General features: G+C 42.0%; 10 protein-coding genes and 1 long non-coding RNA gene across 16 annotated transcripts; 7 read left to right on the top strand and 4 right to left on the bottom strand.

Annotated features, from left to right (window-relative positions):
* The first annotated feature begins 8927 nt into the window (after positions 1-8927).
* On the top strand, positions 8928-12482 carry en1b (engrailed homeobox 1b). The gene is made up of 2 exons (XM_029521903.1): positions 8928-9477; positions 12163-12482. Exons 1-2 carry the CDS (start codon positions 8928-8930, stop codon positions 12480-12482), a joined length of 870 nt encoding a protein of 289 aa, XP_029377763.1.
* Positions 12483-104224: 91742 nt separating this feature from the next.
* LOC115055733 (uncharacterized) lies at positions 104225-106411 on the top strand. The gene is made up of 5 exons (XR_003841717.1): positions 104225-104320; positions 105083-105266; positions 105410-105449; positions 105604-105676; positions 106096-106411. It is a non-coding gene; the product is annotated as an uncharacterized LOC115055733 (long non-coding RNA).
* An 854-nt stretch (positions 106412-107265) lies between these two features.
* On the bottom strand, positions 107266-108640 carry c2h8orf74 (chromosome 2 C8orf74 homolog). The gene is made up of 5 exons (XM_029513464.1): positions 108593-108640; positions 108339-108522; positions 107951-108174; positions 107617-107766; positions 107266-107529 (listed from the first exon to the last, which is right to left on the bottom strand). The coding sequence occupies exons 1-5, from the start codon at positions 108638-108640 to the stop codon at positions 107266-107268; spliced, it is 870 nt and encodes a 289-aa protein (XP_029369324.1).
* A 5378-nt stretch (positions 108641-114018) lies between these two features.
* On the top strand, positions 114019-123448 carry rp1l1a (rp1 like 1a). Its single transcript, XM_029513452.1, has 9 exons — positions 114019-114231; positions 114436-114822; positions 114929-115172; positions 115336-117075; positions 118409-118506; positions 119721-120245; positions 120368-121333; positions 121414-122430; positions 122993-123448. Exons 1-9 carry the CDS (start codon positions 114019-114021, stop codon positions 123446-123448), a joined length of 5646 nt encoding a protein of 1881 aa, XP_029369312.1.
* A 3248-nt stretch (positions 123449-126696) lies between these two features.
* On the bottom strand, positions 126697-137049 carry gckr (glucokinase (hexokinase 4) regulator). The gene is made up of 18 exons (XM_029513440.1): positions 136666-137049; positions 132222-132377; positions 132089-132157; positions 131934-132002; positions 131704-131777; positions 131537-131603; positions 131387-131440; positions 131185-131279; positions 130964-131069; positions 130688-130806; positions 129366-129464; positions 128989-129086; positions 128671-128747; positions 127991-128087; positions 127807-127910; positions 127179-127319; positions 126865-126999; positions 126697-126732 (listed from the first exon to the last, which is right to left on the bottom strand). The coding sequence occupies exons 1-18, from the start codon at positions 137047-137049 to the stop codon at positions 126697-126699; spliced, it is 1980 nt and encodes a 659-aa protein (XP_029369300.1).
* xkr6a (XK, Kell blood group complex subunit-related family, member 6a) lies at positions 137048-143550 on the top strand. Its single transcript, XM_029520879.1, has 4 exons — positions 137048-137646; positions 141065-141261; positions 141969-142386; positions 142812-143550. Exons 1-4 carry the CDS (start codon positions 137048-137050, stop codon positions 143314-143316), a joined length of 1719 nt encoding a protein of 572 aa, XP_029376739.1. The 3' UTR covers positions 143317-143550.
* A 6661-nt stretch (positions 143551-150211) lies between these two features.
* enpp4 (ectonucleotide pyrophosphatase/phosphodiesterase 4) lies at positions 150212-156257 on the bottom strand. 2 transcript variants are annotated; one of them, XM_029523368.1, is made up of 8 exons: positions 156128-156257; positions 154527-154764; positions 154007-154300; positions 153696-153800; positions 152975-153173; positions 152717-152893; positions 152095-152364; positions 150212-151970 (listed from the first exon to the last, which is right to left on the bottom strand). In XM_029523368.1, the coding sequence occupies exons 2-8, from the start codon at positions 154761-154763 to the stop codon at positions 151873-151875; spliced, it is 1380 nt and encodes a 459-aa protein (XP_029379228.1). In that variant the 5' UTR covers position 154764; positions 156128-156257; the 3' UTR covers positions 150212-151872. The 2 variants fall into 2 exon arrangements, with proteins under 2 accessions (XP_029379228.1, XP_029379239.1); XM_029523379.1 differs by having other exon boundaries at positions 153696-153797.
* Positions 156258-159568: 3311 nt separating this feature from the next.
* Positions 159569-163127, top strand: clic5a (chloride intracellular channel 5a). The gene is made up of 6 exons (XM_029518451.1): positions 159569-159825; positions 161028-161137; positions 161478-161603; positions 161682-161788; positions 161892-162046; positions 162129-163127. The coding sequence occupies exons 1-6, from the start codon at positions 159769-159771 to the stop codon at positions 162291-162293; spliced, it is 720 nt and encodes a 239-aa protein (XP_029374311.1). The 5' UTR covers positions 159569-159768; the 3' UTR covers positions 162294-163127.
* Positions 163128-164094: 967 nt separating this feature from the next.
* Positions 164095-221151, top strand: mgat5 (alpha-1,6-mannosylglycoprotein 6-beta-N-acetylglucosaminyltransferase). Of its 3 annotated transcripts, XM_029516882.1 has the most exons (18): positions 164956-165143; positions 174264-174338; positions 174465-174740; positions 178380-178544; positions 187925-188001; positions 189567-189656; positions 192659-192730; positions 194894-195055; positions 196176-196345; positions 196991-197125; positions 200533-200666; positions 203994-204127; positions 213435-213584; positions 216780-216926; positions 217012-217128; positions 217730-217804; positions 217951-218108; positions 218292-221151. In XM_029516882.1, the coding sequence occupies exons 3-18, from the start codon at positions 174500-174502 to the stop codon at positions 218488-218490; spliced, it is 2226 nt and encodes a 741-aa protein (XP_029372742.1). In that variant the 5' UTR covers positions 164956-165143; positions 174264-174338; positions 174465-174499; the 3' UTR covers positions 218491-221151. The 3 variants fall into 3 exon arrangements, with proteins under 3 accessions (XP_029372752.1, XP_029372742.1, XP_029372734.1); XM_029516892.1 differs by lacking the exon at positions 164956-165143 and adding an exon at positions 164095-164142 and having other exon boundaries at positions 174264-174740; XM_029516874.1 differs by having other exon boundaries at positions 174264-174740.
* LOC115052652 (transmembrane protein 163) lies at positions 221031-235055 on the bottom strand. Its single transcript, XM_029516905.1, has 8 exons — positions 234838-235055; positions 233497-233616; positions 228481-228524; positions 228299-228390; positions 226733-226829; positions 223265-223376; positions 222903-223044; positions 221031-222589 (listed from the first exon to the last, which is right to left on the bottom strand). The coding sequence occupies exons 1-8, from the start codon at positions 235025-235027 to the stop codon at positions 222529-222531; spliced, it is 858 nt and encodes a 285-aa protein (XP_029372765.1). The 5' UTR covers positions 235028-235055; the 3' UTR covers positions 221031-222528.
* A 1962-nt stretch (positions 235056-237017) lies between these two features.
* On the top strand, positions 237018-243566 carry ccnt2b (cyclin T2b). Of its 3 annotated transcripts, XM_029522848.1 has the most exons (10): positions 237018-237232; positions 237786-237867; positions 237952-238080; positions 238266-238326; positions 238416-238478; positions 238591-238636; positions 240544-240707; positions 241248-241318; positions 241430-242165; positions 242274-243566. In XM_029522848.1, exons 1-10 carry the CDS (start codon positions 237075-237077, stop codon positions 242492-242494), a joined length of 1731 nt encoding a protein of 576 aa, XP_029378708.1. In that variant the 5' UTR covers positions 237018-237074; the 3' UTR covers positions 242495-243566. The 3 variants fall into 3 exon arrangements, 2 of the variants coding, with proteins under 2 accessions (XP_029378708.1, XP_029378699.1); XM_029522839.1 differs by having other exon boundaries at positions 241430-243565; XR_003841791.1 differs by lacking the exons at positions 241248-241318; positions 241430-242165; positions 242274-243566 and having other exon boundaries at positions 238591-238963; positions 240544-240678.
* The last annotated feature ends 23603 nt before the right edge of the window (positions 243567-267169 follow it).

The raw sequence follows: 267169 nt of genomic DNA, 5'->3' as shown, positions 1-267169 counted from the left end.
ATAGATGATCAGGCTGCTCTATCCCCCTCGTCTGGCTGACAGTGAGGGATTGCTGAGTGACAGACGGAGTAGTGAAATTCTCTGATGGATGGGATGAGTGGGACGAGGCCTCACACACATCTGTGCGCACACTATGTGTTCAGGGGAATTTAGCTTGACAGGCAGCTGAGCAACAGGCATCGTATTGGAGTAATGATAGCATTCGTCACCAGGCACTCTGCTGCTGAGCTCTGCCAGGTTGTCTCTGAGTGTGTGTGTTGTAGCTTTCCCATTCATTAACCAGCATTGTTTGATTAAATCATTTGGTCGGATCTAATAATAGAGGCAAAAAAGACCAGCCTGTTGCGTCTCAGTCACTGTCCTTAAGTGTCTGATTGCTGATGCCACACCATGAAGAACTGCAGAGTACAGAGTGCTATGCACAGACAGCCAATCATCGGGACACCTTTAAATCCTCTTCTCATTCCTTCACTTCACCATATTTTTCTTTCTTCCCCTGCGATGATGGATCACGTTCATGCAAATGCCAGCGTCGCATGAGAAAAATATAAAGAGGGACAGATGAAGGGAGCCCCAGAGAGGGTGAAAGAATTTGACACCTAGAAAAAAAATCCTCTCTGCTCATCTTCTGCTTTTGTGTTGTTTTATTCATCCTGGTGGCTCACTCTGACTTTTTAGGGGAAAATGTTATTCTCACCCCTGATTTAACTTTAATTTCAGGCATCTCCTGTGAAAAAGTTAAAGTTCACATATAAAAGTTGAGGAGAAAAGTCATTCTCGAGATTTTAGAGGTGCATTTTTTCACGTTTTGAGTCCAACGGTGCTGAATTCGGGTTGTCAGGACAAAAGTGTTTTAGTCACTGACTAAAACAACGACAGAGTCAAATGCTAATTACTGAGCTTGATATCAGCTGGTCACGGGGGTTTTGGTCTGAACCAGGATCCATTTCCTCTTTTTGGAGGTTTAAAGATAATTCCTCTGTTCATCTCTGATTGCTGAGTCAGAATCTGACTGAGGCACCAACATATGGGGAAGAGTTTCTCAGTGATCTCAGTGTGATTCATATGTCTGTTTGATTATAAAGCAATAAGAATGAGCTCCAACTCCAACTGAGCTACAACATTTAAATTGTTCTTGCATCTTAATGCACCAGCATTAATAAAGTAAATAAATAAATGTAAATAAATAATGTAATATACAATATGGCCTGACAACTTTTTTGCATAATGAGTCCTATATTTAAAAAAAGTAATGCAATCAGTAACTATGATATTATCAATTTACTCAATACTCAAAATAATCAATTTATTTAAGGGTTTGTTTCCTTGCTTTAAAAACATTCCTAAAACTCACATATACTTTTATACATATTTATGGAAGATAAACTTTCTTCTGTAGTCACATTTCCTGCTTTGTCACTTTGATCAACTACACTCTGGAGGAGCTCTGGTGATGTTCTGCATTACATTACATCAATATTATTGAGAACTACATAATATATTAGTGAAATATTTTGTATGTATGCTACAAATTTCAATCTCACTGCGTCTACACAACAAAAACAAATAAAGCCTCAGTGGGATGAACTCTCAGTGTAACGATTCATATGATACATAATGATTCAGCCAAATGCTGACTCACTCTATCTGTCAGTGTGCACTTTGGAAACTACATCTCCTCTGTGGATTAATCGGCTAAACAAGAGCAACGAGAAGTGAGACAGAGAGAAGAGGGAGAAAGAGAAGGGAACAGTGAACATTGTCCGAAACATCTGTTTTTCACCTGGAGGTAAATTGAGGGAAAGGATAAAAGCAAGCAGACCCAGGTCAGGGTCTAAATTCACGGAGCAGATCATGGGGTCGATAACATGGTGTCATGAGGTCAATAAGCTTCTTGTGTGTGAAATGCTGCACACCAGGATGAAGAAGTACATGTGCTTGTCCAGGTCTGACCGGAGTAAAAGTAAAATCAGTAGAGTAATCAGAGTAAAATCAGATACATTCATGTGTTGCACATTTCGATTCAACAGGGCCGAGTGGTTGAAAGCAGACAATGATGTTATGTACTCAGGGAATAAGACACAATGGCCGGCCGCCTGACAGCCACTTTCCTCGCTTGATGGTGAAAATGAAAAAATGTCTTTCCTCTTTGTGCCCTCTGGAAATTAGGCCACTATCAATCATCTATCATGTCTGATGTTATGACGGTGGCCCCTCCTCTTCCACTACATAGCCAAGATGGAAACCGCTGAGTGTGACTCAATTTGTGGATGTTTTTGACAGGACAAACTGGACAGGACTTGGTGATATGAATGCACTTATGCAATAAATTGTGATTGAAGATGTGATTTAATTAAGTGTAATGATGGGTTGTAATGGGCTGTTTGGACAAATGAGCTGCACAGATGTTTTTTACGAGGTCTCCTTCAAATTAAAGGCTCTGTCTCTGTGCGTCTGTCTCAACATTAAAGCTAACAGGCGTATTTCACAAAATGTCAAACTATTCCTCTCCCTAACTGAACTATACTTAACTAGGAATTCAACCTTTCATGGTCTAATCTAATCTTCCACTACACTTTAATATCTTTGATCCAAATAAGGAGAGTTACTTTTTTATCTTTCTAATCCTGATATACACAAACACAAGCACTTCCCCAGATTGATCATTAGACTGTGGTATAATGCCAGAAACGCATTTCAGACTTGTTCCCAGAGATGGGCAATGATGAGGCTACAGAAGACGATGTAGAGATCAATCAAACACACAGTTTAACCCTCATCCTGTCAACCATCATCAACCTCTCCCTGGCGACTGCCTTCTCCTCCTCTACTCTGAGGCGCTCAGTCATATTGTCATTATTTATGTCCTGCCTTTCCCTCCTCTCATCTCTCAGCAGGAGCTCCCACTCAGCGCCGAACTAATTTAAAGCTTGTTTTGTTACTATGAACCCCAGCAGACTCCCTTTGTGCTAAAAGTCTGCTTATTATAAGATTAGACTCAAGTGCACCTTTGAGGATTCCTTAACTTATTCTCCAGTGAAGATTTTAGTGTGAACAAAGATTTATATTTCCTTTATTTTCCCTGGATTACTCAGACTGTGTGAAAAGGCCATCATCTGCCAGCCTTCAAATCTGATAATGGTTTATCTGTGATATCATTAATTTATCATTGTGTCTCTAAGGAGGTTTTAGGAATACCATGTCACGCAATCTGTCATTTCTGAATATAACAGAGTAAAGGTTAAAGAAATAAGTCACTGGAGCAGGTGGCTTTTATTGTAAAAAAAAAAAAAAAAAAAAAAAGCCAATGAGGACTATATCTTTTCATCTCTCCTTTGGCTGATGACAGTGACAGGAAGAGGATGCCAGAAGAGAAAGACAATCCTCAGAGAGTCGACCGAAAGGTTAGCGTGGCCCCAGGCAGCATGGCTGATGAGGACACACATACACACACACTGAGACCCCGTTACATGCAGCTGCATTCACTGCATCATCTGGTTCATGTGACAGAGGCTGTTTAAGGAGAAGAAGGCTCATGGTGCTAATTAAGGCTGAAGAACAGGATTGAATCAGGATTTTTTTTATTATTATTTGTAAAAATGGGAAAATTATGACAGTAATCCACATAAGAACAGATGTTGGCAGTGCTGTGGTTTCCAGAGCTGAAGGACAAATCAAACCAAAACATCTCTGATCTGTGCTGATGATAAAAACGATAAAACAACACTGGGAGAGCATTCCAGCAGGAAGCTTTTTTATAGCTGCACTTCCACAGTGTGCAGCATTGAGCTAAATGTGAACACACTGAAGTCTGACAGTTTAACAAGTTAAACAGCGAAACATTGTCATCCAATCAGAGCTTCAACAACTGGGCCTTCACATCAATCTGTCCAAAAGCTGAGATATATTTAACTCGACCCCAGGACACATGCCGCAAAGGTCACGTGGTCGAGGGGATCTGACACCTGTCACTACTGATTGACACTCTAGGTTTCATGCATCACCTCAGAATTCACTCTTTTGACTGAAACCATCTCAGCCACTTTAGTTTCTACGATGACATCATCTTCCATAGTTTTCTGACAGTTACACGTTACTGCTACAAATGGGTGTCCTATACTGACGGGTTCTTGTTAACCAGCCAGTTTATTAGTCCGTCATCATGCTGAAATGCTCCCAATGAAACTGTGAACATTTCCCAATTACAGCGACATCACTACAGAGAGCCAAAGCATTCAATATACCTGCTTTATAGCAACATGGTGCAGCATAGATAGGTAATTTTATTAACAAGCAGAGCAAAGTGTCTGCATTGATTTCATTTGCCACCTACTAGATGAGGCCCATTCATTATCACCTTGAGCTTTCACAAACTTTTCCACAAGACGTAATAAGACTGAGGAGCAATTTGTCCCCCACTTCTCATTAGGACTCTAAAGAGATCCTCCAAAGCTTAATTATTTATCTGCATTAATATCCCTTCCATAATTGATGATAGGTGAGGGTGTGTGCATGTGTGTGGGGGCCAAAGATCAACCCTCCTTTACTGCAGCCTCCCTCCTGATTAATGGATGAGGGAGAGGAGCCCTTCATGTATTATTGCTGGGAAGAGCCTGGACCCCGGAAACAGAGAGAGACAGAGAGAAAGGAGGAATGGAAACAGTAAAGGGGACTCTGTGAATGATAATCATCCTTTAGTATGCAACATGTCCTCTCTACATTGGTGGCACTGCTGGCATTTCAATAATTGAAAGGTCTTGTATGGCAGACAGGAAATTCATCCCAGTGTGGGAGAAGTCAGTGAAATAAAGTTACTTAAATGCAGCACAAAGTGATAACATAACAATCAGTGGAAAAGTGGAAAATTGTTGACTTGTTCACAGATTTAAAGATGGTGACTGCTGTTTTCATCATGAAATCAGATTTAAAAAACAAAATGTTTCTTTGGTCTTTATGTTTTTGTCGGAGCTGCTATTTATTATTTTGATGGATTTTACAAGCTGCCTCAGACAAGTTGAGATATTTTAACAAACCGACATTTTTACACTGACATAACTCATTTAGAAAAATATAACCCCTTCTTTGATTTTATTGGCTTTTCTGACTTTTATGGAGCACATGTTTTATTCTAAATCACCCTTCATGGGTATGTCACTAATCTGCATTGATTAATGCTCCTTTTCTGTTGAATAAACTGTTTTCTTGGACTTGTAGTTTCTTTTTCGCAGTTTTACTCTGACATCTAGTGGGACAGACAAAGTACTGCAGGGATGTGTTTACTGGCCTGTTTAAAAGAGCTGGAAGGTGGAAACCTTTAACAACCAGGCCAATACCAAACATGCAAGTGTCCTCTACATCTATAACATTATATCAACTTTATTCACAGCTGGGCTGTCTTTGAATAAAATGCTGATTCAACTAAATTGACGGATTTGGTTGTTCAGATGTTTAAATATTGTTATCTGGGTTAGACACATATTAATGAAGATTAAAATAAGATGTTTGGATGAAGTTTGTATTATCAGAGAAAGCAGGTTGCTCAGTTTGGTCCAAGTTGTGCTGTTTGCTGCATGAAGTCAGTGAAGTGACACACAGGAAGTACTTAAGGACGCCGCTTGCACACTTCGGTCACTAGATGTCACCAGAGTTACATGGCTGCTTTAACTTGGAGGTTTCCAGATGTGGATGCTGGACTCCAAACGTCCCCATACTGTTTCACACCAACTATCTCCTGGATTCACTTCAGCGTCTCATTTAGCGACAGTTTGTTGACGTGAGCGTGAAACTTCTGCCTTTTTCCTGGAAAAAATGTACCGAAATACAACCGCCCTTTTCTCGACTTCCCGAAGGTAACAGATGTGTTTTGCTGTAACACTAACACGACCTGATGAGTCAGTCAACACAAACTCATGACAGTTTGATGCTTTCGCTCTTGCACCTGAATGAGGATGGATTACTGCAGATCAGTGGATGAATGGAGCGAATGAAATACATCAAGTGACTATTATTTCCCATCTTTGTCCACTAGGCTTGAGCTGAAACAGGCAGCTGCAGCAGTTGGAGGCAGAATCCAGCCAACGCTTCACAGCCTTCCTGGGTATAATAAAGGTCTTTAAAAAACTGAAAACAACACATTGAGGTACTTTCTACTTTTAAGCCAGAACTGGATTTAGTGACCATGAAAGAAGTTCCAGATCTTAATTGTCCTTTTTGATGAATGCATTTTATTATAAATCTTGTCTTTTTGCATCCTAGGGGGGGAAAAATCCACTTTGATGTTTCGTGCACTCATTTTTGAATGACAAATAAATCTAATATTTTCTCCTCCAGTCTCTGGAGACAATGAAGCAGCAGCTGTTTGTATTCAATAAATGTATAAATTAAAAATAGGCTCAACTCTTTCGAAATGAAAAATCTTTACTGTGTCCTATTTTTGTAAATTCTTGAACTTCTTGACTTCACTAGAGTAAAGTATTTTCCCACAATAAAGATCACACATCATCCTCTCATTTACACCACTTTGCAAGGACTGTAGAATAAATGTGATTTATTTCTAACTTGAGAACACAACAGTTTTATTCCTTAATGAAAAATATTCACTTTAACTGTGGGCTGGCTGTTTAGAAGAGGCAACAGGGATGTAATTAAATTCACTCCCAGAGATAATTGGAAGCAAACAGTTTGCATGGTGTTACAATGTTGGCTGCTTTGATCAGGCTTCATCTTATTTTTGTGGGCCTGTAATTTGGAGGGGATCTATACACAACAAGCCGGAATGAAGACAAAATCTGAGCTAGACAATAAAAGAGACACAATGTGGAATAAAGATTATTGCTTGTCCTGCTTTTTCTTTTTTCTTTTTTTGGTTCTTCCTTGTGTGCTTTTCATTTAATTCCCCTTATATGATGTGAAACTATCTGCAGGGCGGCGTAAAAAAACAAAAGGTGGAAATATTATTTACTTTTTTTCTGTAATGTAGAGAGAGCGCAGTCACACACACACACACACGGTGCTGGCTTGACTCTCAGACATAACATCAGCTTTTCAACAAGAAGCTCATCAGGACTCTGTGTGTGTGTGTGTGTGTGTGTGTCTGTGTACCTGACGCTGAAGCACCAACACTATATAGGCTACTCAATAAAACCCGGGCTGCGATCCGTCAGTGCATTTATCATCCTATTACGGCGACAAATCCGGCTCCCAATACATGAAAGGTAAAATGAATTACCAACGTTAAGCCGTCAATAAAGTCATTTCTGTAAATGGTGTCTCCGAGGGCCCCAGCTATTATTCAACAAGCTTTATCAGCACCTTGGAAATTAGGTGGCTTGTAGCGAGGCCTCTGCTTCACTTTGATTAAGGGCCCTGCCAGGGGCCGCTGACAGCGCTTTTGACTCGGGTTTTATTCAACGAGCCGGCCGTGATGAACGCCGGGCTGATCGGGCGGAATGAAGACTAATTAAAAGCTATAAATTATCTTTTGCAGCCCTCTCAAGGAGCCTCTCGTTGCTGTTCCAGATAAGAGCGGACTGAGTCCTCATTTAGCCACAATGGCGCCGCGGCTAAACAGCATATTGATACTGTCCTAATTGGAATTTAATTAAGTAGCCCTGACTTCCCTCTCCGGCCTGTGGGATAAAGATTTCACTGCTGCGGCGTTCACATCAACACGTCCACACTTTTCATGCTGTCGCTATTATGACTATTAATATTATTATTTCAAATCACCAATTAGAGCCTGAGGGCAATTTTAATCTTACTGAGAAGGATTTTTTTTTTTTTTTTTTTACAAACCCGCTATTTATTATCGGACTCATCCACGCTCTCGGGGGACTCATTGTGCCTCTAAACTCCATGTTTTACACTTCTGTTTTTATTATTATTATATTAAACCAATGTGAAGTGCTTCTTTGTCCCGCTGCCAAGAGCTGCATTGATTTTTAAATTGTAAATAAGCCCTGGATGCTTCACTGGGAGGGAGAAGAAGAAAGTGAAAAGAAAATGTCAAAGAAGCCGAAAATGAAGAAGTACTTCTTATTTTTTGGGATTAAAAGCAAACGTCTCACCCTGATTTTAAGGCACATTTTGTCTAATTATTGATCGAGGAGGTGCTCGTCAGTTCAACATGTAAGAAAGAGTGAAGGATTTTTACATTTAGGATTAGAGGGAGGTAGCAGGAAGTAAATGTGTTTAAAATGCCTTTTAAATTCTCATTTTAATGGTGTATATTTATATATATATATAAGAAGACAGTTTATTTCATATTATATAGAAGCAGAACATGCGATGGAAGAAAATGCACTAAATGGACAAAAGACAATTTCTGTCTTCCAGTCGGGCTCTTAGTATGGTTCCGTTGTTTTTGTTTTGTTATCTAAATGTGTATGCACATACCTACACAACAACAACAACAACAACAACAACAACAAAAAAAAGAAAAAAAAGAAAGAAAGAAAGAAATTGATCGAAATGCGCGCGGGCTACGGGTGAGCGTGCTCGCGGGCGGCGCGTCCTGGGCTCTAATTGGACGCCGTCAATTGTGACAGGGGCGATCCGCGCGCCTGATTGGTCCGCCGCACGTGTGTACGCGCACACGTGCTTCCGGCTGGGTGTAAGGGGCAGAAAGAAACAGCGACGGGGGCAGATAACGGTTTTAGGAGAGTTTCCAGGGAGCCGATCCGCAGATATTATGCTGCAGCGGAGACAGACAGGGACTGCGCTCAGCGCTCTGCCCGGTGCGGGAAACCTGTTAGGAGACGACATGTCGCCGCAGTAGGTGATGTTATAAATGAGCGCAGGTATTTATTCTAGAGGAGTGGCTTGTTTTTACATGCTGTCTGTCTAAATTGGATACCGAAGGGGGCGGGAGAGCGAGCAACAAGTGGAGTTTGGCGCGGAGAGGCCGAAATTTGTCACCGACAGCAGCCATGGAAGAGCCGAAGGAGCCCACCGGCGGCCGGGACTCCACCGAGGAGGAGAGCATGTCCCTGTCGCCCAACCTGCCATCCCCTCCCGTGATTTTACCCCACCAGGCGGCCCAGCAGGCCCACAGAACCACGAACTTTTTCATAGACAACATCCTCCGGCCGGACTTCGGCTGCAGGAAGGAGCCGAGCTACCGCGAGCGGAGCCAGACGCCGGGCCGGGAGAACGTGAACCCGCTGGGGGCGAGGCCGCCGGCGCACACCGGCAGCCTGTGCCTGGACTCCAACTGCAGCAGCGACAGCGCCTCGTCGTCGCCCTCCTCCTCCTCCTCCTCCTCCTCCTCCACGTCCTCCTCTCCGTCGTCCAAGCAGAACTCGTCCAAACAGGGCGAGGCGGCCGGCAACGGGACGGGCCGATACGCAGACAGCCCCTCGTCTATTATGGTTATGAGCGGCAGCAATGGAGGCTCGTCGTCCGCTATGAAAGACAGCCAGCCGCTGCTGTGGCCCGCTTGGGTTTACTGTACTCGGTACTCGGACCGGCCCTCATCTGGTAAGGCGCTAATAGTCCCCGAATCACACCGCCTGGGCTGCTCCGGCTCCGGGGCGCTTTCGTCGGGGGGCCCCGCTCAGTTTTAATCCGAAACTCTTCCACACTGTCGGACAGAGCTGCTGTAAAAACCCTCAGAGTCATTCTATTTAATTTAGCCTATTTATAACCGAGCCATTAAAAAATACAAGTCAGACATTACTGAAGTAAAAATGATAATGAATATAAAATTAGGGTGTACAAGGGGAGTGTAAGGTCATTTAACACCTGAGGTAATTAATTTCCATTCTCTCTTACACACACACACACACACACACACACACACCGCGCTGTAATAGCTCATATTTGTTGCTTCTGGTCTTTATATTATCAGCTCAAAAATACTGCACAATTATCAATGCAATTCAGAGTGCACTTACACCAAAACACGCTTCAACTTCCATCCTAATAAATACATAATAATTATAATAATAATAATAATTTTAACAATAATACATTGATGCAGGTCGTGTGCGGATTTCAGCTGATTTTATTTTAGCTCTTTCGGCCTTTCTCTCTTTGTGAACAAAGACAGAATTTGTTGAAAAAAAAACCCCATTTATCTTATAATAATGATGCCGAGCAGGTTAACGCAGTGTCTGACGCCAACGTGCATTAAAATGCAATAATAAAAATAAAACACTATTCAGCAGACTTTTAAGTTCAGCGAAATTCACAGTCGGCTTTGAAATATTAAATTGTATTTACATGAGGTTAGTAATTAATGTGGGGTAAAACATCACCAGAGAAACCACCACCAGCAGCAGCTTATTAACAAATAACAGCTTTAATTGGACTGTGATTTTTACAACCAGTGCATTCAAATCCAAGTCTGCAAACAAAGACTTCCAGTTGAGTGTTTTCTGGAGGATATACCTGAAGGCTTTTACATTATATTGAACAAAGGTGGTGATTGAGTGGATGAGAATTTCATTTTACGGTGTGGTGGACAAACCAAGGGTTATATGAGCAATCCACAGATGGGGGGTGTTTTTTTTTTTCGTATGCATTTACTCAACCCAAATTCTGTTGACTTTTAGCCTGAATGATTTGATTGACTCATCTCATACAAACGATGCATTCAATGTTTGGGTAGGTTGAAAGAATGCAGAAGCTTGTAATATTCAGCTGCAGGAGGATACTAAGTGCTTTTATAACTCAAAAATGAATAATGATAGCACAAGACCAGAGTTTTAGACCTGATTCTTATTTTGTCTGAAAGCATTTCTATTGTTTAGAGGTGCGGAGATTTATCTTGCACTTGTTTTTAATAGGTTTGTAGTTTCCATGGTTGTAAAATGGCCTTCATGGTTCATATTTTAGCTTTACTACTATTTTTTCCAGTCCGTCTTTAATTGTGAGGTTTGAGTACTGGCTCAGATTGTCCTCTGATGTCATTCGAGCCTGGCTGCAATATGGATTTAATGTGAAAAGAGGTGTCCTGAACAGCACTGCTTTAACTGGCCTGAGCACAGCGTTATGACCAATTCAGCACTTCAATCTGTTGCAAAGCTACTTGGGCTTTATTTGAGGCATGTGTCTTGGCCAGATTTGTGCACTGCAGCCATGTTTATATGGTTAAAAATCATTCTCCTGGATCCGTTCCATTAATAATATTGCAGGATATCGGGGCTTTTTGCTGAGAGAACTGTAATGATGTGGACTTGAGAAGTCTACAGTGGGACGCTTTTCAGAGGCAACTTATTTCATTTGAGCTGTGGCAGCGGGTTGCTGCTTGTTTTGGCGCCATAACAAGTGGGATGTCATGGGCCTGTATTAGACTTTACACAAAGGCCTGCCTGGAACTAATGACTCCAAAACCTCTGAACCTGTTATGTCACTGAGACAGTGTGAGAACAGCAACATGAGGTGATGAGAGGCACTGAAAGGACATTAATCCAAGGTTTTTTTTTATTATTATTATTATTATTATTATTATAGTTATATTAAGATTTTTTCTGAAATATTTTCTCTACCACTTCATTAACAAAGCTTTAAATCGTTCACATTGTGACAGATTTGGTGTACCTCATCTCCTCTTCTGCTTTTGTGTTATATTTAATATTCAAAAAGCTGATGAACAGACACATGATCTCAGCACGTCTACTCCAATTAGTTTTTAGTTAAGATTAGGTCATAGTTGTACCTTAATAGTTTGTGGCTTTACAGCAGCCGTATTGTTTGGCGGTGGAAAACCTGTATTATTGAGCACTGATTCAATCGAAAAAGCTGAATTTAAATAACACATTTTTACATTATATCAGTGTTTTGCTGTAACGTAAACGCTATTAAACGCTTTTATCTTTTCACTTTTAATGCTGATTTTAAGACTTGTGTTGGTAAAAGTCCCCGCAGTGGCCTCACTTTTAGTGTAGTATATCCTCAGTGTCCATATTTAATATATCACATATTATATAAAAGAGTGAACAGATAAGAGATGAAAAAGCAAATGAATATCTCATAAAACTCTCACTTTGGATATTCATCTCAAAACAACGTGGTGACCTACATTTGATCATCGTGCTTCATGCTGAGCTGGATGTTATCAGAACTTTGATGGTGAAAACTTTAAACACCTCATAGTTGTCACTGTGTTCTTTCTCCAGCCGTAGAATAAATATTTTATTTCCATTGTTGTTTCCACACCAGGCCCAAGGACACGGAAACTGAAAAAGAAGAAGAACAGCAAGGAGGACAAGCGGCCCAGGACAGCGTTCACGGCTGAGCAACTGCAGAGACTGAAAACCGAGTTCCAGGCCAACCGGTACATAACGGAGCAGCGAAGACAGTCTCTGGCCCAGGAACTCAACCTGAACGAGTCCCAAATTAAAATCTGGTTCCAGAATAAGAGGGCCAAGATTAAAAAGGCCAGCGGCTACAAGAACGGGTTGGCCCTGCAACTCATGGCTCAAGGACTTTACAACCATTCAACGACCACCGTGCAGGAGGACAAGGAGGACAGTGAATAAGGGGCCCAGACGTTTCCCTGCTGGGGGCCGCTGCCTGACTCTTTGGCTTTTGGAGCTAATGAAAAAATGAACTGGAAGAGGGGAAAACGCTATTTAAAAACACAGATTTCTGTTTATGGTAACAGTATATGGACATAATTATATAAATGAACGATCGTTATTAAAGTTTATATAGCCACACAGTTATCATGTTGTACACAGTATATTTAATTTCAGCCTCATCTCCCACCTCATTGTTTCTGTCTGTTCCCATTGTTTTTTAGGATGTCTAATTGGCTCAAGGATCTTGTGGTCTCCTATCCCCCATATTTGCACCATATTTCCCTTCAACACATCAGTCGCAGACTCAAACAAGCCAAAGATTTTAATATGTTCACATGTAGTCTGAAATAAAAAAAAGGAGAACAGTAGATTGATGGGCTTAACTATTCTTTCTTTCATCCCTTCCTACAGATTTAAAAGCACTGCATTAAATTATGGAGGACAAGATTCATATATTTTATTATTATTATTCGATCAGATTAACGGTGTGGCTTTTACTGGACTTCAACACCTCATTTTAAACAGCCTGTGAAGATTAAACATGGAAATAATATTATTAGACTGTGGACATAAAACCCACGCAGCAGATTCAAAGGACCAAACCGTAATTAATAACAGACATTTAAATTCTGTTCAACTGTACAGTTATATGTCGGGATTATTTACTCCTTTTTTTTTTTATTTTGATATTTAAAAGACGTGACAGGGCGGAGACAGAAATACTGCGTGCACGTACACACACACACACACACACAGATATATAGGAAGCTTCACACGGCTCATCTTCCACTATAATCAGATACTGCTTGTTTCTCAGTTATGGATAACATTTCACCTATGAATCTTTTCTGGACGTTTACAAGATGTCACTTAGCTGCTGAGCTTTAAGTCCGAGCTGCTGCTCGCTGGACATCAGTGAAATGGCTGCATCTATAAAGCAGTGTGCAGTGAGCAGTCTTTTCTGTCCTACATCAGAGTGTTTTTGGTGTGTTTGGTCTGACGTGATCTCAGGTTCAGGTTTGATAGAGCCTGGCTGTGTCTGTGTGTGCCTATAGAAGGTGGGTGTTCACGTTGCAACGTTTGGGGTTTTTCAATAACAGATTTTTTTTTATATATTTCTTTTCAGCTGCTGTCGTTGTAATTATTAAAGAAAATGGCACAAAATATTCAACACTATCTCATACCTTTAGTTTTATAAACGGGAAAATTTTTGATTGGTGTGAAAAAAAAAGTAAATTTTAATACTCTTTAATCCTCAGGAACAGACATCATGCATATATGATACGGTTTAAAACGGATGTGAATGCGCGGAGGCAAGGATCTGTATTTTGATGAACAGGAGGGATTATTCCTTTTATGGCAATATGTGCAACAAAATGAAAAAATATTTCTTACCTATGATTAGGATTTAGTCTGTCATCTTTTTTCTTCTCTTTCTTTAGTTCTTGTTCTTATTGCTGGTGACAGATCTGCCCACACCTATGATTGCCCCTAATACTTTCACTTATATCAGCCCATTCTGATGCACATTATCAGTCTTCATTGTGACTAATAATTTCAGTGATTCAAATATGGAGTCCAAACTCAGCCTCATAAGGACAAATATCATCAGTCCTCAGCAGTGTGAGACAGGAGAGGTCTTTTTTTTTTTTCTTTTTATTTCTAACAGAGTGAACACAGCTATTTAATTGTGTGTTTGCTGAAAAGGTGGGTGGCTGAAGCGGGAGGTGCGGTGCTGTGTGGCCGCTCTCCTCAGACGCGCTGACCAGGCCTCGTGTTATTCTATTATTTCTGTTTACGTCGCTGATATACAACTGATCTCGGATCGGATTATTTAATTAAGAGCTAACAAGCCTGCAGAGGTCTGCGGCGGAGGCGTTCACGGCCTCCGCGTTTCTTTTTAATTATTTCAAGAGCTGCTGCTGCGTTCATGTTCAGCTCTGCCTGTAGAGCAGATTTAATAAGAGCGCACTACACAGAGTGTTAAAAATTGATTTCACTCACGGCGACCAGGCTCCGCTGTTTCTGTTTTAATTCACATCTTATCTTAAAAAAATGTTGTTTTTTTAAATATTTATTATACTTTTTTTATGAGCTACACACTTCAGAGTGTACCTTCGCATGTCCGTGGTTGCAAAACTATGTCGAAATTAATGGAACAGCCTAAAAAAAGAAAAGAAAGAAAGAAAGAAAAATAGTAATAATAGTGAGAAGGATAGCTAATTGTTATTATTAAAAATATCTCATGCACAGACGCTTTTCTTTCCTCCTGAACTGCAGGCAGCAGCCGAGCAGGTGACGTGTCTTTTAACCAGACTTCCCTGCAGCAATGGAAACCTCCAGGGCTCCTTCAAGGGGTTTCCACAAGAGCTACAGGAAAATTAGCACTAATTTAATGTCACACTGCACTTAAATATATGAATGAATATTCATAGGATTTGATATCAAAAGCTAATTTAAATCTAAAGATGATCAAATGTGTGTGGTTTTTTTTTTTTAGCTTCTACATTAGAAAATAATGTAGTTTAAACCCTCCGCCTAAGAGTATGTGCACAAGTGCAATTCAATTTGAAATGATTTTAATGCATTATGTTTGTGGTTGTTTTTTTAGGATTTATGTTTGGAAAACACAGACAGGTCTATTGTTTGTAAAGCCAGTGTCTTTGGCCATCTGGCCTGCATGTGTGAGCAGAGGTGAAGAGGCTGCCTGCCTCTTCACAGTCAGCCAACCCTGTAGCTCTAATATTATAATGATAGTTTCATTCCCTGCTTTGAATGCGGAAGAGGGTCTTATGACAGTGTATTTAAAATTCATACAATTATGAAACAGCGAGAGGATTTCTCCCCCCTCCCTCTCCCACCTCTTCATTTAGAGGAAGCCGAGGGTTTATCTGTAAAACAAAGAAAAGCCAGGGATCGTTTGCATAGTTAGCATAGTCTGCCTCGCAGGCACAATATGGATTTAATTTATATGCAAATGAAAGCAATAAAAGGAGAATACACACTGGAAATCTCTGCTGTTTAAAGGGGCGAGAGTTGGATTCAGAGCAAGTCGAACACATGCACAAATAGAAGCATTATCAGCTTCAGCAAAGAACAATGATGTTATATAATATCCAGAAACTGCAGCAAAGATTGCACCGGCATGGAATCGCGCACAACGACGAAGCCCTATCGTTAGAGGGCACTGAATAAAAATTTTATGATTAAAGTTTCACTGACGGAGACAACAAATGCAGCAGCAGCAGCAGCAGGTCAGATCAGAGAGTCAGGACATGCTGAAGTTGGGCTGTTGTTTCACACACTGCCAGTGTGCCTCTCCCCAGGCCTTCTGCTAAAAATGCAGCCTATTTGCATCGCCTCACAAAGTTGCCAGTGCATGGTGACCTTTTAGACTCAACGCACGGCACTGATGCTGTGCTGTTTGGCCCCCTGATCATTATTCCTCACTGTCGATAGCTACCCCAAAAACACATTTTCCACGTGTGTTTCCACGTTTCGCTAGTATATCCTTTTTTATTTTTTTATTTTTTTTTACCATTCTATACTTTAATTTCACAACATCTCATCGACAAGCATTTAACCTTTCTCCTCACTGCAGTTCTCACACACACACACACACACACACACACACACACACACGTATCATTAAAGTACCACTGACACTATGAACCTATAAGAATAAAACTTTGCTTTTCAGGTTTAGTGAGAATAAAATAATAATATACATCTAAAAATATATATACAATAATATGCCTTTTGCACCATTATTTCCCTGATGATTCACTTTCCCCATCTGTAAGAATACAAAACATCCAGAAGTGCACGAACTGAACTGGGGTTCCCCTCAGAAACACACCGGCTAACCACCTGTCATTCACAACAAAAGCGGGGGGGGGTTGACCTCACACATCCATGCAAATGAGGTGTTCAGAGTGTTGTTTATTTAGTGTGATACACACTGTTGGAAAATGCATGTCAAGAAAGAAAAGCTTTTGGGGATATAAACAAGTACAGCCACAGAGACGATGACGCACACAATGAAATGCACCCATGCAGAGACATACAAGCATGTGCAAAAAGGCAAGAAAAGAGCTCGGGCTCATGCTCACACACACACCGAGACAGGCAGCAAAGCCTTCAAAAGAGATTCTTAGATCACCACTCTGTGACGATGCTGGTGCTAAGTGAAGTTTAGAGCCTTTCCCTTTACGCTGCTGCCTCCATAATGGGGGGAGAGAGCAGGGAGACAAAGACGGAGGCCCTTCATGTCTGCTTTTCTTTCAGCTTTATTCCTAAATTACTGTAAATGCCAATTTGGTCCCACATCATATTGCTCTTTAGATTTAGACTGTGTTGAAAATTGCTCAATTTGTCACGCCATGCACAAATAGAAAACAGTTGCAAGTTATTGCTATTCAACATCAGGAGAGTATTGTGACACAACCACCTTCACTTGCTTAATTAAACACCTGTTTTAGCGCATTGTGCTGTGCACTTGTGTTGAAAACAGTAATGACAAGAGAAAACGCAGCGTAGAGGTCAGCCGAAGTATACACAAAGCCACGATGTTACTGATTACATGGTAGTCCTGATGGACCACCTCCACTGTGGGCTGCAATTTTAGGACTAAAAATAAATAAATACGACAAGGTTAAAGCGGCACAGCTAAAAACAAATGAACTGGAATGTCATACAGTGAAAACTACAGCAAGAGCATGAATGCGCAATTATTATTCCTTCAAATTATATTAATTTGAAAAATACAAGATGAAAACACATTGGACTACTTTAAAATGTTTTAAATATCACCCAGCCCCATTAAATTCACAAGCTCGATTCAGAAGCTTGAGTTAGTGTTGGCTTCTGTCTCTGCTTCTTCACATTTACATGTTGAGCAAAAATAAGTTGATTTAGTAGCAGCTCAGACGAGCAGCTGCTGGTGTTGCCGTCCAAATACATTGGTTATAAAAAAAAAAGGCACCAAATCTAGTGATTTTTTTTTTTTTTTTACTTGACGGCTCCTTATCATTAAAAAACACAACTCTGTCTCCACCTAGCTTCCACTTGATGGTCCCTTTAGTTGTCTCATCAGTTTTTCTCCCTGAAGAGTAGTGTTAACAACTCACAGAATTTTTAGTTTTCAGATTATAAAAATGCACACATTTTAAATTTCTATGGCAAGAATAAAATCTTTGGATAAAACTGAGGAAGTTTGAGTCAGTCAGCTTTGAATGAACATGAATGGGCCAATTATTGCTGAAATGTAAATGAAAACAGTGAATCTATAAAGAGGAAGTGCCTCTCTTCACTTTGTTTAAATATTATTGGTGCATCTGACCCTTGAAGGGTCAAGTCCTTTTTACACTTGACTTGTAATAACATTTGTGTGTGCGCGCGTGCGTACATGCATGTGTGTGTGTGTCTATGTCACACCATGGAGCTTTTGAAGAAACTTTGTGGATGTTTTTCAGAGTGACTGTTTTCTCTCAGAATAGCACCTATGCCAGGACTCATGACTTATTGTGGCCTGTCAACCGGACTATTTCAGACACACACACAAACAGACAAAGGTGGCATTGAGAGGGAACCTCCCGCAATGCAGCTGAGCGTCCAGGGGGCTCTATGCTCCAACAGCCGTGATCTCACCGAGTTAAATCCAGATTACATGGAGGATATACACAGTGCCACTTGTTTACTCTGCCCATCAGGGGGTGATTTGAGTTGGGTGGCGGGCAGATAGGATGGGGGTGGTGTGGATGGTGGGGGGCATCACAAACACAGCACAAGTAACACAAAACTGCACTGTTCGTGTCAAAAGCGAGAGGAAATTGCCAAATAGTTTTTCTTCTCTTTCTATATATGATAGTTTCATAATAGTTCAGAAAATTTGCTTTTCATGATGCGGTTTCTTTTTGTGTCTTCTGCATGAGAGTTTTGTGTTTGTAAGTGTTTTTTTTATTGACGTTTTAAGAATAACATAGCAATTTAGTTAAATGAATCAAACCTAACAAATTATGTCATATTTTGGATGAAAATGTCAGTATTTCTCGGTCCTGTCTCTGAATCTCCTCAACCAATGCTGGTTTCCCATTTCATTCATTTATGTTTCATCTTTGAAGACGATCGAGAACACAAGGATGTAATTTTCCAATATATGGCGTGCTACTGAGAAAGCTGCGCTCTTACGGAGAGATATTCCACTAATTATAAAGCAAGTGTCGGGAGATGACGGAGTATCTCCAGCCACAGCTATGAGACTGAAGACACATCAGTCAACACTGGTGGCAGGAGACACAGATCAGTTTGAAAACATTGGAAAACAACTCAGAGGCGCAGAAAGCCAAAGGAAGAGATCTGTGAATTCAAATCATTTTCATTGAAACGGAAAACATTCCTAATGGGATGTATTGTAAAATTATTTTCACACAGAAATTAAATACATGATAAAACTTTTTAAGAGACAACATATTTGTTGACGTCATTGTGAAATGGGCCTCTCGTTCTCACTATAAATATGAAATTACACCGTGGTGTGAGTTTGGTGGATTGCACATTTTATTTTCACGGTGTGTTCATGAGAGGGAGTACACAGACACACACAATGAGAGAGAACAAAGGCAGGGACACCTGGGACTCCCCCGTTGTCTGGGTGGTCACATGCACCTTTGCCTCTTCTTCATGCCTTCCACATGTGGAAACACTTCATCTTCCCACTGTCTCTCTCGCTCCGTGTGTGTTTGTGTGTGAACGACTTCACTTGCGGAAACTAAAGCTGTGAGAAGTTGGTCTTCGATGAGAATTGCGATTCAACAGTCCAATTGTACCCATCGCTCCTGAGAGGCAGCAATGCACCACATTTTCTTGGGAAATTGTCACGTTGGTCAACACCGTGCTCACGCGATGAGACACAGACACCTGAACATCGATGTGCCCCCAACAGGAAAGCAGGCGCCTATTGATGACCTTGCAGCTGTTTTAGTTGTGTTTTTTTAATACGACTATTCAAAATAAAACAATGACGGCCTTACGTGTTGTGTGTCTGGCCTTCTCGGCCTCCTCTCAGACTTCAAAAGCAGGCGCGCTTGTGGAGATTTCCCTCTCCTCCGTCTTTCAACGTGGCGGCCAGGAGGTGGCGAGAGGTGATGCGGGGGAGCGATTAGTCATATTCAATTTACATACGGCTGTCATGGCCTCCTCCGGGCTGAGCACTGATGTCATCCGTGAGTGGGGCCCCTCATCGGCCACCCGGCGCATGGGAAGACTTCTCGGTGTCAGAGGGGAGAAAACTTTACCCCTGATGGGAGCACCATTACTGTTCAAGTGGTATGATGAATGTGTGCCGGCACTTTAGTGTGTGTGCACATGTGCGTTTGTGTTTGCTGTGAATTCTGTGCATATACTTGTCACAGCGTGTTCTTGCCGATAATGGATGACAGCAGGCGGGTAGTATTTAAAAATTATAAAGAATTTTAGTTAGGGTAAGGATAAAAATTGTAACTCCTAAAAAAGTGTTGTTAAAGTTTTATTTATATTTTTTATATTTCCGGCCTCATTGTGTTGAGCTGCTTGCTGATACTTAGTCAACAATATATCGGCAACATTTTTCATTTGCAGTAATAAAAAGAGAATAAATTGAATTTTGTGAACATGACAGCACGAACAATCTTTAGCCTTTATGCACAGAAAGGCTATAACCGTACACATACAGTTTTTGAGGAATGTGTATTTGTGTTAAAAGTGAAAGGTTTTGGTTCTACAGGCTTTGTCTTGTATTACCTACAGACACTCACACATATATGCTTTCACACACAACGCAGTGAAAAGGAGGGTGGTCGATAACTTTAGCCCTCACTCACAGAAATATTATCTCAAATATGGCTCTGAACTCCTAAAGGGGTCATGAGCCGGCAGTCCATTTGGCAGCGTCTGCTCGGAGAAAGCCGTGGAGCTTGTGTAGTTTACAGTGAAGAGACACTGGCTGGCGTCCAGAGGAGGAAGTCCAAGTTATTTATGAAACCTCGCCTGACAAATGACAGTAGAGCTTCACATATTCAGCGAATCCGTCTGCCCCACCAGCGACGATGAATCCAATTTGCTGAGGTCAATTAAATTTGCAGACAATTGGTGAAGTAAGCTCTGGTTTCATCATCACGTATGAACGCGTATTTTCTGACCATGCACACATTCACACGCCTGTGAGAACACACACACACACGGAGGCCAGAAGTTCAGGTTACCGGGGCAACTCATCTCTGGATCTGGCCAGCAGAATGCGAGACCGTGAATAACTGTTTTAACACACAGCCTGCACAATGTGTGGTCTGTGACATGCCATCTAGAGCAACTGTGTTTGTGTGTATTAATTTTCTTGTGCGATTCTGATTTCAAAAACACGCAGTGCTACCATTACAGCATCACAACACACAACCATTGTGTTGTGTTTCACGATAGTTAAACGTGAAGCTACTGAAATATCAAAATTATACTCAACTTATATCTAAATATTTTCCGAACACGAGAAATGCAGACAACTGTACAGAACAACATTTCTGAAATGTTATTAATTCATTATAACTGGAGCTCAAAGTAACACAAATGTGAAGTTTTCAGCAAAGAAACTACATTTCATCAACACATCTGCATCAAAATATGCACAAAAGCGTCACCATTACACACTCAGAAAACACTAACAAGTCTATGTTTCTTTTTTAATATCCTGAGAATGATTGGGCAGAATTTGCTCTAATCTGATTATCTGTTGAAAAACATCACTTAGTTGTATAAAATGTTGACAGGACATTTTGAGACTTCATCAACTCAAAAACAAGTTTCTTTCGTTAACATGCTCCATGTTCTGGATAATTTGGACATTCACATTTCCATCTTTGGCTAACAGGTGTGAGGCTACACACCTGCATGTGAGCCGTGACAAATCAAAGGGGTCAAAGGTCAAATACGCAATGTGGAAGACATGTTCAAGGGAAAGATAATGTCCAAGTGGCCACAGCATGCACAAAACACGAACTGACATGCTTGACAAGAAATACTATTTCAATCAAAGTGTGATTTTTTTTTTTTAATTCCCAAACAAGGAAGAACAAGAAGCTTTACTTTGAACGTCAACTGAATTTGTTGTATTTTCACCTCCGCCTGCTCCTGTGTGTTAAACTCTGTATTCCAGAAATCATCAAGAGCAGATGGTCGAAAGACAAAAACAAACATCAGAGAGAAACCAGGAATGAGAGAAAGGGAGGAAAGAGCGCAGCAGAAGGGAGCCCAAGTCCTGCATTTCCCGTCAAACTGGAGATGAACCGCAGATGTTGGTCTAAAGAAGATGATCCGTCTCTAACAGCTGGTCGGGGATCAGCTTTGTGTCAATCCATGGACGAACCCCTGCAATGCTACAATGTGCTGGAAAGCAGACACAGCAACACACAAAAACTGTGCAGCCTTGTAGAGTAAAAAGTGGGACTTAAAAAAAGTGAACAGGTTCACTTTCAGGCCAAGATGGTGCTTTTCAGCAACAAACAAGAAAAAGGAAAAAGATCTAACTTCTTGGGGGTTTTCCAGGTTATGAAATTTAGAAGAGAAACGCTTTTATTAAAGTTTGTGTTGGAAATTGATTGCAAATTATAAGCCACTAAAGAGCTGGCTCACTGTGAGCACAAGCCAGTGGTCTCAGAGAGGAATGACAACAATACTGAGAGGCTTTGTAAAGACTAGCTGCAGAGCCAGCAGAGAAACTTTACCCCAGCGTTATGACAAGTGTGCGGTACAGAGGCGTTCGAGACGAACGTTTGGAAAATACCATCCACTTTCGGCTGGTGGATGATGGGAATTCAGAAGTTGTATGCATGCATTGTGTGTGTCTGAGTGTGTATTTTTCCCCATGTGTCCACAGGAATTCACAAACACAGACCTCAGAGCAGCGTGACGCTGCGCCATCAGGCTGAGTGTAAGAATAGTCTGAATACAGTTCTCTCTTTGAATCACACGGTGAAAAATAACCGAGGACTGTGACATGTGAGGATGCCTGTGCGCTGGATTTCTAACTCTGACAAAAGTTGAGCCGCGAGATGAAACACTCAGGACAAGCAAGAACACAACAACGCACAGTGCGAATCATCATCGCAAATGAGGAAGAGAAACTGGCCCAGAGAGTCAAACACAAACACAGCATCTTACGTTGAATCTAATTGATATACAATTCAAAAGCTGGCTGCAGCGATTCTTTTTCAAGAGAAATCTGTGGCTCTTCAAAGGATTTGTGGGAGAACAGTACTTTTCCTGGTGACACAAAACATTAATAGCCATCTTTTAATTACCATAAAACTGAAATGAAGAGGAAAAAGAGAATCTACGAGCTGCTGATTAGTGTGAACAGAGAAAAGAGTTTTCCTGTAGGTGTTGATCAGCTGTAACAGATCACTGACATGTGAGGAGCAGACCCGTCACATTCACAGTCGAACTCTTTTCACAAATGACAAAAGAAAAACAGCACGCAAGGCTGCATTTGAAGCCATATTTTGTTTTCTTTTCTCTGCAAAGATCTTTTCTTGGTCAGAGCTATGTTGGAAGACAGATGTGAAAAAGCCACAGTTTTTCATTACAGTGTTAAGTCGAGCCACATTTGGTCGTCTTTGGAGTTTGACTCTGTCCTGACTGCACCAGGAAACAGATCAGTAAAAGGAGGCAGGAGAGTAAATATCAAGACAACCATATTTCAGATACGTCTCACTGGACAATAACAGAAGAGACGAGACGAGCAAACAGAAGAGTAACAGGTTGTTTTCACTTGGATCAACAGGTTTTGGATATAATGCATCACATACACCTGAGAGCCAGTGATGAAGTGTCCTCTCCTTTTGTTTTACTTTTCATCTTTCTCTAAGAATCGATCATCTTCTCCTTGATGAGCCAGCAGGTGAAAAGTGTTTTTTTTGTTGAATAAAGTCGCACCGCTTTTGACAGCCTCTGCAAGAAACGCACACTTTAGTGAAAAAAAAAGAAGAAACTTTTCTAAGGCCTTCCTGATTTTATCCCACTTTGCTTTCAGTTCACTTGTATTTCCAATAACTTTTTAAAATCATAATACTTTAAAAGGAAGAACGAGGTTCATCTCATACACCCACCATAACACACACAAACGCCTTTTCCTATCTCCTCTCTAATCAATCCACTATTATCTATGCAAACTCCCTAAAATGCTCAATGGGAGAGGCTGGCTGATTGTTTTTCCATTAAGTAATATTGCTGCTACACATATAGCTGCGGGTCGATGCTGTGCTCATTATGGCTGCGGGCTGATAATAATTAACCACTAATATGTGTGGAAACGGGCCCCTGATGGGCCCACAGTGAAGCCAGTCGCCCCCCGAGGAAACTCACACAGCAGCTTGCTCCGACTGTTTATTTGGCTCAGTGGCTGTACAAAGAAACTAAAACAGGCCCCACAGAGTCCAAATGGGATTAAACAGATGAATTAAAGAGACGAGTAATTGGAGGTGAAAGCATTTGTTGTACTGTGAGATTGCTTTGCGCTTTGGTTGTACACACTGCACATGTTTGCTCTACATTCAATCATAAATAAAAGAATCAATGAGAGACTTTTCATCAGGTGATTAGCTTTTAATAGTTAATAAATTAATACTTGGCGAATGATTTTTAATTCTTTGACATTCACTTTAACGTCTCCAGGTTGTGAAAACATTAATAAGAAAGGGCCAACACTGCTTTCCTTCAGTTATAAATGTTAATATGTCATTAATATTAACACTGACAAACACCAAGACTTAATATAAATTTGCTAATAAGGTGATTAACCATGAATCAAAGAGTTTATCCTTTAATAATGAGCGATCAAATCTGCATTCAAAAGTATTCATGTGTTATTAATAAAGGAAAGCAAACAAATCTGTGTTTAAAGATGCATTTCAAAGTGTTTCCAACAGGCTATTAGTCATCTTAAGTAAATGATAATGAGCTGTTAATGAATGAATTTTGAATTTTCAAGGTCAAACTGTTCATTTGAAGGTCTGCATGAATAAATCTCTAACTGCTTATATCTGCTTAATAAAGCATTAAAATGTTTTATTAAGTTACATCTTATAAAGCCTTTATGAAGAGTTCCTTATTAGAGAGTGGTGTCAAAGTTTCATATAAGCCACAATAAACAATGCAAATGGCTAAAAAGGAGGATGAATTCACTGACACATGAGCTAATTAACAGCTGCACATATGCAACGCTGTGAAATCAAGGCGGAAACTCTGAGCTGTGGTGTCATTTAAATAAGACAACACTAAGTTTGTCCGTAATTTATCTGGACTCAAAGTTGAGAAGAACCAGAAACGAAAAGAAATAAGAGGCAGTTGGCAAAAAAAAAAAATTGCCAAAAGTTGATTCCCTGAAGGGGAAGTCTGGGAAGCCAGATGTTCGTGAGCCTCACGCTCATTGGAGTGCACGTCTGAGTACCAGTGTGCCTTCGACTGTGTGTTTGTTGTAGTGAGGGAGAGAGGCGTTTCCTTCTGTCCTGGCCAGATGTTGCTGATCCTTGCCACTCCACAGAGGGAAGTTTATACCCAGCTTTAAAGAATTAGGAGAATCGGCTGGGATGAGAAAGTTAATCCCATGGGGCAAATTTGGTTAGCCATTAAAAGAAAATCTGTTTTTTTTTGTTTTTTTTTTTTTCAATGGTCAGTGTTTGATTGGACTAAAGCTGACGTAACGCTAAAAGTTCAAACACATCTTTGCCTCTGCACAGTTTGGTCCTCATACCTTTGGATCTCTAAACTGCCAGGACACAATTTAAAGTCCAGATCAGTCACTATACAGGATAAAAACAACTCTATAAACAACATTATTTGTTCCGTAATATTGTTTATTGACTAATCCTTATTGCTACTGTTAATGTTATTGTAGTTGTTCCTTTTTAAAACTATATTTATATTTATGCTGCTGGCTCCCTCACAATGTTGGGCATTTATTAGCATTTATAGGGCAATGAATGGCCAACCAATAGTAAATTTCATTGTGGAAAGTCAGAATATAGTGCTTGGACCCACAGTAGGGACTAAAATTCACACCACTCTGTTCTACTATTAAATCTGCCAAAAGTCAGAAGCTTTCTAAAGGTGCAATGTAAACAGGTGGAGACTCCCTTTAATGCCATCAGCTAAAACTGGAGACTGGAAGTGGTTGGTATTGCATCAGAGATTTGACTTTTGGACTGAGCCAGGCTAATGTTTCCCCCCATTTCCAGGCTTTATGCTAAGCTAACTGACTGCTGGCTCAGCCTGGATCACCACACAGCCATTGGAGGTGTTATTGATCTTTCCAGGAGAGCGCACGTTCATTCTGGATTAAAAAAGGTCACCATCGCTGACTGCACTGCTTATTATTCCCATGAGGACCAATTAGAAGAAAGGCCAGTCAAAATGCAGCTAATTAAAATGATATTGAAAGTGAAAGGTGCTGATTGAAATGCTGATTGGATGAAGTCTGCCATTAATTCAGAGGAATTCAGCGGATTCTTTAACTACAATTGATGACCTGACAAATCATTTCAGGATTTTTAATTAGATTTAAAACCTGGAACCAGATTCAGATTACACTGTTAAAGTCAAACAGAAGAAACTATTCCCCGGTCATTCTTTTTCTAGTCCACTTGTGGTGGATCAGTAATGCCTGTGTGGTATAACACACACCGCTCTGTCAGAGAGAGTGTTAAATCCAACCTCGTGTGTAAGCGGTGGATTTATCCATGTCAGCGCTACATGCAAGTGTGTTTTTGCTCCTATGTGTCCACATTTGTGTCTGTCATTACTCCCAGATATGTATGTGTGTGGGTGTGTGTGCACATGTGTGTTCCTCCATGTGTGTGTTCAGGGCTGGTGTTGGGATCCATCTGTGTCAGGTTAACCTGCTAGGAGCCTCTCCCAGCAGGTAGTCCTGGAGAAGCTAAATCATCTGGACGGCCAGAAGCGTGAAATCCTTCCAGGCCTGGACAGATGTCTCTCTGTTCAGCCCGACTCAGCCTTCAGCGACCCCAAAGACCTTTAAAGACCCTTGGTCCGGATTCTGTCTCCCAAAACGCAGACCAGACCACGAACCACACTAGACTTGTATTCTTTCTGACTCAAAGAAGACCACCCAAAAAAACCGGCCGAGGACAAAGACACATTTTTCTTCACCAGACTTGCATCTCTAAATTTAGGACTGAGATGATTTAATATATTGCAAAAAAATTATCGAACTTGCTACCACATTGGCCATATGCTGCATGAGCTAAAAGCATGCCAAGGCCAGGTCAGCCAGAGGCTAAACCGCCTGTGTTTGTGAGTGTGACACAGCAACACTGCCCTCCCTGACCTGAGACCATCTGTACACACCTTGATCTTTCACACATCAGAAGATGAGCTGCTCTTAGTGAGAAACATTGACTCAGCATCAAATATATGTTAATATCAATATATGTTTGCATGAATCAGTTACAACTCCATTGGAGGAATTATTAAAATGTTGGGTGTTTTCGTTTGAAGGGCAGGATGTTGATTTAAAAACACACAGCTAAGCTTGCCTGCTGAGATAAGGTATTACTGATCTCCCCCCCAAGGGTTTGATCCTCATTATTCTTGATGAAAGACTGTGTCAACCTAATTACAAATAAATGAAAAGCATTTGTAATTCTTGCTGGGGCTTATTTCGGATTAAAACGGAGGATGTATTTCCAGGAGCAACGTTAAAAATGCTCTGAAAGGCTTCCTGTCTGTTGGAGGCCTCCGCCCGAACAAGCTGATTGAGCTGGTGTTATGTTTTGGCCGATGTGGCTGAGCCATGGCCCTAATGGTTTCCAGCTGGTTCTGTGTGTCTGCATTAAGTCCTCAAGTGGAAAAGTGGCTGCAAAGTCAAACCACCTGGTGATGCAGCGCCGCCAGGGAGGTGAGAGTTGGTGGTGGGTGAGGCAAACCTCAGAAAGGTGGCCTCTGTGGACAAACACAACAAAGCTTCTTGATGTTTTAGCATCTTATTTTGAAGCTTCACAAATTTATGTTTTTTCTCCTCGAAAACATGAGAAGGATAAAAAAAAAAGGACAAGTAGGTTAATGATATGCAGCTTAGCTGGCCGCTAGTGCTGCTTTCCCACTACCTGTCAGCCAAAAAGCACCTTTGCCAATTCATGTGAACAATTCGGGCTTACAAGCTATTTCACAAGCTTAATCTGCTACATTTTCAGCGGTGGACCATTTGACCTTGGCCCATTTCAACATAAAGCCTGACCAAAAAGGCAACAAGATCCTCTCAATCCTCTCATTCTGCTCGACTAACTGCTGCAGCTAACAACAGCAGTAATTTCATTGGCCTTGTCACACATGTTCAGACAAGAGCGAATCCTCCTCTTACAAAGCAGCATGACAGAAGAGATGGCAACCAGCAGCCGGATTTCACGTTTGTCCAGGGACACGTCATGGCAGCGAATGTATTTTGGCACAGCCATGTAGTGGCTGTCACATTAGGAATATCCCTGTTTAAGCCTGAATTTAAACAGGGAAATCAGTGGAGAAGATATTAAAAGGCTTTAGGAAATAAGCTTCAGCTCTTCTACTGCCTGACTCAAGGGCTTCCTGTTGTGGTTGTTTTTTACAGGATGTCTACAACAATCCTCACACCTTAAATTCCCAAGCACAGATTCAAAGTGGCAACCGTGCGGTGTCTAATGTCGAACTTTGCATCTTTTCTTGCTCTTAGAATGTTTTTATGTTAATTCCGGGTGATTTTATTGCATCATTGGTTAGATTTTTACATGAATACACTCGATGCATTTTATATTTTGGGGGGGTACGCCTATTTGTTTTCTTGGAGAGATTTAGACAAGATCGATATCATTCAGCAGTCAGTAGCTAGTTAGTTTATCGAAGCTGAGCAGAACAGATTGGAAAGAAGAAAAAAAAACTTGAAGAAGGAAAAACATCTTTCATGTTAATAAACACTGGTAGCTGCATTTTGCTTCTTTCAGTCAGAGCCAGGTTGGCTGAGCCCCCTCTGTTTCCACACTTTAAGCTAACCACCTTTTGGCTCTTCCTTCATGTGCATCAACACATTAATTTTCTGAACTAGATATGAAGTTCAAGCTTGTCTCAAATAAGGAGGAAGGGGAAATTGGCCGCTTGACTTTGTCCAAAGCTAAACATGATCTTTTGCAACAAGCTTCTTCACTGTCTCCATGAGGTCACATGGGATTATAAAGCACCAGTAGCGTGAGCCGGGCTTGGAGCTGCCCTGGGCCTGTGCACACAAACACACAATTACTTTCTGGTGTTATCAGTGTGGCCGTCAGCGCTGCAAGTGGCCGTGCCACACTGCATCCTTCACAGCTTGTCTCCGCCAGTCCACAACTCAGGCTCGGAGCTGGAAAATGGTACGCAATGCAGCTGATGAGCTGGCGAGGGATATTTATGAGGATTCTCGTAAGCAGCAGGACAGATCTCAGGCAGATGACTCTGACCCAGGGAGCTCCGCTTTTTCCACAATAGCACTTAACATGTTACCTCCAGCTGTCATCCAGGGGAGTGTTTTTGCCATGTGAAGTGCTCTGAAGAGCCACAGCTCATCCATAATAAGTCAATGCTGTGTCTGGAGATCCAACACCAACTATCAGTTTAACTATATAGTTTTAAAAAGCGGCAGAGAAACACACTAATGCACTGCAGCAGCATTAAGTGCTTTCAAAAGAATTATTTCCACCATGGCTGATGGCAACTATGTTGAATGAAGTCTGTAGGTAAAGACGAACAAACCCTGGATTACATCTGTCTACTCCTGCTGTTGCATTCATGCCATTCATGATTTAGAAGTTAACATTTAGAAGGTATTTTGATATTAACTGAGCAGAAAAACCAGACAATAAGCATTCAGAGGAGTTCAACCACAGGAAATCAAACCTGGATTTTACCAGAAAAGCACGAGACACTTTTATTTTTTTCATGAATTGAATGAAAAGGGAACAAAAACTCTTATAATAGGAACCAATAATAGTGGTAACAATTCTTTTGTCATCCTTTTCCAGCAGCTGCTTAAGCAAGTCACTATGTGAGGGAGGAAATCAGTTCAACAACCTCCAGGAGAAAAAAAACAGACATGTCAGAGTAAGTTACTGTGAGGGAAGAAAAGAGTGACAGTGAGATAGAGCCAGTGTGATTTGGTTTTCTGTCATCTGCCTTCTGGATCCCTGTACACAAAACATGTTGCAATTGAAAGAGATGGAGAGAGAGGGAGAGAAAGAGAAAGAGGGAGAGAGAGATTCCCTCTAATCCATCTGGCATCCTTATGCTGCTGTTTAGGCCCCGTGGTGACTTCAGAGATAGAAGATGAGCATGAAAGGGAATTACAGCAAAGCCCTTTCACTGCTTCCAAAAAATCTGCTCCAAATTACTTTGAGAGCAAATATCAACTTAAACAGGCTGCCTCTGCGTTCTTCTCATGAGTTCACGACTTTCCCTGCAAACAAGTCCAGGAGTGGGATAGGACGAGGACAGGCAGCCATTTGAGTCCCCCTCTGATGGATCGAACATGGCACTTATGCTAATTCACCTCGTTTTTTGGCCAGCACTGCACACATTCTTACCCAGCCGAGACTCCATTTGGAATGTGCAGTTGTGGCAGAAAAGCTGAGGGCTCAAAGATGCTGCTGCTGCTGCTGCTGCTTCTGCTGCTGCTCGGCCTGGATTGTTTCAAACTCACTTTATGGCTCTGGAGTAGAGCTGCACATAGATGTCTTTAGGTCGAGCTCAAAGTCTCTGACTAAAAAGTGCTCAAATCCCTCATTTAAAACGTGCTTTATGTTCCTGTGCACCAAACAGAAAGTGTATGTTGGAACGAGGCATCCTGCGCCATTTTATCTCTAGAAGAGATAACGTGTGATAAGTTGTAGGAAATATAGTCGCAATGTCCCTTCATGAGTTTTTCATCCCCAGAGATGTTTTTGATCATTATGATCACGGGAAAATTGACCTTTGCTCCACTGTTGTCACTTTATTTTACTCCTTTAGACCATAAAGTTATGGCCTCAAAGTTCTTGGCTAAGGCCACCTTGACCTTGGCCTTTGACCTTCAAAAACTATTCAGTCCATCCACAAGTCCTGAGGACTGTTTGTCAGATAGTTGAATAAAACATAAAGACTACAGACCTCACTGCTGCTGGCTGGAATAGAAAACAGAAACTTTACAGTGGTAGGCTTTTAGAATAAAGTGATACATAAAATTTACACATGATATTATTTTATAAAAATAACCCATGCGTGGACATTGTACAAGATTACAAGTCCTTGGGTATCCATATAGACAATAAACTGGACTGGGCTAACACCAAAGCCCTCTACAGAAAGGCCCAACTTTGCTGAGGGTGTGGCAGCCAGTGCTGATGTTGGGGCAGCAGCTTGAGGGAGGAGTGGTGTCAGAGAGCAGGATGCTGTCAGCATCTTGGACAACGACTCCCATCCACTCCATGATCCGCTGGCCAGACACAGGAGCACCTTCAGCCAAAGACTCATTCCCACAAGGTATGCCAGAGGAAATTATTCCTGCCTGTGGCCATCAGACTATTCAGCTCCTCCCTCTGAGAGTCATTGCACAAACTGGAATCAAAGTGCAATACTCACACTCTACTGTGCAATACTTCTTACAATAGCTCCTTTTTTCTGGTGTACACAGTTGCAGCTGTATATACGAGTGCTGCAGAGGCAGCTGTGTAAAACTATATTTATTTTATTTATTGCTGTTATACTTAAATAATAGATAATAGATCAATGAAGTAACTCTGATCTGATCTGATAATTCAATCTGTGGGTTTAAAACTGTCATTTAAACCATTATTGAGATAAAAATGAATGATAGCAGCGTTAAGAATTTGTTAATGAGACGTCTTAAATGCTCCACAGTGAAGCAGGTGAGAAAAAGTGGACACTCCTGCTCGAACACTTGATAGAAAGCTGCCCTGCTGTGGTCTTTCTATTATCTAAACACACATCTGCTCTGATTGATATGCTAGAAGTTGGCCAATTTCACCTCCCTGTGTGATGTGATAGCCATTTATTTGCTCAGCTTTAATTGTTGAAGCTCCTGTCAGTGAGGCAGCTGCAGAAAGGTGACATGTTGGCGCTGCATCAGGACGACTCGATCACTGCGCCACATCTGCCTTCGCATTAGCATGAAACCAAATCAAGAAATTCCGCCACGGATTTGTTTGACTGTCTGAAGCTGTGTGATAAAGGCAATCTGCACCTCTCAGTCATTACAGTGTTTTAGGTGTAATGTATATTTTGAACATGAATTTCTTTATGTGACGTTGTCAAAAAGGACGTGAAGCTGCAACACAATCCCTCTCTCCCACATACACTGAATTATATATATGGTGAAGGCTTGTCCACATGTCTTATATTCATGCAGAGATTGACAGATACAATTGCATACACATGCAATCGTATTCCTTTCAGCTTAATTTGAAGGCACTCAGGGGTCAAGGATTTCTTTCAATCAAAAAAAAGTTCTGACAAGGGGAACGTCTTTATCCTCTGTCATGAAAACAATCTGCAAATTATTTGAATTAAAAGTGAAGGAGCTGCACGGACATCTGGGAGCCGACTGCAGGCGAGGTTTCCTTTTTCAAATGCAACTTCTCCTCCTCTCTCCACACAGATGAGAAAATAATAAGTGGAGAGCTGAATTTGTGTCAGTGAGGCAGAGGAAAATAAGATATCATGTCTTGTTGTCGGTTGATGTCAAGCTTTCAGAGTCGTACCCGAATGCGTCATCCCGTTGAGGCTGCAACAGAGGCCGCCGGAGTGATGGCGGTTCACCCAGAGTTCACGACAACAGCGACCAACCAGCTCTCACTTCCCTCTCCTCATCAGCTGTGTCTCCTTATTTACCTCGAACCCTCCTCCTCCTCCTCTGACTTCTCAGAATGCTCTGAGAGCGATGGCTCCTTTAGCTGATGCTCCTCAGCAGAGCCGAGCCAAACCCCTGGGATGGCCTTGCCCAGTTCCAGCGACCTTGATCTCCATCAAATCGCTGTCAATGGGCCGATCTGCGATCAGGGACATGAGGCTTGGTCCATGTTTTACACTCCAGAATAATCAACAGAGGTGGCAGGACAAACTTTCTGATGAGATTTCCTTCCAGAAAGAGATTTAGCAAACCACATGTGAAACACACTTTCAAAAACAAAATGAAAATGATATTTGAGCTGCGGGGGAGTTCAGCTGCTGAACGTTTGAAAAGCAATCATTTAAAAATGCTCCTCTCACCATCTGTATCCTGATTACATTGATGTGGTGGTCTGTTGAACAATCTATTTATTTTTGCTTCCTAATTGAGCAGCACATTGAATTAAATGGAGGCACTGTTGATTTTGCGTGACAAAGTCAGTTCATGAGTCATTCATCCTGGGAAGACTCTTGTTTGTTGTAGTGAGAGTTTCATCTGTGGCTGCGGAGGAGACTTTTAAAGCCTGAGAAAATTACTGAGGCAAAATCACACCAGAGCTTCAACAGAAAGTCTCAATTACAAACTTAAGGATGAACAGCTTGTCTGACCGGTCTGTAGGATTTAATGTACATTACAGGGACTCAACTTTGGATGTTATTGTGTGTTGTAAGAAAGAAATGAATGGAGACACACATGACGCAAGCACACACTGGAGCTTGTTGTGCTTCACATTCAGAAGTAACAAAAGAGAAAAAAAAAGATTTGCCTCCAAAATGTCTGGGTTTACAGTTCAAATGTATTTACATGAAAAGACAATGGAAAATGGGTCGACTGCTGTTTGTTTTCCTTTTTCAAGCTGACAGCCAGTGATGTTCATTTAATAACTTGTTGTATCCAAATTCTTTGTCCCACTAATGGGCAAAAAGTTTTTTTGCTTCTTGCTTTGCAGGAAAGCGATTTGAGCAGTTAAAAAAACTCCATTCAAACAGTCAGTGAATAGTCCAGTGAATGTGCAGTCTTTTGGACTTTTTATTGGAGTAAATTATATTATATTTCCTCTGCTATGACTCACAGAACCTCCCTGATTTCTTCATTGACTTCAATGCTCTGAAACAACACAGCAGCATCCGCTCTACAATTAGATGCCAGGCAAGTTTACATGCTGTCACAAACCAACTAATCTCCCAATGCTGCCAACGAAAGTGTTTTTCCTCACTTGAGCATTTAACTCAACCACAGTCTGCTGACAGATGTTCTTATGCCTGTTAATGTCTGCACAGGACACGAGAACACAGCGTTCTCTTGAAAAACAGCGACTCCGATGGTCAAGTTAAGCCCGGCCACATGAATCCTTGTGTATGATGGACTATGAGTCCGTTCCCTGACCTCTGGGATGTCCCTCACATTTCACCCTCTGTCTGGATCCATCATGTCTTCCCTTCATCTACCCAAATCAAAACCACGCTGCTCGACATCTTTCTGGGAGACACACACCGCTGTGCAAACCAATATATATACTATTTAAATGAAAAAGAAAGAGAGTAAAATCATTTTCATTTCCTGTCTCGTGCCATGCACTGCTCAGATAGATCTGCCTTGTTATGTGTCAGATCAGATAACCAGAAATCCTGCTCTGACATCTGCATTTGGGAAAAGTCGCTACACTGCTTCTCATGCACTGCTATAAAACAGAACGTATGAGCTGGGATTTCTGTTGTGGGTTAGCTTCAGATGCAGTATTTGTTGTGCTCAGATGCATGCATTCATTAAAGAGGAAAGAACTGGGTGCGCCTCTGGCAGGAACGAGGGCATTGTTTCTTTTTTGTGAAGTCGAGGAAAGGATTTCAAATTATTTCCCAGTAAAATGAAGACACACTAGTAGACATAAGAGCACTAAATGTGCTTGACATAGTATCTTAAGTTCATGGAAAAATCCACTTAAAATATGAGCACAATTCAATCCAGGTTTCCTTAATTGAAACTCTCTCCCCGAGCTCCCTGATTAATTTATACTCTGAACGTGATCTAAATTGACCCATCCAGCCGCGAGGTATCCAAGTAGCCCTCCAACTGCAGCAGACTGATATGTCATTAGAGTCCCGCTGTGATTGTGGCCCCAATATTTCACATGGCGATATGAGTGCCTATCAGGTGACTCCCACTGCAGAGCAAAGAGAATATGAAATTATATCTCATCAGCGGTAAACAAGCATGGCGCCGGCGACCCCCCACCCCTCCAGCTTTCAGCAGACGCCTTGAAGAATTTAGCAGCATAAATTGATCCGACCGACCCGACCCCCCCCCCCCCACCCACCCACCCTCCCTCTCTGCCCTGCAGTCTGCATGTGTTTCACTCGCAGCCTCACTGTCATTCACTTTGTACCAAATGATACCAGAGCGTGATACCGACTGACAACACCTCAGTCTCCTCTGCAAGAGTTTATCTAAGGATCAAATGACGTTCATATTTCAGGTTTTATTAAATAAGCTAAGTGCAACATTTTTGTTCAAATGAAGACCACATTGCCCTTGAAGGATGTGAGCCTTCTCTCTTTCTTTCGGCAGCAATACGCCTAGACGGTGTTTGTCTCATAAACTGAGACGTACTTTCACTTTCACTGATAAACAACAAGACAGCTTGACTGGTGAACCTTTGCAGAACGTCTCTGTTTGGCCACATAAGTCAGCTCATCAGAGTTTAGAGATAAGAAGGCTGATATGGGACGACCCACTGATAGATGTGTCATATCCATTGTTTCCGTTGTAATTACAGAGCTGTGCGTGATTGTTTCTGGTGTGTAAAACTTACCTACACAAACACAGAACAACTTCGGATGAGAATCTGCTCTTTAATTGACTCAGCTGGTTTTCCTCCTGTTTTCATTTTTTATCAGTTTACTGACACTTTGAAACCTTTTCTTTGATAAAGCTGTAACAGATTTTGAAAAGTGCTCTGCAAATAAAGATGATTACTGTTATTATTGATGTCAATCTTCTTCTGCTCTGCGGTATGTACTGTTGTTTGCAACCGAATTCCACACAAGACTGTGCCATGTTATTTCAGCGCCCTTTGAAACACATCTGGACAACTTCCCACAAAGAATTTAGGTTTTAGATAAACACATTCTAATGAAGGTTTCTTTGTATAAACCGTGAGGATGAGATAAAAAGTCCTGCCCCAACTTCAACAAGAGTGTAAACTGAATGTAATCACTTTTAAATCACACGTAAATGACTCCATCAAAACTCTGTCACTGTGTTAGCGATTTCATCTTTTCAGAGCTTTTATTTCTTTGTTTTGCTCTAAACACAACAGCCGGGCCGACAATAGCTCATCTCCTCCGTAACTTAGGAGGTGACTATCATTTCCACGACTCACATTATATGTCAGAGTCTGACTGCACGGCCACGATGCATCAGATCTGGCTTCTATAAAGACGTAGGATAAGATTACAGCTAAATCAGCCTTGCGGCTTTTCTCTGTGAAAAACATATGAAGTCCTAAAACTCCCCCAGTCATGAGTGGGCCCAGCAGGGCTGCAGAGGAAGGTTCCCGCGAGGAGTAAGGAGTGAAACATAATACAAGCGTCACTGATCCTCCAAATAATAAGGCACTGACAGCGTGGAATGATAGCATGATAACTCATAGATGCTCCTTAAATCCTGCATAGGTACATGACCCTCGCTTTGTAAAGAAGTCATTTTCCATGATATATACCTCACTAATTCATCTGGCACATGCTTTGTTTTTCTGCTCTCTCCATCTCTTTCCTTTTGATGAAAAGTGGAATTATTTGCACTGTCGCACACATGGTTTTGGATCTATAGCTATCCCGTCTGGCTCCCTTCATTCGATACAATTCATGGATAAAAAGGATTGAAGCCCCTGGTATGTTTAATGAAATGAAAAAGCAGCAGTGCCACTGTGGGTTTACATGAAATCAATTTTGAGAGTATCAGGGATCCAATTGGCTGTTCGTGCAATCAATCGCGAAGGACAGACCATTTTTATTAGCCTATCAAGACTCAGGCCACAGAAACAGGCTAAAAGAAAAAAACGTGTTTGCAAAGAACATAAAACACAAATGAAGTGAGGTACAGATGTCTGTATATATTTAGTCTATCAGCCAAGGTCCAGCTCTGATTTCACATCAAAGCAGAGAACAGGGAGCCAAAAGTTACAGTTTCACACTCCTTGATCAGCATGTGATAGCTGTTTATTGGCTTTGGAAGTCAAGCGAGGGTCAGGATCAATCCCCCGTCAGAGCAGGAGTCCAACGGGGAATGAGGTGTGATTTTATTAAATCAACATGGAAGTGAGTTCTTTGGCGGTCCAGTCAACACCCATCAACTCGTCCACTCAAACCGTTTCATTTCCAAAGCTGACTATTTTTCTTCATACGTCTGTCCTCAGAAATGGTTGCGCATGTGGATTCCGGGATTCTTCTGCATATATTTTATTCTCTGGCTAAAAGGGCAGATCTATCTACGGTTAACCCCCTAACCCCACCCCCAAATATTCAACCAGACACTTCAGCAGCAGCGCTGCAGAGTACTGATGTTAGATGAGCGAGTGTCTTTAAGTTCTTAATAGCGACTCTGTAAAAGTGTAGCAGGATGATGCCACGTGTTTTGTTGCTGCAGAGGAATGAAGCCAGTGAAATCAGATCAATATTGTCTCCTTTTTATGGACTGATGAAAAATGATTTCATCTTTCATTTAATCTGTCCACTCTAGTCCTTACAGAGACCCTGAGGATCCTCTGTGACCTATTTCAGTTTCATTTTGGCCACTTTGGACATTTGTGTGCTGACAATACATAGATATACATGTGTACATTTAAAACGCACCAATTAAACTCATTACTGGCCCTGAGCTGGGCTTGGTCGTCAGAGTTTGCTGTCTCTTCTCACTGTCATTAATTCTCTTTTCTTCTGCTTCTCCTTACTTTCAACAGTTGCCTCTCAGTGAACTGAAGTGCAGGGAAAGTCTGGCTTCCTACTGTAACATTACACATGACACCACTGAAAACCACAGAAAAAAAAAAAACAAAAAAAACATCAGGGATACTATTTGGGATCATGTTACCAGGTCATATCCACAGTACCTTCCTCCTCCCCAGGACTTTCATTAGTTCAGTGGAGGACATAACTCACTGTCCCTCACCAGCCAAGCTCTGCTATGAACCAATGAACACTCATATACACACAGGCTGAATGTCGGACAACAGCTGGTAACAATCAGCGTGGACCGGGACTTAATGAAGCTTTGACATAAGACCTCGTACTCCTGCAGACAGACGCTCCAACCTGGTCCAGACAGCAAAGCAGCATCATCTATTCTGGATTTATGTTAAACAAGACATAATTTGTTACCGACTGATGAAAACGCTGCATGTTCAAGAGGTCAGATTTTCAAGCTACTATGAGTAGTAATTATTAACATAAGTAAATCATTGTCCAATTACCTATAATGTCTGGAAATAGTGACAAACAAGTGAGATCAGAGCAGAGAAGATCTATGTTCAAGACTTGTCAGGAGTAAGACTACATTTCCCATAAATCCCCTTGTTATTTCCTGAGAGGAATGGGATATTGTAACTTGCCCATAGCAAGGAAAACTGCCAGAAACACTAAAACCATCCTTTTGCCATTTTATAAAACGATCCAGCAAGTTTCCTGAAATACTCCAGACAACAGAAGACCAAACAATGAGCTGCCATTCCCATCTGAGGAGGCTTCACTGGCTGAGTTTCACTTTTGATACGCAATAAAAATAACCCCTGAGGTAAAAATAGACTATGAGGAGCTTTTATTTCACGTTTGGTTCCCATGGAGACAGAATTGTTTCTGTAGTCTCTCTACATACAAAAAAAAAAAAAAAAAAATCAGCACAGCCAAGATCCAGTCGGATCTGCCAAGACCAAAAAAAAAAAAAAAAAAAAATCAACAAAAAAGCATGTAACCAAACACAAAACTTCATTTTGTGTGATTAAACTGTCAGATAATGTGATTTATTTGTGTCACAGTGCTGGACTATTTGTACAGTGTTAGTTTTTAAAGCTTGAGGCAAATATTTTGCATGTTTGTTTAACCTTTATTCAGATTTTCCAGAATTGTCAGAAGAGGGGTGTTTTTTTTTTTGCCAAGACATGTCCAGGACAGATTAATGGCTGGATAAGTGTGTTGGCTGCAGAAACAGAAGCTGCTGTATCACAGCATGGGAATGAAGAAAGACCCGAGGCCTCAGCAAAGCTCAGTCTTTATCACGAATCTCACATATGGTCCAACCCTATCACAGACGAGAAGCTTGATATTGGATTAGCCTGCAAGTGACAAGAGGAGCAGGAAAGATGAGGTAGGAATGAACTCCTGAGGAGCAAAAGAGGATCAACTCTAACAACAACTACATTGCATTTCTCTGAACATAAACAAAGAAATCTGATCAACCAATGCACACATATTCTTGTGACATGTTGGTTGCATTTCAGCTAAATTTGCACCATCTAAATGATCAGAAATGATGATTATGGCGGATTCTGATTGCTGATGTTGCAGGAAGCGCCTCCTCTCCAGCTGCCTGATGTGGAGGAAAGAGTAGCAGTGCAGAGATTGTCAGAAAAGAGAAACTAATCTGATTCAACATGGCATAATTTCTCAGTTGTGTACCTCTTGTCGTCTCATTTAAAGATATGCATCTTTTCAAAAAAACCCAGGTGTGTTTGCTGAGTAGCATGGTGTGGTCGTGATCGGGGTTGTGCTGGGCTTTAGGAAAAGCTCAGGAGTTGGGAAAGATTAATTAGTTAAACTGGGGCAGACATCAGTCTTCTAACAAGTCTCTGTGTTGTCACCAGGGATGGGGAGGGAGGGCGAGGAGGAGGAGGAAGAGGAGGAGTGGGATGAAGAAGTGTTGCTGAGGCAGCGAGGATCTGAGCACTTAAGTTCCATTTATCTTTCTGCTCTCTGCTTCTTTTCACCTGCTGGCTTTTAGTCTGAACGCTGTGTCGAACAGGAGGGCTTGGAGGAATAAGAAAGGAAGGAGGATGCGAGGGAAGGAGGGTGGATCTAAAGCTCATCTGTCACTCTTATCTGGACATGAGGGCTGTCAGGTCAAGTGCGCAACCTTCCTGGTGCCACACTAATGATGTTCCCCTCCTTCCTCTGGGCCACAAGGTCAAGTCTCACCGCCCAAGTCACTTTATCATCCCTGAGCAGAGCCCTGCAGCTCTGACAGTCCTCCACACGGCCTTTAACAATTATTTTATTGGCTTTAGTCAAGTTTGCATTCTTGAGCTATATCAGCGCTCCGAGATTACACAGCCAAGTACCTTTCAGCAAAGATTGGAAATGTTTGCTGAATCTGCATGTTCTTTTGTCAATGCTTCTCCGTTTCACACCGACACAGTAGCATTTATTCAAGGGAGAGTCCCTCTTCTTCTATTGTTCTTCCTCAAGGAGCTCCACTGAGGTAATTAGAGGTTCAGGGCCTTCCTTAAGGGCCCCTCAGAAATTATTTGTATGAAAAAGGTAAGCACACTTTATCTGGGCGCGCAGGTAATAGCTTCTGGAAGTACTGATAAGCACAAAACTGTCATTGGTCAGACAAGTTGTCTATACGGATGCTTTAGGTTGATCTCCTGCAGTCTGATGCTGCTAACTACGTGTCAGTGCACAACTCTGTGTTTATGTGAGAGTATGTGCAGTAAAAAGCTGCATCAGTTTAAATCTGCTGTTAGTCGAATGATGAATTAACCAAACAACGAAGCAGTGAAAGAAAAATACGGCAAAAAACTCTTAATGGAGTCTAAATATCTATTAATCTTCAGACTAATGTTTGATCATTTCTGTAATCTGATTTAAAAAAAACAGATTCACTCCTTCTCACTGCCCTGTCAATAAAGGGATGTGGTGACATGAGGCATAAACCCACAATTTCACACAACTTGACACAATTAGAAGTCATTCAAATATACTGATGATGAATTGTGCTCCACTGCATTATTGAGAGATAGTTCTGAACTTAAGCTCATCATCAGTGCCCTGTCAGGCGGGCGGGGTTCCTGCCTTTAGAAAAATAACAACTGTACATCAGTCAGGATTTATCCTCGCTGGAAACTGATGACTTTATGTCTGAACATCAAGCTTCAAACTGTCCCCACCTCTGTTTTCCATCTGCAGCTTCAGTATTGCCTTTTCATGTCTATTATTATTATTGAAATTGATGTTTTCCAAAGGTTTGTGTGCAGCTCAATGAGCAGCACAGCTGAGAGTGACATCTGTTAAGCTTTAGAGCTAAGAATCCAAAAATAAAGTTACTGGGCTGGGCCCCCTTTGTTGCATTTACTGAAATCAGCTGGAGGACAAATGGTGAGATTCCTACACAGTGGGACGCCGTGGAAAAGCCATGCACACATACAAGCATAGACACGAGGAAACGAGCACCACTGCTGTCTGAGCAATCACTGAGAGGCACACTGCACACCGACGCAGGCTCACAATGGAGGCAGAAAGCCTCATTACATGGTTGGATTAAAGAGAAACATTTTCGTTGGAGAAAATATCAAGGCATTGATTTCTATCTCTGGACAGGAAGGACTGACATAACCTCAAAGGCAAAATTGATCCTCAGTCAGCTCTCGCGTCTCAGTCTCTCTACGCTGGGGATATTTAATGGCAACCTTATCTTCAGCTGTAGATGACATTGTTTCAGTCACTTCACCTCTTCCCAGATTTACATCGTTTTGAATTGTCGGTGAGGGAATTGCTAACTCTGAAGCAAGCGGCATCTTTCTGCTCTGACAAAGATGGATTTGCTCTATTCTCCCTCCCTGTCGTACTCCACACAAAGCCCCGGCTTCGTGACTAATCGGCTGCTAAATCACCTGAATTTCACTGACATCTGATGCACTGCCTGCTCATCAGGAGCTCATACCTGCAACGGCAGCCGAATAACAAAGCAGTTAGTTAAGTCACAGAATGATTTCCCTGCAGAAATCACCCCCAATCTCAGTGTGGAAAAGAGCCCAAATCCCCAAAACGACAGTGGGAACAAAAACACAAGACCGACACTGATGAGGACTCAAAGTAGAATCAGCCTCTGATTTCAAAATGCAGCTCGTGGAACTGCCCAGGTCTGCCAAGTCACAGCGGTCACAGCAGAATCTGAGGAGGTTTAGCTGTTGGAGAACAAAGGCATCCTTCCCTGCACGCTAACAGCTAACAGGACACTTTCCCATCATCTGAATGTCACATTGTTTTTCTGTACTTCACTTTTACTTCTGTATCTCCTGCAGATGTTCTATGAGCTGACTGAGTCTGACCACCATGTCACTGTAAGGTTGCTGGCTGGAAGAGGAGTTGCTCAGCACCAGGGTGGGAGTGGGACACCACACTTATTTTAAAGAAAGAACTACGGATACTCTATTTGTAAATGGTTGCTTCCAGGTTTCCAAACATGTCTGACGTACAATAACAAATATCTGGAGTGCACATTGGGTTGTATGGCTTGTTTTCTTTAGCAAAATTAAAACCAAACCAACCAAACCCCGCCCTGACAAATACTCCTTTTTTAAAATCACTTCATCTTCACCTCCCTCCTGTCCTCCAGGATGGATTAATGCATGTACACCTCCTCATATCACAGAAAGAAATCCCGTGTAGTCCTACATTAGGTTGAGTTGCCACGTTTGCAAAAAAGAAAAAAAGGGAAAAAAAAAAGCTGAATTATAAATAAAAGGTAATGATGCTATTATCATGCTCTCTTACTATCCTGAGCGCCGCGCCTCACCTTTCTATTTGAATAATGATTTATAATCATATTAGTTCTCTCCGGAGCCCTGCTCTGGAAAAGTAAAAAGCTATTATCCAGTTGTCAGCTTCCAGGAGACGCTGTGGGAGATGGAGCAGTGATGCTGACACACCAACACACTGTAGCTACACACAAGCTTGTGCAAGTAGAGACGCACTCAAAAGCGCATACACTGTGCACATCCTGCAGCACACACATCCACTAGTGCAAATCCATATTAGCCTCCATGTGCATGCACACTCTTGCACAGACACACACACATGCAAAGTCCTTTTCTTCATGCAGCCAATAAAAAAAAAAAAAAAAAAAAAAAAAAAAACTAAACTAAACTAAACAAAACAGTGATCTGAAGGAGAAATCCTGCTCGGAAATTTGGAAATTGGTGGGTTAGCTTAACTCAGCTGGGTGAGCCAGGTGGGCAGGGTTTACTACAGAAGAACTGCCCGTCAATCATGGATAGAGAAGACTATTTTGAAAACCCACTTCAGTGTCTGAACTCAAATTTAGCTTTAAAATGTGGCTTCAAACCTCTTTATAAAAGAAGCCAAGTTCACTTGATGATTCAGGAGTCTCACAGAATTAAAGTTACTAACACGTGGGAAAAGGTTCTACTTATAAGATAATAGACTGTAAAACATGTAGTTTAGAAGACAGACCAACTGTAACATACACTGACACACACATATATACTGTGTGTGTGTGTGTGTGTGTGTGTGTGTGTGTGTGTGTGTGTGTGTGTATATATATATATATATATATATATATATATATATATATATATATATAGAGAGAGAGAGAGAGAGAGAGAGAGAGAGAGAGAGAGATAATGAGAAAGAGAGAAAATAAGATATCATGCATCACTGATCAATACTGTCACCAATCCGGTCTAATCCTTCAACACATTCAGACAGATGATGATGGCTAGGCTATATCAGGAGTCATCTGGGAAACAGAAATGTGTTTACGCTGAGCATTAAAAACTCATTTTGGTTGCGATGTCAAGGAAGAAATTTGTCATTGAGCCAGTTTTACATTTCAGATTGATATGTCTGATAATAATAATAAAAAAAATAAAAAATAAAAAATAAAATGCTAGGTTTGAAATACCAGTTTGGTTTGAGTGACTTTCGTTTGTGGGTCTGTGTAGGTGGGGGTCAAAGCATTCCCCTTCATGTTCTCGTTTTGGCTCCAGTAGCTGCCAAAAGCATAATTAACTGTTAATAAATACATAGGAGGCTGTATGAGTACTTTAACAACTGTAAAATGTTGAATCATAGCAAAATATGTATATTTGTCAAAATAGGTAAGTGGCTATGTATAATAGTGTTAATAAATTATACAAGAATATCTATATAAAGTGTTGCTTTTTTTGGTTATATTTAGGCATTTTCAGTCTCCCATAATCTCTTTAATTAAAAAAAAAAAAATTAATAAAAATCAAATACTCCAGGATTTAAGGAAATGGTCGCAAGGTGAAAAACTATTTAACAGCTTAGATTTTTTATTTTTTTTTTAACGCAGCAGTCAATTTAAAATCATCTGTAGGAGTGACCCAGATATCTGACAGAGTCGGGTATCAAACCTCCTGACACACAATCCTGTCAACAACTGGACAAGGTTGCTAAATAGGAAACATCCATAAAACCGTCATGCGGAGGGGTTTTTGGTTCCAGTGTGAAGTCACGATTGGACGGAGAGAAACCTCTTTACAGTCTATTTCTGAGTACAAGATCTGAGACACACATATAAATATAAACACGCTTCCTCCGACTCGATCCATCTACCAATCTATAACACACTCACACACAAACACACATACAAGCTGCTTACAGACATTTAATCTGCTAAGATTTACATTCGCAGGCCATGGCGGCTGGTGTCAGGGTGTCATGTATGCTGAATGTGATCTTCCATGTCGAGAACATTATTATCGCTGTGAGGCATTAAATACAGGAAGGAGCCAGGTGCCATCATCAACAGCAGAGGGGCTTTAAAGAAAAGGACGGCACACACAGAAACCCAGAGTGTACCATTCGGCAGTCAGCTGCTAACATGCGGCCGCTCTGACCCCGCCGCACCTTTCCCACCTCATTTTCTGGCACCCATTCAGGGATTCTTTCTCTACAGGACCCTGGTGGCCGTCGACACAAAGAGCAGGCCATCCAGCAGTAATTACACCATGCAAATGCCATTTAGGCCCTTTAATGCGGCCGCTGTCTATCGCTTCAATTGCTCTGCTGTTTATCACCCAGTGCACATGCACATCTGTGGTGCCCAGAGGAGGGAGGGGCCGGGGTGGGTGGGGGGTCCTGTGTTCATTCAATCATTTGGAAATTTCCTTCTTTTGCTTCCCCCTTCATTGCTTTTCTTTGGATTATGTAAATTTACAAAGTCAAAATATTTATTTTCCCATTTTCACATTTCCAGCCAGAGCAGAGTGTTGTCCTCTCTGCCGCTTCCTCTATTATGTAACAAATCAATGCAGGTTTCCGTCCAAATCTATTTCAACAATGGTTCTACCTTTCTGTCCACAGCAGCGGACACAGATTAGATTTCATTTGAGAGCAGCCTCCTGGTTTTTCCTCCTTTGCGTTTACGAGTGAGCAGGTGTCTGTTTGTGTGTTCGAGCTGTTCCTTTGTTGCTCTCGATCACTTCATCTCTCCTCATGCTTGCTCACTGGCTCGCCCACCCGACACCACCCCTCCTGGGTGAGTGTGTGGGTGTGTCTGAGGGTGAGGCTGCCACTGAGACAGGTAGTGGCGGCCAGCTGGTTCGAACAGGTGTACAGGCTGTGTGTTCCCGTCGGACTGGTCTGTGCACTTGGCTGCCGACCAGAGACTGACAAGTGAAGCCTCTCTCTTTTTTTTTAACTCATCTCCCCCGGCTGTCTTCCTCCCCCCTGCCACTGTCTCAGTCAACACAGAGGTGTGTGCGAGGTTCCCCCCCTCACCCGTTCTCTCCCCTGCGGCCCCTCCTTTGTCTTGGTTGGTCGGTAAACGGCACGGCGCACAAACACACACATGTATGCGTGTACGACCATCCATGACCAGACAAACAGTGCTGAGTGCGGGAGGCTGATGGGGGAGTAACTATGCATGAAGGAAACTCTCACCACACGCCCAGAAAAGGCTTGGGGTCTGAGGTGAACCTTGATATTTCTTTTTCTTTGAACAGCTAAATAAAAAAGAGGGCTTGCTGACAGAAAAAGAATAAAAAAGGAAAGAGGAGGTAACACATTAAAACAGTTCGCATCACATGACCCAAATAAAAGTCTAAGGGATGCTGCCCCCCTTTTGAAAAAGGGCCATGGAGTATTTGTCCTCCTCCAGCGTTGACTCATTTCATTCTACACATGTACATCGTGGCACAAAAACAAAAACTGGAGCACTGACTCCAGGAGAGGTCAAATAGTAACCTCATCTATTGCGCGAGTCTTCCCTAGACGAACTTGTGTTTTTCTTTTGAAGAACCTTACTCGGGCCACATGGTCACAGATGAGGTCATACTCTGTCTTTTCTGATCAGGCCTGAGGGACTGACTGCAGATGTGGAGGCTGAGAGGTCGAGCTTCTCATGAAGAGAGATAGTCGAGGCATCTTCCTTCACTTATTTTAAAGTTTCTCAGGGTTTGATGGAGGTTAAATGCTTCTTTGTGCTGGTGCTTTTCTCTCATGGGACATTCGGTGAAGTGACCAAAATACACTGAGGAATGCACAAGTGCACGTCAGAGATTCAGTGTTTACATTTTAGGTTTTCGTAAACGAGCAGCCAAAAACTTGCAATTATGAAGTTTTCTCCACATACAAAATGCGACATTATAACATGATATAATATCTCTGATGTTCCATCTCAGTTCAGTCCATTAAGCCACTTTGCGTATGTACTGTACACTTTGCAGATCTGTACTACTTTGAAGATTTTTTTAAAGGCGATCCAAGTAATTTCTAATGACTTAATTTCTAATGGTAGCAATAATCCCAATTTTGAATATAAATGGCGAAATGAGATCTTGTCTGTAACATAAAACAAAATGTTACATCTCCATGGAGAGTGAACAGTCAGTGCCCTATTTCAGTTCTGCCCTGATCAGACTCAGGACCCCTTCTGTCATCAAGGCCGGACCAAAAGGGCAGCACCAGATTTAAGCATTACAAGCTAATGAACAATAACCCCGTTCTATAAAATAGATGAACAGCCACAGTCCTGGCCACTGCGGCTGTAATACCTGCCTGCTGCTCTGTCAATAATGGTGGTGGACCTACTAATAGAGCATTATGGGAGCCCAGGGACCAGCGCTGACAGGTGATTTATGTTGTCTGTGACGACTTTGGGCTTTCAGATCAAACCCTGATAAAAAAAGAGCCAGATTGGAACAAGCAGAATGATGAATAGACTATACGATCCAGAGACCCGTCTCATTAGAGCGGAGAAAAGAGAGACGGAGCCCTAGCCATTTAGCTAATGTAGCGAGTCATTGTGTATATGTGTGCGCTTTGTGTGTGTGTGTGTGTGAGAGAGAGAGAGAGCACCACGGGGGCTGAGCTGTGGCAGCTTGCTCTTGCCGCAGCAGTAGCAGGTTGGAAATTAATGACACACTAAATATATGGCGAGAAAGCTTGACCCCGCATAATGGCGACATATAGGATTAACCTTGGTTGTCACTTGGGGCCATTGTTGGCCCTAATGCTGCTGCAAGTAAACAGGGGCTGCAGATTCAAGGAGGTATCCGGGAGCCCCTGCACACACACAAAAAACACGCTGATTTATTTTCTCACTGCTTCAGGTGATAAAGCTGCGTTTAGGATTAAAGGATTCAAAGTTTGCGTTTAATAAATAGTCAAAGCTCAGATAGTGGCAGAGAGGAGAAAGGAAAGCACGGTGGATTAAAAGATGAATTTCAAAAAGGAGGTGTCCTGGATGCTTAAGGACACAAGACGAGGAGAGGAGATGTTTGGGTTTTGGCCACACAAAATTTTTTCACTATTTCCTGACATTTTAAAGGCAAGACTGGAAAAGCAATCTTATAACTCATGATCCTTTCACTGCTTATAAGTCCATCTTTGGGTTTATGTGTAAAGTCCTTCATAAGTCACGACAGCACAGTGCCCCGACACAAACGCTGCTTCAGATCAGCTGCTTTAATTCTTCCAGTGGAAAGTCAGATGGTGAAGGACCAGGAATGTCAAAATGTCAATCCAACAAATAGCTGTGGAGATATTTCTCTCCAGAAGATATTTCTGACCGCACAGCCACACTGCTAGCATGGCTTCAACTAAAAGCTACATCTATAACATTCTCCCAGAATGTCAGAGTCGGCCCACTCACACCCGAAAACCTTCCCGACTGCTTTTATTGCCATGATGGATTTCCCATTTAGCTTGACCTTATATTCATTAAAAGAGGATTTAAGCCCGTTAGAAAGGGAGAAGAGAGAGGCCCCTTGGGGACTATGTTTGCTCTGCCGGGCCCCTGCCTGTGACACACACTTTCTGTCTCAGAGACACACACACTGCTCCACTTGGCCTATAACTCTCCGTCAGACAGGGCTTGTTAGGTGTGGAGGGCCGGGGAGGAGGAGGGCCCAGGTTTTATTGGTGGCAGCAGCTGCACTCCTCTCAGGCTCTATAAAAGGTAATTACTGCTGGTGGTAACAAGCTAATTGATTGCTAATTAGGTGGATTGCTTCTCTAAGTGCTGTCCCATTTGTTGACAGATGTGGAGGGAAAGATGGCAACGCTCGTGGGTGAGTTCTTTGGTGACTTTCCTCTTTGGTGTACACGTTAAAAGAATGATGACAACACACACAAACATGAAGGCGGATCCCAAAGTGCTGCAAGTCAAACGCTATTGGATGCTGCCGAGGCAAAAATGGGATCGATTCAGCAGGCGCTTGCAGTCAGAGAGGAAATGAGAGCTGAATGGGGGCGGCACACGGTCTGTCGGCGCACTCTGGGGACCAGCGGGCCCCCGTACGCACGTTCATATGTAAATGAGGGGCCAGGCTGACATAGACGGGAAGACAGACAGAGAGAAAGAGAGCAGATGAGGGTGCAAGTCAGGGGGGAGTGAAATGGGAGCATTTGAGCTCACCAGCTGGGAAACAGCAAAACTGAAAAAAGGAAAAAACGTTGTGGTGGGAAATATGAAAACTAAACAAACAAACTTTGTCTCCTTACATGTCAGAAGGTTGAGGTTCGACTTTGCTCCTCTCTAGTCAGTGCATCATGTTTACATTGTAACATGCTGCCTTGTTCTTGCTGTCTGGGGTCATGATCATGTGACCTTTACCTCTGATTGCAATGTAATCAGACAAACACACAGAGTGACTCAGACTGTAGTTATGTCGCTTACAGCTACAGTCAATCACTTGTATTGAGAAAGTATTCGTGAGTATTGACATTTTATCTCACGCTGTAAAATCTGTTTTGCAGTTTTGCTCATCAGGAGTGGAGCCAAAACACTAAATCCCTCATCTTCTTCCTCAGGAGGCCTCTGAGAGCACTCAGGCTTGTTTCTCCATCGCTGCTTCTGTTTGGGCGAGGGGGGTGTGCAGCCGGCGGGCCTCTAGAGTTTCCTCTCTGATGGCATCTGACATGCCCATTTTACGCCCGCCTGCTGGCGCGTCACAGTGGGTGGCAGGGCCAACCACACCAGTTGTTTAGCGATTTACGGCCCTTGGGGTGAAAGGTTTATTGGAGTGCACTAGTTAGTACAGGGCTAAAATAAGGATTTGGTGAAGGCTGGGAGGTCTCAGCAATCTCACCACCCCCTCCCAGGAACTGCTGCCACCTGCCTCAAGCACCCACTTAAACACACACATACTGTACGTGTGTGTGCATCCACTGATCTACACTGGTATGTACATTCATAGACACATGCCTCTCTGTCTATGTCTGTCTGTCTCATTGTCTTCTGTGCGGACTTGTCAGCTCTGTTGTTCACACAGCGTCAGGACGGATTTCATGTTTGCATGTGCCTGAAATATGAAGCTAACGCCGAAATACGGGGAGCTTAGCAGAAATAGGAGGGAGAGAGTTAGCCTTGGTTAGCAAAGATGCTGAAAATTTTTTAAAAAAATATAATGAAAATAACTGCTGTCATCCATTCCTCGCCCCTTTAATCATGCTCTTACCTTCAGAGCACAGATACGGCCAAGTGTGACCTTTTTGGCCTTTATCAGCTCTTTCTTGTTCTTGTCAAGACCGCCTTCAGACCACCACACAAGGTCAACCACCTCACACCCCTCCTCCGCCACATCCATTCTTTCCTGCTCTCCCTCTATTCCCATCTCTTTCCGTCGTTTTCTTTTCTTCCAAGACTCTGGGTGGAACATCGCTGTCTAGACGCAGCGGGTGAAAGGAGATGAGCCATGGGTGCTCGCCTTCCTTTTGTCCAGAAGCCCTCGCTCCGACCTCAAGCTCCCTCCGTCTGCCCTCCTTTGTGGGGGAACAATGCGATGCCACTGCCTCTTCCTAAACATGTTGGGGTATTAAAATCACCCCTCGATATGAGCCGCAGTGCTGGGGCGGGTGGGGGGGGGGCTGCAGAGCGAGAGCTGTCATGCCACCACACACACAAACATACATACACACACATTGACCTATAGGAGGGCTGTCCCGAACCCATTTGTGTCAATCAGGAAGAGTTCAAAAGCCAGGAAATATTCCTTCACACATGCACGCACACACACACGCACACACTAAAAGGAGAGCTAAACTTGGCTGAACACAGAGCGTCAAAGATGTGTCAGTCAAAACACATGGTAACCAGGGGCCTTTCAGGATGTGTGTGTATGTGTGTGTGTGTGTGTGTGTGTGTGTGTGTGTGTGTGTGTGTCTGGGGATCAAGTTCCTGTGAAAACAACGATCCCACCCAGAGACCCCCAGCGTGACCACCCACCCCCACCAACCACCACGGCTCATCCAGAGATGGAGCCAGATCTCTCTCGCACTTCCATCCTCGCTTCATCATCTGATGTGACTAAATGTTGCGTTGTCATGGAGACCACAGCTCCATGCTGAGATAATTGTCGAAGTTATTCGCCTTACTCGCACATTTCAGGGCCGCAAGCTTTTTCGCTCTTTATCTGACTGAGTTTGTGATATTCTGGGATGTCTGGAGCAACATTTGATGGAGTAAAGCTGCAGCGCACTGGCTCCACCTCTGCTCTATTTAATATAATGGGAGCTGATATCACTGCACACACTAACACAACGGTTTCAGTTCTTTATGAGGCCTCTTACCAGAAGCTGATCTGTTTCCCTGCTCTCTCTGCTCTCAGGTGCCGTCCACCCTGTGTCTAATTCTGCTCAATGACCGCGTTGTGTAGTTTGCTGGCTAAAGGGTTCCTCCACCAACTTGGCAGATCAAAGCTGGTCTCAGGTGTCAGGATATACTAGTGCGTTTGAAACAAAACTGTTAGAAGCTCAGTGACTCATCGGCTGATCCGTGTTCATCCGACCCAAATGTTTTCCCTCAGAGAGACTTCTGATTCTGCATCGTCTACTTGAACTCAGTCACACAGTCTTTCTTCCTCTGAGGAACGTTTTCCGGCAATTAGATCATTGCAAAGGAGACCGTCTCAGCCCAGACTGTTCTGATCTACTGTGGAACAAACTGCCAAGTTCTACTCGAGCAGGGACGTCCCCATCTTGAGGGCTCGTCTGTTCGTCTCCTAAACACCCTGACATGTCTAACCCTAACGCTTCACTTGTAAGTCGCGCTGGATAAAAACAGCAGCCATATTTGTGGATGTAAATGTATCCAATCACTGTGTTAAGGCCAGAAAACAAAACTCTTCCAGGAGCATATCAGCATGTTATGTTAACTTCAGCCCGACTTGTGACAAATATTTTTCATTTCAATGAAATTGATGATTTCAGTATGTATAATTTAAATCAGAACAGTGAATTTAGATATTTTAAAGATGGAGGGTGAGCGGTTCAACATCCATCACCGTTCAGTTTGCCAACTGTTAATTGATCTTTGATCAAAGCTCAAAACAAAATATCATCACACACCACTACACTGACTACACTGACAAAAATTAGTCTTTCACACGCAAAATTACCACAAAATCTGCTTTCAATGGAAAAAGTATTTTTTTTTAGTGGGTCCAATTGTCTGATTGGACGATTTAGTGTCACTAAAATCTGCTGATTTTGATTTCTTTCCTTCATTTTCTTCAACTCAGAGGCCTCTGCACTGCACATACATATTGTACACAAAAATACCTACACACAGACACACACATACAGATTCATCCCCGTGCTTGTCTGCTTATCATTCTCTAAAGACTACAACACACACTCGCACACGTTTGCTGGAAGAGATTATTTATTCAGTGGCTTTTGAAGCCTCCTCTGCAGTGACCCAAGCAGACAATAAAGCACCTCCACAATCGAAATGTTAATTTCCTCATTATCAGCCCTCTTAATTATTTGTTGTGACAGATAATTGCATGCAGGGCGTTTGATATCAGCAATAACCTTCTGCCTGCATTGTCAAGGGGGCCTTGTCGCCTCTCCCGCCCCCCGAGCGTCGCTTTTCACTGAGACAAAGAGCGAGGAGCGTGCACACATAACCTTTTCTGAGCTCTGTGCCTCCTTTCCTCTCGCCATAATAGGAATAAATATTATAGATTAATTAATCCGCGCTGATTATAATTTAATCACTTTGCCTCCTGGGGTCACTGTATTATTATCCCACTTAGTGCGTGGCTTGTACAGTTGCACACAGACACACACACACACACACACACACACCCACAGAATGGCATTATTCCAAACCCTGAGTGATGTGTAGAGAGGTGTTTTCTGCCACTTTACTGACTTATTAATTACCACTAACATTGTATTACAAGGCTTTGGGCGTTTTTAGGGAATGAACGCACTCACAGATGCACTTGGGTGAAAATGTGTGCACACAGCATGCATACGCAGGTACACACTTAGCAGTGACACACAAAAGATACAAGATAATAGACTGAGTTTGTTTTGGTTTTTGTGACAGGAAAAAAAATAAATGTCAAATCAAGCGTAGTTTCTTGGTTTTTTGAAAAGGTTTGATAAATTGATTAAAATAATAAAAAGTTAAGTTGCATTACTCGTCTTACTAAGAAAATATAAAGCATTTTAATATAATTTTGGACTTGAAAGCTGAGCTCTTGTTTGTTTACTTTATTCTAATAACTCATTCAAAATAAACTTGGCACAGAACTGACTGAAATGTGCTGGCTGTAGAAAACCGTGGCTCTCATGTTTGACCCTATACGACACCTAAATGCATATCTTAAACCTGACACCGTTTTAAAAAGTCTCTTCCTTCGTCACAGTTGTTTTTACTGGCTGAGCAGCAGCCCTGGTGTTAAAGCACTTAGAGAAGACACAAATGTCATCATTATCATTTTAATTCTTCTCTTTTCGAGACACAGAAGAGCTGAAGTTCTTCGAACACAAATCCACATCTAACAGATTGAGCCTACAGTATGTCCATTTCATGACTTGGCAAAGCCCAGTGGCTCTGATCCCAAGTCATTTTGGATGTTGGAAATAAAACAGAAAGAAGTGCCTGGGTCAGTAAACAAAGTGAGAAACCAGAAAACAGAGGCTGTGAGCAGACTGACTGAAGGGTGGATCTGTCGTGGAAGCAAACACAGGCTGGAGCTAAAGACGACACCAGGAACTCCCCAGTCTAAACAACAATTTCATGTCCTGTCGGGTCCAATTTGCTGCGTACCAAACTGAAGGCAGAGACATTTGAAAGCTATTTTTACATAAACACAGCACTTGAGTTAAAATACACAACACTGATCATATCTGTTCATTCATTCCTGTCCTGTAGATCATCTATGTCTCAATAGTTCCTCCTATATCCTGATTATTTATGATAAATATTTTTGTTTTAATTTTTTCATCCAACTAATGCAGCACATCTAAATTATTTTCATATCATTCTAATAATGAAGTGCTGCAGTTTTCCATTATAAATTATCAATGTGCAATAATACATAAATACAAATTTTTTAATTTTGATCTTGTGTCATTATAAGTGACACATTTTATCGAAAGGAATTCTGCCATTTAAAAAAAAACACACACACACACACACTCATATATATAAATATATATAAACACACACACACACACACACACACACACACACACACACAGATTTACGTAAAACTTACTTGCAAAGTAAATTCAATAACAATATTTTTATTTTGATAAAGTTTACATGCATGACTGGGAGAATACGGGCCAAGTTTGTATTCTCTATTAATGCCCTACAAACAGTAAAACTACTGTCCTACAGTGGGATCTTTTTGAATGTGTGTGTTTGTGTGTGTGTGTGTGTGTGTGTGTGTGTGTGTGTGTGTGTGTGGGCCATGACTTGACAGCAAAAGACACATTACCATCTTCTCCTCAAATGTCCATATGAGGTAACTTGATCTGAGCCTACAGGTGCAACGTGCAAGGTGTTTTGCCTCGTTCTCTAAAAACATGCGCGCACACACACACACACACACACACTCTTGACACGGTCTAACGTGATTTTAAAACCCTTACATTCTACACATGCCTTCCTTCTTTTTTTTTTTTTTTTCCTCCTTTCCCACTGAAGTGCTGCTGGTGTCCATCTTCACACACACACACACACACACACACTAGCAGGCTGACAGCTTATCCTACCTCCCACATGTGTGACAGGTGTCGGGCCCAGTGGGAGCGTTTGTGGCCCCTAAACCCTCGACATTTGACCCTTGACCTCCTTCACTCCTCCAACTCTGAGGCACCTGCAGTGGTCCAACAAACTTTTCCAAGTTGAAGTGGAAACTGTCGACTCAGTCATGAAACTGTTGCAGGCATTCGTTCAACAATTCGTTTTCAATTCATTTATTTATATTTGGACAGCAATGATTAACCGATTCATTCCATAAGTCATTCATTCTGTCATTTCTTTCATGTTTAGAAAATATATGTGTGCTCCCATTTTGTGAATACAATAAAGATCTCATTATTTTTGTGGTTATATTATTTTTGCAGTGCCCATGGTGCGGCTTTCAGATTAATATCTTATCCTGTGCATTCAGTGTATTTTCAGGAAGGGTATTTTATTTCCATACTTGTAACTGACACTGTTTAGCACAATTTTCAAAACAAATTGTATAAAAATATATACAAAAATATTTTAGATTTTTTTCTGAGGGTATGATTTGTTCTTTTAATAAAATTGTATTCATTAAAATTGACTACTTTGGGTCTCAGTATAAATCACATAATTTGTGTATTTAGCATCCAAAAAGCCAAAATTATTTTTATTTTTATTTTTTTTACTTTGCCGCCATTTTGAAATGGAAAACTAAAAACAAGATTTCATGATCGATTTTACCTCTATATCCAATAAAAAAGGCAATTCTTATTAATGAAGCTATTGATGAGTAAACACCAGATGAAATTATGTCATGTCACACCCCTGGACATTTGTTTGTGCCGATGCGTCATATACATCACAGTCTTTATCGACTGATCAATATTAACGTGAGTGCAGCTAATGCAGCCGTGCAGAAATACACACAGCGGCACATTTAATGAAAACATCTACATCACTGGATGTAAAGAGGGGCAATTACTGTATGTGTTTTCTGTTTGATTGCAAAACGGGTGAAACTTAATTAAAATGCACGCTGATTAGCATATGCATTGTGTGTGCGTGTGTGTTGAAGAGTCAGACACAGTGACCCCCCACCCCTCCGTCCAATCCTACCTCCTCTATTTCCTTACTCAAGGCTCCCCAGTGTGTTGGCTGTGAAGTGAGTTTAAAGAGGATAAACACCCCCTTTAAACTCTCCCCTCATTTCCTCCATGGCATCCTTAAGTTAATCTCCACACACACACACACACACACACACACACACACACACACATGCCTAGACGCACATGGCTGGCTGGAAGTTGACCCTTGACCCGGACAGATTTCACGGATTATCCCTTTATTGTCCGAGCATTGCCTTTCTGATCCACTACTTTGCCTTCTTGTTTCTAAAGACCCCCCCACCATCCTCTCTCTCTCTCCTTCCCTTTGGCCTTTAAAGTCGATGCTCGCTTTCCCTGGATTCCCGGGGTTTGTAACCAACACCAACGTTAGCGGGCCGCAGGAGAAGACCGAGACACAGAGGACAGACTGACCGTGGAAAAGAAAGAGGAAATAGATTTTAATTTTAAAGAAAAAAAAAAAAGAAGCAGAGGCAGAACAGCGCTGGTGTTATTCTGAAAGGGAAGAGGCTTGAATGAGAAAAGAGACAGAAAGAAAATGAAAGGAAAACAGGGATTTATTGAGGAGGGAGGGCTAAGTTAAACGCTGCCCCCCTCCCTCCCTTCTCTAACCTTTGAAGTGAACAGATTGCTTCCAGGGCAGAGGAGAAAGCATTTAGCCACCATATATTCATGTCCCTGGTTAAACAGCAGACTTAGGCAGAAGAAAAGAGATTAGCTGCTCTGTCAGCATCTCATTATATCCTATAAGAAACCATTCAAGTGGCCTCTAAAAGCTGGTTTTCACAATTTGCTCTTTCACTCTGACAGAGCACGAAACAAATAAAGTGATATTTTTAAAGGACAAAACAGCAACAACAGGAAAACACAACCTGTGGCAGCAACCAGCAGCAGTGTGAGTGACAGAGGAGCTAATGGGAGCTTGTTGCCTGTCAGTCAACACCAAAAATTACACTGTGTCCTACTTCGACCCTCCCCCTCACTGTGAATGACACTTTGATTGGACAAGACACTTTAAATATAACATCTAATAGGGCCTTGTACTCTGTCAGTCACAGCCTGTCTGCGCCACACACACACACACACACCAAAATAGACCAATACACATTTCATATCATCTTGATTGTTGTGAATTTTTTAAGACAACAGTCTTCTGCTAAATACGAGTCCAAATCAAACAGAGACTGGTGTGTTGTGAATATGCCTGTAAACTTCCGTCACCCTGGGGAGGCGCCCCGTTGGACCAGTGGTTAGGGTGTGTACCATATGGGAACACTGAGCACTGAGTAGGAGGTTTGACTCCCAGACACTAGACCCTTCCCTGTATATGTCTCCCCTGAATTTCCTGTCTTTCTCTCCACTTTCCCCATCAAATGAAGACACAAGGGACTTCCAGAGGTTTATGGCCCATTCACATCGACCTCACTGCTGCCAGATATTATTTTATCAATGCTGATATCTGACCGAGTTGGAGAGCTGAACATACCAACTTCTGCTTACAACAAACAGGGGCGTGTGTGTGTCTGTTCATTGCACAGTTGTCTTTCTTAGTTTTTTTTTAAATATATATTTGGCTGAATAACGTGACAGAGTAAAAGAGGGGGGTGATAATACACATGAAGACCGCCCAGGCCGTCACAAATTTTTGCACATTTTCTGCGCGGTGTCTGTGTGGAGCCCGGTAGAGTCAGGCAGATGAAAAGTATGTCAAGCTGAACTCTAGTGGCCTTAAATCCCATCCAGACCTTCCACATTCATACTAACATTCTTTCTGTAATACGACAGGACACTATAAGTATTACACAACGCCAGCAGGTCATGAAGAAGAGAAATCACTGCTCATATTTTGGCCCTGTGTACAGTGTCAGTGAAATTAAAGTATATAAAATGCTGAATTAAAAAGGTTTCAGATAAGTATTGAAAAGAAAGAGCCAGAATAATGTTCGATGAATACTTGGCAGAAAATTAAGGAAAAACAATGATCAATTTATTTTTTATAACACCTCCTTTACCCACAATGCAGTGTGACAGACAGCTTGGTCAGAGGTTTGTGCGTGTGTTATGACTGCTGCATGTGACTTTGAGAAATAAAAAATATGTTCTTTTTCTTTTGGTTTTCATGCTTATTATTCCGATTTTAAGTCAAATGCTGAACCTACAAGTAAAAGACTGTCTGTGATTTAGCGAGGCTTACGTAAGATCTGAAGGAAAAACAACAAACAGAAGACGTCAATTGTTTTCCAAGAGTTTATGTTGTGCGAGAGTTTTCAGTTATCTTCTATGAAACAAAAGCTGCAGATAAAGACAAAGAATTAATTTAGCGAAGAAAGGACATTTCCATAAAACATGCCAACCTTTAAGTGCACAAGTTTCTGGTTTAACTCAAACACAAAACTAATGCAATCAAGCACCACAGATGTTTGTGTGTGTGTGTGTGTGTGTGTGTGTGTGTGTGTGCGCATGCTGTATATAGGAAACAGCAAAATAAAACAAAACGTAAAACAGACTGGAACATCAATCTACTGGCTGGGGCTAAAAAGATGAATGGGTTCTTTGTTGCTTAATCTGAAGTGAACTGAACTCTGTGTGTGTGTGCGTGCGTGTGTGCGCACATTGGCCCATGCAGTATTGTGAAGATCCCTGTGCTTTGACAAGAGGTTAGGAGTGCTAAAATAAACCTCGAGTGAACCGTTTGTCTGATTTTCCCATCAAAATAATGAAACGTGATCAGGTTTCGCTGAGCTGTGCCAAGGAGTGTCCAGGGTCCACAACTGTCAAGGCGGACTTCAAAGACTTGTGGCCCTTGTGCACTTTGCCTGCCCTGGCCTCACTCGCTGCCTGGCTGACATTCCTGGGTTCTTTTTGCCGCTTTTCCCTTTTTTTTCCTCTTTTCTTTTCGTGCCCTGACATCCAGCCTGTAGCTCTGAGAGCGAAATTACTGCAGATATTTAAAAAAAAAAAAAAAAAAAGACAAACACAAAGTCAGCCGGAAGAATAAATGTCTAAAGCAAGACCACGATGGGAAGAAGATGGTCCGCATTCGAATATGGAAATGAAGCTGACACATGCAGGAAAACAGTGCAGCTCTTTATAGGCAAATGGAGCTAAAGATGCAAAGAGGGGGGGGGGGAAGCAGCTGTGTAACAAATTACTTCCAACACTAAACAGAAAACAAACACTTAGCAACAGAAGTGAGCCAGAACAATTAGTAACATCCTCTTTGCAACAGGAAAGGATGGGGGATTATGTAAAATGTGGATTTCATTTTGGAAACACTACCACTAACAACAGAAATAAAAGCTACCAGTTGTCACAATCAAGGACCCTTTTGTTTGCACTAATTACACCAAGCAGTGCTGCCAACTGGCACTGAAGCCAAAGCTGCTCCAAATATCAGGAAAAGTCACTACAGTGTATTAGCTGTGTCATGTAGTCACTGTAACCACGCTCTTTGTATATTCAACAGCCTTCAACACTTTCAAACTCTGTCAACTTCATTTCCCGCCATCTACTGATACAAACAACAGTCCGCTAGACATTGCACAAGCATCGCACAATATTCACCCCCTTTGAAAAAGACAGATTATTGGCTTTCGGCATTACTGAAGCTGTGGGATGGGAACAATTGTTGGAAAGGTGCAGGGATAGACAAAGCTGTCATGTATTATATCACCGTTTAAAACTGCTGTGATCAATATTTTTCATGGAAACGGCTGAAATGGCTCAAATATAATGTGGAAGAGTTCTCGTGCAGTGATGAGCTCACCGATAAATCAATTGGGTAACTAACAAAGTTTATTCATATAGCTTTTTTCACATGCACGAGTAAAAACACAAGACAAAGACATGCAGGAATAAAAAAAAAAAACAAAACAAAACACAACACATGCACCGTGAAAGCACGGTTAGTTGGTGTCTTTCCTGTGTGACTCTACCTGAGCTGTGTCTCAGCATATAATGGACCAGGACTGCTGTCAATCAATCCTGCTGCTCACAACATGCAGCAATGTTGTGGTCATGCAGCCTCCTGTGAGTTTTTGCACTTCCTTCAGTACAGATAATATTTCTATCAGTTGTGCAGTCCTATAAAGGATTAAATACCAAATATAGATGTTTTTGGTTAATATCTTGGCATATTTTGCTTTTGAGTAAACACAGTTTTCTGCGACTGACAAATCATCAGGAACCATTTGAATTTTCCCGATGTGGTAAACCAAATAATCAAGCACATTCAAAGGAGAATTGTCACTGTGTCAACAATAAGTGAAAAAGTATGAGCAACGCAAACACACAAACACACGTGCACACACTCTCTGAAGGCTTGTTAGTCCTTCAGAGGACAGACAGATCAGGTGTGATGTGTTGCAATGTGCAGCTCTGGGTGGCCTGTGGCCTGTGGCATCACGATTGTCCCTGTCATTTGGCAGCGTCTGGAATGATGTGGGTGGCTGAGAGTGCATCTCTGCAAGTAGTGTGTTTGTGTGTGTGTATCTGATTGTGTGAGAAGACCAAATGAAAGGAAATCACTGTAATGAGAGTTGACGCAGACTTTTCCGAGAAGATAAAGGATGGAGATACAGGCCTGGTCCTGATTGTCAGCTTCTTGTAATCACTCTCATGCTCTCGACTGAAACACAGAGACAGAGGTCAAGCAGCTGAATGACTGACACACATACATATAGCAAAAGACGGGACGCAGATTGAGCATGAGTGTACTCTTCAAAACTCTTCTTAAATCTGGTTGTGATATGAAGATACATATCGCTTTACATTCCTTGGGTCATCAAATGCAGCAGTCTGCAATCACTGGCCTGGGTTACTGGCAGCACGTCCTGAAATACTGAGGAGGATCAGAGCAGGACGGCCCTGTGGTTAAAGAAATCCAACCAGAATGAAGGCTCGAGCCTCATTCATTGTCTGAGAATGCACATCCTGCAGAGGTGTCCCCTGAACACACCAGCGAATCCTGCACAAAACTTCTTACTGAACAATGCTTCAAAATCCAACAACTATCTCTACAACACAAAGACAAAGTCAGTTCAGTTCAGGTGTAGTAACCTAAGAATGCTTTCATCCTGTTTTGTCTAACTCTGTTGGTTCAAAGTCCCAGCTCTGTCCTGAGAGGAAGCCAGCAGCCGACCAATATTTAGTCCAGCAGGTTTTGATATAAAAAGGACCAGGTAAGTCCAGATAATGGACCAAACCATTTCCCGGATATTTAGAATAGACAGTTTGGAAAAAACAAGAGCTTAAATTTTGTCTGAAGAACTCTATTTTATTTGGCAATTCATTCAGCAATCATATCGGATCAGAATGCATTTAAATCTGGCACAGGATCATTTATCCTTAAATATCCTCCATATCTGATACTACAGGAGGTTTAAACTCCCCTCTGTAAACCATCTAGTCTCCAAAGGATCTGCCAAGTCATTGTTTCAGGGAGGAACATGATCTCAATTCTGGCTTGGCATCAGTTGGCCACAACACACAGTTTTGGTCTTATTGCCTTTTTCTGGATGTGTATTAGAAAACTGTTCTGTTTGTTTTAGTTAAAAATGGATGGTTACAGCTAAATGTGCTAAAACTACGAGCCCCCACTGTTTGTGGCTCTCATAGCATTCATACCATCATACAATGGGCTCCCAAATACATTTATGTTTAACCTTAGCTCCAGAACCACCATATATATATATAAAAAACTTTGTTAAGTCTGGCCATGATCCTGTTTCACAGCTCATGGGAACCAGACAGCAGCTCAAAGAGGACCATTGGTCGCCCATCAGAGAGGGACAAGAATCTGAAAGGAGCATTTCAGGAAACCTGAGAGCAGCCATTGAACCTTTGAGCAATGCTGATGTCGGCCTTTAGGGATCATAAAATGTTGGCTGTACACAGGTTCCACTGCAATGGAGTTTAAAACTCCCACCTTAATCGAAAAAAAATATAATGTTTCATTTCCTGAAAAGTTTGAAATGGATCCACTTGATGGATTGTGTTGGAAGGTTCACCTTAACACTTCGAGCACCCACGAGGACAGCCCTTGAACACTCACCCACTTCAACACATATATTAACTGTATCAAATTAAAAGCCCTTTTAAAGAGTTACATGATTCAACTCCTTTTGGGAGAAATACTTTTGTCATTTTACAAAATGTATAAAGCTACTTGATGGATCAGGAGACATTTTTAATCACACTAATTGTTGTGTCTGTCTTCTTCATCCCATTAGGCTTTACTAATGTGGCTGTTAAAGCCGTGCATGGTATGCACTGATATGTGTCCACATATGTTATTTGACTTTAAATACAGCAGCTGTGCAGCTTGTCACCGTTGAAAACTCAGTGGATGGATTTCATTTGACTGATGTGTTTTCATCGCCTCTCAGCTCCACCTGCAGTCACTCTGACAGCACCAATAAAGGCACAGTTCAATGCGTTTTCACATTTCAAGTATAGTAAACAAAAGATCTGCATGTGATGATTATCGAGAGTCTTATGAGCAAACACACACATTTATATTATTCCCACACACTGTCAAGCATGGAGCATCATTTCAACCACAGGAGCGTTGGGATAAATAAAGCAATCTAAAGCTGGTGTCTGGGCTCAGCACAGACAGAACAGTGAACGTGAAAGAATGCAGATGTCAACATCTCAGACTGGCCACAAATTGGTAGTTGTGACACTTCTGAGGTTTCAACCCCTCCTATCCCATCATCCTCCTCTTCTTATTCACACCCAACCCGCTTGGGACCCCTCCTTCATTTGACCCGTAGTGAGAATTTAAAAATGTTACTGTGTCAATATCAGGAGAGAGGCCTATGTTTCTGCTAATGGATTCATGAATAGCATTACTGGTTACATAAAATGAATTGAGTGTTTATTTTTATTTCATTCTACAATCAATGAATATAAAACAATTTTAATTTTAGTAAAAAATAAACAGAAATTTAAATCATCTTTCATTATCTTTAACCTTTTGATGTTTTCATCACTGCACTCATTTTCACACTTTCCAAGTTGTCCATTAACTAAAAACAGCGGTGAAAGCTCCTGAGTCAGCTGGCTACGCAGCGTGAGAGAGAACTTTCATTGTGAATATCTACTTTAATGTGAATGATTGAAATTAGTCCTCCATATATTTTACTGATTGGACCAGTTTACCCAGGCTGCTTGGTGGAGTCGATGAATTCGATTTTAAAACACAGACTACTCTGAGGTTCAAATTAGGATAAAACTATGACGTTTGTCTGCGCAGATGAGTTGCCGGTCACATGACGACTGTTTGCATCCATCATTGTTATAGAAAACAACTGCCTTTTGACCTTCATGGAGGAATTTGGCATGGCAGCTTTGCACAGAAACGATGCTGCAGGGAGAGTGAGGAAGAAAGAAAACGTCACTGGCTGAAATAAGACAGTGCGGCCTGTTTTGACACTTAATGTCAAACACACTAGCGATCAGTGTGGTGCGCTGAGGATCTGTGGCTTTCCACGAGGCGGTGAGGGAAAAGAGAAAAAGACGTGACGAAAAGATGAAGAGGGGGACATTATCATTGAAAAACATTGATTTATTTACTTTTCTGCAAAACTGCCCATGTCCTAATACATCCCAGGCAAAAAAAAAAAGGATGATTACTGTATTACGGCTCAAAATGAATGAATGCTAAACATTATTTTAGTATTGATAAACTATTCCTACAGTCAACATAATTCATCGTGTCACCTTCTGCACTGGCAGTAGGTGGAATTCCCCTGTCGAGCTGAAGGAGCACTCAATTGAAACCAGGAGGAAGAAACACAATAAGAAATCTATGAACAGAGGACCAGTGTGGAAACAATGCCTTGAGGATGGTTAATCCAAATTGCACAGAAAAGCAAAACACACTCTTATGTATTGTTTCAAATGCAAAAATATGTCTCGTAAAAAAAAATATATATATACGCTCAAAGTTTCCCTCTCTTCAATTTACAATGAATTATTACAGGGAATTGTGTCTCACCAATGACTCTACAGGGAGTATAGGAGTTGGTGAGGATCTCTAATCCTGTTGTTGACAGGTAGTTAAAATTGTAACCAGCATATTTTTTTCAGTGACAATTCCTGAAATACTGCAACTTCTGCCATTTGAGCTGAAACCACAGTTTAGCACTACATAACACTCATATATTGTCAAATCTGACAGTTTTAGGAAGATAAATTTAATTTCGCCTAAAAATAATCTGGACAGGATTTTCCCAGGGTTGGAAAACCCCTAGAATAACATTATGAAGTCAAAAAAGTCCTTCCACCAACTGACGTGTTAATGGGAGACTATTAGATGCAGCGTATGAAAGCCCAGCGTGTCATATACTTAACCTCATCATTCTCAAATTAATTTTTTTAGGCCCAAATGCTTCGAGACAGCTCGTGTAAAATAAAACCGCACTGGGACCTGAGAGGGGGGCGCACAACTCATCAAGTTTCAGATTCCACTGGTAAGAGCTTAAATGAAAAGACTTGTTAAGGTGGATATTATGGCACGAAGGCAGACGATTCTTGACGTGTGAACATACATGATGCTGGCTGATGACACATGCTTAACCAGAGAGGCGTGCGCACACACATACACAAACACAGAGCTGGAGGCCAGGAAGGTGTGTAGGAAACTGTCAAATGTCAGCAGCTACTCTACACCGACACACTCAGACAAGTCTCTATAATAGAATAAACAACTGGATTGCAGCCCGCTCACAGTAAAATCAAAAATAGGTGACAACAAGCATCGACGTAATGGAGGATAAGCTGTACACCAGCTGTTTAGCTCTCTGAACGACACCATGCACATTATCTAAACAGTCAAATAATGCTTAACATTGCACTGCTGTTCAGCACTGAGTCTTAACTGGGGAAGAAACAGATAATATAATTAGAAGATTGTGACATCCAATTCCAAAAACATCATAAAAACCTCATAACAAATCTGTTGTCTTTACGAGAGCTGCAGGAACTGGCCAGGAGCATTTAAGTAGGCTTCTAATTTTATCCACGTGGATCCTGTACTTTGAGATATTTTTTTACTAGAGTGCAGGGTGATAAAAAAGATGGAAATTATATCCTTTAGTGTCTGACAAAACTAGTCAACCACACCTCAATGAGGTCAAGTTAAGTCAAAAAGATATTTTTACCTGCGTCTGGTTCTGCTTCCTTTAGGAATTTAAGACAAAAAAAGAGGCAGTAATTTTGATGTAGCATGTTGGGCAGAAACATAACTTACATGTCTGAAATGCAAACAGACACATGCCCACACATGTGCAGTGTAAAGTACATACAGCTGACTGATGACTAAATCAGTTTCAAAGGAGGGAGAGAAGTTAAGAAAGAGGACTTCATTCCCATAAACGAGCAGGCATTAATTTCATCAATATGCTCAGAGGAGCCTGACAAGCTGAGCTCTTACACAAGATAGCTCAACTCTCTCTCTCTCACTCACTCACACACACACACACACACAAACCTCCAAATGAAGGTTTAACGAGGGAGACGTGGGTAAGAGAGTGAGTGAGATGATGGTTGTAATGTCAGAGACGGTCTGTGCCACATGGTTCCCATAAGTGTGTGTGTCTGTGCATGATAACTTGTGTGTGTGTTGCATTAGAGATGTGAATTTAAATCATCATCATCGTGTTTCTGAATGGATGAAGTTTGCGGGAGTTGGGGGGAGCAATGGGGGGTGGCGCTGCAGTAGATATTTAGACGCCAACACATAAACACAAACACACACACACACACACAGATAAGCGTGCGAACACGCACACTGAGCAATCAAGTACATCTTGATCGCGCTGTCAACGATCAGTGCCAGCACCCTCATTGATGTGTCCAAGTCCATATTTCACTCTCACCCTGTCCAACAGCACGCACACACACATGCATTCACCCACAAATATGCACGCGCGCACACGCACACACACACAATTTTTGTGAAACAGCCCTGAATGGGTCACAGGTTAGAGAGCTCTGTCCTGATGATGACCTGTCTGAGCACATGGAGCTTCATGGTAAACTCACACACTCACTGATAAGCAGATCAACAGGTACTAATGCAGCTCAGCTTCACATGGTGATGGTAGACGTGGACACCTTATTTCTGCTATTCTTCCTGTTTGAAATCTCTCCAGAGAAAGTCCTTCGTGTGGGGATGTGGTTGGTTTTTAAATGGACGGTATAAACTGTTTGTCTTCAGAACAATAGCTGTCCACACAAAGACAACTCCGCCTTCGAAGACTCAAGCTTCGTCATCGTCAGAAAACATGAGGGAATCACAGATGATTCACTCACAAGAAGATAAACATTAAAAAGCAAAGTAAGCCAAAACCAGAGTGAACTTTCCAGGAGGAAACAGAATCTAAAATGAGATGACAGTGGGGGATGTGGGTCTTTCTTTTCAAAGCAGCTTGGTTTATTCTTTAAAAAAAGTTTTTGCTCTTTCAAGAAGACTCACTGATGTAAAAGCCACAATTCAGTGACGACAATGTGGAGAATTTTACAACAGGTTTTCTGGTTTAAAAAGAGGGACAAACGCTGCAGAAGAACAGAGTTAGGAACAAAACGTCTGATCGAATTTCAAAGTCAGACATCTATGATGCATCTTAAAGTTGAAAGCTCAATGTCACCTGCATAAGCCTGGACGTTATAAATACACGCTGGCATTAAAAATGACAACAACAACAAAAAAAAACAAACAAAAACGAAAGAAGCCTTGTGGCTGACACACATTTGTAAAACATCAGCTGAGTCATCAATAAACTGGGAATTTTGTGGAATTATTGAAGCACTATTTATGAAATCATTCAAATCAAACAAACACAGAGCTAAAGAGCCTGATTCCGCCAGTCTAACAGAAAGTCCAGGTTCAAGTTGTAGGTTCAACCAAGCATTTAAGTATGTTAATGGTTTAGTGTGTTTGAGCAGCAGACTAAATGCCCCTCCTCGGGGCTGCCGCTGTAGACGACTCTGACCTCCGACCTCGCAGTCCAAGAACAGCACACGATAAGAGAAGCTATGCAGTCAGTTAATGAGAAAGCTAACCTTTCCTCAGACGGGAAAAATTTGTATGCTCTTGTCCAAAGTCTGCACGCAGTTGAAGGCGTAGGAGCGACACACTGAGCTGTGTGTCAGTTTCTGTTGACCTATTCCTGCTTCAGGCCACTTCTAACCCATAATTAAGTGAATCATCTCACAGAGGACAGCACCATACATTCCTGCCGGCCGACTGAAGCTGCCATGACAAAATGGCCTCTCTCTACATAGATAATGAGGCAGGGGCCTGACAGGTGGGCCCTGATTAGGAAGGAAGTCCTACAGTGGGCGGGGAGGTAGAGCACGCACACACACGCACACACACACACACACAGAGTGTCCCATTGCGGTAAACACACTCATCAGAGTGGAGGCTGTCCCTGGAGAGGAAGAGCATGTTTGACATCATTAATTGGCTTTTTCTGTGCAAGAAGTCAGGGAGATGAAAAGCTTTATCAAGCTGAAATAATTAATTTTGCCTTCACCACACCACATTTGCTGACACTTCACTTCTCTCAGAAAGCCAAGAAGGGGGGAAAAAGGAGCACTTTTTGCCTTCTCTCTCCTCTCTCTTTATTCAATTCCTCTATTTGCCCTTTTTTTTTTTTTTTTTTTTTGCTCAGGCTCGAGGAGACACGTTAACGGAGGTAATATGGGCTTTGTATTATAAAAGGGGACTTAATTAACTTGAACCTATATGAAAGGGAGAAAGGTTAGCTTTATCTCAACCTCTTTCAAAGGCCATAGATTAGAGGGCCACACTTTGTGCACGGCGCACCATACATGTTATTGCCAATTAATTCCAAATTACAGAGGAAATTATGGGGGTTTGATAATACACCATTAGAAGGACTAAAACTTTAATCACTTTGACTCTTCAACACAGCTCTGGTCGGATAATTAGTTTAATTAAGCTCTTTGAAAGGCAGCCATGAGCTGAAGTGGTAAAAGTTTCTACTACACCTGAAGTTTGACAATGGAGCTGAGATGGAGGTGGAATTAGAGGGAAGGAGAGGAAGCCCTGTGAGAATACAATTAGTTTTAAGATCATTTCAGTCAAGAAAGTTAAATTCTTAAATGTGCGTCACTCTATATCCTCATCCTGTCAAAACAGCAGTGTTAAAATTGATTTTCCCATTGATTTTAGTTCTCTACATTCAATTACTCTCACTTATCTTTGCATCTGACTGCAATTATATACATCCCAGATATGAATTATTTATTTTTGGGCCAAACAGTCCAATATACCCCAAAGCAAATATGATAATGATGCACTCGCACTGCTAGTTATTGTGGCACCAATTTCCCAGAAGCACCATAAATGTCTGATGTATTCAAGGGATGACCTGTGAATGAATCCCTCAGTAAAGTAAAATTACAATTTTTAAATTATCTTCCATGTCACTTCCACCTCCTCTTATGTTTAATAACAACAACAACAATAACAATCATAGTAATCATAACAGCATCCATCACAGTCCATAAGGGCTCTTTGTGCATTTTACCTCCTGGAGCAATTTGAAGAATATGAAAAGACCAAATAATAGAGTCAACTCGAGGCATGCACATGCGCATGCACATGCACATGCACGCACGCACACACGCGCAAACACACCCGCGTGCGCACACACGCACACACACACGCACGCACACAATATCCTAGCCTTCTGGTGGGAGGTTTCTGCTTCACTTCCCATGTGGAGAAGCTACATATTAAACCATATTCATGTGTGTTTCATATGTGTGTGTGTCGCTCTCCTCTTCACTACATTAGGCGACTGCTTTGCCTCAGTGGCCCTCAGACATACGCAATATTTACCCTTCTCATTCGTCACAGGCCTGTGCTGTTATTCTGTTATTGTGCTCTGTGCCCTGAGTCTCCCACACTGTTAAAAAATAAATACACTCTGCTATTAGAAAATACATTATTGACAGAGTCCTTTGCCTCAGCCCCTGTGCAGTACAAATCCCACATTAATTACAAAGACATTCATTAATTTACATTTACTATTATAACAATATAATGCAGTCTTCAAAAAGGTTATATAAGAAATGAATAAAAAGTCTATAGACAATATTGTTGAACATTTACTGACAGTGGAAATGGCAACAACAGTTAATTCATGAAGCTCCCACACAGCTGCTCGCAAGTATTTGATTAAAGTTTAAGTAACCACAATAAGTATAAATAGCTTGTGTAAAGTTTTCCCTGTCGTAAATGTAAAGTGACTACTCAGTTAAATTATTTATTCATGCCCACTATGTGTTCACCAGCACTGGTGGTTTATTACTTTGATAACTACATGGCATGCAGCAATTTTAATTAAAGCTAATTGTTTTCTTTATAGACACTAAGGAAAACTAATTAAATATAATGCTGGCAACATTCCCCGTAAGAGCGCAGACGCCGGTTTGTTGGCAGTGGGATAGTATGTTTGAGTTGTGCTTCATCATGTATCATGCAAGCTTTATACCACTTTGTTCTTCAAAACATGAACGAATTCATCTAACACCTGAGACTGAGGTGGGTATTTATAATGTGTGTTTTACACAAGCCCTGAAAAATATGTTTTTAAAATTAAAAAATTACTGAAATCCATGAGCCTGAGTCACAACATCCTAACCACAGCCCTCCAGTGCTGCAGCTCATTGCATTGTTGGTTAAACTTTGAAAATCAAACTTTCAATCCAGAAAGCCACTATTTGTGAACTAAAACGCAGCACTGGTTCCACTTCCTCTGAAGCGCATAAGGTTACACTTCATTCTTCTGTCTGACTTTAATATTTTAATGTGTTTGTAAACCAAATTAATGTGCAAAATATGGAAATATTTTGTGGAGTTCCAAAATGGCCAAAAAGAATTTCAGTCACACCACCATCAAACATGAAGCTGATCCAACCCGGAAATAATTCATGTTTTTAAAAAAAAAAAAAAAAAAAGTTGAAGCCCCGATCTGCAGTGTTACACAAGTCCACATGCTCCACATTCCCATCGCGGTCTATGTAGTAGAGTGTTTAGAGTCTGTCTTCCAACGCGAACCATGTGGTCTCTATGAGATGGACTCCAGCTGGACTGGACCATGTGGGCATCACCACACCAGATGCTGCTGTACACCAACTGTGAACTGGAGCTTTAATCACATCCCAATTTGACTTTATAACTTTGAGTGAATAACCAACAGCGAGGAGATGCCCCCCCCCCCCACCCTACGAGGATACATGTTCTTAGTCAAACTTAGTTTTGGTACATCCATTATCATCATTACACATAATTTTTTTTACTTGGAACGGGGAGAAGTCAAACCAGATGGCGGCTGTTCGAGCAGTGACTAGATTAGTTCAACATTTTGGGAAGTGCATTTATTTGCTCTCATAGAAAATAAATGAATTGGACGAGTGATACCTGTGTTATTCACACTATGATCATCACAAATAAGGAGCCTGATGAAGCTGCATTTTATTTTAAAGGCCTGTTACTTCAGAAAAATTTTAAATCAAGTAGTCTAAAGCTTAAATTATGTCCTATTTGCTTCATGTGTTGAAAAAACTAAATGTAAAAAATGTAATTAGATTAATTCAAAAGCAGCTGTGTCTTGGTCTTTGCTGCAGAGACTCATATTTATTTTGGAACAAACTAAGCAAGAAGACACATTTATTTATCTCATTTCCCAAAAAACAGGAGAACCGCTCCTTTAAACTTTGACAGCCAGCTCTGGCTATGATTGTCTTTAGTTCAAATGGCCCCAGAGAGGAAAAAGCAGGTTGTTTCTAAATATTTAAATTCATAAAATAAAAATTTGGGTAAATTTACGGCTTATTATGCCACTTGCAAGAAATAGCCATATCCTCTGAGGACGCTGTCCACGCTAGGTGAGGCTGCTAATTGAAAATGAAAAAATAATTACTGTCTTAAGCGTAATGGACGAGAGACTGGGGACTGCAGAAAATATGGGGCTCCGCTGGGAAAGGAAAATCCCAGTAGGGGTCATTGGGTCCACTGGGAATTTGTCTATTGTCATTCAGTCTGCACCCAACGGGATCGACACACATTTTCTCACACACACACACACGCACACACTCATGCACTAATGCACATTTACTTTGTATTTATTCTATCTGTGTGACTTATTTTAGCTCATGGATTTACAAAAATTGTTAATATCGAACGTTCTCTTCCTGCCTTAAGGGGCCAGATCACAAACTCAGGAGGTCATCAGCAGATTTCAATTAGCCATGCGGCCTGGCATGGAGACCCTGACTCTCATCTCTCTGCAGACCCTGCTGAGGAAGCAAGTTGTGCACAGCCGAGGTCCAAAGCATGTGAATGTGAGGAGATCAGAGGTAAGGTGAACGTTCTGGTATAAATTCATTCTTTTCTGATGTGTCAGGTTAGAGGTGAACTGTGAACAAAACACAGAGATAGATTTAATGTGAATGGAGCAGATAAAAGCCTTTGCTCCATCCATCTTGCTCTGCAGACACTCGACTCGCCCCTTTTGCCTTTCAGTCGCACGGTTTAGCCCCACCTCTCATCTCCCATGTCAAACTAATGTCTGACACCAACAGATGAAATCAATGCACCAAATGACAGATCCCGCAATGCTGTTTTGCTGTGAGCATAAACATATTATTTGGCAGATTTTGAAGCCGTTTTGCTTCCAGTAAAATGGCAGCTTACAGCCAGTCATTTAAATTTATTTATGATTTTCTAAAATAGCTCTTGTGCGTTTCCTGTGTTGTGGTGGACGTGCCTCTGAAAAACAATGAGTCACCATCCAGACACAAAAGAAACATACAAAGATGCTCTCTCCTGGCCTCTAGTTTCACAAAAGTGTTGTGTGTTAGTCGTTATTTCAATAAGGTGGAGGCTACGGCTAAATGCTCAAAGAAAGAGAAAGAGAAGAGGAATGAAGCATCGGAATGCATGTGTGTGTAACAGAAGTAATGACTATGAGTGAATGAGTAATGTATAATCTGCAGAAGAGCACGTTCTAGTGGTGTGTTCAGAGCACAGCAGTGCAGCCTCAGTGGGAGCAGACTGCCGCTCAGTCTGTTGTCTGTCGCTGCTTCACCCTAGCAGCCAGCATTTTCTCACACACACTCACACACACTAACACACACACAGGGCTCTGAGAGCAGGCTCTTTTCACGGCAACAACAAACACTCTCCTTGCGACATGCCACTACATGGGAGAAGCCACAAATAGTAACCTGGTTTTGAAGAAAACATGTTTTGATGCGGAGGAGTCGTCACGGCAGAGGTTCTGGAGATCTGAGCCATAAGCCGACTTCTTTTGTTTACGTTCACATACGACAAAACCATCCATTTTCTCATTACATGTCTATTACTTTAATTTAACAGATGCTCTCCATAAAAACGGGGTTTATTAGATGTGAAAACATGGCAGGATGTTCTCGTTTCACCTCTTTAAAGAGCTGTTTAGTATCCACTACAACGTCATCAAACCTCATTGACCTGAGCAAAAGAAGCAGGGTTAGGCTTCAATAGCCCTCCTGAACAATAGCTAACAATAGGACCAAATGGCCGGGCTGTTTGTATCCACAACAGACCACCAGCATCCACCATCCATCACAGTCAGGACGCTTGCAGTGTCCTGGACGATCTGGACTCAGTGTGACTCACTGTTCTGAGCTCCACATTTAGACACTGTACATTATCTAGTCTAAAGCAGTGCCATGACAGAGTACCCCTGTCATGGCACTGCTTTAATCTGCTATGCACTGTCTGTTTTCTAGGAGAAACTATTCCTCTTTCTGTCTTTATTTAGAAATACACTTTAATTATTCCTGTTGTTAGCATAATGCAGAGAGGAAATGTACCAGTGAATTACTGGGACGTTACTATGGCGATATGAAAGCAGCGAAAAAAAAAGGCAGGAAACAGCTGAGTTTTGAAGCAAAAGTGTCCAAAACAGGAGAAAATTCAGAATTTGTTCAGGACTTTGTTGTTCCATGTTGTGTTTGTCATCTAAAAAGGTGCATGCAGCGCAGCTGAAAATAACCACATTTTCATTGACATGAAGGAACTTGTCAGTCACTGATAATAAGTTTGGAATAGTTTCGAACACGATGAAGTGTGTGACGCAGACGAAAAGGATATATCAGCCATCACATACATCAGACTCGGTGCAGTCACTGTTGGTTTTTGTCTTTCCATATGATTTAGAAGAATACGATTCGTTGATGAGATGGGCTCGTCAAATGATGATTATTGCTAATTTCTTTTTTGATTCTGGCATTTACCACAACTATCAAAGGAAAGATCTGACTGAGATGCTCCTAGTCCAGTCTTTGTCTTAGTTTGCACCACACAGAGCAAATCTACTGAGTTTATAGCCAGTTTGACCTGACCTGTGTCCTTGAAAATAAGATTTGAAAATTGTAAATGTGCTCTACTTATGATTATTGTATTGTTGAAGTATAATACAAGAATATGGAATTTGTGGCGCATCCATCACAATATTCCCTGACACAAAGTGTCCTCTTTCCCAATTTTCTCCCTGTTCACCAACTCAGGCCTCAGCCAATCTGTAGGACAGCTGGACCCGAGGGACCCAGCAGCCACCAGCTGACCGACCAAGCAGCCTGCTCAAAGGCACAATTAGAGGGTCTTTGTTTCACCCAGAGTGGCCCTTTGTGCTGCGATGTCGCCTGGCGCTGGAGGGGAACGTCATCAGTCACAGGCTGAATGGTCCGAGTCAGACACACACACACACACACACACAGGTTGGAGGTTCGTGGTCCTATCAGAGCGAGGGGCTTTTGATGGCACCCTGTGGTGCTTCAATTGGCAGCTCACTGCTCCTCTTCAGCATGAGGGTGCTAATTTCATGAGGATGATGGTTCATCAATCGATTCTTAGCTGTCACTCTCTAGCCGAGCATAACCAGAATTTTTTATTTCTACTCAAACCTTAACATGTTTAAGATAATTAAGCACCCAACATAACTTTATTCTCTCTCTGGATCTCACCAGGGACTTCATTGAAATTACATGTTCAAACATTGAGGTTTTCATTGTGGTAGCCTAGATTTTTCTTTTTTTTTTTTTTTTTTGCAAACAATAAGCGGCTTAAAAATGAACTGTATGCAGGTTTATTGGGTCCTGCTGCTGTTGTGAATGAAACAAAAAACCCCCCAACAATCAACACTTCTAATCCTCAGTCTTAGATAATAAAAAAATGATGCAACCTGAGCAGACACTTAACAAGCCAGACCTCATAATCACAAAGCGATTGATCCCATTTAGCATTGCAGCCGAGCACGGTGTTGTGGTTTACAGCATGCCGACCTCAGAAATACAAGATTGCGGCTTCACAATCCATCAGAGGAAAACGTGAGAGAGCTGCGTGTGAGAGCAAGACATCAGACATGGATGGTAAGAGGGAGACAGTGATAACGATATCTTTGTTTTAAAAGGCTCGAAGTCCGTAATTGAAGAAGGAAGCCTCTTGTTGAAACACTGTCACCCGCTGCTGGTTTTGTTTACACAGTGTTTCGTTTGACTGACGATATCTTTTCGGTGGGAAATGTATTTGTGAAGCTCATGCAACAGGGACCGAGATCACCTTAAAGTTGGATTCCCTGCATATGTAATAACCCAAATGTGTTCTTATATGTAATCTGTGCAAATGTCAGCTGTAATTTGGCTTGTAAGGGCCAAATGATGTTCTGGCACACACAATATATTGCTTACCGGTTTGTCCAGTCAGAAACTGGTTCCCCCGATCATGAACATCACACATCATTGATGTCAGATCAGGGTAAGTTCGTTATACGGAGCTGGTCCTGGACCATGACATGGTTGAGATGGTTTGATTTCCCTTCCCAGGAGCACTGAAAGTGCTCCATTAGAGTTATTGCGGATGGGGCGGCGTGCCAGTGCTAGCAGCCTGTTTCTGTTACCCACAGACTCACCTGCTGGGTGTAATCTGTCCTGTTAAGATTACGCCAAGTTTAAATTTACACATACTTTGAGGCCTTTGCGCCTCCTCAAACAGCACACTCTACTGAAAGTTGTTTGCCGACATGGTGACGATTTCACACTCAGAGTGTTCATGCGTCCCTTTTCACTCCTCATGTCCATCCACTTGTTACACTCATCAGTATCTTCATAGTAAATGTTGGTATTCAGAATTAGTTCAGAGATGAGAGACCACAGGTCCCTAAACACAGCTCTCTAATCTGAAAGCGCAGTGAATCAACAGGAATCCTTTTATTTCCCTCCTGGTTCGGCTCCTCATATCTGAGTGGGGCATGTTGTTTTCCTCAAGATGGAGGCGTACACTTGTGAGGAAGAAAAGAGGGAGCAGCGTGTAGAGGGGTGGGAAGGAAGTGACGTTGGGGTGAGGAGGGGGGGTTGATTAGAGGAAGAAAGAGAGAAGGAGGGCAGGCGGGCGAGCAGGACAGTGACATTCACGCGTTACGACATGGCGACACTGACAAGGTGTGTTCCCTGCCGCTTGGCCAAGCTGTTATCGCAGTCGGCCCCCGTTTCCAGGTCGCAACCCTCAGCGGCACCGGCATTATTGGGTCGCGGCTTGGTGCCACAACCCGGCCCTGGTATGGGCCGGCGATGCCATTGTCCAACAGCGAAGCGTGGCTTTGTGATACTGAACACACACACACACAGGCACACACACACAAACACACACACTGGCCCACTGATCCGCCCTGGCAACCTCCCTAGCAACCATCTGTCCTGCTTTGCCATGCTCGGGCTTGGGCACAGCTAGCAATGGGCATGCCTTGACACGTCTGAGTTAATGGGACAAAACGGAGGCGCACAAGAGGACAAAGGAGTCACAAATGAAAGAGTGTAGCCAACAGAGAGATGCAGCAAAGGAGGAAGAACAGTACGAGGAGCGAGAGACAAAGACAGAGAGACTTCAGCTTTGTCCTTTTAATACATTAAATCCTGCTCTCACATTCTGGATGAGGTTCGTCAGCATGTGTCTCCTGGAGTCTTAATATACATGATGGCCCAGAAGGGAAGTTTACATGTGTCATATAACCAAGCAGCCAAGGACTGAAGCGCATTAGTTATAATACATGGTATTATACATAGAGCCTTTTTCATTTGCAGACTGCTCATTTGTGACAAACAAATGTGCTAAAAAGGTCAATTTAACAGCCCAGAATCCGAAACAAAAATGAAACAAGTTTTTGACAAAACAGCAGAAGTCATTTAAAGTGACAGAAGAGCTAGCGACTTCAAGAAATAGAAGTGTAGCAGCCCTATGTGGACTTTGAACATGATTTCACCGTAACAACAAACCAGTAGCAGAAAAGGACATATAAAAGGATGTTGCATTCTCTGACCATGAGGGGCGTCAACTTAAAGGAAATTGAGCTAACTTTTGTTGTGGAACACGTCACTTGTATTGTGATTTCTGCCGAGAGCGGTTATAAACGTTAATGCCCCCGAGGTCAATGTGTGATTGGTATGGAGTCGGACGAATGACGGTTTGCTTCCTGATGTGATAGATTCGAGGGCAGCGTGGGGTGGGCGAAAGCGGGATAGGGTGGGGCAGACCTGGGTGTGACGCGATATCACAAGCAGATGCATCTTCCTCTGTCGGACGTCCCGCCTTATCAGCGTCGCACCGAAAGGCCTCCGAAACAGTGAGACAGTGACCTCACATCTTTCTCTTGCCCTGAAAAGTCTTCTTTAACATGCAAACACGCCGCCTTTGTCAGCCCGTGCACACAAATCAATTCAACGCCCCCTCCGGCGCCCAAATCTACCCAAGGAGCAGAGAGGAGCCTCAGACAAGCCGTGATGGAGCCTCTTTTGATTGCAACTGAATTTTCTGCTATCGGTGCTCAAGTTTCTGTCTCCTGAGCAAAAAAAAAAAAAAAAAAAAAGCAGTAAAAAGCAGGAAGTTGGGAGGTTTTCGAAAAGCTTTTTCTTTTTCCCTGCTGTCCAGAGACCACATCTACCTTGAGAAAACACTCCAACTGTTTCTCCACCATCTGAACTCCAGGGAAACAAGCTATATCAAGTGTAAAGGAGAGCACAGTGAGCTCCACTCCCCCGGGATGCACAGGCAGCCAGATCTAGCACTCATCATTTGTGAGTTTTGTGTAGCTCTCGTCTTTTATTTACTTCCTCGGAGAACCTTCGGCCCCGGAGACAGGGTCGGTGAAAAAGGGGTGAGGAGCCACGGACGTGAGCGTATGATGAATGTAACAGATGAAAATGAGGGGGAATTTTGAGCCGTGTCTACTCCTGACTACCCCCCTCCCCCTTTTTTCCTGCTCTTTCTTTCACCATCTTGCATTTTCAAAGAGCTGAGAGGCCATAGCAGAAATGAATGAACCATGACCACAGGCAGATGCTCCCCACTCACTCTCTCTCTCTCTCTCTGTCTGCGCCCTTCCCACTTTACACCCTCCATTTCCCACAGCTAACTTAGCACTAGTGCACCAACGAGGCACACAGTTCATTTACAATGTTGTTTTGTTTGTTTTATAGTTTTTCTAGCTGTTTACAATTTGAAGTGGACTCATAGAAGACCTATGAGGTAAAGGTTCCTATGTTTCCATTACAGACTTGACAATGTATTAGGAAGAGGAACACTTTTATTTCATATTTCAACCATTTAACACGTTTTATTGTGTTTGTGCGTTGCTGTTTGTGGTAAAGAGTTTAAGTTTTTGTACTAGGGCCATTTTGAGTAAATGCCATTTGTTAATTTCTCCTAATTCCCCCTGGGCACTTGCGAGGGCCAAATGAGCACAGATGGGACATTTTCAGTCCTTTGGAACAGTTCATTTGACTGGTTTGGATTCAAAATTATTCTTTCACACTCTACATAGCACACTTTGTCTCATCTCACAACACCGCAAACAAAAAGTCACCAAAACACTTTAAAAAAAAACATCTGTGAAGTTTTAAACATATCAGAGTCAGAATTCTCGATTACATTGAAAATAAAAAGTTTGTGTTTCAATCACAGCAACAGCTCATTTTGGTATGATAGTGTAAATACAGCGCTTTTTTAACCTGCCGACCAACCTCATCCTAATTATCTTTTACATAATGAAACGAAAATTTTAAATTTATCAAAATCTTTAATTTCTCTGATCAGCAAGTGTGAAATAAAGCAAAAATTATCACTTTAACGCAGAATAAATCTGAATATATTCTATCACTTGGAATATTTTGTTTGAATAGATATGTCTTAAAAAACAGTTTAATGCCATTTATTTGCTCGGTGCTCAGGCCTGTGATTTCCACTGCAAGTGGCATCGATGAACGAAAAAGATCTGGGCTTTGTTGTCTGAGTCCGAACTTTATTCAGTGAATAAATTGTCGGTGTATGACAAGTGTTTCACTGATGACAGCTTTTTTAAACAATGCTACTCCCATAACTGAAGCCATTACATATTCTGCAGATATTATGTCAGCAGTGAGAGAGTCCTCGCAAAGAGCTTGTGTTCAGCCTGTTTGTGTCTTGACCATGAAAGCAGGAATCAGGCCAATCTCTGGCGAGTGACAGGGCAGCGAAGCGACCCAAAACTCACTCTGCTCGCTCTCAGTGTAGGGCCAGCACGCTGCCTCGTCCTCCTGCTCTGCCAAAAACAATGTTTGTCTGCTGTCTGAATATTTTCATTCTGCGTTTTTTTATTACTACTACTACCACTGTGATGTGAAATTACAATATCATGTTTTCTCTGATTCCTGGAGAGTGGAATTGCTAGAATAAAAAAAAATATATATTATGTTAATACTTCAAATCATTTCATTTTATCTTCATGGCGGAAACCACAAATTGCCACTGTTCAAACTGGACATCTGTTTATGGATTTAAAGTCATGTTAATTTCTCAAGCTAATGTTTATGTCTTTAAGGCATCAACGATCAGATATTCCCACTTTTCCTTCACCTGTCAATTATTTTCATATAACTAAGAAATATTTAAGAAAACTGTACCTCTCAGGTTAAAGGTGAAATCCTAAAATGGCCTGTTTTTTTTGTCAGTATTTTTTCCCCAGACTAAAAAGATAATACAGAATTGAAGAATTGATCAGGAAAGACGAGAATGGGTAATTAATTTTATGCTGATCAGTTCTGACTAATTATTAGACCTCTTACTGTCATTTTGTGTTGTTTTGTCACAGAATGCTCAGCTTTTTGTGCTGCAGAGGCTAATTGGAGCTCATCTTGCAGCTTTTCTTCATTTTATATCACAGCTATTCCTAAAAAAAAAAAATCTTTCCAATGGAAAACAGCCACTCGGCTGTCGAGCTTTATTTAAATATAGTGCACTTAATAGACCCAAGTTTGAAAGCATGCTAATGTGGGTTTAATAAATACTAACACACACACACACACACACACACACACCAGAGTGGAGAACATGATATGATATAAAGCCTCCTCAGAAAAAAAAAATGGGCAGATATCTGTCCGCCACCAAATAATTCTGTAAATTGAAACTACTCTATTGCAGTGTGTATCAACCCTGATGTGTTTGGCATGTTATTGCTCCAGACAACTTCTCTGTTTGGAGATGGCGAGCAGTCGCCCTCCTCTCCCTCTCCCTCTCAGTAAGGGATACCCTGATAAAAAGGTAGAGCAGATGAGGGTGGGGTGGGCGGTGGTGATACGGCACACAGAGAAATTTCATTTCCTGCCTTGTGTGGAGAAAATAGTATCAGCTGGGAAAACCTGGCCGAGAGATGGCAGATTTCCCCTCCGAACATTGATAACCATTTGTTCATTTCCTGACAACAACAGGGGAAAAAAATGCATGAGCTTCCTCTGAAATGGAATACTCTGAGTTTTCCCTCTCTTTTCCGTTTTGTTCTGCAGACGACGGGAGTCCATTTCATCGGCAACATGCAGCAGTGGTCGTAATCACAGAATCAGTTATTATTGGATGGGAGCGTTTGCTGCAGGGGCTGCATGAGAGACGAAAAAGAAGTGGTCTGGGGTCAAATTCTGCCACTTTTGTGTCGCTTAGCTTCTCTCCGCCAGGTTGGATTTGCATTTTAATGGAAGGCTTTTATAGACTTCTCTGTGGTGTTCGTGGCACCACAAGTGGAATCATTAAGTGAACTAAGCCGGATTAGAGATGATGCTGAGGTCAGATACCCATACACCATAACACAACCACAGCTTTCTCCTCCAGGATTAGACAGCGAGCGGGAGATGGCAGCCGAGGGGGGAGGAAGCGAGTGAGCTAGATAATAAAAAAAGACAGAGTAGTAAAAAGAGAGGGAGTGAGAGAGAGACATGAGAGAAAGGAGGAGAGACAGGCTGCAAGAAGGTGATGAATTGCTTGTAAAGTGGTTCCTCTTCAGCTCGAGGGCCTCTCAGCTCCCTGTTCCAGCTCTTGCTCCAGGTTGCTGCTCACTGATATAAACCAGAAACCTGGAAATAACAGTATTTGCAAACAATCCTGGAGCTGCACAGGGTTGATAGCACCATTCACAGAGTGTCAGTCACCAAAAGGCTTCAGCGGCCCTTCACACTCCAGGATTGCTATTGTTTTATGCAGCTTGCGAGACCTTCCTGAACCCTGCAGCTCGTGTTCATGAGTCATTCACCAACATTCACCAGCAGCTGACAACAGCATATTTACTTCTACGTGTGGGAGTGGCAGTGGAAATTCGTGAACTAAATTAAATGTGCTTAGAGCTGATGAGCTTTTAAAGCAGAGAAACACACTGGAAACGTGGCACTCAGAGGAGGGATTATTTTTACATAATGTCAATTTATTACTTGGAATTTCTACATCGTTTAATATCAATACCTGATTCATCATTATGGCAGATAAGGGTAAGAAGTTGATTATAAATAAAAGCACAGGATGATAAATCCCTTCAGCAGAGCATAGAAAGCAGTTTGAGGCTGTAGTTTAGATTCCCTTTGACATTCACAGTCTGACCTCAATAGTGACAAAGATGCATGTGACTGGACAATTGCAGCTTTTCTGTTCCAGCCAAAAGCAAACCCTAAACAAACACACAAACGGCTAATTTCTCTCTTGAACGACATCAACTCTTTCACTTTCCCTGTCCATTAGAGCGTCCACAGAAATCACAGTCAAACTACAAACTTTTGGTTTAGCATGACTGAAAGTCTGATTTTCCAATTAACCTTTCCAGGGCCAACCTTTGCATGGAGAGACACGGATCAATGCCTGCAATGATAAACATCTGCAGAGCACCTGTAACTAACTGGAAAAGTGGCTTTGTAAATGCTGTGTAAATATTAACTAATGGGTATTTGCCGGCAGTCCACATGTCTGATATGTGCCAGGTGCAGATATGGAAGCTGCTGAACCGTTCCAAACGTCCTGTGAGCGTCAAGGTGGCAGTTTGGACGGACAGGGGCAGAGAGCCACTCCAAGTTCACATCCATTTGGGCTCACCTTGTATTGTTCAAACGCTTCAACACTGATCAGAGAGGAAACTGCTATTTTCTCTCAGATTCAAGAGTCGAAATGTGGCAACATAAAGAATAAAACTCTAATATGTCATGACAACATGACAACGAACTGCATCACGTTAGGTTTCATCAAGGGGTTAAGATCAGCTGAACACACCACATGACAGATTCTCCCTCTGAATAAAAACATCTACAAATGAAAAGACACGGAGGCACTTCAGAGGAAAACGTCAGGGCCAGAATACACAGCCTGTTTTTCATCTCCATAGCCAAGTCATGTCTCAAAGCTAAGACACAGAAAAGACCTGTTGACGGTCAGACTCACATCATTACATAAAACTGACACTTCCCACTTTAGTTTCCTTTGTCCAGGCTGAATCTGAATATGACACAGGCATGAGACAGGTTCAGCAGCTGCATGCAAAGTCATCTTTGTGACATTTACTGCCAAAAATAAATCAAAAGTTTCTTCAAAATAAACCAAAATCCCAAACTGGGGGATCCTGCAAACTCTCTGTGGAGAGACAAGGCTGGCTGGACAACGGCTCCTCTGATTAAAACACTATAACTGTGAGCACAGGAGGAAGCTGCAGCCAGCTGACATGAGGCAGAATGAAAACAAAATGCCATGATGTCATGGATATGTTTATTAGCGTATTACATCATCTACAGACCTTTCCATCAGGCTTTAGCTCCTTTCCATTGAAAGTTGTTTACAGTTGTTCCACAGTTTTCAACTGGGTCTTGACCAAGCAGCACATGTTGGCCTGGTTCAAGGTGTTTGAGATTTCCAAAGAAAATGAATCATTTTGAAATGGCAATATGGACTTTTGCTCCAAGGAAACATCAGTGTTATTCATTCATCAGTATCAGCCAAAGCCAAAAAAAAAAAAAAAAAAAGAAAGAAAGAAAAGAAAACTGGACAAAATAACAAGATGTCAGTTCTGAATGCACGAGTATATGTGCGTAGCTCGTGATCCTCACACAGCGAGGTGTGGAGAGATGAGCGGCCCATCACTCAGCAGGCATCAGGCCGTGGACGTCACAACCCAACGGCTGCGAGAAGAAGAGATTATTCCTGTGTGTGTCTTTTTGAATAACAGAGATTATGCATTGTGATATCGGACTGGGTTAACATAGCGGACTGTGTTTGCATACAGGGGTGCCATGGCCTCGCAGGTTTTAGCTTTAATCCCCCCCCCACACACACACATACTGAATCCTCACCGGCTGATTTGGCACTTTTTCAGAGTATTAGGCCACCAGGCGAGAAAGCTTTGTTTACCCGACAGACGAGTCATCATGTTCAATAAAATCCCTACTAGCCTCCATTTTCCTCTCCTTTTCTTCCTGCACCATTCGTCAAGGATTTAGTCTTTGGCTCTCTTCTTTTTTGTTGTTGTTGTTGTTGTTTTTTGAGGGGGGGTTATCACTTATCAGCGTTTCTGAATCTGCTTTCTAAGAGATGCAGGAAAGCATAAAGGATGATTGAAAGAAAAACACTCGGCGCCATTTCAGTCCAGGCTTAAACAAGGAAACTTTTTTCTTTTTTTTTTTTTAGGTGCCCTAAAAATATATATCTTTTTCAATATTATATTAACACAGGATGCTTAATTAACATTTATGTACCAAAGTTATAACAGGTATAACAGCTTTTTTCACAATATATCAGGGAAATATTTAAGAAGCTGTTGAAAAGATGTTATCAGGGGATTTCAGACTTATGCTTTTCTGTTCGAGTGAAAGTTCATCCTTCATCTTGTCCATTTAACTTTTCCTCAGTTTTGTTCATCAAATAATAACAATAGGTAAATTATTGTCAGTAATTTATTTATTTATTTTGTAATTTCTCACTTTGCATGTCAACATTTGTTGCAGCTCCATGTTGCTTGAAAAGTTTGCAAACTTGGTCAACTGGCTAAAACGCCATCATATTAAACTCATTCTATTTTTTATTCACATTCATTATTGTCACAGGGAAAAACATATGAAGAGCATTTCTTCCCTGTTATAAAATAAAAAGCAGTAAAAGTAGTTTGTGGGGAAATTAACTAAAGAGATTAAAATCAATAGGAGAAACATCACTTCACCGTTGCTTTGATTAATGGTCTCTCCGGCATTGATAAATTAAACTTGAAAACTTTCTGTACACATTATTAACCCCCTATTTTCTAACTCATTTAAAAAGCTGCAGGCTTATTTCCCATTATGTTGATAATATGGGTATGGTTTGCCAAAACTCTTTGTGCTAATTGTGTGTTGGTTTAAAAAGCCATTTTCTGTTAGAGTGCACAAATCCATTACGGCCTCCTCCTCAGCCCAGATAATGGGGATTGAATTAATGTGGGGCCTAAAACATGTGGCCCAGGACTCCTAAAGATATGATTGATCATCTTATTGCTGGGTATTCAACCAGTTTGGTTGTGTTAATCAATACAATTACCCCCTCTGGATTAAACAGCAGCCTGTTAACGAACCCAGGCCTAACAAAAAATAGATGAGAGAATGCCCTTAAATACTTCATTAAAACCTGCAGATCCTTTAAATTTTAGTTAAATGCTCTGAGATGCTTTCGGCAGAGTCAGATGGTGAGAGAGCTTCGGTTTCAGATTCACATGAGCAAACAAGTAATGACAATTTCTGGTGTCAATAAGTGACAAATCCAAATGTTTTCCCAACAGATATTTTTCACTCATCACTGCAATTTCACGAGTGTGTAGAAGGCTTTTAATCTGAAAGAGTGGAGAAGTGGGGACTGCCAGCCCAGGCAGGAGGAGAAGTGAGAAAGAAAAGGTAGAAAAACATTTCCTATTGTGATTAACTTACACTTTGCACACGTCATACAACGAAGGTGTGTGTGTCTCTTTGTGTTTTTACAAAGATGAGTGGTTCTTATGATCAACACAATCAAACCTTAACCATCATAAACTTAAATATGAAGAAATACAACAGATTTTTTTGGGATTTAAAATTTTTACTCAACGGTGGATGCAGTGAAATGCTGGGTTGTCATGGAGACCATGAGGCCTGAGTCAGGGCTGTGATGTTCCCCAAGCACATGCATTTACAAAATGTAACTGCACACAACTATTCAACAAACATTACGCAGAGCCCCTCCAGCTAACTTTGGCATCTGTCCTGATGATATGACCCACTTCCTGTTTGTTTCATAGCTGATCAATCAGCACTATATGATGATCAAAAAAGGGCAACAATAAGAGCTGACACACAACTTCCTAAGTGTGAAGACATGTGGGGGAGTGCGTTGGCAGCAGTGCAGGTCTGAGCAGCATAGAATGAGAGAGAGAGCTGCAAAAATATCTTGGCATCTGACTTATTTCAAGTTGATAACTTGGTGTGATCACTTTGGAGAAAGGAGCAAATCGATCAGCATGATCAAAATCTGAGCGCCTACTTGTGTTACGACTAATAGTCTTCAAAGTGAAGATCCTCCTTTGCTTATTTTAGGACATGAATGTGGAAAGTTGGCTTTCCATGGTTTGGTTCTGTGTAGAAACAAGCAAACGCTGCTGACTCCTGCAGCGAGCAGGCTGACAACAGAAACAGAGCACAGCCGCACAGATCACATCGGCTGTCCTGGACTCCTCTGATGTGTCATCTCACACTAATAACCCTCATATGATCCGAATCTCTCCCCTGCTTTGTCCTTCTCCCTCCCTCTCTCCTCGTGTCTACCTCCTTTCATTCCTGTCCTTCCATCCCCCTCTCTCTCCATCCTATCTCCTTCTCATTAAACTTTATCTGAGCTTCCACATCCAGCGCTGGTTTTTATCTGTCTAATTATGTTGCTACTCACCTATGGAGGGAGTAAGGGAAGCCCTGTGGCATGCTGGGAAGACAATTCTTCTCTGATGCTCTCTTGTGTCCTGCCCACTTGACTTTCCCTGCACCTCCCACACACACACACATCCATAAAGACATGGAGAATTTCCCCAAACTCCTTTCAATTCAGTCACCTTTTCAGCAGCATGGGGGCCCTTTGAGCAAGGCCCCCGGCCCCCGAGCCGCCCGAACAGCCAGGCTCAGTGATAAAACTCCCCAGACGCTACTCCATTATGAGGCAATGATAGGAAGTGCTGCCTGGAGTAACGCACATACTCACCACATGCACCAAATACGCAAATGCTGCCAAGCACATAAAAGAATCTGCAGACACTCGTCCTCTGCTTCCTTATCAAGCATTTACAGTCACCGCAGCCTGAGCTGCATGTGCTCTTCTTTAACATAATCCTGCCAGACCCCAGCTGTCATTGATATTATATTTTATTATATTGGCTGTGCAGGATGTATCAGAAAATGAGGCTGGTAAGCCAGCGTGCGACTTGTGTTTTTCTACACGTTTCTCCTTCCATCCCGTGTATCATCTCTGATACAAACAGCACACGTCAACAAAGTAGTTTTCAATTCCTGTCCCAAATACAACCAGCCAATCTGGGAACGAGATAGGAAAGCAATGGAAAATGTTTTGTGGTGAGCAGCAACATCTACAGGTATATGTGTTAAATATAGTCAGTGCTGCTGGTCTTAACATTCGTACAATTTATGGTGCCTTAACCACATTTCAGCACTTTATTGACTTTTGTTCGTGACAATTACTTATTACTTTGCTCTTTTACATTTAAAATATCTAATGTTAGCTCATAATTTCATGCTCCTTTTTGTCGTGAGGCTAAAGGGAATTAGCATATTGATTAATAGTAAAAATAATCATGCCTTTCAACCTCAGTATGAAATCAGAGTTGAGCTCTGTCGGTTATAGCATTGAAGTACTGCTCACCTAGCGATGCGAGAGCAATAATAATAATAATGATAACAACAACAACAAGAATAATAAAGCATTTTTTCGCAGATTATTCAGAAAACTTTTTTATCACCAATGAATCAGATTATCAAGCAATAATCTGACTATGTCTTGATATTCTGCAGTCTAGAGTGCTTTTCAAATTAAGATGCACTGAGAGTGTAAACTGGAGCTCATCTTTGAAATAAAGGCCTCTGCGCAGCAAAGGTTAAATGATAAAAGCTTCCTTCAGGTTTGTGTTAACACTCCTCACAGTGGGACGTCACACAGAAAGGCAGAAGTCAAGCCTGTCAGGGTTAAACTGTAGTAAACACTTCTGACCGCAGCTGAGGGGGGCAATCGTGTGTGTGTGTGTGTGTGTGTGCGCGCCTGTGAGTGAGTGGGAGGACCTACAAGACCGATAACCCCTCTACTGGTGGCCTTTCCTTATCTGTTCACTTGATCCCACCACACGCATGTAGATACACCCTCACACGCTCTCTCTCTCTCTCTCTCTCTCACACACACACACACACACACACACACACACACACACCATCACAGTACGTACAATATGTGATTTTAATGAACCTAATCTCCAGGATCACCAGGTCTTTGAGCCGGGAAATTAACGAGAGCAGGTTAAACACACACACAGTATGTTCAGTGAAATCCTTTTCAAATTACGTGTGTGTGTGTGTGTGTGTGTGTGTGTGTGTGTGTGTGTGTATGTGTATAGGGGTGAAATTGGTTTTCCTCAGGATTAAAGGATTAAAAAGGCTGTTAGTTCCTCAAAGTACTCCAAATGCCCCCCTCAATATTCATTACAGCAGATACAAAAGGCAGAGAGGAGCTCATAATGGCCCCAACCTTCTAATCATTTCAAGCAGGGACGCTCCTGATCTCGCACACCGGCACACAAACACACATCCACTCCCTTTTATTATCATTATCCACACTATTAGTGTGAGATAAGAACTGTCTGGAAATCACAACAGGGTGAAATTCATGTAGGAAAAAGATTATGAGGAAACTGTGGCAGATTTTTATTTTAATATTATTTTTTTTTCTTCCTTATTTCTGCACGTTTTCAAAGACACTGCTTTGTCGGAGGCTGCTCCCACCTTCTTCCAAGCTCACGGCTAATGATTCCCGGATGCCCACAGGTCTGGTGTGAGGTCTGCTAGTAATAAATATTGTTGGAGGAGGATAATAAATCAATATCTGTGTGCCATCAGAGCCAGAAGGTGGCCTAAGTGCCCCCTTCACACACACCCTGTGGAAAAACTGTCCTTTTTAAGTCCCTTCAAGCAAAGGGGTGGGGGGGGGGGATTAATTTAAAGTGATTGAGAGCATTTCTCACCGCGCCCTTTTTCCAACCAGCGGGTAGCCACTTGTTCGCTGACAGCAATAGAGGGATTGGTTTACATTGTCTGCTACTGGCCGACCAGCCTGTGAGTGTGTGTGCAGATAAAAGCGTGGAGGCCTAACAAGGCTGAAATTGATGCTGTTTTGGGCAGAGAGTCATTTTTGATGGTTGCTGACATTCAACTCCTGAAAATATTGCAATGGATATGGTAAAGGTCAAAGCCAAGGATAGGAAAAAGAGAGGAGAAACGAGCTGATAAAAGAAAAGAGCAGATGAAAGAAAAGACCGACATTTCCTTGAAAGTAAAATTGTGTTGAAATGCACATTATCAGCTAAACTGTAAACACATTTCACAGATTATAAAAACTTGACTCAAGATTTATTTTACTTGGCAAATGCGGAAATGACTCAACCATGACACATCTGTATTTTTCTGGACCGACATGTGCGAGACAGTTGAGCAAGAATAATAAAAGACCCGTACCAGTTTACAAGAGCGTCATTAGTTACTTCCACTGCCTCACATGTCAAAGAGAGATAATCTGCTCAACAAACACAGAGTTCAGATCAGCCTTTCTCTACAGGAACATGAATAGATTTACTATGAAGCTCCCGAGTCACGACCACAGACAGTCTAAAGGTCACATCTGTGATTGTTTTTAAACTTCCAATAAACGGAAATATTCAAATAAAGCACGAGTTCAGCATCTCCACCTGATAATGAAGGTTGCTGAGGAAGTCAGCTTCTACTTTATGTTGTCCGAAGAAAATAGAGGCGGGTAGAAATGTAAAACGACCTACTAACAGGTTATCACTAAACAGTCGTCACAGTCTCCAGCACTCAGTAGTTTTACTGGTTGGAGGGAAGAGAGGGGTGCTGCTCAGGCAGAAAACACCCCATCAGCCAGTGCAGGAGACAGGAAACTATTATGCACATCATTTTTCTTCCCTGTTGGCTCACTGTTGTAATCACATCTCCCTCCTCCTGTATTTTCTTCCTGCCGTACAACCACGGCACAAAAAGCCCTGACAAACACTGCGACCATGGCTCCTCACCTCATATTTCTTTACCAACCTCTTCTTTATTTCCCACCATCTTTTTGGGGCGGTGGGGAGGCGGGGGGACAAATATTTGTCGCATCCATTGTCTGCGTACTTAACTGATGCTGGGGATTTTGGTTATCCAGGATTTTTGCTTTTTTCCCCCACAGTGAAATTTTTTTCTAATGTTGCACGTATTTTACATCGCTCAGGAAAATAGTGTCAGCTAAATGAATAAACTGCATTTGTACACATCAGCATTTCTCCAAGCCAGGCCCCAGACCTTTTTCTTTTTTTTTTTTTTTTTTGTTTTTACTTCTAGTTCAGTATTTCTTTAAACAATGCTATCAGAGGAACATTGCTGTATTGGCTAAAAACAAGTATCAAATAAATCAAATGATTTACTCAAAGAACTGTCACCAGTTTCAATACAAGCTTGTTTTCTGATTCTTCATGTGTTCATGAGAAGAAATTATGATTTCTAACAGCGGAAAAGTTTCAAAGTCTGAGACAGAATAAAAACAATAAGTTACTTCGTCAATAACAATAATCTGTCACTTTGGCATCTAATGACCATCTGAGTGATTATCAAACAAAAATGGCAGATGCCAAAACTTCAGCCTCTCAAATCAAATGACGTAATTTTCTCTGTCATAAATCAATTAAAAATGCTTATTTCAACAAAAAGACATCAGGGGACAACACTTCAATGTGATTTTCCAGCTTTCGTAGTTCAAATAAATAATCGTACGTTTGTAAAGGTTCGGTTGCTCCCATTAGTACTTTCACAACTCGCAGCAGTCGACAGTTAAATCGTGTTGAAGACGTTATTTTGTTTGAAAAGCTTATTTAAGAGGAAACCAGGACGTGGTGCCAGTTTAAAGCTGCTGTTTACGGAGCAGCTCATTGGTCCGACAGACACAGATGAAGATACATGTGCCTTCATGTAGAAACAAGGACGTTGGTGTTTGTCTGTTGTCAGCCTGACTGCCGCCTGCATTCTGCTTCCTTCAACAAGTCGCTGCCTCTGTCAGCAACAAGTTTACTGGAGCTAACAAGCTACATGCTAATAATAGTGGAAGAGGCAGAGCGTAAGTGTAAATGTAAATTCTCTCTGCTGAGGTTCAGTTGATCAGCTCACTAAATAGTCAGGTTGTTGCATTACTGCTCACCTGTGGGATCAATTTCCAGTTCACTAATCTATCATTATCTGTTCTCATTTCTCACTGCGTCCAGCTCGCCACTCCTTTTTCTTTCTGCCAAACTTCATTAAAAGTCTAATGAGTCCCATTAATGGACCCAGGGATCAATTCTGTTGGCATTCACTCGAGCCTCTGCTAATAAGGTGTGATTAGTGTTAGTTTTAGTCGCTCAGTATGTGCGTTTGTGTGTGTGCCGTGCCATTACTGTGATCTGTATTGATTTTCTGTTTGGCCAGGAGATGCCCAGGTGGACCTTCTGCCTCAAACAGACTATTTCAGGATCGCAGCAGTCCCAGCGGCTGCTATGAAAATAAGTACAGTACTCATAAGATAAATTTTAATAAACACTTTTTCCTCTTCCGCCCTCCCTCCATCTTCCAGTTCAGCTTTATGTTTTTCATTATCCCCACTCGTCAGCCTGAGGTTTTGAAGTGTCGGGGAAGTCATAGCAGCCTGGACCTCCAATGCTGAAGGATGTCGACACAGCAAATCAGTTTGATGGCATTCCCATATGTTCCCAGCTGACCAGCACAGTCTGTTCAGAGCGTGCTTGAGCTCGGCTTGCTGGTGTCTCCTGTTCATTCTTTGGATTTGTTTGACCTCATTCAAGACGGTCTGCTGGTTTTGCTTTGAAATATACATTTTTTAAGTAATAACTGGACAATATCTACATAAAATATCGCCATGAAAAATAAACAACTTACACTTCTTTAAACAAAAATTATACACATATATATATATATATTTTTTTTCTTCTTACTTTTGTTTTGTCAATCATTAAAGTCAAGAAACATTATCTTCATTTAGATGTTCAATTTTAACTTTTAAAAAGTGTAACGAGAGATTTGCACTGAAATGTGAATGGGCCGAGCTGGTTTTAAAATGTAATCCCTTTAAAATCACGTTAAAACATTTTTTTGCTGGACTGTGTGATCTAAATACAAGTTTCACTCTAATTTATAGGACGCACTGATGACATTTTAAAGCACGTCGCTGGGACACTAAATAGATCAAGTCAAAGTTTAAGTCAAAGGAAAACTCCTTAAACTTTGTGTAAATTCAGAGCAAAATATTAGATACAAAGTCAATTATTGTGTTGAATAAAATATCATGTCTTTCTATACTGTGTTTTATTACAGCTTATTAAATGATGTGTGTGTGTGTGTGTGTGTGTTGAGTTTCCTGTCTACTTTCTTTGTTTGATGTTATCTGTACGTCTCTTATACTCGGGCCTCTGAGGAATCCCCTCTGAGGGCTGCCCGTGATATTGTTCTCTGCGGTTTGCATCTGCTGGTTTGATAATCCAGTGATTTTGCCGTCAGAGGGGATTCTGGGAGCGCAAACACGCAACAACACACTAACTCCTGGACTGTGACGGCAGCCATTGTTCCTCCCAAACAATGTCTTCACTTTGATGTCTGTGATGCTTGGCTGGCCGAGGGAAGTTTTTTCAATCTGTGCGTTAGCACCCAATTCCCTCCGTCTGCCACCCCTCCTCCAAACCTATCGAGCAGCCAATAAACTAAAAAATGTGATAAATGGATTTTATTCCTCAGATGTCCAGTATATTATTTGTAATATTATATTAAATGGATTTGTGGCTTTTCTTCAATGAACAAGAACCAAAAAATGTATTAGAAATCTACAACAGTCCTGACAAACAAGCATACAAAGTTTAATGCCTTTCTAAGCCTCCTCACTGTGAATTAGTTCCACACACGTAACAAGTGTTTTTTAAAGATCTGAATTATGAACTGAGAAGGTTTTGCAGTGAAAAGATATTTCTAAACGACACAACATGCTGTGTGTTGTTTCTAATGACAGCGGTGTCAGTTGTTGTTTCACTAAAATGCCATTAACAGCCACTTCAAAGGGTGAAGCCTGAACAAAGTGGGGGTTTGGCATTGTTTTGCTGCAGTGGCAACATGCTGGTTGGAGGCTTGATTGACAGGTTCAATCCTCCAATGTGCTTTGGCACAAAAGGTGACAAGAAGAGAGGAAACTGGCTTTTGTCTCCGCCTCTGAGCTACTTAACCTGCACCTGATTTCTTATTTATTAAAACTTTAACTGTCCAAACTGTCACACACACACTGACACACAAATATATATATGTGTGTGTGTGTCTTTGGATGTTTGTGTGTAGAAGTTCATTATATTGGTTATGGTTTTATTTTTCCTCTAAATTTTAAATACTTTATACAAAATGCAATGCTTCTGTAAGACCTGCAATCAGAAAAATTGCCAGATAAGCTTCCTTGCCTGCAAAATTTAACAATCCAAAAACATATTTATATATATATTATTTACTGAAATTGACTTTCATTTCAATTCAGTTCTCAGCTTTGTTTTGCACCTCTTTTATGTTTTGGGGAAAAAGCAAGGTCCTTGCGTTAGAATGCATTTCAGAAATATAAATATTGAAATCACGTGTTTATAAGTAAAATGAAATGCATCCAGCCCGGCAGAGGTGGAGGCCTGCTGCTTCTCTGTCAGGCCTGTGTTCACTCGATAGTTTCCTGCCCCCTTCTGGCAGTTCTGGCTAAAACTGACCAGCTGGTACAGTTGTGATAAACAGAAATAAGACAAGTCCGTAATGTCGTGATCATTTAAAAAGAACCGACATTAGTCTGACGCTTCAGATAATAATATGACTGCTGTCATAGCATCCTAAAAGTAAGAGTTTCTCATCAAAAAGATCACAGAAAATATGTGTTGTTTGTATCATCAGGTCTTTTTTTTTTTTTTTTAAATTACATTATTCTGCTAGAGGATGGAGACACAAAATCTAAATTGTTGAAAAGTGTGGCTGCTGTGGATGCACCAGAAAAAGAGAAACTGGTATATAAACGGCCTTTTCCTCTCTGTCCCCTCTCTGTGGACTCTGACTCACCCACTACACCCCCACCCCTCCTCCGTCTCGACTCCATTACTTGTCACATTCCCCATTAATTTCCATGACAGATGCTGACTTTGCCTCTGTACCTTCCTCACCCTCCATCTCTCTTATCATATTTCCCCATTTATCTCTCCCACTTGTTCTCTGCCTCTTTTCCTGTGTTTTCCTGCCGTTCCGTCCCTGCTTCTTCTGCTTCCTCTCACCTTTCCTCTATACCTTCCCTTACCTCCTTCCCTACCTTTATTCCTTTTGTCGTTTCCTTTACGTGCATTTAACTCCTCATCCCAACACCCACATCTCAACACACTCCCCATTAATTTCCATAAAAGAGATGCTGACTTTGCAGTCGTTCATGCTGGGGGTTGGGTGAGGCATTATGGGATGTGAGAGAGAGAAAGAGAGCGAGAGAGACCATGGGAATTGTCACGATTAACGTGGATTTTAACTGGTGGCAGAGAGGAGGAGACTTGCAGGCCCAACTTTTATTGTGACTGATGGCTTTCTATTAAGAGAACATGATGGAAATAGAAAAGAAGAAGAAAAAAGAGGGGACAAGGAGAGAACACATAAAATAGATAAAAAGGAGAATGATGAGATGAAGAAATAAAAATATGAAAAGGGCATGGAGATGGAGAGGAGATAAATTGGAGAGCAGAAAAATCAGATAAGAGGCAGGTGGAGAGTATTAGAAAGGGAGATGAAAGCTACAAAGAAAAAAGAGGAAGAAAGAAATGAGATTATGAAACAAAAGATGAGCTGGAAATAGTTTGTTGTTTGTATTGGACCCAAACAGAAACAGATGAATAAGTAGAAAAAAGAGAGAGGAAACAGTTTTAAAACAACAGAACGCGTCTGAACCTCTCCTGATCCAAGGATGCTTTAAAAAGAAAAAAGAGGCGGGAGGGAGGGAGGAAGGACAGGAAACACACACACAGGCTGATTTCTATTTCATTTGATGCTGCCTCACCAAAACCACAATCAAACCCACAGCTATAAAGAAGAAGAACAATGAATGAATGGATCCTTTAATCTGCATATTACTGTGTGCTCCAGTGACGTTATCCCATCTGAATGTGTTTTACCTTCTATCACATTGTGGACAGGGTTGGAAGTCAATGTGATGACATATTATGGTTTGCAGCGATCCGCCAGCGAGATGAGTCAAAAACAGGCAGTTGAACTTCTAAAATGATCTATAAACCATTCCTTTGATGATTTACTTTGCACTGAGAAAATAATTTTGTTCAAAGGCATCTCATTCTCCTAAAAATTACATTTATATACTACTCATTTGAGGAGGCAAATTGCATTTTTTGTTAATATAATGGGGAGACGTTCAGTGATGTTAAGTGACTGAACACAGTCGGAAAATGTGGGTTTTTTAATGCATTTCCACTGAAACAAACCACTTTAATGGATACAGAGCTCAAATCTGTTAATCTGAATTTAATTACTCTGCAGGCACTAAAATGTAATAGAGTATGAACTTCACGTAAAGATAATGCGCAGCATGCAAATACTGATGTCTGTCAGTGAGATCAGCTCTTGCAGATACTTTGATTTAAATGTCAAAAACAAGGAGTGTTCACTTCAGCAGGTCAAATCATGACTCCAGGCCCGGTTTAATCAGAGATGTCGGAGCAATGAAATGGGGTGGGGCAATAAATGCCAAGGAGGAGGCAGGGGCGTGTTTATTGATAACATCAGCTTCACAAGTTCTTGATGCTGGGTCCATTTGGAGTGGAAACAGCAAACCACATATCTGTGGCTCCGCAGAACATCGAGTACTGAGAGCTCCACCTCAGCCGCTCTTCTAATTCATTGTGTCTTTATCCACGTAGATTATTGCCACAAGCCTGTTGGTTACTTATCATTTATAGTCTCCATTGTTCCCGTCGAAGGGATGAGGTCTTTTGTCTCAGCTGTGGAGATTTAATTTGACCATCTGTATGACAAACAACAGTGCAGGAAGGTGGCGACACTTTCAGGGCCCAGTTTTCTTTGTTGGACCAAAAACCGCAGCGATGTTAGACAATAGGCGGGTGAAATTTCTGCTTTTATATTTGAGAAATGAAACAATTCATTTACGTTGTTATTCAAACTATCTCAGTTCCAATTCTCGGTGTGTTCCTGCCCTCCATCTGTAATTTCACCAGCCAGCTCACGAGTTTGCCAAGGCGTTCCTCATGGCCGGGCTGCGGCCCAGCGACGGACAGGTCATACTGTTTTTGTTGTTGCAACGTGCAAGCAGGAGGGTAAACAAATCCAGTTTTAATAAGAGCTTGTAGCTCATAATCCTTGCCCGCCAGCAGGTGAGGGCCAACATATGGGGCGAGACCACGGCCCAGGGACAGCACAAACACACACATGCACAACTGCACGCACAAACACACACACTCACACACACAGCAGCTGTCACTTGTTTTCAGAAGCAAGATCGATCCAACAAGAACACCGTGGGTCTTTGGGAGCAGGGCCAATACGGGGGGAGGACGGGGAGGAAAGGTGGGAGACAGAGAAAGAGGGGGGAGATATATCAATGCAAATGGCAAAAGGTGAAGGAAGAAAGGATTTATCTTTTTCTTTCTCATATTAAAGTCAATCTGCCGCCATTATATATCCTAATACGAGCTGATATTTCACACAAAGTACTCCATGGCTATTATAATTGAACATGGGGTGTAGTAATGGCATGATATTTTACTGTGTGGAAGTGTGCAGAGCGTTTTAGCTCGACTAATTTACCACTTTGCTGTTTTGTAAACATAATACGTTTGACTAGTGGGACTTGTTCATGGTTACTTTGCCCTTGTGTGTTTTATAGCGATAAAATGCTTTCAGGATTGGGGAGGAAAAAAAAAATCAATTTCCCCCCTGACTGGTTTGGTTACACACAGCACAGGCACAGACACAGTCTACCTCTGTGTTGTGTTGTGTTGTTTGCTAAGCTACAAACATCCTTCTTTTGTCGTTGTTCTGGCTTATTTCATACACTCACTGAGGTTTTCATAAATCAGGAGGTTGTTTCCCAGCTCAGAGAGATTAATGTTCAAATATAAAGATCAAAACTAATTTCAAGTTTTAATGATTTGATGTCACAAAAGAGGTTTTCTGTATTTCTGTGTTCTCTTTTTTACTCAGAAACAAAATGGCCACAGGAGCCACTCAGTCTGCGCTTTCTCTTTCCTTTTCCTGCTTTCTCTACCGTCTGTCATCACTCTTCCTTACTCCTCCCCCTTCGTTTCTGTGTTTCCCATGTTCTTTGTTTCTCTACTCTCTCTCTTTCCCTTTCTGCCTTCTTATTGTCTGCCTCTCCTCTCCTCCATCGCAACCCATTTCTGTTTCTTATGAAGTGTGAAAAATGATCGTCTGCCGGATGAAGTGGACAGAATTCGCCGGCGTAATGGACTGACAAAATGAATCGCGGCCTTCCTCGCCATCCATCACCGCTCTAAGGCGACCGCAGTTAAGATCTGTGAAGGTGCTGGCTTATTGATTACTAGTTGTAACTACAAAGTGTCTGATTCAGTGTTCATGGCATGGCAGGGAGAAGGGGGAGCTGAGGAAGGCGGTTAGTGGTGGGTGGAAGGGAATGCAGGCAGCAGTAGTGCTCTTGAAAATCCTCTTTTTGATAGATTTTAAATGGTGAAATATTGATTTCTGTCTGGCCCAAGGCCTGGCCGAGCAGGCCGCAGCCATTTGTTGGAAGCATAATGCTGGACACCCAGTGGTACTGGCCACCATCAGTCATTCTGACACCGGGAAAAATGAGAGAGTAAAGAAGAAAGGAAGGATAAGAGATAGGCAGGGGAAAAGGCAGAGAAATAAATCTGTGCTTCAGTGCTTTCCCTCCATTCAATCCAACAAGAGTGTGCAAAAGCAGAGGCGCAGTTATCCCACGTGTGATTATTCTGCTTATCCGTTACATCACAGCCCCTTGTTAGAACAACAACAGCCACAAAAACGCAGCACACAATAACATTAACACTCAAACTTCCCTCCTCGTGGTGGATAAGGTGAGGATGGGGTTTTTGAGCAGGAGGGTCATGACCTACTGAGAGAGCAGACCATGAAAAGCTGATTATTGCTCTTAATTGCAGGCGCAGAGCAGACAGGTAACATTATTCTACATTAAAGGCCCCTTTTCTGCTGATTCACACTCAGCTAATGCAGTTTGTTGTTACACTAATAGGCTGGAATTAATGATTTTTTTTTTTTTTTTATGCTGAGCCACAAGAAGGAAGTCTGCAGTTAACACATACATGCACAGGCTGGGCCACGTTGCAAAGTGCACATAGGCATCAGCAGAGTGATGAGAGTGAGAGCTGAGCTCATTGTCATCATGGTGTCTATTCTGGGCCAAGCTAATGACAGCAACACATGCACAGGGACAGGCAGCACCTTCCTAAAGACACAAATAAACTTCAGTCTTTACAAATTCTGAAGCCTCATGTTTTCACCAACTTTACATCGCAAATGCAGCAGTATTTTCACCGAGAAAACATTTATTGTTGAAGTTATGATGCAGAAAATCATCACAAACTTGATCTTATTCCATCTGTGCAAATGAGGACTGAAATAAATCAGATCTTTTGCAAAGTAACAAAATGTTATAGTTCTCTACTCTTACAAGTAAACAGATATAACACGTTATATTATGTGTAAATATCAGAAATATGAATAGAGGTCATATACTGTACAAATCCATCATGTCTGAGCAATGCAATGTTCTGATCCTCTGAAAAACTCAAATTAGGATGAGAGCAGGTGGTGAACACCACCCTCTACCCAAACACACACACACAGTCACAGCACAGAGGAAGCTCAGTCCTTGTGGGAGGTCTGAGGTCTGGCCCTCCACATTCCACAGACAAGTGTCTAGCACCTGCTAGGACTCAGTCAGCCTTCACTGGCCAACAGATTAGGACGGGCGGACACACTCCAAATCCATTTACTTCACAGGCTGTGTATCTGCATGTGTGTATATCTCAGAGAGAAAGCCAAAGAGAGAGAGAAAAAATATGGCAAAATACAGGACCAGTCCATCAAGTTCTTCTCATGACAGAGAAAAGGAAAATGCTGAAGAGCCAAGACTGACATTAAATCTCAATCTAACACAAATGCCTCACAACAAAAGACTAATGACACTGTAACTGGAAATATTGATGATGGAGAGGGATACTAAGACACTAACACACACACTTAGATTCTGCATGTGCATATAAATGCACACACACCTTCAGCAGCCCATGTCTGACAGGTGCACATGTCAGTGGTTAGTTCAACCTGGATCAGAGCATTTGGTCTCACTCTGTAGCAGCCAGCCCCCCAGGGTACGTGTGTACGTGTGTGTGTGTGCGTGCGTGTATATGTGTGTCTATAACCCAAGGGCCCAATGCTCAGTACCCAGACACTACCCATATTGTTTTCCTCAGTGGAGCTAGAAAAAGGGAAGCTGATTTACAGAGCTGTCTGGCACTGGAGCACACGGATGCATGACTGACTCGGCCTAATGGAGTTTTCAGCTTTGGATTTACACTTGTCCCTCTATGAGAGGAGCCGAGCGGCACATAAGCACAATCTGGCTGCTGCACGTCTCCGTGGCAGCTATGTCAGTGCCGTGATCTCGTCCTGCAACTGTTACCAGCTGAAGTTTGCCAAGAAATTTTATGTCTGCAGTCTGCAATTTTTTTTCCAGGGTATTTTTGCAGTTAAAAAGCCAATGAGTCATATTTGTTTCCTAAAAAGTCAAAATTTAAATGTCAGAAGAGTTAGGTTCTTTCCACTGAATTTGAATCTAATAACTCAAACTCACGTTTAATTTAAAACCTACTATCTCACAATTTTGTCATCTTACTAGTCTCAATCAAAGGTATTAGACCACACACTGACTGCATTTAACATTATTTAATGTTTTTAAATGGATTGCACATGTTTTAAAACATGACATTCGCAGGAATATCTTAACAAAAGAAACATGTGTCTGCCAATTTCAAGGATTTTCATGAACCAGTCACTATGAGTTTCTATCCTGACAGGGGGAAAAAAAAAAACTGTCACAGGCTGCAAATTGTACAAAAAGTTGTCAAAAAGAAGAAGATAGTCCAACTTGTCTCTCCTCCACCATGGCAGCATGTCCAAGGCAGCCTCTTGCCCTGTCTGACTTATTCATACATCCATCATTACACTGTGAGCCACTGAGAGCTGGAGCTGATAATGCTGGGAATCCAACGTTAACGTGTTAACTGGACCTAAATCGGTTTTGTCTGTGTCGGATTGCTGGACCGGGATCAGGGCAGGACTGCGTAACTGCATGCAGCTGGCCCCAAACACTGGCTTCAACAAATTACCCATTTCACAGCTCACAAAGCATTTAGCCTCCAAACTATGCAAACAAATCCATTCCTGTGATTTTGGAAGGACACCCTTTCACACGTGAATGCATATTTCTATCAGTGATCCAAACACTCTGGACCAGCTCTAACACCAGATCCCTCTGGGTCACTGACCTCTTTCTGAAACTTCTAATCTCATTGTGAAATCTCTCTGTATGCTCAAACACTGAAAATGTTATCAGATGTCCAATTAAAATCAATATCTTAATATTTACTTACAATATCAAACAAAGCCTATGAAGAAGTTACCGTTTTCACTGCTACTTCGGTTTTTATTGGACATTTTGATGATGGTGAAAAATTAAATATTATCCTCACTTATTTTGACGTTTGTAGACACAACTAACTTGCGTGTCAAGTGTTTCATTGACCTACAAACAAGCAAACCCAGTCAGACATCAGTCAATGATGGACTAAAGAACAGCTGAGAGATGAATAGAAATATTAGAAAAAGATTGGCCAGTTTAATTAAGTCTTAAATCTTGCGTTTGACTTCCCGAAATTTACTGAAATTAGAAATAATATTTCCATTTCCCAGCATACCTGCATCGTCCCTAGTTAGACTCACACCTCTGTCTGTACACCAACTCAAACAATTTCTCAAAATAAAAATGAGCCTAACACACTGACAAGGTAGTTTTTATTATAAATGTTACAGTAAATTCAGGTGATCAAATCTAAACTAGAACAGACTGTAATCAGATTGGATCAACTTCTGGTGGCTCCAAAAACTGTCTAGAAAATTCAGGTATTATTGGCTCTGTTCGTCCAGCAGAGACTGTTGTGTGTAGCTACAACACCTGCACAACGTGGCTTATTGTTTGGTCCAAAGCATCATAGACCGCTACATACAGGAAGCACCGCTGACAGCTCGTGTGCAGCTAAAGGGAAAATATTGCCCAGCCAGTCATTTAGCCTTGACTATGTGACAGCAAACCATGAATGATCCAGACTTCCTTTATTATTTCCTCGTTTTGCCTGTCAGGGGATCTTGAAGCACATTGGCCAAAAAATGCCTGGTGGAATGGCTCTCATCGTAAAAGCTTTGGTCCAACATCAACTGTTGGAGAGCCTAATGAATGCTATATAAACTGGAAAACTGATTTCCTTAATCCACTTACATCTCTTTAGATTCTATGGTGCGGTAAGCCTATTAAGCCACAGAGCTGTGGCGAATTGTGCATCAAGTGCTAAAAGCAACAGTGGTGGGAGATGAAGGAGGACGGAACAACTGTGACACAATTGTCTCCTGAAAGCACCACAATGCAACGTGGCATCACATCATGTTTAATATGAGCCACTGAAAGTCCGAAAAGTTGAGATTGAAAGCAAAGCACAGATTTCTTCATCGGCTACGTTCCACACCTCTAAGCTTAGATTTGTCTCAGAGAGATTTTTCTACAGCATTTATCAAGGAAAAAAAATGGAGACCACGGGAGACTGAAAGAGTCAGCGAGGGATCAAGGTCTCTCCCTATAATTACCAAGATAGCATGGTCACAACCCCCCCCCCCCCCAGACTCTCTGAGGTATCACTCCCCAGTCCCTTTATATTGTATAAAGACTGTTCTATCAGCCCAGGAACGGCATCATTGCTTGTAAATTAATTTGGGGTTCCTGTCAGTCGGGGCCCTCTCCTCTCTTATCTGGCAGTGTAATATGGGAAGCTGAGAGGCTGGGGAGATACTGCTGAGAGCGCTGGAGGAGAGGGAGAGGTGAGGGAGGAGGGGGATGGGGGTGGAAGTGAGTATTAAAGAGAAGAGAGATAAATAGGAGGAAAGCGAGAGGCAGGGACAAAACAAGAGAAGCGAGGGAGAGAAGCCAATGAGTCCCTGCTGGATGTCAAGAGAGGAATTGAGGAAGGCCCGACTCGGTGATAAGTGAATATGGTCTGGCATCCTATTTACCCCTTCGCCCCGCCACCTCTCCCCCACACACACAGAGGCCATTTGTCATCCACACCGGACTCTACAGCGAGAGGCCTTCACCTAGCTGCACTATTTGTCCCTGTGTCACAGCCGGTGGATAAATCTTCTCCCAAGGATCCTTGTTTAAATCCGCCCCCCATTACCAAAGGTCCAGCCCTCTCATGATCACATGTGCTCAACACATATGCACATATACACACCTCTGACCCCTTCACTTGTTTCTAATTAACCCCTCACCCACTGTATGTAGCCCCAATTCCCTAATGGCAATAAATAGGCCCGACTACAATCCCATTAGTGGCTGGAGCCATGATGGTGAATTAGGAGAGACACTGACTAAACGCTGGGATGGAGTTCACTCACATGCAATATGAGGACTTCTGCTTTGTGTTGACAATGTGTGTGTTTATTTCCTCAGAGTGTTTCTTTGCAGAAATTGTATTTTTTTGCATTGCTTTTTTTTTTTTTAAAAGATCCATTCATGAACTACATTATATTATTCCGACGTCCTCTTGAAATATTCTCCCTTTAAATGAAATTAATCCAGACTTAATTATTTTTATATATGTATGTGTTGATAGCTCAGTGCTTACAACAACCAATTTATGTTTGGCTGAAACCATTTGTGGCTAGACAACGAAGACAGGGGAAAATTAAAAGACAGCTCCAAATTAATAGAGATGTTTTACATTACAAGAGGCTTCTATTCTGCTAATTTTAAACCGACAGCACTGTTTTCTTACTGAAGTCAACGGGGACTGTTGTGCATGAAAACTGACAGGGGCCATTTGAAGAAAATCAAAACAGCTCTGTTAATTCTAACTATTTTTTGCTACTTTTTAATGTTTATGTTATTTTTGATCAGCTATTAAGGAGAAACGAAAGTGGGTTGTTTTTTTTCACCATCTGATTTAATTCACCAGTTATAGTGACATGAACGGGCTGAGAGTATTTACTCAAGTACAGCTTGAAAATACTTCCATTATTACACTTCGATTCACTTTATAAATATTGTAGTTTAAATACAACTACATTTAGTTCACAGGTGCAGTTGCTTCACAGAGTTAAACTATTTAAAAAAAATGTTATTCATCACTTTACCCACAATTATATACAAAGTTATTAACATTGGCTCTTCTGCAACTATTTTCATCCAGTTGTATTTTTCTGTATTTACTTCAGAAAATTATCTCAGTACAATAGAATTACCTTTAGGAAAGACTGTAGATTAATTTATGTTGAGCCAAAGTCATAAAAACCTTCAACACCATCGTTATGAGTAATTAACTTCACTGATGGATATAAACAAAATTCTTTCAATAACCAAAAAAACAAAACAAAAAAAAAAAACTAGGGCTGCCACAAATAATTGACCCTGTTTTTCCAGCATGCAAGACAATGAGCAAAACAAGCCTGGAATATGTGTAAACTACATATTCAGATATTTGGCAGAGCTCCAAAATGGCAACAACAGCAACAACAACAATAGAGGCTATTTAAGTAAATCAACAATAAGACATGCAACCTCTGTTGTTGCCCGTTCTCGAAGGTTGGAAGCAAATCCGCAAGAAAAAGCTGCTCATATCCAGATGTTTGGAACATGGAGGTTAACAAGACCTCTGTGGCATGACAGAGGGATAGACCCTGCCGATCCAGGGCTAATAAAACACTATTTTTTATGCATATTTTAAAGTTAGGCCATCCAGACTTTGTTATGGACAAGAGAGAAAGCACCAAAAGGTATTCAAGTGTTGTCAGTTCACAAGAAGTGCTACAGAAAAGGGCAAAAATACAAATCAAGCCAAAGATGTAGTTATTTACTTAGAGAAAAAAAGTCATTTTAAAAGATAGTAAAAGCTGTTCGAAACTATACAAATTAAATAATATATATATATATATATATATATATTTTTTTTTTTTTTTTTTTTTTTTTTTGGTCATACCAGGATGCTCAGCAAGGCGCCAGGCCTCTTGAATTTCTAGGTATTTACTGCCACCCAGTGGCTGTAAGCAAAGACACACGTAATGCCAGCAGATGCCACATTAATACAGTAATCAAGACTTGTCATGATACATTCTGCCATCAGTTGAACTGCAGCAAACAGTAATAAAACAGTAAAGTTACAACTAAAGGTCTTCTATCCATTATATCTGGATTAATTGTTTAGCCTATAAAACATCCTCATAGTTTCCCAGAGCCCACTGCAATGTCTTATTTTATCAAGACAACTGCACAAAAAACAAATTTATTCAGTTAATAATGATGAAAAAAAACAATGACGAGCTACAAATCCTCACAATGGAGACGCTGGAAGCAGAGAATGAGTTGGAATAATTAAAACAATCAATCCACCAAAACTGCTGCAGATCTATTTTGTATCAATCAATATATGAAATCGTTTCAGCTCTACTGACGTATTATGAAGCTATAACAGATCAATAACAGAATTAAAGCTCAGATCAAACACACGGTGCCTGACCCCTTCCAATGCAGGTCACAGATCAGAAACTGATAAAGCATGACAACATGAGATCAGCTGAAGTCAAAACGAAATCGATATCTGTACGAAATAAATCTCTCACTGAATGCATGTTTGTATTTTTCCAGCTGCATCTGTCCATACACACACACATCCACACATATCCGAACACAAGTCGAAGAAAAATACTCCTGTGATCCCCCAGAGAATAAATCACTTGTTCATAATTAGCAGGGAGAAGGTTAGAAGTGACACCAGATTTAATCTTAATTACTCTGTTCCACTAGTATGATGGCGTTTGCATGAACACATCTCCCCAAACTTAATCACTCCTGTCACTGCTGCAGAACAATTCACAGCAACTGGACGGGTCACCTCATTTATTCTTATGGGAACCTCCCAATATAATCACTATCATGCAATGGTGTCCACAGAATTTATGTGGTGTTAAGCAGACTGCTCATATCATGTTGGATAAACTGTGCAGTGGCACATCTGGCTGAGGAGCCAGGCTGGGCCCAGCTGTTCTTTCAGAGGCGCCACTTAAATTACAACTGACGATACTTCCTCATTTCAGCCAAGTAAGTGGAGCAATTCAAGGAAAAGATATTATCAAGCTGGACGGTGTTTCATTTCACCAAAGCAAATTGAAAAATGACTCAAATGCATCAAACAATCGCAGCTCATAATCGGGCAGAAGCCCCTGAATGGCCAGACTAACAGGAATGTTTTCAGATATTCAACGCACACAGGTGGAGGTGAACAAAACGCTGCCGTCACGCAGACAGCCAACAGGTAAATAAACAGCCAACAACCGAGCAGCTTCAGCTTGAACAGACAAGCAGCGACGACAACGACCGAATCAGACTCACGTTTTGAAGCTGAAGCTGAAGCTCATTGGGCTTTGAAGTTTCCACGTCATGAAGCTGAAGTCCTTCCCTCCATCTCTCCTTTTTCTCGCAAAGAGGACCTTTAGCAGCAAAAAGGCAAGTTAACTATTGTTAGAAATGTTATTTCTGACATACTCAGCTAATTTTAATGACAGCTGAACTTACAGTTGACCCCTGGGTGTCTCCTCCGTTGCCGTCTTCTTCCTTAGCTGAGCCCCGGCGGGAATTACGTGAAAGCCAATTGATGGCTGAATTAAGTGAATGAACTCCACCTGGTGCAGGAGCGCCCTCCGGAGGCGACAGAGCTACACCGCTCCTGTTTCATTGTTTCAGCATTGTTTGTTGTCCAAAGTGTCTTTAAGATGTAGTATTTCCTGGAGTTTTGTTTCCATCTGTTTTGAAAGTGAAAAAAAAAAAAAAAATCATTAATTCTTTCAATGTACACATATAAAACAGTAGTGCCGACAAAGCAGTATAGCAATTAATTAATAATAACTGTATTGAGGACGTGCTCGATTTTGTGGATTGGAGATGTTGATGAATTAATGAGAAATAAATAAATACATAATTAAATGCGGTCAATGAGTCTGTAAACACGGATTTTACGCTGAAAGGAACAGGAAGTCGGGCTTTTCTTTCAACCCAGTTGCCATGACAACGGAGTGTAAACGTATTGCTGCGCAGCGTCGTGTTTGTTGACGATCAGCTCGGCTTCAGCTCGTCTTCCCTCCGTCCTCTCCTCCTCTGAGTAAGAAATAAACTTTTTATTGACTAAACACACGACGAACCTTCATACAGGCCGCTGTGTGTCGACTCGGAGAGGTTTATGCCGCTTCAGTGAGCTAAAGTTCAGCTGGATGAGAGCTAAGCTAACGCTAACTGAGGCGAGCTAGCTGCCGTATATCATTTACATATCATCAATTAAATGTCTGACCAAACATAAATAATGGGGATAGCAGGATGCTGTATGAACAAGTTCATTAGGTAGTAACATAAAAGGACGATCGACGTGTTTGTGTATGTGTAAAAGTGTGAGAGATTGTACGGTAAAGGCTTTATCATGAACATCGGAAGGTTGATTTTTGTCTCTGAAATGTCAGACGGGCTCTTTGAAATTAGTTGTGATTGTTTTATTTAGTAATTGTACAAGTCAAAGGTGGTGTTTGGGATTAGGCCACATTAATGTGACTGTCACAAAGAGCTCAAGTGTGATTTTGAATATAGACGAGGACTTCATGCTGCCTTCAGGTCCTACAGTAATTATGGAAAATGCACAATGCACTCGTAATTTCCACTTCACAAATGGAAAGCTTCCTCTTTCCCATGCCACGTGAAGGCATCATTATAGCCCATGGCTGTAGGGAGTAAATAAATCTAATTGATAAGGCTTCTTAAACATCTATGCTTAGTAAACATCATGTCTCCAAACAGCAACACAACATCGTAGCAGATGTATCTTAACTACTGACCCTTCATTTGTATGAATAACAAATGCATTTGTTTTTGGAAGGCTTTAGGATGCAGTTTCTGGGAGGTGCAGTCAGGCAAGTTGGGAGCCAGTGCCAGTGTGTTGGTCCTGCAACTGATCTCAGCAGCACAAGGCATCATCTCCTCCACGCCAAAGTCGCCATCTTCCAGAAGATGTCAGGGCTCGTCCTGCACCGATGTTGAGCAACCCATAGTCCTCATTACAGGTTGGTCGCTGTCGTTTGTATTCCATTTCATGCAGCTGTCATATTGTTTGTCTAATTTAACAACTTCCCTCTTGTAAAAGCCACTACATCCATGTTTCTCAGTGTTAATGATAAAGAATGATCATTTGTTGTTCTTATCGGAGGGCTTGGACAGCTGGGAGTCGGGCTTGCCAAGCTGCTGAGGTAAGATTTTGGTGAATAGTCTGTTTCTGTCCAATGTGGTTGTTTTGTATCTTCAGCGGTTCAGAGTTCTGTTTAGGGTGAATTGATTCATCTTGACCCATTTACTTGCTGATTTCAGTTCCCAGAAATGACACGCTTCATGTTTTACACTCAGGAGACGATTTGGGAAAAAAACAACGTAATCCTGTCTGACATACGGAAACCTCCCAACGATTTCTATCACAATGGTGTGTATACTGCAAAAGTCTGCATTATGTGCATGAGTACAATGTAAATTCTGTTGTATGTGGCCTCTCAAACCTTTCATAGCTCATTTGAAGCAGCAGGACAAGCCCAAGGAGTTGGTGCTTAGTTATAAACCCATTATAACAATCATTCAGAGGTTGGAGATGTGTCCATGATGTAAATGAGCAGATTTTACTTCCTAATGAAGTTCAGCTCTTTAACTGTGTGCAGGAAGATGATAGACCTTGTCTGCCAGTGTGTAGTCACACACACCAGTGATTCTTCTGAGGTCTGCTGTGAGGGCACTAGGTGTCAGCAGGAACAACAAGCTGTCAAATTCACAATAACACACAACATGTAAATCTGTGGACAAGTGTGTAGACACTCTTCAAGCTGTCTTGCCTGCATGTGTCCTCTACAGGTCCATTTATTTTCTCAGACATCCAGGACTACAAAAACCTCAGGGAGGTCGTGGTCAACAACAACATCAGCTGGCTGGTTCAATATTCAGCTGTGCTGTCTGCTGTGGGAGAGCATAATGTTGCTCTGGCCAAAGGTGCATGTAAACACACATTTCATAATACTTATTAAGGAGGACAGGCACTTGAACATAAATTCTTAGTGTATGCTGCACCAGAATTTAGAGCCGTCTTAAAATAGCACACTTATACAGAGCCCCTCTCTCCTTGTAGGTCTCCATTACATTTTAGACATTGCAACGGAACATGGTCTTTGTGTGTTTGTCCCCAGTACTATCGGTGCCTTTGGCCCATCCTCACCCAGGGACCCCACCCTGATCTGGGTGTACAGAGACCACACACCATCTAGGGTGTGTCCAAGGTCCACGCAGAGCTGATGGGTGAGGTGAGACACACATACAGAGCCTTCTGTTTCTGTGTTTTAAATGTCACCATAAGGCAGGGTGGAGGTTTTTTATATATATATATATATATATATATATATATATATATATATTTCTGAGCTGTTTCCTCTCCCTCTTTCTTTCTCAGTACTACCACCACAGGTATGGACTGGATTTCCGCTGTCTCAGGTATCCAGGCATTGATATTAGAGGACACAGCAGCAAGGAAGGACTGGTGCTGGAAACAGAAATATGACCTCCAAGAGCTGGTGCAGACGATGCTCTCTCACATCACTACGGGCAACCAGGTGGCACAAGCCAACTGAGCCTTGATATAGCATTGTTATGGCAATTTTATTTAAAAGGAGGTGACATTAATAGTTTAAGAGCTTTTCAGACTAGGCTACAACACTGTGTTGTGTAGTTGTGTAGTCTCAGTGTTGAAAAGTTATGATTGTTCAATCAGTAAATGCACTGAACCTTCAGTTTAGGCAAACATATCAGAAGGATGAGTTGTTGTATGATGAGTGTTATTTTTTATTATATTATTTATGATGCCATTCTTTGTAGCCTTCCTCCTAAATCAAATGGAGATCAGGGAGTTTTTAAATCCTTATTCAAAAAATAAATCTTGACTAAATAAGGTTTTACAATTATTCCCTCTGTCCACTGACATATGCACATAATAATAAACCTACAATTAATTAATATTTTCCTTCAATACTCAAATTACTCATTGAGTTTTGCATTTTCACACTTCACTCTGTTTTTAAGTTTTGCTGTCTTTTCTTTTTCCTTTGTTGGGGTGTCTGAACGTACAGTGTTGTGACCTGTACTGGAAGTATCATGACTGTGGAGCCTCCCAGTGGCCAAAGCTGCCTGCTGCAGTTTGAGCTCCTGGATGTCTCTGAGCAGGACGGCTTCCTGGTTCACATTGGCCAGTGTCTGTCCTTCAGTGGCATTCAAGGCTGCACGTGCAACCTCCAACACACTCTACACAGTGGCAAATACGTTCTAAGTCAGTGAACAGTAAAAATTAGGATGCGTTATATGTTTGCAAACATATTTCCAAGCGCTAACCTCTTTGTCCTGCTGGACATCTTCAGAAATATCCCCTTCAGTGATCCTCAACCCATCTCGGAGACCTCTGAGCTGCTCCTCCTTCTCTTGCAGGGCCTTGGTGAGCAGGGCTTGCTGGCGCTGATCCTCCCACTCCTGCAGCTCAGTGCCCTGCAGGACAAGCACAGCACAATGATCAGTAGGGGCCATTTGGTGAAGTTGAGACGAATAAGGAGCATATTATGTTCACTGTGGTCTCAAGACTGAAGCTTCACCTCAGCACAGTAGTGCATTGGATTAAATACTAAATACACATTGCTGAGAATTTTTTTTGTGTCTTGTCCCTGGTTATTACCTGTGCTAGAGGGCAAGGTGTAGGTGGAAGCTGCACCTCCAAGTGTAGTTGAGTGATGGACATGTTAGTAGCGCCACTGGCTACCGCCTGGAAAAGTCTCCGCCGGGTGGAGCAGGTGTCTGTGAGGAACTGGCCGAACATGTGTTGGTGCACAGGGTTGAGGTTTGGTAAACACTCAGAAAGTGCATCTCTCAGCAGGGACAGTACGCTGGGTGCATCATGACCTGAAGGACAGAGGACAGGGGGCAGAAGTCCGACAGGTGTAGCTGACCCCCACAGCGACAAGTAAAGGCTGTTTTGGCTCAACTGTAAAACAGTGTCTTATGTCTGGTGGTGGTGTGAGAACATTTTTCAGACTTCTGCACAGGACACTGCTGTTTGCTCTGACCTTCCAGGTGTGGAAAGAAGCTTTTGGCCATCGCAGCTGTGCGGACCACATCAGGCCAGGGGAAGCCATGGGCAGCGGCGAACATGGCGACGTCGTACACAAACTCCTGGTGGAAGTGGCAGCGTTCATCAGAGAACTCAGGCCATGAGAAGTGGCAGCTCAGCCTCTGGACGCCAGCATCTCTCTGAAATGACAGCGACACATCGTTTTCCTGCTAAAAGTCTCTGATTAACTATCTCTCTGTGGTTACTCACCTGCAGTCTCACTATGTGCGCCATTTCATCGGCTGAAACTGACTCCATCCTTCATTAGCCTCAGTCGCTGCGGCGGTCAGGTTGGTTACCATGGAGACGGACGCTGAAGCAAACGCCGGCGCTGCGCGATGACGTGGCAGGCCGTGCGTGCGGCAGGTGATGACGTGACATCGACGAGAGACAAACTAAATTACGCTCATGGCGAATTAGACACTCTCATTTATAATTAATAACACGTCTGTTAGTGTAGAGGTCTCGGAGTCACGAACTTCATGTCGACTGTTTCGGCTGGTAAATCATCAGAAGAGATGGATCCAACAGTTTGTGTTTCTGAGATAGAGCTACAAACGGACCTGTTTCTAACAGGGCTTATCAGTCCGGGGCCACAGATGGCTCAGGCAGGTCTAATCCTCTTTACCATGAATCCCACTCCTCCTCCTCCTGCGCTCTTTTCCGATGAGAGCAGAGAAGGCCGACATCAGAAACACCACAATTTAAGCACCAACTGAGCTCACATTTAAGTGACTTTTTTTGCCCTTGGGGAATAAATTTAGAAGTTGGTATTGACCAGTTATGACCCCATCTTGATTGTAGTTGGGGGGGGGGGGGGGGGGAGAAAGCAAATAAAGCATGCAGATAACATTTTGCTGCAAATGAAAACTGATCAATCAAATAATATGGAAATGGATTTCAGTCTGCATTTGTAATATAGGTCAGGCACTGCCAATAATAAAGAACATGTATTTATTTAGCCTATTGCATCACCATATCGACTGCATGTGTGTTTTAAAATATTCTATGTCGCCTGTTAAATTTTTGATCATTTGACAGTTATTGTCACATTTTAATTTGGAGATCTCAATCAGCCCGTTTCCGGTCAGAACTGCGGACTTGACAAGTGTCTGAACACGCCTTTCTTATCGTCGGACGCGCGATTCAACTTGTTTTCCGCCTCGACCAACGTGCACTGCTGGTCCTGATTTCACCTGACTTTGTAATCCATTTTTATTTTATCATCAAATTTATTTATTTTTTTCCTGGAGCTATTGACCGCCCATCATTCGTGCCGGAATGCGCCCGTACAGGTCAGATAAACCTCTTTGTTTCTCCACCTGTTGCTTGAGTAATTTTTGTAATTGTTTTTGTGTGTATCTGTTAATGCACTCGGGTTTTCTGTGTCAGTTTAAAAAGCTCATTGTGGTGTTATTGTTATGCAGTTGTTGGGGTGAGGTGAGTCTCACACACACAAAAACACATCTGCTGATGGGGATAAAGGAATGAGAGCAGGAGGGATTGACAAGTACAAAGACTGAGTGGACGTCCAAAAGTAGGCCACATATCATAATCTCTCCTTTGTCCTGCTGTCTGAACCATTTTAAGTTTCAGGGCTGAGAGAAGTGAAGTTACATTTCTTTCCATTTCAACAAGTAGAAGAGTGAGCTCCATATTCAGCTTGGTCTAAAACACAGACAAGGCGATTGCAACGCAGACAAGATGAATGCCTGCAATGAGCCACAAGAAACACCAATTAGCAGCCGCAGTTTTCCAAAGAGCAGGCGCCCAGCGCTTCCATCCTGTCTTCCCAGTATTCCCTGAGGCTCACCTACTGCTCCTTGTTTCTCATTAAAGCTGTGAAGCAGATACATTGATTGATGAAATATGAGGTACAAGAGGCTGAATTATGCAACAGTGTGCTCAAGAAAACAAGATCTTTTTTCAAGGACACTTGCTGTAAATGCAGCATGTCCTTGGTTTTCTTTGAAGCACAAAGCTGTAGATATTCTGGGGAAATGATTTTGGTTGAAAAACACGTTGACAGCATGGAACAGGAGCCACTGCTGTGACTGAATGTGAAAGTTTATCAGTTTCATTTCATTCCTCCTATTTTGTATTTATTTCATAACATATGATGCAACATTACTCATCATTGAAGTGACCTGAAACATAACTATTTAGATCACATTATTAATAATAATAATAATAGTAATATAAGAGAGGAGATGCAAGGAGCAATTACAATAACAACTCTGATCAATATTTTCATTTTCCCAGATAATTGTCACAGTAGGAGCCAGACTGAGCAGCTTTCAGCTCAGTTTTGGTTTTTGGCTGATAACTCATCAGTGACGAGGACACAGATAAACCCGTTGTCCACCTACCTACCAAACAGACAGCTGCAGAGCCAGATGTTTTCCTCAGGTGCTACTGAAGAACAGGAAAAGAGTTGGAAGAGAGAAAACTGCATTCAGTACAGTTTCACTGCATCATAAGCAGCTGTTTACACACTACAGTGTTGGATTTTCAGCTTGTTGTGCTGCCCCCATGTGGACAAACCTTTGAGCCCAAGCTTTATGTCAAAGCTTCATTTCATCTTACGTTATCCTTTTATTTCACCTCATATTGTTTACATTTAACTCCGACATGCATCAGAAATGAAAAAAATTCATACAATAAAGCCTATACATACCAATAGCATGGGCCGAGCTGGCATTACAGTGCTTGAACATTTGGTTTGATAGTTTACTGATAATGTGAATCCAAGATTTGAAGGTTCTGGATCTGAATGTTTATTCCAACACAGAGGAAGACGCAGCTCAGACTGCAGCCAGCTGGGATCTCACTCTGTGGCCGTCTGTGTCACAGATGCCTGACAGGTGATGCCACTTAAGCTCAGGTCAGTTTTAGTATTAATGGATCACCAAACAGGATTTCAGAGTCACTCTCAGTTAGGAAGATTAATTATGCAACATTTATAAAGCTTTAATTCCCCTGTTATCTGCAAAATACACCACTCTGCATTTACTGTAGTCATTTTTAGCGGGATTTAAAACAATCTTGGTTAAAACATATTTTTCATCTTATTGTAATGGTGTTTGCCAAATTGTTGAAAACAACAAGGATTTGTTGATTTGTTGGTCAATACTTCTCTGTCGATTGCAATAATCAGTGTTTTGCTACGACAGTTCAAAAGGGAGCAGTTGGTGTTTTCAGTGATTTCAAGACAGGCGGCATCCCACTGTCAGACAGATTGTCTGTAATTACAATCCTCTTCCACTACCGCTGCCTGTGTGTGTGTGTGTGTGCGATAGATGTACAAAGAGATCTAAGAGCCAAGTAAAACCTTTGTACCCTGCTGACTCCCAGACAGGTTAGCTGAAGTCACGTGAAAATTCACTAATTCACTCGATCCTTCATCCACTTCCCCCCTTCAAAATGAATCCTCAGCTCCCAGCCCTCGTTAGCAATCACCCACAAGTTAAAGGAAAATTTCATCTGAATTACAGATTAGCACACTCCTCTCCTGCAGGTCAGGTCCAGCATGCATAAGAACATTTGTCTCACCACCATCTTGGCCTCACCAAAGCAAGCCCCCCCCACACACACACACAGGTTCTTAAGCAGGCTTTTCGTTCTATCCTTAGCCTCCTCCCCTCCCTGTCTTCTCCTCATTTCTCCTCTCTCCACCGGCACCCCTCCCTCCCTCCCTCATATGCCCAATTACTGACTGCCATTTTACCTTGTGCTGTGGAGCCCAGGGCTCGGCTGTAGCTGGGTGTATGACTCAGGCTGCAGAGGAGATAGCCACCACACACGCTCATATTTACATACTTGGTCTGGCTGGGACAGTCGGACCCTGAACAGACAGACGCAGCTCCTCTCCTGCTGTTTCACACCTCTTTGGACCATGTTTCCTGAATATGTGAGTAGAAGCAGTAAAAACAGTTAAAATTAGTGGCAGATGTTGTTCTAAAGTAGTTTGCAGTAGTTTAAAATAATCTGGGGAGAAGTCAAAAGTTTTTATTTTCTCATTTTCCACCTTGTGTGCCTCAACCTGTTCGTACATGTGTCTCAGGATCAGTCAAAGCAACAATTCACTGCTGTGTTCATCTATCAGAGGAAAACAAAAACCTCATTCATTCTTTCTTGGGAAACATGATTTTTCCAGTTAATTTGCAAATGAACTGATGATACTTAATTTCAGCTGCCGTCTTGCTAAAGTTCTTTTCTTATGTTAACAAGTAAAACTCACTCGGGGCACAATCACTTCAGACAGTGTTGGATTAAGTTGCCTATTTGGTCCTCAGTAGCAAAAATAACTGAAGCGGAGTTCTTAACCTCTTGCAGCTCTGTCTGCAGACCAGAAACACACAAGTCCTTAAAAACCATCTGAATGTGTGAGTCCCATGCTGTTTCCCAGGACTTTCTCTGTTCACATTATTATTAACAGTTTGAGAGACAGTCAGAATGAGTTTCAGGAATTTAGCTGCACTGTATCACCATGGAAATCAGTTAGCTGCCCAAATGGATGGATGGATGGAGTTATGCTTTGCTTGAAAGTTTTGGAGTTGAGGAGGGATGAAGAATCAAAGCGTCACGTTCGGACTTCCTGCAGTTTGGTCCGGCCTCATGGGACTGCTTTGCCTGGTCAGAACATTCACCTTTTTCTCTGGATTAATGAAAGACATCACAGTTAAGAGGCTGGATTATCATTAGCACCAATGTGTCTCTCTTCTACTAATCAGTATTGCAGTTTATTTATTGCTCATGCAGTTACTGATGAATTTGAATGTCAGTGAAACCCTCCAAAACCAACTTTGTTGGTGAAAATGATGTTGATAAGTAAACTGTGAGATTATAAAACAAAGTCAAAGGGTGTAAATTACGTACTGTGCATTATGCAAGCAGGTTTAATTTAGCTGTTCAGAAGCAGGACAGAAAGTTTCTATGCCCGTTCCAAAGAGGATTTCTTGATGCGCACTAGTCTGTTCCACTAAATATAGCCGGCGGTGAAGCTCTGCCTTTAACATCTATACACTGTTTACATTAAAGACTACCTAATACTGAGAGCTGATGCCAGTCCGTTGCTTACGGTCCCCAAATTAACTGAATTTGGAGGATCTCCGATATTTTGGGCCTTTATGGACAATGCAAAGCACCGACTGAGAAAATTGGACGAGAATGATAATTAAATGAACTTTTGGAAAAAATGTATTCTTTTGGATATTTGAACAATTGCTGGAGAAATGCAACACTTTGTTACATGTTAAAGTAACTTATCTGGAAGCCTAATGATGTGATTTGGAAATTACTTTGCACAAAGATGTTCCCCTGATGTAGCCAAATGACATGTAACATCCTGATACGTCCTGTCCCCAATCCTCAGTCAAACTCTAACCCTGATTAGGACTTATGACCCTGTAAGCGTGATTACAACATGTGTGAAGAGAAAAACAAACACGAATGTAACACATTCAAAACTTAAACGCTTTTGAAAGCAACTTTTTTGAGATTTCTGACTTTTGCACATTTCATATTTTCTATTTAAGCACTTCGTTTTAAAGCAACTTCTTTCAATTTAATGTAGCACGTTTTGTCTGTATCTCAGGTGTGCGTGAAAGGGCAGCATGCATTCGGTCCAGGTAGGGATGTGGGACCCCCGGCTCCAGTCTAAACATGCCTCATCCCTTCCTCATCCACCCCTTTCCAACTTGCGCCCTACCCGTGTGACAACAGCCACTCCAGCAAAGCGCATCACCTTCTACAAAAGCGGCGACAGCCAGTTCGGGGGCATCAGGATGGCAATCCACAAGCGCAGCTTCAAATGTTTCGACGCCCTGCTGGACGACCTTTCCCAAAAGGTTGGTGAGACAGATGTCAGAGCTGTGACGCGGAGAATTCTTTTGAAGCCGACTGAGGACTGAAGATGCGCTGCATCCCTGAATTTTCACCCTTCAAACCAACTTTTTCATGATCTACAGTGAAGCACAGATCAGGCTTTAGGAAATATTTTACCAATGCCAAGAAGAAACAAGTAATATTTATATTTACATGTCTCTATACAGGTACCCCTGCCGTTCGGTGTGAGGACTGTGACCACCCCCCGTGGCACCAATACCATCAGACACCTGGAACAGCTCCAAGATGGCGGCTGTTACCTATGCTCTGACCGACGACACACTAAGCCAATCAACATTGAACTGGCCAGTAAACGGCCAAGCATTTGGTACCATCACAGCCGGAGACCCCATCGGCCTGAAACCTCATCACCACCCAGCCATGTGCTCTACAGGCAACGACGGATTCTCCTCATAAAGAACACTGAGCCGGGTATGAGGCGGAGCATTGTGCTGAACAGGAGATCGACCAGGAGCCTGAGGGCCTTTCTGGATGAAGTGTCGGAGGTGATGCAGTTTCATGTCCGCAAGCTTTACACTGCCGAAGGACGGCGGGTAAGCAGTGGTTTTATATGAATGCATAGTCACAAGCGTGTTATGTACTGTAGTTTAGAAGGCACCCAGTTCAGGAAAATTGTTGACTACATGTGTTTGCTGACAGATTGACAACGTGCAAAGTCTGTTAACTTGCCCTGGTGTTCTGGTCTGTGCTGGTCGGGAAGCATTCAGTCCAATGCTGGTGAACTTTATTAAAAAGAGCTCAGAGGAAAAACTGCCTGGTCTTGGTCCCAGGACTCCTGGAAATGGGGCCCGATCTCCTGCTACTCAGACAACAAGATCTCCACCTCATGGAGCTCAGTCCAGAGCGAGCGAGTACAGTGAAGGACACGAAAGCAAGAAAAATGGTAAGTTGATTGTTCAGAATGTATAGAAGCCTTAAAAATAAGCACTATTGTGGTTTGTTCCCAAACAGAAACCAACAAATGTAAATTGCTTAAAGGAAAAATAAAAAAAATATGAAATAACCGTTAAACCGTAATGTGTTTTTCTCATTACTTTCGCTTTCAGTTAACTTTGGCCTGGAAACGAAAAAAAGCATCATCCACCCTCGTTCTGACTCCTCCAATCGCTCCACACGCTTCTCTTTGTCCTCAGAGAAATCATACGGCAATGGTGTCAGTGCCTACTCACAAGGTAGACCGGCTATTATGAATGATGACATTGAGAAGCGTGTCCTTGTTAATAAGGATGGCAGCCTTTCAGTGGAGATGAGGGTGCGTTTTCGCCTCCAAAATGATGAGACTGTCCAATGGTCCACGCAGGTCAAAAAATCTCCATCTCTGACCACAGACTGTTCCCCTCTGAGCCAGGTCCAGGCACATTACCTGCAGCAGGGCCAATCAGAAAGCTGTTCTGACCCCGACTATGTGTCTTTTGAACCAGAGGGTATGGATTATTCACGTCAACCTCTGGAGCGTGCACTGGAAGTAAGCCAGTGCCCATGCTGCTATCAGAGACCAGAGCGACAATATGACTTGTGGGAAAATCCTGCTCACAGCCACAAACAGCCTATCGCCCCACCGCCCCATCCACATAAATCCAGCCGAACCACCACTCTGGTGAGACATACACACTCCTCTAGCAGTTCTTCATCCTGCAACTCCAGGAGAGTGGTGCGCTGCCGAGCACAACTGTCTGGCTGTGGGAGAGGGTCAGGTTCAGAGCATGGCCAGCTGGTACAGGAGCAGATGTGTGTCACGGAGCAGGTTGAGCGCAGAGTGGAGGTGGAGCGGGATGGTGACACCCATGTAGAGGTATGCAGGGTGAGTCGGTGCTGCAGTCGCAGTGAAGTGGTTGCTATAGATACCAACCTACGACCACTTAGCGGTAGGTCAGCTGAGGAGGAACTAATGGCGGAGGAAGAGCGTCCGCTCTCTGCAGTCAGCAGCTCCTCACGTGTCCTACAGTCACTGAAAGAGGACCAAGATGATGAGGATCATGACTTACCACCCAGCGCCTCACAGTGCTGCCATAGCAAGGAACCGTCACCCTCCCCAGCCTTCCAGACTCAGTTAATGGACAATCCATCAAGCAACATCTCGGCTGGTTTTGTCGACAGCGTGGGAGAGAGAGGGAGCAGGGCATTATCTGCGGCCTCCTCCTGTCACTGTGGAACAGTCACACCATATTCAAAAGCTGAAGCAGAAGAGTTGGATCAAGTTCCCATCTCTCGATCCAGGATGAGGAGAACCTCTTGCAGGTCCAACAAAACCAAGACACCAGATTCAGAGGAGGAGGGGGCTGCAGATGATGAGGATGAAGAGATAAATAGGGTTGTTAGCAGCTTGTCTGGTCACACAGGATTTTCAGTGTGTCCTAACTGTGGGGGCTGTAAACGTACAGCATCAGAGAGGTCCCATTGTTCCCACCAAGACTCCTCCAAGCCTGCCTCACCTCTCCAGCCAGACAAATCCACACAGGGCAGTAATGACGATGGTTCAGACGATTCAGCCATGTCGACACAATCCAACAAGACCAACCTCACCAACAATGGCCGCTTCTCCGCCATTTCAAATGTCCTGGAGGAAAGACCGTCTAGTACCGTGTCCAGAACATCTAATTCTGAGCAAGAAGCAAAAGAGGAAGAGAGGGCTCCTAGTGCCACCTCAACAACAAGCCACAGGTCGAATATATCACACAAGTCTGGCTGCAACTGTGCCACTGATGTCACAGCTGACAAAGAGGAGGAGAGGAGCCCCACCGCCATGTCAGCTCAGTCCAACTTTTCCTCCAAGTCCAGAAAGTCTCGTAAGTCCGACTGTAGTGGCCCAGCCCAAGCACCAGACATAAAAACAAGAGAGGAAGCAGAGGGAGGGAATGTTTCAGAGAGAGCAATCAGCTCCTTGTCAGCCAAATCTGATGTTTCAGCAAAGACCGGTACTTCAACTAAGTCTCACAAGTCCAACTACCCATTAGCAGGTGAAGACACAAACAAAAGAGCATGCAATAGTCTCTCCTTTAAATCTAATGCTTCTGTCAAATCAGGCAATTCAGGAAGACCTGATAGCGCCCAGTCAGCTCAATCAACTAAGTCAAGTGTTCGCACAAAGTCTAGCACTTCTCATAGGTCAACTTGCAGCCACTGTATTAAAACAGTAGCTCCAGGTGCCAACACAGCAGATGAACCTATCAAAGGAGCAGAAGAAGAAGAGGGAGCAGTAGGGGAAGAGAGAGCAGCAAGTGTGATGTCAGCCAAGTCAAATCTGTCTGTCAAGTCTAACAAATCCCATAAATCCCCCAAAGCTTCAGAAAGGTCACTTTCTCCACGGTCAGAAGCAGGAGGAGATGGTGAAGACAGGCCAGCAAGTCAAACGTCTGCCAGATCAGTTAAGTCTTCAATATCAAACAAGTCTAACTGTAATGGCAAAGAACTTGTGGAATCAAAAGAAGTAGAGAAAGAAGAAAATGAAATTGACGAAGTGAAAGAACAACAAAGGCCACAGAGTAAAATATCTGTTAAATCTGGAAAAGAGGAGAGAACAGCTACTTCCAGGTCCTTAAGGTCTCATAAATCTAACAGCAACACAGGAGAAGAGAATACAGGCAAAAATGAAAACCCGATTGAACAAGTTTCTAGTAATTCATTTGGTAAATCAGCTTCCCCTGAAAAGTCTCCTGATACAAAGACAGATGTGGATGGCATGATGGAGCCAACCACGAGTTCAAAGTCAGTGAAATCACATACTTCTTCCAAGAAATCAACATTTCCAAACAGGGATGAGCAGCAAAATGAGAGTCAAGAGCGGGTTGATAGTGTGATGTCTGTCAAGTCAAAATCTTCAGTGAGGACCGGTGCATCTCACAAGTCAAATTCTAGCAAGAATCTCAAGTCTGTGATGCCAGGTGAAAATGCTGTGACCATCAACACACCACAAGTGATGGATGGAGAGGCAAATGAGGCAGAGAGACCACCAAGCACAGCATCAGGTAAATCAGGAAAATCTAATGCTTCATCCAATCATAAAGGATCAGCTGACGTCGCTGCGATTGAAACAGACACAGAAGTAAAAATTATGGAAAACAATGCACCAATAAATAAATCTGATCAACACTCTCTTGGTCAAATGCTCTCACCCAAGAGGACACAATCCCGAAGGGCCCAGTCACCGAAAGCCCCAGCTGCAACTCCCAACAGTCCTCAACCTTCTGTGCAACAGTTGCTCCCTGGCGTGGATGCTGGTGAGACAAGAGGGCCAAATGCATTGTCAGTTAAATCTGTTGCATCTGCTAAATCTGGCAGGTCAAAATGTCACTGTGGAGAAGGATCAGCAGCTGAAAAGGGAAGGAAAGAAAAAGAGGTTGAGGATCAGGAAACTGAGAAAAAGGAAGATAATGAGGACATTAAAAGTGAGGGGGCTATTAACATCTTATCATCCTCATCCGAAAGACAGAGAAAGGAATCTGGAGACACTGAGCAGCCACTGAGTCGACAGTCATCGGGGTCAGTCTCTCTTGGGTTGCCAGAAGACCTAGAAACAGCAGATTCAGACAGTGGCAAGTCCAGTGTGTCATTTTATACAAATGCTGGCAGCAAACACGGCCAAACGAAGACAGCAACTCCTGATGTCCGAAAAACCCCTGTGGAGGAAGCCAGATCCACTGTATCTCAAAAGTCCAATAAGAGTGGCAATAAAGGCGCGTTGGCTCACAATCTTCCCGCTGTTGATATCCCCACCATAAAAACACCAGGTGGGAGTGAAAGTAAAGATGAAGGGAAAAAAACTGAGAGAGCAGCCAGTGCAACTTCCAACAAAAGTAGCAGGTCAAACAAGTCTTGCAAGTGTAGGGAGAAAGCAGCAGCTCATATGCCCAACAGTAGGCCAAAAGAGCAGACCAACTGTGCCAGTTCAGCAGGAAATGACCTTGAAACGGACAGTGTGAAGTCTGCCTCAAAAACAAACACAAAAGAATTAGATGCCTCCGACAACAGGCCTTCATCTGCAACGTCATCAGCAAGCGCTAAAGTTCGGAGCAAATCGTCTGCAAGTGCCAGCATGATGAATGCCAATGCAGCAGAAACACCTTTTGGAGATTCACCAAACAATAACATTGAAAATGAGAATGCCAGTAGACCAGCAAGTAAAGCAAAAGAGAAAGACAAGGCAAGTGATAGAACAGCTAGTTCTCTCTCCAAGAGTTCATGTTGCCTCAGACCTGAGTCTGCAGCTTCAGCTCAATCAGCAACAAAAAATAAAGCTGCAAAGCAAAGTGAAGCAGAGGATTCAGTCAAATCAGAATATCTGAAACCAGTTAAAGGTCAAAGGGCCAAATCTGATGCAGGAAGCGAAAGTGGTAATATCAAAACATCCACTTGTCAAAAGAAAAAGAGACATACGGAGACATGTAGTGAAAGCACCCTGAGTCACTCTCTGTCTGCTGCTGACCTGCTAAAGGAAGCATTGGCTCCACACAGCCGACAGTCAAAGCCCAGCAAAACCAGTGGAAAGATGAGTGAGAAAAATGCTAATTCTCAGAATGATCAGGAAGATGAGCTCGAGCCAACGCCTGCCTGCTTGCCCAACGCCTCCCCTAATGAGGTTGTTAGCGACTGGCTGCGAAGCATTCCTGCTAACAGTAGTATGCTGGCACTTGGTGATGAGCTGATGGATTATGAGCAGGAGAAGGAGGTCGAAGAGAAAGCTGGTGAAGAGGTAGCAAAGGAAGAGGAGGTAGATGAGAGACTGGGCCATGAAGATAAAACCGAGGCTGAAGACAATGTAGACAAAGACGGAGAAGCAGAATGTGATGCAGCAGAGAAGAGTCCAGATCCAACTCCAGGTAATGCCGTGGGACTTTGTTCTCGCCCCAATCCTCTGTTCTCGAATTCTGAGTCCCTGCCCAGGAACTGGCATTCTTCTGTAGCCGTGATGAAGGTTCTTTTAACTTCTTCTCTGGGTCGATGCCGGAGCATGCCGGAGGTAAGCAACAAAGCTATTTCATTTTTTTGAGTGTGATCTTCTGATCATCTTATTCTTTTGTTTGGATAAATGAGAAAATATCAGGGTAGTCATTATTCTTCATAATTTGCTCTCCTTTGTAGGTGTCTCCAGTATATGGTCGTAGACTGAGTACATCAGCTAGAGGACTCTTGGACTGTTTGGCCCAGCTCCAGCTCATTGAGCCTGCAGTGAGTCCTGGCTTTGAACAACAGAAAGACCGTAACCAGCAGTATGAAGACATTATGGCCATCCTTCAATCGCTCTGGCTCACAGAACCAAGAGATTTTGAGGCCACGAAGATCAAGGACAATGGCATACAGCAGGTGACGCCACCAAGATCCTCATCTGGGGTGGATATGAGCAGTGGCTCTGGTGGATCTGGAAAAGAGAATGGAAACCAAGGTAGGCATGAATCACTTCAAAAAAAGACAGAGTATTCACATGACGATGAAGAAGCAGTCAAGGTTGTGGGAGAGAATGTGGAGAGAAATGTAGAGGAAGGAGAGAAGGAAAATGAAGCTGAACCTCAAGACCTACACATAGAGCAAGCAGTGACTGACACTGCAGATGAACAAGATCAAAGTACAATCCTCCCAAGTTTGGACAGCCCAAAAGCCTCAGACAATCCCTCATCATCAGATAAGAGCTCTGCAAATGACAGCTCCAAATCGCCCACTGATAATGAGCAAGAGACAGTGGAGGACTCCAGCTCAGGCACACCCCCAACGATCCTGAGAGCCTCCTTTTCCAAAAAACTATCCCAAGACCCTGATCCAGTTTGGGTTCTGAACCTTTTGAAGAAGCTGGAGAAACAGTTCATAAACCACTACATTAATGCTATGGCTGAGTTTAAGGTCCGCTGGGAACTCGACGACAGCCTCATCCTGGACACAATGATCTCCGAGCTCAGGGACGAGGTAAGTCGGCGCATCCAGAGCAGCATCGAACGTGAGATGAGGAAGATTCAAGGTCGAGCAGGCAGAGGGGGGAGGTCACCTCGTCCACCACAAGGAATGAACCTCTCCAGGGATTCCACCATGACAGAGAAGAGGCGTCAGCTGTTAAAGGTAAATGCACTACAATAACTATTTTTGAAGTCAAATGGGAAACTGCAGCTTGAATACAGAACATTTGTCTTATTTTTCAGGTTATGAAGAACCAATCAGTGAAAACCGCCGACTCTCTCAGTGATGGAGAGTTGACAGGTGAGTTCAGCGACCAACGAAGCGATGATGAGTACTGCCCCTGCGATACTTGTGTCCGCAAAAAAATGGCTGCTCGGCCTTTAAAAGCCAACCCAATAGCAGCAGAAGCACCGGTGATGATGGAATTTGACCTCCTAAAGATACTTCAGCTGAAGAAAAACCCGTTGCCTACGCCTGCAGCCGTGACCCAATCTAAGGAAGAAAAAATTGAAATGGTGGTTGTAGATGAGGAGGGGAGAAATTTAGAGGTAGTACATGAGGAAGAGGAAGAGGATGAAACCAAAGAGGATATTAAAGCTCAGATTGTCTTAGAAGAGACAATTCCAGAGGAGGATGAGGAGGATATTGAAGAAGATGCCGATGAGTATGGAGAAGAGAGGGAGGCAGGAGAGCAGCGGACTAGTGATGAAGAAAACGAGGCAGCATCAGTAAATGGAGAGGAGGAGGAGGAAGAGTCTGAATGCCAATGCCAGTGTGCCAGAAATGAGGACAGTGACAGCTCCAATGAGGGAGAGGAAGCTGAAGAAACGAGCGATTATACAGGTGAAGATGAGAAAGGGGATGACAAAAGTGAGACAGGGAGTGGGAAAGAGGAAAGTGATAGAGAGACAGTTAAAGAGGCAACAGCAGGTGAAGAGGAAACCACTGAAAATGAAGAGGAGGAGGGAGGGTGTGAAGTGTGTGATTTTAAGCCTGAAGAAGTGGCAGACAGCGAAAGTGGAGAAAATGAAGAGACAAATGACGATAATGCTGCAGAAAATGCAGTAAACCAGGAATCAACGCTGGTGGAGGAGTTTGCAGATGGAAACATCAGTGCGTCAGCAGAGGCAGAGAATGAAGATGACACAGATGATGGCGCAGGAGAGGGGGAGTCACATGAGTCACATGAAGATGAAAAGGGGGGAGAAAGTGAACAACAGGAAGGATTATCATCAGAGGAAGAAAGAGACTCACCACCAGTAAGGATTCACATCTAAACATAATTATTTTGATTTAAAGAGGGAAAAAAACTGTTCTAAAATGGTTGTACGGAGGTAAAATTATCAGCAAATTAATTATCATTTAGTTCCTTTTTACAGCTACTGTTTTGAAAGTCCTGTTAAGTTAATTCAAAGAGAAATTACTGACAGTTAGCTGCTCTGTATAAAAAGAGCTCAACCATCCAATGGCTGTGAAGATTTTTCCATACCAAGACAAACAAGTAACTGGTCCTGGATAAGAATTTATTGACACTAGTTATAAACATCACCTATTTTTAAAAACCACAGAGCACCTGAACATGGCTGCATGCTTACACTCCACTCTACTTGAAAGAGAAAACTGACCTACTGCAGCCTAACTGCCAATTCTAAGCCTGTGGGAAATGATTATCTCAGTATCCAATTAGACACACTGGACAAATCTGTTTTCTTTGGCAGGAAGAAAGAGCTTGCACTGCACTTATACTGTTACTATCACCAACTGTTTGAGGAAAAACCTAAATTTGTAAGATACATTATTGTTATGTTGTTCAACCCCAAGGACCAGGAAGTGACTCCTGCAGCCGAGGGAGAGGAGGCTGACGCTGAAGACTCAGACATCAGCAACAAGCGTCCAAGTGACAACAGTGCGGAGGAATCTGGACACGAAAGGCCTGGAAGTGCAGGAGGCGAGGAGGGAGGAGATGATAAGGAGGACAGGGTAGTGGAAGATGCTGTGGAGGAGTTGAAACCTGACGAAGAGGATGAGGTGGTCAACAGCAAGAAAAAGGAGGTTGACGTTCTCCTCCACCAGTTCACCAAGACCTCTGTGGAGTCCCAGCCTGGCTCCTTGGAGGAAGTTAACATGTCTTCACACCTGAACCCTGTAAGCACCATAGAAGGGTCCAAAACGGTTGTCTCCACCGGTGGTGGTGCAACCCAGAGAAGGAGCCGGTCGCCAGCGAGGGTCAAACGCTGCAAACCTAAAGAGAAAGACATCGAACTGGATAACCTTTAACTCAAACAGAAAGAAAAATGTAGTTGAAATTCACAGAGACAAAATCGCTCAAGGTTCCCAGAAACCCTGGCTTTGTCAGGGACTGCTTGGGTAGAACAATGTAGCACTTTATCACTCCACTTGAAGCACTTTATCACTCCAGATCCAGTGTAGGACAATTTATACATAGGACCACAAAACTACTACAAAAACTACCTTATGTTATTTCATTCAGAGTGAGAGTAATGACTATTATTCGTAAATGCTGAAGTTAATTGTATGTATGTATTTCAGTGCTGTATATGTACAAATAAGGTATATTTTATAAACAAAACAAACAACAACACAAAAAACAAAACATTTTTGACACCTAGGTGTACAGTATTATGTGAATGCTTCTGTGGACCTTAAGTTTAATGATTTATTGAATCATAACCACCAATATACCAAGTACCTCAGAGATATGTTCAATGGTAACTGACTGTTTCAGTAGTGTTTGACAGAATCACAGTATTCATACTTGATTTGTGTATCAATTCATTTTCTTGTCTATTTTGTTGGGCTTGTCCTATTAAGTCAGTGTTAGATTCTCAGGGTTTTGGACAGCTACGTTGTTTTGGAAAAGTCATCTCCTTGCTATTCCTTTAGCCTATTAATCTGTTAAGAAGTCCTCTACGTAAACTTGCTCATTAGATCAGAGAGCAACTCTGCTCTAATCTGATTACCTTAAAGAAGCAGACGTTTTGGGAAAACTCTTGCTTGCAAAATATTAAGTTAGCCTATAGCGTAATGACCTGTAACAGAGGAAAGCAACCAGTCTGTTGATCCTACTAATGCAGGTCAAGGTAATTAACAAGATACATCTTATATGTTGTATGACAAGTTGCAGTTCTACAGGGATTCATGTTAAATATTACCGCAACATGACCTGACATTATCAGGCCAATTAGAATATAATTTGCGACCTTGCCAGGCTACTTCTTGTCTTGCACTCGGTAATTAACTCCTGGCCCAAACTTCATATTTAGTGTCCATACGTGACATTGGTGTCAGTATTAATTTTTAAGAGACATAAAAAAAATATATAATAAAGCATTTATGTAAATGAATTTCAAAGTACTTATATTACACATCATTTAATACAAATCACAGCCTACATTTTAGTGGCTTTATCATATTATCTTGAATTTCCTCTTTAACTGAAATGTGTTTTGAGCAACTGTATCTATATATCTGTTGTCAAGTAACTGTAAAAATAATTTAACGAATGCATATTTTCCCAGAATGTAGTTAAAAAGCAAGCAGGATTGAGCAATGCAATACTGAGCACATCTATGTGTTTGACACAAATACATCTACTGTAAGTGTGAGTCTGAATTTAGGTTTGATGTGAACCTCTTGTTGCTACTTTTCCTAGGTGTGTGTTACATGCTGTAGATTCAGATGGGGTCTGCATAACCAGCCATGTGGAGCAACAGCATGAAGTGTGTTACTGATGCCTTACCGTATCCATGGTTATTTGAAGGTAGATGGACAGAAACAGAGGGGGAGATCATGGTCGTGTGGTCTTATCTTTTGCTTCTTGACGTCTCCTCTCTCGGTGGCTCTCAAGAAGAATCAAAGAGCCTGAAATAAATGTTATAATGGATCAAAGCTGCTCTTTAAAATGCCGGAAAGTATACATTTAAGGGCCCAGAGAACGATTTTCTCTCATTTTACCGAGCCAAAGCTGAATGAGCTTGGCTCCAGGCTTACTCCCTAACTGCACCTTTGCAGCAGAGAGTCTGCATATGCTCACTTTGGGTTCTGGACAGACTGCTTAGCATGACAAAAGCCTCCAATCTGAGGTACAAAGAGGGGGGGTGTGTGTGTGCCTATGCTGCTATCGGTGCGTTTTGCTGTCCGTCGTGATCATGTACCTAGAGTGAATGAATACATGAATGTAAAGAGTTGACATAAATAAAATGAATGTAAAGGTTGGTGATTCTCATATTATTTCAAGTAAAATCTTAGTTAATTTTTCCATGTCTGTGGGTTTCTTGCCCAGTAAATGTGGAGGTTAAACAAAGAGATGGTTGGCAGACAGAGACATGCCAGATGTTTTCATCTGCTTTGAGTCTTTATGCTAAGCTCATCTAGTGGCCTGTCTTTTCTAGCTTTATTGTTAACATGAAGAAAGTTCAATGATGCTGATCCTCTCATCTAACTCTTCAAGAGTATTGAAAAAATTAGTTCCCGATTTTCAGCAATTTTCAGTTTAGGGTATTTATTCTGACATACTTTCTACTGAATTAAAATTCCTCAACAGTCTTGGTTTTAGTTAAAATGTTCTGAGAGTTCTGAGACATAAATGAAATTCCATTCTCCTTTGCTGTCAGCTCGATGCATCATTTTCTTAATCGGAGCACCAAATGGTTCTTTCTGTGCTGTAGCAGTGCTTGTATTAGTCTTTATGTGGCAAACAGGGCCCTTTTCATTACTAAAGAGGTGTCCATATAAATGCCAAGACCCATGTGCTAATGCTTTCTGATCCAGATCTGATGCACACTTTACCTTCCTGTGCAGCCTTTGCTCTGTGCTCCCTCGCTGTGTCGGGCTCTGGTCCAGCAACATTTCCAAAGCTGCTCAACTCAAGATACACTCACACGTCACTTTAATCCAGTACCTGTAATTGTGTGTGTGTGTGTGTGTGTGTGTGAGTGAGTGAGAGAATGTGTGTGTAAGCCATGGAGGGATTGAGGTTAATTTGCATCACGTGGATCAATGCAGCAGAGCATTGACAGCTGATACAGACCACCGGCTGAAAATTGAGAAGTTAACCTTGCTCAATTTTTAACATTTTTACATCATCCAAGTAATGTGTTTGGATAAAGAGTTGCCTTTATTTGAGATTTTTAAAGAAAAGCTATCACTTAGTTCATAAACCATTAGTATGAGTAAAGAGGAAAGCACACAGGTATTGACAATTTAAATGCATCAGAACAAAAGTTTTTGTATTGGTCATAAAAGTGCATAAAATTTCTCTTGATTTTATAGCAAGCACATCTGAAGTGCATGTGTTGAATGTCACTCATTGTTTTCACATATTTTTGCATTTCAGGCCATGAGGTGATATTCAAAAGGTTGCAGTCTTTAGAAAACTGTGGAGCTGACCTCTGACCTCTCTGTACAGCCTAAATAATGGGGTGATTCAATACATGAATGTACTGTCTGCTTGATGGTGACATCATACCAGGAAAATTATGAGAGCCATGTCATCACAGCTTCCCTTATGATTGGCTGTTTCTCCAAATGAGATTCCGCGTCTGACAGAGAGCAAGCAGTCAGCAGACAGACCAACGCAAGGGGGACCACCTGTAGACAAACACACTATATCACAGGCTGCCTCCTCCACCCATCCATCCATCCTTCCCTCCAACATCTTATCACCTCCTCACCTTGGTCCTGTTTCTGGCAGCCAGCGTGTGGGTTGTCATGTCAAAAGACATAACGTCCGTTGTGAGCTTGTCCACTCGGTAGATGGCCTTCAAAAGAGCTTCCTCACACTTGGACTCAGGTTGACCAGACAGTTTCTAGGAGAATCCAAGGAGAAGATAATATTAAAGTAATGAATATGATTCATGTAAAAAGGAACCCCATTCACATGAAACTCAGACAGGAAATTATTTGCAAATGAATTTATTCACAGAACTCATGGGTGAAGCTGGTGGATTAAAGTCTTTTTCTTTAAAGCAGGTATTATTCTATATACCTGAAGTAAACGTGTGGCTCTGCAGTAGAGCTTGCTGTTGGTAACCTGCACATCAATCATGTGGTTCTGGTAAACCTTCCCCTTTAAGATGTGGGCCCCGGTGCTTATCGCGTTCAACACCAGCTTGGTGGAGAGCTCCCACTGCTGAGAGAGAGAGGGAATTGATCGCTTCTCCTTTGCTTTGCTCTCACACAATCTTTGAATAAATCCATTAAACTTTTAAGACATTGAATATATGATAAGTAAGAAAAACTGAAAATCAATAAAGACAAAAGTGAGTCTTTCAACAGCAGCAAAGCACACCCTTCTGTCCAATGTATTTATGTCTACAATGCTCTGCTCAATACTCTGTGGTTGGAGGGTGGGAGCCAAAGAAAAAGGGAATGTGTGATCCATTTATCACACTCCAGGGAGTCACTGAATCAATGAGTGTGTGTGTTGTACCATGTGTATTAAACTCCCCGACGAAGGTGTCAGCCAAGTGATTTTTAGTGTAGATAAACACAACTTGTTGATGTCACCCTACAAAAGAGATGGACATATAGATGTATCGATGAATAGACAGCTAGATAGATGCAAGAAAGAAACCGCATAACAGAGGTTAGAAGTATGTCGTGGGTACTTGTACTTGTTCAGCAGTTGTGTCTCCATCAGTTCCATGATAAACAGCGTGGAGGTTGGATGTCTTTTCTCTCACTTGGCACGCCAACTTCAGGACTTCGCTGACATTGTCTGTGAACAGCAGCTGATAAGACACTTGCTGTTTTTATCTGAACACCATCAAAACGTGAGAAACACAACCGTTGTCTCACCAGAGTGTGTGTAGAGGAGCAGAACAGTGTCCTGGTCACTGACATGGGGCAGAACTAAGTGTAGAAAATCTTCATGTCCAATAGAAAACTGAGGACCCTGAAGGCAACAAACAGCCTTTGTTCAAAACCCTCCTGAGAGTGAAACTGTGCACTTCTGGAACTTATAGTAATAGTAATAGTAATAGCAGTAGTGTTACATTTTACCAAACCAGCTACATTTGATGTGGAGGCTTTTATTTTCTCTTGATTTCAACACCGTGTTATAACCTATCTCTCTTCCTTTCCTTTCAGAGAGACATGAAGTTTAACGATGTTTCATAAAGCAGGTACAGAAGAATACATTTCATACTAATCCTGTTCTGGGTTATTCTATAATTCATGTACAGCTGACACACACATGGAGCAAAATAGAAGCTGGATTTAATTTTAATTGAATCTTAGAGGATTTCTAACACTTCAGTACTTTCCAAGGCCTTGCAAGGATTTCTCCATCTTATTTAAGACCTGCAGACAAGCCAGAATAGGATAATGCGAGCTTGTGCTGGCATTTACATCAGAAGCAGTTCAGACAAATGTTTGTTCTCCCGAACAGTGAGAATTCGGTGGTGCAGTGTCAGATTAGAGCCTTTGTTCTTTGCTAGTTCTTATTGTCCTGAAATAGATCATCTCCTCTCACTTACCAGCGAAGTCAAGGGACCCTCGTTGTTGTTCAGATTTCTGTATCCTCCACACATGAAGCCACGAACATCTTCGTAGTCTGAAAAATATGCAATACATATAAAAATAATTAAACTACATCATTCAAATGTAAAACATTCATCACTCCCACATTAGTGTGCAAATCAGTGGAACATATCTCTCATTGGAATGTTTTAAACAAACAAGATCTTGATTTAACGCTCAGTTGCCTTTCTTTTGTTTTTCTTTTTTTACACAATGTTCACTGAATCAAACTGCAAGGTCTTTGGTAAGTGAAAAATAATTTCCACTCCTCTCACCTGCTCCGAATGTGGGGTTACACTCACTGGCATCAATGAGACCCAGGACAGCAAGAGAGCCCCAGCCCAGGTAACACACCCGCCTTCCATGACGCAGACTGAAACAGTGGACAGTGGAGCTCTAAATACATCATATCTGGAAGTTGGGGGCTGCTAATCGGCCTTACACATTTTTCATTGAGTTTTGAAATGTTTATATTTCTGCTGTTGTGATGACTGCTGAGTTTTAAGCGAGTTCAGTCACTTTTACGTTTGTATTTTGATGGTTCGTGAAACTGTTTGAATATTCCTGAAAATCAGAAAGTGCTCCACAGTTGCTTTTCCTTGTTAAAAAGAACTCAAGGTTACAGTGAAAGGTGGCAAATGGGATGTTTCACCTCTGTCCAGCCGCCTCCACCAGAGCAGTTATTGCCTCACTCTGAGCGTATGTGATATCCACAGTTTGGTCATATGCTTTCATGTGCTGCAGGATGCTCCTGTTGAAAAGATACAGATGGTCATTTTAAGCATTTAAAATTTGCAGTCTAGGCTGGGGACACAGAAGCAATGTCCACAATATACGCTCCTTAATTTATGCATATTAGATTTTTTTTTCGTCCACCAAGTTAACAATATAAGCACACAATCTCTTCTCTGCAGTGACCTGCAGAGGTCAGCAACACACAAAGGAAACAAATTTGGTATTTGGAGCTGGCTGCTGAGTGCTGGGAGGCTGGCTGGAAGACAACCATATACCCTGTGGAGGTTGGCTGCAGAGGCTTTGTGGGGCTGTCAACCACATGCCTCTTGAGGGATGCAGGAGTGACCAGAGTGAAGTTGAGGAAGGTAATGGAAGAACTGGTGGAGGAGGCTCAGAAAAAGCAGCTTTTGGCTCTGGTTGAGGACGACTGATGAGTGCTGGATCATCTAATCCCAACAACAGCCACAGGGGGTAACAGCTATCAGCTGCAGGGGGTGACAGGGAGACATTCCTGTCACTGCTCCGCCACCAGGAGACTTTCCAAGACTAAAGGGTTGAAATGGTGAATGGTGGTTTAGGCTGATGACCCTGCAGCTGACTCATGGGCACTGGGTGAGGTGCAAAAGTAGTAATGCCCACAGGAAATTCCACCATCCTGTATGCTTACTGAAACCATTGCCATAAATAGAGCTCTAAAAGCTTTTGTGGTGATGATCAACTCGAGTCCCGTAGTTGAACCTACACCTGTGGGAAACAGTGATGTTCATCTGGTGCTGTAGTTAGTACATACAAAAATGTCACCAGTAGATCGACACAGGAGGGCCTGGCACTGACATTTGTAACTGCACTCATCACTGATATGGGAAAAGCTTGTCCAGCTGGCTGCAGACTGATGACTGTCAATACAAAAAAGCACTTAGGAAGCTGCATCTTGTAACTTTAGGTGCACAGCTAGAGACTAAATGTACTGTGAGGCTGTTTCGGGTGATGACAGAAGACCAAATGGAAAAAGTGTAGTAGTTATGTTAAAGTTTATCAAGCATGTGCAAAGATCTCATTTGACTAAATAGATGTGAAAATGTTTTATAATTTTGAAGAAAATCACATTAATCAGCAGTTATAAACTGCTAATTTGTAAATGTATTTGTATGTGCAAAACAGATTATTCAATCTATGTGGCTCCACACATGACAATGATGATGACAGATGATGGGTGTTTCTTTAAAGATCAATGCTTACTTGTATGTGATGGGTGTGCGATTGAAGGTAGCAGAATGAGCGGTGGACAAGACAATGTCCAGAAGGATCTTTGTGGCACTGCCTCCCTTCATCCTGGAAGAGCCACTGATGGCTTCTGGCTGAAGACACACAAGCGTACACATGAAAACACACGTGGAGCAATTGAACTCCCTTCATTCTCATACTGACACTTGACAAAAATGCAACCTAAGTAGTTTGTGAGAGAAAGGAAATATTGTGTACAAGAACACGATGAGTGCAAACAGACGTTCTTACTCCGACTGTCGGGTTGATGAGAAAGGCTTTTTGACTTTTGGCAAGCTCCTGCATCTTATGAACCAAACTGCGAAATGTAAATGTGCAGCCAGGTACAGGCTCATCCCTGTGCAGGTGAACACAGATTACATTCTATCACTCTTCTGTAAAAAATAAAAAAAATAAAAAAAATTTCATGATGTGATATTAATAGACAAAACGTTGAGTTTGTGTGTACACACTTGGCTTGATGAGTGGGGTTGAAGCCAACCATTACTGGAGTGTAGACCTCTGGGTGCTGCAGGCAGAAGTCCAGCTGACCTGCCACAAATGGAGCCTACACAGCCAGAAATCAAATGTACACAAACAAAAATAAGTAGTCTATAATTGTAAGAGGTTGTGCCTGATAATTTAACAGATTTTTCACGAATTAGAGTGACTTACAGATAGTCCACAGGAAATGCCAATGAACAAGACCTGCTTCTTTCCCTCAGAAACCTGCAGGGCCAGCAAAACAGGCAGTGGTCAAACACACCAACACATTTGTGCTGTATCTTCAAACAAACACACACACTCTCCACCATTGTCCCTGACCTTCTTCAGACTGAGCATGCCCAGCTTGGGATCATCTTCAGGAGCTTCCTGGGAGGAAAAAAGAGCTCTGAGGAAAATCAAAAACACAATTAAAACTCAACAGTTTAATATGAACCACTCCACCTGCGATGACACATATATGGTATACGTGTGATGTGTGATCTCACTTGTCTCCTCCTGCAATGATGTATGAATAGACTAAGCTCTGGTTCAGCTTTTTCAGCTCCCTGTTGAAGCTCGACTGGAAACACAGGCAATATACACATAACATAATGCAGGAAGTCAGTTTTCCCAAAAAAAATAAAAAAAAAAAAAACCAAGCAAGATTAGATAAAATGATTTCATTAAGTGTAATTGTAAAGGGTAAATCACATGAAGAAGATTTTAGGACTTATACTGCCATGAGGAAAGCCAGTCGACCAGAAGTTCCACATCCGCTGAGTACAACAAGTTTGTCCAGAGGATCCTGTTAAAGTAAGATCAACATGCTTTTACCTCACACCTGGCTGAACAATAGAAATACACAAAGACAGGTAGCAAGAGGTAAGACACCTTCAGAATGAGCTCCACCCTCTTCGCAACCTCCATCACAGTTTTCACCACTGCGTCGCTCTGAAGCCTCTAAAAAGACATTAAAATTGTAATTCCCTTCAAAGAAAGTTTTCAGATTTCTTTTTTTGCAAACTGGCACCTGGTAGGTTTCCCCTGTCTCTGCCTGAAACATCTGAGCGTCACAGGCCTGTAACATCCTCACTATGCAGGCAGCTGAAGCTTGATCGATGTTGTGCGTCAGGGGATTGGACTTCTCTGATACAGGAAGTGTCGGCTCATGATCTGGGGACTACGAAACATATGATAAGAATTTGAAGAATGCTTGAACGGTGGCTGATGCTAAGCTGAGCTGACCAGCTGCTAGCTCAGGCTTCATGTTTACAGTATAAAAGTGCGGTACTCGGATATCCAAAGACAAACTGTTCCTTTAACTTACCTCCCATTCACTCATAGCGGAGAGACTACAGGTGCAGTCTGATCTCTTCATCGTGCACAAGTCTGTTTTTCTGTCAAAAGAAGTTTGTTTCCCTTTTAGTCAGTCAAAGTGATTCAACATGAAAACAACCAAGTCCTCTGCTCTATCTGCTGTGGCAAAGTTCACTGAAGGACCTTTGAGACTGAAGGAAGAAAGTAAGTATGGATTTCTCTGCCATGCACTAACACGCAATCCCAGACTACCTTTGGATTGGTGGCAACAGTTTTACTGGAAATAAGAGACACATTAACTGCACTCAATTTAAGACAAGCAAAGGTAAAAAACAGTCCAGTTTAATAATAAATGCACCACAGTAAAAGCAGCATGAACGCTGAGATCAAACTAAAAACTCAGCACGAATGTTGGCTCCCGAAAGAGAAAAAAACCAAAAAGCAGTTGAATTTCAAACATGCCTTTCAACCTTAGTATACAAAAGCCCCAACTGTTTCTCAACAGTGCAAAAATATTTACACCCCAGCAGATTGTGGAGTCGAACACATTTCATCACTTCCAGTGGACTCTATCACACCATTTGCTGCAGCGTGCCTCACTCCCCCATACTCCCAGCCCAGTCGCTCCTAACTGCCAGCTAATTGCTGTCAGCCACACAGTGGAAAAGAGATTTTTCATAACAAGTTCCGTCAACAAAAGAAAACTAAGATTATTTCGCTTTGCGCTTTGTAATTCCTGTTCCTAACGTACTTTGACTCTTTGTGGAGTGATGCATTAGTCCTACACATAGCTGGCTCACACTGAGATTGGTGTTAACCTCGGTGAGTCAGTCCAACACCAAAGCTGTGTGTAGGGAAGTGTGATAAACCAAAGTTGGGATGTAACACTTTCATATTTGATGGCTGCTGCAAACCCAGAACATTTAGCTCCAAGTACGCTGTTTAATGTGAAGAAAAAACTGAATGTATCTCAAAGGAGCTGTTCAGCTGAGAGAACCAAGGGCTCAGAGAGCAGTGAGTACTAGCTCTTCAATTGTGTGACAATCTTTTTCACTCAGAAGCAGACACAGATAGAGAAGAGGTAGAGATATACAGCCCAAAACCAACTAACCTATACATTTGGACTTCTTGATATGACTTTAGCAGGAATCAAACAAATGACCTACATTGTAGACATCTGCCTTTGATCTGCTGCCGTATCCACTTTTCAGCGATGATTCTGAGAAAGGAAACAGTCATGAGGGATGTTTCACGGACTGAACACAAAGTCTTTACCAGTGGATGCAGCAAAACTCTTTAATCAGCCACTGATGATGTCTAAGCTTGTACATGATACAGTCAGAGGACTTAAAGCAGTGTCTTACTTCCTTCATTGAATTTATCTTTCATTTTGAGTTTTGTTTGTTTATTTTACCTCAGAGTTCAGGCACTTCTCAGATCAACATGTTTTCAATATGTGCTCATGAAAACACTGTAGAAAAGATAAATTGAACCTTCACCTGAGCTGAAGCCTCCCAAAACTCTTGCATTCGGTCCTTCAGCATTGCACTTCCTGGCGACCTTGGCATCAAAACCATGAAAGGTTGTTAGATTTTAAAGCAGCTGTCGGACCACTTTCTTATCCTGCGTATTTCCAGCATTGCTTTTTAATTTTTGACAAATCAACCCCCCAGAACAGCAAGAAAGTCATCAGTATTTGAATACTTCTCCTTATAATCACTCCCTGGGAAAAAAAGGTTGATTCAGGGGGGAAGGGAAAAAGACTTCCTTTGTCACAAACTGCTGTTTTCAGCTCTGCAGCAATTTACTGTCTAACAATCTCAGTGAGACATCCTCGAGCCAACTTGTTTGATGCTGTGTGACTGATGCAGGCAAAATTCTTACATTTTGTGTAACTTCAGTCCTATCTGGAGTTTTGTCCTCCAAACTCTCTGTGAAGGTGTGCAAGGTCTGCATATAGTGCAGTGAACAGAGCAAAAAATGGATTTCTATCACGTTTAATTACAACTCCTTATCTCACTCTGTCCTCATTCACTGCCAGATTTAAATTCTCATGTTTTGTGTTTTTGATTTCCATCAACTCAGAACAAGGTCATTGTTTTGATCTTTTTTGGTTTACTGCTGATCTGGCAGCTACTTTTGTCTGGAACATCAGCACCAAAGAACCATTTGATCTGAACTCCCAGTGAGTTTTGGCTCATTAATTTGGATTAATATTGCATAGTAGCGGGTGATACTGCAGCTGCAACCTTGTATGATTGTGATTCAAAAGAGGTTTGACTTAATTATTGGGTACGTCAATTTTTGCACATCATTTCACTCATAAAATAATAATTTTCACATCTAAAATGTATCCACAGGCGATTCTGACGGCAAATCAAACCTCATATTTGCAACTAAACTGAAAAAAAAAAAAAAAGGATGACTTTGTTTGGATTTGCATTTTTATACGTGCAGATGCGCAATCTTGCTTTTTCTGAGGATTATATGATCAAAATCCTGAAAATCTCAAGTCTGGACAATAGCACCAAACACCTTCTTAGGACTGAGACTTCTAACTCTGCAGGTGCCAGTCATGTTTCTCTGTGTCTTTTAACAATTTTCCTGTAATTAGATGTAAAGTACCAGATGATGTAAAGGAAAACAGCCCTCAGTCTAAGCGGTGGCTGAAGAACTCCACATTTGCCGTCGCCAAATCTAATTTTCTCACACAAACGCACACACGTGCACGCACACAGCTGTGCAACCATCTCTTTCCTCTCCCTGTCCTTCAGCTGAACAGCCTCGGTTGTCATGACAACGGAAAGGCTAATCTCCAGTGGACAGAGAGAAAAAGTGCAAGTGCTTGCACAGAAACGTGCTTATGAAGACGAGAACCAAGTGTGTATATGCGATAAAGAGATGCAGTACATGCTTGCGTATTTCCAAGGGTGTGTGTGTGTGGTCTTGTGTGTGTGTGCGCAGCAATGGTTGTATTCATATTAGGTTTTTTGCTGATTGCTTCGTCCATCCCTCCCCAGTTTTATCCAGTTCTGAAAAATGTATCCTTCTTGCTCTTCTTGTAACCTCCATCATTCTCAAAAAATGACTCACTTTCTCCTTAAAAATCCTAAACCCACAATCCATGTTACATCTTCCCTCTCTCAATTTTTACAGTAAATCAATTTCTCTCCTCCTTTTTTCCTTTCTTCAGTCTCTGGCATGCCTTTTTCATCTCTCCAATAATTCCTAAATCTTCTTCTCATCCTCTCCTATCAATCTTTTTGGACTACTCTACCCTGAATCATCTTTTCTATCTTTGTCTCCCTCACCCTGAACACACACAAGCACACACACACACTCCCTCTTTTCAAACCTAAACCCATCTCTTCCTCTAGCTTCCCATCAGATTGCCACCTTCTTGAGTTTCTACCTCCTACCCTGCTCTCTCACACAGATGAGGCGTCCATCCCGGATTCTCACATTCTTAAATCCGTGCCTGGATAGCTCCCTGTTTGCCAAGCAGGGATCACACACACACACACACACACACACACATATATATGTTATGGCTGATTAGGCTGGCAGAGCCACAGGGCAGTGAGCCCATTGGAGGAAATCATGGAGGGATGAATGGAGAATATGAGGGGGAAAAAGAGAGGTGGGAAGGAGGGGATACTGAGAGACAGGATGGATGGTCGAAGAGCAGATGACTGATGAATGGCACAAGTGGAAATCTCATTTTTCATCCCTTTTCTAGACGGAACAAATTGGTTGTTTTCATTCAAAACAATCAGCCTGCTCCTGTGAGGCGCAGTGGACGACCCGTATTATTCACCGTGCGTGCACGTGCGCGTGCTTACGTACAGATGTGAATTGGGGGAAGAGGGGGGGTTGAAGTGGCCCTCCGACAGAGGGCGGAGTGAAAGCGTGAGAGAGAAAGTGAGGAGAAGGGGAGCAGGAGCTGCAGAGGGCTGGAGCTGCGGAAAGGAGCGGAGCGGAGATGGGCTGCAGCGGATGACGGGGCGGCCTACGTGCAGCCTGAGGTCGGGCATGAGAGGCGGGTGTCTGGGGGTCGTCCGGTTGACTAAGCTGGACTCTTTACATTAGCGCGAGTCCGCGACTGAGAGAACAGTCCGGTGTCCGGTGCGCGCCCACATCCACACACTCACACGTCTTAAGAACAGCGTGAGATGCATTACGTCATAGCCTCCCGTCGCCCTAGATGACCGCACGCGCAGGACGGGATGATGCAGGGCTGCCGGACTAGGACGGGAACGGATTCCGCTGCTGCTGCTGCTCCGGAGCTCCCGGTGCCGGTGACGGTGACGGTGACTCGACCTGGCGCGGAAGAACGGGAGCCGCCGTCGCGCGGCCGCCGGCTCTGATGGCTCCTCGCGCCCCGTGCGGGAAAGAGCAACAGCAGTCGCCTCGGCGCGAGAGGGAAGAGGGCAGCAGGTATCTGGGAAGTGACGTGGTATCCGCGCCCCGCGAGCCAGCATCACGGTGCGGTTGTCGTGCATTTCGCAGGAGGGCAGGAGCGGGAAGGGGAACATGGCCGCGCAGTCGGACGGCGGCAAAGCCGGGGTCGGGTGCGGCGGCGGCGGCGGCGGCGGCGGCTTCGCTCAACTGTACAACGTTGACGCCGAGGAGCCGCTGGACTCTGCCGCGATCCACATCTGTCAGTGCTGCCGCTCCTCCGCCTGCTACTGGGGCTGCCGCTCAGCCTGCCTCGGCTCTCTTCTCGGTGGGGGCCAGCCCGCTGGAGGGGTCGGCATTCGGGAGACTCACTGCCCACCCCGGGAGCAGCTGTGGCTGGACTGCCTCTGGATCATCCTCGCCCTCCTCGTCTTCTTCTGGGATGTTGGCACGGACCTTTGCTTGGCGGTGGACTACTACCGGAGGAAGGACTACCTCTGGTTCGGCCTCACTCTCTTCTTTGTGCTGGTGCCCTCGGTGCTGGTCCAGATACTGAGTTTTCGCTGGTTTGTGCAGGACTACACCGGTGGGGGGCTGGGGGAGGTGGAGGGTCTGACCAAACGTGGAGCAGTGGCACTGGGGTGCCTGTCTCCCGGCAGGGACCGCCTGCAGCTGGCCACCATCTGGCTGTGGCAGGCCACCATACACATCCTCCAGCTGGGACAGGTGTGGAGGTAAGGGCTGTCACAAGCCAAACAATAACACCTAACACCTGCCTAAATCACCACACTGCTCTATATCACTCTCACACAAACTTTCCTCTTCTCACACGAACTTCACGTTTCTGATGGGGAGAGTGGTGTGTCCAACTCGATGAAGCTGGAAGGAAAGAAAGTGTTCCTCACACTGACAGGCAGGACAGGAAGAGCAGGAGTAAGATGCAGAGAGACTCTGTGTGACCTCTCCAGCACTTCAGTTACAATCTGGGCACGACAAATGGATCTCAAGTGACAGTCAGAGAGGCAGGGATGAACTTTATGATCGACTCTAACGTCTTCAGTTTCTATTATTTGTTTGGCTGAAAGAGTTAAGAAGGTGGTGAAGCAATGATTGTAGTGATTAGAAAGTTCCCACATTAACTCTTTAGGACATTAGAGGAACAGAAACACTGTCAATGGCACGGATGCATTTTCAGCACCATGGACACTGTCTCAGTCAGACTCCTGTAGTCGGGGAGCAGAGGATCAGGGCTGGCGTGTGTGCGCTCATGCGTGTGTGTGTGTGCTCATGCCTGTGTGCTCATGTGTGACCAGTGGAAAAACGGTGTCACGGCTCTTCCCATGAGTGTCAGCATGCATGGAGAGTACAAAAAGGAAAAGCATCTGTGCTTCTGGCAACACATTCCCCTTTCCCATCTCACTGTATGTGTCTCTCACCCTCTCTCCCTCTCCTACTTCTGTCATACACACACACACATACTCATATACTACATATACACACAGTTGGAGAAGGGTGGGTGCTAATTGTAGTGCTAAAAGCATTGGCGGGAAATATCACATACACACACACACACAGTCCTTCTATTGCAACTGTGGGCTCTTTGCTCTATGTTTTATTCTATGTGTTTGCTTGTGGATGTGTGTCGCTTTGAAAATTTTACGAGTAGTAGCAGGAGTGTGCTTGCTTGTTTTCAACATCATAGCCCTCTGTGCAAGGACAGTGACTCCCCCCACTCCTCTCTCCAAGAATACTCCTTAATGATGTCCACTTGCCGCTGGGCAGGCAGCAAGGAGAGTAGAGTGGTGTATACATTTTTGTGTGCCTGGGTGTTTACACCCTGCCGGTTAAGGGATGTGGTACTCAGTTCCTCTGCTTCAGTTCCTTTGTGGTTGTAGGGTTAAATCAACCCCCACTTACAAACACACAACCTAATGTACCTCCATTTACTCGACCCCCAAAACACACCCACAACCTGCAAAATGGACTCTTCCATCTGGAGTAAATGAAGGAGCAAGAGGAGGAAGAAGGAAAAAAACATGGGTGCCAAGGGAAAGGGGGGTGGTGTTTAGAGATGAGGAAATGGTATGGCCTGATTGAGACAGATTGCTAAGAGATGGAGAGGCTGATGAAAAAAGGATGGGTGAGGGCGGAGGAGAGAGAAAGTGAATGGGGGGAGGGGAGAGGATACAGAGCAAAAGGAGGTAGGGAAAAGGAAAAGTGGTGGGGATAGGGTGGAGGGATGGAAGATCCACTGTATTCAATTTATACGGTTTCCTTATCAAAGCGTTAAGTGGCTGTCAGGTTTTCCTGTATTGCTGTACAGTTAAGTTTAAATCCTTCACTTGAACAGAAATTAAACGACTTCCTGCTTACACAATTTGAAAAAGCCAGACAAATAATCTTGAGTGTTTATCCTTCATTGCTCTTGAGTCAAGGACAAATAGAACTGTGGTTACAGTGTCTCACAAAATCCATTAATTTGGCTTTAAATGGTTCATTTAGAAGCATGAGCATGTATACGAACATTGTGTGTGCTCATCTAATCATCTTCGTATGGATGGTGAATTATTTATGTTTTGTGAATTATGCTTGTGTTTTTCAAGCCAGATGGGTGTAATAGTTGCACATACAGAGCCATGCATAATGTAAGCACACACACCCACACGCACAATGACACCTATGCACATACAGTCAAACCACACACTCAAAAGCAGGAGGCTAACATTAGAGCACATTTGTTCAAATGCATATGTGCACACACAAACCCACAAACACACTCTTTGTCAGCACCCTAAGGCAGTTTTCATTGAAATCACTGCCCACATCCCACCCACAAGTACTGTAGTTTCCCAGTTCTACAACTCCACATGATACATATGGATAAAAATATATTATGCCTGATTATTTAGACAGAGCTAATATGAACGATCAGAACAAAGAGCAAAACGTGAGAAATTAAGCTAATTTATTCAAGTTTTCACAATGTCAGATCTTTATGACATGGTGAGCCTGGCCAAATTATTATTACATGATCTACAGACCATTGTGTGGAAAAAGAGAACTCAAACTCATCTTTAACTGTTGATTGTCTGTCTTGACTCTTTTTCCAGCAGATGAAACAGATTCAAACATGAGTGTAGGGAAGTGGATAGAGGAATTACATCAATCACAGAAATATGGAGCTGGATAAAACATACCTTTTCATGCCAGCAGCCGCAAGAAATGTCTGGTAAACTCAGGTGATTCGTGATTTCGTGCTGTCTGCTGTAAGTGTGTGTAGCTGTGCTGAAAGTCTCTCATCCATCTTTCTGCCTCCTTCCTCTCCGAAGAAGTTTTTTCTTTTTTCGTCTAATTTGGCACAAAACAGATAAGACATGGTTTAGATGTAGTGATGTACAGCACAGAGGAAATGCACCTGAACTCATTCAGAACATATTCACCGTTGACTGTCCAGCTCCAGCTTCATGAGACTTTCCTGACTTACCTTCCAGGCTGAGGTCAAAGGAGAGGTGGCATTTGTTTACTCATAAACATGCTAAAGGTCTAAACCTTCATGGCTACGCTGCTAACTTTGAGATTAGTTTTAACCTGCTAGCTGCGGTATTTAGTATCGCTTCTCTCACTTGTGGCTCTTCTTAAAAAGGTGCCAGTACGCCAGTTGTGTCTCAAACTCCTTGAACTTGCTGGAAATCGCGCACAGAAGTGATTAATTAGCGCACGTCGTCGTTTTCAGCACCGAAAACCGTTTGCGCATGAGCAGTATTTAAAAAAAGCGTAACAACTTGCGTGCGCATGCGTAGAGCTCCTCTTTCTTCTTCTGCGTCTTCTTGTCGCGCAGGAAAATATCTGGAGTGACAGAAAGAGCTTCTCTGCAAAACCATAAGAGGACACCACAGCTAAGGTTACTAAGATGCCGGAGAGTACCAGCAAATATTTGGCTTTTGCGCTCGGAAATTATTAATATAGCTACGTATCAGTATTCCGCTAATTGACGGATTGATCAATTCATGACTTATTTTGTCGTCAGATAAACTAACTAACATCTGTAAATTTAAAACATACGTTTCAGGAAGACAGGAAAACAATAAGGGTAAAAAAGAAAAAGTGTATGGTATTAATGTTAATACACCCTCTGACCTCTGACCCCTGCAGGTACATCAGAACACTGTATCTGGGCATCATGTCGCGGCGGCAGAAGGAGCACCAGCGGCGCTGGTACTGGGCCATGATGTTCGAGTACGCAGACGTCAACATGCTGCGGCTGCTGGAGACTTTCCTGGAGTCTGCTCCTCAGCTGGTCCTGCAGCTCTGCATCATGATCCAGGAGAACCGAGCAGAGACACTGCAGTGTAGGTGGAGCACAGACCCCAAGGGTTCAGCCGCCATTCAGCTCCAAGACTACTACACAGAGTGTCTGAAAAGCCATGTGAACACGGCCAACCTTCTGCCAGATTTATACAAACATAACACCATGTTTCCACATATCCCACAAAGCACATACTAATCAACAGCTGCACAAACAGTAATTGGCAATGCGCACACACATTGTGCTCAGTATTTGTGGCTGCAGACAGTGCTGCTTTTTGCAGCACACAATTCCTGTTGTTCAGGTAGTCCTTGAATGTGAAAGAAAGTGTTCAGGAGATGTGCTAGCCATCAGCCTCTTCTCCATATTCATGCAGGATTTGTATCAACTAGGTGGCCTCCCACTGGTATTATTCAAAGTATTATTCACCCTTACTAGTTCCGGGACACCTTCTACGTGAATGCAAATACATGACTAGTACAGGGGGGTAGACGCACACAGCAGCTGGGATGCTAAAAATGACTTGATATTTTAGACTCATGGCATTAAGCATCACCAGATGATTCAGTCGTGTCGCACACTACATCTTATTTAAAGATGTGCTCAAATTATTACACCCACACTGACTCAAAATACATTTGTACTTTATGTATTACAAATCTTGAAACCATGACTCAACTTTTTTGTGAGTGACTGTGTGAGTCAGTTATCTACCTCTGCCTCTACCTTGTCACCCTCATCTATTTGTAGGCATCTCCTCGCTGGCTTCCCTACTGTCTCTCGCCTGGGTTCTGGCCTCCTACCACAAACTCCTGCGGGACTCTCGTGATGACCAGCGCAGCATGAGCTATCGCGGGGCACTGCTGCACCTCTTCTGGCGCCTCTTCACCATCTCCTCTCGTGTGCTCTCACTCGCCCTATTTGCCTCCCTCTTCCACATCTACTTTGGCATCTTTGTGGTGCTTCACTGGTGTGCCATGGCCTTCTGGGTGGTGCACGGAGGGACCGATTTCTGTATGTCCAAATGGGAGGAGGTGCTTTTCAATATGGTGGTTGGCATCGTCTACATCTTCTGCTGGTTTAACGTGAAGGAGGGCCGGACTCGGTACAGAATGGTGGCGTACTACATCGTGGTGCTGGCTGAAAACACCATCCTCACTGGGCTATGGTGAGTCAACAGTACAGAGGGGACATGTTCAGAAGAGATTGGGCCATGGTCATCAGTGGAGCTGGTAGATTAAACGTAGAGAAAAAGGTTAAATCTGTTATTTGCAGTAGTCATCAAAAGACAGATTTCTGTTGTTTCTGGAACAAACTGAAAGTCTGTCAAGAAGCCACACTGTTGCCATGGGTAACATGTACCTTCACAGTGATGAACATGAGCTTGGCAGCTCTACACGTTTTAAATTCTCATAAATGTTGACTAATCTGCTGCTGAAAATAGTCCCAAAGAAATGAATAGTTTCCCTCCTTTTTTTTCCAGACTACAGCTGTTTAGCATTTTTTGAATTATCACCAAAGGACCAAGTGAGATGAAGTGACGTTGCCTTAAAACACATTTAAACCCACTCACAGTGTCACAACTACCCGCAGGTATGCTTACAGAGATCCTGTGATGACTGATTCCTACGCCGTCCCAGCACTGTGCGGTGTCTACCTGACGTTTGCCGGGGGTGTCCTGGTCATGCTGCTATACTACGGCTTTCTGCACCCTGCCACTGCCCACCTCCAGCCCAGCCCGGCGTCCTCCTGCTGCGCTCAGCTGCTGTGGGGCCTCCCTCTGCCCCCGTCCACCCCACCAACTGCACCGCCCACTCCAGCCCACATGACCAAGTCACAGACAGAGGAGGATGTGGCAGAGACGTGTCTTCCCGTCTTCCAGGTGAGGTCAGCACCCCTAATCTCGAAGCCAGAGGGTCCGCTTATAAAGATCGACATGCCCAGGAAGCGTTACCCGGCATGGGACGCACACTACGTAGACAGAAGGCTGCGGAGGACTATAAATATCCTGCAGTACATAACGCCAGCTGCTGTGGGAATCCGCTATCGTGATGGACCCCTACTGTACGAACTGTTACAGTATGAGTCCTCACTCTGACACACACACACTAAGCACACAGAAGCACATGTGCCACCATAAAAAACGTATGTAAACATGGATATTCAGATTTAGAGAAGTTTTAGAAACACATTCACACACACAATGTTACACGTGGTATAAGCACACACGCACAAAAGCAATCTCTCTGACTCACAAACAGCATGCACATGCGCACACACACACACACATGCACGCACACGATCCTTGCGGGCACCTTCAACCTGCAAGTCCCATGGCCATGACTCAACAAGCTGCTTCAGCGTGAGTCCATCGCTCTATTATTCCGTCTCCCACGCTCCTCTAATTGCTCTTCATCTGGTCTCCCTTCTTTAATTTCACGCGTCCGTACGTGGCTGTGAAGAAAAAAATCTAATAAAATTAGTAATGAAAATGAATGCAGTCTGACCACCGCATGCCATATAATTTGTGTCGCTGACACTTCTCGGGTTTCAGTAGATAAAAAGATGTGACAAAGAAAGACCAAACGTCACTAAAAGGAGTTTGTAAACACGTTGTCGCTAGTGCAGTCAAACGGTTGTGTATATATTTTCGATGTAAAGAGGGGATGTTTTTGATGTACCGTCTTGTCGTTGCAGTTGGGAGACAAAGCAGCAGCTGAGAGACGTAGTGTAAAAAGTGACAGAGCATGATGGGAAAGATGGAGACAGAGAAGACTATTAGCATCTAATGAACATGCAAACAAATTAAAACTTCAACTGCATCCACTGTGAGCTCTTCAAGGAATAGTTTGACTTCTGGGAATACAAATCCAATACCTCTGCAGTAAATATGGAGCTAATTTGTTTAGTTTTGGAGAGAAAAAGTTGTTCAAAGGTAAATGTTCAAAGTCAAAGACATTTCGCTACCATTTTAAGTTACCGAATGAACACGCTGTTGAATATGTTTGACCTGTTCGTGTACAGAAATGTTCAAATGGCAAACTGTGGGTTCTCGGGCCAGCACCATGCTGGGATTAATTCAAAGACTCTACACAGTCTTTGCCAGCCAAGAATTACTTGGCAGATAGTCACAAATTTGGATGTGTTGTTCTGAAATTTTTACACCGTGTTCTGAGCTGCACTACTTGTTACCCCCTGCTGTTAGTCTTTCTGCTTATCTGGGCTAATAGTCTTTGTACACCTCCACACATGACAGAAAGAAAGAAGTGTGGCATCAACTCATAAAAATAATAAGCATTTTTCCCAGAATGTCAAGCTATTGTTAAATGAAGCTAACACTGAGGGATACAGTGTTAAGAAGCCATCTCACAATGTGGCGCTAAAGCGAGATTAAAATGAGTATTAATGAGTATTAAATATGAAACTATGACTAGCGTACATTTAATTAATCTACAGGCCATATGCATGAAAATAGATATTTTAATTCTACATATTTTTGAATCACATTAATTTTAGTCCCTTTCTCTTGCTCAAGTCTTTGTATGAAGGTGTTGGCAAGGAAATCTAGAGGGCAGGTTAATTTTTACTCACACTAAACTTCCACACTGGTAAATGGGGCTATCTCTGCAAACCCATGTGTTTCTCAAACCTGAGGTGTTCAAAGAAGGCCACAAAACATTATGAGCACCTAAAAGAAACTGTCTTTCTGAGGTATTAGTGCCTAAAGGAAGAGACATGAAGCAGCAGTTGCTTGTCACTGGTTTTTTTGCAGTTGTATGCCATCTTGAGGTTCAACAGTCATTTGTAGATGCATTGTGGGAGGTTAAACTCCCTGCAACAGTTGTTAATCCTTAAAAAAAACTATGTCTGATTAGATAGTGGCAAAAAAAAGAGAAATTTGCTTCCAAATTTCCAACAGAAAGAGCCGATGCAGGACTAATTATTTTTGATCCGTCTACTACCTTTTTCCACGTGTGATGTCTTAATCATGTCAGTCCCACGCTAAGAGTGCTGCCAGTGGAGCTGATGGAAACAGTTTCATACTTCAATCATCACAAACCTGACTCCTCTCCTGTTTGTGTCCAAAATCAACTCCTCCAAAGCCACCCACGGCTGAGCTGTGATGTATGGCTCATAATTTATTATTTTTTTTTGTTTGTTTATCCCTGTAATCCAAGCTGTTACATTGGCAGGCGACAACAAACGAGCCAAGATATCAGTCATCAGCCCGTCAACAGGAATGTGGCTCCTGAAATCCCGCACGGTAAAAACAAGGCTTTGGGAGGCGGTGAAAGAGTTTCTGGCGTCCAACGGTTCACACCTTTTCTTTGGTCTTGTGTCAGTGGTAGAGCAGGTGACATCCCACCGCAAGCCATTTCAGAAGGTGCCGTTAGTGAAAGCAAACACACGCATGCTTCTTTCTGCTGCTGTCCCAGAGAAACAGACGAAAGAGAAAATATTCTGAGCAAAGACGCAAAGTGTTAAAACAGGCACTTGAACATACTTTGGAGTGTTTCTTGATTCTGACAAATGTCAATGAAGGGCAAGCTGACAGCAGACATAAAGCTGCTTTTGGACAAATTGTAATTTAAGTGATTAATCAACAACAGCTAAATTACAGATTGTGCATTTTTTTTAATCAGGATTCCTGCTAGTTACGTTCTTTCCTGCCTTTAAATCCTGTTTATCAACTTGTGACCCTAATGACCCCTAATGACCCTGAGCGGTGGTCCCCAGAGGATGAATCCATAATCAATTCATGGTCAGAGGCTCTTCTCATCTCATTGTTGTTTTTGTTGTTGTTTTTAAAAAAAAGGACACTGGCACCAAAGGTGTTTAAGTATCCCGTAAAGTTTAAAAAACATCAACAAGGATCAACTTACGTTTCTTTTCCGTGGTGCTAGTCGAAAAATGGAGGAAAAAAAAGACAATTCATTTAACTTAATTTGCTGCAAACTGGTGAAAACGCGCAACAGCAGCAGCATCAGAGTTCATATGGTGCAACACGCTCAAGCTACAGAGTCAATTGGCTGCTAATCCCACTTCATATGGTGCAAATATGAAACACACATGTACTTATGGTGCAATAAGGGCAGATTGTCTCTTTGAATTCTATGGTGCAAATTGAGTACTGCCTTCATTTATCAGCCAAGGCTGTGCCAAAGGCTCCGTCCAAACGGACAACTGCTCTTCCTGCAGAAGCTATGCAAGTCTCTGTCGCAAGGAGATGTGCTTAGTGTACATGCTCACAACACACATGCACGCGCACGCACACATACACACACGCACACACACACACACAGGGTTTTTCCTCTGCAGCAGGGAGATATGCTTAGTATACACATGCAGACGCGCAGTGACAAATAGTGTAACAACATGGGATGTGTCCCTACCTCACAGCTTGAACACACATATACACACACACACTCACACACTAATGTCCAATAATCCTTTACCCCTTTATAATTTGGGAACAATATTCATATGGTGCTATTGAGTAAGGCCAGATGGCTTTTGTATCGTCGCGGTGACAGTGATATGGAAAATTTAGCCAAATATCTTTTGAAATCACGTTCAGATTGATTGAATAGCGTCATTCAGTCAATTTGACTCCTCATCTACAGAGTGTACATAAAAACAGCAACACCTTCTGTCTCTGTCACAGTGAGTGACACATAAAAGCTACGATGCCTTAACCGCGCAACACAAGTGGAGGTGGATTTTTTTCCAGAGCTGTCACGGTTATGTGCAAAAAATCACAAAAACATGAACATTTGGAAGGTGGTGCTTCTTTTGGTACACACTGAATGGGAAGTGCACTGTATGTAAGCATGGGTCCAGTAATTAGAGCACAGAAATCAAAAGGAAAACAACATACAATGTTAGCACGTTGTCCTAAAAAAAAACAAAAAACAAATACGTGCCATTTAGAGAACACAGTCAAGCATTTTGTGTTCATTTCACAGCTCATGCTTGTGAATGTCTTGCATGAATGTCTTAGATTTGAGGGCACGTGTGCTCCGAAGAAATTAAAGGGTTAATACAGAGGCGTAAAAGTTTGTAGTTTGGAGTCACAGTTTTGTATGTGCTTCTGGGTCGTTAAAAGCAGATTTAAGTTGAGCTGTCCCACTAACTTTTCCCAGCACTGACCTCTGACCTTCGCACACAAACCCTAAGCTCCTCTGCACCTAGAGCTCCATCCATTTAGAGATCAGGTTCAACAGCCAAATCAGGTCAGACACAACCAAAAAACAGATCATTCATTGTTGGCCTTCAGACTCAACTGCAGCCTCACACTGAAACGTCATTTTATCCATTCTTGAAAAATCCATGGATCCTCTCTCAGGCTACTGGTGAGTCTGTAGGCTGCAAATGAAGTTTGCTCCTCCACCCAAAAAAAAAAAAAAAAAAACCAGAGCCTTAGCCAGGCCCACTCTGTAGGAAAATCAAATCCAGTCAGTTGTTGTATGGCTACGCATCCACAGCTATGCAAGGTAGCAGAAAGAAAAGTTCTGGGAATGGATACATTTCCCCAAAAAATGAAATAATAAAAAAAACAAATAAATAACATTAATGTGCTCATGTGTTGCTTGTTTTTATTTTTATAATTTGTTGTACACATGAAGTGTTGATGTGAAACAGCAGAAACATGGTTTGATAATGTTTAACATGGTTTAATAATGTTTATGCACCAACTTCATATTTTCCTCTGTTACATTTAAGGAGTTCAAAATCTGTCTGGCATGAAAAAAGCAGCAGCACTGTTACACACCAACAATGATGGATGCAGCATCCTGATTGAGGATTGCGCATCAGATTGTGAAAGTCACAACTTATTTTTTTTTTTTTTTTGAGGGGGGGTGCATAAATGTTCCACTATCAGGGTCTGCAAAGCATATGAGGCCTGTGGTGAGGCTGTTTGTGTGTGAGCGAGTGTCTGTGTGTGCGCGCGAGCTACTGTGTGTGTCAGTGATGCTTCATATGCTTTTTTTAGCCAAAGTTTTACTTGCTTGGTCCAGTGATGTGGAAGTATCATGATTTATTGGGGTTTCTGTAGAACTACAGGCCAGACACAAAGCTGTTTCTGATCTCAGACCAGTTTTTACCAGATCTGAGTTCAACTGCAGTTGAAATCCTTTCCTGAAAGAACCGAAGCAGTTCAGTCATCACGGCACAATGGAAATGATGAGGAAGGATGCCAGCGGTTTGACTCAGGTCTGGATACTATAAGCACAGGGCAGGGTCAAACTAAACTTTAATGTGGATGTACCTATAAGATATACCATGAGCTTTTAATTTTGTCCTTTGTCAAGGTCATGCTTTTCTACTGTGTTCTTCAGCTTGAAAAAAAAAAATAGCTCTATAGAGTTCGATGTGCAAAAGTAGCTTTTATTTTCAGTAGTTGGCATTTCGATTGTAAATACCTTTTCCTGGTAATCCTCCTCAGTTGGATCTATGTTTAATGAGTTTGTTTAGATGGCTCTTTCAAATGTACTGATAGTAAATGTTCTTTATAAATATCCAGAATGTAAGATGACAGAAGAAAAATACGACTTGACTGGAAACTGTGTTTTCGTAGGAGTCTGTGCCATCGTGTTGTCTTGAGTGTAAGCACACTGATAGTAGATCTGTGGGCAGGGGGAAGTTTTTGGAGGTGATCTGACAGCCAGACAGCCAGGAGCCACCTGGATTTTATTTTAAAGCAGGACAAATAGATGATAAATAGAATTAGTCAACATGTATCTCACATTCCTGCTTATATTAAACAATCACTTTCAATTGACATCTCCACAACAAATAATTATAATAATGATGATTTCACATAAAAATGTAATATTACCATTTTAACACTGTATGTTTTGTGTTTACACTTAGTGGGGGAAAAATCTGTAAGTCAAAACCTTCCAGAAAAACGTGTAGTTTTACATTTCTGATTCAAAAAACAACAGTTCAATTTGAAAAATGCTGGCTCTGGTTTTCTTTTCCATTAAACCAGAGTTTAAAATCATCTTAGCAGTGCTTCTGAAACTCTGTCTCTTTGCTGCTTCATATTTCATGTACAGATAAAGGTTGGGAACAATTTTCTCATCTAGTTCAAATTAAATTCTATTATTAAATTGCCCTTGTGGCAGAAATCTCCAAGATCCTGAAAAAAAGTTCTGCATAGATTGAAACGAAGTCAAATGTGAGCTTTAATTAATTAATTAATTAATTAAGTAATTTTGTCTCCAGGTATGATTCAGTAACTTGATAAATGATGCTTTTCCACAAACACTTCATCATATAAGCGCATATTGGAAGGGGAGAAGCAGCTTTGCGCTGGTGAGAGCAGTGGCTGTCTGGCTGACATCTCCTGACTTCATCGTAGAAACGATGGCTGTCATCATCAACCGTTTTCAAGCCGCTCCGGCATCAGCTCATAAAAAACACCGTTCAGGAATCCTCTGCTTGTTGGAGGAAGCCCCAAATTCACACCGAATGTTTCCAACCAACAGCAAACTTGAGAGAAAAAAGAAGACTTGATCTTTAATCTCCAGTTTGTCTGCGTATTCTGTGTCTACAATAGTATAAAATGCATTCTGGGAAAGAGTTGAATGATATTTTCAGTGGCTCTTGGTGGCCAACGTTAGGAAATATGTTATTTTTGTTACAATACCTCCTGAAAAATAAAGTCTATTTATCTGTGAAGAGACAGAGATTTACAATAATACAGATGACTACATAGAAATTATGACAGATTTTAAATGATGTAAAACAGATATAAATGACACATGTACAGTTCATTTGGTTTTGAACATGATACAGAAATGTATATGCGTCAGTATTGAGTTTGATTTTATATATTTACCATTTTATTACATTGTAATGTTGTGACTGCAATGGAGAAAAAAAAATATATAAACGAATATAAATTAATTTTTCCAATCGTGTGTCGCTCTTCCTTTGCATTTTTTTGCAGGGTTTTTTTCTCCTTGGAAATACGATACAAAAAGTCCAATTTTCAGTCGAATTTATTCTTTTAAATGTCATTAAACTGCGGGGTTTATCTGCAGGTGTAACAGAGTTTGCATAGTACAAAAAGCACTCTTTACACTGGAAATCATTAAGGATCAAAGATTTGCTTCATTCTATAATTATTATTATTACGATTAGTACATCTTTTTCAAACTGGCAACTTTATTTTTCATCAGACAATAAACTTCACTTTGTTTGATTTTTGGCACAAATTTACACTTAATTAATAAAATCAGTAAAATCACTGCTCTGAACCAAAGTGGTTCAATTTCAACAAACAATAACAATTAGAGGGAGTCTGGAGTCCATGTTGACCAGGGTCTCATTGGTTTATGGGGATTATATGGAGGCCACACAGATTTTACATATAGATGAATAAACAGTGCTACATGCAGAATGAAGAATAGAACAGATGATTTTCTCCTTTTCTCATGACAAAACAGACACGGCCACGAACAGCATGAACAATGTACATTCTGGAGACAAACGCTTGGAAAAACCTTTGTTATTCCCGTGATGCAGCTAGACCAAAACCAAGAGTGTGTTCATGAACCCTCAATGCTCCGACATCACAGGACTAAAATAATTTATGGACCTTCATTTTGGTTTTGGAGTTTTAATGGAATTTCATTTATAATATGAAAATATACACAATCTATCCAAACATCTATTTTAAACAGGTCTCTGCAAACAGCCGTTTCCCTCAGCGGGAAACTGAAACTGTGGCTGCTCCGTCTCCACAAGCATCACATCAACATCAAAACTGACGCCAATATCATTTCAAGTTTCACACCCCAGCAAAAGCAGATAATAAGTATTATATTGCTTTCATTTTTTATGAGTCCCTTTTTCCCCAGATGGCTAATATCTTTACGGATCTTAATAATTCATCTTTGGTATAATTCATATACATATATAAAGTACAGAATTTATAACCAACACATCTGTTGCATAGAAATCTCCCCACATGGTCATTAAGAGTAGAAACCTATCAATTCAGATTTTACATTTCAGCTTTTCACCATGTAAATATAGAAACAAGGAGGGTTGAAGTGTTCAGAAGACTTCAAACTATCAGTGTAACAAAAAGCAACGTTCACATTGCCTCAATATATAAAATAAATTATAAATGAGTTACTGGCTCCCTCTGCTGACATAAAGTTACACTACAAATGCACAGAGATCATCACAATATGAACATATAAAATAAACAGAAAAAATATATGAAATAAATCTCTAAAATCAGAAGTTCCTCCTGGAATTAAGTAGACCATTTCATACCATCTCAAAATATTCTTGTAACATTCCACAAGAAAACATCACTGCTTTCTCATCACATGTCCAAATCCCTTTTGACAGGATTTTTTTTTTTTTTGCAGTAACATGATGGAGAGTTGATGTCAAACATAATATTCACTCGTTCCCATAACAGTTTATGGCTCCACAGCAGTCAGCAGGTCTGAAGGATTTTTTTTCTTGACTACATGTATGTTTACACACATGAACACACATACAGTGCAAACATGCCAGTGTGAAAGCGAGGGGTAGCGGCCTCAGTGGGTAAAGTGCAACATGTCAAATACCATTTGCAGCAATAGACAGGTGACATCGACGTGCAGGATGATCAGTTCAGACCGGCTTACTCCAACAAAGGGTCGTCATCATCATCGTCAATATGCAGCCTCTGAAAAGGTCGGGGGCCAGACGTCTGGCGGGAGCGCAGCATCCTGAAAAGAACTGAAGAGAGTTTGGAGATAAACTCAAGGTTATCTATTGCTGCCAAAACAACACAGTGCCTCTGGGGCTTACTCTGCGTGGATTTAAGGGATACTATCATGCTATTGCAATCATTTGGACTTACGAGTGATTGTAGTGAGTGCCAGTAAGACGCCCACCACGAGGCTGACCACCAGGGGAACATCCCAGCAGCTCTCTGAGGCCAGCATGCACCGAGCCCGAGTCAGGGTGCCGTTGTTGGGCCGCGGCTGCACTGACAGCAGATGGCACATGAGTGGGTAAATGTCTACGCTCTGCAGACTGCTGACTTGATAACCCTGACGGAAGCTGGGCCCCGTCGCTGCCAGGAAGGGGTGCATACTGGGTAGGGAGTTGTCATAGCCGTGATCGCCCACTGAGGGAGAGCAGAGGGGGAAACTTAACAGTTTCACAATTAATTTCAAGAGCAATTTGGCCAAGCACACTGTCAAAATTGCAGAAGCTTCCTTTTTTGATGAAGAGAAAATGTGTCATAACATTGTCATCTTGTCAAACTTCTGTTAAAGCCTGAAGCATTGGATTAGTTATGGTATGCCACTCTTCTAATTCTAATGGCTTGTCAAAACCATAATTTTATTGGAACATATTCATATCTCTGAGTAAAATGAAGGCTTTAATCTGTAATCAATGACAGAAAAAAAAAATCTCTATTTTAACTTTCAAATGATCAATGAGCAAGCAGAACAAAACATAACTGAGTGACTTACATCTCGGCAGCTTGTCTGTTTTTCCCTGCACTATGGTCCAGCCTTCATCAGCTAGCAGTATAATTGGCTGGATGCGTTTATTGTTCTGGTAGTGCAGCCTCTCAGGGATGGCCTTCTTCAGATACGCCGTCATGTGGGCGTGGCACTTATTCAGCAGGTCGAAGACAGCCGTGGGATCTGCACAGGAATAGACATTTGTGAATGCTTTATGATCATTTCTGCATCTGCTCTGATGCCAGCTGATGCAAACGTTGTTACCGTGATTAGGGATGAGGGCCGCGACGGGTGTGAGGTCCACCAGTGTGTAGTTGTCACGGTGGAGGCAGTCGTCCAGCCGTATGAGGCGCTCAGCCGAGCACTGCGCCATGCCGTGGTCGCTAGTCACCAGAACATTGATGCGCCCCCAGAGGCCAGTCTGCTTAAGCTCTGACACCAGCAGGCCGATGTTCTCATCAACCTGATCATATGCAATCAGCAAAAAACATTTAATATATCATCATCATCATCATCCCAGCTGAGCACTTTACCATACTGACTCACACTAAACCAAAAACAGATGAGGCTATCAATACCTCTAATTTAGCAGGTCTCTGGTCATACATGATGGGATGATAATGTTATTTATTATCCCATGGTGTCATAAATCATGACTTCAAATTTTCAAGAGGTGTAATTATTACAATAGCTGGCTGATGGCCATGGCCTCGTGGCAGAACAACAAAGGTGCCTGGTAAGATTGTTAATCACAGTCACAGATCATCTCTCAGGGAACACACTTGACTGCAACTCTCAAATTGTGACTATAAGAAAACATCCTAAACTGGAGACACGTGAGAATAATTTTGTATGCGTGTTGCATAGCCTAACACACTGCGTATGAGAGACTTCCAACAAATACAGCAGATCTAACAGCTTCCTAAACCTTTATTATAAGTATCAACTGAGTGCATCTGATATCTTAAGTTCAACGTCACTGCACCGCTTTTAATGCTTCTCCCATGGCTTCTTTGTTGTCTGGGCCATATAAGTGACCTGACCGGTCTGGCTCCTCCCAGTACAGAGCTGCAAACATCGCCCCTTGCTCCTAATGGAAAAAGACATGCAGTGTCATTCCAGCATCCTGTTCCCTGTGTGTTGTGTCAGAAATGGCTCTTCTCAGAGAAGCTATTGCTTTCTGCACCAAAGTTTTACAACAATGACTGAACAAAGAGAGGAAACCTTCAACAACAATAAAAATATCCAAGTTAAACATTACGCAAAACAGCCAGCTTAGAGAAGCAACTTTTCTACCTTGTCATTCCCCAATATCCAGTTTGTCACATTTGCTAGTCGTTGCTGGAAGGTCACGTGTGAGTTGTAGGGAGAGAAGTGTGTCGCTGTGCGGTTGCCGATGATTACATCAGAGCCAGGCCACATCATGGTCGCAGTCTTGTACCCGTAGTCCAGCGCTGTGAGCCAGAGAGGCTGCGCCTCGCTCCACCACATCGGGTCGGTGTCATTGCTGACGTGGAAGTGCTTGTGGCTGACAGGGTCGTACATGTTGCTGGCCAGGATACCGTGAGACTCGGCGTACAGCCCTGTCACCTGTGGGGGGGGTGTAGCAAGATTTATTTTCTCCCACAGTTTTAGTCATTTGTTACAATGTAAACAAATCTGTATTTGCATTGAGCAGCTATTTCCTGGGACTTAGTTGGTCCAGTGTGCTTCAGGCGTGGTTGGCCCAAAGCTGAACTCATTTAATCATTTCTATAATCAGCCAAACTGTTCAAACAAGCACCACATCAACACAAAGCACAGGCAGCAGGATTACCAGGCTGTAGTGGTTGGGGAACGTCTTGGTGATGAACACGTTGGTCAGCTGCTCCACCAGGACCCCCTGTCTGTACAGGAGCTGCAGGTTCGGCATGGGGAACCTCTGCAGGTAGTCTGCTCGGAAACCATCAAGCGACACGAGCAGAAGTGGAACAGGAGCTGCATGAGTAGTGTTGTTTTCTGTGGCCAGAACTGCGGTGCCACACAGGAATCCTACGAGTATTTTAAACAACATCCTGAAAAGACATGACAGGTGGTTGTTAAGTATGATCCATTATAACAGTACTTCAAGTAAGAGTAAAACATGCATGAAGCAAAGCATGAAGACTTTCACTTTTGCCTTTTCAGAAGTGAAACCTGAAGCAGTTACTCGATGCCTTATCCGCAGACTAAAAATGTTTGAGCGTTAGGTTCACTTCCTGTCTGTTGTAACACAGCCAGTGTCCAACAAGGTTGTTGTGTAGAAACTCGTATCACTGTACTGAGGGCCAGACTCAGCTCGGCTTGAATGTATCTTAAGTCAAGATTCCTTCACTTTACTTTGCAATAATTAGATGCAAACTTCCTCTGCCATTCCTTTCATACAACACCGATCAGAATTTGGATAACTACTGACCTGTGCTACAGCGCAGCTACTACAAACTGTTAGATCCTGTAATGGTTGATATCACAAGTATGGTAATAAAAGAGCTACTGTTATCATTTACAGCTTAGTTATTTGCTTCCCTGAGTTGTCAGTGTGTTACATATTACTATCCTTGTAGCTAATGTTTAGAAATACAAGTCCTGTAATTTATTAAAAAAAAAAAAAAAAACTTTACTGCCATGGGAATATTTTGCTAACCCTTGAATGAATAGATAAACTTAAGAGCCAGGTCAGATCGCACAAGCTAATCCAACTTGTAGTCAAATTTCTCCATCACTCTCTTCCTGTTTGATTAACTTTTAATAAATGTAACTTTATCACTTATTCTTTGAATTGAGGGCGTGGAAACTCCAAAAGGAAAGGCCACAAGCTGTTCCCTCAAAGATGCATTAAACTATTAAACTAGAGAAATTCTGAAGAAATTAGATTGACTGGACTCCACGGGAAGCCTGAATCTCCCTCTCTCCATTCATTTGATTATTTCCATGCGTCTTTTCAGACTTTTATCTGTCACTCCAGCCACAGAGGAAGCTCAGATGTGCAGACTGAGGAAGAATTACACATCTAAAAATAAAATACAACTTAGAAATCCACATTCACCGATATTAGATTTGAAATATCTCAGCTGTAATGACTGAGGAATGGCACGAGTTTTCTCACAGCTGGCATCATGATCGCTGGCTTTGTGTTCTTTCTCACAGAGGGATGTCCCACAACAGGAGCGGTGACGCAACAACAACAACAACAACCAGGGAGTTCTCATTTTTGTCTCGCAATCACTAATATTAACAAATCGCGACCTGATAAGGACAGACAACGAGAGGTGAACGATCACACGATGAATGACTTTTGTTTTCGCTCTCTGCGGACCCGGTTAGCTGTCCACTTAGCTTGCAGGCTAATGTCACGACGTCCAGACAGACGCTGAGGATCAGATAAAAATGTCCCCTCACCTGGACCCGGCCTGATGGACAGCTGTTTGTCTGACCACACAGCTCAACAACTTTTCCCTTTGCTCTGGTTTTGCAGCACCAGCATCAATGGACTTCCTCAAAATACGCAACCAACAGGATGCAGTTGAGTTCGCTCGGATTGCGATCAAGAAGTTCCGGTCACAGATTTCAAAACAAAACAACTCTTCCAAACACGTCTTACGGTTCAGTAGGAAAACGCTATTTTAGAGTAAGAGGTTGCTTTTTAAAAAAATAAATAAAGCTCAAAAAAGTATTTTTACGTTTAATATAAACAAAAAAAAATTATTTCGTGGGTTGGCTATAAAGCTTATTTTATTTTGATGTAAACATAATTCAGCGCTTCCGTAATTACCACAGACTTGGCCAAAGTGTTGGAAACTATTTTGGCGTGATTGGCAGCTGAAACGACCAATCAGCGTCCAGGAAAGACAAATTATTTGATTTGTTTGTGAATCTAAAGTTTAAATGATATTCTTTCTGAACTTTATAGACGCTGCAAAATATATTTTACATAAGTTTGGGTGAGAAAAGCATGACCAGCATCGTGTTTCATCATTTTGCTGCACAAAATGATGAAGCACGATGTTTTCACAGAATATCTTCACTGAACTTCGCATCATCTGGTGCATTCAGGAGGTGGACGGTGAGTCCTGGTCTAATCAATGTCTAAACATGTCTAATCATGTTGCAAATTTGCAAAGGGAATGTCTCATGTCCTTCAATGTATTGGTGATAGTAAACCTAGATTTGTCTCCTGAGGCCAAAATATATAATTATGCTCGAACACATCTAAAGACAATAAACTATTTCTGAAATGTTGTGGATATTTTTCTCAACATGAATAAAATGTTATATCTGTGTTCATCTTATCAGGAAATATTTCAAAGGAAATGCATGGCCTAAAGTGTTCGAAAGAGGCTGAGAATGTCTCATAAAAGGTTGCATTATGGGAAATAGGTTTTTTTTTATATACATGATGCAAATACAGAATGGTGAGAGGTGAACCAAAGCAATTAAGTGCTAATGATGGTTTTTTACACTCCACTGAAATGAATAAACGATCCAACATCCAATATTAGTATGAAGACACTTCTAGTTGTATTCTCCTTTAAGGATCACTGCTGCCTCTTCTCTATTCCCTCTCTGCCCTCTCTGTCCAAAGTGCACTGTGCTGTGCTTTTTGATAAGACACGCGCTGTTGGGTTATACCCACTCTGCTGCACACCTCGTCATTTTCCACAGTTCCACGACGAATACTGTTTGATCTCTTTGTCCAGGATGGATCCCTGTGAGAATACCTACGAGACTCCAGACATTACCTACCAAAATGAGTCATCTGGTACATATGATTTGATCCACGAGGTGTCATATGAAAATCCCTCAGACCTGACGGCAGACTATGAGAACACCAGATGGGCCATAGGAGAAATACCGGATCCTCCTTCTTTCCAACCGCCTTCCCATCCACCTGAGCAGAGGCGAGCCAGTTCATCCTCTTCCTCATCTTCCTCACAGGATGAAGGTGAAGGGAAAGGGGAGAGGGAAGGCCAGTTCAGGGAGGATGTGGAGGAGGAAGCAGAGGAGAAAATGGATGTGGTGGATAGTCGGGAGAGGGCATCTCCAGAAGTGGAGGTGGATAAGAAGAATTCCTCACGCAGGTCGTCCTCTTCCTCATCATCATCATCATCATCACTTGCCTCTGAGAAAGAGGAGAAGCATCAAAATGATGAGCAGAGTATCAGACTATTTGTTAAGGTAGGAAAGAAAAGTGCTGGGTTTATTATACTGACTCGGAATTGATTTCTATTTAACCTTTGATGGTAAACATTGCCAAATTTATTGCATCCACATAGACACACCCACACGTTCTTTCCTTAATCTGGCTTGTAGGCCTCATAAAATCTCATATCAGTTGCTCATGAGCATGAATGTATGTGTGTGTGTGTGTTTGTGTCTTGACATATGTGCGAGGCTCATGCTGTCTATCTCAGATTGTGCACATTCAAACACAGACGCAACTACTCTGACTATTACATCACCCGAATCTTCCCAACTAAAGTCCAGGGCCAGTGGAATATACAAGGACTATAAATCTCATACTTTGAAACCACAGTTTGATAAATGATAGCAATATAACCTGAGGCTGATTGCAAGAGTGACTGATGTTGGCAGTGTGGTGACTTCTAAATTGCTCTGTAATTGTAAGCATTGCTGTCTAACTTTCCACATGAATGTGCAGACCTTCTTCATGTTGGATAGAGTATTTATGACTTTGGTCAGGCCACTACCTTATGTGGTTTTCATGCAAATTTAGGTGCGTGGTCGCTTAACTCTGATTGGCTGAGCTGGTGAAGCGGTCACTGTTTATTAGATATGGTTAAAAGAAGTCGTTTTTCTTGATTTTTCGTGATTTAAAGTCTCACAAAAGTACATTTAGTACAAAAATTCTGAGAACACGGTTTCCAAAGAAACGTATTCTAAAAGTAACAATTTAGTCTGTCAATATGAAATAAAAGCATTTGTTAATCAGTTACAGCCACATTACCGGCGGTGACAGCGTTTCTTTTCTGCCGGTCAGATTCAATAATTTGATACAATTTTACAACAGAATGATAAAAGTGATTAAAAAAGTTTGCAGAAAGGCTGACCCGGTGAAGCTGTGGCTGCGTGGCCGCTCAAACATGATTGGCTCAGAGCCGATGTGGGGGCGTTCCCCTTGTTGTGATTGACAGATGGTGGGGAATCTGTTTGGGACTCTGCAGATGAGCGCAGATTTTAAAAACTGCTTCTTCAACCTCCATCACACTGTAAACGGGATTAACTCGTAAAAAAAAAACCCGGAGGCCGTGTCCCTCTAGAAAAAAGAAATCGCCCATAGCAACAGTGTGGTTTATTAGAGTGGATAAAAAGATTTAGATAAGAGCTCCCTGACACAGGAGAATAAAATAAATCAGGCCACGGAGACACAGAATACTTGGATTATCATGACAGGTTTATATAAAATGAAACAGTCTTTGACCGTTGAATGCCGTATTCTGACTGAGCTCTGACCAGGAAACTGCACTGTGCACAGTATATAACTCATTCACCTTTGACCTGGTGAAAAACTGAAATCCTGCAAACTGATGGAGACTCTCTCATCACCTTTCAGAGCAGTCTGAGGAGGAGACGAGTGCTGCTCATTCAAAGACACCCTGTGGTGATGTCAATCAGAGCTGCAGGGCCACCCTGAGGTGCCCTGGTCTGCTCTTTGCCTGTGCGCTGCATTTGTGCTTGCACTAACCTCCCCTCCCCTCCCCTGCCCATCCACCCAAGGGGGTTATTTTTGCCCGACACTGTCCCGCCCCACAGCTGAGGTCACGGGTACAAACTGAACCCCTCACACACACACAGAGTCCCTCTCTGCCTTTATATTTCACACACACCCTGGCATTCGACTTCAGCTGACACTCCGACAGTGCTGCTGTGGGACTAAAGAAACTTTATCAAATGGACCAGGACTAGAATAAGAAACTGGGACAGCTCACACACACAGACACGCTCTAAAACAGGCATACTGATAGATACGGTCACACACTTGAGGAAACAAAACACAAGAGCAAAGTGTGTTTTTCTTGACAATGACAGATCCTGCAGCACAGGAGGACAAGGACCCTGATATTGAACTTTTTGTGAAGGTGGGACTTTCAGTGTGTGTGACAGAGAGTGTGCGTGTGTGCATCCAAAGCTGGCACTGAATGATTATTATTCTTACTTCTAAGTTACATTTCTGTTCAGCTAAAATTTTATAATGGCTATATTTGTGTATGACAAGTAACATTTGCGCTGTCTGTGTGCACAATTTTAATTTGTAAAATATCTGCTATGTGTGCGTGTCTCATGTTGGGGTTGGCTCCTTTAAGTGTGTGCATGCCATGTTGTTATTGTTGTTGCATGCTGATTTTCCGTGTGTTAACCTGACACCCACGTGCACAGGCAATCTCTCTCTTTCCCTGTGCCACTGAATTATTACTGCCGTCCTTTCAGAGTTGAGAGCAACAACATTTTGTATTTGATTCCAATGAGGAGTATACATGTTTAAAAAGAATCTTAGTTGCTGATAATAATCAGTAAACAGAGTTGATTTTCATATTGCACTGGTATAACTGGGCTCCAACACTGATACTCCTGCTTGTTTCTTCTGGTTCAGCATAAATGAACCCAGATATGGAAGTACAAAAAAAGTTTAGTTTTTGGCTGGACGGAAAATGTAAACAGTAGAGATTTCCAAAATGAAATGGGATGGTTTACATATTTTATTTATGTGTTATAATATATAGGATTTCTTGAAAACTTGTTTGAAACTTGTATGAAAACCCATTGCTTTGAAATTTAAAGTCTGAGTTTTCATTTGCACCTTAATGATTTTTAGAAATGAAGGCAGACGAAGACAGATAACACCGATGTCTCAGAGTATTCTTGTTTGTTTTTTTCTACTGCACTGACAAACAGACTGACAGGGCAAAAAGTTACGATTTCTATAGCTGTCGCTGTTTAAGTGTGTGTCCAAACAGGAAGTCAGTAGGGCGGCTAATGGAAGGAGTGTGGATTATTCATGTTGGACCGGGTGTCTTATTACAGTGTCCTGTTGCAGCTTTGCACACACATACACACACACAGACATGTGACACGTGAACTTTTTGGAGGTATTCACCAAAGTGTGAATACCTCCAAAATGAATGTCCTTGTGAATCAGTGTATGTCTGTGCGTGTACAAAAAGTGTGTATGTGTGTGTGTGTGTGCATTAAATGTGCAGGCGGAATATGTCAACACATAAAGATGACAGGAGTGGATTGTGGGTCTGTAGCAATAAGAGTGTCTCACCTTGTTGGTGTACAGGCTGGGAGTGATGGGGAAAGCATTGGAAACTGTCCATTCTCTCAGCGCCTCTTCATGATCCTCTGGCTGAAAGGAGTTGTCTTTAATGTCACCACTGTCGACCTAAGGAGGTAAAAATATTATCTAACCATGACAAAATCTTAACGTCACCAGCTCCAGTCCTGGTTCACCTTCATTTCACCCACAGCCCAATTCATCAATCTTTTTTTTTTTTAATCATACATGCATGCATTTGAGTTAGTTTGAAAATATTTTGATAAAACTTTAAGATGTGCAATGTATTAAACATGTTTTGGCTCCAAGTGTTGCCTTCAGAAATAAATATGAGCACAAATTTATCAATAAACTCTCAAATGTCATATTTAGCCTACAGCAGTTAGCATTGACAGCTGTATGGCTGAAAAGCCAAGGACGGTCATTTGTAATATTGTGTGTTTCCAATCTGATTAGAAAACCAGCTGATCTTCACAACTTGGCCCCGGGGACACACCCACCCTTCCTCACCTTTCAGGGGGAAGTTCTCACAGATGTCAACAAAATAGAGGAGTACCTGGAGGCCATGCTGGCTCCACCAAAGTGGGTCTTCTAAACAAAAAGACAAACAGCAGGTAGAGGAAGCAACATCCTGACTGACTCCAATGTCCTTTTTCTTAGATATCCCAAACTTGCAGCAAAGAACCGTCAATCAGACTTAGCAGGAAATGACATATTCGCCAAGTTCTCAGCTTATGTCAAAAACACAAAGCCTGATAAAAACAGAGGTGAGTGACCCATCCAAAACTGATGAGGACACATAATCTTAATCCTAAAAAGAACTGCTTTACTAGCTATTAATGGCATGGAAATGATTTCTGTCTGTTGCAGATTTAGAGAAGAGTCTGAACAAAGCCTTTGCTAAATTGGATGAGTATCTGATGAATCCACTACCTGATGATTCTCACGCAACTCGAAAATATCTGGATGGAGATGAACTGACCTTGGCCGATTGCAACCTTCTGCCCAAGCTTCATGTTGTCAAGGTAACCTCATTTGGAGTAGTTCATTTGGTTCATCAGGTCTCACCTGTTTGTTTTTAACAGCAGTGTTCTCCTTTTTTGGCAGGTGGTGGCAAAGAAATACAGAAATTATGACATCCCATCTGATTTCAAAGGTGTGTGGCGTTACCTTGGCAATGCCTACAGCCGTGATGAGTTCACCAACACATGTGCAGCTGATGCAGAAATTGAACTCGCCTATAAGGATGTTGCCAAGAGGCTGGGGAAATGAATGCATCACAACCACAGTCTCTGTTGCACATTTTTTTCTTCTTGAAACTGCTAAATGAATCTCATACACCACACAAGATGTATCATTTATAACGCTGATGTGCTTCACTGCTGCAAAGCATTTAGAAAAGGACTTAAAAATGATTCATCACTGTCAAAAGGCTTTGTGTTACATGATAGTTTCATATCATGAATTTCTTCTACATGTTAGAATAATGGGATGAATAAAGGAGGGTTTAATAATTTTACTTTTTTTGTCCGATACTCTTCATAATGTGTTTCAGCCAAAGTAATTTGTCCTATATTGTAGCAGTGTCACCTTTGTGGTGAAATTATGTCCCCTCATGAATGAATGATGGATTAAACTGTCATCAGTGTAATTTTCTGACTTTTACAGTCTAACGCCATAGTTTACAGCTCACTGTCACAATGTATGGGTTGACTATGACACCCTCCCCAAAAGGGCCACAGTCACCCTTGCGTTCACATCTGACCTGATAAGTAAGACAATTAGTCAAAAGAAACAAACACAGTACACACACATTTACCCCAATTATTGTGTTGTCACTTTATGAGGTGCAAACTGATGGTGGCAAATGTAATTTTAATCATGAGTGCCTTAGTGGGAAACAAGAGCTCTTATGTCTGTACAGTAAATGACACACAGTTGTGCTCAGGAGTTTACATACACTCATAATAGGCATGAATGTCACATACATTTTGTGCTTTTGATGATACATTCAAATGGTTCTTCTTCCAGGGTGGAAAGAGAGCAGCTCAAATTAATCATTCATGTGCTCAAATAAATCATTAAAAGTCCAAAATTAATATGATATTCATGCCCGTGATGAGTGCATGTAAACTTCTGACCACACCTTTGTTTTTGAATATAATATGAATGTGAAATAAATTAAGTCACCAAAGGACTTCTGCTGCCCTGTGGAGCTGTATGAAGATAATATAAACTCTGTAAATGATCATAGCTAAGCTTCATTCATCTTCTTTCTGATGATTAGAACCATAATCCTACTGTGTATATGTCATTAATTTGAATAATAAATCTATTTTCTCAGAGAATGATCTTGAGAGCTACAGTGTTTGACTGGGAACTGTTATCTGTAAGCGTGTATGAACTGGCTGTGTCTCTCTGAGGGAGTCAAAGCTTTATTTTATGATGCAGTAATGCAAATGTTCCTAGAAAATAAAAAAAGAACAGCGAGGAGGCTTTCTTGCTGATTTGTATATGCAAATAAATACAAAGCCATCCTCGGGGTTTCATGCAGACAGTTTCTAAACCCAGCATCCTGCACAACAGAGTCAGAGGCCACATTGAGTCAGCAAACAGGGAAAAAAAAGGACAAACTGAATGTTTCGTTTTCTTGAAGGTGATGCAGTGCACATAGATTCTCCTTCACCTTTTGCAGATAGCTTTATTTCCTGTGGTGGATGAGCAGAAAATCTGATGCATTTCTTCACTTCAGTATTACCCATCCTTACTCAAAGTCAGAATATGCACAGCATGTACATTTGCAAGACTAACGCTAACTGACAAAAATAAATCATTATTTTCTCCTTGTAAACGTAATAAATGTATGACAGTATTTTTCTTTTTTACATTCAGGCACAACGCTTCTCTTACTGTGAACTGTAGCATCAAACAGCCAGAAGATGGCAGCAAACACAAAGCTTTCATTAGCCTGTGATTACAAAAACATTCAGTTAGGGATCATCACTCTTTAGTCCTTTCCTTTCTTCTTCAATGCCTTTGTGTGTCAGTTGGTGCTAACCATCAGCCAGATTCATCATCATCATGTAGCCTTTGTGGTAAAATTAAAGCAAGCCTCAGATAAGTAAGTAAGCAAAAGAATCATAAAGATTTACCAGAAAAAACGTATTTTAAATTCTATCGTGCATAGTTTGTTCAGATTTCTGAGATGTTTTGTTGTCCGTTTCTGATTCACCTCACTCGCTTATAAGGATGGTTGAATTGGTGTTAATTTTCATGTGTCACTGTATTTTCCTGTGGATAAGTCCATTCAATTTTACTTTTACTATTTTCACTTTCAGCACGAGAGGAGCATTCAGGTTCTTGATATAACTCCAAATATAAAGATACTTTGAAAAGGATCTTAACTACAACTATTAAAGCAAACAGTTTCATTTATTCAGATGCATTAATGAAATGATATTTGCCTGCCACACTGGTCAATACTATTTTAAGATAACTTGAATTGTATCAGATGTCAAAATGTTGTCAGCCTTTATTTTACTATGAATAAAGTTATTTAATAAATGTAGTACAGTAGAAACTTGAATGGTCATCTAAGGTACAAGTACTTCAAACTCCTCCTGTCCTTGGTCAGGAAATGAGCAGATACATGGACTTTAGTTGGAGCTGTATTGAAGTCTATGTGAAAATTACCCATCTTCGCAACTTTCGGAAAATAATGTGAGAACAGAACAAGTCAGCTCAACCATAACAATAAATCAAGATGGCGACAGGCGCTGGCGTCACCGTGTGCGTCACATTTGATTTAAACAAAACAAAACAAAACAAAACAAAACAAAAAAAACAAAGACAGGAGCGGCTCCGGTTTTTCGTTTCCTCGCTGGGTGGGAACAGGCGGAAGGTCCCTGGCCGCTCGTCCGGCTCTACCGGTGGTGTAAAGCAAACACACACACACACACACACTCGTGTACCGAAGATTGAATGTCGTCTCTCCGGCTCGCGACACACAGCGACGTCTCAGCTCGACCGACACCCCCTCCCCACCCTCCCATCTCCGGCAAGACCTCCAGGTCTCCGTCAGCCCCATCCGGAGCGGCGCCGACACCAAACCTCCGCCAAGAGGTAAGCCCCGATCGGCCACGGCCGGGTGGGAGGCTCCATGGCTCCGCCGCGGAGGAGGGCAGAGCCGCCGTGTTTTCGCACCGTGTTCCCCGGGAGAGGACGGCTCGTCACTGCGGCGGTTTCGTTTTAACTAAAAACCGGCGAGGGTCGACTGAGGTTGACGAAAGCTGATAATAACCCCGGCAAAGAAAAATATATATTTATATATTAAACAAAACAAAAAAAAAAAAATCACAGAAAATGTCTGACCGTGGTTGAGTCGCTTCACAGAGCCGGGAAGCTAACGACGCTAGCAGGCATCAAAACGGGACAACCGCCGCGGCCAGCAGGCTGAGGGTCTCTTTGTTGATACACGGCAGGCTTAGCTAGCCGGGGAGGGGGACAATTGACATTAATACGGTGTCAAAATGGAGACATTTTTGGACGGCCAGCATCGCCTCGCACCGGGAACAGGTTGCTCCGGAAAACCGCTCAACTCGCAGCCAAGTCCGCGGCAGCTGTTTGGAATCGGGCGCTAATGAGGCGCCGTCATTTGGTCTTGTTTTTAATCGGTCAGGATCCGTTTCTGAGCAGAAACACGGCTGTTTGAAGGCAAAAGCATCCAGATAACAGTGCACCCTTTTCCTGTTTTGGAGCAGGTTCAGCGTCGGAAATCAGAATCCGTCCGCTTGGAGACGCACAAATCTTGGAGGGATGCTGCAGACTTAAGTTCAGCATCTTCGTTAATACATGTCAATTATTTTTTGTTTGCCAGCCAACAACAAGGCAGTGGGGTGTTGGCTTTTTGCAAAAACACTTGCAGCCCAGTCTTTGTTAATCTGCAATCGGAGGAGTCTCCTATAATTAGGTTATGATGTGCTGATTTCATCATGACATGGAGCTTGTGTTCTCATCAACAGACAGCAAATGTGAGAGCTGGCCAGCCGGGTCTTTAATGATGCCTCTGCTGTGCTTTTGTTCTCATCAGCTGGGACATTATGAAGTACATCTTATCTTATTCATTGTGACCCAGTAAAAAAAGGAACAAAATCTGAAAAATCCCCCCCCCCTTCTCTTGTCTGGTTTTAATCCTTGACTGTATGTTGTGAGTCAATGCTGAGTTGCAGTGACCATCTTGAGGTGAGCCTCAGACTGCCCCTGGCTTTATAAAGAGCTCTTTCAGTCGCCTTTTTGCTGGAGCCTTTGGGATTATAAATCCTGAGGAAAAGGAGCTTTGCCTCGATGGCATGCTTCATTGGCAAGAAATCGTTGGAGAGTGTTGTGTGTGTGTGCGTGAGTGTGAGTGAAAGGGATAGAGAAGGAGGGAGCACAGGGAGTTGCGTTGGTGGGCTCGGATGGAAAGCCAGCCGAGGCGGTGGAGGCATTGAAGACGGAAGGATGGAGAAGTGGGCTGTGGTGATGGATGCTATGCAGGGAAGTGGAACGCTTGGCCTTTCTGTGATTAAAGGGCAGTTGTTCTCTCAGCATAAATACACACTTACACACACCCCAGTCTTTTCTTATTTGTGAGGCTGATGATCACTAAGCCAAAAAAAATAATAATAATCTGTGTATCCGTTGTCAGAGATCCTGAGAAGTGATAAAGGTTTTATTACTGTTTAATTTTGTGGTCCGGAGAGAGTTTCCTTAAGGCCAGACTGAGGTATGAATCAGCTTTTTTGGAAGATTGTGGACCTTTGCCAACAAACACCTCTTAAAAGTTGTGCAACAAACATTGCTCCTTCATAGTCAGTCAACTGTTTTGAGCGCTGTGGCTGCAAAGCACTCAACTATTCATGCAGCACATTTGAGCACTGTTAATCGATGTGTTCATCGATGGAGTGTGGAACACAAAGTACATATAAACCTCTTGAAAAGCTGTTTTAATTTTTTTTTTGCCAATAATTCAGAAGGCAAAGATACAATAAAATAAAGATAAGGAATTTTTAAAGGCTTACCTTAGTCCTCAACACAAATTCATACCAATTTTGTCTTTTCTTTATAAATGGTAGAAATTTCAGCAGCATTCAAGGAAAATATGTTCTTCCTACTACTTGTTAGCCCAACCCCCTGTCAAACGTGTTATGGTTTGACAGGGTGTTGAAACTGGATTGAAACTAGATAAATTGACACGTTGCCAAGTATTTTGTGAGTTTGTTAAGTATGTTGTTCTGGTTGTCTGTGTAAATTTCAGGTTTTTCAGTCAACAATGGCATTTGTTATATTTTATGTTGGGAAGATAAAAAGTGACCTAGCCGTCTCCCCTCCTGACCTTGCCAAAGGTTTAGGGTGTGTTTTCTTTTATGGGGGAGTGTCATGACTTGAGAGTAAATGTCCAGGCCTGGCCAATTCAGTGTGAACTTATTTGCATTCGTGTGATTTTATAACATTTTGCCCTTGAACTAAAATTCACACAAAAGCTGTGTTAATTTAGCATCGAGTATTTCAATATGTGATTATTCTTTGTGTTGTTCTCCTGTTCTTTATGAGAACCATTCATTGTAGACTTTAATGAGTGAGGACACCGTGGTAGTGTGTGTTTTTTGCAGCCTCTTTAATTAATTCAGTGTTGTTCTTCTATATATTGTGCTGAGGCCAACTTGTGTTTGCATCACAACTGAGTTTATATGTCATTGCAGGAGGAAATGCAGTTTCAGTATCTCATTTCTGCTTCTCACCTCCATTTGTCAGCCGGCTTGTTTTTGACATATAAGTTGCATTCAGGTTTGTCTGGACTTTGCCTGCTCTCGTGACAAGTTGTGGTAGGTTCAGCTGTCAGGGCTAACTTGAGAAAAGAGGTGTCAAAGGTGTGTGGTTTCAGCCAGGCAATGGCCTTAAAAGGTGTCCATTTTCTCTTCTTTGAGTTTTATTTGTACCTGACAGCCACACCTGTGACTCAGGTAGAGGCATTTCCTGAAAAGTTGCCGCCTGCAATACTGTTCCATCCCTGTTTTTCCATGACGGTGGTGTGAAATTCAGCATTCCCCCCTCCCCTCCTTGTCTCTAAAAGTGCTGAGGTGATTCTTTTTGTGAAAACAGACGAGGGTTAACCGATTGTCACCAGTGTGGGAAAACCATGACTTTGACTTGTGCTTGAGGTGTCTGAGCTGTGGACACCATTGATTGGATTTAGGTTTCTATACTAGACTGTAACTCTCAGGTCAGGGTTTCAACTCTGTGGTTTTTACATTGTGTTACGAAAGAAGTAGCGTGAAGAACTGTCACAACACAATAGTTCAGATTGTATATGTATAGGATGTGATTTCACATAGGTCCTGATGAAAAGAGGCTGCCGCACAAAACTCATTTATGCATCTTTTCCATGACCCATTATGAGATGAAGCTCTGGTTTGGCTGTGTGTTTCAGGAAGATAGAAAGGTATCAATGTTTTTGTCTTGCCTTGTGTGCATCTGGTTGCACGCAAGGAAGCATTGAACTTTGGTGTTGTCACATTTGTTTTCTGTTTCATTTTAACAATGCTTCATTTCATTAAAACCAGGCTGCTTTTCATTAGCAGTGTTTTTTGCAGATTTTTTTTTCCCAGAGCATTTGTATTAGAGAGAAAATTACGCAATAAACCTAAAATTCACCAGATACAGTACATCCTAATGCCACAGCTAAGACTTCTGCCACAGGTTGTAATTGTAATGCATGTTTGGCAGTTTCTATTCAACTATGTGGTGAAAGGTACACAGTTTTTAGCAATTCATTGAAGAGGGGAAGTTAGCTGTCATGCACTTGAACGGCTCAGCTATAAGAGCATCATGGTAGAAAAGGAAGCTTGGCAGAAAAACATTTTAGACAAACTTATTGAACTGAGCTGCAAGGAAGTTTTGTTTTGTTTTAAACCGGCACATTAGCTGGTTACAAGTTGGATTCACACCAGCGAGATGTTAAGGTTTTGCCAGGATCTGCTTTCACTGGAGGGCCTAATGAATAATTGAGAGGTAGGGCGTGTAAATGTGAAAAAGACCATTAAGATGCATAGTCACACCAGTCTCCATGGTAGCGGGGCCATATCATCAAGATCACATCTTTGCTCAGTCAAATTTGCCTGGACCTGGTCTAGGAGAGGACTGACTGAAATAAAGAATTTGACTTTTCACAGCAGAGGGAAAGGTGGACTTGAAGCCATCTTAAATTTGTATATTCCTAAAAATACCTGTACATTTTTATTATCACTGGGACTGGGCTTAGTGGTTGAGTGACATGATAGTTTTATGACTTTTTTTATTTTATATTTAATATTTTCGAGTTAGGGGTTTATTTACTCAAAACATAGCTGCAGATCAGTTTTAATGATGATGGCTGAACTCAAGAGGATCTGTATTAGAAAAAAAGAATGAAAATAAGGCTGCTGGCTTCTTCCCCCTGAGAGCTTTAACCTTATCTTTGTGTGAGAAGTCAAACTACATGAAAGCCTATTTTTATTCAGAAGAAAAATTGATACTTTTTCAAAGGCAATCCATAATTGATGATGGAACTCTATCTAGAGCATCTTTGACTACTTTTTATAGTTATACAACAAGCTTCAAGTGAATATTTTCTCTCTCTCTCTGTTCGGCCTGAAGTAATGCGCTGGAATGGATGTTGACCTCGCCTGGTCCACTTCACCCTTATGGAGTATCCCTTAAACTGCACTTTTAGTTATTTTCAACTTCAAGCAGAGATGCAGAGGAAATGGAGAGTGTCTTTACCTAGCTTGGCCATCTGGCTTAATCCTAACAATTCAGCATATGATGACACAGCAGCAGAAGCTGGGTGATTAGGACTCTGCCGGAAAGATACTAAAGCCAAGCATGATTATTTTTACCGTGATGCATTATCATTGTTTCCTCCAAATCCCTGAAACTTGATCATAAACCAGTTACATCTGCAGGGAAAATAAACCACGGCTCTGTGATTGGTCAAAGACAAATAACAATCGCTGTGAACACTCATCTTGGATATTGGTATGACCTAAAAGGGTGCTCCAGTTATTTTCTTATGTAAAAGGTGGTTGACAAACAAAGCTGACTTTCAGACCTGTTCCTGTCATCTTGTAAATCCCCCATGATTGGTATTACCTTTGTCATATTTTTCTCATGAATTTTTTCTTTTCATAATGGAGTCCTTGATGGCAAGGTGACTTTTTAGATATATAGGTGTTTAACGTAAAATTTCCCATCGCACCCTGATTGCAAACAGATGGCCCCCCATTTGGCTTTTTATGACTACTAAAAAGCATTTAGATGCACCACATGTATTTTGTTTTTATAATTGTACATCATTAAGATCAGTTTTGACATTAAAAATTCTGGGCTTTTTGATTCTGGTTAGAATAAATGCTCTCTGCAGTGCTTCATCGCAAAAATCCCAAGTGCAATAATTATAAACAAAGTTTGCTCATTTGGAGCATTTGAATAAGTACAGGAAGAGGAGGAGATCGTCCTCCGTTGCCTGCCATGGTTACAGTATGGTCACTTGTATAAACTGTTCTGCTGTCCACAGTAGGAAAAAGTCCTGTGGCAGATTCTTTTTTTTGGGGGGGGGGGGGGGGCAGTTATTCTTCTCATTATTCAATCGTCTCTGTCCTCACTGTCTCTGAGGATCTGGGCGTTTACTGGGCCAACTACCTTTTCCAACAATGAAGACAGCATTCATCAGGTTGTTAGTTTATTATCTCAAGTTGTGAAGGATTGTATATTCTGCAACCTAAGCTGGCTGTCAACATGTAAGAGTTTCACTAGGCTGCTGCTGCTGCTGAGAGGCAGAGGGCTTCCTGCCAGACAAATCACAGCCCTGAATTAGTAACCAGAAGGTAACATAGAGATGTGCGTGATTATAGGACAGGGAGATTGAATACTTCCTAACAAAGGCGTGATCACTTTCTGTCTTTAATTAGGTTGATGGACACACAGAATCTCTGAGAGGCAGTGTATGTATGCAGAAACAGTTGAGTCAATGTTCTGTGTGGCTTTTGGCTCGCCCTTCTTACAGTAATATATCCTTGGGTAGCCTGTGCAGCATTCCTCTCTGATAAACATCCCAGAGCCTCCCGTCATTACCGGCGCCCAACCAGTGAGCACTGCCAGCCTTTGCCTGCCCTCCTCCAGCAGAGTCCTGAGCAATGAGAGACATCCGATGTTATCAGCCTTGCAGATTGCACAGTGCCACTGCCAAGGGCTCGTCTCACAAATTCACAGTGTGGAGATTTAGCTTTCAACAGAAAGGCTTGTTTTGCACACACCATAAAGCAAATTAGAGTTAAATGTTAGAATTTCCTTCTTTTCAGACAACACAGTATTTATCCTCGCTTTGTCAAAATGTCCATACAGAAGACAAACACCAGCATTTGTCTTAAATGGCTGAACAGTTACGGTGTGTCATAACCTGCTGTGAGATTCCTGCCCAGCTGGAATCTGCTTGCAGCTGCCTCTGACCTATTTATGAAGCTGATGGATGGAAGGTGAAAAGAGGCCTTCCTGTTTCTACTTTTTCAGAAAGGTTGTGATGACTTTTTGCTGATTGTTCAGGGCTAATATAACTATCTTTTCAAGCATTGCTACTACAAGACGAATAAAGATAAATACAATGATTTGAATATCTTTTTCCGGGTTTATCTGTTTAGCATTGAATAATTTGCGTCAGCTGTGGTCCGGACCTGGTAAAAGCCGCCTTGAAGGAGCATTAAAAAAAAAAGCTGCATTTCAAAGGTAAAGTTGCACACATCCCTTCCCTGCACTTAGGATCAATGACTTCTACAGCAGTTGAATGCAGATGAGACAGCATCTAACATAACTTGATAATGTGCTCGAAAGCTGTTCTCTGAATTTTAAAGCAAGGGGATATCACTTAGCAGTTTCTATAAATCGATGTCAGTTAAGAGTTGTTGAACTGTTAAACATCTACAAGGATGCCTCATTTTGCATGATTGGCAAACGTTTCAATGATTTTGGCCAAATATGGTGTTGTGTCAATAATGAAGATAGCAAGCATTAAAATATAATGTTACATTTCAGTGTCTACATAATTAGCTTGCTGGTGTTTGTTCTCACAGTGCTATGGAACTGATTACACAGTAAAAAAGAGAGAGATAATTATTGTGTTTTTTTTATTTGTGTTAATCAAACGGTACCTTAAAGAGCCGCATCTAAAGCCTAAACTTTCTGATCTTTTCATGCTGTTTTACTCACTTTAATCGAGATTAAGCACCACAGATATTATTGTTCAATAATAGGAAAATCTGATTTTTCAAATAGGGATGAAGGCCACAAACAACCTGATGGTGACCTCCCTAATAGATGTCTTTTTAGGAATATAATCTGTTTATGTATTGCTCTATTTGATTAAACTAAATCAGAAATCTGCTATTGACTTGTTTTTTTTTTGTTTTTTTTTTTAAATGAAACCCTGTCATGCATTTCCTTATCTTTAAATAGCAAGTGCTGTAACTGAAACTCCCCACAGTGTGTTTTCTGTGGCTAGAACCGTGTGACTACGACAAACAACATGCAGGTAACATCAGTTGTAAAGGCTTCAAGATTGTGTTCACACAGTAGGAACGGTGAAGTGTGACAGGAGGACAAAGATACTGGAATTGAGCAAGAGATTATTCTTCTGACTAAACTAAACTCTGGCTTGCTCCATCTGTAGTGTTTAGTGTGGTGTGAAATCTCTCATTTAACAGTACCAGAGAAGGTCTTTGCAATCCCCTGCGTGGCATTCAAAACAGTCTCATGTATTCATTTAGCCTTTTTCTTCTTGTACATGCAACAGACCTTTAGTTCTTTTGCTATTTTGAGGTTGCCTTCTTGTTTTCGAGTGTCCATGTGTATGGGTCTGACTGTAGTGTATGTATGTAAAAGACCGCAGCTCTGTATCTATTGTCAAACAAGGTTGTAGAAGCTAATGTACATCTGTGTTGGCCAGATAACTAATGGGATTAGTCTGTCAGATAGTGGTGGTAACACACTTTAGGCTGCGAAAGAAGAAACAGTCCGTTTAACTGCAGCTGCCTTTATCACACTTCAGTCACTGTTTCCACGGGCAGATAACTGATGGTCCAGGCTGAAGTTGGAGTGAAGACTTCATACATGGCCAGGAGACATGAAGAGACCAGAGATTAATTTACACCTCAGAGCTGTTGAATTTCAGTCTGTGAATGACGATGAAATGTAAACGGGTTGAATGAGTACCTGCCAAAATCAAATTGTTGCAATTTTCTTCCCACACAGCACATGACCAGTTACTCTGAGATTACCATCTGTTTTACATGAGTTCACATAGGGAGCTAGAGAGAGAATGAGTTTTTTTCCCTGGAGTCAGATTTAAAAAAAAAAAAAAAAGTAAAAATGAAGAGTGGCAGTGAATTTAAAATATTGTTTGTGTTCTTGCTTGTCAGCGATGAAGATGGATGTAGGATATCCAAATGTTTATACTTCGAGGTAACTATAAACCCTCCTCCATAAATACTTACAGCCCCATCAATCATACACGTGGTGCTGTCTGGTTGAGACCAGGCTGTGTCTGTAGCTTCACTTGGAAGAATCAGAAGAGATATGATGAGATATTATCTTGTTTTTAAGAGCTTGTCCAAAGTGTTGCTCATCCCCTCACATAATGTATACCACCATCCGAAACACAACTAAAATCTGTTTTGAAAAATACTTTAACTGGATATTTTTTATTTACACCTTAACTGGCAAAAAAAGTTTTCCCTGCATGGTCAGCCCAGTGGTGTTCTCATCCAAATGGTGTGCCTCCAGCCTGTGTACATACTGTAGGAGCGTCCCCACACAATGACCTCCAGTTGGGATACAGTGCGCCTCTGTACTGTGTGCTGTGCTGCGGTTTCAAACTGACTGCTCTGTTTTTAAAGTAACAGGCATGGGGTCTGTTCTGTATGGTGGCCCGGAGAGACCAACTCACTGCAACTCCAGAAAACACAAAATATTTTATAATTCTGTGGTTCTAACACTGAGATGGTAAATTAATGGGCTTTTAACACCAACCACGTATGTGTGTGATTTCATTGTTTCAGCTCACACTGCTCACTCAGTCAAGTTATCAGATCTTACTTGGTCATGGGTATTCCAACAAACCAAATAACCACATATCTCTTGTTCCTCTATTTGTTTTTTTTGTTTTTTTTGCTGCAGAATGCGACTGGTCAAACTTGGTCCCTTGAGATGCAACTGAGCGATGAGGATGGGTCAGAGAAGGAAATTACGCTGGTGAGGCAAATAAGCCACATTCCACCTCCCAGAAAGCATTGCACATACACCAACTGACCCAGCCATGCCCCGTCTGCCCTCCTGATTCTCCTTCCCAACCTTTGCATCTTCCTTCGGTTCAATCAGAGTCACTGCTGCGACAACCCCCCCCTGTTGTCACCATGGCTACACCCTTTCTGTGGAAGCTGTCATCCCAGAAGCTGGGCTTCTTCCTGGTTAGCTTTGGCTTCATCTGGGGCATGATGCTGCTGCATTTCACCATTCAGCAGCGAGCCAGCCACGAGAACAGCGCTGTGCTGCGGCAGCAGATCCTGGATCTCAGCAAACGCTACATCAAAGCTCTGGCAGAAGAGAACCAGAGTGTTATGGATGGGCCCTATGTCGGTACCATGACTGCTTATGGTGAGTATGTGAACCAGACAACAGGTTCAGGTCCTTTTTACCTCATCCTTTTTGTCCAGGTTTGTGCTTTCTGCATGACCAAGCTGCATTATTATTCTTATCACCAATCTTCTACTTCCACTGGAGATGATTTAGGGTTCATTGCTTAGTGACTAGCTGTGAGGAAAGTGAAGCATTTCCCTTCCATATTTTCACACATTTTTTTCGCAGCCTGGCCTGGATCTGTGATGTGATTTTCTAGAAATGTCTTATTTTCCTGACAAATGCACAGGATTCTTCTGCTCATAGCAAATGAGAGATTCTTAAATTGGACGAATGGTTTTCCTCTTTTAGAAACATCCAAGAAAAGTTGTTGAGTAGATTTAATTGGAATCCAGCTGCATGTGAGTATAATACTGTACAGTACAGGCACAGACGACCCTTCAATAAGTTATTCATGCCATTAATAGACCTGTACGGCTCAATGGGAGGCTTTATTAGAAACCTGAGTTTGGAATTGATTGTTCTCTAATGCCAAAAGAAACAACACGATCCAGGAGAGCTCCTGCAGAATAAATCAGCTCCCAGATGATGTAAAGTAGCAGCTGGAGTATGTGAAAAAGCACTGCAATATTTAGAGTTTCAAGATTACATTTGTAGTTCTTTTCTCTGTAGAAGCATTATCTCCTCGTGGCCAGTACAAGCGTACATGTGTAAAATGTCAGGATGCTATATAAATGTAAATGTCATCAGACCTTGGCCACAGCATTTCCTGTCTCATTAGCTGGAGATTTCAGGGAACAACGTCCTGTCCAGTTTGTTTTGTTCCCATTATATGATGGATTGATTTTTCATGGTGCTGTTGGAGCTGCGGCAGCCTGCTGACCGCTGTCCAAATATCGCATCAAATCCATTTCATGTCCTTGATTAGATATGGGAGGCAGCAAGATACCCTGGGCTTCCTGTGTTGACTCACTCGTTGATGATTTGCCTTGATGTGATTTGTAATGAGTTAGCGGAAACAAGGTTTCCTCCTTTGCTCCTCATAAATGAACTATAAAATCTTAATGCATGTGAATGAATGTCATATCTCCTGGAAGCCTATTTGGAGCTGCGAGTTATTGCTTAGACTGACTATAAGAAACACACCTGTTGAAGATAATTAAATCACGGTGTCAGAGCAGTTCTGTGTTTATAAATGGTTAAGATTTTTGGGGACTGTCTTAAAGATGTAATTGATGTTTAATATCATGCAGATCTAGTGCTGCAGAATGAAGAGAGATATCACATTTGTGTGTTTGCAGGTGGTATTTGGTAGTCCTTTACTCTCCCTTGAAATGTTAATACTTCAAATTCAGTGATTCATTTTTCAGTTCAGTGCAGTTGGGTTAGAGAGGAGAACACGTCAGTTTGTTTTAGTCCTGTCGTGCTGTCAGACACCACATTTGCATCAGAAACATCTGTTCACCTGTTGGTCTTCCTACACAGTAAGGCCAGATGTGGAAAGGCTATGATCTCTTCTTTTCTACCCAATCATCATCAGGGATCATCATCAGGGATCACTGATGAACTCCTTGGCCTTTTGTTCCAGTGTGATGGGTTCTTTCCCCAGTGCATCCAGATAATTACCTGATCTACCACAATTCTTTAAAAGTGAAATTTAGAAGTGAGTCTTTACTAGTTCCAGATTTTATTTTGCACCTGCACCTTGTGATGACATATTGGGACAGGCAGAGATGTGTCCCTAGGTGTGCTTTTACTCATCTGGTTACCCAGTGGCAGTGTAGGGCTATGATTAATAGCAGTCCTACTGCACACTAACACTGTGGCTAGTGAAGGACGTTATTGTTAAACTTTAGAGCTTTTTTTCTGCCATCAGAGGGTGTCACTTGTCCAGAACAAAAAGGATTTTTCAGTTTTCCAGTGGAATTTTGCAGTCTCAACAACTTATGAAAATTACTGCCTGAGCCGCATTTCCGTAATACCATTGAAACAAAAGCTTACAAGTGTATTACAAAATATTAGCAGCTTCCAGGACTACTGGCAGGCTTTGTTTTTCAAAGGCAAAAAAGAAAATGGTTTTTCACAGTGATCAGCTGCTTTGGCTATGAGATTCTGTGAATAAATACAAATGATGTGTTCAATCTCTACCTTTAGAATAAGACAGAGCATGACATTGTTTGACTTAAGGGCTGGTGAGATACAGTAAAAACGAAAAGTTTTTGCTTTTTGGTAGGTTTTTTTTTTTTTTTCTTATTGGCCAATTATTTATTTGCCCATTGCTCAGATCTGTCAGTGTTATACGAAAAATAGGATGATAGGATGTTAGCAATCCTAGTGAATATGGAGTGCAGCTTGGAGTCATTGTGCCCACGCCTGCGTCCCTGAGGTGAACAGAGGGGGAGTATTAGGCCTGGACTCGCCCCTTCCCTCCCAATTATGTTCATTTCGATGGCTTGGCAGGGCTGCAGTTCCAGAGCTTTCTGTTTGGTTTCTTCCTGGCCCGCTTGTGCTGCTGCTTTGAGCACATCAGCTCCTCCCTCTGCACACAGCTTGTCCAAATCAGACAAATGCCCTGGCGTTTGTCTTCACACGGCTCAGGCCGGTGCACTCTGCCAGGCCTCGTTCTGCCCTTGCCAATCTCACTGACGTGATGAAAACTGGCTTGTCAAAAGCATCACACTGAGAGAAAATGTGGCGGTTGTATGTGATAGACAAGCTGCAATTATAATCATTTGAGGAGAGCAAGCATTATGCAATGTGCATGAGGCTCTCCAGACGTGCAATATAGGCTGGTGGATAAACATTATAGTCTGGGTTTGATGAGTGTTGGAGTTAAATGTTGATGGCCATTCTGTATGTTGCACTCTAAGTGCAGCTGATTGAATCAACTTACCCTTTCTCTGTAAATGTCGCTGCAGTTGCGATAGGTTACCTCATCAGACAAACTATACTAAATAAGGCCAAAAAAGGCTATGCATTCACTCATCCCTCCTGACCATTCTGCCATTGGCTGTGTCTTATGTAGACAAATGTTCACAGAAATGAAGAGGCCCAAATTAAACAGCAAGGTCACCTGCAAAGACGCTGTGGTTCTGGTTTTACATTTTAATAAGCCGCCTGAATTTCAGCAAGCTGCTGTAGATGGAGTCTCTCTGGTCAAACGTTTTCGGACAAAGTTAAAAAAAGATTCCCTTGACTGCAGCATAATTTACATGCATGTTTTCAGAGGAAGGATGAGCCCAGAGATAATGAAAGATTTGGACACCTTCTCTCACCCTTCTCTCTCTGACAGGCAATCTAGTCTGATTGCATTCAGACTAGATTGCTTGTCAGAGAAATCCCCACACCCCTGCCCTAACATGTATCTGTGGTAGCTGAAAGCATGCTGAATCTTTGAGATACATTTTCTTAGTGAATTTGAGTAACCTCAATACAGTTTTGTTTTGTTTTTTTTAATATATTATTAATTGGATTTTTAAAATGGTGAAACCTGAGCAAATCTGCCTGTGCAAACCTGTGCAAATCTGCACACTCAAGGTTTCCTACTGAAAGGACTTCAAACCACATTTTTGTGTCCAGTGCGAACAGCTGTCATTTGCTGCTTCTTCTCTTGTTAGTTCTGTCTTTTTATTGACCGGTTCTCGCCCTGACTTGCAGACTTGAAGAAGACACTTGCAGTGCTGCTGGATAACATCATGCTGCGGCTGGGAAAACTGGAGTCGAAGGTTGAGAACATCTACAATGGTACGGGTGGAAACCTGACCAATGGCATCAGCCCCGCCACACCCAGTGCCACAAACGCAGAGAAAGTGAACGTGGCAGGTATGTGTTTTTCCTACTAAAAGGTTCTCTGTGCTTTTAGCTATTAGGTTAGGGTTAGGGTTAGCACGAGTACGAGTAAAACACGAGCATGAGTAAAACACACAGTAAAACGCACGAGTAAAACACACAGTTTCTGTCTCGGGTCTGGACTTGTAGGAATGCTCATGAAAGCATAAGTCCGATGGAGGGGGGAAAAAATTATGTATAGTTTCAAAAATTAAGCTAAGCTGATTGAGTCTTGTTTTATTTCAAAATTCCCATTGTGAAAAACATTCTTAAGGCATACAATTAGCCACAATCAGCCAGTGCACAGTGCACACCAGGCACTTCATGGGATCCTTGGACATAATTCAAATAAGCCCTCTGTTCTCACTGCATGACCCTTTTATGAGTTTTCATTGATTTCCCTGCCAGCTTTCAGATGATTGATTCAGTTCAGTTGAGAGAGCAAGGTGTTGGTTTTTCTGCGATCCTAGTGGGACCTGCACATTATTGTTTGCACAGCATTAAACAGTCGGAATGTGTAGTCTGTGCTCCAGAGCAGTGTATGCAGAAATGGATTAGGCTGATCAAGTTGTACAGAGTCACGTTTGACTGAATCTAATTCCAGTGTTAACTGCCGAATTGTCTTCCTTTCGCAAATATTGGCTCAGCTGTTGTAGCATTCTCTCTTTGAAGCCTGGAGTTGTGTTAGTTAGTTCTGGATATTTTCTTAGTCTTCCATAATCAGTATCTTTATTCAAGAGGCATTTATAGACCAGTTGATTACTGCTAAATCTCTGGCAGCCTAATTTCTGCAGGTTAAAGAGTAGGTCCTCTCACAGTAAACATCTGCTCTCAATCTGCCCATTGTGAATACGATGGATGAGGCTAATCTCACTCTTTGCTTGAGCGCCTGTGTTCCCAAGTGATAGTACCCAGACCTGTGACACGTCAATAAATCTTTAAATGTCCTGAGCTATCTCAAGAGATGACATTTGGATCCTGAATACAGGTCAAGCTGACAAAGCAGCACCCATATCTCTCTTGGCAATGAGCTGAGGGCCCCAGCACTACAGAGTCCCCATTGGAGCATATCTCCTGTCATGGAGTGGGTGGCAAGCAGCGCTTTTGCCAGCTTTGCTAGTACTCCTCCTTGACTGGAAGGCAATTACAGAGATAAGAATCTGGACAGTGAGGGGAACACGCCTGCCTTTCAGAGTGGCTGCTATCAAGATGGAGCTGAGCAGCTGACTTGGGACTGCATTGTTTCCATGTGGATGGTATAAATTTTCCTAGCCAAGGACTCTGGGATGTTAGGGGCAAAGTCTGGGTCTTATCCATAGTTTACTCCTGGATTTGATATATATATATGACAACGATAGACCCAGAAGTTGCCTCAATTTATTAAAATAAGTCAATCTGGCCTTGGAAGTTGCTCAGCAGGAGGCAGGTGGAACTCAGTCCAACAGCAGTGCTTCAGGTGGTTATTTACAGTCATTTGACTCTCTCACCTATTTTTCTGTGTCCATCCTAATCACATATTTCTCCAACCTTCGTGAGTGTTTAAAGCTACTGAGGTCAGCCACGCTGACTGATTTGTTGCATCCTGTCTACAGGCACTGCCGACACTTTCAGTAAGCGGAGACCTGTGCGTTCACAGCTCAGGTCATCTTGCTTTGTCTTTTTCAGGTGTTGATCTGGTTGTAGTTGTGTTTGCTCTTTACAGTGAAAGATGATATCCAAGGTCTAACGTCAACAAAGAAAAGGCTAGAGGATAGGGTTTCACTGGAGCCCTGCTCCCTCAGGATTTCATTGGTCCCTGTACTTTTTATTTCTTCATAATACATTTAGTGTTAAGCCAAAGGATTCTTTTCCAGCAAAATCTCAAACCTCTAATATGAACACAATCATCATTTTAATCCCGAGAATATCTCAGGGGGACTTTGAGATTTCGAGCAGAGTCTGTAGTCTCCATTACGCTGCGGAAGGGCTGTTTTACTTCCCCAGTGTGCGGATCAATACTAATAAAAAAACCAACACACACATAAATCTGCCTTGTGGCAATAAGTTGTTGTGGGATGCTGTCTACTGTCTCACACCTTCAAACATGTCACACCTCTGCAGTCTAATGTCAGTTCAAACATGATTGAAAACAGAAGTACAATGATCAGTTTTGGTGCTTTAGTGATTTATTTTACACTTTGTAGTGTGAGTTTCACCTTGTTGTTTCCCAGACAATTGGGTTATAATATTTTTTTCTTTTTCTTGCAGACGCAATGTATGTTTCTAGTGGCTGATTCACAGTAAAAGCCACAGTCAGCCAGTTGAATGCTTTTGATTTCAAAACAGCAGCAGTCGGCAAACATCCATGTACATTATAACAGAATAAATGTCACTTAAGCTGTTAAGGATGAACTAATGCAGGACTAGAACACACAAGCATGATTTTTGGTGAATACATCTTATGTGAAGGCAATAATAAAGACTGCTATGAAGTGACTGAGTGGCTGAAGCACAAAATGGGTGTTTGTCGCATGGTGTCTCAGCAGCCTAATGGTTAAGACACATGCCACATAACTATGAGTTGGTTGCGGGGGGGCACATTTCCTCCCATGTTTCCTGTCTCTTTCAACACTGTTGGCAAAACTTCACAAGATCTTTTTGCTTTACTGCTCTGTCATATGCGAACTATCTACTAATGAGTGCAGGGGACACAGCCAGATTTGGACTGTCTCGTGCTGAGACAAACCTTCAGAAAGTCCCTTGCAGGTAATTTGGTATAATAGGCCAAATATCTGCAGGGAAACAGGAAAAGAAGTACAACAACGTTTTATCTTGCTTGACGCAGAGTGAATATGAGTGAAACAATATGAGCAAACAGACCTATTTTTTTTTTTATTTTTTTGGGGAGGGGTGTGATACCTTTTGATGTGCAGCTCAGCAGAGAAAATATTCCTTGTCTCCATGTCTCCATGTCTCTTACCCTAACCCGTACCTGTCTGTAGGAGATCTTTAGTGTAGGCAGGAGCCTCTCATGGACTTCCCCTGCACAGTGACAAGGGCATCAAGCACAGACATGTCCTGCCACTCTAGCTCTATTCATTCTTTCATTATCAGCATGAAAGCGCTTATGAGAATTGTGTGCATTTACTCGTATAGTTTGTACTATCTTATTGCTTGTCCCGGGAGATCCTTCCCATATGGAGTGCATCAGATCTTCTTAAAGCAGCATTGTAAACAGAGTGATGTCACAGACAGTTTGGCTTTTCAAATTATTTATTTAATTTAAAATCATCTTTAGTTTCAGCCCTTCCATGAGCGCCATGTGCAGAAACAATACTGCTCTTGTGCAGTTCCTGGTATTTCAGCTGATTCAAATTATATGAAGTATCAAATAAAAGTTTGTAATCAAATTCAGTTACTTTCAGTTTTACTGCAGATGCCTTCCAGAATATAAATAATACAGTAGATGTAATTGTAGGCTCATTTGTGGGTAACTGAAACCAACAAATGTACATCTTGTGGCTAAAGCTGAGCATTTAAAATATATTGCAACATTTGTACTGTATGTTTGGAGGTAAAGAAGTAGGAAAATCACTCCTTAATTATAGTTTTGTTTCAGACAATTTAAAATATCAACTTCTGAAGGTAATGTCAGAATTCATATTTGAGTTGCTGTAAAGCAGAAAGACCAGAGTCTGTGGAAAGTATCCCTGGCTATAGACTCATATTACCCACTCTAATTTAAAGGCAGTCATTTTGTGAGGTGTCTGTTTTGTCAGTCATTGCACTGAACTCCACATTTGTTCCTTTGGTGTCTGAAATATAGATCACTGGCTCTTTGGCTGCAGCGTTTCTCACAGAAACTGCAGCAGAACAGTCATCAGCTCTGAATCAATTCCAATCAATCACATCACAAATGAGTTGAGGCCATTCAAGGGAAACACACACACACACACACACACACACACACACACACACACACACACACACACACACACACACACACACACACAGAGCTTATCCACTCATCCACCACAGTAGGCCCCTTCGCCCACGCAGCCACACAAAAACATATTGTCTCTCTCTCCCTGACTTTTCCCATCGGCTGGCTCGCCCCTCTTGAAGTTGATTGAGGGAAGGGGGGGCGGCAGGGGCGATGTGGAGGGAACATCTGGGGCTCAATGCACCATTGGCTGGGACACGTGCACCCCACTTTCTCCTTCCACTTATGAAATTGACAGTCACACTCAGGACCCCAGAATCCAAAGCATAGCATGCTGAAGCAAAGGAAATACAAATAGGACCATGTACCGCCCCTGCATTCTGTCTCCTTTCTTTCTGTTTGCTCTCTGCATGCTGTATGCTCCGCTTCTCTTTGTAAGCCTCTCTCTCTCTCTTTCTCTGCGTCCTCTTTCCTTCCATTGTCTTCTGTTTTGCTTCGCCAGTATTGTTCTTGTGCTGTTTAAAGCCAAAGGCATGGGCCTGTAGGAATATAATCTGCACTGTCTCCTACCAAATATCAGCTGTCTCCTCAGGCACATTCTTATATAACGATCCACACGCAAACAGAGACATGAGTCCATTATATATACAAACATCCACTGCACCTCCAGGATCATCCTACATCCACTGCAGATCATTTTAGTTCAGGAGAGAGTGTCGGCATCCAAATCAGAGGATAGAGTAGCAGATGCAAGCAAGCCCTTGATGCAAAAATTTCATTCACACATACTAATGAACGAGTGTATAAGCGCTCACAGTTGTTCACAGGCTTGCAGGGAGCTGAAAAATTATCAGCCTGTTTCTTTTTTTTTTCTCTCCCTCTCTCTACATTATGCAGCTCTGTGGCGTCTCTGGAACTGCCTCCCTAATGACAACACTGAATATTTTCACTGCAGTGCCCTCACTATTTACAAGGAGGGGAAACGTCTAGCAGGTGACCAAGAAAGTTAGTTTCAGAGGAAATGGACTATTCCTATGAAACTTGACTGTGGCTGTAATTGGTTTAGAGACACTTTGTTGCTGAGATGAGAGGGACTTTAAACTCAGCTCAAAGTTCTCTGGAGATACAGCCCATGATCACCCAGTGTGTTCTCTCAGCTTAAACCCACAGCTTTCCACCATTTGTTCAAATCAACAGTGGAACATTACTCATAGCTCTGCAATGATCAGAGCTAATCAAGGCTTTCTTCCCGACTCTGTGTCCTTGTGTTGCTCTTGGTGCAAAAATCCCAATCTTCCCCTTGGCCATTTTGGGAAAGAACCGTGGGCTGATCAGATTGTTTGAGCACAAAAGAGGGATTGATTACAGCCAGAAGTTGTGCTCTTTCTGCAGGGGAAGGGAAAGAATGAGGGAACTTGAAGCAGGCTGGAGAGTGAGGTTACCTTTGATGTGGAAGACTTGTGGGGACCAGAGGCAGCACAAGGCACGTGTTTTTGACCACATCCAAACACGTGGCCGTCACACTGGGCAGCATCTTCGGTGTGTGTTCCCCTGCTGTGTGCTATTCAGGAGATTTAAGGTTTGGAGGTTTGTACTGTAATTCCTCGCCATGAATACCAACAGTATGACTAGTATCAGCTTATCTCCAGTCCCTCTCAGATATGATGTCATATAGTGGTACCTCTGGTCCCCATTACTCTATGGCGAGCGGATAAAAGGACGGCCCAGCAAAGCTACAGAAATCATAGCCTGTACTACACAATATTAGTCATAACTAGTTTTCTTCACCGTAATTCAAGGGAGTAAAAAATTTAACTGTGTTTTCCTTCAGCTGATCCTCGTCCATATAATTTTATGCCTGGACCAGCTTTGATATGGATTCCTGGGACCAATTACTGCTATTTTTTTATTATTAGGTGTTCTCTGAAGATTTGTTTTTTTAACTGTGACTGTAGCTATATTTAATTTATTTTATTTAATGTCTTTTACTCAAAGTGGTCCTTAAGTATAACTTCTAAGATGATTTAAGACCTTCACTCTCTCTGATATATAACAGCTTCAAGATTTCAGCGCAGCCGTGTGAGAGCAATTTTAACTAACAATTACACAGTTGTTGATCTTGTCTATTCATCAGGCCGCCTGCCTTTTGTTCAATTAATGAGCTGTGGCTGACGTGTACGTGCAGACTGATACCTCTGCTTCTTCTCTCACAGTGCATCGAAAATTAGTCAAGTGAGCCAGCAGATTAGCGGACAGAAGATGATAAAAGCTGCACTTTGACCCTTTTTAATTTGAGCTGAATCACCATGGTGACATTTTACACATCATTTATTTTAACTCAAATCCGTTGTTGTAGTGGCTGGAGTGTCTTTGTACTTGTTGGGAAATGGTTGCCTTACACTTGGAAAACTCCACAGTGTCACACTTTACGGGTTTCCACTGACCATATAGTGACCGGGTGAACGTAACAGGGAAAAAGAGAGGAAAAGCATAAACCAGATGTAAAATGGACCAGCTGCTCTCAATCCAGTTCTGGAGTTGTTGAATGTTGGATTACCTCATGGATTTGGACAAATGCACACACAGGCACTGATAGAAGGGGAAAAAAGCCCTGTGTGTATAATATCACTTGTTTTTCAGTGATGTCGCTATTTCAGTGCTGTCAGATGGTCAACACTGTGTGCTAAGAGCTGGCTAATTGTGACCTCAGTGCTGAGGGGCTGTTTAACATTTAACACAAGTCTTCGATTTATATGATAATTTCTTAAATGTGTTTGTTTTTTCAATTTTAAATATTATACCTTGTGTTGGTGTCTTAATTTAGTCTCTTACATATGAATCTTTTTTTAACAAGTAGATATATAGATAGATACATATACATATATAGATATAGATACATTTTAATTGTTCTATGATCTATTTCCTGCCCTGCTGAGGTTTCCTGTTTTTACTTGACTGTGCTTGTTCCTTGTTTAGTGTCTTGCATCACTTCATGACATCAGTCATACCTCAATTTCCATGAGATTGAGTCAAACAGCAAATGTGTTGTGTGCTGCAGTAGTGTCTGTATGTGAATTTTCTTGGCTGGTCAGGTTTCTTTGTACTACTCCCACACATGGCGTGCCATTTGTACCCTACTTTTACAAACTTGATGCTAGTGATTGGAAGTGAACGGCAGCATCTCTACCGTGCTTGGTTGTGAAAGAAGCTACATTTAGTTACTCCTTGGAAGCAGCTTTTTCTGCCTGATTAAAGCTATAATATTTTCTTGGTGGCTTTGGTGCTTACTGGCCGTCTGGCTGAATGAGAGAGTGAATGACAGTCTGCCCAGTTGGTTGCTTGATTGTTGGCTGGTTGAATGACTGGACGAAAGGGCACAACTTACACTTCGCTTGTGGCTTTTGAATCCTACAGAAGTTTGATTTCCCTGAAAGCAGGTGAAATTAAGAATAAAGATGACAAAAACCACAAGATGCAATTATACATTTCAAGAAAGAGCATTTGAGCAGTTTGCTTAAATGGGGAGCTCCACAGGAAGCTGAGGAATTTCAAACCCTCCCCCAGAGAAAAGCAAGAAAACTGCTTTTGAAACATTTCAGGACAACTTCAGATATAGATGGTGATTAAGAGGCAGGGCAGGTTTTACATTACACAGCAGTGATGATAAGTCTAACTGAGGGATAGGGTTAACTATACAGAAGCTGAATCCAAATCTTCTCTGAGGTAGACATTAAAGTCAGTGAAACCATTAATCCAAAGGGAAAAATAATCAGATTTATGTTTTAAGGTTACAGTGGCATGACTTGCCGTATCAAACCATTTCTGAATGAGGATGCAGACGCAAATTTGTAACAGATTAAATATTAATTAATTACAACAGATGACATACAAAAAGGAAATGGCTTTGTGATATTGTGGTGTGGAGATGCAGATCCTGCTATAACTAAAAATATGCTCAATACCCGCTCACTTCCTCCCTTATATGGTGGCTGAAGTGGTGAATGGAAACTTTTGTTGGTTTCCTTCCATCCAACCAGCGATGTTTTTATTTGGTGGTGGTGTGTTATAACTTTTTGTTCTTGTTCTTTCCAGATATGCATCTCCAAGCCAGTGTCAGTGAAATATACTTTTCACTGCTATCTAGCTGCGGTAGCCACTGACTAGTTTTCATACACATACGTCTTCTTTTCGCTGCACAGCCAACCATTATGCATTATTTATATTTTGGATATAAAGGTCACTGGTGGTGACGTTAACATCTCTGAACATGGGATGAAAAAGGTGATTATATTGAGGGGAAGCCTGCGCACAGGCCATGAATGTTAATCGTGCAGGGATATTGGGTTTCTGGGATATTGGAAGGAATGTAGAAAACACATGACTGACTCCCTCCTCCGCTGCAGATACTTGACTGTTGTTTAGTGGAGAAAGCAAACCGTTGATAAAAAAAAATAAATACATGAAAATACCCTCCTTGTAGGATCACTGAGGATTCTTTCCATTCTTATTGAGTTCAGATTGCCACAGCAAAGGTGATTCTGTGAGCAATGGGGGGTCAGTCCAGAGGCTTACAAAGATGATGCAGCTGACCAAAAGTCCTTCAGTTGTAACACAATGGGGAAAACATTCACAGCACAGAGCTTGAATCTATGTAAAACTCAGCTCTTGCAGAGCAGTAGCTTTATTTAAAGGCTTATATCAGTATGCTAAGATGGTTACTGATGTGTAGCAGGTGTAATACTTTTTGTTTACAGCCTCTGTGTTTGGTGTGCTGAATTTTTTTTTCTGAGCACTTAGAAAATAGCAACCACAGAGCATCAGATGAATGATGAGAGAATACAGACTTACTACAATGCAACTTTATTTTGGTACTAGAAAAGACGTTGTAGGGGTCACCAAAGCTTTTATAGTTCATCCCCAGTTTTGACTCTTTTGAGATACTAGAGCCAGAAAATATGACTTCATTACTTTTTAAACAGAATTTTGAACAGCCTGATTTTTTTTTTTTTCCCCTCCCCTTGTTTTTTACTTCCATGTTCTCTTGTAATTTCTCAAGAGGAAACACTTGACCAGGTTCCCACTGTTAGCTCACAGCCAAAGGACAAAAGCATGTTGAATCACCCTTTTTGCTTGACAAAAACAAACCTAAAATACCATGTCATCTCTTTGCCTGCCTGTCTGTCCAGCTGGATGAGAAATTGATGGCAGCAAGGGACTGCGCAGTAATTTTTTTTCTATGACCTGCTTTTACCCCACTATTCAAATCCCGCAGAGCCCTGAGAAGGATGCCATTATGACCTGCAGGGCAGAAGTGTGTGATCATTAAATGTGAAAGTTTGCATGTGAGGATCGTACATTTCATTAAAGCTACAGAGAGTGCAAGACTATTTGGTGCTGACTGTTTTGACCTTATTGATTTTTCTCTCCTCTTTCTCTGTCTCTATTCCTCCAGATCTCCTAAATGGAGCCCAGGAGAAGTGTGAGCTGCCGCCTTTGGATGGTTTCCCTCACTGCGAGGGCAAGCTCAAGGTGAATGACACATACGAAGACAGCTTCTGCATTTCTTTGTGAATATGTTGTTTAAAATGAAAATAGAGTGAGGGAATGAAGCAGGTACCCCGACCAAGCAGGAAAGCACCACCTACAGAAATAACACCACATATTCAGACAAAGATAGTATCATATTCACACGTTTACATTGTTTCCCTGACAAATCATCCTCCCATCATCACAAAAAACCCAAAGTATAAACAATGATCTTACTCATTACCACCACAGTGTTGTTGTTGTGCATCACTCCTTAGTTAAATAACATATTGTACTGATTTGTGAGCGTTTTAAGGCAGTGGTGTGGACTGAACTGTGCATCAGTGTTATGTTGATGAGGAGAGGAGGCGTCTGGAGTCAGGATGCATCTGTTGATACTGTCAGACCGTCTTGGGACCATATTACAAAATTGCAGGTGTCAAGAATAAGTTTAAGAAAATGATTGACGCCCTCAAACTTTCAGTTCATCATTCAACTATCACTTGGTGAACAGTTAGTTGCAGCTTTGTTTGACGACACATTGACATTTAGTTCACAAACAAATTATCTAAAATATGACGGCTGTCGAGAAGATGGAAGACCAAAAGTCATGAAGTTTTAATTTCTCACATATTTGGAGTCTAATGTGTCAGTTTATCTGTATGTGTGTGTGTCTTTGCTGGTCCTCTTGGAGCTGCTATTGCCTTATCATACACACCATCTGCTCAGCCAGTCCGAGCCCTCCAAACAAACTGGCACCAATTCTACAGTAACTGGGCACCAGGATGCCAAAACTTGATTTGTGTCGATACAGCTCCATAGCAGCAGGGCATTCGAATTCACTTGATTTGTATTTCAAAGCAGTTTCACCACTCACTTTTTAAATGTCTGAAACTATTTTTTCTGAGGTGATAGAGTTCTTATGGTATTATTACAAGAAAAATGCTTGTCTTTATGCCTTCTCTGTCCAAGCGTGTCTCATGCAACCCCATCTGCTAAGCCTCCCTGCCTGAATAGTCAATTTTCACATTCACACGTTCTTCCCACTTAGGTTCAGTCGGTCAGGATGCATGATGAACTCTGTCTGAGTCAGTGGACCGAGTGGGAAAGCTGTCAGTCCACTTCACAGCTCAATGAGCCTTTCGATTTGCTTACATCCTACTATATGTCAAACTCTACAATCCTGATTTGTATTATTAGATTTTGTTTTGTTTGGGGTCTTTTTCCATTTGTGGCAGGATGTGTGTTCTTTCATCTTTATCAAGAATGCCATTTTCACATTGATTTATTTCAATACTCCCACACCAGGTTTTTTTTTGTTTTGTTTTGTTTTTTTTTTTTTTGCCGAAATGCAAATGTATTTTATGAAAGCAGGAAACTGAAACTCTTGTACTTTTAAATCCTGGATTTTCTATTAGATTGCAGGGACTGTAGCCAGTGAGTATCCCTCTATGTCCATCAGCATGGTGGAAACTGTACAGTTATTTGCTGATATAGATTTTCTAAGTGTGCATTCTGCATTCTCTCAGCATACCTGCCCATCACCTTTCATGTTCTGTTTTTTTTAGTGGATGAAGGAAATGTGGCGTTCAGACTCCTGCTATGCCAACTACGGTGTTGATGGATCCACCTGCTCCTTCTTCATTTACCTCAGTGAGGTGAGTCCGGTGTGTTCATTACAATTAAACAATGGACAACCTGTGTGTTACTTACTCATTGTGCCTCAAGTCATTGATATTTCACAGAGATGAAACCTCGTAGCTAAATATAAGCTGCTCTTTGTTTGAGATTTTAAATTAAGTCAATTGGCAAACATATTAAAGTAGTCACTGATGTTGACTTTTTTGGCTGTCAGTATAAATCAAAATAAATTCAACAATCTGCTAGTGTTTCTCCTATGTTTGCACTTTTCTGCCCATCTGTGGCTCGTTTATTGTTAAGAGTCTTACAAATATGTGCTCTCAGTTTTGGGGCTCAGTAGTTTGAGTAAACATTACGTAACCAGCAGGAAAATGGTGCAATTTCTGGGGAATTTTTTCAGCTACGTATAAGATGAAATTTTTGTTTCAGATACTGCACCAGCACATCCTACCCAGAAAAATGGATATATGACAGACAGTGCTCTGACAAAATCCGTGTAACTTGAGAATGATTACAGAAGAATGAAGCGCTAAAAATAAGAGCAAAGGAGAGAAGTCGAGTGGATTTCATTTTTTATAAGAGCAAATTAGAGCTGGTTGAAGGGGACAGTGTGGGAATGAGGGGAGATGAAGGATCGGTGTGATGTTCTTCAAGAGATGATTTTTAAGACTGCAAGGCAAGACTTAGAATGACTTTGCTACCCTTCGTCAGACTTAACACATCCTCAACAAACAGAGAAAAGCAGCCAGATCATCCATTATTGACAAGCCCTAACATATACAGACTTGTGTTCCTTCGAGGGTCACTTTGAGCCTCTCAGTTTTGAATGATTTGTCTTTGCCAGGTTACAGCCAGATTCATATTTCTTGCCATTAATTGTATTTAAAGTCTGATGTAATAACTGATCAAGTTGGAAAGAAAAGATTTTAATATTTGCCCTTCAGATTCTCTGTAATAGTTTTCATTCATTCCCAAAACCAAACCCAAATTAAATCCAAAAAAGGGCTGCTTTTACACATTTATCCTCACCATCTGAATACAGTGAGACTGCTTTCACACTCCTTAAACATAATCTCAGATCCAAAAAACTGAGCTGCTTCCTGTAAGGTGCAACTGTATTTTAACTTTTCAAAGACTCTACGTGGATCATAACTATGATTACTGTTCTGTTAGATTTAGATTTTCAGTGTGACTCTCAATCGCTCTTCTTCAGCATCAAAATAAGTTGGTACACAAAACTTTACCTTGTCTGAACTAACTGCAGACTTTTTTTTTTTTTTTTTTGGAGAAAGGTGGAATTTAGTTCAAGGTCAGTAGCCTGTTATGAATATTGTATATGAGTTGAAAGCATTGTAGTCGCGTAAGAAGGCGCACAGAAAGCGTGGCCTGTTGTGTATAGAAATAGAACTGAGATGGATAAGAAGCAAAATCCATTAGAAGGAGGGAAAGCTCCTTTCTGTACATGGACCGAGGAAACAGCCGCCCGATTTGCTTGAAAGAGTTAAAAATTCAGAACTGATGTGTCTGCTCTTGATATCTCAGTTCAGTTAATTTTAACAGCCCATTGGGTCACATGGTCGCCAGGTTTCCATGGCAACACACATGCATTTCCATGTACAAACAGCTGCGATGGGTCACTCAGTCCACCTTGGCCTTTCTGAGGAGAACACAGTTACTCTGGCTCAGACAGATACTGTCCACCGTGTATAATTCATCCTTGTCGACCACCACGTTAACTTTGCCAAGGGAGGGCGAACCACAGAGAGTAACATCTCATGATGGATGTCAGCTCAGAAGGTCATGGCTCAACTAACATGAAGTGAGTGCGCGTTGTGGTTTCAAAAAGGTGGATAAACGCACATAGTTCATTTCCAGCAGCTTTCATAGAGCAGTTTTTAGGCTCACATTGCTCTTGTTGCTTTCTGTTTATGAAATATGAAATCACTTTTTTTTAAGATTTGTTTGGCCTTTTTGGCTTTATTTGATAGAACAGTTTAAAGAGTAAACCAAACCAGTGTTGCTGACAAGGACTTTGTAGTTTCCTTTTTATTGGGCACGTGCTTTGGGTGCCCATGGTTGAAATGTTTACTTCTCAGAATCACTTCAGTCATCTGATCTTTCCTCTTTCCTTTCCTCTCTTTTCATTTTGTATCACTCTGTCATACATTATCCTGTTCACTGCAAGTCCAACCATATTTTATTCTGCAATAGAAAATAACCTCCAGCAAATACCTTATTTCAGTGCTTAGCTGCTTCAGGAAAACAGCAGGCATTTAAAAGAGTAGACTATATATTTGTGAGCATTTTTTGAAGTTTTACATTTTCATAAGAACCAACAAGCTTTGAGCTGAGACCCACAAACAGGCTGGGAAGTCAGAAAGTGTCGAGACATGTCTGGTTTGGGGTTTTTCGTGAATGTTATTGTTTTGAACCCAGTTTTATTGTGCCTCAAAAATGTTATTTATAGCTAATAATCCATGTAGAAAACACTTTCTTTTCCAATAAAGAGATTTATAGAAAATGGCAACATAGATAAAAACGAAAAGAAATAACAGTCCAACATCAGGTCTTATTTAGCTGCTTTTATTCAAATCAGATGAACTACAGCTGGGCTCATTTACAAATGCAGTGTATTAACAAGTCAATGCAAATCCTTTGCACCCTTTTCAGAGGGTTGGCGAGGGTTTAGTGTGAACTGGCTGCCGTATAGCCCATAAACTCTGCAGCCTTATTAGTGGCTTGGCTGAACTAGAAACTAGACAGATATATTTCAAATCTTTTTCCTAAAGAAGGTTTCTGCCATTTTAGGTAATTCTTAGCATGCTGATTCTCAAGCTCAACAATCTAATAAGCATTTTGAGGGCGATTACTGGCCGCTTAACTTAAAACAAAACAATTGCGGAATTAACATGAGCTGCTGTATATTCATCCATCATAATATGTCTTCATGTTATCAAGTCCACGCCGACACACGTTGCTTTATGAGTTATTAAAAGATTGTTTTTGATTGGTCAAACAGGTGGAGAACTGGTGTCCTCGCCTGCCCTGGAGGACAAAAACCCTGAACGAAGACATCGACAGGAGGGGACAGGTGAGAAAAGCAGCAAGCAGCCTTTTGAGGGCTTTCCTCATGAGATACTGCTTGTACCGAAGCAGACAATGCTCCCTTTACACAAAATGCACATTTTGTGTTGTTGAAAAATAACACATGCAGAAAAAGAAAAAGGTACACAGCTTTGTTTTATATCGAATTGGCAACATTATCTATTCCTATTATAAAAATAATTTTAAACATATGAATGTCAGAGGCCTGTGTGTGTGTGTGTGTGTGTGTGTGTGTGTGTGTGTGTGTGTGTGTGTGTGTGTGTGTGTGTGTGTGTGTGTGTGTGTGTGTGTGTGTGTGTGTGTGTGTGTGTGTGTGTGAGAGACCAGACTTAGCGACAGGGAGTTTTCCATTCCATTTTTAAACTGAGTCCCTCTGGATATTAAGTCCCACTCCATCATCCCGTGTAATGTGGAGACAGCATAGAGGAAAATGACACTATCAAAGCCATTTAATGGATAATTTCAAATGAGGAAAATAGGTAGGAGTGGTTAAAATGCGACTACTGAGTGTTTTTCCACTGCTGTGTGTCTGATTGTATCTGAAAATTAGACAACAAAAGGACAAGCTGGCTGAGGCTGATCAGCAATGTCAACATCCCTCGATCGCACAACAGAGTCGAGCAGATCCCACAAACCAAAGCTGGAGTGACAAGACCTTGGGTCAAATCTGGAATAATGATCCTCTATCCCTGCCAATGTGGCAGCTTGCTCAAATCCCACTTAGAGCGCTTCTGCAGGCAGACAGACTTGTGCACAGTCCACAGTATCAAAAAGCTCACCCCCATGCTGGTGAATCAATATTAAGCATTCCCCGCCCCCCACCCCCCCCCCCCACCCCACCCAGGATGCATCAACAATGGGGCCCTCCATGCTGGTGCAGTGCCATTTGAGATACTTTGGAGATTTTAATTCAAGTCCAGATTTTAATTGATTCCGTCTGCAGCAGTGATTTCCTGTCTCAATGAGGAAAGCTAATGCCGCGCAACAGATTGTTTCAGCCACCTTAGCGGCTGGTAACTAGTTTCTCCTGTGCACACCCCTGGCTTTCTCATTTACTTACTGTCTTTCTTCTTTTCAGGCTGTCTGTGAATCTTTTAATTTCAATATCAGAGATACACTAATGAAAAGTATAAGAATTATCACTTAATAAGTCTTTAATGAGGTTGGCTCATATTATGGCCTAGTTCAGCATACTCTCAGTGCAGCCAGCAGTATCATCACTTCCATTTCCTCATTCTGTTTTATCTCATTTGCACTCTGTTCTACTGGCAAAGGAAGGTGCTGTGAAGTTAGATGTTGCGCAACATAATTTCTTTTGCATCATACCTTGTGAATGCCTCATTTTCCCTCCTCTATTATAGGCTATTATAGGTACTCACTGCTCTCTGACAAGACAGCCAAAGTAAACATTCATTCATCTTAAATACAGTGTTGTGCCATTTCTGAATGAAGAATATTGTTACTCCTAGGATCTCAGGATCTATACTGAAGTTTCCTAAATAGCTTTCCCTCAGGAGGGATCTCACATCTTCATATATGAAATAATGAATTCATAATGAATTGTTATCAGCTCAACTATTGCATGTATATATATACATGCAATAATTCATTCATCCTCCCATTTACTTTTGAATTATCCCTGCTTTCCCTCTATCTGACAATCTAAAGCGGTAAAGTCTTAGGTTTTAGCAGATTGGATAAAGCTTTTATACTTAAACGTGCAGTGTTTATTTGTTGCGTTAGCAGAGCACTACCAGAAGACTCTTCTCTCCAAGAAAACAGCCCCTTTGGCAATTTGGAAATTGCAGAAGTCAATATTGCAATTTTAAATTAGACTACATAAAATTTTAAAGATTGCCTTGGGATTATGTCAAAGCAGCAGAGGGGAGGATAAAAGCACTGTGTCAAACACAAGTGTTGAAGATGAGAAGCCAACAAACTGTAATCTTAAATTGTTTCTACGTTAGTTTTTGCCTCACAGCTCTTCACATTCTCTTCTTTACAGATGAAAGAATCCACTGGACATGTGCAGATTTTTAATCAAGGAAACGTACCATTTGACTATCGTTACATGTGGCTTTTGCAGCAGCATGCCGACTGTAACATGTGGACTAACATTGATCTATTGTGTTTTTTTTCATGTGTACAGGCAGAGATCCGAACCAGTTTTGAGGAGCTTTATCGGGTGATGTCACAACGAGAAGAGTTCCGCTGGATGATGCTGAGGATCAAACGCATGGCTGAGCCATGGGTCAGCGCCATCCGTTCACTGGCTGCCAAGCAGAACCTGGCCAAACGGCGGCGGAAGAAGGTTTGCATAACACACAGAACATCAGGCTACACTGGAGAAGTCAAGTGATCAAATAAAAGTTTGGCATTAGTTAATATAGGTCCAAATCTCAAATGGTGACAGCATAGCATATGTAAAAGTTATTGATTTAAGCAACCACACATTTGCCCACATCAAGAAGCGGAATCAGAACCGAATGCTTTTAAACTTTCATTTATATTTTTATCTTCCTAAAGGTAAGTGTGATGGTACAAGACCTTTCTGAGAATACCAGACACACGTCTCACACACATATGGCCACTAAAAGGCACTTTTGCCCAGTGAAGAAATGGTGGTGGGTGAGGCTTGACATGGATATTCCATTGTGTCCCAAGCTAGTTGCAGTCCCTGCACTGAATAATGTACTCCACACTTACCAGTGGCCTCGTGAATAATTCACATCACATTCCCATGATAAATTGGTGCTGATGCAAAGCAGCATCCCCTTTAGCAAAGAAGAGATAACAAGAAACACTCATATATCTATATATCTGCGGATTATTGCCTCCTCTACTTTTTTTTCTCAATTAAATTGACAGACTATAGTTAAACACAATGATATCTGCCTGATACCTTTGAAAGCCAGTTCTTTATTTCAGCTGCTAATCTCCTTTGGCTATTAATCCTCACATATTAATCCTTGACTGGCGTGCTCTGGGGCTAGGGCTGGCTGTCAACAATGGAAAAACGTGTTGGTCACTTCAGACTAAGCCTGCTATTACCTACTGCTCCTGCTGTGGAACACTCTGTTCCTTCACAAAAACTGAAAGCCATTAAATCTATGTAACATTCTGCTTGTGACATTCACATTTTAGCGAAGTTTTGTGCAGAGAAAAAGTTTAAAGGTTTGCTGAAACTCACTCCTCACGGAAGGGATAGACTATATGAATCCATATCTAATAATTTGCCAAGAGAATAAAGCTGTCAAGATGTCACTAGTGCCTCTGTTATTGCATTGCACCTTTATACGAAAAAAAAAAAAAAGTTCCACAAATTATAACTGTACCCTTTTGATACACTAGAGAAAAGAGAAAATATTAAAACCATATAAAGTTGGAGTAGTATCAGCTATTTTACTTTATATATTTTTCCCCTCCATCAGATCCTGGTTCACTTGGGCTTACTGACCAAAGAGTCCGGCTTCAAGATAGCAGAGAACGCCTTCAGTGGTGGCCCGTTGGGGGAGCTGGTCCAGTGGAGTGATCTCATAACTACGCTGTATCTGCTGGGCCACGACGTTCGCATCTCAGCCTCCCTGGCTGAGCTCAAAGAGTGAGTACCACAGACTCTGAAGAGTAGGCTATGCTTTAAGTTATTGTTTCTGGTAACAACAAAGCTGGTGGTATCATTGACTCAGCCCTGAGTAGTCTCTACTGGTTTTACTTGCATTCAGAAGCAACAGCCTTTATCAATAAGAGCAGCCAGGATGTAACTTGAAAGGCAAGATTCATGCTCATAATTCCCACGGCTGCCAAAGGTAATTACGCTTCTAACCACAGGAATGATGAAGTTGGATTAACAGCCAAAAGTTTAACTTTCATTCTTCTTTATAATCCAAACCTGACTTGAGCCAATATCAGTAATTATTGTTGTTTCCAGACAGTTTTGCTGAAGGCCAGATAAATGGCTTGATTCCTAACTGCTGTTCTACATAAATTTTGTTGTACAACTCAAAGAAGAGCAGGGCCTGTCGTCAAAACACTTTTGTTTATCACCTCTTTTTTTTTTTATCTATGTGAAGGTAACAACATCCCAATATTTGTTAAAGGCTATGTGACTGTGATTAAGCAAATGCAGATGTTAGTTCCCAGCTACAGATAGGCTTGTTGACTAACCATAAACTTTTTCAAACTCGACCGACTCAGAATGACGATTTTAGATTGAAAGTTTGTTTAAATTCGAAAATGCTCTCCCTAGGATCATGCGCAAGGTTATGGGGAACAAGTCCAGCTGTCCAACTCAGGGTGATAAGATTGTTGAGCTCATCTACATTGACATCGTCGGCCTCACTCAGTTCAAGAAGACCTTGGGTCCTTCCTGGGTCCATTACCAGTAAGTAAAATGAGTTATTTATGATTACTTAACAATGCTGTTGACAGCAATTCTGGCCAAATGCTATATTAGAGAAAACATTTTTTGCGTGTAAAGTTAGTCAGGGATACAGTTTGTTAAAGGACAAACCCATTTGCGCTGTACGTTTTGTTTGTGCACTCTCTTTCTTCATTTTATCATATCAGCCAAACAGCTGATTGAGTTATTTGTACAGCTCTATAACCTTGTTCTATGGTTGCCAACTGGGGTTTGACAGTGTCTCTGATGTAGGCATTGGGTTTAGCCTTGTCTGGCTCTTGTTGGGACAATGAGTCTATTTTCTTCTCATACATGAACACGATTTCCCAAAAGTCTGAAGGAAGGTTTGTTGCTTTTGATGTCTTCACCAACCGAGTCTATTCTCTCTGCCGATTGCTCTGCCGGGGACTGGGAATGAGGCCTTCCCCGTTTGTTTAGAAAAGCTCTCATCAGCTCCGACTGACAGGAAAGGAAAAGGAACAATAAGTCTGGAGCACTAATGGCCGCACCGGTTCCTCCTGCTTGTCAACACGTTTTGTTTGCAAGCAACATAACACCTTAAACTCCATCCACTCCCTTTGTACCCAGAGGAAATAGATTCAGCTTTGGTAATAATGTGAAGTCCAGATGCTGTTCCCTAAATTATTTCCCCTGCTATTATTAAACACACCTCATGTCATTACACACTGAAAGACCTGTACAGCTATTTTTCTGCTCTTTCTACTGCCAATAAATCACATAACCTTTACCTTGCTGTCTCCTTTTAGGAGTGAATTACATTTCTTGCCTTTGTGGCTCAAGAATCTCATTGTGAAACCACCTTTATCTTCTCTTGACTTAATCGTGAAGGCAGGGAGATACCACATGGACAGGAGTTGTCAGACTGCCTCACATATCACACCCCAAGTTTTTGCAAACAATAAAATATGTCATTATTGTTTTATTTATCCAGGTTTAATTTTTTTTATGTTTAGGGGAAAAAGAAACCGAGTCTGTCAGGCCTTTGTGTGATTAATGTGTTTGTTTATTGATATATTTTTTCCGGCTATCTGTCTTGTTCTTCTGTGTCTTTGATAGTCTGAGCTATTGTTTCCTGTTAGAAAGCGGAGCCCATGCTGCCCTCTTGCTCTGTTTCATTTAATCTTTCATCCTGGACCTTAATTGGACATTGCACCTCTATCTGCATCAATTTGACTGTAGAAAATGAACCAATGTGTACCATTAGAAGAGAAATGAAACCTGATAACAGCTAGTTGTTCATCAGCACATGGTGCCCCACAAATTTAAGTTGTTGTGTTTTTTTTGTTTTGTTTTTTTTTTTTTTCTTGTCTGTGCTTCGACTAGCTTTCGCTTCCTCTTTTGTTTTTGCCGACAACTTCCCTGTCTACATGTGTACCAGGTGTGTTTTTATTGAGTGGATGTGCGATTTGGGCTGCTGACTTTAGTTGATTCAGAGTCACTGTTGTTTATTCACTTTCTTACCATTTGTGACTCATGGGTAAAAGCAAGCATTTGCAGTTCCATCATGTTAACTTTTCCACAGAATGGGGATTGCAATGTTAAAACAGCTGGATGAAACTCACATGACCTTAGCTACAGTACTAAGTTATAACTGGAGAATTGCTATGCAGTGATGCCGGAGATCGACAACGGGTGTTTTTTTTTTTTTTTCCCCAGAGCAAGCGGTGTTAGCATGTGGGTGTGTTGTTGTTGTCCTGCTCTCAGCTGAGAGTTTCTTCTTGGTGAGTGTGTTTTTGAGCTCACTGCTCTCTCAGGGCCTTTGACAATTCACACAGCCAGCTGCACAGCATATGCCTGAGCTGGGAGACATTCACTGAGAGAGAGGGGATCGTTCAGGTGCACGTCTGTGAGGCTCAGTTTGTGTATATGCTTGGTGTTTGTTTACTACTGGCCTCCTCCCATCACAATGATTAATTCTGATTATTTTACCGTGACACTAAGTGGGGAATCTCTTAACTTTATTTACCCACCCAAGGAAATTCTATTTTTAAAAAAGATACACACAAAAAACTGCCTCATCCTTTCAGGATTTTGTCACAGCTCGAACAGTCTGTCAAGGAGACGATATGTTTGCAGGAGAAACAGTGACACAAACATGACGAATAGCTTCGTAGGGAGAGCTAGATTTAGCCTCAGATAGAAAGGTTTTTTTCTCTTCTTTCTGTTTTTGTAATCAAAAGTTGAAGATGGCCATAAACAGATCAGAACAAACACGATCAGAGCAGCATCTGGGAAACAGAAGTGAGTAACAATGTGATTGCAGAGCATGGAATTAAAGGTCAGTGTGTGGTTCTTTGAGTACACACCATCCACTGGCCTGCTTGTGGTCTAATTAATGCTGCACAGTGACCTTTCAGTTAGACATGATGTTCATTCACAGTCTCGTACCTCTCACAGGGCAGCCTTTTCAACAACTCTGTCTGACAATAGCACTTTCAGACGTAGTAATGAATTCACAATTCCTGTCTGTAACGTTAATATCACAAACTTAATACACATTTTCATCATTTCTTAACTGTGTCGTCATTTTTTTTTTTTGGTCTGTTTGTTTGTTTCTTCCCACATGAGTTCACATGACAAACATTTAAAGTCAGTGGGAAAAAGGGAGAAAGGACACTGATTCCAGAGTTTTGTTTGTTTGTTTTTTTTTTTCCCCCCCCAGGATGCGCATGGTAAACGATCTTAAGAGCGACACAGTGGCCCTCTGGACTGGCTTGGTCACATGACTTATACTGTTCAGATGCAAAGACCCTAGTCTTGGTCCCACTTAGCAACTTTCAAATTCTAAAGAAAAACTGATTATTTCCACATATGAACTGTAGCAAACATGTTTCCTGAATCATCTTATTTTAAACAGGATGATAACGGAACCAAAGCACTGCATAACAACCATTTCCAGATGTAGTCGAACACCACCAAAGCTTGGTTGGACAAATCAACACAACTAAACATTTTTTGCATCATTAAAACACCTCTAAAAATCATATGGGGCTGTTACATTCAGGAAAAAAAAAAAAAAAAGTTAGCTGCTTTCTGTCGTTATAGCTAAGCTAAGCTTTACATCACAGTCTACAGTTAATTTTCCAGGTCTTCAGGCTTATTTGCATGTTTTAAATGTTTATAAATGGAATAACCTTCTTGCTTATTTCTCCGCAGATTATAGTTAGGGGATCCTGTGCCTTTTACTCATTATGTGCATCTTCTATCACATATTATAATAACATTGGCTCTCTTTGTGTAGAGATGATTTATGATAGCATTTCTCTGTCTCATTGATTTTTACACCAGTGAGGGCAATCTTAACTGAAGCACATGATCATCTATACCTCTCTGCAGTATTAAGGCTGTCTGTCTTTTCTGTGCTGCAGGTGCATGTTGCGGGTGCTGGATTCATTCGGGACAGAACCAGAATTCAATCATGCCCACTATGCCCAGTCCAAGGGCCACAAGACGCCATGGGGGAAGTGGAACCTCAACCCACAGCAGTTCAACACCATGTTTCGTAAGTTAGCACAATGTCACGATACACTACATTCTGATCAGTGGTGCTTCTGTCAGCTACAACTAAATAATTAGTAGTTTAAAGGGAAAAAACAAGGAATCTGGTGTGGTTGTGGTCTGTAGGTAGAGGCACTGATGGCGATGAAAACCATCTTCCATCCAGTTTAGCTGGTTTAAACATCATCTGAGTGAACTAACTGTTGGAGGAAAAAGATCGTTATACGTCTAAAAACGTCCATCCTCCACTCTTGTTACTATAAGTTCATGTTCACTTGGGTGTTTCCTCTGTCCAAAGTTAGATTTCTTTCAGTCAACGAGATTTTGCGAAAGGGGCATAAAATCCGCTGTGGTGACAGGCTAATGGAATATCATCAGACAGATTAAAGGAAATGTAAGAGGTCAAGCGCTCAGCTCTCCATTTTGCTGCGATTATGAATGTAGGACGTCAGGGTTTTATTTCTCCTTGTGTGTGCACGACTCCTACTGTGAGATCACTTTGTAACTGGAGTCAAGCAGATTTGCTGTGGTGGATGAGTGGCATCTGTGCAGTAGAGGGGAGCCAGCATTCTCCCCCTGGGGTATTGACCTTTTCCCCATAGCTAAGAGAAAGCGAAATGTTACTCCTATGGTCCCTGCTTGTGCGGTGAGGCCTGCAGCTATCCAGAGCACCACTGCACCTGAATAGCTTCTTTGTCCTCTGAAAGGTGTTTGTCTTTCTCATGCAGAAAATCCAGTTAAGAGTTTCTAGGCCAGATGATCTTGCTGGTAAAACAAGTGCACAGTGGTTTTGCTAAGTGCTAAAACCATAGCATGGCATCATTCCAGGCACGAGAGACGAGACCCCCCTGCGTTGTGATGCATGACAACTTGCCCAAAGGCAAAAGAAAATGTGTGCAGCATGCATTGCAAACAGCATGTTACAGCAAGAAATTTAGGGATGCCATCTGAGGTTCTTCATTGTTATCAGCCCCCACACAATATAATATTTGTGTGTATTTTTGCCAGGTGTTCCTCTCCCTTTGGATTTACATTGGGTGCAGTTAATACTTCAAGGCCATGATCTTTTTGGACACTAAATGCAATTTGAACTTACTCTTTACTTCAATAAATCCTATAAAATGCTATATTTGTGTTTTACCTCATAATTTTAAAATAGATGTAGCAATGGTCAAATCAGATACTGCTCATTTTTCCTCCATTTGGTTTGGTTTGTTTGTTAAGATTAGGCAGTCCTTCATAAATCATTGGTGGGGGAATTACAAGTGTGTGGCCTAGGGCCAATAAGACAAGACAAGGCCAAATTGACCTCATTAATCTAGCGCCAGGATAGCAGCGAGTGTTTTCTGGTGTGCAATTTGTGTTTGAATGAGCTGTGTGTCTTAGTTTAGTTGGCTCTGTTTCCCTGCAGAAGCCATTTATAGACAAGAGAACGAAAATGTAATGGTGTTAACCTTTCCTGTCGGTCAGAGGAGAGACTGAAGTCCTTTCAGTCAAAATTATTAAGTATAAAATTCATTACCATAAAAACAACTATGTTACAAATGACTTTTCAGTATCGGCTATGAATTATGAAAATAACAAAGCATTTCTCTTTCTGTATCCCTACAGCTGGATATTTAATCCACAATGAAACTGATTAAAACCGATAAGAGGTCAAACATAGCAGTGAATAATATTTATCTTTGAAGCGCTGCCAACAGCATTATTGACTCAGATCTGCCAGGTTGATAGTGTCTGGAAAGCTGTGATTGATAAGGGGGTAAGCACGCCCACCCGCTGAAGGCTTTTAGTATTTTTATCTGTGTTGAATCAATAGATGGTTGTTGTGGACTTGGACTTTGTTTCTCTAGCACAACAAATATACATTTTCATACAGGCACTTTATAACAACAGTTGAAAATGAAATGGGCAACGTTAGCAGTGCTTTCCACAGAACTGTCTGTCTGCCCCCTGTTACGTCACAGTTTTATGGATTAGAGGTGTTCCATTAGATCAGAAAAATGTTTTGCAAAACAATGGTCTGCTTTGATTTGCTTCCTCGCTGCAACTTTAATGAGAAGATATAACTCCATTGCACTTAATACAAAGCTAATCGGACATGTTAATTATTAAGCGCTAGAAGTCAGGGTTATACAAGTGCTCAGCAGTGACTGAAAGGTTTCTCTCTGCTTGTACAGCTGTCAAGTGAAAAACAGGGATGAGATTTAGATATACTTTGTCAGGGAGTTGCCTGGAAGTTGGTATTTTCCCCGACTTGACGAACACACTTTAACCTTGTCTGTGAAGCTCCTTCAACATGGTTGAACAGCAGCTATTTCTCTGTCGTCAGAAGTTAAACATCACGGTTCTTCCTTGTGGAGGAGGTGTTAATAATCCAGAGGATATTTGCTGTTGCTGTGTCTGACTTGTTTAAATGTGCGTGCAGAAGCCTGAAGTTGCAGCTGTGGTGTCAAGGTTCTTTGCACAGTTCATCTCATTATATTTTTTATCTACTATAATGAAGCAAATCCAACCTCCCTCAATTCACTGATCTGAATTTGCTTCTGGATGTGAGTGGGTTGTGGTAAAAAGCGAGGTCCGACCACAGTTGCTCCCCTGGGCTTCCAACACAAACCACAACTGTGCAGAGAAAGCCCTCCCTCTCTCCCCATGTCGTTCACTTAGAGGGGTCATCGTGAGGTCTGCCAGCTTCTAATTTCTTTTCCCTTTTTGATAATATTATCAGATTTATGTAGTCTTTTCTGTCCACATTCCTTCTTAAATTCTCATATTTGTTTTACAAGGCAGATGGCAGTGAAGGAAAGCACTGCCAGCTCCGGGCTCCACACTTGACCTCATCATCTCATGGTTCCCACAGTGGTCAGCTATTACTGGTCAATAAGGAACAGAGGAAACAAAAACCCAGAGTGGTTGTCAACTTGTATTGTGCAGCTGTGCCTCTTTCTCTCTGGGATGAATCTCTGTACTTTTCAGAATTCACACAAACAAAGCACATTGCAACCTTAGTATCAGCAAAAACGCAGGTTGCTTAGTATGCAGTCAGTGCAGCACTACCTGATCTCACTCCTCACCTCGTTCAACAGATTTAATCCTCAGTTCCGACGCCAAGGTCTGATTCTGCACCAAAGCTTTCCCCTATTCCATAAATGACTTTAAAAAGAAAATATTTATAAAGGAGCAACTACATTGTAATGTTATTTAAGGTATTTATTTTTCCTAAGTGATGCAGTTAGGACAAAGGCTGAATGATACACACTCGTCCAATTGAGCCATCATGTAAATGTGTGTGTATATTATGATTGTGTATTTGCATGTATGTCTCTTATAGCTCACACCCCAGACAACAGTTTCCTGGGCTTCGTTGTGGAGCAGCACCTCAACGCCAGCGACATCAAGCACATCGATGATATTAAGAGACAGAACCAGTCACTGGTATACGGCAAAGTCGACAACTTCTGGAAGGTACTGCAATCCGACACACACTCAAGACCCTCCACATCTCACGACGGTATTTTTTCAGACTTCATTTTCATTATGACACATGGGTGTATGTATAAGCTTCTTCTTTGTAGGAAAGGCACTCATGACCTCTACATCAATATCCTTAATACATCCCTTTAGACTTGTATTTATTTTATTTTATTTTTTGACATAAATGTAAACATTTAACTTCAGAATTCACTTCACACCAGCTCACCGAGGATAACCCTTTTTCAGACCTCTGAGAGCTTTGCAGTGGAACTTTTGGAACAACCTTGGGTAAAAGTTTCACTTGAAACTCAATAATAGTCTAGTTTAGCAGCTCAAATTCAGCTTATCACTTTCCCCGCAGAGTTTTTAATATATTCAAATGCATGCTCGCTCTGCGGCACAGAGACCAGGGGATTACTGTATCCGAGACAAAAACGACTGAGAGACTTGGAAAGTTTTGCATGTTGTTTTGTGTGCTGTGAATGGTTGGATCACTGCCCGCGCCTTAATGAACTTTCTGCTGACACCATATATATTGCATATCAGGTTGCGCGATGACTCCCTTTGGATGTCTGACAGAGTAACTCGGTGCAGTGGTGATAAAAATTTACAAACTTCAATTGTTTTCACTTCACATGACTTTAGCTGTATTCTAAAATAACATTCAGTGAAAAGTGACTTACTTACTTAGTGTCCCGTCAGCCACTTGAGGTTTGACCTAATCTATAATCCTGAATATAGTTGTATTTTTGTCATTGTTTTTGACTATTGACCTTTTGCACACAAAGACATGCAACAAAGAAGTAGAAGGAGGGTCTCTCCTGCTCATTGCTCTGGTAGATGCTATATGTATGGTGTTCTTTTGGTGCTGAGGACCTTTTCCTCACATGTAATTTCTGACAGAGCTCATCAGAGAAAGGCTGATGTAGTTACTTTTTTGAGTCTTGCACCAGCAAGAACAAAACGGGCCTTTGTGTCAACAAATAAACATAATGTGTCAGTGCTTCTGCTCCAGACACTTATGTCCCATCTGCAGCAGCAGAAGCACCCACTCCTTTTTGTGTCTGCAGCTCCGAGTGTGAACTCCTCCCTGCAATAAAGTGAGCTAGCACCAGGGAGTGAAGAGTTTTGTCAGTTAAAATTCAACTTGAACAATATTGACAAAGTCTTAACTCACCTAACCTAGAAGTTATTCGTTAACACCACGTTTACAGTTTGAACTGCAAAGCCTTACTATAAGGCTCTGAATCCCTCGTGAGTGTTTTAATCCTGACGGAGTAGCTGTGCTGCTGCGGCGTGCGATTTCTTGAGTCAGTAGTGTGCTGTTCAGTCAAGCTTTTAAAGGCCAGACTGCGTATCCCATCAACTTGCAGCAAGCTGCATTAGCTGCAAATCAGACTCCCAGGGGTGTTCATTACCTCTTGCTTTTAATTAAAGGGCCATTTCGGGCCAGGGGGATAACAAGCTGCCTGCCTCACTCTGGTTCCCTCCCTCTTCCTTTTTAGTCACACTGCCCTTCGATCTATTTCTCCACACTTGAGAGGTTTAATTTCAAAGAGTTATACCTGCTGTTTGAAATAGAAAGCGTGGCTCACTCTGAGAAAATGTTTTCTCGCACAAAGGTAAAATTCACAATGGATTATACTCCGGCTATGAGATTAATTATCTAAAGACTTGTTGAAGGTGTAGTCTTTCGTTAATGTGGAAATAGAGGTCTGGTAAAAAGCAAAATATTGAGTCCAGATGCTTTGTCTCCTATAAAATCCAGCATGACCTTAGGCTCAACATTATTGGCATCAACTTAGTTTTTTGGTAGATGCAAATATTTACAAATTCGATAATAAACTGGAAAGTATTAGCAACAACCAACACATTTGAGTACACAAATGCAGAGTAACAGAGTTACAGACATATTGTTTTGCCAGATGATGCCTTTAGTTTTGAAAGGTTAATGTGGCTCATAAAAATTAAGTCTTCCTGTAAAATGCAGCCTAATGAAAGACTTTCTCCATCTGAGTAATATGGACATTTATTCAGATCACACTTGTCAAACAGGTGTACGATGTGAACTAAGCCACGAAGCAGACTGAGTCATCACACAAACATTCTGTTCTCATTCCTCTCAGCATGTTTATTTTCTGCATTTTTACAAACACCTGTGTGACTGGAAGTCACAAAAGTGGAAGGTAAAGGTGATACACACCAGGTGCCTTGTAGTGTGCTGAGTGAATTTCTCATAAACACAAAACAATTACCTTTGCCAAGAGAACATTTTACAGAGCTTTGGGGTGTTTTGCTGCTGTTTAGTTAATGGAAAATGTTGATGCTATTTTTTTAACTAAACAGAATTAAGCTTCTCTGGAGTAGACACATGGCTGTTAATGTCAACAGAGCCAACCTATATCATCAAAAATAAGGTTTGTCTGGCTGAAATGGTGTAATGAAAAAATACACAACTAATTAACACTGATCAGATGCTTTTTGGGTTTTTTTTTTTTTTCTGGAAGTTCTGACTACTCCTGTACCTCATGTAACAAAGCTTACTAACGCAAAACTGAAGAAATCAGAAGCTAAAGCCATGTTCCTACATATCTTTTTATTGTGTGAGCTCTGTCACAACAAAAGCCACATTTGATCATATTTTCTGTCTGTGAGACAACAGTAATCCTGTTGAAGGATGAGTTGGAGTCCAAGAATTTAAGAACGAGGGTGGTGTTTGTTATTTTCTAGTTGGGGAGGCAGTGAAGGCTAGATGGTGAAAACCAAAATAAAATTGCCAGACCACCTCTTAGGGAGCTGTTTCCATAGCAACTCAGTTGGAGATGTGAAAAGGTGGTGAGAAGAAGCTGTCTTAGTGACTACCTTTTCTTTCTATTACTGTCAAATGTTTCGTAAAATTTCTGTTTTCGACTTGTGAATCTTTTCGTCTGAGTGTCCTTTCTAACATTATGATCAAAAGAATCCATGAATGTACGGAGGCTTTTACCTGGACTCGTTACCAGCCACATGGTGATGGAATCAGTCCAAGTCCCTCCTTTAACAGTGTGAGCTCAGTGTGCAAGAATGGTGTTTGATGAGGCAGGAGCGGGCAGGGAGAAAGGTGAGAATGAGTAGGATGTACAGAGAGGGAGAGCTGCAGGCCCCTTGGCAGCAGATCAGAGGACATGATGAAAAAAGACAAATCACACACCGAGTCATCAGAGCCACACATACACACACACTCATGGAGCCGGAATATGGATAGTAGTCGGGGAAGCAATCCGATAATCTTACCCTTGCAGGCTCATAAATCAACAAAAATGTGCTTCAGTGCACTGCCTTGATGGATAACTGAGCAGAGTTGAACATTAAGCCTTCTTCAGTTTACTCTAATCTGACCTGGTGAAACATCTCTTGTGCACGAGTGCCTGAGTAGAAACTTGAATTTGACATTTAAGGAAGGATGGCTGGGCTGGAGTGGGAAATGTTGCTGTAGTTATTTATTCAACTTCTTCTGTCAGATATTTTAATGAAAAGGACAGAAGGCCCTATTGGCTGCAGCTCAGATCTATGGGGTTAATATTATGCTGTTATCACAATTGAAGAGGCAGCATTTTCCACCTACTTGAAATTTACAATAGAAACTGTAATTTTTGAAAAATTGAAAGAAGCTCATCTCGTAGCACAGAAGGATCTATTAACACTGAAAACAGATGAAATTTTAGCTATGTGTCAGTGATGAATGGCTGTTGGTGGTTCCCTTAAATCCTTGAAATAAAGCCCTTGAAGTAATTTGTGCGCATGAATGATGGAAGTTGTGAGACTTTAGTCTTGTGTTTTCAAGGTTGAACGTGTGACTCCTGAAAGAATTTGAAGTAGAGCTGGATCATAATCAAAAGAATAACAATATGGCAACTAAAGGTTTTTATTGAAATTACTAGAAACAGGAGGAGGGGTGATGTCCATCAGCAGCACCAGAATGCTAATGATGCTAACTATGCAGAACATTGTGCAGTTTTAATTAAATTTTGATTCATTGAGCAGCCCCAATTTTAAGTGTCAGTTGAAATGTAATCACTTAAAGTAGATGAAATCAGAGAAGCAATGCATAAAAACACTGTTACTGCGTTGCCTTTCTCCATTTAAGATTGAATTTACTGTGATGAATACTCGAGTTGACTGGACCACAGTGACCTTGCCTTGCCCTGAAATTGCCATCTTGTGCTTTGACTTTATTGGGGGAAGAGGAAAGAACAGCAGCAGATTTACTGCCTCTGTGAATGATCATTGAGTTTTCTTCCATATAAATGGCATATCCAGATTTATGAGGGGAAGACGGGGAATGTAAGGGAATAGCTGAAAAATAACAGTAAAAAAAAAAGATGAGAAAGCTTCAACAGAGCAGCATTAATCCTGTAATAAAACAGGTAATTAGCTCTGTTCACACAACAGCGGCCAAGGCAACAATAAACTTTGTGATAAGTGAGCTTTAGATAATATGGGCCCACGTGTTTTGCTCAGCAAATGCTGGTTGTTTGAAGGTATGGAAATAGTGCTAGGATTCCCCTTGGTGCCGTTAGCTTCTGTATACAAGGAGCAAAGCCTGCACCCAGTGAAGCATGTGATGTTACAGGTGTTTCACTGCCTCAGGACAGACAGGAAGATCACAGCCTCTGTGTGCACTTTTATTCTGCTGGTGCCGGATTTTTGCTCAGTGGCTTCCGACATATGTGCTCAGCCTTTTACCCTCGGACGATTATGTACTTTACACATACAGAGGACCAAAACTGGTCTATAATTACACACAGCTTTCTCCACTATCTGACAATTACATGCTCTGAGTGGCCACCAAGCTCCACCAGCTTATAGACTGTAACGTCAAATGGGGTGTGTCAGAGCACTGAAGTAAATAACACCCCCAGACTGCACTGTCAGCTCTTCTGGATACCATTTCACCTCCTATGTTCCCCTGGGGATATCAAAGTGTCTGTTGGGTTTGACACTTCATCCATTAAGACGATCATTTAAATGAATATGTGCCATAAATTTGTTTGTTAGTCTCGGTAGTCTTGTCTGCAGCTGTGTGACCTCTGCGGCTCGTGGAGATGAAGCCACTGTCGGGAGAGTTTGAACCATTCACACACACACAACAGGGACAGAAGGTCACACTGCAGGAGCAGGAGCACTGATAGCACTGATAGATGATTAACATTGCTAAAGTGCCCTTGTGCAAATCACTATCCTTGAGATGAGCTAGTGCAATTATCTGACTCACGGTTATGTCATCATCGCAAAGACATTGGTATAATGGGCTCTGCATGTAAGAAAGTAAGAACCCTGTGACCTCCACACACACAATCCATTTGAATTCACTAAACACAAATCAGTTTTTTGTTCTCTTCAGCTTTGAAAACAAAGTTCAAACATTCAGTTTGTGAGACCACAGTCAATCTGTCCATAGATGGCAATGATTGACTATAGTGCTGTAGCTCCTCTCTGTAGAAGACTCAATTTAATAGGATGAAAATAAAGCTTTGTTAAAAGGAATGATTTGAGTTCTGTTGCTGTTTGTGAGCTTCATGGTGTTGTCAGAGGACTTTAATAATGTCACATTAGCCTGGGGACACAGAGTTTGTCTATTTGCTTCTTACAATTTATGACTAATCACTGCGGGGAACCAGGCGATTCCAAAGCATCCGTCCATGCATGCATGTTTTGTTTTTTTTTTTTGTTTTTTTTTACTCCCCCACCCCCCAGAGCCTGAAATTTTTGAATAATAAAAATGTACAGTATATGTGTCAAATACAGTGTCTCTCTGCAGGGAGGAGTGGAGTTTAGTTTGAAATGTGCTAAGAAATAATCTGCTCCATCCCCAGTGTCTGGATGCAGCTACCTGACACAATAAAGAGCTGAAACATCAAAATCTGTACTCAGCCCTGGAGCTCAGTCCCTATAGGACCATCTATATGGAGGAAAAGTTTCATCATGAAAGGGGAAAAATGTGCCGTAAACTCAAACACGAAGTTTGAGTCCCATTTACCCACAGCTTCCATGACAGCCACTTAAAATTCCCAGAGGAAATTCACAAGGAATAACTGGCTCATGCATTTGTTTGGACAGTAGTTTATGGAGGAGGTAACTGGAATGTTATCATCCTGGAAAAGCTAAATGTGCACTTTGGAAATACAAATACTGAGACTAGATGATGTGCAGCATCTTCATTAAGTATAGGCCAAAACAAAGATGGGAGAAGAGTCAGGATCAGTCCTGGGTGTAGGAGCTGGTGGGGGGTGTGCAGTACAGAAAGGCTGATATTGAGACAGGGACTAATTGGGTCAGGCAAAGGGAGCATTGCTCAAGTATGGCGACATTTTAGTTGTGACTGTTGTTTGGAAATGGAAGTGATGTTGAAAAAAGAAGGGAAATCGTAATGAAGGCTGGACATTAACTTTCTTTTGCAATGCGCTGAGCCATCTTGGTAAAAATTACTCCTGCAAGTCCACAGATGCTCACAGAAGTTAATAGACAATTTAGAAAAATTAAATGTGAAAGCTTTCATTAATTTAATATTAAGTTTATTGGATTGCTATTCCCATTTCTCATTTATAAAATGGAGTAATGCTAGCAGTCAAAAAAGCAGATCAGTGGCATCAATTGTCTCCCTAAGCCAGTTTTCCCTTTATAGCTTTGCGGTGTATCTTAGAGGTGTCTTTCATCCAGTAAGCTTTCTTCCCCTGACACTCATCCCTCAACTCTCCCCTCTGCAAGCAGAAAGCAGCTGCTGCCTCTCCTCTTTCCTTTCTGAGCCAGAGTTTACAAATTCCCTCTGATTTACAAGGTCATAAAACTCAGCTCTTGCTCCTCCTCCTTCTCTCCTGCTTCAATCAATCTCACAAGCTGAAGCAGTTATTTTATAACTCCCCAAGTATGTGCTCCTGTACAGCGCTGCTGCAATCTATCTGCTTCCTGGATTCAGACCGCAGACATGTACATCCACATCTACGATAGATGAATCTACACATGGCACTGAAATCCCCATTGGCCACACGAGGACACAGAGGGGTAGAGTGTCCTGTCATGCCATCAGTCTTCACGACTGTCGGGGCTAGAAAATCGTAATTTGCTTCTGCTTCACAGTATGCTGACAGCTGAGACAGGATTATGAATCCAAGTTGACATAATATCATTACAAGAATGAAAAGCAGAGAAAAGCCACAATGCACCTTTGAAACACGCTTCTCTTGCGTGTTGTTCCACGTCTATATTCCTGTTTTTCTTTACCAGGGATGTGCTCCAGATTTATTTATCCTCCAGCCGGTTTCTAGATTGTTCCTGTTGAACACCGTCCCCTGAATTCAAATATGACCATAACTGAATCCAGCATCTGACAAGCGATGTCCTCTGACCGTAAAGCTTTGTGTGGCAGCATTGTGTGCCTCCGAGGGTCGTGGCAGCCCACTGTATGTTTCTCCTCCACACAAACACACACACTGAATCAGTGAAGCAATAAACACACATCATGTACATCCTTCTGCTCTTAGATATCTTCACAGGGTCTATATTTAGTTTTTTTTTTACCCTCTGCATCACATTTAACAATGTTGATATGTCTGTATGTCAAATACAGATGTCTATTTTCATAAAAAAGAGATCATTCCCTGCATTTTTTTTTTATTATTATTTCTCAAATACACCTACTAAAATGTACATGTTAAATGTAAGTCTACCTTTCTATCAGTGTCTACTTCGGTACTGTGTCTGTCTGTGTGTGTTTGCGGGGGGCTACCAGTAACCTTCACTTATAAATCCCTGCTCATACAAAAATCCTGGCTCAGCTCTCCTGAGTGAAAAGATTACAGGGTTGTGATTTCACCTTTTAATTAGGACTTGATCTAACACACACATTGACATAAACACACAAATACACACATACCAGGCTGCTTTAGTTACAGTAGGCTGGCTGGAGGCATCTGATAGCCAGACCTCCAGGGACCCTGACGAGCGGCTACCTGAAATTTAATCCCCAAAAGGAAGCGCTGAGGTAGAGACACACACAGACACACACAGAGGAAGTTTCCTGCTGGCAGACCTGCTTCAAAGGCAGGTGTAGGTGTTCAGAGTAAATCTGAGGCACTTTATTTTAATGAAAATTAGGTTTTGCTGCTCCCAGGAGAGTTGAAACTATCGGTAATCGATAGTATATTCGTGTGCATAACTGTGTGCATGTCGGCCTCTGAACGCACCTCTCAGCCATCCCATCATTATGGAGAGAATGACCAGCTTTGATCTGCACTGCCTCCCAGAAGGGCTCAGCTTGAAGAGCACTCATCTGTGCTGTACACTGCTCCCATATGGTTCAGTCCTGAGCAGGTACAGAACAAAGTGAAAACGATAGACATCTCACTGGGGAATATTTTATGTGCAAATGTGGTTGGATTATGAAACAGTCATTTCCTTGTTTTTGAAAATCAAAGACCTGATGTGAACGTCTCATTGTGGGGAACATCAGAAGCCCTTTATTAAGGAAGTGCCGTTTCCATCCAATCTGATTACTTATCACTTATTTTCTGTGGCTTCAGTGAGAAAACACATCAGAGGCCAATCCAGCCAACTGTTGGCCGATTAACTTAAATGGACCAGCACAGATCACCTTATCCGTACTCGCATATAGCCATCAGTCACTTTAGCTATTTTCCAACAGATACAGCTGTTGTGCTCCCACAGAGATGTTATGTCATGGAATTAATAAATTAGCGGAGTGCTCCTTTAAATTTCGTCCTCCTTGCATCACTCTTGACCTTCGATCTGCTCAGCATCCCCGTGTGATGAAAGCCTTCGCTCCTGTCTCTTGCTCAAGGAAGTGGGTTCAGTGGAAATCTTTGAATGCTTAATTGTCTCTTTGATCAAGAACATGACGGATCATGTGCACTTTCGTAATGATAGCAGGCTATTGTGTGCGCTGAGGCGTTTCATAGGTGGCTATTTTCAGCTCCATCTTTCATTGTGAGCAGGTGGTCAGACAGGTAGCTCCGGCTAAAGTTCAGCTGGCTGCATAACAAAGTATTGGAGCTGATCCGTCCTCAAAAAACAAACAAAAAAAAGCTATTCTAGGTTCCATTCCAGGTTTTTTTTTTCCTGGATTACACCAGCTTAACCTAAAAAACTAAAATGGTTTTCAACACATTAAAGTCAGAGTCGAGGGCGATTGCTTTTTAATTAAGGCAGAGAAATTAACCCTCCCAGAGAAACCAGCAACTCATGACAACTGAGTAAAGTGAATGCCCTCTTTTCTCCCCTCCCTCCTGTTTTTTTTTTCCAGGACAAGAAGAAATACCTCGACATTATCCACAGCTACATGGAGGTTCATGGCACTGTGCACGGCACCAGCACCGTTCACCTCCCGAGCTATGTGAAGAACCACGGCATCCTGAGTGGGCGAGACCTGCAGTTCCTCCTCCGAGAGACCAAGGTGAGTCCACGTGGCGGTAAAGCACTTCTCATTGAACTATGACGCCTGTTGGGAGATAATAGGGTGAGGCAGCGCGCTTTTTAGAAGGCAATGAAAGCTGTGACGTAGCATCCGCACTCTTCTCCCTGACATTTTTAAATGAGCAATGCTATGGGCCAGCTAACCTGCAGAGGGCACACCGTTCCTTGTTTTGTTTTGTTTCATTCTCTGTTTTCGCTCTCTATCTGCCAAGGCTGTGAAACTTGCTTTGAAAATCACTCTTCAAATTGTCTGTATGAGAGACATTTTTCAAAACATTCTGAAAACTGTCATTTGAATCGTGAACGGTACAAAGAAATCAGGCAATTGGTAGCATCCACTTTACACTTTACAACAAACTTATCCGCTCCTGACTTATGAAATTTGATCCTCAGACGTTGGCTGATGGGGGAAAGAAGAGTTTTTATGTGAACAGATAAAATCCTGAAGGCTGTATTTTCTTTTGGTTTGTCCTCAGTCCTCTCATTGACGCCAGCATTTCTCCATTCACATCATGACTTGTTCGTTCCTCTCACGACTCTCATCACTCTCATTCACTCTGACAAAGCCTCAGCCACAGAGACTGCAGCAGAGGTCACGACGTAGAACATGTGTCACACTTTGCATATTCGCAGAATGTATGCCGAGCCATTAAAGTAAGCTTTGTTTGATGGCTGTGAAGTCAGCAGCACGATGTTCACACTGCTTTAGAGATAAATACTGGCAGAAACAGATGAGTTGTTGTCTTTTACAGATTCATCTCAAAGCTTTCAGTTGTTCCAGTGTTGCTGTTTACATGACAACAGGGCCAGAATATGCAAATTTCTGCATGATTTTTTTTTTTTTTTTTTTACACAGTGGAATAATCAATAAGAGCTCACTCTCCACTGGAGCTGCAATTGTGTCATCGGTGCTAATCAGAAAGGTGGTTCAGCTGGCAGTGAAAAAAGTGCCAAAGGCTCTTAACTTAACTGGTTCACCTGCATTTAAATAATGTGTGTGCGCCCGCTAATTTTATTAGAAAAGGGACATAAAAAAACATCCTGAGAACATGCAAAAAGGCTGAAGCCAACAATCCCCAAAAGGTTAGCTTTCTCATCAGATTAGCTGTAACAGACAGGAAAATGTTTGAGCCAAACAATTATTTTTAACTAGATAGAAAGAGAGACTTGGGTCAAAAACCTGACCGCAATGTCTCCTGAAGGTGAAATGTATCATTAGTGCTGTTCGCCAAAGACAGTCCGTGCTTTAGCTCTGCTGGTTTCAGAGGAATGAGGTGGAGAGCATCGATTTCTCGATCGTCTGAAACCAGATGCTTTCCCATCAGCCCGCAGAGTAGAGAGAGAGAGAGACATCAGACGAGATGGGGCAGGGAAGAAATCCATAGATCATGAGTCAGACAGATGGAGAAAAAAAATGGATAAAGATTTAAACCCCTTTTGTGTTTCAGAAAGATTCAGAGCCTTGCAGTAGCCATGAGTCAGTTCTTGACTGGCAAACCAACATCAAGAGCATCAAGAGAGAGAAAATCAAAGGTGTATTCTGAAATGGAGCAGATCATTAAACTAGTTGAAAGACTAAAAGGAAAAAAACACCTTGACTGCTACCTGCAAAACAAATAGTCTGAGCTAATTGGCCTCCGGGGTCTAACTATGGACACCACAGTGGCCTGTGAACATACTCCACTGAAGACTAACACGTTGCCGTTCACAGCAAACGTCATGAAATTCCCTGCATCAGGGGACCAGTGACTGGGATCAAGACATCAGTGTAGCTGAGATTTTGTGCGTCACGTTGCCAGTTGACAGTCAAAGGTTTTAAATTCTCTGACTTGGCCTCTCTTTCATCACACGTCTGTCTAATCCTCTTCGGCTAATTGCTGTCTGCTTTCTCTGCTGCCCCTATTTTGCTTTCCATGTGTTCCCCTTTTTCTCTCATCCACACAACTACTACTGTGCATCCTGTATTCATCCATATAATTCCATGTAAGGACAAAATAATCCCGTTAATTCTTCATTATAATCATGATATTCTGCACAGCTGGAAACAGGAGTTGTGTAACGATACTTTAGCTTTATGTATATTAGTTGGGTTGCTTTTTTTTTTTTTTTTTTTTTTCTCCTCCCCTGAGCCAGATAATGTGGAGGACTGTCAGAGGCAGTTCACTTCAAGAATGCTGCTGTTTCACAGAAACAACCCTGGTTCATCATTTTAGTTCCTTTAATCAGAGAGAAGACTCAGTCTCAGCGCTCCCTGTTTTATCATCGTTGATGCAGCATGACAGGTTATACTTACTGGAAGGAGAATTACTTGGAGCACTGTTTTAAAATATGTGTTGATCCTGAATAATTGTGGTCTGCTACATTTAATGGACATGGTCTAGTTCCTCCTGGGTGTTATTGCACTTGCTGTGGGTAAGAATGAGGATCTATATTTACGCTCCAGAAGCACAGATCAATAGAACAACAGGCCTGGCTCTTAAAAGCAGCATGTCCTTGATGCACAACACTCAGCATTGTTCATGAACATGAATATTTATCACTTCCTTAATGCTCACTGATCAGAAGCTTTCAGGGAAAGTTATTTATTTCTGAAGAGTCGCAGGCTTCACTCTGAGTCCGTTGGTGTATTTTGGTTCTCATGCCTTCTCTCTTCACCCCCTCCTCTCCTCCCTCCTATAAATAGTGGTCAACTGTTTCTCAGCATTGAAGGAGCTCTTGCATGCGCAGACACTCAGACTAGCAGAAGAAGAATTGTGTTTTGCTGCCATCTGCTGGCAAAGGTCAGTCAGGGCTGAAGCTGCAGCAGCACTTGAATCTTCAGATCCGGGTTTTCAATTACACTCTCTTTCTTTATGAGTCCGACTCAAGTGTGTGCAGACGCACTGCTGTGTGTGTTAGAGAATCATTGTTCTGCCATCAGACGCTCAGAAATACACAGACCAGCCATTGTCACCGACTGACTCTGGCCTTTCATATGATGGGCATGAACCCAGATTGGCCCTCCTGTTCCTCACGCTGCTGTGAGAATGTTACAACTGTCCCCTCTTCAGGAGCAGAGAGGTTACCGCCTTCCTGAAGAAGGCAGAGCTGTCACTGATCCGGCTCACAGTTGGATCAAGTGTTTTTTTCTGATTCATTGATCATGCTGTTTTTGATATTTTCCTCTCTGCTGCAGCTGTTTGTGGGTCTGTCTTTCCCCTACGAGGGTCCTGCTCCCCTTGAGGCCATCGCCAACGGCTGTGCCTTCCTCAACCCCAAATTCAACCCACCGAAGAGCAGCAAGAACACCGACTTCTTCAAGGGCAAGCCGACCCTGAGAGAGGTGGGAGGAGGAAGGAAATCCTTTTGCTGCAGACTCTTTGGCTCCAGATCAGACTTTAAAAATGTGTTTCCTTTCCTGTGTGCAGCTGACCTCCCAACATCCGTACGCTGAGGTCTACATCGGTCAGCCCCACGTGTGGACGGTGGATATCGACAACTCAGCCGAGGTGGAGAGAGCCATCCGCTCCATCCTCAGCCAGAAGGTAAACAGGAGAAACGCCTCTCACCTTAATGCAACTAATGATCATTTACATTATTCATTAGTGCCTGAACTCCACTATTCAGATTACTGTCAGTGAAAACAAGGACAAGAACAAATCTGAACCTGTGAATAGTTTGTCATTTTTCTCAACTTCACTGCTGAGTGATCGATCTCTAATATATCAAGTAAAAGAAATCGTCATCATGAAGCTGTTTGATCGATTTCTAAACTGGAATTCCATTTCGGCCTGTCCAGAATCAGAGGATGAGTGAGAGCACAGGGGCACAGAAAGAGATCCTGTTTTGTCTTCCATGCATATTTATAGCCGGACGCCGACCTCGTGTTGTGTCGTGCTCCGCCGGGCAGGTCGGAACAACAGCTGCGTTCACTGAATGAGCCGGCGGAGCCTCATAAGCTTTGTGATCCGTGACGAGCTGCAGCAGATCAGGCTCTGGTAGAGTAGATGTTCGCTGAGGTTCACTCAATTTAAAAGTTTCCCTCTGAAAATCAAAGTGTGCGGAGACCGTCAGTGACGCACACAGACTCGTATTTCATGTCCTCGTGGTGGTTGTGTGACATCTGTGCTTGATGTGTGTGAGCAGATTGAGCCCTACCTGCCCTACGAGTTCACCTGTGAGGGGATGCTGCAGCGAGTCAACGCCTTCATTGAGAACCAGGTGGTTAATTATTGAATTCAATTTTGTAAAACAAGTTCTGATTTCATCATTTAAGGATGAATTAACTGTATCACCGAAAGAAATTCTCTGTAACAGCTGAGAAGATGACTCTTTGTTGCTCTCCCTGCTCCTCGTTGTGTTGCCAGGACTTCTGCCACGGTCAGGTGATGTGGCCTCCTCTCAGCGCGCTGCAGGTGAAGCTGGCTGAGCCGGGCCGCTCCTGTAAGCAGGTGTGTCAGGAGGAGCAGCTCATCTGTGAGCCGTCCTTCTTCCAACACCTCAACAAGGACAGAGACCTGGCCAGGTGGGGGCACGCACACGCACACACAGACACAGACACGCACACACACACACACACACTATTCACAGTGTGGTGAGATGGGCGGCAGAATCACAGCGTCGCCACCGGGGGGCCCAGTTTTCTCACTGAATTAAAGGTCCAGCTCCTCCAGATGTTGCCAGCCTAACGTCCCTGTCCGTCTCTCAGGTTCGGCGTGGACTGTCAGACGGTGGAGTCGAGCGCCGACACGGTTGTCCCGGCCTACAGCGAGACTCGCCACCACTGCATCTTTCAGTCCGACCTGCTGCTGTTCAGCTGTGCAGGCGCCCACCAGTCGCTGCGTCGCATCTGCCCCTGCCGTGACTACATGAAGGGCCAGGTGGCGCTGTGTAAAGAATGTCTATAGCAGCCACATGGAGGCAGACAGGAGTGGCGAGGGCGTGGACACAGCCGGGCGGCGTTTTGGAGGCCTCAGGTTGTGGCTTGGTGGAGTCAAGTGAAGTTGGAGTGTGTGAGTATCTTGGAGACACACAGACACACACTCCAGGGCGTCACGGTTATGCAGCTGTCTCACTCCACCCTCCCACCCCCGAGTCCTCTGTGAGCAGACATTCACAGACTGTTTGTTCCTCATATTTATTGTTGCTGCGGCGCTGCTGGAGGTGAAGCAGCCAATCTGAGCATCCGTCCACCTTCAGACTCTCCAGCGGCGGTTCGACCGGTCCAGGAAGTCATGTGACATTACTTGAACGAACAAAGGGTGTCATGTAGAGCACATATCACCGACCAGCCCCGTTTGTCTCCAGAGGGCCCCCCCCCCCAAATCTGAACTGTTTATTCATTAGGTAGGTTTACACTGGACTGGCATGAAGGCCTACACCCCCCCTTCACACACACACACACACACACAGAGGGGCAAAAACAAATGGTCGTTAAAGACAAAACCAGTTTTACACTGTAACCAACTCGTTCATCTCTTCTGGACAGACACAGTGAGAGTGGACATGTAACATAGATATCTAGATTTTTATTCTGGAAATCATTTCCTGTCACGTACAGCCAACTTCATTCTTCCTTAACACGCCTGAGTCCAGCTGTGGAAGTAGTCAGCGGTTCCCGATTTTAACGCGTTTGAGTTCAACACTTGTTGTAAACGATTTATTTAAGGCTGTGTGTTTCTTTAAAAGGCCAGTAGCGTGTGAGATAAATGTTTGATATCCGGTACGATGCACACGCAGATAGTGAGGGGTCTTTCTCTGTAGCTGAAGCTGTCGTGTGCGCCGTCGCTGTGTCGTAGGGTGTTGTGACCTTGTGACCTTAGATGATAGAACCGCCGTCGCAGCAGCGGCAGCACCCACATTCATCGCAGCCAGGCTCTTTCCAAAGACTGCAGAGAGACTGTGGACGTTTGTAGCTTTGTTGACATGAAGACGCAGTCAAAGTACAGTAACACACTCATCCCCACATCTGCCTGACAACAGCTGTAAATCCAATCACGCGAAAGTGTAACGCAGCAAAAATATGTGCTCGACCTCATTTTCTTTGGATGACCATTAGGACTTTAATTTGCGAAGAAAAAAAATCCAATTTCTAGTTCTTTGTGGTGATTGGGAAAAATGCACTTCAGTTATCTATTTGCAGAGGTTTAATATTAGAAACACTGTACATTGTTCATAATGGGTTCTTTTTTTATTTATTTTGTATACAGAGCTCTGTTTTGCTGGAAATCTTTTGTTTTTTTTAATTTATGGCAGGATGTCTTTGTTCCTTTTCTATATTTTTATTTATGGAGAGTAATTTAAAAAAAAAAAAGATAAGATCAGTGATGACTGAGTGGGGAGGACTGTCTGCATCTGTCCAGCTTTAAGAAGACTGGTGAAGATTTGATCAGTTTTTAAATTTGGGTCTAAATTCTGACATTTTCAGACAGAAAAAAATGTTTTAGTGAAGAGTTTTCAAGATGGCAGATTTGAATATTAACACATAAGTTCTAAGAATTGTTGGTTGTAGACTTTTAAAACCAGATTTTTCGAGTTAATAATACGTGCTGCAGCAGAGGAATGTTTTTAATTCTCCTCCTCCTCTCATCACTGCTTTGTGAAGATGGACAGAAGTGGACTGAAGTTTTATTGTGAAAGTCTCAAACACTCTGTGCTTTAGTTTTCAGTGGCAGTTTTTCTGTTTTCACACAGGTTAACTCCCAGCTCCCACCTCTTCTTCCTCACTGTGTCAACTCAGACTGTTCTTACGTTTCTGATTATTTTTTTGGAAGCCTTTTTTAAAAACAGGTCTAAGATCTGCCGCCAAGTTTAGTGTTTTAAAGAACATGATGTGCCTTTTTCACGGTTATGTTTTTTCCTGCTCTGGTGGGACTGTGGGTGTCTGCTGCATCCCTTCCTGAGGTCTGATGGCTGGTTATGATTTCCAGTGTTGTCTTCTTTATTAAAATTTAACGCAGACCTCACACGTGTTAAATGAACAACTACGATCTATCCAGACCGAAGTACCAGTAAAACATAATCTGATTGGCTGTTCACCATTAACATCTATCCATCAGTGCAGCTCAATCATTTCTAACTTTAATAGGAGTTTCATTCCACAATTCCAGCAATAACAGGATTTAAGAAACATTCATGTTGACACAAAAATTGGCGCCTTTTTTTTTTTTTTTTTACACAAAACTGTATTTTGTTGTAATCTGATTAATGCGACATGCGTACTATAAACATGTTACCTGGTTGTTTTGCCTTAAACCGATTATGCACAGCAATGTTTTTGACGTCACAGATAATCAGTTCAGCCCATTTTGTTTCCTCTCTGACAGTCAGGCTCTTTAGATCAGCAGCTTAGTGTGAACAGTTTCTGCATCATATCAACTCGTCTTTGTTCGCCTCGGCATTGAATGAAAAAATGTGCATCTATCTTTGTTAACCTGAACGCTGAGGATGGAGGTCCAGGCAATGAGAAGAGAAGAACGCATTGACAACATTTTCTTTGTTTTCACAGTCCTTGGTGAGTAAGACGGATATAACTTTATTTTTAAATAAACCTTTTCTGTGACAAAAGACTCAGCTGCTGGTTTCACACTTGTTTTACATCACAGCAATATAGATTCAGGATTTACAGACAAGTACAGTCAGGGAGCAGCTCTTCTCCCACAGTGTGTCAATGTGTGCGTTTGTGTTAGACAAGTCCAGCTTTAACAATTCACCGTCGCACAAACCTGAGCTGATGGAGTCACATTCATGCCACAACTGCAGACAGTTACAAAATACTTTGGTTGTGCCTGCAAAGAAACATTCCTTGTGCTCAATTACTTTGATAATAATGTCAAAGCCAAAATTCTAATTCAGATAATTGTTGCCTTCTGCAACAAGAATTTGCACCCACAGAAAGACCTTCTGTCGCGACAAATAGCTCACTCTGTTACAAGCCTGGTTGGCGTTCCTCAGGATGCGAGTTTGAATCTTACCTCGGCCGCTCGTGCTTAATGGTCAGTGCACCACAACTGGACATTCAAAGGAATCATCAAGGGGATTGTTTACTGGGGCTGGATAGCTCAGTGAGTCAGTGCACTGCCTTTGGTACCAGACTCTGTGGATTCAAGCCCCGCTGAAGACCAAGCAGGGGAAGAAACCCACACAGTGTGTGTGTGTGTGTGTGTGTGTGTGGTGCAGTGAGGCCGAGGTAAAACTTTAAAGCAGGGTGGAGTAGAATTAAATAACTCATGATGTCACAATGTTTTGCTCCCTCCACAGTGTAAGTGACTGAAAAGGTGCCCACTCTAATCTTTCCTGCTCCACAGAACAGAGTAGATAAATACTGTAAAACAGCACATCACGTCACTGAGCCTGTGTGTGTGTGTGTGCTTATGTACCTGGTCCCCCTGCCAAATGCACCTTCTATTGATATATCCTCCCTGTAGTCATAAAAAAAGGGCAAAACAGCATTAATACTCGTCTGCTACATCAATCACATCAACCTGCGATCTGCAGTTTTATAGCACAGCTGAGCAAAGGCCACTAGGAACCATGGGAAAAATAAACTGCTATGTTTTGACAGGATGACGAGTTGTAACGGCGATATTATACATCAAGTTGCTGTACAAAAATCTGTTTCTTTATGGAGTAGTGGACTCTCTGGGTCCATTTGTCTCCGGTACACTACAGTCCTGCTTGTCTGTCCAGTTTGCTCATTTCTGTCTTCTACAACCGAGCATGTTTAAATATGGAGGCATGACAGAACGGACTGTTAAAAGACACAAACATATTATCTGTACAGCAAATTGTAAAACACAAAAAAGGTGCCAGGAGCTTAATCTGGCCACACTGTTACCATCTGCCTGATCCTCATGTAGCCGGAGGACTGACTGAGATTGTCCATGAGGGACTGTGGTGACAGCGAGCAGTCAGTCAGCCTCCTCCCTCTGCTCCTCTGCGGTCCGTCACTCGAAGCGCTCGTAGTTCCTGGTTTGTCGGACCCGAGGGACCATGTCCAGCAGCAGCCTGCAGGGGCGGAGACCGGACTTTAGAAAGAATCACTTTAAATAAAAAAAAATACTCGTTAATCTGTTGCTTTTATCAAAGTCTATCAAAAGAATTATTATTTTAATAACTCACATTACTTCCTATTATCACAAATTCCAGGCCCAGTTAACATACAACTTAAAATGATCAGCCTTTTGGCCCACATTTAAAATAAATTACACTAGTGTTCTTAAGAAAAGGACAAATTTATATAATCATTCATGTAGTTGGGCCAATGAAGCAGCACTGTTCATAGTTTTCTTGAACTCATCCCCAGAATGGCAGAGCTTACTTGACTCCGTAGGCGAGGATGATGAGGCCTATGAGGACGCCTATTGTCCCGTCCAGGTACCACACTTTGGGTTCATGCTTGAACACTTCAGCGCTGATGAGGATGGAGAAGCCCATGATTCCCCCGACCAGTGAGTTGAATCCTGGAGGAGGAAAACTGAATGATTTTTTAAAAACATAAACATTTGGAGGCTTGGTGTTGAGCTGTTCCTATGGTAACAGACTCTGGGTCCTGTGGATATGTGATACTGAGCAAAGTGACAGATTCCTGAGCTGCCTGTGATAAGTCAGCTGCTGAAAGGTCATCTTGTGAAACCAAAATGTAAGTGGCCAGGACCTGTTGACCTTTCAGACTTCACTCACCATCCGTGATCAGGGCTCGGCTCGTCAGGACCTTCCCAAGCATGAACTTGATCACGGCAAGGATGATGCACACCAAGCCGCTGACGATGGACACGCTGAAGAGGAAGTCGTCCTGAGAGACAGAGACATGAAAGGGAGTCGTGGTTGGTCTCTGACGTGCAGTCAGTTTTATTTCATCAATAAAAAAAGGTCGAAACAGCTCTCTCTGACTCCGCCTGCCTGCCTGCCTGCTTCCAGAATACAGAGAAGTTAAGGAGAAAAAGATGTAAGCAGAAACATCTATGTCACCTTCCATCCCATCGAAGTTCACAGCAGCTCTGACAAATCAGTGAGACAGCTCTGCGGTGAAGAACACCTCCTCTGACTGATCCAAACACAACATGACAACAATGAAGCAATACGGTTTTGAGTTGTTGCATGAAAGGTCTCAGTTTTCATAAAGCCGGATGTTGATTCAGGTTCTGTATGAATACTGTCCAAGAATCACAGACCGATCAGAAACTGACTTTCACCCAGCTGGTGCACGATGACTGCAGGAAATGCACACAACCTCAGCTCAAGCACAAACATCTTGGTGCAGGCCGACACCCCAGACACACACCCCCCCCCCCTTTGTCACTGAGATCTGCCTTGTCCATATCAGCTCCCTCCTCCATCACTCAGGACAAATACACTCCCAGAAATGCTCAAACTCTCACAGCTCTGACTTAATTGCCTCGGTTCGGTCCTGATAGATGGTGGTTTTAGTTTTAGAGTTTCGACAGCACTTTGTTGCTGCAGCAAATGTGAGACAGAAAATTATGTCAGTTAAATTCCTGCAGTGAAAATGCACAAAGGACGGATGGAGGAGCGTGGTGGACGAGAAAAGAGGAAGGGAGCTGCAGAGCACTCAGTGCCTCTGCAGCAGCATTAATATTGCACTACAGCCTTGGAGTCATGAAAGCTCATTTGGCAAAGTCACAGACATCAAAGATGGAGAGAGAAGCTCAGTGTGCTGCATAGATCCAACTCAGTGCTGTGACTCAGCTGTGGAGATCACATCTAGAATATATTGAACACATTCCTCAACGCGAGCAAATCTGTCACAGCAGACTGAATCTCTACTTAATGACATCTATTCATAAATTGCCCCAGTTTATCGAATTTGATTTGAAGTCAGAAATTCTCCAATTAAATGAGCCGTTCAATAAGTTCAGACTAATAGATCCTCATTGCTCATGTGCTGCCATGATAACTTCCAGTCAGAGTTCAGTTGGACTACAAGTCATCGGGGACACACACACACATTTAAGACAATGAGGGATAGAGGTCATGACTGACAGACCTGCCCAGACTGAACACTGTGATTGACATTTCCATCTGACAGCCAAACTCTTGTGCAGAATCTGAACCGTAATGTATGGCACTTGAAACAATTGTAAAAATGCCTGTATGAATACTGAAGCTTGGCTTCAGATGTTAACTACTGTTTTAATTGGGCTCAGAGGATTAACCAAGTCAGCTGGTGAAAACCAAACATCCTCCTCCCTCCCGCTGCCTCCATCTCACCGCTGCATACCTGATTTCACAGAACGGGGGAAGAGTGGGAGTGGTGACCATGCATCTTATTTCCAACACCAGCAGACTGAGAAGGGCTGGGAAATGTACACAAGCCCCAACCGTGATGCAGAAAGCCACGTGGTGTCATCTGACTGTGACAGAAGAGTCAGAAAAACACAATCTGTCAGTGTCACTGATCCCACTCTGCCTTTGTTCACGCCTCACAGCAGCCACAGACCAATAGATGAATAACACACCTGGAAAATAATTGAATGTTGATCCTGAGTGAGTTACCAAGACCATTTAAAATCGCTACAAAGTAGCATCAAGAAAGTCCCTGAGCCAACCAAAGGATAAAGCACCAACATTTAGTCACTGCCATCGTCACTAAACTCGCCGTTTCTACGGAGATTAGCATCGTCAAGCAAATGGGTGATCGAGCTATTTCAGGAAGTGTGAAAGCTCCAAAGTCTTCACACCTAAGATTCATGACATTCTTCATCCGACAGATGAAAACAACGCTGTTCCACCTCTTTCACACGCAGGTCTCCGTCCTCCACTGACTGCACACACTGGAAGTACTGTAAGTAAAGTGGTTGGAGATAAACACTCAGACGTATCTGTTAGCTGTGACTTTTCCCCTCCTTTGCTTTTCTGAATGCTTTCATGTCACATATCTGCATAAACAACTTCATTCATAACATTTGTGGGCTTAAAAAGCATAAAAGAGCACACAGGGCTCCTGAAATTGATTTGAAGTACGATGAACTGCCCCACAGTCTTTCTTGCATTCAGGATTCATTGATTTGTGTGAAAACAGTAGTCTAAAATGTCACAGCAGTCACACAACAACAGATTCTTAACCTTATATAGGTATATAAATTCAGCCTTGAACCTAATGTCCCTGCATTAAGTCTGAGGAGACACTTCAGTTGAAACCTTGACATAAGATTCAATGAAAAGCAAATTATCTTGACATCTTTTCAGATTAATTTTGCCTGGAGACACGGTGCCAGATCCGAAAGCTTCCATCTGTTCGGTACCAGCTCTGAATGCTTGCAGCCCTCTACTCCTTCCTGCTTGGCCTGACATGCCATCCCTCCAGTGACCTGCACCATGTGACAGCCAGGGCAGAAAATATGCTGTCTTATCAGATCTGCTACCACTTCAAAATGGTGAGAATCAGATCTGCAGCTTCATGCCAATCACAAAAATACTGAAATAGTTTTTTGTTTTTTTTTTGCATGTTGTTGGTCTTGGATGCTTAAAAGCACACTCGGATTTTTGGGGATATTATTAGATACAGGCACCAAGTCAACAGCTTTTTCTGGGCTATAAGTGAAATCCTTATCTCTGGCAGACAAGTCAGGACAAAATGGTTGTTACTATCAGGCCAAGCTTGAAAAACAGCCACAAATTCCACCGAAAAACTGATTATATACCAAATTTTGGCTTAAACTCCTCAGCCTGAGGTCAGTGAGATGGTCAGACCTGTTAAGTGACTGCTCAGCTGAGACTAATGCAGCTGTCAATGCACTGCAGTATTTTCATGTGAATGTGATTACGCTTTGTTTTTTTTGTTTTTTTACCCTTGACAGTTAAATGGATCATCTAATCTGTCCCATATGGTGGATGCTTTAATCCAAAGCCCTTCCATCTCTAGTTTGAATCAGCATCCAAGCCCTCGATGGTCAAAGCCATTTTCTGCCAACTGCAGTCTCAAGTATAGGAGCTCAGGAGAAACATACAGTTTTCCAACAACAAGCTCCTGGTTTGTCTCTCAGCCACTGCTGAACAGTTCTGCTTTATAATGCCATGCAGAGGAATGAAAGAGCATGTGATAATAAACACCACAGAGGTGTTTGATTCTGCAATCAACACCCTGCACTCAAAATGTGGGCTTTGTGTTGGTGGTCAACAATATCTTACCACTTCAGGTAACAGCTTGGTGGCCAGGTCATGGATGGCCTTACCCAGAATGCACAAGGAGGACAGGATGAAGATCACACCCAGGATAATGCAGGCTCTGTCGAGATGAGGGAAACACAAAAGCTATTACTGAACCAGACAGAATGAAACCTCCTTCAGTAAAGACTTCTTTTAGCTTTAATTCTTCACTGAGCTGATCACGATGCTACTCGCCACTTTGACACTGAAAACAATTTGAGCTCCTGTACTGGTCATACATTGCTGCCTGAGAGTGTGCGTTGAAATCTGTAAACTGCTCTCAATCCACACTCGGCATCCTGTGTTATGACCAGATGAGGTAACCAAGGCAACATCCAACATCAGTCCAAGAGGGCCACAGCAGGACACACATGTGTACACACACACACACACACACACACACCATGGGAGCACTCAAGCCTCTCTAACAGGCTCCATGTTGTTTCCTGTACAGAATGGATGTAAACGTGACGCCACCTCTCTGTGAAGCTGTCTCCTTCACAACAAAAACAAACAAAAAAAACAAACAAACATGGAAACACTGCAGGTTTTCAGCAAAGCACCAATTATGTTTCCAGAGGTATACATTTTTGGATTTTCAAATCAATAGCTGCACAACAGCATCTCCCCCTTGCCCTGCCACAGCAGTTTGAATGGTGGCGTTTTTGTTTTAAGAAGCACTACATCTTCAAGTAGAAACCAAACTGCATAATTTGTCTTATTTTGACATCTCAGGTTTGTTGCCTGGCAACCGGTCTGCAACCAAGCATCACTATTCAGCCACATCATCTCTATCAACCACAGACAGGTAAAAAAATTAAGATGTATTTCCCAAAGTGTCTGATAAAGATGTAAAACAATCATTATGCTGCAGTTACAGTGTGTCTGTGTTGGCACTCAATCTACCAGCTGCTCCAACAGGAAAGGCAAAGACACAGAATTCCCATTTAGTAAGTTTTGTTTTTGTTGTGTTTCCTCTTGTCTTAATATGCAAGGCGAAGAGTTGTGTTCAGTTTTCTTCTTCTCTGTCTTCCAGTTGCTACCTTACCTTCACAGACAGACAGACACACACAGCCATTCTCAGCCAGTTAGAGATAAGATGTGAGGCGCTTGTTTGTGATCGGTCCCAGTGGGCCAAGGCTGACAGAGCTGAAGAGACCTGCTGTTTGACACACTCCTTTACGCAACAAAGCCAGCTACACACACAGACACACACTGCGGAAGGACTGAAAAGGTTTTCATCTCTCCTGAGTCGGCTTGGATCTCACAGCTCATAAGGGCAAGTCAGAACAAAGGCACCAGCAAATACAAGCAGCCGACTAATCCCAATAAAGGACAGAACAGCACAATATCTTCCAAAAATTTAAATAATGAGCATGAAGAGAACATTTCACAATAACCTGCAAGTTTCTTTTTATATTTAGTTTGTCATTTTTGGTTCATATTTATGCAACAACTCATGATTTAAAACGCTCTGGGCATTTAAAACTGTTTAGATTTTAGGTAGAAATTTGAAAGTCGATGTGGTTGAAGTGTAATCGTACTCACATGTATTCACGGTGTGCAGAGTGGACAGCTGCTGCGTTGCTGTACCGCCACAGTACGATGACAGAGGACAAAACATCCAGCGTGGCATCAAACTGCAGAGCACAAACAGAAAAACACTGAACTTCCTGCTCACTACAGCCAACAGTCTGGACCAGAGCAGCTTTGGTGAAGCAGTGACTTACAGCAAATCCAAAAGCTGAGGCACTGTGTCGCATGATGGAGACAGCTGGAGTGAAAACACAAGAATGAAACTTTAGATCAACAGGTGAGGACAGATGTAACACAATTCACCACAAAACATCAACAAAGCACCAAAATGTTTCCTTTGGTGAGAAAACGAGCAATAAGTCAACAAATTTTGCATTTGCAGGTTGGAGACGTCAGTTAATAAAGGTTTGGGAAAACACTTTAGCACCTTGACTCTTGAAAACATGACAGAAAATTATTTCCGCGTCCAAAAACTACAAACCGGAAGTGACGTAGATATACATCCGTCGAGTCGATCAATCAAAGAATTTATAGTTTAATATCAGTTTTGACACTGAAGAGGTCGATTTTGTTTTTTGTTTTATTTTGTTATTATCATAAATTAGCTGCTATGGAGACTCCGAGACCAGAGACGGTCTGAAAGAGGAGACATGACGTCACAGCAGACATATTGGATTGGTGTGAATCAGGTCTGAGCAGGAAATTAACGACAGCTAATGTTATTATAATCCCTTCATTAGAAAGTTTTTTTCTCACATTTCAGGCCACAGTATACCAGAACAGTTCATATTAGTTATTTCAGTCAGACTTTGTCTTGTTTTTCACAAATCCACATGTTTTGCCGCGCTGAGCTTCAAAACAGCGAGGGAGGGAAATAAATTACGCTTTATTTTCTGTTTCATCGACTTAATGGCATTACGTCTCTGTTTTTCTGGTCATACCTCATCATCCTATGTGTTGTCAGCTCATATCACTCCATCGAGTCCCTGTTTTTTCTGGCAAGAGATGAGCCGCTAGCTTTAGCTCCTTCCGGTGAAGGAGCACACTTTACTTCCGCTACTTCCGCTTCCGGAAGACTGCCATCACATGCTGTGCTCATTTTTAGATAAATTCAAATTTGATCAAATAAAATTTGCGTTGCCAACGCAAAAAAGTCCAACAATACACAAAGCATATAATATAACATTGAGGTTGGATTTCTGCCTTAATGTTTTATTAAACACAGACATCCATTCAGTAATTTTTAATACTCTTATTTAAATATATTACAAGCTGCACTTTAAATCAGCACTAATTTATTTCCATGGTGATGGAGCTGTATTCCTGAATTATTTATATATGATATATGACAGTGACCTCCAGTGCTGCTGTTGCTGGAGCTTTATTAAATGTCTAAGTTTCCTTTTCCAATGCTATAAGCTTCTCTGCTCCACTCGATCACATGCTCTAATGTCTGTGCACACAGACAAACAAACATTCAGTCGTCTTGAGGTTTTCCTTGTAGTCCAGGATGCAGACTGGCTCCTCTGCTGTTTCACTGCAGTGAGAGCTGCATATTGTTTGGAACTGCTACCGAAATTTTCTTTAGCTTGTGCAGCAATCCCACCCAAAGACTCACACTAAAACACGAGCCAAACCACCATATACACATATTCACCTGCAATACGGAGAAACAAGAGAAAGCAAAGAAAGATGTCGACAGAGATAGCAAAGGGGGCAAATCCTCTCCTCTCCTCACAGGTTTATTTTTAGCCAGAGCCACTGGGGGCCAGTAACCTGCCTCAGCTCTGCATGCAGAAACGCAGGATTGTGTGGAATCATTCTTAATACTTCTTTTGTCGTTTTCATTCTGCTGTAAAACTACAAATTTATTCCTCATTTCCTTCCTTCTCTCCAAACCTAGTCTCCCAAGCTTCTTTCTTCGCCATCCTCTCTTTCCTCCCATAATTGTTTTGTCTCTTTTCACTTGCTCTCTCTGGGCTGAAGGCACAATCATCCAAACCTGTGCCGTCGTCCTGACTGAAATTAAAAACAGACAAATGCTGCCTTCAAATTCTCACATTGCAAATACTTAGGCACACATGAACAAGCCTTGAATACAAATGAGAGAGATAGCAGAGATCTGCAGTGATCTGCAGAGATGCAGCATGGAGAGAGTGACAACAATAGAACCCTTAAACTAGCAGTGAAACTACTGTTTGTCCAGCACAAAATCTAAACATGAACCATGTTCCTCATAGAAGCCATTATTTCCTCTGAGAAGATAGTCACATAGAGGTAGAGAGGCTGAGTAGAGAGAAAGCATTTAGTTTTGGCTTTAAATATTAAGTCCATGTAGCATATGAACTCAACAAGATTAAAGATGCCTTCTTGTTCTTTGAACCTCCAGGTTGCAGATACAATGTGTCCCTAAGGTCTGAGAAGAACAACAGACTGGAGATACAGCAAACAGGCTGACAGCTGTTCCAATGACAGTGAGTAAATTGGTACAGACCAAGGTGTCAACTGTGCCAGTTGTCTTTGCTTGCATGTGAAGGGATGGCATGTTAACTTCGCTGAGCAAATAACTTTAAATGTGGTTTAAAATACAGTTCATTCTATTATCCCAATGTTTAATTCATGCTATTTTAGATGATGATTTCAGCTTTTAGAGGTGTTACTTGGGGCCGAACCCTCAAAGATCAGCCTCTCATGTTCCCCAGGAATGTAAACCAGCGGCTCCTCCTCTCGTCCTAGCTCCCTCATTAGAAGCAGAAAGAAGGAATTGTGTGTAAATGAATCAGATGGAGCTCGGCGGTCGTCAAAGCTGAGCCCAGCAACACCTAATTGGCTCAGAGGAAAGCTGGATGGATGTCAGCAGGGACAGAGCTTCAGCATCACATAAAGCTGCACACACACACATCCATACATACACTCCCTATCTGTCACATTTGACAGGAGAAGCAGAATAGAAGATGAAAGAGCCTTGGAGGCCTGCTGGTTTATTGCCTGTTTGTTGAGCTGCATTATATTTATCAGTGAAACACTTTTCTGTGAAGGTTGTTATTCCAGCCGGAAGTGTTTGTCTCCCTGTGCTGCTGCAGCAAGACATACACTAATTATCATGAAAGCAGCGCAAGTAGCTCTCTGTCTTTTGCACTTTGCCTGTCATTTTCTTGTTGTCTATAATTCACAATTGGCTAATCTGAATGATGTTACTGTGCGAGTATGTAAAAGGCCACACTCTTCTTTGACATCCTCTTCCACACATTCGATTTATTCATGATCTCTTTGTAATTCAGGCTGTTTACTGTCTCTCTGTGTATTAAAAATGATGGCTGCTTTGTTGAGTGTGGCTTATTCTGTCTTGTTACATGATGCACTTCGCTCCTTATTAAACAGAGCACAGGGCTGTTAAACATAAAGGGGAAAAGATGGGTAAAAATTGGGTAATATTGCTCATTAAAATATTCTTATTTACGATGGACTCACTGCCCAGGAAGTACTTTGCATTCAGTACACATCAGCTCATCTGCAAAGAGGCAGTGACAGTCTTACAGGGGGTTTAACAACACTTTAATGAGTGATCACAAAACTGGTGCAATGGATTGCTTCCGAATAAATGTTCATTGTCATGACAGTGTCAATCATACAGGGAGCCACTGCAGTTCAATGATAATTTGATATGAAATCTAATTTTTGCTGCCGTAAACTGTAATAATGAAATGACGTATATCTAAAGCACTGATGGAATGATTTTTTTTATAACTGCACAAGAAAAAAATAAAGGTGCCTTTTATGCATATTACCTTATCTGTGGTGTTTTTAAACATTTTTACCACAATTTGAAGTACTTGCAACAAAGCCACCATGAAAGACTGGACCCTTTTCATTTCCAATGAATAAGCTCTTTTCACATAACACAAGTAACCTGACACACATCTAACACAGAAAGTAACTGTCAGACAGGTCTGCTGTGAACTGCTGCTCGACCAGTGTTTCCTCATCAAAACAGCTCCATCTGCCTCATTCATCTCTTCCTCTACGCATATTCTGTGGCGCATTTGCAAACAGTGCCATGTTTAATTTATAAGTGAAAGGTGAAGGGTCTCACTGCAGGAAATAAGACAGTTTGCGGAATAATGTTTAGGGAAGAGAAAATAATCTGTTTGCAGACATGAGGGATCTTTGACCTTTATTTTGTTTTTTAGTATTAAAACTCATTTGGCCTGTTAATCAAAGTGGTGAAGAACTTGCTATCACTCACTAACGAATATCTCTGCACATTCTGATGATCTACACTGCAGCAGAAGTATTGAGAAGTATTGAGGACAGCAAAACCTGTCCTCAATACTTCTGCATCTGTCACGTACTGCAGTAGAGGAAGAAGGAACATCACTCCAATATCACAGCATGAGATGGTGACTGTTGTAGTCCACTGTCACCAATCATCAAAACAATATGCACCTCCAACACTCATGAAATGTAACTTTATATATTTTTTAATATATCCAACATATATCTGTCTCTACCTTTCTCCAAATCTGTCAAATCTCCAAATTATTTACAAAATTTTATAAAAGTGGACTTTCAGGAATCGAAACACACAATGCAGCATCATCTGGACTTGATCAACAAAGTGATTCACTTCAATCCCAAATTAGACTTAAAGAGAGAAACCTTTAACAAATCTAAAAAAATTAAAACAATCTCACCACTATTTTCCATCTAAAAACCAACAATGAGTCACCATCATCATCATCATCAGTGGATCCATGCAGCTGAGGGTTTTACCCCTAACATGTGCAGGTTTAGCAAAAAGGAAACAGGTCCTCTCGCTCTTATGGCTCCATAAAAATCCAACATTCAGACACTGCAGCAGAAGTCAAGGCTGAGTTCACACCTGACAGCTAAAACTGTTTTCCTTTATTAAATAAGAGAAACTGTCATTTCAAGAAGAAGCAGTGGGAAGCTGAAGGTGTGGACTCTCACAGTTAGCATGCTGGAGTGTGCTTTCACATCATCTGCTTGTCCTTCATGTTGTATTTTACTTTGAATGCTGCTCTTTAATCAGGCTCACATTGATGAACAGGGTGTCACAGTTTTTAAAAGCTCGTCCTTCAGCTGAAGCACCAGGCAGAGGCAGAGCGACGTCTTTGGATTTATTTCAATCTTTACACACCAGGATTTTAAAAAGCAACACATCTCAAGCAAAAACAAGCGTTACTCACTGAAAGCAGCGATGGCAAGGACGATGGTGATCAGTATGGACACCCAGGACACCCACAGAGCTTTCTTGCGGTAATTCTGGGCTTCATGAGGTTTCAGACGCATGCTGCTCTCCAGAAGTCCTGCAGATGACAACACAGAACACAGTGATCTACAACGTTAATTCTGACACAGAGCAGAGAGCAAAGCAAATGAGACAATTTAACTAAAACTGGATGCTTACTTACCTTTTGATTTGTAGTTTGACAGCATCACAGAGAGGATAAGGGAAGACTAGTGCTACATTACACAAATAAGGAGCAGTGAACTATTATTTGCTGATTCTGTGACAGTTAACTGATGCAAACTTTCATCTTCAATTAAAACAAGTAACATATTGATGCTTCTTGTTGCACAACACTGGCATCATATTACTATGAAGGTAATACAATTAACATCTTCTAAACAGCTAGTAACTTCAGACAGGATCTGGTGAAGGCATGTGACAGACGACCAGCTGAATGCTTTCTCGCCCACTCAGATCTGTTACTTTGGTTTCCACCAAACACTGAGGGAATGTGTGTCTAAATGCTCAACCGCCTTCACCGGATGGTTGCTGAAATCAACTTCCCCATGTAATATGTTTTCTCTCTTCCTGCTGGTGCTCTTAGCACAACTCCAGGCAGTCTACTCCCTACCCCCCTGAGCATCATGTGACCTTTGCATTAATTACACACTGTTGCAGTCAGATGGCCCATTGGTTGATTTCCTTTGAATAGTCATCCTGCATTTTTTAGATCATGGAAAAGTCTGTGATGGTGATTTAGGATGACCAGGCCTATTGACTTTGAGCTTATGCCCACTATTATTCTGGTCAGACTCGCAAGCCTCATTATGTTGCTCTGAGAAGTCAAACAGTTTTCTCTGTGCCATCTCAGGATGTGGAACACAGGCCACAGTTTAATTGGCTGTCTGTGGTTTCCACTCTTTCCCAAACGCAGTTCACTAATTTATTCAGCAAATCTGTAATCACAGCAGTATTTCAGGACACATATCTTCGCTGTGCCGGCTCGGCTCTGTGCCTCTGCTGAATCCTGTAAATAATTTATCAACTGCGTGATTTGACTAATCGACCATTTAATCATGTTATTATTGTTCTCTGATTTGAAGGCTTATTCTAAAACACATAAAGCTACAATTTTCAGGATAGTATGGTGACACAAGTGTAAACAGATTTGAACGAAGTGCGGCTCACTGTAAACGGTCATCTGGCTGCTCTCCATGGCATTACGCACAGTGTGCGCCCTGGCCACCACGGAGCATCTGGAGAGTCCCAAACTTTACACCTAATTCCCGCAGCCTACCTTGGTCATCTATGCTGTCTGTGATCTTCATCTCCTGGTCCATCTTGAAGCCCTCTGGCTGACTTTCGGGGTTGGGCTGCTGTCGTTGCTCCTGCTGCTGCTGCTGGGAGTCCGTCTGGTCGCACTGGCCGTTCACCGCCGAGGGGTCCACAGCTGCGGCCGGGTGCGGGACTGCGGTGGAGTCCGTCATCTTCACGGCGGCTTGCGGTCCAGATGAGGCGCTCCGGGAATGTGACACCTGGGTGGGAAGTGGGGGCTGAGAAACTGGGCGGAGAGCCGGAGACAGAGGGAGGGAGGGCGGCTGCTCGCAGGCTGCAGGTCCAGCTGCACCAAACTAAACGCTGTCAGGTGAAACCAAGCCGGAAATGAGGAGATGGTTACATCAAAACACGTCTGCAAGAAATCTTTTTGATAGGATCAACTTCCAAAAATATGTAATATTATTATAGATGTTTAAATGCGAATATGCAGGCAGGCATATTGTCTATTGTATAGCCAAATACAAATTTTTAATAATATAATCTAATATTATTGTCATTCACTAGTAAGAGGAACTTTGTGTCCTTTCATATTTGTTATTTTTTAAGTCATTTTGTGCAAAAGCTTGAATTTCAATGTCATGTTTTCTTTAAAGGAGGGGGTGGCTCTTTATTTTGAAGGTGACAACGGGAATAAGAACTATGTGCTCACACAGTTGACCAAAGACGTTGCCCCAAGACTTGACAAGCCAAAAGACAGAAAGCAGAAAAATATTCACCAGAGGGTCCAATTCACAGTGTGGTGAAAGAGCCACAGCTCCTCTCTAATTACACACTCTGGAGGAGATCACGGGACTCCTCTCATCCTGGCCCGGGTGGACTGAGCGACAGGCGGCTGACAGCAGACAGCTTGGAGTCGATCAGCTCCACCTCATTACAGAAAATCTTGCTATAATAAAGTCAACTACAGCGGGTTGCTCCATTAGTACATTTACTTCTGATAACCGATCGATGTCATTGCTGCCTCTGTGGCCAAGTGATGATGATAAAGGCGGTAGTGAGTGATTAGGTTTGAAATGAGTTGTCGTGAATTATGACTTTGGTTCAGATAATTATGACAGTAAAGTAATTGGTAGGGTATGATATGGGTTGCTAAGATACAGAGCTACTTGATAAGCATTTAGACTCATAAATTATTCTGCTTAGGCTACTCCAGACTGAAGTGAGACATGATGGGGTTTTCGTGTATCCATGAATTAAAAACCCGAAAGAGGTCACAGTGGATCAGAAAAACAATGTTTATGTGAAAATGTATATGTTTATATGTGAAAATTCCTTTCAGACATAATTCATCTAACAAAGTCCTATTGGGTTTTTAGGTGCAATAGCTGGGACTAAGACGAATGAATACATTTCTGTTGGGCAAACGTGCATGGCTGCTTTCGTAATCACAGCTGTGTGCACACACTGAAAAAGAAGAGCAACAATATTACACTAAAGGCTACTTGGATAATAAAGGAAGCCTTGTCCAAACCTGCATCTCTGGTAAGGCTCAAATCGAGCTTCTATGGATTCTTTTTTATTAAAATCTGGCATCTTTATGCTGGTGGATTTGTCAGTAAAACGTTTCTGTGCAGTAGTTGATCTATTTGGCTCAAATCTTCTACTCAACCTCACCGAGTCTGTTCTTAGTCTCTGGTTCCCTTTAGTGGTGGGCAAAAAGTAATGCAGATCAGAGGAGACTGAACATGTTGAGACAATCCGGATGCCTCAAGGCTTGTTAGTCTTTCCCCTCCAGCATTTTGACAATGATCCTGAATTATTATTTAAACATAAATACATATAAAAACGATCTGTGGACAGGAAAATAACCCCTTGTCAAAGGCATAAAATGCAATTAACGCACAACAATGGCCTCTGGTGGCAAATTCAAGCTTTTCAGTCTTAACGGCTTCATTTTCTTCTTCTAATAATCCCCAGATCTTACGTCCCATCTTGTACTTGAGTACTATTATTTTTTTTAGTATGTAGTCTATAACGTTTGTGAGTACACATTCTTGTAAAGTTTATATTTACATTTCTACCCACCCAGGGATTGCTCCAGTGTTGGTGGTTTCTCCTCCGACCGCAGGGGGCGCTGTCCGGACCCTTAGCCGCCGGTCCGACGGCAGCCTCGGCGGCTCATTTCGTCCTTCCGGTGCCCCCGTCGCCCCGCTCCCTCCCGATGCTAACGCCGTCGGGCTTGGCTGTGGGAGCGTAATGGCGGTGCACCGGGGACCCTCCACGAAATGGCTCTTCACCCGGGAGCAGCTCGAAAACACACCGTCTCGACGCTGCGGAATCGAGGCCGACAGGGAGCTGTCCTACCGGCAGCAGGCCGCCAACCTGATCCAGGACATCGGCCAGAGACTCAACGTGTATCCTTCTGGAAAGGCGGCGGCTAGCCGGCCAATGCTGCGGCTAACCTAGCATTAGCTCGCAGGGGGGTTTGGGATGACGGGGCTGGTTGTATTTCACGGTTAAACTTCTGGATCACTCTTGAAATATCTCCTCTACTCGTGCAGGCCCTTCTCAGGCAACACGGGCCTTTTCTCTCAGTTATCCCGGTGGATTTAGCCGGTTTAAAATCCGAGGCCTGTGTGCTAGCTTAGCCATTGTTTTGTCTGTTTTAGGCTGCAGTCTATTGTTACGCCTGTCCCCTGATAGCGGTGATAAAAGATAACTGTCTGTTTTTAGGTGGTATTTTTATCTGACATCGCCTCACTCGGTGGCTGCTGGATCGTCCGAGCAGCATTGGGGGTGTCGGCTTGATTATGAGCCCGGTTTAACTCGGGCTACACGTTTTGCTACCTGTCCACTCCGGGTTAGCTCGATGCTAATGCACTGTGGTTCAGTGTCAGTGCTGAACTTGATGCCTGTGTTAGTTAGGCTCTGTGTGGTTAACATATTGTGCCTTAACTCTGCTCACAGCTCTCAACTAATCATCAACACTGCCATAGTATATATGCATAGGTTTTATATGATTCACTCCTTCACCAAATTCCATAGAAATGTAAGTGCACCCCCACTGACACTGAAATTTCCTTTGGTGGTTGTCTGAATAAAAACTGACTGAGGTGTTTTTCTGTCTTTGTAGATAATTTCCCAGACCACGTTGTTCCTGGCAGCTAAAGTTGAAGAGCAGCCCAGGAAGCTGGAGCACGTCATTAAAATAGCCCATGCCTGCATTAACCCACAAGAGCCTGCCCTAGACACTAAGAGCAATGTAAGCAGAGTATCACCGCCTGGACCTGATTATTGGTGAAACAACAGATGTGGGATATTTTGTGTGGCACTTTTCCATTTCGAAGCTTAAGCGGCGATGCTTTTAATTTGGGGGAATGCTGAATTGTCTGTTTTGAGTTGGTGGAAGTCGGACTTTAAACCCTGCATTCATTTTATCTTTCCCAGGCATTCCAGCAGCAGGCACAAGAGCTTGTGGCACTGGAAACAATAGTGCTGCAAACACTGGGTGAGTGTTCAAAAGTTTAACTGCTGTGTTCATTTTTGACATTGTATTTGCAGCAGTGGCTGATCACTCACTCATCATCTTGATTGCAGGTTTTGAAATAACAGTTGATCATCCACACACAGATGTTGTGAGGTGTTCCCAGCTAGTGCGAGGTATAAATCGTTTCCTCTTTTTTTTTTTTTTTATTCTGCAATTAGGAAACCATGACAGTTGTTTTTACAGTAGCAACTCTGTTCTAAGACAAATTTTCTCTTTCTTTTACAGCAAGCAAGGATTTGGCACAGACTTCCTATTTCATGGCTACCAACAGGTTATTATCCTGTTCCCATTATTGCACTGTAATGGCACACTATGGCTTCCTGTCCTGCAGGGTCCCCCTTCCTGTGTCCAACGCCCTGTTTGCACCTGGACCCTGGGAACCCCCAGAGTGGGGAAGTACCGGCTAGGCTGCTGTGTGCGGTGTATTGTACAAGGGCTCTGTGTTGGCACATAGGGGTTGAATGCACAATGTGGAGTGTAGTGGTGCTGTTTACCTCTCATGGTTGTTTGGTACGGAGTGCATATGTCTAAAAAAAACTCAAACGGTAGCCTGAATATAGATTGCCGCTAAAGATTCTTAAACTTATAGCGTGTTTTGGTAAGTATGCAAGTTCGCAATTCTTTTCAAATGTGTATTCATTTATTTATTTATTTTTGCATTTTTCACCCCAAAAATGGCTGACAGTGAAACACCAAACTATACTGCAAACTCGGTGTGCATTGTGCCTTTTTGTTTTCTTGGTTTTTTTTTTTTTTGGTTTTTTTTTGAGGGGGAGGTTGGTTTGCTTTTTCCCCATCTCTTTTTATTGCCATGGAGCAGCTGTTGCTTCCAGTTTTCAGGGAATTTGTGAAACTCGTCCCATATCTCTTAAGTACTTAACAAAACCGGATTCCTGCTTTACATTTTTTGCGTTATTGTGCTTACTGTCCTGTCACTGTTTCAGTATCAGTGATGGTAACAGTAATTGAGAATAGCTAATGATAATGTTGATGCATATTGAATAGTTAGTCTCAATTCATGAGAAAAAGTGAATTTTAGTGGTTATGCATATTAAAAAAAATGTCAACACTGGCTACCACTGCAAAAAACAGTGGCTACCACTGTCCACTGTCTGTGGACAGTGTCCTGTGTAACGCAAATCTGCACTGTCAGAGTTGTCTAAATAAAATTATCTTTTTGAAACAAAGGGGAACCTGGTCAACCCTCAAACCAGCCAGGATGATGGTGGTACAACGAAAATTATATTTTTTTTAGGGATTTGTGTCATAAATTTAATTTGGTAATTTGAGATTATCTCTAAATATAGTGAATTTGTGGACAAGGCTCATCATAAGTTTCACAGTGATTGTGACTTTGGTTTCATTGAGACCATTGCATTAATCATTTCAGTACCTAACATTTGTTGATTTTACTTGTGTTACAGAATGCTAGTTTGATATGCAAGTCTGGGAAATTAAGAAACAATGAAATCCTCCCATACCTGCTTTAAACGTTCAATGTCAAGATGTCAAACGTCACGTTTTGTAAATAACTGTGATGTCTTTTATACAGTTATGTTACATTCATTCAACAACACCATGTTTTGTACAGTTTTTAAATTGTGTACACAAGTTAGTTTGCAGTGTAGTTTGGTATTCAATGTGAAGGGGAACTAACCTTGAAAGACTTAAAGCCTAATCATTTGTCTTGGCTCCTAGAGTCAGTGTTTCTCAGTCTATATGTCATGTTTAGTTTCAGCGATATCGGTTAAGATTTCGTAGACATAATTTTTCTATTAATAAGATAAAATGTATACATTTTAAATGAGTGAGATTTCCTGGAAATCTCCTCAATTTTGATACGGAGACTGGGAAACACTGTTTGAGTGTTTTATGTTTTTTTTTCCCCCCATCAAAATCAAGACAAAATAAATTGGGCCTGATTCGGGTTCAGTGTTTCTACATTCCTACATTATGGTATTAAACATTCAGGTATTTAGTAACCTTTCCTAACAAACATAGATTTTCCACTTGTGTAAGGTAAGGCTGTGTTTATGTGACATGGAAATATTTGACTGTTGCCCAAAATCTATGCTCTGAATTAGATATGTTAAGCTAAAATAAATATATATGTCTGTTAATGTAAAACCTGTAGAACTGACACTTGCATGTTTCTCCTATGCTTCTTGTCTTATGCAGTTTGCACCTCACCACCTTCTGCCTGCAGTACAGACCCACAGTCGTCGCGTGTGTCTGCATCCACCTGGCCTGTAAGTGGTCCAACTGGGAGATCCCCGTGTCCACAGATGGCAAACACTGGTGGGAGTACCTGGACCGCACTGTGACATTACAGCTGCTGGATGGTGAGAGCTTCCTTCCTCTCGTTGCCCTTTTCCTGAAATGTCATTTTCATACATGAACGGTTGCAGTTTGCAGGCCTGTGCATTGTGTTATGAATCCTAAAAGTATATTTTATCATGCATCCAGACCGGATTTTTTTTTTAGTTTTTTGTTTTTATTGTCCTAATAGCTCAAATTATTTTCCTCAATTCAACCCTGAAGCTCTGCAAATTAAATTTCATCATTTATCATTTTTAATTTTGTCTGGCTGCAAATGAAGTTGAGAGCTGCTCCCTTCATTAGCTCTCAGTGGGACTGAATTTGCCTCAGCTCAGTATTAGGGCTAGATTAGGGAGCTCGCCCTGTTTAAAGCAGCAGGCTGCCTTCTTTAGGCAAATGGTGAAATGACAAGGAGGTGAAACCTCTCATCGATGGACTGGTTGTGATCGTTCAAGAGTGTCTTAAGTATCCATAAATGCTGTTTTTCCATCTCATTATATTTAATTTTTTGGACTGTCTAGGTGTAGTGTAAGAAATGATGCATCTTTCTTTGCTGTCTTCAGAGCTCACACACGAGTTTCTTCAGATCCTGGAGAAAACGCCCAGCAGGCTGAAGAGGATACGAAACTGGAGGGTATGCAATAAATACATGGTAGACAAGAGTGAGGGCAGTATAGGATATAGATCTTGGGGCAAATTAAGTGTCAGTGTCTAATACTGAATTGTGTTCTTTGCTGTTTCATAGGCCATTCAAGCAGCTAAGAAGCCAAAGACAGAGGGCCCGACAGTGGACAGTGCCTTCCAGGGGACGTCCTTAGAAAGCCTTCCCGGTGTTACCAACTCCTTCTTCCCCTCCACATCTACGTCAGACTCTACAGACATGCCCTCTCTCAACTCCATTGCAGCCCCTTACACATCCTACCAGCTACTCAGCGACCAGCCGAAGAGCTGTGGCTACGACCAATTCTCCCAGCCTCCCCACACAGACTTCACTCTGGTCAAACACGAACACAAAACTGCAGGCGGGTCAAGTAGTAAAAACCAGCAGCTTGGTCCAAATGCCTCGGCTTTCTCACGGTCACAGAAAGTCTTGACTTTGGAAAAGTACAGAGAGAAACATGCAACAGAGTTGGCCTTGCAGAATGGCATCAAAGAGGAGCTCAGCACAGACATGTACCCACCACCTCCAGCTCTCTCTTCTCACCACCACAAAAAACGCTCTCAGCCACAGCAGGCCGGCCAGTCAGCTGACAGCAGGAGAGATAAACCCAGCTCTAAAAAGCCTCGGCTGCCTTCCTCCTTTGCCGAGAACGGCTCTGCCACGAGCGAGGAGCTCAAGATGAGGATCAAAGTTTCATCAGAGCGTCATGGCGGCTCAGAGCAGGGAGGGACTCTGCCTGGAAAAGAAAAGCACAAAGAGCACAGTGGCCACCGCCACTCAAAACATGGACACTCGCACTCATATTCCCTCAGTGGGAGCAGTAGAGGGACATTAGAAAACACTTCCCTGTCTATACGAGCTCCCAGCGGCCACTGCAACGACGGGAGCTCCTCTGGCTCATCTCGTAAGAGGCCTCACTCTGACGCAGGAAACCACAACCATCACCACCACTCGACCAAGAGCAGCAGGAGCTCCAAAGGAGGCCTGAGCTCGTCCCACTATTCGTCAGAGAGTGGCCAAAGGATGATGGAGCACCACGGCCATGACGGAGCCAACGGCATGCTGACCGCCAACGGCCAACACACTGACTACAAAGACACTTTCGACATGCTGGACTCTTTACTAAGTGCCCAAGGAATGAACTTGTAACCCTCGGAGAGTCCCCAGTGTTGTCTAGAATAAGGTATTACCATGTTTAATAGAATTTTAAAAAATGAATTTATTTGTCTTAAGTTATCTGAACTCTGCATCGCCCTCAGTAGTGTCTACACACTGATTATTGATGATTCTCATTGAGCTGTCAAAAATGTAAAATTATATGCATAGAGCTGTGTACTACTAGTTTGCGACAAAAAAACGAACCATGAGAAGTTTTAAGAATGCAGCTGGGGTTGAGTTTTAAAGGTTGTTTTAATGAGAGCTGACAAGATTTTATTGTGCATGTTTTAAGTCACAAGAGGGAAGACATAGCTAGAGTTCACAGCCATTGTGACAGTTTACAGAGAGTAAATTTTTTTTATTATTTTTTTTTTTTTTCTACGTTAAGATATTATGTTCCACTAAAAATCTCAGGTCTTTTTTGATATGAGAACGAAACTTCCTCCTTTTGGGTTTATTACCTGTATTTGTGGAGATGTATCACTTCGTCTGTTTGCTGACGAAGACGACAGAACTTTGGTGTCTGTCTTAGGAAACGTGGTCTGCTTATTTTTTCAAGGAGTGCATAAATAGTTTCGAAAAACAAGTACAAATGTGAGGCCGACTCCATTTGCTGTCTATTTGCTGTCTATCGGGACCTCCAAGGCTGCACTTGAACTTAATGTGCAGATCATTATAGAGCTACAAATGAAGTTTACGTTACATCTGCTGTGAAAGTGCATCTAAGATATATCGGCTAAAATTGCAAAAAGGCCTTGTGATTGTACTTTGTCAATCGCTATTCAGTATGATAAATGTTATTAACTTTCAGAAAATACAGATCTCTAAAATTGTGTACATAGGACTGTAGTTCAGATTTAAAACTGTTTTCTTGCATCAGTCCAGACCTTCCTACATTCAGTGTATCATGAGATCTAAAGCAGACTGTATTGATGAACATACCCGCAATTTGTGTATCGGGAGCCCAAATAAAGGTGTAAAAGTGATTTTTACACACCAGAGATTTTCTGTTGAATGTGGTGTGAATCCTGAATCATGTATTTACCCTTTTTGTTGAGATGAGAACATGATGAAAATAAAGAAAGAAGTTTCACTTCAGAGTTTAAAACTGCAAATGGCAAGAAAAAAATATACAGCCCCTAATTTTGGCCTCAAAAACACACATAGCATGGAGAAATGAAAAGAACTGCCAAATCATGCTGATGGTTTAATCCCAGCCTCATAATATTGGATTTATTTTCCATTGAATTTAAGCCCTTGCTGCACTTGAAGATAAAACAGTCATTTGTCAAACGGCGTCAAAGAAAATTCTCATCAAAATTGAGCACATAAAGGCCTTTTCCTGCTGTCTGTCTGCTTAAGGAAGGGAATAGATTCATTGACGATGAAGGCTAATAACCAACAATAATGATTACATTAACTGACCACATTTGCAATAAGTAGAGAAGGTGAAATAGAGTGCTAAGGTGATTAGTTCTGAATTAGTGATTTTAATGTGAATAATGAGCTGCAGCATGAGGAGGATGTTCAAATTAGTGTTTTTTGGAGTTGTGCATCTTAGCAGGGTGTTTTGTCTTCATAATTGTCAGAACTGTGGGTGAAAAATGGAATCATCCTCTTTTCTCGCCTGAATTACCCTAAGGGTTTTTTTTTCCCCGCATCTTTTGTTCTTTCAAAAGAAACAAGCAGCAGAGAGTTTGTTTGACAGTGAAACCTGCCATTTGGTCCCTCCAACAAAACCTCAAGGGGCTTTCAAGGTTCAGCTTTGGTCTCTCCACTCTCACACAGTATAGAGCTGATAGTTCATTTGCGAGTGGAACATAAATCCAGTTCCTGATAATTAACTAGCACCCTCAGCGCAGACACAGCGTTTTCACCAAGTATTACCTTCTAATTTTAGCGTGGAAGACAATGGGGAAATTCAGCAGGAGGACGTCAGTGAAAATTCAACCATCTGGACATTCTCGTGTACTGGTGGGAGGGTGATGATTTATTTTCAGCAACCTCTCAAGCTGAATAAGAGATGCCTACTGCTCGAAAATCCGCAGAGAGGAGGAGATATGAGAGCAGCTTTTGTGAGCAGCAAATCCAAGAATTAAGAGCCATCTGAAAGGAAAACCGCCATCCTAGCTCTAATTACAACTCAAAGAATAGGGACATATATAGTTGAGTACAGACAAAAGTCCCAGACACAAATACCATTATCATTATGATTAGTTCAGCAAACTCAGAGAAGATACGCTGCAAAAGACATCTTCACCCGCCTTCCAATACTCCTTTTTGCTTCACAATTCAAAGGCTGACAGGACGCGTCCTTTGAATTGATTTTGTTTGGGACAATCAGCCATTTTCTACAGAACTGCATGTTATGCTGTAAAATACAAATCCTGCAGAATGCCGTAACGTCTCTGAGCCACAGCTGTTCTATTCCCCCCAATCCACTAGATGGCAGTGTTACCTTTGCCCTTCAATGCCAGCAGAGCAGATGGGGAGCACAAACATTCAGAATAATTTCTTCTTTTTTACAGATTTATAGAAATATATATATATAAAGCAAACAAGACGCAGCACTGAATAACCTTGAAGCAAAGGACGCAGCTTTTCATGCCATAAATCCAAGGTGCCTCTCTGCACACTCAGTGATCCTCAGTCCCAAACAATCACACACGTGTCAGCTCCAAGTGCCACAAACTTTGGATGTGATCCATCTAATTAACAGATTCAGATAACTGTCCGACAGCGGAGGCTCAGACCCATTCCAGGAAATGTCATGGCACTTGGTGATTTCAGCAGTGGAGTTGATCAAAAGGCCTTTGCAGAGTAGCATGTGGTCCACTCATGCCCATATGAATCTTAATGCAAATGATGCCCAGGAAATTGCGCAGGAAAGTGGCATAATTATAAGCCATTGAAAGTCCATTGTCAATCCTGTCTGAGAGGTCTCTCTTGAAAAATCAGGAGCTGATGGAAACCCCTCTAAGTACCTGAGATAGAGCCGGAGGGGGAAAATGACTGGGCCTGGGCTGCCATTATGCCATGGTAGTGCAATTATATCCAAAGATTGGCAGGGGCATAAATTAGCCTCTGTCTTCATGGTGTGGTACACTTTATGCTTCCAACTAGTGCTAAGGTGTCTGTTTTTCTCATTGTATATATATGTATAAAAAAATTCTGCAATGCTCTCTTTAGCCAGCTGTTCTCAGTGAAAAACAAGACATTATTCCACAGTTTCCTCTGTAATTATTCCTTTTACTACCCCAGTTTATTTCTCTGCCCAATGCAAATGCATCCTCTTGTGGCCTGAACACCAGAGATTCATGTTTGCGGTGGGAACCACAGCACACCAGCTGTCCTTTAAAAAGCGACAGCTAAAAGAGAATACACACACACACACACAGTTGGTGTGAAATGTCTTCCTCCCTTCTCGTCCCCAATCATCAATATTTCACCAGTTTAGACATTTGAACTAATTATGGTGCACCAATGGCCTATTTGAGCAGGGTCCTGTCAGATGAAAGCTGCTGGGTCCTTCCTGTCAGTGGCTGCCGAATGAAACGACAGCAGTGGAAGCTGAAGCCATTAAAATCGAAAGCACCTCTAACAATCATACACCTCTGACACACACGTGTGCACAAGAGGAACTGCTGCTTCAAGTACGCACAAGCACATTCAACATCGTCCTTTGCGGCCTCAATCACAAACACAGATGGAACGCACTGACACACACAAATAAAACCATAAAAAAATAACACTCACCCACACTCATACAGACATGCATAAACATGATGTGCTACAGTAGCTAACGCACACACACACAGTGACATGCCCGCCACTTGTGTAGGTTTTTTGGCCTTCTCATCCAGACCTTTCTGGTTTTAATTAGCCTGCTGCTGAAGTGTTTTCCTTTTTATATAATCTGAAGAGCGATGATAACGGCTACAGCTGAGATGGAGGCTCTCTGCTGGTTTGTTTCATTAGGGAGAGTATAATGACCCTGCAATCACAACACCAAGAAAATACCTACCCTGATAATTATTTTTCCTCCTAATGGTTCAGTTCATTCTCTGTTATGCCTTTTGTCATCAGTGCTTCACTGCCTGAATGGATTGATGATAATATCAATAAGAATAAACTTTTGTTTTGCTTGAATCGATACAGGGCATGAGGCCTCGGTGAATGGTTTCATGGATGTGAAAATGGCATCAATCACAAGTTTCTCTAACCATATCAAAGAAATAAGTTATCATGGTATCGATGAATGACTAATCTCTGATAGAAGGCTAAATAAATTACCTTGATTGTAGCAATATTTAAGTTATAGAACAAAAGGACATAATTGATTTTGTTTGTTAGAGCAGCTTGTTTTGGAAGAAGCTCCTCAGTAGGCAATTTGCCCAAATAGCATAACACAGACAGAATTAGACAGCTTTGTCCAGCTCTGACATCTATCAGACGTCTGTTCATGTATTAAGTATTTTATTGTGCAGATAGCCTCAGGTGGCACTAAGGTCCAACGCAGAAATTACTGAGGTCATTGCTTTCATATTTGAAAATAATAAGAAAAATGTTAATATCAAGTCGACAGTACTGCCGCCTGAACTACCTTGTACAGCCATATTTGTAAACTCCTTGAATCGCATGACCTGAAATTACCAACTGTAGCTTTCTCTTAATAATTTGTTTGGAGTTGAAATAACTAAAATCATGCTGTTCAGAGTCCTAGGACGTCCTGTACTTAACACAACAGAAGAACTATTTGGTTCACCCGGTTTCAGTGGGAGATGCAGCTGGGTGTCATCAGTGTAGCGGCAAAACAAAACGTTATGGATTATGTGGCCGAGTGGGAGTATGAGGAGGAGGATGAGTTGGTTATTGAGAAAGCTGAATTGGAAAGGTAGGAGTTGAGGCTTTCCAAAGCTGGATTTGGGTCGACAGAGCATAGAAATCTGGCTTCTCTGTGTTCGCAGCAGCAGGGTGAAGCAGTGGGGGTGCTGCCAAGGGTTTATTGATATTTTAAGGTGAAACAGATGAAAATAGCAACTCTGGTTTTGGTTTTGAGATACAATAATGGCATCCTGCTCCTGTAATTACAGCGGTTTCGTAAGATATATTACACAATGATGTAGAACATGCAGTGCCAAAGAAGCACAGGAAGTGTCCAACTAAAAAGGTCTTCTATCATATTTAACCTGACTGTCTTATTTCACCTACAACGAAGTATCACAGCTCTGACTTCAAGACAATGCCTGCAAAAGATTGTCTTTCTCCTGATCACATGTCCGAAACAGCAGGAGTTTGTTTGTGTTTGTTTGCGTGTGTGTGTGTGTGAGAGAGAGAGAGAGAGCGGTTGTGAGTCATGTATTTGTGTATGAATTTGTGGGTGTAACAAAGCTAATCCTTCGTGGAGAAATATCCCGAAGATGCAACTGCATGAACACACACTCCAGGATAAATCCTCCAGTGTGTGTTCATGTCTTCTTATTGTCGTTCTCGTTTTCTGAATCACCTCCTCGTTAACTTAAAAAGACTCAGTCACTCATTCCGGCACATATGTTACAATACATGACACTATGAATAGCTTTTGAAGCATTTGCCTGCATGTACGTATTTGTGTCCAACACAAATACATACAAAGATTTTGTCTCTTTATTAGTTTGCTCCATTTCTCTGATTATGTTTGATAGCTGCATTTACTGCTTATATCATCTTTATTTCTCTCTGCTATTTTTCTCTTTAGCTAAAGCAAAGTTCCCCACAGACATTATTAAAATTTCATTGGAACTTAGTGAATCTATTACTGAGCCCAACCACAATGCTGCATGCTTTGAGGACACTTAGAAAAACGTACTGAAGCCAAATGTGAAAAAAAAAGTGCTGCATTTCTAGTGAACAGTGGGCAGCTTTCATGAGCAAAACTAATTACACAAGGAGATGTGTTTTCTTTCAAGAACAACAATTATTTTAAAATTGAAACTGCCTCTGTGATTTTTTGATACATGGGGAAGGCTGAAAGAAGAAAATGTTGAGTATAAAGAGGTGGTGAGTGCATGTGTGACTAAGAAGGACAAACCGCAGGAAGAAAAGACAGCTCTGAACCCAACATTTCTGTCTATTCAATCACTGTTAATATTAAAGGCTCAAAAGATGTAAGGATCACTCAGTGAAGGAGACTTCAGTAAAAAACCAGGGGAGGTCAGAAGCCTTTAAAACCTCAAGTTTGCTGTTGAACACAGTCTGATTTTTTCTTCTAATGCACCTTTCCAACACTGCAGTCTGAGGGGTTGTAACTAAGAGTACAAAGCTTTCCAAGACCTGTAGTCTTGTTTCCCAGAATGAATGCCCAAAGGAACAAACAGCTCATTCGGCTCGTACATATTACCTCTGCACTGAAACCCCCACTTTCTACAGAAGGAGGTTATAGTGATATATAGAGACTACTCTTAAATCTGCATGCTATATCAGAAACTACAGCCAGCCAGGTTAGGATGGTGTAATATATACAAGTGTTTGGACTTTATGTGAAGCTAAGATAACTGGCTCCCTTCATGTTTGGCACAGGTGAGATCTCATTTAACTCGAGGCCTTTTGGAAGAAGTGTTAACGTCTCTTCTGAGAGCACCTCCTCTCCTCACACTTCCAACTAACCAGCCTAACAGGCACTCACTATGCTCTTAAACAGATGTCACATGTGAGGCTTCCTCCTTCACTTCAGCTCGAGTGATGTCCCTCACTAAGTCACTTTGGATAAAGTCTGTTATGTGGATAAATGTAAACTCTTACATCAGACAAAGCAGTTTATTTCAGGCACAATGCCTTCACCACGACCACGGATGCAGAAAAGCTGTGCCTCAACTTTTTCATTGAAGTCATCCTCACCATCTTGAGACATTCCTGAGGCAGAGACGTTACCCTTGATTTTCGTTTTTTGCTCTTTTTCTTGTTCCTCATCACATACAGAAAGCTGTGGAATCATGCCAATGTGCTTCGAGCTACAGCTAACTATCATTTGTCTGATGACAAAACCGATCAGACAACCACCATCAACCATCCTGTCAGAGAGCGAACATCACAAGCCCTGCTAGTTATTTGCTGCTCCTTCCTGAATACACCTGATATGAATCTAGGACATCTTGTCTCAAAAGCTACCTAAGAAATGTTAAATTATCCAGTGGTGTGAACTAAACATTGGCAAGATATTGACTTGATTTTTATACTCTCAGGATTAGCGTTGACACAGCGGCCATGCGTTAAAACATCCCTGCCTCTCCAGGTATATCTGAACACCTCACTCCTTTCATCACGGCTGGCAAACCTGTCTGCTCTCACATAATTAAACAAGATTTATATCATCACATAGAATAATTCTGTGTGGGCTGATGGTGAATGTTGCTATAGCCAACCACCACCCCCCCTCTCTCTTTTTGCACCAGCCCACTCACACAGTAATTGAGAAACTGGCATAACTGAGTATACAAAAAAAAGTAGTGTGGGTGTGAAGATGTCCACGGTTGAGTGGCCAAATTCAACCCACTCTAACAGCCAATTGTGAAAGTGCTCATCAATAAATTTCAATGGACATTTGTGACACAGGTATAATTGGTTTTGCATCAGCATGAAGTCAGATTAACATGTATGATGAAAGATTGTTGACAGATTGGTTGCATTCACTTGGCTGCACATTTACATTCACTTCTATTTTTAGTCCTGGAGCAACAGCTAAAGAGATAATTTCCAAACTGATTTCAACAGGGACCATTTTTTTTTTTTTTTAGGATTGTTTAGTCACAATATAAAACAGGCAGGAGGCGAAGAGCGCATTGCTTGTGGTTACAGTAATTGCACTAACTTTCCTCCAGCGTATTAATAGACCAAAGTCTTTGCTAATGATCCTGTATGAGGGAGGGAAGGCCTCACAATAACACGCGTCACAGCTTTAAAAAGCCTTGGCCGATAACATACATTTAAAAGCCGGTAAAATTATGAAGACTGTGAATAATTGTATTTGGTGTCTCCTTCCTTCCTGATTTAATTGGACTAATTTTCCAACGACAAGGCTTTTGAAAACCTTCCGCCAACGCTGAACAACTCTCTAACTTACACCCAAAAGAAAGTTTTCCTAACACCTTACACCCAAGTTAAATGTGGCCTCTGCAAACTCAAATCTCTCACAAAAGTTTTAGAGTCAAGTCTGTGCCTTTTGCTAGTTTTATAATTATGACTACAAGGTGATAATCATTTAGTGGCAGAAATCCCAGATCTGGATCAACACCAAAGGCGAATCAATTGTTGCTGAGTCCAAAGCCAATCTGTCCACCAAAAAAAACACTGAAAGTCGTTCATATAGTTTTAAGATAAGAGCTAATTCTGCCGTTGGACGATGGAAGCTGTGAACCTGTAGCTCTGCGTTTGGCCACAGGATGATTTGCAACATGTAGGAGAAGGTGAGTTGTTTTTCAGCTGCTGGACAGGCACAAGTGGATGATGTTCCCTCCTGGCATGTATAAAGCATTACACACATTCCAATATGAAATTCAAAGAGCTTGGGAACACAACCGAAAGTAAGTTATCAGGAGTGTGGAGTTCTTAAAGAGTTTGATGTGCCAGGAATTCACAAACTGTTTGACTAAGAGCTAAAAAAAGACTGCTTCAGTAGATGTAATCCAAACATGTCTTGCCAACTGGACAGGCGTGATCACGAAGGGGACAGACTGCTGATATTTTCTCACAATGAGTGAAAAGCGCCTTGATTTATTTCTTGCAGCCTGCTCAGACACTCCGTCACATCATCCTATTGACTGTGCAGAAGTGGGGATAATACCAAGTCCACATGAAAGGAACCTTGACTTACAACGAACCTGCGATGAAGATGTTACTGGAGATTTGCTCACACACTCGGAAGACCCTGCGTTGATGTGCGACAAGATTTCCACCCCTGTTCAGTAGATCATGCTGTGCGTTCAAGGCATTATGGGATGTTGTACTGACGGAGCAGAGGGCTGACGGAAGACGGTCACAATTGCCCTCTCCTCATTAGATGCAGGGCTGACTGTGCTCATTAGGCCGGCAGCAGCTCAGCGGGGATCTATTCTCCTGAGGTGACCAAAGGTGCTTATACAGACCTTCCAAGTCTCAGTAATGATGCCCCAGACCTGTCACTCTTGTCACAAGACTGATATGACCTTTTTCTGGCTCAGGCCCTCAAGTAAAAAAAAATCCAAATTTTAAAGACTGACGCAAGAGAAGCCCTATTTTAACACTCCCAAATTTTAAAATCTGTCCAGTGTGTACTGTAAAACTTTTAAAGCTGTTTATTCACTTTGTGCAAAAAATTAACAAAAGACTATTTCCTGTGAAGTTATTGGCGATTTAAGTGATTCCAATTCAAGAAAGCCAGACTTTCCCATTAAGACCTATGAAATAGAGGCATGCTGAGCAGAGACAGAGCAGCTGAATAGATGTCTGGAAGCAATCTATGAAAGATGGCTGATCAATGGCCGCAAAATGGAATAGTAGATGAAAAGATGTCTTTTAAGGCTCATGAAAAGGGAACTTGTTGGAGGGTGTTTTGTTCAGCTTTCCATTTTTAACCTCAATCATCTGAACGGCGTACAAATGAAAGAGGGAAGCGATAAGACAGAAGCCCACTGTGGCTTTCTTCCTGTAATGTCAAGTGCCGCCAGGACTCTTATGTAATTGTAACCCTTTCATGGTTGAAACGCAAGTTTTTCTGATGCTGTAAACATATTTGTCTTAGATAAAAAAATCTTCACGCGTGTTACTTTTTTATTCCGTTTTTTTTTTTTTTTTTTTTTGTTTATACACTGATTAACATGCTGATGCAAAAACACACCCCTAATGGAAATAAGACGCCATTGAAATCACATCAATCCTAAATTGCATTAGGTGCAGATGCCATGTAAAACAATGTGGTCAGATCCAGTCCTCACAGGGGTCTTTATAAACAAAGCCTGATTGTAATGGGCCACATGAAGTGCCAATTTAGCCCCACACGAGCTCCAACATACAAATGAGAGCGAGCTACAGCGAAGACATACATTAATCCTAGCCAGATTGGGGACTGTATGAATTATGCTAAGAACCTTATCTGTTATTTCCCCTGATCTCCTGCTGGGTGAATTGATTGCGTTTTTGGTCTTAATCCGCAGCATGCCATGCATCTTGGGAGACAACCAAGGAGCCATCTTGAACAAATAGAATTTGGACTTGACAAAAGCCATCTCCAGCTGAGCAATGAGAAAGCATCCTTTTACCACTGCACATCCCCTACAATGCCAAATGACATTAGAAAATAGCCAGCCACGGTTTACATGGAATTGTTGTAATGATTTTTGTGTTACTCTCATCAGCTGCATTTTCTCCTGGAATATCATTTTGGGGAAAAAAATGCCTTCTGTTGTGAGGGGCCTAGAGAAACATCCCTGTGCAACCAGAGAGGGAGCTTTAATGAGATTAATTAGATCGGTTATGAGTGATGGTCCTCCACCAATTACCTGGGCTCTAATACCATTTTCCTCCACCCAGGGCGTCGCGCTCTGCCGATCGGTGCCAGCACGAGGCTGCAGCAGGAGATGATTAATCATCTCATCACCATCCCAAGAGATAATATGACAATAAAGACAAAAGCCTCTGGTCGGCCAAGGCTTTTTAAAGCCAAGGCTTCCTTCCTAGATGTTGACTCCAGAGTTCAATTAGACGATACGGGTCCAGTCTTTTAGATTACAAACTTTCTGGATGTTGTAACACAACACCACAGAGGTCTCTTTCCAGGTCCATTCGTTTTCTATAATGAGGTTCTGTAGTTCACATTCCACCAGATGACAGAATATCAGAGGTGCCATTCCTGTTTCTCATTCCTAAAGGAGCATGGTGGGGGTTTGGCCTCCCTTGTGTCTATTTCCTTTTCCTTGCTGAAGGGCAGGGAGGGTCAAAGACACAGAGGGTTCACAGTGGAGAGTACGGCTGCCAGGAATCAAACCACAGCAGGATTCAGTCACGGATTGGAGAGCCGACGGCTGCACACAGCACGCTGTGCAGTTTTTTATTGGCCCTTCTCCATCACACCTGTCACACAAGATTGGGTTTGTAGAAGCGCTTCCTTCAGCTGAAAAGGCCAAAGTAGATTATGGAAGCAGGCGAGGTTGAAATGGAATAACCGGTGGAATGGTGCCAAATATGACGCCTTGCTGTCTGAATGCAAATCATGATTGAATAATGAATGATTTGCTTAGTTCACTGTCATTTCTTGCCTGGTTGGAAGAGAACATATTTCCATGTCTCTGACTCTAAAAGGACAAACTTTGTCAGCACAACCTTTTTGGGAGGGTGGGGGGGGTAATATGGAAAATTAAACCTAACATTACATTTTTATACATAATCTCATGTCTTTAATTGAGGAAACTCCTATGGAATTGAGTTATAACGATATTAATCTATTTCTCAATTTGTGATGGACCCCCATGAGCCCTCTTGAGGCCCCTGGAGGTCCTCTGACCCACATTGAGAAACACGGATCTAACTCTAATGTTAACACGTAGACTAATTGCTGTGTTGCAGCTGTATTGGTCCATCAGTTCTTCCTGTTGCCTCAAACTTTATGTTACTTTAAACACAGGCAAGGACAGGTTTTATTGGGGACATTTCTGGGATGCAGATTAATACACATCAGTGGAGTTCAGTTTGGTTAATCTCCTGTATTCCTGGAAACAGAGAAACCACTACAACAAATGAAATGATGAACTCTATATCTCAACAACTACATCTCATGTCACACTGCTCAGGTTCGCTAACATTAAATATCATAGCATTTTTTTTATTGCCAAAAAACACTTGTTACATTTTCCAGTGATGTGTCACTCTGTTTGTGTGACACACAGGAGCTGAGAGAAGAAGGAGGGTTGTATATAAATTCTATTTAAACACACATTTACCATTTAACAAGGGTTAAACCTTGCAAACATTTTGAAATTCACAAATTGTGACGGCCACGTGGCGTTCACTGTATGCTGTGTTGCTATGTAACCTGTTGAAGTATCTCTGCAGCAGTGGCACCAAGGCAAAGATGTTGATTGCATGTGATGGGAAAAGTGAGTTGGGTTTTGCTCTGATGCTGACTTAAAAAAAAAACGGGAGGGGTGTGTGAGACAGAGAGCAAACACACAGACCTCTACAACCGTCGAGTCTATCTTTATTACTGTCATCACCTGCGGAGGGAATATTTTTCCTCTGGGCTGATAGGTTGTCCAACGCAAACAGTGTCACGCGGCTGCAGCACTGCTCTTTACCCAGCAGACCCTTTGGGAAGAACATGAGATGTCTTCATCTGGGCGCTGCCTCATTATGGCTCCATCTGACAAACACACACACTTCCTCCCTCTTCCAATATACACTTTCCCACTGCCAAACACACAGGCTTTATTTGTGTAATGCACGGAAACACTCTCAGCCCCCTTCTTCAATCACCTTTCTCCCGCACACACACATGCACACACACCTTTTGGGTGTAATAAAACAGCAGATCAGAGTCATTGGCTGCTGACAGGGACTGACACTGAAACCTGCTATTGTTGGAAAGCTGCCTGGGAGATGTTCATTACTCACAAAGCTTGTCGGTTTGGACAGGAGAGGTACAACGGTCTTATTAAGTGGAGACCTGGAGCAGCCGTAGGGGAAATACACACACACCCACACTCGCACCCACATGGGCTCTGAGAAAGTTTGAAGCTGTGGCTTCAATCGGGTGCCCTGATAGGCTGAGAGAAGTTGAGTCTGCCAGAATATTTTTTAAACTTCTCCAGCAATGGTGGAATTTGCTGAGTTTGGAGTTTGACGCAGCTGACAAACAGACAAATGGTGACGAGACAACATCCGCGATATCCGCAATGGAGCCTCAGAGGGGAAGCAAAATTCAGCTGCGGAGGAATGTGACGGCCTCATTTTCACAGGAGCCTGCTGATATTGATTGGAGTTTCTGATGTCTGTCTGGCTCATTGTATAATTCTCACAAGAACAGATTCAATATTCCCGACATTGCTGAACCTGAAGACTTGTTTCCATAGTAACTCTGCTCTCCATCTCTCTAAACATAGCCCTCCTGACTGACTTTAGTTCTGTTCAGATCATCAAGCACAGCTGAAGAGGAGGTAGATGTGTGGACATGGACAATGATGTTCCTGACTTGGGGCAATGAAACGATTTGTGAACAACCAACGTCTTGGTATATTTGCAGTCCAGTCATTGGTCTAAACATCAGCAGAATAGAAGGAAACAGCATGAAGTAAACTGAAAACAGGGTTTTATTTAACTCGGGAGCATTAATCTATCAATCAAAGTAGGAGATTCATAACTCTAACCCTTGTTGTCCTTGAGGAGACTTGGGGTTTTTTTTCTGTCATAGAGTTTTAATCAAAAAAACCTAGATTCATCTCCGAGCTGCTACTTTCAACCAAGTTTGCAAAATCTTGAAATAACAGCATTTTTCTAAACAACCTGCTCCATTTCAGCCTCGAGCAAAAGGGGGCCATCATTAATCAAAACTACCGCACTTGTGACGGTTCAGGGACGAGAGGGGCGCATTCAGCATTTGCATATGATGTAGTCGTCACTGTTTTTATTTTTAGGTAAATCTCCATTGTTACAGTATCTCCTGCAGCAGCGTCTGCCGGATACAGGAGCAATATCACCAGAAAGTGAGGTGGAAGAATAAGTGACTCGAAGAGAGAGCTGCTTTTTTATCCCAATTTGTGACAGTGAGAGGCATTTAGGATATATTAATGTGAGGTTTGTCTTTGAAAGATCATGATGTTGCTTCGTGCAACCTGTCAGAAATCATGTCAGCGAGGATTCAACAATTTGCTTCAGGATATTTTACACCTATACAACCCTGACTAAACCTTTATGCCTTATTTCCTGATGACGAACCTACCGATGTCTGATGCAACCTTGGAGGCAGCAACACTCTTCCTCATCCTGCTCCTTTCTTTGGCTTGCTGAGCTGTTCTCTGTGGAGAAAAATGAAACATGATGTAAGAGGTTAAATCTGCAGTCGGCTCAGAAGAGAAAAGTAAGATCAATATATTGAGCATCTTTAGATTAAAGTGTCGGAGCAGTGGCATAAACAGTGAAGAGGATCCCCTTATCTGAACGTCCAGTTCTCCACATTAGTTTAGTTTATATACCTTGTATGACGTATGAAGCATCTCCTTCCAAACTGACACCCACGCTGACAAAAATGTGTTTTGATGCGACAATAAAGCCCATTTTAGATTACAATAAAAGCTATGTTTTGTTTTGAAACCTCTGGGCTCAAATCAGCTCAGAATTGTCTGTGATTATGAAATATTGACTGCAGAAGTCCAAGAAGGAAAATGTTCCCAAGATATATATATATATATATATGGCATTTTTCTACAACTGCTATACATCAACATGTCATACAGCCACATCATGTGATGTTATTACAGAGAATGTAGAACTTTGTGGGGGATGATACGACTTATGATCTATGTGTTTGACCATGTATCGCATTACTGCCATCGCACATGATCCTCAACATGAGTGATGAGACTTTCTTTTTATACGTGTACAAAGGAGTGGTCCATCCACAGTGCACCTTAAACGTTAGATAAATTGCTTTTGCCCCTTAAGCCCTTGCGCCTGTTATGGGTGCAGTGATGCGGAGTGTGCACGTATGGCTTTGTGGCAGACTATGCAGAGCGTCTTCAGGTTGTCCAGAGAGCACTGTCCTACTCTGCTGTAGACCGGCTGGATGTGGTCGACCTGCCAGAAATCCCCTTTCGACCAGAGTGCGGATCATTTCATTCAGCTGGAAACACCCAGAACGCAGCACTGAGTGTTTCAGTACACTGACTACCCCTTGGATGTTTCAATAAATCGCTCTAAATTGCCAAAAATAAGCTGCCCTCCCAAACCATCCATCTATGCCGGAGTTAATTTTTTGAGTTGATGTTATTTCTTTACTAGAGCTCACGGTTCCTGAGTGCTAAACTGACCTGAATTGTTATTTCATACACACACAAAAAAAATAATCTATATCAAACAAATCCCTGCACCGCAGGGGCACTTCTGCAACGTGTTTCTCAATAACAACAAGATAAAAACAAATGAGACGGCAAAGCACATAAGTGTCAAAAATCTACAGTAGTAAATAATGAGAACACAACACAGAAGGCTCCTGATAAAGTTTAAATGCTGAGATTAATATAAGCCTGTGTGACTGTGAGGATAGCACCAGTTGATGAAAACAATAATTGCACCAAATAAACAGTGAACTTTGACTTCTAGTTATCCATCACCAGCCAATGGCTCAGGTGCAGCAATAAAAATCAGCAAAATGTTTATGGCCCTTTATGATGGCTGTCTGCAGTGAACATCAAACAACTGTAATATTTTCTGTAGAAACCCTCAAAGGAACTCTGTGGCCAAATGAACATGTAAACAGCAATTTTCAGCATTAACATCTTAAGATTGCCATCTTTTATTTTTGAAAACTGAAATGAGGCCCCTAACTTATAAAGAATATAGAGGACAGGCAGGAACGAAGGCAGACTAAAAGACAGAATACAGATAAAACAAGTGGAAGAGTACTAGATGATTGAGAGAATTAGAAACAGAGAAAGAGAAGTCTGATGGGGGGAGTTAAGGGCCAAAAATCCATTTTCCTGCTTTGAGTGTTCCTCTGCCGACATTAAGGCAGCAAGCTGGAATTGATCCCAACAGATTTAAAGACCAGGCATGCTCAAAAGGGCAGAGTTCACATCCCTGCACACACACGCACACACACACACACACACTCACACATTTCACTCATTTGAACTCCACCAGACTCCACAACTACAAACTTAAACACATCGAAATTCTGCTTAGAGGCACCAAAGGGCCATAATACAAACAGAAAACACACACACATGCGCACACAAACACAGAGACCAAAATACCAATATATACACACAATGTGCACACCAAAAGGGACCCCAAGATACACATAAAAGCCCATATAGACACAAACACACACCCACACACACACACCAGAACCGCCAGCATGAACCAAAGACTGAGCATATAATCTTGAGGCTCCTCCACCGCTGTGGCGTCTTATCATGTGGCTGAGTTTGTTTCCTCTAAAGCTCGATGCATCGATTGGTGCTGATGCTTCTGCCAGCGGCACTGGGAAGGAGGGTGAGTGTTTGTATTTGCGTTTGTCTGTTTGTGTGTGTGTGTGTGTGTGTGCAAGTAGGGTGGGGGGGGCTGGCTTTGCAGGATAACAGCCAACCAAATCAAACAGGCTTACTGGTCAAGGCCTGGCACTGGGAGAAAAAAAATCAATGGGCCCAGCAATCCATTTACTGGGAGCTGGCCCCTTGGAGTGCAGATCAACCTGTGTGTGTGTGTGCGTAGGTGGGTGGGATGGAAAGGCAAAAATGGCTCTGCTTGTCAGTTATTTAGCTCACATCAGGAGACTGGTGAGACAAGACAAGTATATTGTAGTGTATTTTATTACCGTGGCTGGACTATTACAAGTAAGATCCTTTATCCAATTTTTTTAATTCTTCACATTAAGTTATCTTAGTCCTGTGCACCCCATGAGAGGAGTCAGGGCCAGTCCAAAGATAAATCTGATTCTGAAAGTTATTAAAATCTAATGATCAAAATAAATATAATGGGGAGAAATACTTTTGCTTTAGCCCGAAGCTATCAGTGGGGATAGATATGGATTATTTTACAGTTTTGTTATTATGTCTGTCAGGAAAAACGTTCCTCTGCTTGATGTCACACCTGTTTGAACGGCAGCTGGTAGGCAGGTGCTCCCCAAAGTATCCTTGTACTGGGAGGGCAGAGCATCCCAGACCCTCACAAACAGTTTGTGGGCGTTGAGACTGCAGAGCTGACAGATCCCCTGCTCTGTCTCCAGCACCTGAGAGCACATGTACTTTTGGCTGGAGCGCAGCTGGAAGTCCTCCTGGCACCTACCGACGGGTGAGACAACACAGAAACATCTGGATATGAATGTTAAACACTTACATTTGTGACATTAACAGCTATGGTTAAAGTCGTTATTATGTTTTTCCTGCAGTTAAGCTCCTGGTGAAAGGAGCAGACATAACTGTACAGAGAAGTGGAGAATCTCACCTTGACTAAATGACCTGCATTGGATTCTTAAAAGCGCCTTCAGGAAATTGAATTTCTACCTTAAATAGGTAGTGAGACTAAAGAGATGCAGAGACACAAGAAATTTTCTGAGTTGTATGACTTTAGCAGACAGTCCTTTTCAGACCAAGTTTTAAAAAAGGAAAAGTTGCAGAGTCTTACAGAAGGACAGAAATGCACAATGAACCAATGAACAATGAACCAGCAGCTTTCCTCTGTTGTTAAAATATCCTGATATTGATGTTGAAAAACTGAGATTGCAGAGTTGTAGTCCGATCTGCTGAAGACTGTGTCCTCTTGTCAGCAACATACAAAGTAAACCAAAATGTCTTCTCTGATAAAAGTGCCTGAATTGTCCAGCTGCAGTTAACTTCACCTATCTGGATCGTCCACTTCATCTCTTACATTTCCCCTTGACTGGATCTTTTTACTTTACCTGTGGCTGCAGAATCGAGTGTCACCAGGCTCACTGCTGGTGGGGCAGGGCTGCTGGTCAGACACAGAGGTCGACCATCAATGTATCCAGCCTGCAGGTAACCGGTCACCGGACTGTGCAGATGGCTGCTCATCCACGACAATACAAGTCTGTCTGCACAGGCGGGAAAAGAAATTGGCAACATTTAGACCTGAAATGGCTGGGCTGCTCATTTTCATAACATTTTTCATTCCTTAAAATTTCAAAACACCTAAAATCATCTGGGTCATTGACAACAACATAAATTCTCAAATATTGCTGAAGTGCTAAAAGGATCTAGATTGTCCGTTGAGTTATATGTCATAGTAGTGTATCGTGAACCGAGACTTAATATGGGATTATTTTGGGATGTGGAGTTTGAAAAGTTACGAGAAGAAAACAGGTCGAGAAAGTCTAATTAAAGCATCAAGTTGCAGAAGGGGAAGTGTAGGATGCAGGATTTTTGGAGCTGGACTCATACTTTGGGACAAAATGTTAGGAAGTTATAGGATGATAAGAACTAAGTCCCTACTTTACTGTTCATGAGATAAATTCAGTATCAACGTGTAAATTTCCACAGCAGAGCTGAGTTAAATGGGGAAAGTAGAAATGCCCGAGAAGAATAAGTGCATGACAAAAGTGGTTCTCTTTAAGGGTCACAACATCAATTTTACACATAAAGGTCATTTTACCCGTGATAGTGACTGCAGTTCAGCCTCTGTGAGCAGTTGTAAAATGTCCTCCGTGGCTCCGGCGGCGCTTTCCGAAGTCTGAGAAAATAACCCTGAATATCGGCGGGCCATCATGACTTGGGCCTAAGATTTTAAATAGTTGATAGAAAATCTGTTCCAGACTGGTGGCATGATGTTTAAAAGATGAAGGCATTTAACAAGCAGTAAGCGTTCAACTTGTGAGGTCGCATGATGGATAATTCTTGAAGTTTGATGAGTGCTATGCAGTAAAAGTCAAGCTACATCAGCCTCTGTGCTTCACTTCCTACTGATCTTCTCTTTAAAGTCCCCACACTTTTCAATGGGAATAACAAACTCCTGAGTGGTGAGCTCGCTTGACTGTTACTGAAATAAATATCATCTGGGATTTATCAGTTTCACAGGTTAATTCGGAGGAAGTGTTGAATTGCCATCGGAATCTAATATATTTACAATATAAAAGCGTGTCTAATATGAGCCAAATGGAGGTTGTTCAGGAATTTATGATAGGTCAGTGTACATACTAACACTTCAGGGTACAGAGTCTGCACATCAAATGCTGCTAAAAACATTTATTCTACTATATGGAATTGGGAAAGTAATAATGTTTTGAGACCTTTGGTCGATACATTTCAAAAAGAAGTTAACTCGACCCATTTGACAGACATCATCATCTGTAAAGGAATGTGGTGTTCATTGTAAACCTCGGTTCTTTCAACATGAGCAGAATGGCAAACATGATTCAAAACCTATTCACCCAATGAAAAAGCACAGTGATCGCTTTGGGTGCAGCGGATGCAGACTTGATAGACCTATGGTTGTGTATTTGCTGAGTGTATAATACATGACTGGGATCCAGAACATTTCGAGTGTGTGTATGTGCGTGCCTGGATCCTTTGGCAGACGACAGCGAATTTGGGCATTTGCCATGTTGTCACAGCAGGGTGCTAGAGCCACGATGGAGGGGACAGATGGACTAAATTCTCTTTCCCCGTGGTTTACAATTCAGACAGACACAGAGAGGAACAAAGAGCCAGAGAGACAGAGCAGTACAGAGGGAGATTTAATCATTGAAATGGAGAAGAAAAACCCACTAAAAAAGGAACCTTGGTGCTTCAAAGTTGAGAAGATACCAAAAACTGAAAGTACCAAGAGACAAATGCTGTGCCAACAACGTCTTGTGGATGAAAGAGAGACTGAAATAGACTTTTTACTGGTGTGCCCAAACTGAGAATGGTGAAATCTTGGTACTCTAATTCAGAACACTTGGTTCGCTGGAGATGTGCTGTTGAATATATTAGCCAGAGAACGACAATCAAAGCATTTTCAAGAATGAATATATGGTCAAATTCATTGATATGTGGAGGATAAAAATCATTTACATTCATGTATGTGCAAAGCAAGCGAGCATGTTGGCAGCTGCAAAAAGCAGCATCTCTGAAAAATCAAACTTCAAACCCCAGAAATCATGCAACATGCCCTCAGCAAACTGCACACAGCCTGCTAATGTTTACCACTGTGAAAACCAAAGGCACTAAAAGGCCGGGGGGGGTTTGGGTCTGATGCTGGCAGCTATAAATCGACAGAGCCCTCGTTGCTGGTCAGATGACTGAGTTTATTTTATACATCTGAGGTTTATGACTCTTGTGGACAATGAAGTGACCAAATAGTGAACAGACGTATTTCAGTTTGCAGTTACAATATTAACGCACCAGCTAGAAAAGCAAGAACCAGCACATATACTGTATTTGATTTGTTTGAACAAGTTTGAGATTAACGACGGTAGCTATCAGCCGTGATGAGTTTATGAGCAGCTGTAGCAGGCTTCAGCCTGGATCTGTGAACCCCCTACATTCCCAAATGGTCTGGTTGGAGCATCGGTACCAAACACCATCCAGGACTACAGTTGATTGATGGCGGTAGTGAATCTGGGTTAAAACTCTGAGTCTAAGACAGGAATTTGACCACCACAGAGATCAGTCTATGTGTACACGTGTTCATTTGTGTCAGTGAGTGTGTATTTGCTGCAGGTTTCCATAGTGATCTCCCCTCTTGGGGTGAGCTGGCCGTTTGATCTCACCCGGTAGATTGTATTATAGTCTATATTTACTGTTCTAACACACTGAGTGGGCCTTTGTGCCTCTCCCACAAGGCACATACAGATCTCCATGGAGACAGCTGAGGAAAGGAAAATGAAAATACACTGAATCCTAAAGAGGATGACATCGACATGAAGAGACAAACTACCTTCAAATTCAGCGCATAAAACCATAAACAAACTGGGTGTGATTGATGAACTGCAGAAAATTGTGTTTGAACAGAATGTATAAAAGGTAGGTTTCTATAGTCATCACTTGTGTCTTGAGGATATTATCTAAGACTTTGAAAGCCTTAGGACATCTTATCCTTACCAGCCCTGGACATCTGCCTACATGTGACCTTCAACTTACCCCTCTGAAGCTGGTGAGGTAAAGAAAGAGCCAGTCTTCCTCTTTCTTAAGAAGTTTTCCTTGGTGATCAGCCGGACGCTGCCTCCCTCCTGCTGAACCTTGCTCAGTGAGGTCTGGGCTACTTCATCTTTGCTGAGGTACCTGTGAAAACGCGATAAACAGGGCTCTGAGGGAGTGAAGGATTTTTGTAGATGTTATATAACGAGAACACTTGATGAGGAGAGCAGATTCACATGTCGAGCATGGGGGAGTAATTGCAAGGAGATGGATTCATAAACTCTCTCTTGATCGCTTGAGAATCAGGTAAACATGCATTTAATGATGCTCAGACCAAGCAGTAATCTTTTTTGGACTGTGGTCCTTGGACTTTTTGATATCCATAATATTTTCTTGGTACAAATCTGTTCTCGAATGCAGAAATTCTCCCTTTTTTCCTTATTTTCTATTTTGTTTGTGTGCTTATATTCTGCTTGTCCTCTCCCCTGCTGAATCCCATTACTATTGCTGCTGCAGCAATCTAATTTCCCCACAGGCATCGTCAATCATCTAATCTAATCCATCTACCCCACCACTGTTTTTTATGGCCCTTATAATACAGATGCTAGGTGTGCACGTTGAAAATTGCATGAAACACTACATGTCAATCTGGGCAGGATTAAAATGACCCAACAATGTCAGAGTTGACAAGAAATACTGGAGGAGAGATTGGAGAGCGAGCGCGAGAGAGAGGTGGGGGGGGGTTCTTTGTTCTTGGTGGAAGAGTCTTGAGAACAGAAACCAATAAAAAAATAAGTATCCTTTGTATTTCAGAACATCAGTCCTGTGGTGGTGTTGTGCTCAAACACACTTTGGGCACTTTGCTGAACCAGCTACAGTGTCACCAATTTATCAAAGCTGTTCCAAATGTATTATTTATTTATATATATACATATATTTAATTATTTACTTAATTACTTAATTATACCAATATTAAACACTTTTCACTGATGGTATAATGTGCTTGTAAAATGACTATGCATCTCACTCATCCAAAGACAGATGAAAATATTTCGCGATTTGATAAGACAGTCATGTTTAAAATTATTATATGTAGTGCCTGAGCAATGATTTTTAATGCATATTTTAATTTTTAAGTTTCTTCGTAAGGTCGTCGCAACTAACCACTCAGCTGATAGCTTAGCTGATGCTAAGCTAACCATGTTTGCTAACCGTCCGTATGTGACTTAACGTAAATTACCGGGTGAGTTTTCGGTTGCCTGATGAAAAGTAGTTGATCCGGCATCCTTACTTTTGGCGCCACATACTTTGCAGTCTGCGCTTCTTTAGTTTATAAAGTTTAAAAGCAAACGTAACACCAAAGGGTAAGGTTAGGAAGCAGCTACACGTGTGCCGGTCGCCATAGTAGCCGTCATCTGAGGTACGAGTGCGTGAGGCGCGCGCCCGACGCCTGATGTGGTTATTACCGTGAGGAAAAGGAGGTCGTGACATTAAGCTCCTCAATGTTAATTACGCCAGAAAAAGAAAATGTAATGATTGTTCACGAGTCCCAAAACACAAGTCCAAGTGACTTATCTCCCCATCTGTGATAGATAGCTGTGAAGAGCTACCAGAGTGAAGCTGGGGGAGCAAAGCATGAAGAAAAGATTTAAAAATCTTTAAAAAAAAAAAAAAGTAGAGGATGATGTCAGAGAACATGGATGGAACGAGGAGGTGGCCATTTTGTGCTGTGGCTGTTTCCCCAGATAATCAACCCCAGTGATGAAAGTGTTCACTAATTGTCGTGTGAATCGATAATTAATGTTATATTTTCCAGGCACAAGTTCTGACAGCTCTGTCAATTCTTGAACTTAGTTTGTTGAAACTTTATTGCCGGAAGACAAACAGTTGCTCTGCAACCACTGAAATAAAATCAATATCTGGAACGGCTCCTAGAACTATGGTACGTGTAGAAAAATAAATTTTCACTATTTAACCACGAATAAGCATCGACTACACAGTAAAACACCACAACACTGCCTGCAACTACATGTTAAATGAATTTTGTACATGACACATGTGTTCCTATATCAAAAGGGATGTATACATTGCATATGCCTTAGCGAACACACAAACATTCATGTGTTTTCATTCACGCTTATGGCAGAGATTTTATACCATAAATAAATTGAAATGTACATGTTTTTTAATTCAACTTTCTGATTATTGATAAAATACTAGCCTCTATGAGGCACACTGCTATTTAAACAGGAGTGTACAGCCACTGTTAAACTCTACTTTTAGTGTTTTTGCTTGGCCCTGCAAGCTGTGTAGAGGCATTTTAATGCATTTCCAAAGCCACCATCTGGACAGAATACTTTCTTTGGGCGGGAGATGGAAAGAAGGTAAAAAAATAAATAAATACAGGAAAGATGGATGACAGGAGGCAAAAAGTGGAGAAGGGAGACACATCAAAGAGGAGAAGTTTCTGTGGAAGCTGTGGGGAGATGAGGAAGAAGGTAAGTCTCCATCAAATACAAGAGCTTCCTTTGCTTCAAACAGTCCCTGCACAGAGGCTGCATGAAACAAGATACCTTACACTAAACTGGTGTCCAACTGTGCCTCTGGGAGAGTATGGATGTGTCTGTTTGCATGTTTTTTATGCAGCTAGACGCTTGGACAGTAATTCTGTACACTGAGGTGACTGGTGCTACGTTCCCAGTGCATTACATTCTCTGTCATGATCCAGACCTGTTCAGTTTTCCTCCAGAATTATCAGGCCAGCCAGGTTCATCCCTCTGGGAGAGCCATGTTTAATTTGAAACTCATATAAAACAGGAGCTAGTTTTGAACTTCTTTCATTATAATGTTAACAACAAATAGAAAATGTTTACACCACTAAAATGCTAAATATGATGTGTTAAAGCTGCCCTGTGGAGTTTTTGGCAAGCAAATGAGCGTAGCACAGTGCCAACAAAAGACAGCAAAGAAGAAACCTGCAAGCTACAAACCACAGTTGCACTATTTTTGAAAAAAAAAAAAAAAAAAACAAGTTTGCAATTTTGCAAATGTCTTATGCAGAAACAAATACAATTAGCCAGAAAACTTATCTAAACATAAAGAAGAGAAACACAGAGAATTAGTGAGCCAGACTCTATTTAAGGAAAATAAAATCTACCTGTCACCATCCTTAACAAAAGTGGAAAGTTTACAATTACAGTTGGTGTTATGTTCTGGACTGCAGTAACCTTCATAAAGTCTCTGTTAGTTGCTCTGGTTTGTTAAAGCGTCTTCAGCAAGAAATGAAGCCTATCATTAATTATTTTAAATTATTTGCATTTAACTGCTGTAGTAAATGTAAGAATGTTACACATGAGTGATAAAATGCATCAGATAATTTGATTTGTCCTGGATTATCTGGGCATGGTTTTCTGCTGGTAGCCTTATGATTCATAGCTGCAGTGGTGCTGTTACAGCAATGTCAGCAGTGGGTTGCTGTCCGTTAACATCAGATCCACAGAGCTGCACACAGCAGCACGGCTCTGCTCAAACCGGCCTGCGGTTCAGTACTGGGGTCCAGACCCTGCTCAGCTGTGTGAAATCCAACTAACAAGCTGTTGCTCCAGTGCAGCCCAGTTCAATCTGCTTTGTCTAAATGAGGCCAGTGAGAGCAGCAGTCAAAGGGTGCTACACAAGCTGTACTCTTAATGTCAGGGGTACGGAATTAGCAGCATTTATTTATCCTAAATTACACTTACTGCAATTATTAACATCAGAAGAAGAAACAGAGAGTTTACTTCCTGATGTCGATTTTGATACCTGAAATGGGTGAAACCAGCTCTTCTTCACTGCTGTGAAACCATAGTTATCAGCTGCAACTACTGAATTAGTG

The sequence above is a fragment of the Echeneis naucrates genome, chromosome 2 (assembly GCF_900963305.1).
Source record: "Echeneis naucrates chromosome 2, fEcheNa1.1, whole genome shotgun sequence".
Lineage (NCBI taxonomy): Eukaryota > Metazoa > Chordata > Actinopteri > Carangiformes > Echeneidae > Echeneis > Echeneis naucrates.
This window is presented reverse-complemented; position numbering and strand designations above follow the sequence as displayed.

Excerpts from the sequence above, each read along its gene's own strand:
- en1b (XM_029521903.1), top strand. The coding sequence starts at position 8,928 with ATGGAAGAGCCGAAGGAGCCCACCGGCGGCCGGGACTCCACCGAGGAG. Across the intron at positions 9,478-12,162 it reads CTCGGACCGGCCCTCATCTG|GCCCAAGGACACGGAAACTG; the intron begins GTAAGGCGCTAA and ends TTTCCACACCAG.
- LOC115052652 (XM_029516905.1), bottom strand. The coding sequence starts at position 235,027 with ATGACGGACTCCACCGCAGTCCCGCACCCGGCCGCAGCTGTGGACCCC. Across the intron at positions 226,830-228,298 it reads TCTGCACACCGTGAATACAT|AGCCTGCATTATCCTGGGTG; the intron begins GTGAGTACGATT and ends TCATCTCGACAG. Across the intron at positions 223,045-223,264 it reads CCGAGCCCTGATCACGGATG|GATTCAACTCACTGGTCGGG; the intron begins GTGAGTGAAGTC and ends TTCCTCCTCCAG.
- mgat5 (XM_029516892.1), top strand. The coding sequence starts at position 174,500 with ATGGCTACACCCTTTCTGTGGAAGCTGTCATCCCAGAAGCTGGGCTTC. Across the intron at positions 174,741-178,379 it reads CGGTACCATGACTGCTTATG|ACTTGAAGAAGACACTTGCA; the intron begins GTGAGTATGTGA and ends CCTGACTTGCAG. Across the intron at positions 204,128-213,434 it reads AAGTCGACAACTTCTGGAAG|GACAAGAAGAAATACCTCGA; the intron begins GTACTGCAATCC and ends TTTTTTTTCCAG.
- xkr6a (XM_029520879.1), top strand. The coding sequence starts at position 137,048 with ATGGCCGCGCAGTCGGACGGCGGCAAAGCCGGGGTCGGGTGCGGCGGC. Across the intron at positions 137,647-141,064 it reads CAGCTGGGACAGGTGTGGAG|GTACATCAGAACACTGTATC; the intron begins GTAAGGGCTGTC and ends TGACCCCTGCAG. Across the intron at positions 141,262-141,968 it reads CCGAGCAGAGACACTGCAGT|GCATCTCCTCGCTGGCTTCC; the intron begins GTAGGTGGAGCA and ends ATCTATTTGTAG.
- ccnt2b (XM_029522839.1), top strand. The coding sequence starts at position 237,075 with ATGGCGGTGCACCGGGGACCCTCCACGAAATGGCTCTTCACCCGGGAG. Across the intron at positions 237,868-237,951 it reads TCACCAAATTCCATAGAAAT|ATAATTTCCCAGACCACGTT; the intron begins GTAAGTGCACCC and ends CTGTCTTTGTAG. Across the intron at positions 240,708-241,247 it reads GACATTACAGCTGCTGGATG|AGCTCACACACGAGTTTCTT; the intron begins GTGAGAGCTTCC and ends TGCTGTCTTCAG.
- gckr (XM_029513440.1), bottom strand. The coding sequence starts at position 137,049 with ATGTTCCCCTTCCCGCTCCTGCCCTCCTGCGAAATGCACGACAACCGC. Across the intron at positions 129,465-130,687 it reads CGCACACCCATCACATACAA|GAGCATCCTGCAGCACATGA; the intron begins GTAAGCATTGAT and ends TCTTTTCAACAG. Across the intron at positions 129,087-129,365 it reads GTGGAGGCGGCTGGACAGAG|TCTGCGTCATGGAAGGCGGG; the intron begins GTGAAACATCCC and ends CCACTGTTTCAG.
- clic5a (XM_029518451.1), top strand. The coding sequence starts at position 159,769 with ATGACAGATCCTGCAGCACAGGAGGACAAGGACCCTGATATTGAACTT. Across the intron at positions 161,604-161,681 it reads GCCATGCTGGCTCCACCAAA|ATATCCCAAACTTGCAGCAA; the intron begins GTGGGTCTTCTA and ends CCTTTTTCTTAG. Across the intron at positions 162,047-162,128 it reads CCAAGCTTCATGTTGTCAAG|GTGGTGGCAAAGAAATACAG; the intron begins GTAACCTCATTT and ends CTTTTTTGGCAG.
- c2h8orf74 (XM_029513464.1), bottom strand. The coding sequence starts at position 108,640 with ATGGAGTCAGTTTCAGCCGATGAAATGGCGCACATAGTGAGACTGCAG. Across the intron at positions 108,523-108,592 it reads CGCACATAGTGAGACTGCAG|AGAGATGCTGGCGTCCAGAG; the intron begins GTGAGTAACCAC and ends CTGTCATTTCAG. Across the intron at positions 107,767-107,950 it reads CACCTTGCCCTCTAGCACAG|GGCACTGAGCTGCAGGAGTG; the intron begins GTAATAACCAGG and ends CTTGTCCTGCAG.
- enpp4 (XM_029523368.1), bottom strand. The coding sequence starts at position 154,763 with ATGTTGTTTAAAATACTCGTAGGATTCCTGTGTGGCACCGCAGTTCTG. Across the intron at positions 154,301-154,526 it reads TCCCCAACCACTACAGCCTG|GTGACAGGGCTGTACGCCGA; the intron begins GTAATCCTGCTG and ends CCCCCCCCACAG. Across the intron at positions 153,174-153,695 it reads TGGGAGAAGCATTAAAAGCG|GTTGATGAGAACATCGGCCT; the intron begins GTGCAGTGACGT and ends GCATATGATCAG.
- rp1l1a (XM_029513452.1), top strand. The coding sequence starts at position 114,019 with ATGTGGGACCCCCGGCTCCAGTCTAAACATGCCTCATCCCTTCCTCAT. Across the intron at positions 114,232-114,435 it reads TGGACGACCTTTCCCAAAAG|GTACCCCTGCCGTTCGGTGT; the intron begins GTTGGTGAGACA and ends GTCTCTATACAG. Across the intron at positions 121,334-121,413 it reads AGAGGCGTCAGCTGTTAAAG|GTTATGAAGAACCAATCAGT; the intron begins GTAAATGCACTA and ends CTTATTTTTCAG.